Genomic DNA, 288,358 nt, shown 5'->3' with positions numbered 1-288,358 from the left:
ACAAGATCTGAGATAATATACTTGCAGAGTAATAATCTGCAACACATATCGTTGGGGACCAATGGATATCCAAACCCCTAAATATTTAAATTAATCCACCCATTTCAATAGAAGAGTTATAAAGGGATTATTAGGGCAGGTTCCTCTAAGGGGAAGAATACACAATTTATTCCAGTTAATCAGCAATCCTTAATACTGGCTAAATGAGTCAATAATATCCAGGACATTAGGCATAGAAATGTCATATTTTGTAATAAAAAGTAATATATATTGTTGGCATATAGTGCAATTTTATCGATCCTAGAACCCAGCTGGAACCGAAAAATGTCAGGACTAGCTCTAATAAGTCACGCTAGAGTCTTTATGGCTATAGCAAATAGAATGGGCGAGAGGGGGAAACCCTGCCGCATTCCCCTAAATAGCGGGAAGGACGAGGAGATAAAGCCATTCACAGATACCCTCACCACCGGAGTTGAATATAGTAACTTTACCCATCTAACATAGCCTGGACCAATGCCAAGGCAATCCATAGTCTAACACAAAAATGCCATTCCACCGAATCAATTACCTTGGCAGCATCTAGCGATACAATAATAGAGGTCTGGGCGTCCCCTTGGGAGACCTGCAACTTAGTAAACAAATGACAGAGATTAACCGTGGTGGACTTACCCGGCGTGAAGTCCTTTCGATCAGAATGAATCAACTGGGTTATAACCTGATTAATCCTAGAGGCCAGGACTTTTCTAAGTATTTTAATGTCCATGGGGCGTAGAGTTATGGGGCGATAAGGATCAGTCCGTGTAGGATCCTTGCCTGGTTTCGATAAAATAACTATTAATGCCTCTGATATGGAACTTGGGAGGGTGTTACTTTCATGAATTTGGTTAAATAGCTCAAGCACCTGTGGCACATACAAGTTTTTATGGTTTTTTTTATATAGCTCCAGAGGAATCCCATTGACCCCTGGGGCTTTTCCATTTGGAAAGAAATTTGTTGCCAATTCAATTTCATCAAGGGTTATAGGGGAGTCAAGAAACTCTGTTGCCTCTGGGGAAAGTGTTGGAAGAGATATATTCTGCAAAAAAGTATGCAGTTCCTGTTGAGTAAAAACGAATCTAGAACTATATAATTGTTGGTAATATCTTACAAACTCCATTGCTATATCCCGAGTCAGCACATGAGTGACATTGTCAGAGCCAAGCATTTCTATGACCGTATTTGATGAACACTCATGCCAGATATGCTAAATAAGACCCAGGTCTATCACCTGATGCATAGTGCAAGTGTGAGTTAATAACAATTTATATTGTGTCTTATCCATTAAACAGTCCTACCAAACCTTCAGGCCAGCCACTCTCTGAATGAAGGTCACTCTAAGGAATAATTTAAAGGTATCCCAAAGGATTGAAAGAGATAGTGCCGCTATTTAGCTAAAAAGATTATTTCCATGTGATAGATCGGAACCAATCTACAGTAATTAATCACCAGCCATAGCTCATTATTGTGTGTCAGACCCTTGTAATACTGAGATCTCAGGAAACGGAATCACCACAAACATCAGTCTCGATTTCAGGATTCCCTCTGACTATATTTGTGTGTCGTACAATAAAATAAAGCACAGTGTTCTTACTATGCAACATATCAGTATTTTCACATTACATCTCAATACAGCAGTCATTGTTAGTATTCATTACATTTTTAGCTATATATGAAGGAGTAAACTCTTAGGGAGACAAGGACACAAGGGTAGTAAGAATACACAGTCTTATTCATAACACTATCTTTCTGGCAACATCTGCACATTTCAAGGTTTCACAACCCTCAAGGTTAGCAAAAATCATTCTTTATAATATTCTGCATTTAAAGGTTATGAATAACTTAAAGGCACGCAACATCTAATGACAAAGTGGAGTCTTATGTGGATAGCTTAATATCAGATTTATAATTTTCCCATCTTTTTATTCATAACTTTATACTATACTATCTACCTAAGAGGAGCGCGATCTTGCTATACTAAGTATAGGTACATTTACATATGTAGTCCCATCTACAGGAACCTATACATAGGATTATGCATTGATCCATTCCCCATAGAGCAAGTCCACGGTCCTCAGTCTCTAATTGTTTATTATCTTGTCATGAATATTCAGGGAAATGATGATAGTCTTGCATTACCACATGTTTGCTTGTAATCCTCAATTAGGCTGGTTCCACAAATGCTACAGCTTGGAATGTTGTTTTAGGCATAGATGTTAGCATAGACTTGAGTTATTCATCAAGACCTTTAGTGTAGTCTCCTTGGAGAAATAACAGCCAAGTGTAAGTAACTCCTTAATCAGAAAAAGAACAAGTTTTATAGCAATATAAATGATTATAAACAAAGCTAAACCTTTATCAATAATTTAAAGAATTCCTGATATCCATCTACTAAATTCATTAAACAATTTAGCTGGGTTTATTAGGAAAACCATTCATTATCATCAATATCATACTCTGGATTACTATGTGTTTCCTTGGACTGGTCTTTCAGTTCCTTGATTCTCTTCATGTGTCCGTGTATCAGGTCAGAAAAGTAATCAGCTATATACATTACAGCAGGCTAGTCTCACTATAAGACACATACCTTATCAAGCAGCTTTAAGGTACTCAAGGATCAGTCTAAACTGTCCCATAACCTTCACTTTAAATTGCAGTTCATTAGAGATCATCTTAAGTACATCAAATATTTAATTTGTAACATTAGCAAACAATTTGGCTAAAGCTTCTATATGGTGAACATACAATACACCGAGGGCCTGATTCAGACCCGCTCGCGAGCGCTGAGCGCTAGCGAGCGGGTCGATGGTGCCCTAGTGTGCATGCGCACGATGGAGGGAGCTCTGTCATGTGCATGCGCGAGACCCGAATAGCAATGGCCAAGCCGTCGCTATGGGTCTCGCACCAAAGGGGGCGTGCTGTCGATCGTGACAGCATGCCCCCTTTGGTGGGCGTGCCGGGGGCGTTGCTGCCCAGACGGAGGCGTTCCCATGGGATAGAGCCAAAAGCACTCCTGGGCTTGCAGCAGCGAGACCCTACGCAGGGTCACGTCGCAAGCCCGATGGACGCGATGGTCTTGACCATCACGACCATCTTTTTGGCCACTCACATAAGCTGTGGGTGGTAACCCACAGCTATTCGAGCGGCCAGGAGGCCGCTCCAATTTTAGGTAGGAGGGCCCTTAATCAGAGCAAGCGCTCTTGTCAGAGCGTCCAGTCGAAGCTGAATAATTGGCTGAGACAAGTTCAGTTTAAAATTTAATCGCGGCGACGCCATCTTGCGAATGGCCGCAAGACTCTATTTTGGAAATGAGATCGCAAGACACCATTTTTGTGGTCAGCGTCAATTCAAGTTATAACTCAGGAGCTAAGAACAGATGGCAATGTTTTTGTTAACCTACCAAGGACAACTGGAAAAACAAGCTTTCTGAGTAAAAGTAAATAAGAAGAAGAGACAATGGGTATTTTTACATACAAATTGGGAATCCCTGGATGCAGATAAAGTATAGCTGTGGCAATTGTAATATAATATCTACACAATTGGATTTGTCTGAATCCTAGACAGGATGGCCCCAAATTCCACAGCTTGAGGTGGTAATACATTTGCATTTCACACAAGATTCTGGGAGAACAAAAGAGGTTTTGTTTTCCTTTGAACACACAACAGGTGGGGGCCTGCTGACAGAGGACATGTAGAACTACAACCCTCAGCCATCCACACTGCTGGGATGTTCACTTCGTGTATGAGAAATTATGCACTTAAATCTCACCCATTAATAACTAGCGTCCTTATATCAAACCCCGAATACTCACACACTACATATTCGCACACAAGGTTCCATTAGCATCAAAGTGTATGATTCAAGTTGGTTAAGTTAGTTTAAATGCTAAGAAATAGAGGTTTTTGATATCTAAGGTATTATACATGATAAGCAAGGTGTGTTTGGTTTCGTTCTGATGCGTACGCTTTTTACAGAATCCCGGTATCATCGGTGGAGAGATCGCATCATGCAAACTCAAGTTACGGATCGCAGAACTTACAAGCAACAAAATGTTTAGTTGATGGAATGGTACAGGAGGCATTACCAGAAAGACTCCGGCTGTTAGAGGCAGGGAAAGTCTATTTGAAACAACCTGCTAAATGTGTCGTTACATATGCTTCTCCTCTGGGAACCAATGAGATCAGCAGGAAGTTCCCCCTTTGTCCTGTTTCAGTCTGGGGGGGAATAAATACATGTGTCTGAACACTGGTTTGCCAGTTCATGCTGAATTTTGGGTGAACTGAGGATATCTAGTCAGAAGTCTATCTCTGGGTCCAGAGGCGCAGCGTATGTATAACCGTACTTAGGTCTGTATTATTTCCTTTTACGCCTAACTTGTGTATGTATAGATTGCGTGTAACTGACTGTACTTTTACCTGAATAATACTTGTGCGTTGGAAACACAGATTCCACTCCTGTCTTTATTTGCGGTTAAACTGCGTACGCAATTAGCGTTCTGTTTAGAGGTTTTAGGCAGGGTTTTGTCTTAGAGGTTCTAGGCAGGTGAATCTTAGAGGTTTATAGGAAGGAATATATTAAAAGGTTTATTGATGAATTCAACAGTGGGGGCTCATCGGTTTATCACACTATCTGATACACGATAACACTCGGTCAGTCCTCTCTCAGCAAAAGGGTGGAGGCACCTTTTGGGAGACGCATTAGTCTTTCATTACCACAGTGTTGCTGAGAGCGTACTGCCGGTTATTGTGTAGAGGAAGCGCTGATTAGAATCCAGGGACAACAGAGGAAAAAAAAGTTTGTTTTTCCTCTGTTGATAGAACCTTGTGTTTAGAGGGGTGCTGCAGTATTTGCGTACGCGGCTAAAATGCATTTTTGCATACGCAGTTAAAAAAGTAATTATACGCTTGTGTGGTAGTCGCATGTATGCGGCCGATCGCACAATAGCGTATACGCACTCCCGGTTCTGCTGCCACGTGTTTGAACAAAGCCATTGAGGTTTACATTTTTTTTCTATCTACCAATATCTGGGTTAAACGTTTATTTTCTGCGCAGAGAAAAAGTGTGTAACAGTGTGTGTATTGTTGGTAGGGGTAATTTATTCCCTAAAGTTAAGGGTACCGTATGATCCTTAAGGGCTAGGTGCAAGGGTTAGCCTAGTCGCTCGGTAAGCAGCTTTACCGTTCTAAACACAGTAGCAGGTGTACATGTTGTCTTTAATGTATAGAGGTGCGTGAGAGTGGCCGACATACAAACTCTCACAGATTTGAAAGTTACCTTACTAAAGCTTATCCGGGTCTGGAAGTTGCCTGTTTCAAAACTTATCTAGGTGTGGAAGTGGCCTTACGAAATCTTATCCAGGTGTGTGGGCGCCACCGACTTAAATCGTTCACAGGTAAGTGAAAGTATCTTGATTGTCTTTCACCAGTTTAAATTTTTATTGAAAAGCGTAGGAGTTGTCTCAAAATGGGAGCCACGCAAACGGTAGAAATGTTAAGCAATGATGTGCTGCTAATGGAGGCTCCGATTGGATCCTCCCGTCGTATTATGCATACTAAGTACGGTACTTATGCAATAAGGTATTGTGATATATGGTTTAATATGATGAGAAAGAGTGTTAGACCGTTGTCCAGAATTGGTAGTTTTGACAAAAATGTGTTAGATAATGTCCAGGATCACATCAGTATGGTGCGATCCCGAGAGAAAAAGATTAAGTATTTTGAATATTTAAAAATATGGCAGCATAAAGGGGATGCTTGGCTTAAAAATGTGCAAATGACGCAAACTAGCGCTGCGAAAGCATTGCCAGAAAATACATCCGCGACGCTGAGTTGCAATACGGGCGAGCCGCAAATTGGCGCGCACGGGCGGCAAAAGTAGCGTCGTGGAGAGTATTGCCAGCAGTTCACGCTCACCTCCCCCACCTTATGTGGATGGAGGTGCAAGTACGGTTACCAAAAATACCAAGAAAAATGTAACAAGTAATTTGTACCCCCTCTTAAGTAACCATAAAGAAAATGTTTATGATGTAGAAGATGAGCCTATTGTAATGTCTGCTATTTCCCATGCTGTACAAATGATAGATGCTGCATCACCACAATCACGGGTGGTGCCGCCATCTCCATCGGTAACAGCAAGGGAAGTGTTAATACACTCGGCACCCATTGAGGAAGTTGTTAATACCATACGTAGCAGCAGCAGATTAAACCCCCAACCAGGTAACCAGGTCAGAGGTAGCAACGCTGCCGGTCTGCATCCCATTCAGACAATAACTGTTCCAAATGGAAATGCAGATGCAAACGGTGTAGTGCCCACGAGGGAAGTAGTAATGCACTGTCCATGGACAAGAGCAGAACTGAATTCCATCATAAATGATTTCCCCAATCCCAAAAAGGAACTAGCCAAATGTCAAAGATTTTGGAGAAATTTGGGTGGTTCTCATGAGCCCACTAATAAAGATTGGCGTGTGGTGTTAAGGGCCTGCCTGCCACACAATACCGACGTGACAAAATTTATCACGGACTGTGTATTGGATGGCGACATTCCCTTAACAGACCAAGTAAACCAAGGTAACATTTCCCGCATTGTAACTCAATTGGGTGTATATTTTCCAGTAGTAGTTAACTGGAACAAAATTTTTACAATTAAGCAAAAAGAGAGTGAAACTGCAGAAGAATATTGCAACCGGGCTCTGCAGGCTATCACCCAGTACACTGGGATAGAAGATATTAAAGATAGCACTCACCACAGGGGAATGATAGTCACGGTACTCATGGACGGTCTGAAAGATGATTTAAAGACTCGGGTTCAGACCTCACAGCCTGGCTGGAGGGGACTTACAATAGATAACCTCAGAGTCTGCCATAGAACATGACAAAAACATCTCAAAAAAGAGGGAGACCCAGAGCGAAAAATTAATGGCTGTCAGTATACAAGCTCTGGAGAGAATGACGTTAACATCACAGCCAACCGACACACCTGCACCCACACACACACCTGCACCTGAACAATTACACGTCCTCACCAATCCCACACCACAGCAAACACATCCTTACCCAACATATCATACACAACCACAGGTCCCATACTCATATCCCCCACAATATCCTTACCCTCCCTATCCTTACCCATACCCACCACCTTTCCCTCTTGCTCAAATCCCACAACAATCTTTCATCCACCCAGTGCAAAATTATGTTTTAACTGTCACCAAGTGGGACACATAAGTAAGTACTGCAAAGTGAAGAACACCACACAGGAACACGAGTTTCCCATGGGTTCATAGGTAACCCCAGTATCTTCTCCCAGGCCTTATATGACTGTTTACAATCTTTTCAACCTATCAATGGATCTGTTCTAATGAAAAATGTGGACGATTTATTGTTGTATTTTGGGTCATGTTTAAATGATATTAAACTGTTTTGCTTTATCTCCCACTCATAGGACACAAGGTTGCTAAGGATAAAAGGCAGCCATGCCAGGCTGAGGTCGACTACTCGGAATACTATCCAACCCAGTGGCACAGGCATTATTTAGAGCAGTAGCTATTGATAACAAGATTTAATTGCAGGAACCTGTATGCAGATACTATATCCCTAGAATTATTAAAAATGATAGGGGGACTTATTTTATAGGTGACGCTTCCAAGAACATGTGTAAGATGATGGGTAACAACACTGAGATTATCCCAGATTGTCTTTTCCTTTATTTGCCCCCCTTTGAGATACTGTCCAAACAGGCAGCCTCATGTGAAAATATGATAATGAGGTTACTGTGCAGGGTCTCACGAAGATGAATTAGAATAACCGAAATTGAAAGTGTTAATAACTAACATGTCTAATGCAAACTGTCATGATGTCAAATCTGGAAGAATTTGTTATGATCCAAAAAATTTTTAGCTCAGGTTGTTTGACTGATCGGTGGAAAGGTCCGTATCTGACGATACAGCATCCTCAAAGGGTGGCCGGGGAAGATACGTGGGTCCATTCCACTCACTATAGGGAGGTTAACCAACCGGTGGAGATACAAGGCAGAGACAAGGCCGATAACATGGACCTGTCGATTGCGAGCTTGTGCGGGAAGGATTTAAAAGGTGACGGTGAGATATCTGAGCTAAAGAAATGTGTAGATCAGTGCTTCCAGCAATGGAGTGGTCTGCTGTGGTCATCCTAGTTCTTTTTCATTCCAGAGTTTTTGTCATGATGATCTGTTTGGGGATACTCAGTGTCTGTGATGGGGGACCGATAAAGGAGATGTGAGCTGATGGCGGAGCTGATGGAGTGGAGTCAGGAGGAGTGCAATGCCAATCAGGGGAGTTTCTGACCAATTTTAGTATTGTAATTGTTATGTTATTTGGGAAAAATACTTCCAAAAGTTATGACCCTCACACATGTTGAAATGCTGGGTATAAATAAAAACACACCGTCACCATATCTTCCCACACAATGTGAACACAGAGGCAAGATAAATATGATACCTGGTGATATGCATAAAGCCGCTCAGTTAATCAGTGAGACAACTGGCTTCCAAGTTTTAGTCGCCCTGGATCCCACCAGAATTGCTAGGGGTACATTAAATTTTAGATATATCCAGGAACTTGCTAAATTAATAGATAATATCACCGAGATGTACGATGACACATTCAGGTACACAGGGAGAGAATTGCAAGCGTACAAGAAAGAACTAGTGCAACACAGGCTAGTGTTGAATTATTTAACTGCTGTTACTGAAGGGTATTGCGTAACGTTAGCCACCCAATTTGGAGTAAAGTGTTGCACTTATGTCACCAATGATACCAGCGACCCTAAGGAGGTGATAGACCAGAAGATGGATGAGATTATGCAGCTAAAGTGGGAATTTCGTAAGAACCATAACGCATCAGTGGCTGAAGCAGGGGAAAAGATAGAAGGATGGGTGTCATGGCTGAACCCAGTGAAATGGTTCTCAGGTCTAGGTGAGTGGGTCCAGGAAGTGGTCGCCAGCGTAGGCAAATTCTTGATCCTTATACTGATTGTCATCATAGTAATTGGCATATGCGTCCGGGGTGTTCCTATTGCGTTGAAGTGTGGAAAATTTGAAAAAAAGAGTGAAACGAAGGGATGAAACTATGATGGTGGTCAGAAATGATAATATGTATACCGAGGTAGATACAGAACTGCACTACAACCCTGAGCTAGGAAGTACCATCATTTAAATGTATAATATTTAGACATGCATAGAAGATATTATTGAAATGTTATTTATAGAACACCCAGACAATGTAAAGTCTCAAATTCCCCTTCAAAACTACTGTTATAAGACTGGTGCATCCCCACATCTGTCACATGATCTTCCAAGATCCGCGGTGTGCGTATAATAGTAGTTTTATGCTCCCGCCTAGAGACACATTGTTGATGGATTAAGAACCACCTTGTGCCATCCCATGATAACACTAAATAATATGTGAATGTAAGCCCAAAATAAATTTTTATAGCAGATTGTGATAGCATGTTGTTTGCTATCAAAGGGTGGACTGTCGAAGCTGAAGAATTGGCCGAGACAAGTTCAGTTTAAAATTTAATCGCGGCGACGCCATCTTGCGAATGGCCGCAAGACTCCATTTTGGAAATGAAATTGCAAGACACCATTTTTGTGGTCAGCGTCAATTCAAGTTATAACTCAGGAACTAAGAACAGATGGCAAAGTTTTTGTTAACCTACCAAGGGCAACTGGAAAAACAAGCTTTTTGAGTAAAAGTAAATAAGAAGAAGAGACAATGGGTATTTTTACATACAAATTGGGAATCCCTGGATGCAGATAAAGTATAGCTGTGGCAATTGCAATATAATATCTACACAATTGGATTTGTCTGAATCCTAGACAGGATGGCCCCAAATTCCACAGCTTGAGGTGGTAATACATTTGCATTTCACACAAGATTCTGTGAGAACAAAAGAGGTTTTGTTTTCCTTTGAACACACAACAGGTGGGGGCCTGCTGACAGAGGGCATGTAGAACTACAACCCTCAGCCATCCACACTGCTGGGATGTTCACTTCGTGTATGAGAAATTATGCACTTAAATCTCACCCATTAATAACTAGCGTCCTTATATCAAACCCTGAATACTCACACACTACATATTCGCACACAAGGTTCCATTAGCATCAAATTGTATGATTCAAGTTGGTTAAGTTAGTTTAAATGCTAAGAAATAGAGGTTTTTGATATATAAGGTATTATACATGATAAGCAAGGTGTGTTTGGTTTCGTTCTGATGCGTATGCTTTTTACAGAATCCCGGTGTCATCGGTGGAGAGATCGCATCATGCAAACTCAAGTTACGGATCGCAGAACTTACAAGCAACAAAATGTTTAGTTGATGGAATGTTACAGGAGGCGTTACCAGAAAGACTCCGGCTGTTAGAGGCAGGGAAAGTCTATTTGAAACAACCTGTTAAATGTGTCGTTACATATGCTTCTCCTCTGTGAACCAATGATATCAGCAGGAAGTTCCCCCTTTGTCCTGTTTCAGTCTGGGGGGGAATAAATACATGTGTCCGAACACTGGTTTGCCAGTTCATGCTGAATTTTGGGTGAACTGAGGATATCTAGTCAGAAGTCTATCTCTGGGTCCAGAGGCGCAGCGTATGTATAACCGTACTTGGGTCTGTATTATTTCCTTTTACGCCTAACTTGTGTATGTATAGATTGCGTGTAACTGACTGTACTTTTACCTGAATAATACTTGTGCGTTGGAAACACAGATTCCACTCCTGTCTTTATTTGCGGTTAAACTGCGTACGCAATTAGCGTTCTGTTTAGAGGTTTTAGGCAGGGTTTTGTCTTAGAGGTTCTAGGCAGGTGAATCTTAGAGCTTTATAGGAAGGAATATATTAAAAGGTTTATTGACGAATTCAACAGTCCGGCTCTGAATCAGGCCCTGAGTCTAGATATTATTACTGCTTTATCTCTTGATATACCACTATATATGCAGTTACTCAGCTTAATACTTGTGATAAAAACTAAAATTAAACTTATAACAAAGCAAAATATACATTTCCACAGCCTTTGTCAGGTTTGGGGCCTAGAAACATGTATCTATTCATAATATCAAATTACTCCAACTCCCCTTGGATGAAGACTTTGCAATAGGAGGCATATATTCAGGTATCCTTCTCATGAAGTTTCACTGAAATAAATGTACTCATCAGTATTTGGAATAAACTTTCAAATCTGGTCTCAATAGCCTTCCTGGTATATTTCCAAATTATCATCCAATCTCCTGGTTTTAAACAGTGGTTACCTGTATCAAGATAAAGGACTGGAATAGAATAAAACACCTATGTATTTTAGTTAATTGTTTCTGTAAGATTGATACATAGTACACCATATCTGCAGATGACCTTAATCATGATCTCCTTTTTTATCTTAATTACCTTGGCCATTGTCTTTGCATCTGCCCTCCAACACGCCTTCTCTCCGGGCCAGTACTGATGAGGCTCATACAAGAGGACATCACATTCGGAACAGTTGGGCGGTGGTATAAAATCAATTTGTATCCTCTGTGAGGGACACTTAGTCTGGGGAGTACATTTCAAAGGGGTTGGGACAGTCTTAACCGGATTGTTCGATGCACATATTAGACACCTTGTTTCAAAGGCCTGTGCTGTCTGTGCAAAACCCAGAGCTATCCAATTACAGTTGGTGATAGCCACCATTGTATCCTTCCCCAAGTGCACCTCACCATGTATTATCTGGGTCATAACTGGGTAAATTGCTTTTGGTAGACATAAATGTTGACCTTCCACCCACTCACCATTTATCTTTAGCTCCTAGCTTTGCTTTCTTCAGCCTCTGGAGCTTGTACCTGGAGCTTTGTGAGGGTACTTAAGTCAATCTTGTGGGCTGGATCTACCACATAAGTGGGTTGCCCTTGGGAGTAGTGACATATGGCAGCAACACGTGCGGCCTGGTCTACCAGTCTATTGCCCTCAGCATCGGGTGTAGTCTCTCAAGTTTTATCACTACAAGCCTTGGGATAACTGGAATGCAGTAGACAGTGCTCTGACTTAGCCACATATCATATGGAACTCCATCTTCAAAAGAAACATTTGAAATGTTAAATAAGGACAATGATTCCTGCTTCATTAGGTCAACACAATCATGATCAGGAAAAGAAAAAGTTTGTATATTTTCAGTGAACTCCTTGACACTGTCACAATATGCTTGCATATTACTATTGTCCCATCTTTTGAAACCTGTGAAAAGCAGGATTCAACCATTGTACATATGCTTTCTTTAAGATTTGTTTTGGTGAGGATTTTATAACTTCATGTGATTGTTCAAGGACCCCCTGAACATGTGAGTTAGACTCATGACAAAACAGTATAAACGGCTTACTATTATCAGGTAAAACCAATGCTGGTGCATTAATAATATCTTGTTTTACAACATGATAAACTTAAATTTATTCATATGTTAATGCAAGGAGATCCTGTCATCATGGTCGCCATCAGGGGGAGACTGCCGGGACTGCAGTCCCGGGCCCGGAGCCTGGCTGAAGCACAGCCTGCAGCCTGAACTAACCCCTTAAAACAGCAGAAAGGGAGCCTGGCCGCCAGTGCTGCTGCTACTGCCCACCAACCCAGTCCCCATAAATTGATGAGACAGCGGCTCCTCCGCCAAACTACATGACAGACACCCGGCGCCAGCCCCTATGGTCAATAAAGTTTGATTTGAAGTCGGCGAGCATGACATCATGCCGCACCACTGGGGGTAGAGGTCGGAGGAGCCGCAGTTCTAGAGGAGCAGCGTCTGCAGTGCTTTGTGATCACGCACGCCGACTTGAAGAAGCAGAGAAGAAACCGGAGCCTTCTTCAAGGAAATAAGGTAAGTGGAAAAACTGGATCTAATAACCATAGGAAAAAAGTGGGGGAAAAAAAAAAAGAAAATGGGGAAGAAAAATGCTGTGCAGAGCCTGGATTTAACAAATAGTGGGGGTGGGTAGTAAATTGGGGAAAAAAAGGGGGCAGCTGGGCAGAGACTATAAAAAAAAAATCTGGCCACAGACTGGATTTAAACAGGGGGGGTAAAGTGGGAGGTATAAAAGCTGGGCAGAGACTGGGTCTAATAATAGGGAGGGGGGGGTGAAGTGGGGGGAAAAAAAGCTGGGCAGTTGGTCAGAGACTGGATCTAATAACCAATGGGGGGCCCTGCCTATTTTGTCAGTCCAGGGCCCCACAATTTCTGATGGCAGCCCTGCCTGTTGTATCAATCCTTGTTTGCATTATACAAAAGTTACAATTTATTTACCTAAAGAATCCATGTATTATCTATAAATACTTTATAACTTTGTTTTACTTTTGCGGAATATTCAATAACATTATTTTTTCATACAACTAAACTTGCTTGGAGCTAACATATAACCATAGATCGTCTACATATCATATAACAATCTGATTGCACTGGTAAACAGCCAATCCCTTCAACATTAAGACTTATAGCACCCCCTTGTGGCAGTTTAGTCTAAAGCATACTGTTTCTCCTTTATTAGTTACTGAAAAACAGTAAAAACTGTGAGGTGGGTGGTATGTCATTTAACAAGGTGTGCAGATTAGGTACAGTTAGTGTATTAAGCCTGTATCCTTTTATTAGTCTCTCTTAAATTATGAATCATCGTAAAGGTTTGTGATCCATCTGCATTTGAGGATTTCTGTTTAATACGGAACAAAGGTGAGTTTCAACTGAAATGGTGTGCCCTAAATACCCCTGCTTTCATGCAACCTTCTACCTATTTGGTTACTTGATCTGATCTTAAAGGGTATTATTTAACTGGTTGCATATGGTAGCTTTAAGTGTAATTTAAATGGGCAATAGCCTTATATCTGTTTTATCTTGTGCCCATAACATATCAGGAATTTTAGCAAATGTCTCATTTTAAGTACAAGTTTCCAATGTTAACATTAATGAGACTCATTAATACAATCAAAAGCTATTCTTCTAAGAAGTCTTGGTTTGGAAGCTAAAGTCACTTCCCCATCTTTGTATGATATTATAGCATTTAATGCTGACCATAAATCTGCCTCTAAAAGATTAAGTGGGCAGTCATCTGAGACTAGAAACTGTGGACCTGATACAGACCTGCTCCCTAGCAAGTGATTGCTCGTTGCTGGCGATGTTTGCAAATGTGCGCATGCGTATAGTTCGCAGTGTGCGTGTGAAAACTAATATGAGCGATCGGGATGCGCTCGCTCGCCCTGCAAAGACAGCCCAGTGGAATGAGTGACAGGAGAGGCCATTTGTGGGTGGTAATAGGGGCAGGGCAGTAGTAACGGGGGAGTGGAGTTGCGGACACAGGTATGCCTGAGTGTTTAAACGCCATTTCATAGGTGTGCATAATTAACAGGCAGCATCATAGTACACATCACCTGGTTGAATTATACACTGAAAGGATCGCAGTGCTTGCGGGCAGGTATAGTCAGCCTCAAGCACTGCGAACACATCCAATGGTGCTCGATGTACCAATGTTTTCATGCACTTCCTGGAGAAGATGTGCGCAAGTGGGCATCTTATAAATGGCTGGTGAGCATCTACTTACGCAAAGTGATCCCTCGCTAAGATATAGTGGGTGTGCTAATGCCTTGCCGAGCGATTGCCTGCCTTGCTGGGCTTGTGCTGGATTTGCATATGCTGGGAGTGAGCGATCGTATCTAGCGAGCGGCTCTGAATTAGGTCCTCTGTCTCTAATGTTACATCATTATTTACAGTAATCTGCAATGGATTTATCTTTTGTAAATACTGTATTTGACCATCCAGGCCAGTGGCCGGGACTACAGAGGAGGTCAAATATTCTTGTGAGATTAATTTGAACTGAATAACATTATTAGCAGCCCCAGATGGATACAATATATTGCGGGACTCTATGACTGGTTTCTTCCTATGCTTGTTTCTCTATGACTGGTATCTTCCTATGCTTGTTTATCTGTGTGTTCTATTCTAATACACATACACAAGGTAGGAGAAAAATATCAGTATTGCTAAGCAATAACAAATTCAGAATTTTATCATCAATTGATTCAGAATCAATTCCTTTTTCAATCTTCCCATCCAAGTTTACTATAGACGTCTCCATAGAAAATGGCAATTCATTCATATTTCTTGACTCAGAACCAGCATATTGAACATTACATTTCTGCTTAACTTTTCTAAATTCACGCACATTTACTAGGAACTTTGTCAACTGACTGTCCATCTTATCTCTAGCAAATGTATTTCTCCTAAGAAGTTTAAACATTTTTACTTCTCAGTAAGACAAAACACAAAATACACAGATTTTTTCACTTTAGAAACATATTCTTGTTTTGCTAATGTGTGACTAGCTTGATCTTTTGTAATGTCATTAATTTCATAATATTTCATTAACATCATACTTAGATGTCATTGAACATACACATTGGTTTATGCATTTTTCCACGTTAATTACTTCTTAAGACCACTCATTTCTGTACAAACTGCTGTGTGTAAATCACCTGAAGTTTAAACTTCTTCTGAACACTCACTCCCGCTCCCTTCAGAATTTCTTAAATGGAGACTATCAGAATTCTCAGAAACACACAATGGCAAAACTTCAGCATCTGATCCAAAATCAATCTTTTTTTTTGTTTTTTAAAAACCTTGAACCACTACATTGTATGGGAGTCCCCAAACACGTAGGATTAAACAGATATTTTAACACATTTCTGAAATTTCATCAATTTATTCTGTAATCTACCTTTTGCAATTTTTACATGCACTTCTCTTTACATTTAAAATCATAAACTATTTAGCACTCTCCACAATGTTAATTGAGGACGTTCACATTTCTACGTATTTTTCTTACAGGGTTCTATGTATTTCTTATTTTCATTCTAACTTCTGGTATCTTTTCTGGGTTCGGTATATGATTCTTTCAGTCTACAAACTCTACAATTTACAGCACCACAATTCCAAATTATCACATGCTTTATAGTCTATATCAGGGCATACGGATGTGCCCAGCTAGTTTGTTATTCATGGCACGCCATTCTGGTCTCTGTGTCACGCCATGGAACGTTACGTGATGGCTGAACTGATGGCTTACCGTGGTATTCTTCAATGAAGGATATGCTATGGCATGTAATACAGCTCTTAACCGCTGGGTGGCTAGTGCTCCACTGTTGTAATTTGTACTGAATATCATACTGTTAAATTGGATGGACATCACATTCACGCACTGTACCGTATTTGCATGTTCGCACAACCAATATTTTTAATATCATATACATACAGTAAGCTCTTAGAACGGGACACAAATCAGTACACAGTGAAGTTGCCTGAGTTGTTATCACGGTATAACCGATACTGTAGATTAATTAGATGCATGCAGTTTTCAATGAGATGGGATGATTTATTCTCGAATGGTGTACTGTGTACAGTATATACAGTATATACTAGTACTGTAAAATATTTGGAAAGGAAGACAATTTTTTTATTATTAAAAACAGCAGCAGGTGGAGTACACAAGGATGAGCCTGCTACATGCGGCTCTTATTATAGCTGGCCTGTGGGCTAGTGGTTAGGTGATTGCTTTGCAACTATGCTGGTCCCGGGTTCGAGCCCTGGAAAATATTTTTTTTTTACACTGTCAGCTCTGGACACTATAGTGAAACTAGTAGTGGGCAGTTTAAAAGTAAGGCATTACAAATGAAAAATTGCGGCACTGTCTCATACTTTTACACTATGGAGATTTCTCATGACTTCAGTAACTGGTAGTGGGCTCTGTTTGAGATGTCTCTGTATTACAAACTGATTTTGCATTTAAAGCGCAAACTTGCGTCAATGTCAGCACGTTGTTGCTGTGGTGGCTGTCAGCTCTGAGAGGTTACAGTGGGATCTCTAGTGCATGCCCAGTGGAGGGGTTGCAATGGGATCATCTCTGGAGCATGGCCAGTGGAGGGGTTGCAATGGGATTTATGGTGCATACCCAGTAGAGCTGCTCTGTAGCTGTGGTATAAGGAGGGTCATACAGTAGTAATGCGCATGCCCAGTGGGTTGGCAGTCACACAGTGCATCAGGTCCCTTCCCCCAAAGCATACAAGAGACTTTCATTACCATAATAAAGGACACTGTTAGCCATTTACTGTAAGCAGTTAGCTCTGCCCTTGTGTCCTGAAAAGGTGAGGAATGGTGACCATTGCCAAGGACACCATCCCCATCTCCTAGGACAACTGTGCCGCTATGAATCTGTCTGTACTCTATATTAAAAACTGATTGTGCGGTTGAAGTTGCACACTTGCGTCAATGTCAGCGCTGTCCCAGACTTTTACACTATAGTGATTTCATGATTTTAGTAACTGGTAGTGGGCTCTGTTTGAGAGGTCTCTGTATTACAAACTGATTGTGTGTTTAAAGCACAAACTTGCATCAATGTCAGCACAGTTGGTGCTGTGGTGGCTGTCAGCTCTGAGAGGTTACAATGGGATCTCTGGCAAATGCCCAGTGGAGGGGGTTGCAATGGGATCATCTCTGGCGCATGGCCAGTGGAGGGGGTTGCAATGGGATTTCTGGCACATGCCCAGTGGATCCGCTCTGTAGCTGTGGTGTAAGAAGGCTCATACAGTAGTAATGTGCATGCCCAGTGAATCGGGGGGCCACACACAGTGCATCAGGTCCCTTCCCCCAAAGCAAGCAAGAGCCTCTCATTACCATAATAAAATATGCTCTGTTAATCCATTTTCTGTAAGCAGTCAGCTCAAGGTCTGCCTTACCTGTACGTCGCTGTATATTGTACAATACAATGTCTAGTTCATTGCGGTTTCATGTAAAATACAGCTGGGTGGCATAGAGTAGCATACAATGGAAATGGCAGGTGGTGGGAAGTTGAGGAAAGTCTACTGTACTAGAGTAAACTTACTTAATAATATTGAACTTCTATTGCTCAATATTTATTCAATGCTGTGTGTTCGTCGATACCTGTATGTGTTGGTATAAATGACAGAATTCACACACCACCAAGTGATTTCAGTGTTATCCTGTTGTGAAGATTTAAACAAAAATAAAAATAAAAAAAATGAAAAATTGTAGCCTTTCAGGTTTCGAACCCGTGTTGCCCACACTGCTGTGCATTCTCCTAACCACTACACCACAGATGCCTGCCGTAACGAGTGATGCACCTGTGTGTAATGAATGAGCATTGTGAGTCTTGAGTGCGTCGTACGTCTAATCTGGATTCTTAAAATGGTGACGAGAAGAGATAGGAGATTTTCTCCATGCAAGCTTTTTCTCTTGGTGAAGTGGAGAGACCAACCATTCTCCACCAACCAAGAGAAAGAGGTCACGTATAGGAGAGCGAGCAGGGCTATTTTCCATAAATATGGGCACCACCGGACCATTAGGTCCCTCCAAAGGTGGTGGTCCGATTTGTTGCGCAGGGATGCGCCTCGGCTCTGGCGCATCAGGAAGCGCCTCCTATGCAGTCAGTCCAGTATTGCTATACAATTACATGAATTACAGTATACAGTACAATAACAAATACAATGCACTACTGTGACATACAGTACACTGCACTGTAGGGTGTTGGATATCTGACAATGATTGACAGTTGTTCCACAAACTCACATGACTGGCAGAGATTTGATTGACAGGGTCATTAGATCTACATGGACTGTAGCTACTTATTTTTAGCAATATTCTTTACTGAACAAATTTGGACCTACTGCCCTTACAGATGTTTCTTCAATATAATCCTTAAAGTACATACAAATAATTCATTTTTCCCTTTCGTGTGATTGTTTGTTTGACAAGATCTGTTTTAACACTTTTATCCAATTCAATAGAGTACCTTCAAGTTTGTTACTCTTTATGCAGGGGCCATATGACTTACGTATCTGTTGTAATTTTAATCGGATCAAGTGTGCCATTTCCATTCCTTCTGTCACCCCAGGACCTAACACTGTACGTATAAAATCCATGGGGATCTGACAGCTGGACAGATGTTTGTTGTCCACATTTCCCATATATGTGGGTTCTACAAACCTCTACCCAGTAGGTTCACCAAAACTCTACTCAGTACGCGGTAGGTTTACCTAAACTCCACTGTGTACTATGAGGTACTTCTATTTAGAGGAAGAAACCAGACACAGATTATTTTGTATCCTGTTACTAAAGTGGGTCTCCTTAGTAATTCTGGCCACACTATGACCGTATCTTTGGGATATAAATTGATTGGCAAAATTGTTATAAACTGATCCCAAAAGTCTCCTAATCTGGTGTTAAGATAATCACCATCAATTTGGCAATCTACCAACAAACAAAATATACTTCTATGTATATTCATACTGGAAGTATAAAGATCATAAGATCTATCAAGGGACAATACTTATGCTAATCAGGGAAACAAATTATCAGACTGTTAAATAACAACAACACTAACAGAGACTTACCTAACGGTGCCTCACACTGACCGCTCCTGCTCGCCGGTGCCTGATCTCCCTGCTGTCCATACTTCCGCCTTCTCCTCGTCTCCCTGTCGGGCAATGGGGAATCACGTGACCGCTGCAGTGCTCGGAACCTCGTCCAAAAAGCCTTTGTTCTTCCTTTGACGTGGGTAAACTTGTGTATAAACCCAAAGCGTTTCAACCAATTACTGGTCTTCCTCTGGGGAATGCTGTGCTTTGCTTCCCTGTCTAACTTATACCCCTTTTCCACCTAAATTCTGGGTCTGACCCGGAGTTGGAACAAAGTTCCTATCCGGATCAGACACGGAATTTTGCCGGCGCTGACTCGGGATATTCCTGAGTCAGCGCCGCTCACACCGCAGTCGGGTCTGCATAGACCCAGCTTTTGCGGCGTGAAAGTGGACGCTTGGAGATGACATCATCTCCAAGCGCCACTGAAGCCGGACCAATCGGCCGGCTAGCAGCGCACTCCAGGTCATCGTGACCCGGAGTGCGCTGTTCCCATAGCAGGGTTTCACGGGCTACGCCCGTGTTAAACCCTGCTAGTTACCAGGGTTGGATTGCCGGAGCACCTCTGTCAATGAGTTGATTGGTGTTTATACATGTCAATCCTCATTGTTAATTGTTAATTCCTGTTTGTCTTTTCTCGTTCAGTCTGTTCATTATTGCAAGATAATGATAATAAATAATAATGCAATAAATGATTTAATAATAAGGACTAGATGTAAATAAATAATACATAAGGACTGGATGTAGATAATAAATATCTGGTAAAATTAATAATGAAAATAAACCTACATGAAAATTTGTTTGATAATATGATAAACCTAAATATAAATATCAATATTGTCCATTATTCCATCTTAATGGGATTGGATTTGTTAGACTAAACTGTAGTGTATTGACACAATAATAATGACATATGTTTATCGAATTATAAGAAAATGACTCACTGGGTGAATAGAGATGAAGATGGAACTTTTGATCTAAAAACAGTGCTTAATATCCTTATTCCTTGCATATATTCATGTGTCCATGCATATACACACACGCCCATATATACGCATACACCTGAACATGTCCACACAAAGACAGAGCATGTGAGAACACATACATATATATTTCTGTTGATGTTAGGGTGTACTGTTCCAGAGAGTAATAAGTGATTAATGTAATCTCATATTTTTGTTAAATATAATGAGGGTGGATGATTTATATTATTACAGTTCTTCATGTATTCAGGATTCTCTCAGGTGCTGTATCATATTTAAATGGTTGGTTAGGAAGCTCCATGTAATTATTGGCTAGAATGATCTGTCTAACCAGTCTAGATTATTTGCCTATTATTGATTTTATTTCATTATCTCTGTTTAGTCCGGATGGTGCGAATGTCTTAAGTTCATCCATCCATCTCAGCTTCATTTATTTTGTGATTGTAGTTACCTCCCCTCCAGTTCTGTTTAACTTCTTCGATACGTTAATCACATTATTTATTACTCTCTGGATTTCACAGTACACCCTAAAATCAACAGAAATATATACGTATGTGCGCATGTGTTCTCACATGCCCTGTCTTTGTGTGGCCATGTTCAGGTGTATGCGTATATATATGGACATGTACACATATATGGGCGTATGTATATATATGTACACATATGTATATACTGTATATGCATGGGTACATGAATATATGCAATGAATAAGGATATTAAGCGCTGTTTTTAGATCAAAAGTTCCATCTTCATCTCTATTCACCCAGTGATTTTCTTATAATTCGATAAGCATATAAGTCATTATTATTGTGTCAATACACTACAGTTTAGTCTAACAAATCCTATTATGATGGAATAATGGACAATGTTGATATTTATATTTAGGTTTATCATATCAAACAAATTTTCATGTAGGTTTATTTTCATTATTAATTTTACCAGATATTTTTTATTTATTATCTACATACAGTCCTTATGTATTATTTATTTACATCTAGTTATTATTAAATCATCATTATTGCATTATTATTTATCATTATCCTGCAATAATGAAAAGACTGAACTAAAAAAGACAAACAGGAATTAAAAATTAACAATGATGATTGACATGTATAAACACCAATCAACTCATTGACAAGTGATCTGGAACACCTCTGTCAATTAATCACATCCTTAAATAAGCTAGACAGGGAAGCAAAGCATTGCCAGAGGTAGACCAGTAATTGGTTGAAATGCGTTGGGTTTATACACAAGTTTACCCACATCAAAGGAAGAACAAAGGCTTTTTGGACGAGGTTCCGAGCAAGGTAGCGGTCACGTGATTCCCCATTGCCCGACAGTGAGAGAGACGAGAAGGAGGAAGTACGGACAGCAGGGAAATCAGGCATCGGCGAGCTGGAGCGTTCAGCGTGAGGCACTGTTAGGAAAGTCTGCTAGTGTTAGGGAACCCGGCGATCAGCCTCAAGAAGCTCTGAGCCGACGTATCCCCACCACAGACGGCAGCATCAACTCCGCAGTAGCTGGACACTGGGGGGCACCTGCCCATAGGCGGAACCCAGTGTTAGGTAACTGGAGTTCAAGCTTAGTCCAGAGCACTTCATGTACTCACGCTGATAGCCCGCAGCCCAAGTGTATACTCTGATCCCTTGCACCACGGCAAGTGCACCAAAGTCAACCCCTCAGAACCTACTATACCATCTATAAGCGGGATGCCGCTTTCAGACTGTCATGTACTTTATTCATATTCCCATTTTTTCATTCATCTAATTGCAAGTGACTTACACTATACAGTGGAACGTGAGTCACTTATATAGACATACTGACCCTCACTAAGGTTATGCATGCATTTGCTTTATTAATATTTTCTGCTGAATACCAGAATCTGCACCACCAACCAGCTGTGTGTGTGATATATATATATATATATTATATATATATGCTGTGGATTTGAACGGTGCACACTGATGGGCTAAGGACATACACTGTAATTTGATATCAAAATCCCTCAGTGCATCACTTGATCATTATTATATTGATTGTATCATCATATGTTGATTTTTACTTCTATTAATGTGTTCATTTCAATTGTGTATTCATAAGGACATGTTGAATCAAACAGTAAACTATTTTACCTACTTTCATAACTCAGCAGTATTTACCCATTGACGGTGACAACAACAAATTATATACAGTCAGGTGCATAAATATTGGGACATTGACAGAATTTTCATATTTTGGCCTCTATTCACCACCACAATGGCTTTGAAATGAAACAAACAAGATGTGCTTTAACTGCAGACTTTCAGATTTAATTTGAGGGCAATTACATCCAAATCAGGTGAACGGTGTAGGAATTACAACGGTTTCTATATGAGCCTCCCACTTTTTAAGGGGTCAAAAGTAATGGGACAAACTAAACAATCCTAAATCTAACTTTCACTTTTTAATACTTTGTTGCAAATCCTTTGCAGGCAATTACAGCCTGAAGTCTGGAATGCACAGACATCACCAGACGCTGGGTTTCATCCCTGGTGATGCTCTGCCAGGCCTCTACTGCAAATGTCTCCAGTTCCTGCTTGTTCTTGGGGCATTTTCCCTTCAGTTTTGTCTTCATCAAGTGAAATGCATGCTCAAATCGGATTCAGGTCAGGGGATTGACTTGGCCATTGCATAACATTCCACTTTTTAGCCTTAAAAAACTCTTTGGTTGCTTTTGCAGTATGCTTTGGGTCATTGTCCATCTGCACTGTGAAGAGCCATCCAATGAGTTCTGAAGCATTTGACTGAATATGAGCTTATAAGATTGCCCGAAACAGAATTCATTCTGCTGCTTTTGTCAGCAGTCACATCATCAATAAATACAAGGGAACCAGTTCCATTGGCAGCCATACATGCCCACGCCATGACACTACCACCACCATGCTTCACTGATGAGGTGGTATGTTTTGGATCATGAGCAGTTCCTTTCCTTCTCCATACTCTTCTCTTCCCATCACTCTGGTACAAGTTGATCTTTGTCTCATCTGTCCATAGGATGTTGTTCCAGAACTGTAATGGCTTTTTTAGATGTTGTTTGGCAAACTCTAATCTGGTCTTTCCTGTTTTTGTGGCTAACCAATGGTTTACATCTTGTAGTGAACCCTCTATATTCACTTTTGTGAAGTCTTCTCTTGATTGTTGACTTTGATACATATACACCTACCTCCTGGAGAGTATTCTTGATTTGGCAAACTGTTGTGAAGGGCTTTTTCTTCACCAGGGAAATAATTATTTTGCCATCCACCACAGTTGTTTTCCGTGGTCTTCCGGTGTTGCGGAGCTCTCCGGTGCGGTCTTTTTTAAGAATGTTCCAAACAGTTGATTTGGCCACACCTAATGTTTTTGCTATCTCTGTGATGGGTTTGTTTTGATTTTTCAGCCTAATGATGGCTTGCTTCACTGATAGTGACAGCTCTTTGGATCTCATATTGAGAGTCGACAGCAACTGATTCCAAATGCAAATGTCACACATAGAATCAACTCCAGACCTTTTATCTGCTTAATTGATGATGAAATAACAAGGGAATAGCCCACACACCTGTCCATGAAATAGCTTTTGAGTTGATAGTCCCATTACTTTTGGCCCCTTAAAAAGTGGGAGGCACATATAGAAACCGTTGTAATTCCTACACAGTTCATCTGATTTGGATGTAATTACCCTCAAATTAAATCTGAAAGTCTGCAGTTAAAGAACATCTTGTTTATTTCATGTCAAAGCCATTGTGGTGGTGAATAGAGGCCAAAATATGAAAATTCTGTCAATGTCCCAATATGTATGCACCTGACTAACTCTTGTTTAATTCACAACATATTAAAACACAGAAGATAAGCGCAGCACTTTTTCTGAACGTGTTACTGCTAATTAGGTTGGTCCCTATCAAGTGCAGCTGCTATCAGAGACACAACCCTTCCCCATCTGATCCACAGTGCGAAAAAAAATTGTAATCATTCTACATAAAAAGGTTCCCTAGCATTAAGGTTTATATTCATTATTAAGTATGTAATAAAGAGACTGTATTTAAGATCTCAGGTTTAGTACATGACAAACCGTTCATTCTAAACCACTGTGTATTTGCAGATTTCCGGTTCAATCGGCAAGGAAATCGCGACATGCGTCTGGGAATTATGGATCATAGAGAGATAGGCATTGAAATGTACTTTGTTCATGTAATGTAATTAGCCAGTTTAGACTGGTTCTTCGGCAGGAAAACAGACACAAAGAAGCTGTTGGAGGCTGAACTATTACAATACAAACTGACCTTTGAACTACATCGTAACAGGAGAACCAGGAAGAAGAACTTGTTCTACTGTATTTGCCCATCTCTGTAAGGGTTTATATGCAAGCACCCTGAATCTGCTAGTCAGTCATCTTTTTCTTAGCTGTTGACGGAGGTTTCATATAGTTGATGCCCGGAATCTGGAATTAGAGCGTATGTATTCGACTGTACCTAGTGAATGTATAATCTGTTTGCGCTAATTGTATTTAGATCACAGCGTGTAACTATTTGCTTTTTGGTGAATAATATCTTTTTGTGCTGTGGAAACATTCAAAGTCTGGAAAACAATTATTTCTTGTGCAACTTATAACGCTAAATAGCGACATTTAGGGTGTATAGACAGGTAGGAATTCATACACTCTACAATTATTGGGGCAATCCGCCCAATATCCACGGTTCGCCCTGATAATTGTAGCGTGTGTGCGGGCGACAGAGGGTTAAATATTGCTCGGCCGGACATGCTAGATTGTCCAGCATACCCGTCCTATGCGATATTTAAGAGGTAAACTGTCAGCCGTATCGGGCCATGTATGCCCAGCCGCGGCCGACAGACATTTCCTGTGGTCCTTTCCGTGGAAGGAACAGGGAAATGTCTCCTCCCTCGGGGGGCGGAGCGCAGATGTTGGGCTAATACACTGAGAAATCTCACAGTGTATGCCGCAGACATTGTGGCTGGCATGCTGCCAGATAAAATGCCTGTCAGACCAACACATTTATCTGCACATGTATGACCAGCTTAAGACAGAATAAAATAATATATGTATATTGGTGTTTTCTACTGAAATGTGCAGATCTATAAACTTGCCTACACCATAAGATATTAGATGCTCGCGTTAATATTGGTTTGGCTTAACGCCTGTTAATATGACTAGACATATTTTTAAGATGGTATGTCAGCAAAAAGAAAGTAAAAAAAAAAGTTTACAAAAATTGTTTTTGTCTCTGCATAAGTGCTTCGATTGAGTTACAATTCCATTCAGGTTTCCAAACTTGATGTGATGTATTCCAATAGAACTATGCAATATTAAATAAACTTCTAAAGTGCTTAGTACAGTGCAAATATAAAACCCTGCATTTCAACCTCTGCTTAGAACAGTGTAATATTTCACTCAATTATATAATAGCAATAACTCCAAACTCGCAAATACAGTTTATATGAATATGCATATCTGTGTAATGAGACAATATAATGTCATCCTGCAGAACTAAGCTAATTTTATAATCGCCAACAAGTGGATCCACACAAGTTTAAACTAATTAGTGCAGAGCGAATACCATATGTCTAACTTCAGAATAAGAACAGTTTAATAGATCATCTGAGCAGTAAAGTAATAGAAATTTTAGATAATGGTGTTACTACAAAGGAAGAAAAACATCCACATGATGACAGACTTAATACCACTCCAGTGAACCTTGACAGAGCAGTGTGCCAATGCCACATGCACACCCCCATATAAAACAGTTTGTAAAGTCCGGCTCTCCCAGGTAAAAAAAAAAATAATGCAGCTGGGTGCCAGCACAGTGTACTCACAGACGGTGCAGCACTCCTTGCATTGAAATAAATCACAACAGCGGCACATACTAGATATCATCTGTGAAAACTACCCAAGCAACAAGCGGACACTTAGTAACAATATGGGCATAACAATACTAGTGCAGGTATATTAGGGTTTCCTCATGTATTACCTACCCACTGGTAGCGTGTAGCGATTTTGCCATGTAACCTTTACTATTTACTGTGCATTGTTATGTGCAAATTGTTACTAAAGTTGCATACACACGTAAAGATTTTCTGCCCAACCACCCAACTAGTTGATTGGTTGGAATGGAGTTCTGGGACTTAGTTTGAGGGACTTACGGGTTAGGCTCCCGGGACGTTAGGTATAAGCTAGGGGAGGCAGGGGGGGGGGGGTTTAGCCTTAAGCACCCCCCCCCCACCCCGGGGACTTAGGTTTAGGCTGCAGGGAAGAGGTGGGTTTAGGCACTGGGGGGGGGGAGGTTAGTGTTAGGCACCCCTAAGGGAGGATTAGGGGGTAGAATTAGGTTAGTATATATACTTCCCTTTGACAATCGGAATTTCCTCCTCTGCCGGGATGCCAACCGACGGGCATGGGTCCGGCGGTAAATCATACCAATTCCCTCTTTTCATTGAAGACTACATTCACACATGCACATATTGAAAAGAAGTGGAGTCTACTAATTATATACACTTTAAGAACCATTATAAAAAAAAATTAAAAAAAAAGGCTACAAAATATCCCAGCAGGCCAGCTACGCCGGATACATAGAAATTGCTCCAATAAAACGTACACACTAGATCACATTTACAGTATTTAAAGACAAAACATACCCTCCATCGCTTTTAGCAAACTCATAACAAATTAGCTACACTAGATCGAAAAAGACTTCCGATTTAAAAACTACCCACAGCAGTCAAAACGAATGTAGACATTACTTAAAATTCATCACTAGGTATGTTACAGCATCCTCAAAAGTAAAAAAGAAAAAAATTAGCAATCAAAAGATCCTTTATATTGACCCTTAATAAAATTAGATTTATGGACAGTTATCAAACTCATCTTTAAGAAAGCTAAAAATCTGGGCAACTTAATAACCCCAAGTTTCTTTAAGGACGACTCCATATCTGCAACAAATCAAATGGATAATTGGCTTACTGTACCTATAAGAGGATCTTACAAATGTGGATCAAGCAGATGTATCACATGTAATTTCATCAAAGAGAAAATCATTGTTTTACTCGAATATCATCACTAATAAACTGCAACTTCACTTATGTCATTTATATGATACAATGTATATGTGGTCTCCAATATATTGGAAGGACTACCCGTAAGCTAAAAAGCAAGATTCCTTGAACATTGTAGGAATATTCTTAAAAATAACTTAGAACACACACTCTCCATGAACATCAATTATGGGGATTGAACATATTCAAAAAACCAAAAGAGGAGACAGGTATACCAGATTATGCCTGTGAGAAATTCTCTATCCATAAAATTCATAGATTAAAACCTGAAGTTCTTAATGAGTTAATTGAAGTCTACTAAGAATCATGTTGGCCCGATTCTGCATTCATTGGAGTATTTTGTAATTTTTACAAACACGGGAAATTACTATGGCAAAAACTAGTGTATTTTAAGAGGTGAACACGGCAGAATCAGAAGTTAAAATGCACCCGTAATTACTATTACAACTGAAAACACCATAGTCTGAACACGGCAGTACTTTCCATAGACCAGAATACAACACAGGAATTTACCAAAAACAGTGATTATAATCACGGTTGTACTCCAAGCAAACACGGTTTAAAAATAGAAGTTCCGAATAGACCCCCTCCTGAGCAGCGTCTCTGGCAAAAACATAGACCGATCAGTGTGATCCGTGTAGGGTTCTGCCTCTAATTAATAAAATAGAGGGTTAATTTTATTTTTTAAAAAATGAATATATATATATATATATATATATATATATATATAGGCGCGCCCCCTCCCCCAAAGCATAACCAACCCTGGGCTCCTGAGCCAGTTCTTGTTCTAAAAGTACGGGTGACAAAACGTGTAGGGGTCCCCCAATATTTTGTGAACCAGCACTGGGCTCCCTGAGCCAGCCCCGGTTTTGAAAATACGGGGGAAAAAAAAAAAAAAAAAATATGGCATGGGGTTCCACATATTTTTAAAACCAGATCTGGATTCAAACTGGCTGAGGTGTAATGCCACAGCCAGGGGACCCTTTCACCAGGTCACCCCAGCAAAAGCATTAAACATCCCAAGCTGCCCAGGCCAGGGATCTCGGAGGAGGGGTCCCCACCTCTCCTAAGCACTCCTGGCCTGTGCTGAAGCCCGGGGACTTTCCCTCCACCTCTGGCTGATGGAGGGGTAATAGTGTGACTAATAGATGAATACTATTGATTTTACAGTGGTACTACATGTGCCAGCGTGCCTGCCATTTGGCACTTGTGGAACTAAAAGGCGGGCCTACACCCGTACCCCCACTGTAAAAAAAAAAAAAATACTTCAATAGTAAAATAAACAGCACACACACACACACACACACACACACACACACAATAGTAAAATTTTATTACATACTAAACACACACACACACACATACTCACCTTCTCCCCGGTGATTGATCCTTCACAGGGTTTTCCTAGAAAAATAAATAAATACTCACCTACTGGCGCAGGTCGGTCCTCTTCTCCAGTAGAGTCCCGGCTTTGGCAAAATAACTCGAATAACCCAGACCAATCGGACACTGTAGAGATGTATGTGTTACCACATACATCTATACCCCGTTAAATGACTGAGCCTGGGTGGTTTCTGTCATTTGCCAGACCACCAGCCAATAGGAGGCAGCTCTAGATTAAGCAGCCACTGATGGATAGCCATGCGGTTTACAGCCAATCAGCGGTCGCTTACTCTAGAACGGCCTTTGATTGGCTGGCGGCCCAGCAAATGACGGAAACCACCCGATCTCCGTCATTTACCAAGGTAGAGATGTCCGTACCATGGGCAAATAGGTTGCGGTAACCGATGTCCCTTAGAGTTAGATCACCGGCAAACTGCAGACTTCTTTCACAGTCCCCGGCAAGCTCCAAAAGCTGACAGTCTGCATACGCAGTGTCAGCCTCCGAAGCCAGCCGGGGCCTGCGAGAGATCGAAAGAGCTCTCTCCTACACCTGGAGCATCCATAGGCTTACAGTAGTTAACACCATCTGATGGTGTAAACTACCGGGGCTAAACTCCAAAAAGCTTCACTTTCTAGGGTTTAGTACATAGGGGTCAGATCGTAGGCCCCGTTGATAATGAATACTGCGATCCTCGGCCCTAATTAGCACTTTACAGGAGATTTATAACAGCTTGATAGGCCAGTGTCTCTCCTTTGGATTATTTTTATTGGATGACAATGGATCATTGTCTGGTGAATAACTGACTTTTTCATAGTTTACATCATTGTCTCATCTTTCTTATGCTTTTTGGTGCCATTCTCTAGAATCATCTACAGAAACAATAGTTTGCCCCAAAACAGTGATGCTTAACGATGTAAGGTCTTGGATTTGTACAGAACCAACATCTCACAGAGCCATACAAACTGTTTTTCACAGACATTGAACCTCTTGTTGTTGACTGCAGCTACTTTGTATTTTATTTTCTCCACTAATCTAGTTAGTGGAATAAATTATGCAGAATTCCCTAAATGGATACAATGCACATAATTTACCTTTTATAGAAAGATACAGATGTGTCCACGTAAAGCTATCCTTCGTGCACCACACGTAACGACAGAGCTCCATGTGACTTGGTAGCGACGAGCATCTTTTGTGCGACTTATACCCTCAAATGCGTCTTATTCGTACAGCGATGCAAATAGGTAGCACAAGCATCTAGTGATTAAAATGATATGTAGCATGCCTATATTCTGTGAGCGAGTGTGGGTGTATCTGCATGCGAAACGCTACGTTACAGTGTTACAGCCGCTGACACTAATGTAGTGTTTCACATGCAGATAAACCCGCACTCGCTCACAGAACATAGGTATGCTGCATATCATTTTAATCAGCAGAAGCTGCTTGTGCCATCTATTCGCATCACTGTGTGCATAGGACGCATTTGAAGGTAAAAAGTAGCACAAAAGACGTTTGGTGCTACAGAGTCACTCCAGGGCATGGCATGACTAGAAGGGCTGTTTAACGCGCAGGGAGGCTGGATGTATGAGGACCCATCTGTAATTTTACAGTGCTATTTATTCGATATTTTCAAAATATTTTCACACAATGGAATATATGTTTAAATTACTGGAAATTTAATTTAACATGCAAATTATTGGTGACAAAAAAAAAATCTATACAGTGCACAATATTAGTAAGTGGCTACAAGTACAAGTTAATCACACTGGCACCTAAAAAATTTCAGAGTCACTGTAGAAACATTACACTCTTGTACAACGATTTTATTGTTTGCTTAAAAATTCATATCAGATATGAGCAACATGAGCTTTCTATAAAGGCTTTCACTTCATTAGTAAGATCAGTCAGATCTGAATTTGAATGAATTAAAACTAAGGCATCTGAGATGATAACTTATACCTTGTCCCATAGTTACTCACACTCCGTGTTCACATAGGCCAGAGACGCACTGGAAATAGGGCAGGGTTAGCATAAATATATGTTCGGAACCCAGTAGGTTATACAGACTGTAGTGGTAGATGTCAAGTTCTGGATTAGTAAAGAAAAAAAACAATGTGCAGTGCAAATAATCTGTTGGCAAGATCCTATGGTTCTATCAGAGGGAGGTATCTCAGGGTGGAGAAGGCCTTTTCATTCTTCTATTTCTCCTTCGTTTCTTTTTTAGACATTCTAGAAGAGAGAATATTTTAGGGACAACGATACTAACAAAGTATACCAGGATCATTTGCATAGGACTGCTAGAGCATATAAGAGGACCAAATTTAAAATTAAAGCCATGAACACAGGAATAATGAATAATTATTTATATTCATTAATAAATGGCAAGTCCACAATTATTAACAGACCATCTTGTGACACTTTTTTTTTTTACAAAAATGTCCCTGCTATGTACTAACTCACTCACAGGGATAGCGGTAGCTATAACTGCTGTCCTTGTTAGTTATACATCCTTGCCTGCAGCTCAGCGAATCACTCCGTGTGGCGCGAGACGCGCATTCGCGCCTCCATGGGATTGAATGGATTGATCGAGGACACGCCATAGCGTATCGCGGTGCGTGCGATGTTTGTGGTGCGATCAGCCACAATGAACCTGGGGGTATCTGTATCCCGAGCATATCAGAGAAATTTTTCATTTTTTTTTTTTTTTAAAGACTCCTCCTAGGAATCTTTAACCGCACATGAACACAGTGTCAGTTTCCAGAGTCAGACGGAGGGTACTCCAGCAAGAATGTCTCAATAGACATAAAACAATCTGAGGATATTGTAAACCAATGGGGCCAAACTCCAAAAATACGAGTTATTGTAGACTTACCTTTTTCTTCGAAGTCCATAGGGTCCACAGGGATAATGTGGTTGGAGTAATCAAGGAACCAAACAGCTAAGCTGTTAACTCCCAGGATGCCCCAGGTCTTCCTCCACATACACCCCACCCCCCGGCCACAGGCATTAATTTTTATAAACAAGCCCAAGGCAAGAGAAGGACAGAGGAGAAGGAAGAACAACCGTACACCAGAAACACTAATAGAAAAAAAAAGGGAATCCGCGACCGAAAGAAAAATTACCCAATGCAACCAGGTGCGTCAGAGTGGGTGCCCTGTGGACTACGAAGAAAATGAGATAAAGGCAAGTCTACCATAACTCTTATTTTCTTCTTCAGGTCCATAGGGATCCACAGGGATACCATGGGGATGTCCTAAAGTAGTTCCCCTAAGGGTGGGGACGCTCCTGAGCAGAAAGGAGAACCCGCCACCCAAAGGAAGCATCCTGAGAGGCAAAAGTATCAAAGGCGTAGAGCCTAAGAAAAGTGTGGACAGAAGACCACGTGGCTGCCTTGAACAATTGCTCTCCAGAGGCACCACGACGAAACACCCACGATGGTCCCATAGACCGGGGAGAATGTGCCGTCGCCGTGTTTGGAACAGAGAGATCAGCCTACGTGCAGGCCTGAGAGATACTCATACGTAACCATCGAGCCAGTTTGTCAGCTAGCCTTCCTCATTTGTGAATACCATATAACAAAAAGAGAGTCTGATTTTCTAAGAGTGTACCATCAACATAGATACGGAGAGCACGATCCACATCCAGGGAGGCTTCATCTACAGAAAGGTCTGAAGACTGAAAAGCTGGAACCACAATCTCTTCATTCACATGAAAACGGGACACTACCTTTGGAAGGTAACCCGTCCCTGAACAGAGAACAGCACTATTCTGGTGAAAAATCAAAAAGGTGAAGCGACGAGAGCGCTGCCAAGTCAGAGACACTGCGTGCAGAAGAGATAGTGAGGAGAAAAAGGTATATTTGCTGTCAACCATTTCAAATCTACTGAGTCCAGTGGTTCAAATTGGGGAACCTGGAGCCCCTTGAGAACAAAAGGACAAATCCCACAGTGCCCCCCAATGCGACAAAGGGTGGCTGAACTCTGAGAACACCCTGTAAAATAGTTCTAACATCCGGCAAAGAAGCAATCAGTCGCTGGAAGCAAACTGACAACACAGAAATCTGGGCCTGATTCAGACCCGGTCGCAAGCTCTGAGCACACTCAACCGAGTCTATGGTGGCCCACAGCACATGCGCACGACGGAGACAGCTCAGTCGTGCACATGCGCGAGACTCGGCTAGCGACGGGCAATCTGTCGCTCCGGGTCTCGCACCAAAGGGGGCGAGCTGTCGATGTTGAGTGACAGCTCGCCCCGTTTGGTGGGCGGGCCGGGGGGGGGGGGGGGGGTGGATGCCCAAATGGAGGCGTTGACGTTTGGGGGCAGCCCCACTGACATCACGAAAGCTCTCTGGGGCTTGTGATGAACGAGACCCCACCACAAGGGTCTCGTCGCAAGCCCGATGACCATCGCGACCATCACCATGGCTGCTCGCTATAGCTGTGGGTGGTCACCCACAGCTATGCGAGCGACCGGGAGGCCGCTCCTAATAAAAAAAAAAAAAAAAAAACAGTGTCTGCCCTGATTCAGAGCGAGCGCTCGCCCGCCTGGCCACCTGTACTCTCAAGGTGGCCAGGCGGAGACAGAGGTCTAACCCAGCCAGGAGAAAAGCAAATACCTGGGAAACCCTAAAAACCTTAAGGTCATACTTTCTGTGGGAACACCATTGACCAAAAGAATGCCAAACTCTAACAGATGCGAGCAGAGGAAAGTTTTCGTGCCCTAAGCATCATTTGAATTACAGAGCTGGAGAAACCTTTGGCTCTTAAGATGGAAGACTCAAGAGCCACGCAGTCAAAAACAGATGGGGTAAGTCTGAATGTAGGCAGGTACCCTGCGCTAACAGATCCAGCCAAAGAGGAAACGGAACGTCTATGGATAGAATCCGTATGTCTGTGAACCAATTGCGTCTGGGCCAAGCAGGAGCTACTAGTATCAATTTTCTACCTTCCTGCTTGAATTTCCGGAGGACCCTTGGGAGGAGGGAAATTGGAGGAAAGAGATACACCAGCTTGAAATCCCATCTCACTGCCAGTGTGTCTATGAATGGTGCAGAGGGGTCTGTGGTCCTGGATCCATACCTGGGGACCTTGTGGTTGTGACGTGAGGCCATGAGGTCTGCGTCTGGTAGGCCCAATTTGTTCACAAGGAGTTGAAAACCCCCCGGGTGAAGAGCCCACTTTCCGGTGTGTATGGCCTGACTTAGGAAATACACTTCTCAGTTGAGGACTCCCGGGATGAATTTTGCCTAGATAGCCGGAAGACGACCTTCTACCCAAATCAGAATGTTTTTCATGGCTGCATGACTGTGTGCCTCCTTGATGATTGAGATAGGCTACTGTGTTCGAGTTGTCGGACCGGGCCTGGACCGCCCTGCCCTGGAGCAGGTCCTGTGCCATGTTAAGGGCTTTGTATACTGCTCAAAGCTCCAGAATGTTTATGGGAAGATGACTTTCCTGATTTGTCAATCTTCCCTGAAAGGTGTAATGACCTGTCACCGCCCCCCAATTCGCAAAGACTGGCATTTGTGGTGAGAAGCACCCAATTTGGAATCCAGAATTGGCAACCTTTGTCCAGATGAAACCTTTTGTAGCCACCAAGAGAGAGAGACGGACCTCTAGAGTGAGAAGGATCCTCTGGGACCGTATTAGATTATACTGTCCGTTCCAACGGGAGAAAATCAATTGCTGCAGAGGTCTGGAGTGAAACGGAGCATATTCCACCATGTCGAAGGTGGATACCATTGACCCAAAGACATGCATCGCTGATAGAATGGATACCCATCGATTGCGTACTCACAATGATAGCGCCTCAAACTTGTCCCTTGGCAAAAACACCCTTGGTGTCTGAGAATCCAGAAGTGCCACCAGATGTACCATCCACTGTATCGGAGAAAGAGGGGACTTCTTCCAATTGATGATACACCCGTGTGTCTGTAGGCAGGCAATGGTCAGTTGGAGATGGTGTTGTAAAACAGCTGGAGACTGTGCCAATATCAGAAGGTCATCCAGGTATGGAAGTATTCTGATTCCCTAATGACTGAGGTAGGCAGTCATAACCGACATTATTTTGGTGAAGACCTGAGGGGCCGTTGATAGACCATAGGGCAGTGCCTGAAATCGGTAATGTTGTTGCAGAACAGCAAACTTTAGAAATTGTTGGTGGGATGGCGTAATAGGTACAAGCAGATACGAATACTGTATGTCCAGGGAAGCCATAAAATCACCAGGCTCCATTGCCAAAATCACTGATCGAAGAGTCTCCATACGGTACTTGGGTACACGGATAATCTTTATGTCCCACCAAATAACAGCCTGGCGCTAATAAACTACAATAGAATAATAGACCACAGCTGCAAACACCTATGGGTCTGTGTAAAGCCAATAAAAAATCACCTGCTGATGATCCCAAACAAAGATAATACACAAATGGTGTTGCGCTAATTGGATTTGTAATTACAAATAAATACTTAATGTGGCAGAAATGAATTCAAGACACCAAATAAATCTACCATGAATTTATTTAATAAATACACAATAAGCATATCAGTAATGGTATACAAATGACATAACAATCACCTTAATATTGTAAAAGTCTGTACAGACTATCATATATTACCATGGAACCTCTTGATTCCTAATAGAAACCTGCATAACTGACAGGTTTACTAAAGAAAACCTAAAAATATAAAAATATTGTATATTGCATGTAAACTGTGACCAATCTTAATCTGACAGTTCTCACCCGATCAAAATCCACGTATGAGAGTCCTAATAACCCCTTTGATTTAACCCCTTTGATTTTACCTCCGGGTTTTGACAAGGGGTAGCGCTGGAATGTTTTCCAAAGGTGTAAACAGTACAATGTTATTTAGGAAACACGGACTCCATTCTAATTCGTAGCGCACATATAATCCACCTATATATCCTGAAGAGGTGTAGCGGTTATTGGTATCTCCTACCGCCTGGCCAATGGACAAGGTTATCCTCTGACGGGGAAATCCAGAGGCTGTAATATGGTCAACACATGACCGCCTGGTTATCTCTCACCGTCTTGAATCCAGCCAGCGGGCACCGTCACTGCAATGTGTAGCGCTTATGGCTCTCCGTGGAAAATAAACGGGTATCCAAAGTCAGCAAAACGACTGTCACTTGATGAAACTCCTCTAACTAGTTTCGCTTCCATTACATGAAGCTTTATCAAAAAGCATGCTCTTTGATAAAGCTTCATGTAGTGGAAGCGAAACTAATTAGAGGATTTTCATCAAGTGACACAGGGGCCTCAACCTCCTGTTTCCCTTTACCTTTAGACATATCAATTATAAAGGTAATAATGCTATGCAATGTGACAGCCTTCGCAAATAACTAGTAAATGTGAAGTACAGAGAAAAAAAACCCACCTACCTGTATCAGAGGGATGAGGAGAAAAAAAAAAAACCGTGATAGTTGTAACTGACAGTCAGAAATAAAAAGCATTATTAACACAGCAGCTGCCAAAAAGTCACATACAATGCATATGTAAATTAGTTGCAATGGACCCTAAATCAACTACTCAAACTTGGTAGGAAATAGAGCACTATATACCAGACTTAAAGGAGAGGTATACAGGGAGACTGACCCAAAACCTCCTGAGACCCAACCGCTTCAGCAGAGAACAGATAGTGGACTGTGAGCATCTCATATACACGAGGAGGGTAGGAGGAGCGACCCAGATGCGGGAAAACCTTTGATGGATCTGCGTCTGGGGATAGCCTACCTCCCCTAAGCTGCATCAACCGGCCGGGTATGCTGGCCTCATGGCAGAAGCGTCTGCTGCCGATCCCCGGCGTCACACAATAAGGGCCTGGTGGTCTAGTGAGGGAGCGGACGACCCCGGGCCCTCACTACAGCGGCTTCAAGTGCCGGAAGCAAGGACATCCGCAAGCTAATCCCTGTAAGCGAGGAATCGCCTTATCTGACATATCCATGCACCTGGTTGCAGTCCGGGTCCCAGCTTCGTCACTAGCAAGCTCTGCCATGACCCATGACCTTTAAAAAGTGCATCTTGAAGCCTGCCACATCAAATGAAAAAACTGTATGCCTGTGGCCGGGGTATATGTGGAGGAGGACCTGGGGCATTCTCTGACCTATAAGCTTAACCGTTTGGTGTATGGATCACTCGAACCACATTATCCCCATAGTATCCATGTGAATCCCTATGGACCCTGAGGAAAAAAAGTGAAGTTGGTACAGTTTATAATGGGGACTGCAATCTGCAGCACTAATTAGCCATCTGCCGGAAATTTCAGTGGGAATAGATAAAATTATGCAAAAACTTCTGTATCGGCAAAATTTTATGAAAAATTAGATTGATATATAGCCCCTTAGCCTTTATATTCTATTTACATTATGTTTCGTAATATTTTGGTGAAGAAAATGTCTAGTGGCAGAACTACCACCCCAAGCTAGAATATTTGCAGCAGGGAGAAGTCTCTTCTGGGAATTCACAGGTTGGACCCATTAGCAATATACCCTCAGAACTTACTTGTACTTGATCAGCCGCGTGCCTTGAATGAGTTGTGCTCCTTCATTAGTAAAGTGACATGCAAACAGTAGCCAGTTCCTGGGCTGCACTTTGTAAGCAAACCTCATAAAAAGCAGTGAATAGCAGGTGAGGGCTGAAAAATATAGAAAAAAAAATTGGTACCAATTAATAAATTAGACATATGTAGAAATCATCCTTAAGTTCATCATTCAGATCCACACAAAAGACCTTTAAATTAATGTAATACAGCCTATATTAGTAATTGTGTAGATGCACATAGCATGTCACACTTATGGTGCATACACACGGACAATCAACGATAACGTTGTACGATCGATATTGAGCATCCAGCACACCATGAACCCATCAACGATGGCCAACAACCCGCGTTCAACGATCGCGGGTCCCTATAGTAACCTGATCGATATCGACCAGGTTGGCTTGCATGCACGGGCGATGGACGATATCGTTATCGTCCATACAGCCCGGGCATCGCAGGTCGTTGGCCACCGAAAAATGCACAATATGAACAATATCATTCATATCGTCCATTTTAATCTTACCGTGTTTATGCACTATTACTGTAAACATATAATTGTGTCATTTTATATATGTACAGCATCTAACAAATAGTGATACAACCATTTTATTATATCCAGCAATAAATGAGAAAATGAACCTTGATCTTTTCAAAATAAGAAGGGCAGAGAGCAGCAGCTCTCACTCTCTACCAACTAAAATATTTACTGCGGAGTCTATATCGACAACCTTGCACAGTACAAACTGGATTATTCTCAAATTTCACTGTGTTATGCTGCTCTTAAAAAGATACATATGGGTTTTTATATAGTCTCCAGTTAGACTTCTTTGTTCTCTGTCTAAAGTACCACTTTTTGCCTTGCTTTCCCCCGTCAGCAGAAATAGCACTCTATAGGATAGTACTTTTGCCATTACATATACATATGTAGCGTTCCCGCAAGGCTGTTTCAGCGGGGCGCGGCGCCCTGCCCTCTTTCTGGGCGGCAAAAAGCGCCCTGCCTTAACAGCTTGCGGGAACTGTCTTCACCCGCGGGTCGCAGTGTCCAGCGGGTGAAGAAATGTGCGGTGACCCGGTCACCGCCGGAGAATAGACGCTGGGCGCATGCGCCCGGCATCTATTCTCCCTGTCTGCAGGGCTTCTTTAAGCAATGATCCTTCATATGGTAATGTTGCCAATATTTATGGAATGCCCATCTGCTGAACAAGAACACAGCCACATTTTTTTTCCTTTAAAATATTGCCATCCTTTATCCATTGCATTTTTAAATGAAGCTTCATCCTCTAGGACAGTGTTTCCCAAAATCATTCCTCAGGACGCGCTAATAATGCATGTTTTCCAAGTATCCTCACACAGGTGAAAAAAAATTAGCTCCACCTGTGAATCTTTTAAAATGTGTCAGCCAGTAACGTACAAATCTGTGTGCCAACTAGGAAAAATGGAAGCCATGCACTGTTAGTGCCCCCTGAGGTATGAGTTGGAAATCACTGATCTAGAGGAATGGTTGTTCTAGACATCAATTCCTCAACCGAGCACCTACTCTGGGTACTACAAACAAGTAAAGACATTTTTTGTCCTTCACAGGATACATGCATTCAATTCTAGCAAGGCTTTCTTGCCACTTATCCAAATGCTGCCATTCTAGAATCACAATTTATTTAATGATTTTGTGTACAGGAAAGACACTACCTCTTTTTGATCTATCCTCAAACAGGTCCTGTTCTAAAATCTTCTCCAATATCACACTCTGAGGAAGATACTTATAATATATATATTTTTTTTTTCATCCATTTCATAAGCTCCTGAAGCTGGCTAGACTGCCGACTAGGAAAAAGATCACAGGCTGCGTGCACATCTACAGTAGTAGTTAGCTGCATCTTTTTGACAACTTCTCCTTCGATACCACTACTGCAGGCACATCGTAGAAAGATATGCCAGCATCTTAATATTTTGCACTAATCCAATCGTCCACACAAGCACCCATTGTAATGAGTGCTTACCTTGCTTGGGCGCTGACAGGATTTAGGGGAAAAGGCTCTTGTCCATTTTGTTCATCAGGATCACAGAAATCAGCTCTGAAATCCACGGAGCCAAAGGAAACTCCTTTCCGGTGTGCAGTCCCATCTTTAATGACTTCTACCAGTATGGCGGGCATGCGCAGAACCACCTTTAAAAGCATCCTAGTCTACCGACATCGGACCTCTCCTGAGTGCAGCTGTGTACTACCGATAACTCCAATGTTGCAGCCAGGTCTGATGGGGCAACAACTTTTTCCCCACAGGGCACCATTATTGAATGGCCTGATTCATAACCACACAGGATGGCATGCCACACAGGTCACACACAAAGATTTTATCCAGGCAAAACCAGCACTTTCAGGTATCGCCTGATCACTTATTAGTGATACCCCATGGGTGCCACCCCGCCACAGACTGCAGCTCCAGATAGCACATCGTAGGGCAGAAAATCTAAGGTAAGTCTTATAGAGAACACAAATAAACTTCTGTACTCTACTGCTGAGTAAAGCAGGAAAAAGGACAAGGGAGGGCACAGGAGGAGCTAGGTTATATGCACCAAGGGATGGTCCCCGTGGAAAAATTTCCTGTCTACAACTAAGGGAATGTGTTACTAACCCAGAGTAACGGCTGCCATGGAGGAGTGAAGAAGAAAGAGGTTTCATAAAATCTGTGGAAGCTTTAACATTTACTACTTAATAGTAGTGACTGCCTGTTGCAGGAACCTGGAGCTTATCTGCACATTGCAGGTAGTGTAGCAGATTCCAGTTGCAACACTGTCTGTACACTATAAGCACTCCATATTCCTGCAGTAGATATACTCTCAGCACAATAGCACAAGTAAAGCTGGCCACAGACATAGCGATCAGCACACGATGAGCTGATGTGTACGATTTCCCTTTAAACTCTCCCCGGCAGCTCTGCACACGATTTGGTGTCCGATCTTCAAACGATCTCTCCTGCATCCAGACTTTCACAGTGCATCGTGTCCTAGATTGTCAGATCTGCCCTACTGCATGGCAGATCTGACGATGCGATGTGCGACCAGCGGGGACGCACATCGCATCGTGAGTGGGGACTCACGATTTACTCTCAATTTGGCCATATTTTACACGATCTGTCGTTCCAATGTGTCGGAATCAGCCAGATCGGGGAAAATATCGCTATGTGTGTGGCCAGCATAAGCCACTGACTACATTTACATACCAAACTGTGGTTCCAACAAACAAACAAAAAAATTATATTACATGAGGAAGATACAGGATGGAGTTTGTATCTATTCTAGAGATCGTACTAATAAACGCATTGACTTTTCAGACATGTAAATCATTAGTGAACTTTTTGCACAACCTTTATATGTTGCTATTTTCTGCTCAGCCAACACAAATAAAATAAAGACAGTTTGTTTTAAATATAAAAATAGTGGGTTTAGAGACATTGCTAGATAACTGGTCATATATTGCTAAACAACTGTCCACATGTTCCTTTTGTTACCTAATGAAAAATTAGATTGATCCTTTTACAGGTACAGTGCTGGTGCCTCTCTAAATAGGGACATAAAACATTTAGGTGGCGATATCCCTATATTCCTTCAAGTTCAATAAGAGATGTTTTGGACTTATTAATTAATAGAAGCTCTTACCAAATGTCATACGGCCACTAATGATTTCAGGCGATTTTTTCATGTCATTGATAGCAGCAATTGGGAGTCCCCAGTTAGCCACTGGTCCCCAGAAGTGCTGGAAAGGAGTAATACTATTTTAAATATCAGAAATGGAATCAAGAAGTATTATTTTATTGAAAAACATAAAACACAACTACAGGAAAACAAAACAAAAAAAGCCTAGGTAAGCACATACCTTGCTTCTTAGGGGGTCTATTCACTATATAGATCGCACCATAATGATGTAATATATAGCTGGTCTAAGTAGCAATTCATGTATACTTGCCTATCCTGCGATGTGATCTGGTATCCAGGGTTCCAGCGATGCAAATCTTCTCCTGCGGTCCTCTGCATTCGGTAAACCTCTCCCCTTTGGCGCATTGCGCCGGGGCTTCTTGCTACGGAGCTGCGGTGACCGCGAGTTGTTGGGCTGTGCGATGGGGTAGCGAGGAGGAGCGGGCAGGCAGCAGAGGTGATCCACCATATGCATATGCCAGGTCACCTAACTATAGCCGAGGTGGATGTTGTGGGAGGGGGCACTGGGAGCCAGAAAGAGGTGACCCACCTTACTAATATATAGCAGCCGGTCACTGCGGGGACAGATTGGGCAGTAGTCAGACAAAAGAAGAGGAGACAAGACATATGCCCTGGGCTCCTCTGATTGGCTGCTGTACGTGAAGGGGCAGAGAGACCTGGGAGAAGGCAGGGAGACAGCTATCTTCACTGCTTTCTCCCCCATCGAGCATCCGTTCGCCATTCTGAAATGATGAATAGAAGATGCGAAGCAAAATGGAAAGCATACCACTCACCAAACAAAAGTTAGGCGATTCGATTCTTCCAGGGAGCGGGCGTACTGCTGGAGAAGTAATAAACTTCTCCAAGGAAACCCGCTTTGTGAACAGCAGTGAGCAGAGAAAAGCCCTGTTTACCACAAAACAGTGCTTTTCTATGCTCTATGAATGGACCTATTATAAACCTTCAACACAAACTGACTTTTTAAAATGTCATTAAGAGGCAATGAGCCTGCTTGCTATGTACAGTATATGGTGCATCTTAGCATAACCTAGTGTAAAAAGACAGTATATGCCAAAATCAAGTTCCATTACCTCTAGCCTAAGTGTAGCATGTTCAAGACACATGACTGTAATAAGCACCTTTGTGAGAAAATGCATGCTGTACAGACGTGCCCTCATATAGCTATCCCAAGTGCTCTATATGGCCCAATACACCTAGTGCGAATACCATGATGCAATCTTTTATACTGCTACTTTTTCCATTCTTGTGCAATTTTTCAACAAATTTTGCATCTTAGTTTGCAAATCGTTTACCAGATACTTAAGATTAGTTTTTATCACAAAGGGATTGTTATACAGTTCCAGAAGAATCATGATGATGCATGGCTAGGTGTACTCATATCAGACATGTCTTTCCTGTTTAATATGGATTGTTGACTATTTCCTCAACTTAGGGGCCTGATTCACTACCGTACGCAAATGAGAATATGCACGCAATCGGCCGATTGTTGCGTTCTGTGCAGGCATCACGGTACGCAAACCAGCTGTTGGGATCGGGACTGCGATTGCAGAGGGTACGTAGACCCCTCGCAAATTGACAAAAAGCACCGTTTGTTGGTGGTGACTGGGGGGTTATCGGGTGTAACGCAGGCGTGCCAGTGCGTTTGCACGCCGCTGCAGGAGCGTGCATAAATGATCCATTGTGATGCGATACGCAGTCTGAGGTCTCATAGCGTGGGTGGTGGTTAGCAATTTTTGTGTAAGGCCATGGCTTGTACAAGTGTGCGTGAGGCTGCGATGGTACTCGATTGTACCGAATGTTTTGCTATTCTGCCAAGTCTTAAGGATGTATGCAATGTAGAGCGGGCATCTTTATACATTGCTGAGTTTGCATTGCAATCACAATGGACTAGCATACCATAGCAGTTGAACTGCGTGCATATTTAGGTTAATGCTGGGCATACATAATACAATTATCTGGCCTAAATTATCGGTCGATGTGTCCGAAAGAACTGATAATGTGTGACCTGCTCGTCGGCCGCGTTGGGCAGTGTAGGGGACGGCACTCACAGGCTGTTTCAGCGGGGCAAGGCGCGGCGCCCTGCTAAAACAGCCTAGCAAGAACGCTATTACACTCACTGTGACAAACCTCACTGTGCATGGCTACAATATCTGCTGGTTTCAGGCTGTCAGACATTTTATCTGACTATGTATAACCAGCATAAGTGTTTTGGCACTGCCAAGTATCAAATTCCATGGTGCGATGACCTGGGCTACAGTATTTGGCACGATTTGAGGAAAGGTGTATGTGGACACATCTGTATGGATCTGGAGCAATACTTCTCAGAAACACTTTGGTAAAAGGGGAGGGATCCACATCAATATACAAGGCATTTTAGGAAAGTATGTGCACCTGCAAACTAATACTTTAAAAACTAGAATTAAGAATAAGAAAGAAATGTAATAAAATTCTTACTGTGCTGTAGATTTTGTATTCGATATTTTAAAAAATCCAGAAGACAATCACGGTAAGATGTGGGGAGAAAAAGAAAAAACTTATTAGCTAGCTAGAAATCTATGATATACACAGAACTAAACTCAAACATTTCTTTAGTACAATACATTATGAGATATATGCTGCATATGTTTAGTACAATACATTTGAAGTAGCTGTATTAACAACCGAAGCGGCATCAGCACACATTATGTGCGCTGATACCGCTTCTCCCCCATGTATAATTGGGGGGCTGGGCGGTAAATGACAGGGGCGCTATACGTCCCTGTCATTATCGGCGCTGCTATCTACAAGATAGCAGCGCGATATGAACGGTCAGTTCGCCCGACCCTTCTGCCTGCTGCAGCTGTCGCTATCAACAGCTGCACCCTGGCGATGCCCTATCCTCACAGCAGGGACAGTGCTGTCCCTGCTGCACGTGGGATCTCGCGATGCTGGAGAGATCCCGTGCATGCTCAGTGGAGCCGACTGGGACTAAGACAGAGCGCATCAGCAGTAGGCTGCCACGCGGTGTACTCAAGCAGGGATCGCCGTAGGGGGGAGTTATCACTCGGTGCTATGCTGCACATACAGAGATAGATAATTATGTGTCACAGCCAGGGCATTCTATGAGAAGCAGACTTAAGTTACTGTAGAAACAGGTTCCTACAGTAAGGCACCTGAGGCACTGATATACATGAAGACATGTGAGATGAGCATGTGTAGTAGGTGTGCATATGATGAATCTCATTCCCTTTAGGGACAATAGTATATTGCAAAATATGTTAATGAACATGGCTACTAAGTTTATATTGTCCCAGTTCTTCTATTGTCGGAGTTTGCATTGTGTTTAGGTGAAGTCAGCAGCTGTTTTTCCATGTCCCAAACATGTGGCTGATGGGACACACAGTGGTCTCACTTTGCAATAAATTAGCAACATTTAGTAGATTAAGGGGTAAATGTACTAAGCCTTGGAGAGATATTTAAGTGGAAAGCGATAAAGTAAAACAAAAACAACCTGAGTTAACAGCTGTTGATGTGTATTTGCTAGTGATGGCATTGTCAGGAAATACCAATGTCGATGGGTCAATCAACATATGTTCTGTGTACACTAAAGCATAGAAGAATGATCAGCGAGGGTTAAGCAAATAGGATAAATTATGTACTGTAGAACAGCGATTCCCAAACTGGATGCCGCAAAGCACTTACAAGGGTGTCACGGGCTGGTGGTCCAGTAGCAAATAAAATAATACTTGGCTGCCAATCAAAAAAATGTGAACACAGAAGCCCAGCCATCTCTACTACCACATAACTCAACCTAAGTATGACAGGTAAAGCAGAGTTCACTTCAATTTAATTATTTTGCTGAGTTTCTCAATAAGAAAACTTTTGGTCTACCGTAATATTCAAGAGCAATGGGATGGGTACATCCATGTAGATCTATGAAAGTTTTTCAGGAAGTCAGCCACTAGGAGTAAGTTTATAACTAGATGTAACCACAATGCTCTATTCACTCTTCTGCAGCTGGTTGCTCCAGAGTACTTCTCAGAACCTGCCTGCCGAGTTGTGTGGATTAGTTAAGTCATAAACGCAGGGCCAATGATGTTCCAATACCTCAGATGATTCCATTCGTAGATTTTTATTGACATCATTAGGACATGTACTTAAGATGTGCTACTACACGGATATGGCTGTAACAGAGATGCATTGAAATATCAGACTACCGCTGAACAATGTATGTGACATTCATGGTTCAGATCTGAAGTTACCAGGTTTGTGATGCAATGTTCCTTTAAGTCCTATGACTATCTGTTTTTCGGATATGTTAGAATGTGACTTTGGCTTAAAATAATTAACTAGATTAAAGAAACATTATTTTCTAATATCTCAAGAGAATTACTTATGTTATGCCACTATTCCTCCGCTTTCTCCAAGGTTAAAAAAAAAATGTTATATAACAAAATATTACTGCCACTCTGTTTGCTATTACTTAAAGCCTTTTAGAATGAAGAAACTGGCTCTTTTCAGTAGTGGCCAAAACATAAGACATAAGGTTAGGGGATAAAAACCACTAGGAGTTTAATCTGCAGTTAGTACAGTATATATGATCTGATTGCAGAAATACAGTTTGCTACATTTTGCCCTTCAGCGTTTGTACCAAACGGTTACAGTACTTGGTGCATGTGACATTCCAACACGCACACATTCCATCACAACATTTAAAAGTGGCATGAATAGTTTTTTAGTCTGATAAGCTTTCATTCTTGCTGTATTTAAAATTAAAAAAAACAAATTAAACATTCTCCTATACTGTGAAAAACGCGTCTTCTTCACTGTAATGGAGCGTACACACGGTCAGATTTGTCAGACTTGTCAGATTTGTCAGATGAACGACTGAACGATTAAACGATTTGAACGATTTGGACGATTTGACCAAAGTTTTGAACGATTTGAACGATTTTTAACTGCATTAAAATGAATGGAATCGTCCAAGTCTGACTGCAAACCCATCAGATGTCAGATATCGTTATCTGACAAACGGGAACGCGCATCGTTGATCGTCCATCGTTCAGGCATGTCAGATATGAACGATTTTTCATCAGATATGAACGACTGAACGATTTTTAAATCGTTATCGTCCATATCTGAAGAAAAAATCTGATCGTGTGTATGCACCATTACTTAACAGGTTTGTTATATTTTTGTCTAAATGAAGATCTAAAGTGGGGTACACAATTAGCGATATTTTGAATGATTTTCCAGATTCCGACGGATAATATACAAATCGTCAAAATCCTTAAGTGTGTACCCACTATGTCGGAAGGAGTGCGTTCCCGTGGGGTCTTCAGCCGCATAGTCAGGTCGGCCCTACATGCAGCTCAACATGCGACTGACAACACCATGCAGCGAGATGCGGCAGGGCCGACATATTGGGTGGTCAGGCACCGGATCGTCAAATGTGTACCAGCCGCGCGATGTTAGCTGGGGTCGTCAGTCATATCACTGGGTATACACATCGTTTAGTGTTTACCCAGCTTTAGACAGCAGCTAAATTATTGTTGATGTAAACCTGTCCCTTAGACAGAGGCTTCTGTATTTCCTCAAATTGTGACCCAACCAGACACGTATACATGGCTGACATTTTTTTCCATTCTCTTAACCCTTTCAGGCAGTGTCATAGTGCTAAGGACAATGATCAGCTGAGAATGTGAAATCAGTGCTGTGCCCTGAGGAACAAAAGGGGAGTCTCCATTTAAATTGTGCAGTTACTAGAAACCAGTAACAGCATGAGATGTAGAGATAGGCTAGGCAGTCTAAGCATTTGATAGAGTGTTAGACAAAGTTCTGTAGGTCACTATGGATTTGAAATGTCAATTTTGACAAACAGGACTCATTGGGCTCGATTCAATTCAGCGCAATGCTGAATAGCCCCGAGGATGAGTTGTTAAGTCCAACTAAGACCACTTAAGTCGGAGAATGCCGGTTAGCGCGCCAAAAGCTGGGTGTTTAGTCGCACTAACCGGCATTCTCCAACTAAAGTGATGTCAGTCCCCAGTGGCCTCTGCAGCAAGTGTACAGGGCGGTGGTCAGCTGATCTGCAGATATATTGGCCATTGGCTGTGCTGCACAGCCATCACAATATGTCTGTGAATGTCGTTGTTCACAGATATATCGATGGTACACACCCACTATATATAAGAAATTCAACTGAATGACCGATATATCGGCCACTGTGTATCCAGCATAAAAATTTTAAAAAAATCCACTGGGTGTTAAATGGGGAGGAAAAAAAATAGTTACGAACAAAACTGGCAGCATGTAAACACACAAAAACAAGTTCTACTTGTTAAAAGTGTTGTAACTACCAAATTATGACTGGGTGTAAAAAAAAACACTTGAAAGTTAATATCACCTGAGGGGCATAAAGAACACAAAGATGAACGCAAAACTAACAATAGCATAAAATTGTACTATCAAGCGAAGAGAAAAATAAAGTGTACAAATGCACACAGGCAAGACTTCCATTTCCTCTTTCCGTAAAAAAAAAATCAAAATAAATAGCTAATTAAGAAAAGAAAACAAACCACTTTTCCCCACTATGGACCCTCCTCAATAGGAGGTGTGATACTTCTGAAACAGGCTACCAGATACATAGGAAAGCCTGAACAAAGAGACCAGACGAAAGCCAGCGCAGGTTAGTGCCGCGTATCCACTACGCGACATTACTGAGCGATGCACGATTACGACATCGTAATGCATAACCACCAAAAAGAGCTCCTCCTGCAGCCCGAAAAACAACTGGGAAGGGTGCAGGAAGTAAAACCACAAATCAATCACAAGCTGCAACAGGTGGCAGTTTGCAGATTAATTTTCCCACGCGTGCCGGCCCCCTGCACCACCATTTAAGTTGGGAAACAGATAACTTTGATGGTTCTGTAATGACTAAAAGATATGTCTGCAACATGCAGCTTTTTTTTTTTTTTTACAAGGACTGCAGCTTTTACTAGATGGAAGTGCTTTATACTCTGAAAATCCACTTTTTAGAGCATTCCCTACATATATGACTCCTTTGCTGCTGTTCATAGGGTTACATACAAAAGAGTGCGAGTCCAGGGCGAGATGAGGTGCGATTGCCAGTGTTTCCGCGCCACTGCAACAACAACTCACCACCCTTGTGGCTTATTGAATTCCCTCCCAAATGTTGAAGTTTGTAGCAGAGTTTTCATGTCAGACTAGACTGCTCACTCCCAGATGAACTTCACCTGGATACCCCTAGCTCTACTTCTGCACCAACTAGAAGACAACTGAACATGAGGGACATAAAAATGGGCATGAACAAAAGTGACCTTATGTATTTTTCATTAGAAATCATCCTAGCTACATAGAATTATTAGTTTTGCCATTGTGACTAAGATTTTTAATTACTGACTTTTTACCTTTCACTAAATGCAAAGTTGCAGATTTAATTTGGCGCAAACATTAAGTAAATTTTTAAAATGTATATAATATGAGATATGGTAAGAACTTACCCTTGTTATCTCTATTTCTACGAAGTCCATAGGGTTCCACAGGATACCTTGGGGTATAGGTGTGACGTCAGTCGCAGGGCACCAAAGAGTTAAGCTTTCAGCCTCCCAGGATGCACTAGGTCCCCCTCCTATACCCCGCCCCCGGGCCAAGGCACCTCAGTTAGTTACCAAGCCATAGGCCGGAGGAGGAGAAGGAAGAGAGAGAAGAAAGATCTGGACACATACAAGAATCACATTCTCACCAGAGGGAGACGGAAAACCGGTGACCAGAGCAAAGCCCATCTGCAGCACAGGTGTGACAGGGCGGGAGTCCTGTGGAACCCTATGGACTTCGTAGAAATAGAGATAACAAGGGTAAGTTCTTACCATATCTCATATTTTCTACTTCAGGGTCCATAGGGTATCCACAGGATACCTTGGGGATGTCCCAAAGCAGTATCCTTTAAGGGTGGGGACGCTCCTGTGCAGAAAGGAGAATCCGCCACCCGAAGGAAGCATCCTGAGAGGCGAAGGTGTCAAACTTGTAATACCTCACGAAGGTATGGACAGAAGACCACGTAGCAGCCTTGCAGATCTGAACTGCCGAGGCACCACGTCGAGCTGCCCATGAAGGACCCACAGACCTAGTGGAATGAGCCTTCAGAGAAGGAGGGACCGGTAGGCCTTCATGAAGATAAGCTTCAGAAATAGCCATACGGATCCAGGCTGCCAAAGTTTGCTTTGAAGCAGGCCAACCCTTTTTACGGAAGCCATAGAGGACAAACAAAGCGTCCAACTTCCTAAACGAAGAAGTGCGGTCAACATAAGTCCTTAAGGCCCGCACAACATCCAAAGAGGCCTCACCCACGGAAAGACCCGGTGAGTTAAAGGCCGGAACAACTATTTCCTCGTTAACATGAAACTGGGAAACAACTTTGGGAAGAAACTCGGGCCGAGTGCGGAGCACTGCCCTGTTCCCATGAAAAACCAAGAAAGGGGGTCTACAAGAAAGAGCCCCTAACTCAGAAACACGTCTGGCCGAAGCAATGGCCAGAAGGAAAACAGTCTTAGCTGTTAGCCATTTAATATCCACTGAGCCCAGTGGTTCAAACGGCGGTCCTTGGAGAGCCCTCAGGACCACAGCCAAATCCCAAGGCGCCACAGGTGGAACAAAGGGCGGCTGAATACGGAGAACACCTTGCATAAAGGTGCGCACATCCGGGATTGTAGCAATCCTACGGTGAAACCAGACAGATAGGGCCAAAACCTGTACCTTCAAAGAAGCAAGGCGAAGCCCATGATCTAGTCCCGCTTGCAGGAAGGCGAGAATCCGAGACAGACGAAACTCCCGCGGTGCATAACCTCTCGGTCGACACCACTGGAAGAACGTATGCCACACGCGATGGTATATCCTCGCGGAAGACGGTTTCCGAGCTCGTAACATGGTACGCTCCACAGAGCTGGAAAACCCCCGGGACCTCAGCATGGCCGTCTCAACAGCCACGCCGTCAAAGACAGCCGAGTCAGGTCCGGGAGAAGGCAAGGACCCTGAGACAGAAGGTCCGGTCGTAGCGGCAACCGCAGAGGACTGTCCACGGACAGACCCTGAAGGTCTGAGAACCAGTGCCGTCTGGGCCACGCGGGAGCTATCAACAGGAGCGTCCCTCCTTCCTGTTTGAATTTCCGGATTACCCGTGGAAGAAGGGAGACCGGAGGGAACAGGTATGCGAACCGGAACGTCCACCGGACGGACAGAGCATCCACCAGAGACGCCCCTTCGTCTCTTGTGCGAGACCCGTACACCGGCAACTTGTTGTTGTGCCGGGACGCCATGAGGTCGATTTCTGGAAGACCCCACCTGTCCACCAGTAGTTGAAAAACGTCCGGGTGCAGGGACCATTCCCCTGGATGAACGTCCTGGCGACTTAGAAAGTCCGCCTCCCAATTTAGCACTCCCGGGATGAAGACCGCTGATATGGCCGGAAGATTGCGCTCCGCCCAAACCAGGATCCGAGAGACCTCTACGAGAGCCGCCCGACAGCGAGTTCCTCCTTGCCTGTTTATGTAGGCCACGGTGGTAGCGTTGTCCGACTGGACCTGCACCGGGTGACCCTGGAGAAACCGCTGTGCCTGCAGGAGAGCATTGAAGACCGCACGGAGTTCCAAGATATTTATTGGAAGCTCCGCTTCTGTCGGCGTCCACCTGCCCTGGAACAAGTGTGGACCCGAAACTGCTCCCCAGCCCCGAAGACTGGCGTCCGTTGTCAACAGGACCCAATTTGGAACCCAGAACGGACGTCCCTTGTTGAGGTGGGTCGTCTTTAACCACCACGCAAGGGACAGGCGAACCTCCGGTGTGAGCACAATCGTCTGGAACTTCAGAGACTGAGGCAGCCCGTTCCACTTGGACAGGATCAGGTGCTGCAGAGGTCTGGAGTGAAACTGGGCGTATTCCACCATGTCGAACACCGACACCATGGAGCCCAGTAACCTCATCGCCGAGTGTAAGGACACCCGGCGGCTGTGTAGACAACTGCGCACCCTTGACTGTAAAGCAGAGATCTTGTCCTCCGTCACGAAGATCCTTTGCTGTCCCGAGTCCAATAAGGCTCCAAGATGCAGAATCCTCCGAGACGGGATTAGAGTGGACTTCTGCCAGTTGATTAGCCAGCCGTGCCGTTGCAGCAGTGCAATGGTCAGGTCCAAGTGGTGTAACAGGAGCTCTGGAGATCCTGCCACCAATAACAGGTCGTCCAAGTACTTGCAGCCGCAGAGAAGCCGCCATGACCGCCATCACCTTGGTGAAAACACGTGGTGCTGTCGCCAGGCCAAAAGGTAACGCCCGAAACTGGAAGTGGTCGCTGCGGATTGCAAACCGAAGGAACTCTTGATGGCGCAAAAGAATAGGGACATGCAGGTAAGCGTCCTGTATGTCCAATGACACCATGTAGTCCCCAGGTTCCAGCGCCAAAATGATGGACCGTAGAGTCTCCATCCGAAACTTCAGGACCCGCAAAGACTTGTTGAGTGCTTTGAGGTTGAGAATCGGACGATATGACCCATTGGGTTTCTGTACCAAAAATAGATTTGAATAGAAACCCTGGCCCCTCTGGGAGAATGGAACAGGCACTATAACTCCAGCCTGGAGCATAGTGTGCAATACCTTCCGCAGCTCCGTAGCCTTGTTCCGGTCTGATGGTAGACCCGTGGTGAAGAATCGAGCCGGGGGTCTGTGCCGGAAGGAGAGGGCGTACCCGTGGGAGACCACCTCCAGAACCCAAGTGTCTGTCATAGTGAACGACCAACACCGGGAGAACTGCAGCAGGCGTCCTCCCACCCTGGGATCCCCCAAAGGGAGGCCCGGACCGTCAGGCCGCAGGCTTGTCATCTGGCTTGGGGGCCGGACTTCTGGTACTCCATGCCTGTTTCCGGGGCTTGACCGATTTCTTAGGGCCAGCCTGTCGAGGAAACGACTGTGGTTTGGGCCTGCCCTGGGCCCTAGATGACCGAAAGGACGATGGTCCAGAACCAGAAGGAGCAGCGGCCGACGGGAGACAAGCAGATTTGGCTGCCGCCAGCGTGGCCACAATCTTATCCAGATCCGGACCGAAGAGAACTTCTCCGGTAAACGGCAACGCTTCCAGACCTTTCTTGGAATCTGCGTCCGCCTTCCAGGATCGCAGCCACAAGGTGCGATGAGCAGCTACCGCTGCTGAAGAAATTCTAGACACCAGAGTACTAATGTCTAGAGCCGCCTCGTTGATGTAGGTGGCCGAATCACGGAGATTGCCAATCAACTCCGCCTGTTCGGCCGGACAGTCGGATTCAAAAGAAGCCTCTAATGAATCCGCCCAGCGCTCCATCGCTCTGGCAACACAGCAAATGGCCATAGCCGGCCGTGCTGCCCCCCCTGCAAGGGAATAAGCGGACTTCAGGCAGATTTCTACCTTGCGGTCCGTAGCATCCTTAAGGGAGGACATGGATGGCATCGGCAATGTGGCACTACGGACAAGACGGGTCACGTGAGAATCCACCTGTGGAGGGGATTCCCACTTAGCAAAATAATTATCCGTGAACGGATAAGCCACCGCCAGGCGTCTCTGCGGCTGGTATCTTTTGCCAGGTTGTTTCCACGCCTCCTCTAAATGGTCCACCAACTGACCCGAAAGAGGAAAGACTGCGGCATCGCCCTTCACATCTTTGAAAAAGGCATACTTAGATTTAGCCGCTGGGGGAACTTCGTCCTCAATCACCAAGGCTGTGCGGACCGCCCGAATAAGTCCAGGAATATATACTTTGGACTTAGCATCAGCGTCCTTAGTATGGAGAGGTTCCTGATCGTAAGGATCCAGAATCTCCCCATCATCAGACGTCCCTTCATCATCCTCATAAGGAGCGGACAGAGACGCCACCGGTCTTTTATGAGGCCGCATCACAGACTCCCCTTGCAACACATCCGACAAGTGCTGTACAGAACTCGTCAGGGAGTTAACCCACGCTGGCTCCTGAGAACCCGGGAGCGGGGAAATAGGGAGACTGTGGGGTACCACCAATTGTCGTGGGAACCCCTGCATGGGTGACGACACCACAGACTGCTGGGACAAACCCATCGGAGTAAACGCAGGCTGCGGAGCTAACTGGCCCACTAAAGCTGTTAACGCCTGAGCGAAACAAGCCCAGGGCGGCTCCTGTACCGGTGCTGTAACCGTAATAGGCCGCGCCATGGACAAACACTGCCGGCAAAGGCCCTCCGCGCTACCCTCCCCCTCCGCTAACGGTACTTTACACGTGGTACACTGTAGCCGGAGGGGAAAATCACTTTTAGACATGATGGCACCACGTATGTGACCTCTCTCACCAATTAAGTATTAAATAGGCGAGAGACCACCCTGCAGCACCGCACTGCAAGAGCTTTAGCAGAAAGAACAGGGACAGTAATAAAGCTGACAGTTTTGAGAAGATACAGTTACAGGCAGCAGCGCTAGCACAGTCACATACAATGCAGAGAAATAACAATTCCTGCACTAACAGCGCTGATCACTCAACTACACAGACACAGGGCCTGGTAGGACACAGCGCTGCATACACAGACCTGAGCCACAGCGGAGGAGAGGTATGCGGGGGGACCCAGACCACGATGCTTCCTTCCAGGCTTCCAGCAGCGTTCACCATGCGTTGCAGAGAAGATGGCTGCCGAGGAGCAGAGAGAAGCTGGCCTGGGGAAGGAGCGCTGACACAGGACCAGTCATCACAGTGCAGAGAGGGCTGTGTGCAGCGGGGGAGGCGCCGGCTTTGAGACAGGGAAGGCGCGCTCCCCTGGCATGCATTTAACCCCTGGGACGCCGCAGCGCTACCGCTCTGCTGCGGTCCGCTGTCCCAGGGGGTAGTGGAAAGCGCAGGTGCAGTACCTGGCTCCACGCTGCAGCCAGTCCCCAGGGAGCCCCCTGCCTGGGGACTTAGGACCATGTGACCAGCGGGGACCCACCGCGGGACCCCGCTGCTTACCTTTGTCCCCCTTGGATCCGGCCATGGTCCGGAACATCTGGGGTCACCGCTAGCTGTGACCCCAGATGCTCACCAGCATCCCCGGATCGGTACCGGCGTTCTGGTACCGGCGGGGGTGTAGGGAAGACAGCATGGACGTCAGGACTGACTGTCCATGCTGTACATCCAGATGTGCAGCCACAGCTGCACTGAAGAAAGCTTCAGGGGCTCTTCTAGTCCCCACTCCGACAGGTGCTCCCGACGCCGGCCGGGCACCAAACTAAACTGAGGTGCCTTTGCCCGGGGGCGGGGTATAGGAGGGGGACCTAGTGCATCCTGGGAGGCTGAAAGCTTAACTCTTTGGTGCCCTGCGACTGACGTCACACCTATACCCCAAGGTATCCTGTGGATACCCTATGGACCCTGAAGTAGAAATTATCATTATCATCATTATTTAATAGGGTGCCACAAGAGTTCTGCAGCACCTTACAAAGTACATAAACAAATAGGTGAACAGTGACTTACAGTACAATACAAGGACATGGATAATACACATTGCTACATTAGCGACCATAATACACACACAGGCAACAGTGCATAAGCAACCAAGTGTTAGGTGCCCTGGGGGGAGTAAGTAGATTAAAGTAGGGAGCAGCAGGAGAGGGTAGAGGGCCCTGCTCGTAAGAGTTTGCATCCAATCACATTACCACCATCTAGCAATACAGGCAGCATCAGTAAAGTTGAAATGTAGGACCCTAACAACTAAACCAGCCCCCTACCTACTAAAGACCACTATAGCCCCTAGTAATGTGCAATGCTATATTATATAGTCTCCAGGCCAAGCCATACGAGCACATATGACAGCACTACCCACAGGGCTATCTGCAGTAATGTCATACAACGACCTTCTCCCACCCCTGCCATCACCTCATGAGATACTCCCGGAACTCCTTGCTCTTGACATAGTCAACCGCCTTGCGTGCCAGCACCGCTGCCATGATGATCGGTAAGCTCAGTCACTGCCGGACAAGACGCGACTCTGATTCCCCGGACCTTGCAACAGCTACCAGCTATCACCAATCCACAACAAGCCGGGGACCAGCAGCGACCCGGGAGCGTGCAATAACCACGTGACTCTACGTCATTCTCTCAGCTCTGATAGGTGCGTAGTAGAAAGAAAAGGTCATTCTCGCACGCCTCCCGGCCATATTGGATTCTGGCAACTGTTTCTTTTACGACTTATTTCCTTTGTGATTTGTTGCCTCACTATGGAGCTTTATGTAAATGTTCTTTGAAAATGCATACATGACGTTGCGGTACTTCGATTTCATCCTATTGCAATCTGTGCCACTATTTCACACAATCTTTACATTTAAAAAATGGCGTCAAGGTGACCGCAATTGACTCCTACCAGTATGCGAGTCGCAGATGGGCGGAGGGTGGGGGGACGGCTAAAGTGTCGGTGCAGGGGCTTGTCCTCCTTCGTGCTTCACATTGGCTGCCCGTGCACACGCTGCTCTCTCTCTCTTCACAACTTGAGAAGAAAAGATAGATCATGTCTTTTACTGGCTAGCCACATAATCCACTGTTTTTAAGTGTCTGAGGTGTCTAGTTACTAAGCAGTGTTAGGAGACAGAGTAAAAAGTGAGAAGTCTGTGATAGGGTGCCAGCCAATCACCTCCCAACTGTCATTTTTCAAATACAGCCTGTGAGATGACAGTTGGGAGCTGATTGGCTGGCACCTTATCACAGACATCACTTTTCACTCAGTCTCTTATCACTGCTTAATACATAGACCCCTCTGTCTCCTAACACTGCTTAGTAACTAGACCCCTGATTGTTTTCATGATCAATATTTAGTCAATTCAGTGGGATATTTATCAAAGCTTGGAGAGAGATAAAGGTAGCAACCAATCAGCTCATATTATTTTTAAAACACACAGGGCCGGTGAAAGGTTTCTTGGCACCCTAGGCATCTCTTCAGCCTTACGCCCCCCTCCCCCACCCTTGATAGCTGTCTGGCGTCCTCCCGGGCCGGCCCACTCTGCATGATGGGAGAGACGTCATGACTTCTCTCCCATCAGCCACTGTGGGAGCCGGAAGCCTGGCTCCGGCAGTGGGCGCAGCAGCCGATGAGAGTCTGTCTGACTCTCATCGGTTGATGAAACAAGCAAACAGCTGCCGGCGCCGGCGGCTCTGTGTTTGTTCCTAGTAGTGTAGTGTGGACGGCACTTATGTGGCATCCACACTACTGCCCTGCAGTGGCCGGCGCTCTTAGGCAAACGCCTAAGTTCGCCTAGAGGTAGCGCCGGCCCTGCAAACACGGGAAGATGTAAGAAGAGGTGGTAAGTGCCAAGTGCACTATAACCACTTACCCTCCAACATGACCCGTTCCATTAGCAACAAAACACTCTGCTCCTGGACTTCCCACCTAATGTATGATTGTATTCACCTGTGCTAAACTAGGTAATTGATGAGACAGGTGATTCAGCACAGGTGTCTGCAATCATACATTAAGAGGGAAGTCCAGGAGTTGCGCATTTTGTACCTACTGGAACGGATCATGTCGGATGGTCTGTAGCCATCACTAGTTGACACTGGGACATTTTCATTTAGGTGCGAGAATAGCAAAATCCCGCACCTGAACCAGTTTTTGCTATTCAATTGGGTACGGTGGTTTTGATTTTTTGTGCGTCGCCTGGGAGGTTTCTTTTTTTGCGCACTGCCAAAGCACAACCAATTTTTTCTAAAGTCCATATGTTTAGTAAAAATGGTTGAGGAATGCTCTGGGACCACAGCCGCACCCTTCCTAATGACTAATTAAGCTAAATGGAAGTTTCCAATTAGCTTAATTAGTCAGTAAATACCTTCCGAAGCACTATCTTCTTTCTCCAGAGTCGGATCCCGATCTCCTGCAGCAGCGTTGTGTGTAAGTATGTGTGAGTGTGTGTAAGTGATTGTGTGTGTGAGCCCCCCCAGAGGCAGCTGCAAGGAAAACTACATCTCCCAGCAGCCACCTCCTCTCCCAGCAGCCCCCTTGACTCACCAGCCCCCTCGCCAGTGCAAAGATGGAGAGGAGATGACCGGGAGCATTGGAAAACAACGGACCAGTAAGTAGGGTTTTTTTTTCCGCACTGCAGGGTTTTTAGCACCGGCATTTTTTAAAATTGAATACCGCAGGTTTTGATAGTGCGCATACACACAGTATTCCACAATTGGGCGCGAGGTCCACCTGATTTTTTGTGGAGAAAACTTCACTCCCAATTGTATTTGCCCCTTACATTGAGTCTCGGTATGTATGAAAACACAAAAAATTCACTTTTCTTTACTCTATCTGCAAACAACTAACGATTTCGCTGTCACCATACTATTGTATGGCGACATAAAATCTCTAAAATGTTTTTAAAAGATGATAAGCACGCTTTTGTGACTTATCGTTTTTTTCACATTTAGGCAGGATTACCTGCCAGTTTTTGTACTTACCTGCGGTGGCTGTAAGACTTTTGTGGAATCTTGCGATTGCGCAAGATCTCAACCATGCGCATTGGGGCTGGCCAGAAGGTAAGACAGAAAAACAGCACTAGTCTGACTTACTTAGCTAGTTAACTAAGGGCCTGATTCAGCAGCATTCACAAATGCAACTATGTACGCAGATCGAGCGACTGTTAGCCATTGCGTACAAGCCGCACTGCGATTACACACACACAGAGGAATCCATTGCAGAGTGAGTGAAAGGTTATAAGCATTTGGGGGTGTCACAGCACCCAGCCTGCTCTCAGATACACCAACCTGACGCAGGTGGGCGATCATGACGTGGGTTTTACTTGAGCTGCCACCACAAAAAGTATTAAGAATAGCACTCTTGCGATCACCAGACACTTAGCTCATACTTAAAAATCCACAATTATTATACAGATGTAGCCTCTCCAGGCACGTGAATTCATAGAGCACAGAGATAACGCTGATAACATTTTAGGATTTATTGAGAAAATATCTCTAGGGTTGATTTACAAAGAAAAACAGGTAAATAAACAAGACAAACTGCACAGTGCACAGATTGATTTCAAATAAAAGAAAAGGATAAAAAGTCATGACCCTGCATTTGTTTACTCTGATATTTAGGTGACCTGTGTGGTCAGAAGATAGGACGACTCCTAGCACGAAAGTACTCCCTTGTAGAATGTACCGAGTAGTGGGGGTTACTGATCATTATAGTCCCACTCTCCCAGCAGCCCCCACCCTTGCTAGGCTGAAAAGGACTACTTTCTTGTTCTCACAAGATCTGTGTAGATGCAAATTAGGTCGTCTCCAGGAACCTAAACGTCATATAACTCCCTGGCTTAAGAAAGGTATTTTATGGCAGGAAATATTAAGGAACTAGGCTGATTAGATGACACTCTACCAGCCTGCTTGTCTGTGCATAGGGCTTGAACAAGGGTCCCCTACTGTGAAAAGCAAACAATATTTCCAAGGAAGCTTTGCCTTCAAAAGATAGCACCTAGCCGCTTGGTTCAGCAAGTAGCTTATGCAATGCAGACCAGGGGCGGATCTAGACTTTTCTTTTAGGGGGGCGGTTAAACATTGAATCCTGCTTCCCCCTTCTCTCTAGTCCTGACTCCACCCCTTTCCAGTCCCGTCACCTGTAAGCCCAGCGAACCACTTCACTATGTCATAGAAGCAGTGGCGTAACTAGCTTTAGTATCACTCAGTGAGATCCGCACCACCCTAATGACGTCGCTGATTTATGCATAGTAGGAATTGAGTTGTATATTTATCTTTAAGTGGTTAAAAGGAATAATAAATTTTTATAGCTTTGTGGAATAGACAACTTGTAGATTTTTAGTAGTGATTTGTGCCATACAATTCAAATCCACTGATGTTGGACCAGTTATGTGGGTTTGGGGTTGGGTGACTAAACTTTTTTCATACCCAGTACATGTAATGGTAGACAGTGCAGTGCTGGTTTATGTCAAGACATGTGCATGTTTAAATTACATACTGTGTGTGTGTGTGTATATACAGTGTATATATATACATATATATATATATATATATATATATATTGTGATAGAAGCACTGGTAAAGTGGTCGATGGCAGGTACGTTTGTCCTAGGTTTTTGGCCTATGTGTTCTGAAAACCCCCAGGGTTTTGTAAACAGACCAGAGTATGGGCTTTTGGAAAAGCCGGGTTCGGTCCTGGGGGTGTGGATGTGAGGAGAGGGAGGGCTCCATCCACAGGCCACTCCAAGTTTTGGGCCTTTCAGCCTGGTAGCAGGCTCATTAGGGCTTACACCTGGAACTGGCTGATTTAAGCTGTGTTCAGTTGTAGATGAGTGTCTCATACCTGGGATAGCAGGCCGCAGGTTACCTTGCTCTGAGACACTCTTGGCTGTATACCAGAAGGTACTGTGGATGGGGAATTTGTTTAGTGTTCTGATAGTGAGGGATCTTACTGTCTAGTTAGAACCCAGACGGGTTAGGATTTTGTTTATGTTTTGTTTTATTTATGTACCTGGCACAATAAAGACTGTACGAGAACCCCAGAATTGTGTCCTGTTTCTCCAGCTGCAGTGTGTGTAAAGAGGGAGTCCTTCTACCCCAGGAGGGGGACCCCTATCCCAACTGTGTCACAAGATATATATATATATATATATATATATACACTCACACATTTATATTTACTGCTTCATTGCTGAAACTATCCATATTGTACAACACTGTATATGTACTGAGACATGACTTGGAAAAAAACTGCAGTGAGAACTGCATGTGGCAGGGCTGCACATAGGCCTGATTCAGACCCGCCCACAGCTTGTGCGAGCGGGCTGGAGACCATCGCGATTATCGCGACCATCGGGCTTGCGACAAGACCCCGTGGTAGGGTCTCGGCTGCCGCAAGCCTGAGTGGACTCCCTGCTCTAATAGAGCAGGAAGTCCACTACTGACATCACTAATGATGTCAGTAGGACCTCCCACAAATGCCAGGCATTCCTAAGGGAACGCCTGCGTTTGTGCAGCCACCTCCCCTGCCCCCCTACAGAACAGGGCGAGCTGTCACTCACCATCGACAGCTGCCCCGTCTTGTAGCGAGCCCTGCAGCGACTGAAGCTCAGTTGCTCATCGGGGCTCACGCATACACACGCCAGACGTGGTGCATGCGCAGTAGGGAACTATCGAGCCGCTTGCGAACGCTGTGCACTCGAGAGTGGCTCTGAATCAGGCCCATAATCTCTGCTGATAAGTGGCAAATCATTAGGAAACTCACAGTTTAAGTGACAGTATTTGATTATATTGCTATCCTGGACAGTCAGTATGATACAGCCGCTGCCCTGGGCCGGAGATTAGCAGCAGGGAATGGGATGCAGGCTCGTGAGCAGCTCTTTGATCAGCACTCATTACATCCAGCCTGTGGCAGACTTTACAATCAATCTAAGATCCTCCTAGCAAAGCACTGCTCTTGGGAGGAGAGAATGATAGCAACAGAGCAGACAAACTGTTATACAGGGGGCGATCACCCCCCTCTGGATCCGCCACTGATGTAGACAGTTTTGAAACTAGCAATTCATACCATACAGACATTAATGAAATATACGTTTTGGGGAACTATAATAATACACATCATGGTCACGGCAGGGTTATTACTACTAGTACGGTAAGCACACTTTACCCAGGGCACACAGAATTCTCAGAGAACCGGACTCACCCCACTCGAACTTCACAATCCATGCTGGGATCCGAGTTCGGCTCAGATTTTCCCATCTGACTCGGATCCCAAAAATAGGCAAAATGTCATCATCCCGATGTCGGATTCTTGTGGGTTTTGGACTGTATATAAGTCCCTCTCAGCAGTGATCGGTGCCATTTGCTTACTGAGTCCCAGGCTGTCAGGCTGTGCTCTGTCCAAGGAGGGCTATATTGTCCAATACAGGGCTGCGCTGTGCTGGGCTGTGTTGTCCAATCCAGTCAGGGTGTGCTGTGCTGTGCTCTGTCCAGGGGGCAGTGTATTCATAAAAAATATTGTGACACTGTAAGTGGTAGTGCAGTGTGTTATTCATAAAAAATATTGTTCATACTGCAGTGTAATACTTAAAATTGGTACAAATTGATGTGTGTGCTGTACCCCAATTGGAGAACAATCAGTTGAGAGGAGAGCAGGAACCACATACTACTGCTGGAGCTGCTGCCAGTGCCACCAGTCAACACGATACTAGTCCGTCTACATCATCTACTAAAGGCGATAACCAAGGGCATACAGGGCTTCAGGAGCTCATTCAAACCTGCTCGCAAGATGCAGTGCTTGCTGGCAAAAAGGGGCCGGATATTCAAATTCCACACTCGCATTGCGTGGTGCAAGGACACCATCTATGTCTTAGTGAGCTACGGCACTGAGTGCTCGCTAGTGTATAAAGACGCCCCCTTTCCCCTCACAACCCCGCTGCAAGCACTGCGATCAGTGCTGGCTGAAATACATGCAGGTGACGTGTACAATGACGCCACTTTGCTAATTATGCACGCTCTTTAAATGGCGTTTTGTTGGGCTGACACGACTGCGTCTGCAAAATCACACCCCTTTTTACCAGCACCTTCCCCTGTAACCACCCACAAATGGCACTACCTGTCAATCAAAGTAGCGCTCTGGCTTTGTGCTACGAGCACACATGCGAATTATACGCATGCGCACTGAGCAACAATCGCCAGGCAGCGAGCGATCACGCCTTAGTGACTGGGTCTGAATCAGGTCCTAAGTCAGGACATCTAAAGTCAAAGAAGCAATACTTTAAATTGGTAAGAAAAAAACATGAAAGGGAAAGTTAGCTACAGAAAGACAGAAAATTGGCAATATGGCTTTTACCACACGAAATGACAAGGAAAGGCTAAGGCATTAGCCTTTATTTATGACTGGTGGTTCTGCCTCTTATGATGATATAAGCCCTCTCCCTGTAGACATTTAAAAAAAAATTTAAATCATTAAGGCACAGGAACCAACTGTGCGCTCACAAAATGTCACATATCACTGGAGAGAGCATAAGTGTGTCAGCGGGTGCCATGTGTGAGCCTGACCTTTCCAAAACGATACTCAAAGAGGAGCCTCCTTCCATCACTTGTGCATCCTCTGCAAATGTGGTGATGAGCAGCACAAGTCAACATGCTGACATAGAAATCGAGGATGCTTCTGTGGAAGTGCACCAGGATGAGGAGGATATTTGTGTAGCTGATGCTAATAAGGATGTTGATGATGCTGATGATGAAAATGTTGTTGATGAGGATGTTGTTTGTGTAAATCAGGACCCAGTGGAAACAGTTGTTGCCCATGATAAGGAAAAGCCCATTGTCATGCCTAGGCATAAAACAAAAAAATCCACTTCTTATGTGTGGAATTATTTCTACCCATATCCATACAACAATTATCAAGCCATCTGTACCCATTATTATGCCAGAGTAAGTAGAAGTATGGACAAGAACCATCTAGGAACCTCCTCCCTATGACGTCATCTAAAGTGCATCAATGAAAAGTGTTTGCAATATTCAGAAACTCTGGCTAAAAAAGTAACAAAAAGCAGTCCAGCATCAGCTACCTCCCTTCTCTCTGCTGGATCCAAGCACCCGGCATCTTCACCACCAATACCTTCATCAACAATATCCTCAATCATGATCGGAAGTAGTCCTGCATCCAATTTGATAAGGCTAACTCAGTCCTCCCCTATCCTGGATTCCTGAGAAGAATCCTTGAGCTGCTGCTGCTGGGAGTGGATCTTCATCCCATAAGAGAACCAGTAAGACTACTAGTAGTAGTTCAAAAAACAATTGACTGTTAAACAATCCTTTGCAAGGGGGAGCAAGTATGACAGCAGTCACCCAGTTGCACAGTGGATCACTGATGCCATAACATCTATGCTGGTATTAGATTTGCGTCTGATATCCGCCATTAGTGCAGTGGGTTTTAGACTGTTAATTGAGGTCCCCTGTCCCTGCTACCAAATCCCATCTAAGTTCCACTTCACTAGAAAAGCAATTCCCAGCCTGTACAGGGACGTTAAAAAAAATTAATTAGTGTCCACCAAAATGCTGTTGTACCCACTGTCCACTTATCCAAATATATGTGGACAAGTGTAACAGGGCAAATGCAAGATTACATGACTGTAACAGCCCACTGGGTGGGTGTATTGCCTTCAGCTGCACCAACAGCAGCTGCAGAAGCATCTAAGAAACAGCAGCTCATTCAAAGTCAGGCTACTTTGTGTATCACCAGTTTCACTAAGAGGCATACTGCTGACAACCTTTCAGGGAAGTCATTGCAAAATTGCTTACCCCGCTGGACTCTCCTTGGGTTTTGTGATTTTTGACAATGCCACGAATATTGTGAGAGCATTACAGCAGGGTGAATTCCAACATGTCCCATGTTTTGCTCACACAATCAACTAGGTAGTACAACATTTTATTTTAAATGACAGGGCCATGCAGGAGATGCTCTCTGTGGCACGCAAAAGTTCTGGACATCTTCACCATTCAGCAAGTGCATGTAGAAGATTGCAGCACCTGCAGGAAATGTTGCATTTTGCACTGGCACCAGCTGAAGCAAGAGGTAGCTACAAGGTGGAACTCCACACTTTTGTATGCTTAAGTGGATGGAGGAACAGCAAAAAAAACATCCAATGCTATACAACAAACTATGACATAGGAAGAGGAGGGGGAATGTACCTTACTCAAGTTCAGTAGAAAATACTTTCCGTGTTGATGCAAGTGCTGAAACCCTTGGAAGTAGTCACCTGTGAAGTGAGTGTAGACACTGCCAGCTTGAGTCAGGTAATTCCCCTAATTACTGTAGACTGTTGGAAAAGCAGCTTGAGAAACTGAAGGAGGAGCTGAAACGAAGCGATTCTGCTAAGAATGTCAGACTTTTAGATCAAGTCCTTTATATGCTTCACCAGGATCCAAGTGTTGTCAGGATCTTACAATCGCATCAATACATTTTATCGACTGTGCTGTATCCTAGGTTTAAGTCATATGTCATGTATTTCTTTCCAGGGGACACAGATCTGAAGAGATGCAAAGAGCTGTTAGTAAGGAAATTGTCAGCTCAAGTGGCACGTGAAGCAGTGAAGGCTCTTCCTTCAGTTTCTTCCGCAAGTACGGCTGCCAAGAAAAAACTAAACTTTCCCCAAAAAATACCCACTGGTGATGCAGATGAGCCAACACAACCAAGTTTTGACATCTGGTCGGGTCCAAAAGAATTGCCTACAATTAATGAGACCTCTACTGTGACTCCATCTGATATAGTCACAATTCACAGAATGGTTGAGGACTATTTTAATGATAGCGTCCAAATTGGCATGTCAGACAGTCCGTTTCACTACTGGCAGGAAAAAAAGGAAATTTAGGCCCTTGCACAAACTGGCTTTGCTTTATTTGAGCTGCCCACTCTCCAATGTGTACTCAGTACAGCCGGGAACCTTGTCAGCGATCAGCATAGAAGGCTACTTCCTCAAAATGTGGAAAAGATGATGTTCATCAAAATGAACTACAAATACCACGAGAAAGACCTTTACCACCAATTACATCCAAAAATTACAGAAGCACCTGAGGCTATAATAGTGGATTCCAGCGGGGACAAATTAATATTGTGTGATGATGATGTGCACACTGATGAGTGTGAGGAATCGGATGATGATGGCGACAACATCTTGCCTCTGTAAAGCCAGTTTCTGCACAGAGAGTTCATTGCCAGCAATGTCACCTGCCCGTTGGTAGCTTGTTTTGTGGGGACTAAACAAACCAATCACTTCAGCCACAATAGACAGTCCCTGTCACTGAAGTAATTGGTTTGTTAACCTGTGCATGTCCTGTTTAATATATACAACATAAGGGTGGTTGGAGGGATCCAGGGACATTCCCTCTTGCACCTATTTTTTGAATTATGTGCTGTTTGGGGCATTGCTGCCTGACATTTTTGACTTTATAGCTTATTAAACTGCCATCCTGTCTACCACTGCAGTGCCACTCAGCCATGTTGAAAGCTGAGCTTAGTCAGCCAGCTAGCCTGGCCTAAATTGGATGAAATCAATATTTTGAGCTGTAAAGTGGTCAAAATTGACTGGAAATTACTAGAAATAAATGTTATTGAGGTTATTAATACTGTAGGACAAAACTGGCCCAAATTATGTGATTTCAGCTGTTTTTATGATTATTTTAGAAATAATACTGATCCAAAACAAAAACAAAACACGCAAGGGTGGTTTTATTAAACCAAATACAGATCCAAAACCTTGAAGGAGATACAGATCCAAAACCAAAACACAGAGGTCGGCGCCCATCCCTAGTTGTAATTGTGCATGAGGGGCCGATGTTACTCTATGGTACAAATGGATATGCAGGATTGCAAGGTATTACGGATGTGTGAAAGCGGTAATAGGTGTCTCCATGCTGGCTTTGGGCATCTCTATACTAGCTTTGCGATTGCAATCATTAGCATATTTTTGCAACATATCTGCGTGCGTAATCGCAGCTGCAATTGTAATGTGATTCGTAGTGAATCAGGTCCTTAGTTCCAATGTTTTACCAGTATAAGCAATACTACAGGTGCAAAAACTGTCTTTGTTTTTCTCCCACTTGCTCACATCCTAGCCATTGTAGTTATATTGACTTAGGAATAGGATATTACTACCTTTTTTCTTGGATTGAATGGAACCAAATTGTGGTTCTTTATACTTCTTATAAGACATGTGTTTGTCTGCTACACACTATAAAATACAAAATGTTTCTTTTATTTAGATCTGTAAACAATAAAATCACTAATTTACAGTATATTTGTGCAGGAAAATAGTAAAATAAAACGAAACTCCATTTAGGGGAAAACCTCATATGGATTAGGGGTGAGCGGGTTCGGATTTCTGAAATCCGAACCCCCCCGAGCCCCCCCGATCCGAGTCCGATCCGAGTCAGGCTCGACTTTTCCCGCCTGACTCGGATCTGAAATCGAGGCAAAACGTCATCATCCCGCCTTCCGAGTCTCGCGGGTTTTGGATCCTATATAAGGTACCCGCGTCGGCGCCATTTTCTCACTCGGCTGTGGACAGTGAAGAGGGAGGGTGGGAGTTAGGGCTGTGTAGTGTAGTGTAGTGTAGTGCTGCTGTTGTCCACTACTTCAAAGTCCATAGGGGCTGGCTGTGTTGTGCTGTGCTGCTGTTGTTAATAGGGGCTGTGTCCACTACTTCAAAGTCCATAGGGGCTGGCTGGACTGTGTTGTGCAGTCAGTTCTCCATAGGGGCTGTGTCCACTCCAAAGTCCTGTGCAGTGTCCCAGTCCTAAAGGAGTGCTGTAGTGTTGTCCAGGGGGTGCTCTGTCCATCAGGGGTGCTCCCCCCAAGTGCTAAAAAAATAATATATTTTCTGTGTTTGTGAATTGTGTGCGCAGTAGCCGCACGTGCATCAAAAAAGTAGTGCCAAGCGTGCGCCTGTGTCATAAGTAAAGGGCCGGCTGGCTTGACCGTTAAAGGGTGCTGTAACCCCCGAAAGTACACTCCAGTCCAAACCAAAAAAAAATTATTTTCTGTGTTTGTGAATTGTGTGCGCAGTAGCCGCACGTGCATCAACAAAGTAGTGCCAAGCGTGCGCCTGTGTCATAAGTAAAGGGCCGGCTGGCTTGACCGTTAAGGGTGCTGTAACCCCCGAAAGTACACTCCAGTCCAAACCAAAAAAAAAATTATTTTCTGTGTTTGTGAATTGTGTGCGCAGTAGCCGCACGTGCATCAACAAAGTAGTGCCAAGCGTGCGCCTGTGTCATAAGTAAAGGGCCGGCTGGCTTGACCGTTAAGGGTGCTGTAACCCCCGAAAGTACACTCCAGTCCAAACCAAAAAAAAAAATATTTTCTGTGTTTGTGAATTGTGTGCGCAGTAGCCGCACGTGCATCAACAAAGTAGTGCCAAGCGTGCACCTGTGTCATAAGTAAAGGGCCGGCTGGCTTGACCGTTAAGGGTGCTGTAACCCCCGAAAGTACACTCCAGTCCAAACCAAAAAAAAAATTATTTTCTGTGTTTGTGAATTGTGTGCGCAGTAGCCGCACGTGCATCAACAAAGTAGTGCCAAGCGTGCGCCTGTGTCATAAGTAAAGGGCCGGCTGGCTTGACCGTTAAAGGGTGCTGTAACCCCCAAAGTACACTCCAGTCCAAACCCAAAAAAAAATTATTTTCTGTGTTTGTGAATTGTGTGCGCAGTAGCCGCACGTGCATCAACAAAGTAGTGCCAAGCGTGCGCCTGTGTCATAAGTAAAGGGCCGGCTGGCTTGACCGTTAAAGGGTGCTGTAACCCCCGAAAGTACACTCCAGTCCAAACCAAAAAAAAAATATTTTCTGTGTTTGTGAATTGTGTGCGCAGTAGCCGCACGTGCATCAACAAAGTAGTGCCAAGCGTGCGCCTGTGTCATAAGTAAAGGGCCGGCTGGCTTGACTGTTAAAGGGTGCTGTAACCCCCGAAAGTACACTCCAGTCCAAACCAAAAAAAAATTATTTTCTGTGTTTGTGAATTGTGTGCGCAGTAGCCGCACGTGCATCAACAAAGTAGTGCCAAGCGTGCGCCTGTGTCATAAGTAAAGGGCCGGCTGGCTTGACCGTTAAGGGTGCTGTAACCCCCGAAAGTACACTCCAGTCCAAACCCCAAAAAAATTTTTTTCTGTGTTTGTGAATTGTGTGCGCAGTAGCCGCACGTGCATCAACAAAGTAGTGCCAAGAGTGCGCCTGTGTCATAAGTAAAGGGCCGGCTGGCTTGACCGTTAAAGGGTGCTGTAACCCCCGAAAGTACACTCCAGTCCAAACCAAAAAAAAAATATTTTCTGTGTTTGTGAATTGTGTGCGCAGTAGCCGCACGTGCATCAACAAAGTAGTGCCAAGCGTGCGCCTGTGTCATAAGTAAAGGGCCGGCTGGCTTGACTGTTAAAGGGTGCTGTAACCCCCGAAAGTACACTCCAGTCCAAACCAAAAAAAAATTATTTTCTGTGTTTGTGAATTGTGTGCGCAGTAGCCGCACGTGCATCAACAAAGTAGTGCCAAGCGTGCGCCTGTGTCATAAGTAAAGGGCCGGCTGGCTTGACCGTTAAGGGTGCTGTAACCCCCGAAAGTACACTCCAGTCCAAACCCCAAAAAAATTATTTTCTGTGTTTGTGAATTGTGTGCGCAGTAGCCGCACGTGCATCAACAAAGTAGTGCCAAGAGTGCGCCTGTGTCATAAGTAAAGGGCCGGCTGGCTTGACCGTTAAAGGGTGCTGTAACCCCCGAAAGTACACTCCAGTCCAAACCAAAAAAAAATTATTTTCTGTGTTTGTGAATTGTGTGCGCAGTAGCCGCACGTGCATCAACAAAGTAGTGCCAAGCGTGCGCCTGTGTCATAAGTAAAGGGCCGGCTGGCTTGACCGTTAAAGGGTGCTGTAACCCCCGAAAGTACACTCCAGTCCAAACCAAAAAAAAATTATTTTCTGTGTTTGTGAATTGTGTGCGCAGTAGCCGCACGTGCATCAACAAAGTAGTGCCAAGCGTGCGCCTGTGTCATAAGTAAAGGGCCGGCTGGCTTGACCGTTAAAGGGTGCTGTAACCCCCAAAGTACACTCCAGTCCAAACCAAAAAAAAAATTATTTTCTGTGTTTGTGAATTGTGTGCGCAGTAGCCGCACGTGCATCAACAAAGTAGTGCCAAGCGTGCGCCTGTGTCATAAGTAAAGGGCCGGCTGGCTTGACCGTTAAAGGGTGCTGTAACCCCCGAAAGTACACTCCAGTCCAAACAAAAAAAAAATTATTTTCTGTGTTTGTGAATTGTGTGCGCAGTAGCCGCACGTGCATCAACAAAGTAGTGCCAAGAGTGCGCCTGTGTCATAAGTAAAGGGCCGGCTGGCTTGACCGTTAAAGGGTGCTGTAACCCACAAAGTACACTCCAGTCCAAACCAAAAAAAAAATTATTTTCTGTGTTTAGCCGCACGTATATATCAAATCGATATAACATAAATGGAGGACCAAACTTTCTCCGATAAAAATAAAATAGAGAAAGATCAAGAACCACTTCCTCCTAGTGCTGAAGCTGCTGCCACTAGTCATGACATAGACGATAACATGCCATCAACGTCGTCTGCCAAGGCCGATGCCCAATGTCATAGTAGAGGGCACATACAATCCCAAATGGCAAAGTTCAGGAAAATGACCTTGAAAAAGACATTTAAATCAGCTGAAGAGAAACGTAAACTTGCCAATATGCCATTTACGACACGGAGTGGCAAGGAACGGCTAAGGTCGATCCCTAGTATGTTCATGACTAGTGGTTCAGCTTCACATGACGATGGAAGCCCTCCTCCCACTAAAAAAATCAAAAGAGTTAAGCTGGCAAAAGCACAGCGAAGAACTGTGCTTTCTAAGAAGATATCACAAATCCCCAAGGAGAGTCCAAGTGTGGTGGTGGTTGCGATGCCTGACCTTCCCAGCACTGGACGGGAAGAGGTGGCTCTTTCCACCATTTGCACGCCCCCTGCAAGTGCTGAAAGGAGCACCCACAGTCCACTTGCTGATATGCAAATTGAAGATGTCACTGTTGAAGTACAACAGGATGAGGATACTGGTGTAGCTGGCGCTGAGGAGGAAGTTGGCGAGGAGGATTCTGATGGTGATGTGGTTTGTTTAAATCAGGCTCCGGGGGAGACAGTTGTTGTCCGTGGGATGAAAAAGCCCATCACGGTCATGCCTGGGCAGAAGACCAAACATTCCACCTCTTTGGTCTGGCAATATTTCTATCCAAATCCGGACAACAACTGTCTTGCCATATGTACCATATGTAAAGGTGAAATAAGTAGGGGTAGGGACGTCAACCACCTAGGAACATCCTCCCTTATACGGCACCTGCAGCGCGTTCATAAAAAGTTACTGTCAAGTTCAGAAACTTTGGCTAAGACCGTAAGCAGTCCAGGGACACCTAAATCCCGTTGTCCTGTTGTATCCAAGCGCCTGCAAACCACACCGTCAACTCCCTCCTCGTCAATTTCCTCCTTAGTCAGGATCGGAAGTAGTCCTGCAGGCCATGTCACTGGCATGACTGACTCTCCTATCCGGGATTCCTCCGGAGGATCCTGCATTGCTACGCCTACTGCTGCCGCTGCTGCTGTTGCTGCTGCTGGGAGTCGTTCATCATCCCAGAGAGGAAGTAGGAACACCACTACTTTTACTAAACAATTGACCCTCCAACAGTCCTTAGCGAGGAGGATGAAGTACGACAGCAGTCATCCTGAAGCAAAACGTATAACTGAGGCCTTGACTGCTATGTTGGTGTTAGACATGCGTCCGGTATCCGCCATTAGTGCAGTGGGATTTAGACAATTGATGGAGGTAGTGTGTCCCCGGTTCCAAATCCCGTCTAGATTCCACTTCACTAGGCAGGCGATACCGAGACTGTACAGAAACGTCAGAAAAAGTGTCCTCAGTGTCCTGAAAAATGCCGTTGTACACAATGTCCACTTAACCACGGACATGTGGACAAGTGGAACAGGGCAGACTAAGGACTATATGACTGTGACAGCCCACTGGGTAGATGTATCACCTTACGCAGCAACAGCAGCAGCGTCACCAGTAGCAGCATCTCAGAAACGCCAGCTCGTTACAAGGCAGGCTACGCTGTGTATCACCGGTTTCAGTAAGAGGCACACCGCCGACAACCTCTTAGAGAAACTGAGGGAAATCATCGCCCAGTGGCTTACCCCACTTAGACTCTCCTGGGGATTTGTGATATCTGACAACGCCACCAATATTGTGCGGGCATTACATCTGGGCATATTCAAGCACGTCCCATGTTTTGCTCACACAATAAACTTGGTGGTGCAGAATTTTCTGAAAAGCGACAGGGGCGTGCAGGAGACGCTTTGGGTGGCCCGAAAAATTTCTGGCCACTTTCGCCATTCAGCGACTGCGTGCCGAAGACTGGAGCGCCAGCAAACACTCTTGAACCTGCCCCGCCATCACCTGAAGCAAGAGGTTGTGACGCGGTGGAACTCAACCCTCTATATGCTTCAGAGGATGGAGGAGCAGCAAAAGGCCATACAAGCCTATACATCCACCTATGACATAGGCAAAGGAGGGGGTATGCACCTGACTCAAGCGCAGTGGAGAATGATTTCCGTGTTGTGCAAGGTTCTCCAGCCCTTCGAACTTGCCACACGTGAAGTCAGTTCAGACACAGCCAGCTTGAGTCAGGTCATTCCCCTCATCAGGCTTTTGCAGAAGCAGCTGGAGAAAGTGAAGGAGGAGCTAAGACGGAGCGATTCCGCTCGGCATGTGGGACTTGTGGATGAAGCCCTTCATTCGCTTTGCCAGGATTCCAGGGTGGTCAATCTGTTGAAATCAGACCACTACATTTTGGCCACCGTGCTTGATCCTAGGTTTAAAGCCTATGTGGTGTCTCTCTTTCCGGCCGACACAAGCCTGCAGAGGTGCAAAGACCTGCTGGTGAACACACTGTCAGCTGAAGCGGAACGTGACACGTCAACGGCTCCTTCTTCATTTTCTCCCGCAACTGGGGCTGCCAGGAAAAAACTTAGGTATCCTAAGCAACCCGCTGGCGGTGATGCAGGGCAGGCAGGACCAAGTTTGGACATCTGGTCCGGACTGAAGGACCTGGCAACAATTTCTGACATGTCTACTGTCACTGCATATGATACTGTCACCATTGACAGAATGGTGGAGGATTACATCGGTGACAGCATCCAAGTAGGCATGTCAGACAGTCCATACCTGTACTGGCAGGAAAAAGAGGCAATTTGGAGGCCCCTGTACAAGCTGGCTCTATTTTAACTGAGTTGCCCCCCCTCCAGTGTGTACTCCGAAAGAGTGTTTAGTGCAGCCGGGAACCTTGTCAGCGAAAGGTGTAGGAGGTTGCTTCCACAGAATGTGGAGAAGATGATGTTCATCAAAATGAATTATCAGCTCTTCCAGGGAGACCAGCCTCCAGAAGGTACAGAGGGACCTGTGGTGGTGGATTCAAGTGGGGACGAGTTAATACTTTGTGAGGATGAGGATGTACACACTGAAGAGGGTGAGGAATCGGTGGATGAGGAGGATGAGGATGACATCTTGCCTCCGTAGAGCCAGTTTGTGCAGGGACACATTAATTGCCAGCTTGTTTTGTGGGGGCCCAAACGAACCAATCATTTCAGCCACAGTTGTGTGGCAGACCCTGGCGCTGAAATGATTGATTTGTTAAAGTGTGCATGTCCTGTTTATACAACATAAGGGTGGGTGGGAGGGCCCAAGGACAATTCCATCTTGCACTTCTTTTTTTTCTTTGCATTATGTACAGTTTGGGGCCTAGTTTTTCTAACTGCCATCCTGTCTGCCACTGCAGTGTCACTCCTAGATGGGTCACGTGTTTGTGCCGCCCACTCGTGTCGCTTAGCATAGTCATCCAGCTACCTCGGTGCAACCTTTTGGACATGAAAACACTATTGTGAGGTGTGAGGTGTTCAGAATAGACTGGAAATGAGTGGAAATTAAGGTTATTGAGGTTAATAATAGCATAGGAGCAGAGAAACCAACAAATTCTGTGATTTTAGCTGTTTTTATGCTTTTTAAAAAAAAATACAGATCCAAAACACAAAACCCAGAACCCAAAACACGGAAGGGTGGTTTTGGCAAAACCAATCCAGATCCAAAACACGAAGAAAGATCCAGATCCAAAACCAAAACACAAAACACGAAAAGTGGCCGGTGCACACCCCTAATATGGATTAATTAAAAAGTGCAATTTTTGGCTACTTTCTGTTATATTTTGATAATTACTTGGTACCGCGAATAACTGAGGAAACCAATCGGTATGTCGAGCAAAGCACACATGGTACAACAACACGCCAAGTGATGATTGACACCGGATAAAATGTTGATTTCCTTCTCTATTAGTACTTCAAGGGTTGGTACACAAATACCTGCTGTGGTGGTACTGGAAATTCCTAGAATTTGTTCCTGTAACAGAGAAAATAAATAATCCAGCAACAATATGTGCTGTTTACTGCTCAAAGAGCGATGACAGGGACATGGATAATAAAATTTGCTAAGAAACTCATTACTTCTGTAAAGAGTGTGATGTCAGACTATACGATGTACCGTGTTTCAAATTATCATTGCAGCAAAAAGTTTCAAGCTTTGTTTTTAAAAATACGTTTTTAAAGTCCCAACTGATTAATAAAATATACTGCCCATTTTTGCACTGTATGTCCACTTTTCCATTCCGCAGCCTGCTTTATTACCTTATGCTGATGCGATTATCAGCCTGTCTATGCGAGTGTCTTCATGTAGAAATCCAGGCTGCCCACTATCTTTCCCTCTGAAGCCATCATCATTAGTATCGGGAGTCACACCCACCCCATTCTGGGTGCAAAGATCCGTCAAGTGTGTCTCATCCATCTGCAAATTAGCATAAAAGCCTGCCTGCACACCCGCAACACTCCCACAAGACAGATCAGTTCTGTATGATCATGTGGTAGCCACCCAGAAATGCCTATTTCATCAAAAGAGTAATACATCAATGGATGGCTCAAGTCGTCATACTTTCAATCTCCATGTGTTTATGAATGGTATGGTGCATGAACAGCGCATGTGTAGTTTGCAGATATCCGCAGAAGGGGTCCACATATGGACTGTGGATCACAGTTGTCCTCATTCAGAGTTGTAAATAAAGTTGCAGCTTTATTTGGCCAAACTTGTTCTTTTTGTAAGTGTATGTTCTCATCTCATTTTTTCCAGATTTTTATCGTTACTGTTGGCGGGGGCTAGATGGGTCGTGTAGATGTGGCTAATGTACACTAAGGCACACCCATTAATGCAAATTAAGTTAAACTATTGTGACTGTGATTTAAAAGCAATATTACAGTGTACTGTATACTCCGTTTTCAAAAATAAAGTTTGTTTATTGTTTACTACATTGTTCTGAAAGGTAAAGACCACCAATATGTTTATTAGTATTGACATAAAGAAAAAGTTATAGTTGGGGATTGTTCATTTAGCATTTCACATGCTTCAAGTGACTTGAGTACATATTATGTGCACTCTCCAGCCATTTACTGTAATGTCAGTGACATATCTATAATGGCTGCAGGCTGTGCAGTGCACACAGGTCCCATTCAATATACTTTCCTACCAATGTGGATGTCTCCATCTCAGAAGAAAACTCAGGGAAAATGGAACTAGTGCTATTTTCCTGGAGATATGGAAAATGGTCCAAGTGGAGGCCTGCACAGACACTGCACACGGAGCCCCTGCCCTCATAAGATGCCTTTTGTAATGCGTGCTATTTGTTTACTGCGATTTACAGCATCCTTTGTACTCACAGTCAAGTCACACCTCCTGTGGTATTACTGTGCATCTGCTCCTGTTCTTTCATGAGGAGAGAGTCGCATTAGCTATCTAATCAGAGTTGGTCGCATTTGTGTTGCAAAATTTAACTTTTTTCTTAGCATGCGTTTTACATTTGTGCTTGCATCAAACTCTGAATGAGGTCCTGTATGTCATTATAATAGCTAGATATCTATCAGAGGTATCCGGCCTAAAAATTTACAGTAAAAAAGTAGACAATGTCTAGATAGACACCAGGGGCGGATGTAATAGAGATCGAGTCTGCCGGAGGTGCGGGATGCAGACTGATCTCGATCGTTTTTGAAAGTTGCAGTCATTTACATGGCAAAGCCAGTTCAGCCAGTTCAGCTTTGCCTTGTAAATGACTGCAACTTTAAAAAAAGGATCGAGATCAGTCGGCATCCCGCACCTTCGGCAGACTCTATCTCTATTACATCCCGCCCCAGATGTTAGACAGGCAATAGGTTGACAGGGACAAAAGGTCGACACACTAAATGTCGACATGTACCAATGGTTGACATTGTCAAATGGTCGACATGGAAATGGTCGACACATGATTTTTTACGTTTTGTTAGGGTTAGGCACTTACCGGAAAGTTAGGGTTAGTCACTTACCCCAACAGTTAGGATTAGGCACTTACCCCAATGGTTAGGGTTAGGCACCAGGAGGGAGAGTTAGGCACTTACCGGAGGGTTAGGGTTAAGCACTAGAATGGACGGTTAGGGTCAGGCACCTACCCTGACGTTTAGGGTTAGGCACCAGGAGTGAGGGTTAGGGTTAGGCACCAAGGGGAGGGTTAGGGTGAAGATTAGGGTTAGAAAAAAAAAACGTGTTTACCAGTTTCATGTTGACCTTTTGACCCTGTCGACCATTTGTACCCGTCAGCCTTTAGTGTGTCGACCTTTTGTCCCTGTCGACCTATTGCCTGTCTAACATCTGGTGTCTATCTAGACATTGTCTATATTTTTACTGTAGATCTTTCAATCCACAACCCTATCAGACACCAAAATGTTTGATCAATCACTGATAGTAAGTATATATTTATTATGCTATTAAGTAAAATTGTTGAATATTATATTGGTATTATTGTTGCTGTAATTCTCCTAGTTATAACTGCATTTATGGCTGTTCATTTTCCATGTGAAAATTTATTAATGTGCATTATTGTTTTCTTTGTGCATTTTCAGAGTCCAATAACGAAACAAGAGGAATCACCTTTGAAAATATATGTACAGTAGAATCAACTAAATGACATCATTTTTAAATATAATTTGAAGTAAAATAAAAAAATAATATATTTTTGGTTTATTTAAATTATTAAAAACTCCAGAGATTTACTAATGTATTTATTTCTCAGTATTTTGTCACTTCTTTATATTTCTGTACAATTCAGCTTTATCCAATTTACAATATTAAAAATGATTTTTGTATTAATGTACAGTATTGTTAATCACCTTGTCCCCATGACCAATAATTATATTATAATTAGAGATGAATGGGCCTGGTTCTCTGAGAACCGGACCCACCCAAACATAGGGCTTCCGAGTAGGATCCGAGTCCGACTCAGGTTTTCCCTCCTGACTCGCCATTTGCTTGCTGAGTCATGGGCTGTCAGGCCATTTGCTTCATCTACGGGGTGCTGTGCTGTCCAAAACAGGGGTGTGCAGAAGTGTGCTGTTCTGGGCTGTGTTGTCCAATACAGGTCTGTGCTGTGCTGGGCTGGGCTGTGTTGTCCAATACAGGTGTGTGCTGTGCTGGGCTGTGTTGTCCAATACAGGGGTGTGGTGTGCTGTGCTGTGTTGTCCAATACAGGGGTGTGCAGGTGTGTGCTCTGCTGGGCTGTGTTTTCCAATACAGGGGTGTGCAGGTGTGTGCTGTGCTGGGCTGTGTTGTCCAATCCAGACAGGGTGTGCTGTGCTGTGCTCCGCCCAGGGGGCTGTGTTGCCCATCAAGGGGTTTGCTATGCTGGGCTGTGCTGTCCAATCCAGACAGGGTGTGCTGTGCTCTGTCCAGGAGGCTGTGTTACTTATCATTGCTTTGCTAATCCATGGTGTGCTGTGATGTCCATCAAGGGGTGTGCTGTCCATCTAGTGTGCTGTCCACCCAGTGTGCTATCCGTCCATGGGCTGTAAAAAAAGATGACTAAAAGATTTTAAAAAATGTAAAAATAATAAGTTAAAAAAAGTTATTGTGCTGTATCCCACACTGTGATGCAGTATGCCGTTCCCTTTCCCAGTGTATCCAAAACACTGACACTGCTGCCGTAGGTTCATCATACTGCAGTATATAATTCGTAAAGGATTGTGAGTGACGTTGTCGGTCAGTAATACCGCAGTGTAATATTATTCATACAAGTATTGCGACTCTGTTGGTCAGTAATACTACAGTATATATTCAGAAAAATCTTGTGACACTGTAAGTGGTAGCGCAGTGTATTATTCATAAAAAATATTGTGACATTGTAAGTGGTAGCACAGTGTATTCATAAAAAATATTGTGACACTGTAAGGGATAACGCAGTGTATTAATAAAAAAAAAATATTGTGACACTGTAAGGGATAGTGCAGTGTATTATTCATAAAAAATATTGTGACACTGTAAGTGGTAGCACATTGTATTATTCATATACAAAAATGTGACACTGTAGGTCATTGATATCACAGTGTAATATTTAAAATTGGTACAAATTGATGTGTGTGCTAAACCCCAACTCATTTGTGTTTGTTGATATGGAGAATGATCAGTTGAGAGAAGAGCAGGAAAAACATACTAGTGCTGGAGCTGCTGCCAGTGCCACCAGTCATGACTATAGTCCGTCTATGTCATCTACTAAAGCCGATGCCCAAGGGCATACAGGGCTTAAGTCAGGGCATCTTAAATCAAATAAGCTATTTTTTACATTGGTAAATAAAAAAACATCAAAGGGAAAATTAGCTGCAGAAAGACATAAAATTAACAATATGCCTTTCTCCGCATGTGGCAAGGACAGGCTAAGGCCTTGGCCTTTATTTATGACTGGTGATTCTGCCTCTAATGATGATATAAGTCCTTCTCCCTGTAGACAGTTCAAAAAAATTAAAATTGTTAAGGCACAGGAACTAACAGTGCGCTCAAAAATTTCACAAATCCCTGGGAGGAGTCTGTGTGTCGGCGGATGCCATGTGTGAGCCTAACCTTTCCAAAACTATACTCAAAGAGGAGCTTCCTTCCACCACTTGTGCATACTCTGCAAATGTGGGGATGAGCAGCACAAGTCAACATGCTGACATAGAAATCGAGGACGCTTCTGTGTAGGTGCACCAGGATGAGGAGGATATTTGTGTAGCTGACGCTAATAAGGATGTAAATGATGCTGATGATGAGGATGTAGTTGATGAGGATGTTGTTTGTGTAAATCAGGCACCAGTGGATACAGTTGTTGCCCATGATAAGGAAAAGCACACTGTCATACCCAAATCTGTACAACAATTGTCAAGCCAGAGTAAGTAGAGGTAGGGACCTTAATCATCTAGGAACATCCTCCCTGTGATGTCATCTACAGTGCAACCATCAAAAGTGTTTGCAAAATTCAGAAACTTTGGCTAAAAAATAACAACAAGCAGTCCAGTATCAGCTGAATACTGGACTCCTTCTCTCTGCTAGATCCAAGCACCTGGCATCTTCACCACCAACACCTTCATCAACAATATCCTCAATCATGATCAGAAGTAGTCCTGCATCCAATTTGATAAGGCAAACTCAGTCCTCCCCTATCCTGGATTCCTGAGAAGAAACCTTGAGTGCTAAGCCTGCTGCTGCTACTGGGAGTGAATCTTCATCCCAGAAGAGTAGTACTAGTAGTAGTTCAAAAAAACAATGGACTGTTAAACAATCCTTTGCAAGGGGGAGCAAGTATGATAGCAGTCACCCAGTTGCACAGTGGATCACTGACGCCATAACATCTACGCTGGTATTAGATGTGCACTTGAGGGTCCTGTGTCCCCGCTACCAAATCCCATCTAGGTTCCACTTCACTAGAAAAGCAATTCCCAAACTTTACAGGGACATTGAAAACTTAATTAGTGTCCTCCAAACTGCTGTTGTACCCACAGTCTACTTAACCACAGATATGTTGACAAGTGTAACAGGGAAAATACAAGATTATATGACTGTAACAGCCCACTGGGTGGGTGTATTGCCTTCAGCTGCACCAACAGAAAAAATCAGGGAAGTCATTGCAATATGGCCTACCCCTCTTGGACTCTTCTTGGGACTTGCGATTTCTGACAGTGTCACCAATATTGTGAGAGCATTACATGTGGGTGAATTCCAACACATCCCATGTTTTGCTCAGACAATCAACTTGGTGGTACAATTTTTTTATCTTAAATGACACCCGCAAGAAATGTTGAATTTGCGCTGACACCAGCTGAAGCAAGAGGTAGTTATAAGGTGAAACTCCACCCTTTGTATGCTTCAGTGGATGGAGGAATGGCAAAAAGCCATTCAAAGCTACACAACGAACTATGACATAGGAAGAGGAGGGGGAATGAACTTTACTCAAGCTCATACTTTCCATGTTGTGCAAAGTGCTGAAATCCTTCGAAGTAGACACCTGTGAAGTGAATTCAGACACTGCCAGCTTGAGTCAGGTAATTCCTCTAATTAGACTGTTGGAAAAGCAGCTTGAGAAACTGAAGGAGTAGCTGAAACGAACCGATTCCGCTAAGTATGGCGGACTTGTAGATCAAGTACTTTATTTGCTTCACCAGGATCCAAGGGTTGTCAGAATCTTATAATCGGATCAATACATTTTAGTGACCTTGCTGTGTCTTAGGTTTAAGTCATACATGCGTTTTTCTTCCCAGCGGACACAGATCTGAAGAGATGGAAAGAGCTGTTGGTAAGGAAATTGTCAGTGGCACGTAAAGCAGCAAAGGCTCCTCCTTCAGTTTCTCCAGCAAATGCGGCTGCCAGGAAAAAAATTGCTTACAATTATTGAGACCTCTACCGTGACTCCGATACAGTCACCATTCAAAGAATCTGTGAGGACTAGTTTAATGAAAGCATCCAAATTGACAGTCCATTATACTACTGGCAGGAAAAAAAGGCAACTTGGAGGCCCTTGCACAAAGTGGATTTGCTTTACTTGAGCTGCCCCCCCTCCAGTGTTTACTCAGAAAGAGTTTTCAGCACAGCCGGGAACCTTGTCAGCGATCAGTGTAGGAGGCTACTTCCTCAAAATGTGGAAAATGATGATGTTCATCAAAATGAACTACAAATTCCACGAGGAAGACCTTTACTGCCAAAAATTATAGAGACACCTAAGGCTGTAATGGTGGATTCCAGTTGGGTCAAATTAATATTGTGTGAAGATTATGCACACATTGATGAGGGTGAGGAATCTGATGATGGTGGTGACAACATCTTCGCTCTGTAAAACCAGTTTGTTCATGAAGAGATCATTGCCAGCAATGTTAGCTGCCCATTGGTAGCTTGCTTTGTGGGGGCCCAACAAATAAATTGCTTCAGCCACAATTGGCAGTGACTGGTTTGTTAGACTGTGCATGTCCTATATACACAACATAAGGGTGGGTGGAAGGGCTGTTATAAATAACGGTTCAGTTCAATAAACGTCTGCCCCTTCAGTATGTAGGTGACTCTAAGCAGAATAACTGGATAATGTAGATGGTGGGTGTCATTAGAGAGACCATAAATATAATCAGCATCACAGAGCATCTTTCCGCGAGATGTATTTAGAAGACCAGCAGGGATACCGCCAGTCGAAATCCTGATGTTGCAAGCTCGACACAGGACTAATGATAGGCATTGAAATACCAATGCCTATCTTAATCCTGATGCTGAAATTTAGGCAGATGCCCTACTGAACAAGGTAAGCCAGGGCATCTTAGCTGTTAGCAGCAGGGGGGAGTGTGAAGTTTAGGCAGTATAGTAGGGTTAGGTTTTTTTGGGGGGGTTAGGGTTAGGCACCCCAGGGGGGGTTAGGCACTAAGGGGGGAGGGTTATGTTTAGGCACAAACAGGGGAGACTTTGGGTTAGGGTGCAGGGTGGGGAGGGTTATGGTTAGGCTACAAGAAGGGAGGATTAGGGGGAGAAGGGGGAGGGATAGTATACTTACCCGACCCCTGTCTGGATACTGACCATTGGGATGCTGCTGTCTGTAATTTGACATGAGGCATCTTGACTGCTGGTATTTCTTACCCATTCTCTTCCTGCCAGGATGTGTGCAATAAAGTGTAAATATGTTTAAAATAAAAATTAGTTGTGTATATTGATAACTCACATTACATACATATTTACATGTTTCATACAGTGCGTAAAGCAGGCTGAGGTAACCTGAGGCATGCCACCTGTTGTTGACAAATAACTTCCAGTAGGCCCAGCAAACATCACAGATGCTGGGAGTTCTAGTTCAGCTCGAGAGCTACAGGCTGCTTTTTTCTGCTGTAAACAGCAAGCCTATGTCCCCTAACAACCTCCCTGAGCACAAAGTAAACCTCTGTTTACAGTGTGAACTAACAGCACCTCCACAAGCAAGGCTGCCGAATTTCTATTAGATGTATAAAAATCCTCCTCCTTATCAAAGATGTCTGTTAAAAGGCATTGCGGTGGTGTAAGTCACACACATGTGCACAATAGCACATTATTTAAACATCACTAAATTTAAAAAAAAGAAAACTAAAAACTAGAACAGTAGAAAAAAAAAACTATTTCCCATGTGTCCATCCACCACCTTATTCAGTGGCACCAGCCAGCACAATTTCCTGAATGTAAATGGGGACTGTCTCCAAACTTTGTCTTGTGGCTCAGAATCTCATACTTGCAATCATTACTGTAGCACCCCACTACACTGGGTGAGGTATCTTCCTATCTCAAACTGTAGTGTCTCTGAAGAATTGGTAAGCACGATTGTGTTTGAACACTGTAAGGTCGACTTTCTTCATCTGTGTACTATTTCCCATAAATTGTAAGATTTGTACCTGGAATTTCCCAAATTCTTTCCTGTGGACACAGCTCTACAACTGCACCTGATAACAATAAAGGACCTCATCCCCACTCTCCATGTCAATCTGAAGTGCACAAAAGCAACATGTGCAGAAAGCTCATCTCTGGTAATAAGGTGCCAGGCACGTTCATCTGTCAACTCTTTACACTTTTCCTGCTCCATCCATCCCCACTCGTTCTGCATATTTGTCTTTGTTAGTTCAAATACCCAGTCTAGAGACTTCTGGTCCAATACTGTTACACTGCAGCACTCTACAGACAGATTTAACCAATTTCTGTCAAACTTCTAAAAGACTGGAAAGGCTCTTAAAAGGTCACCCAGCTTATTGGTGCTTGCACCTTGGCACATACAGCTGCCATTGCTGCACAGTCCTCCTGGCATTTGTGTGTTTTTTTTCTTTTCCCACTTCCTCCCCATGACGTAACTGATGACATAATACTCAAGCTCAGTTCAGTGCTGTAGGGAGTGAAAAAGCTCATAATGTTTTTTAACAATCAAAACATTAAAATAAATACATTAAAAACTAATCAATCATGTCCTTTCCCTGTCTTCAGTCCATAAACATATTCCAACTCCCTTGGGACTCTGATCTAGTTCTTGATTAATTAAAACATTCTTTTTTTTTAAACTTTCTAGGGGTCATATATTTTATTTTAACAACCATCCTGTCTACCATTGCAGTGGCACTCTGTGCCATGTTGGAAGCTGAACTGCCACTTGTTAGTGCGATCCACTGCTGTTTCTTAACTTAGTCAGCCAGCTAGCTCAATGCAACCTTTTGGCCTAAACTGGATTAAATCAATATTGTGAGCTGTCATGTGGTCAAAATTGACTGTAAATAAATGATATTGAGGTTAATAATACTGTAGGAACAAAAGCAGGACCAAATTATGTGATTTTAGCTGCTTTTATGAATTTTTAGAAAAAAAATACACATCCAAAACCAAAACACACAAAGGCGGTTTTGCCAAAACCAAATCCAGATACAAGAGATACAGATCCTAAACCAAAACACAGGGGTCAGTGCACACCCCTAATTATGATGTTACTGAACTCTCATGTCCAAAATTTTGCCTGTGTTGCTCCCTACCTCTGGAACTCTCTCCCTCTCCCTATTAGGCTTTCCACCTCCCTACAAAACTACAAACTGCGCTCTCAAGACCTACTTTTTTTAATAAAAGTTTTGCAGCTCTCATCCTAACCCACTGCTCTATGCTCCTTGCTTGCTGTTTCTCCCTTCAAAATTTATTTTTCCTTGATGTCTCGGATCCTGCATATTTTGGATTTCACAGGAGAGTGTGTGAGCAGTAGTTAGGTTTAAAAAAACTCCATTAGGATGCCATTAGGTTTATCTTAGAGAGAGTTGTAGTAAGTTGTAAGCAGTAGGTGGGAAGGGTGACAGCAGGCATCTTTGTCACTGTGTGTTTGTTTGTAAAACACACTAGCTAGCAACTGCAGTCTAGCACACTGCAGACAAGCTACTATATGTTTTTCATACATAGTAGCACCTGCAATCCAGTGCTGCAAATGGTATGTAGTTTTTTTGCCGGTGGACGGGATGCCGGCAGTCAAAATACTGCCACCGAAATCCCGCCGCCCAGCAAAATGCAGATGCCGATATCCTGAAGGGGATCAGGATACTGGTGTCGGCATCGCAACTGTTGGAATCCCGAACGAAGGATCCAGGATAATATCAGCGTGTTAGCCAGGGATGGAGGGGTTAGGTTTGGGGACCCCTGGGGGGAAATTAGGGTTAGGCACACCCCCTCCAGGGGGTTAGGTTTAGGGTGTGGAAAGGTGGGGTTAGGCACTCCCTGGGGAGGTTAGGGTTAGGCACCACTAATATAGGGTTAGAGGTGGAAGAGGGGAAGGATAGGGTACTTACCAGCCTCCATCGGGATCGTCAATAATCGGGCTTCCGGGGTCGGGATTTGAACCTGCCTGGGTAATTCATACCCAACCCCTGCAAACAAGCTGTTGTATAGTAAACTTCTAGCTTTTGGGTTTTTTTACAAGGTAAATGATGCACCACAAAGAAAGAAAAAAACTCTTTTCCTGTAATTAAAAAATAATTGCAAAAGAAAGATTTTTTATCTACAGTCTTTTATAATTCAATTTACAGTAAATAGTATTTCAAGAGTATATCTTGGAAAGGCAGTGTAAATGACTGTATTTACTCCGGGTGTTGGTGTGTCCCCATTAGGTGCTCCCCAAAAAAATAAAGTGGAAAAAAGATTTGTTATCTGGTGTCAAAAAAAATCTGCAGTGGTCTTGCCATGTCCCCATTAGATTAGCTGTACCCCAAAAAAATATTAATTAATGTGGAAAACAGAAAATGTATTTATCTGCTGTAAAAACAATCTGCAGTCTTCGAATAAAACAGCATGGTAAAGATAACAGTTCCTCATTTCCCGAATTTATTGTACAAGCACTTGTTGTGGTTGCAGTTAGGTTTAACTACAGTAGCTAGCTTTACTCATGTCTTTGTGTAAATAATATCATAGGGGAATATTCAATTGGGTGCGAGAATAGCAAAAAACCTGCACCTGCAAAGTTTTTCCAGCAGGTGCAGGTTTTTTGCTGTTCAATTAGGTGCGTGTTTTAATTCTTTTGCCCGCCGGAAGATTTTAATTCTCGCACCTCCAGAGCAAGCGTGATTTTTCCTAAAATCATTAAGTTTAGGAAAAATCAGAGGGTCTTGCTCTGGCACCCCGGCAGCACCCCCCATAGTACTAATTAAGCAATTGGAAGTTTCCAATTAGCTTAATTAGTCCTTAATTATTTACCTTCTGCAGCACTGTCTTCTGCATCCAGCTTTGGGAGCTGGCTCTTCTACAGCAGGGTGAGTATGTCAGTGTGTGTGGTGTTTGTAAGTGTGTATGAGTGACTGTGTGTGTGCATGAGTGTGTGACCCCCACTGCCAGTGTTCCCCCCCAGTGTCCGTGTGGCCCCTGGCATGGGCATTGGGAGAACTACATCTCACAGCAGCCCTTGCCCCTCCCAGCAGCCCCTGGAGCCTCCCAGGAGCCCCCGGGATTCCAAGCAGCCCCCTCTCCAGTAAGAAGAGAGGGGAGAAGCCACCAGGAGCCTAGGAGACCACAGGAGACCCCCGGCCAGGTAGGTGAAGAATTTTTTATTTATTTTATTTACGCGGTGGGGTTTTCAGAGCTAAAAACTCCATGACCACTATTTTTTAAAATTTAATACCGCGGTTATCGGGAGCTCACATACCCACAGTATTCCAAAATTGGGCGCAAATTTTTTTCCTTGATAAACCTCGCGCACAATTGTATATGCCCCATAGTATTTCAACCTCTACTTTTAAAGGAGGTCAAGGGGAAATAAGTGTGTTATCTCAAACATTACAGATTCCTGAGGAAAGTCTAAGGGGTATATTTACTAAAGTGCGGGTTTTTAGAAATGGAGTTGATGCCCACAGCAACCAATAAGATTCTGGCTATTCTATTCTAGAAGATACTAGATAAATGATAAGTAGACTCTGATTGGTTGCTATGGGCAACAACTCCATTTCTAAATTCCCATACTTTAGTAAATATACCCCTAAGAGTGTACACAAGTGTTATGTGTGAGTCTGACATTTCAGACACTGTAATCCCAGAGAAGTCTCCTTCCACCATTTCTGAACTCTTTGCACATTTAAGGATGAGTAGTAGTAAAAGTAATGATGGTGATGGTTTAGACAATAGAAATTGAGGATGCTACTTTGGAGGTGCAACAGGATGAGGTGGATGTTTGTGTATCTGACATTAATGAGGATGTTAATAATGAATGTGTTGGACAAGAACAAGTTGATAAAATTCAGGTGGATGATGTTGTTTGTGTCAAAGTAAGTCAGCAAACAGTGGAAGCAGTTCTTGCCAGTGATAAGAAGAAGGATATTATCATGCCTGGGCATAAGACCAAAAAAGCCACCTCTTCCATGTGGAATAATTTTTACCCAAATCCAGACAACATTTATCAAGGCATCTGTAGCATTTGTGAAGCCAATTTAATAGACCTAAGGATGCTATCCATCTAGGCACCTCATCCCTGTTACATCATTTGCAGCAAGTTCATGCAAATTTTTTATCACAATCTGGAAAATCATGTAAAACAAAACAAGCAGTCCTGCATAAGTTACCAACAGTCAGAAAAACACAACACTATGTGACAGCAAACTATCTGTGCAAGAGGTGTGTAACTTGCAAAAATGTTTTGGGATAGTCTAAGGTCAATGTTTCCCCACTCCCGAAGTTACTCAGTAACAGGGCCGTTTCTAGGGGCAGGCGACCCGTGCAATCGCACGGGGCGCGCTGCCTCCGACCTCTGCAGCTGAAACAGAATATTAACTGCCGGGCGCCCGCTGAGATTCAGTTACCAGCGGGCGCCCGGCAGAGCAGAGCAGGTGGAGAGACGGAGGCTCCGGCTTACGGCTCCCGGCTCCCCCAGTGTGCACTATGGGAGGACGTCATGACGTCTTTCCCATAGTGCAGAGGAGCAGCCGAGCGGAGCGGTCGCCGGAGCGGGGCTGAAGGTAAGTGTTACTGTTTTTTTTTTTTATGTGCAGGCAGCCTGGGGACATTACTCTGGGGGCACTTCTGCGGGGGGAGACACCACTACTGGGGGCACCCGGGCACTACTACTGGGGACATTACTCGGGGGGCACTTCTACTGGGGGCATTGCTTAGGAGGTACCACTACTGGGGGCATTACTCAGGGCCCAGGGGCACTACTACTGGGGGCACTACTACTTGGGGCTTTACTACTTTGGGCACTAGTACAAAGGGAGCATTACTATTGGGGGGACTAATACAGGGGCATTAATACTGGGGACACTATTACAGGGGGCATTACTATTTCGGGCAATACAACTGGGGACACTACTACTGGGGCACTACAGCAGGGACCATTACTATTGGGGGCATTACTGATGGGGGCATGACTACAGGGGGCACTACTAATGGTGGCATGGCATAGGGGGCACCACTCCTGGGGGCACTACTACTGGGTGCACTGTATAAAGGGCATCACTACTGTGGGCTCTGCATAAGTTGCACTACCACTGTGGGCACTGCATAAGGGGCATAAATACAGGGGACACTGCATATGGGGAACACTACAGGGGGCACTGCATAATGGGCACTTTCGCCTGAGAGCCAGTGGGGGGAAGCCTAAGACCTGTCGGGATGGAATGGCAAGGGAGGGGGCTGGAATGAAGTGTGTATTATGTGAATCTTGTTTTTTCAATGTCTTTTATGTGGTTCTGGATTTAATAATGTATTTGAAGTGGATGTGGTTTTAAAACGTAGTTTATGTGCCTCTGGCTTTTCCAATATATTTTATGTGGCAGTGGTTTGTTGCAGTGTATTTTATGTGGATCTGGCTTTTATTTTCAATGTGCTGGGTTCGCTCCCAACGCGACTAAAAACGAGTGTGATGCAAGGTCATACTTCTGCAAATGTCACACCAAAGGCATGCACAAAGAAATGCGGCGTGGGCTTGTGACAGCTAGGCATGTTGAAGTGGCTGACCCTGAGAGCATGCTGTCTGTCTTTTGTTTAACTACATATATTTTTCAGCGCTTTGCCCCTGACAGGTTAGCCAACCCAGTACTCAGTAGTCACAGTGGCTGTCATTCTGTGGTCTTTCGAGATCACACTCCCTTATGATGAGGCCACGCCCACTCCACAATATTACTGCTTCGAGGGGGGGGCGCATTTTGACTGCTCGCACTGGGAGCCTCAAACCCTAGAAACAGCCCTGCTCAGTAAGGTTTATTTTTTACAAGTACAGTCTCGTTATTTAATAGTCACAGAAGCATAATCATACATTTGCTTTAAGAAATGGGGGAAGGAGTCAAATAAAGAACTAAAACATGGTAAAAGAAGGGGAATAAACAATATTCAGTTTTCAAAGCAAACAACATGCACACCTGGTGATATTGCACATACTACAACACATTTGAAACCACCCCAAACTCAATAGTCAAACATTCCAAAACAATAACCTAGAAAAACACATATTTAAAAGTATAATTAAATCATTTGCAAAAACAATGTACTGTACATGCACAGGTAAGAAGCACAAAATTGTAAGCAACCATAAAAAAAGTAGAGAAGAAGAAGAGAAATACAGTCATTTCACATTTATATAAAAATAAATCATACAAAAAAACAATAGATAATAAAGACAATGCAAAGATAATAAATATAAATGGTAACCTAATCATTGTGTACATTGTTACTTATATATGTGTCCACATACATCTAGACTCCTTTCGCTTTAAACAGCCCTTCTAGTCACGCCATGCTGTGCCGTGACTCGGTAACATTACAGTGTCACAGCCACTGACTCTGTAATGTGGCATGTCGCATGCAGATACACCCGCAGTCATACACAGAATATAGGCATGCCGCATATCATTTTAATCAGCAGGAGCATCCTATTCACATCGCTGTGTGATTAAGATGCATTTGAAGGGAAAAAACTACATGAAAAGACACTCGCACGACCGAGTTACATGGCGCTCATGAGTTATGTGTAACGTGACTTGTAGTGCATGGAGGATAGATGTATGTGGACACATTTGTACCTTCCTTTGTCATCATTCTTCTAAGGATAATCCATCAGGAGAGGAAAGCATCTCAATCCCGCTGATACATACTTGATCCATATGACGAAAAAATAAACAATTTTTGTTTTTCCTAATTTACATGGTCTGACAAAAAGCATTGGAACCTTCCACATTTTCTAATACATAAGCCCCTAACTCCAAAGACACCAGCAAGACAGCCACTGAACAAGAGATTAAAATCAGCTGCAAAACCACGTACCAAAGATATGCATGAGAGATGAAGTAAGGCGCTGAATGCGACAAAACATATAAAGCTGACACAATCCGTCATGCGCATGCGTGAGACCCGCTACGACCAACAGCGCCGGTCGTAGCGGGTCTCGATCCAAAGGGGGCGAGCTGTCGATATTGATTGACAGCTCGCCCCGTTTGGAAGGCGGGCCGGGGGGGGTGGCAGCCCAAACAGGGGCGTTCCCATGGGAACGCCTACCGTTTGGGGGCGGCCCCACTGACATCACTAGTGATGTCAGTGGAGAGCTTCCAGCTCAGACAGAGCCGAAAGCTCTCCGGGGCTTACGACAAGGGAGACCCTACCCTAGGGTCTCGTCGTAAGCCCCGATGGTCGCGATGGTCTTGACCATCGCGACCATCACCTTAGGTGGTCGTAAGGCTGTGGGTGTTAACCCACAGCCTTACCACCGCAAAGGAGGATGTCTTGAAAATTCAAGAGGTCCTCCCCTCATTCAGACCGACCGCACGCTCTGTGCGACCGGCTCTGAATGAGGTCCACAGTGCTTGAGACATGTCAGACTTGGCTTAGAGGCTGCATTGCTGCCCGATGTGTGTCTTTGTTACTGATGCTTATGCTGTCATATGTCATCGGACGGATATGTGAAGACAGCAATGGGTGCTTGGGTGAGCTTTGGAAGGAATTTGCATATTTTAGCAATTGTGATCCGTGAGAGATAGCAGTTTCAATTGACTTAGCATAAGTCTTGGAATCAGGTCCTGATACTTAATGTAATTTTAATGATTACACTGGAGAGACAGCAGGTGGTGCTGTTATGTAATGTGTTGGTGTCTTGTCATTCTATAAATAGTACTTAACTCTGTAAAAGGAATCTTCCAGAAGATGAGATGATATAATATCTGTTATTCATGTTAATCCTGTCATATGTATATGCTGTTGATAACCAAAAGAGAGCTTTCTGGTGTGTGCATACTGACTGTGTATGATAGAAGATTTTATGTGGTAACCAACACCTCTGCTAACACTTATTCTCAGCCCCAAGAGTCGGTGATGATGAATGTTCTGCACACCCCACTCTTTGCTTTGGGACATGGGACAAGACAAGGATGCCCCCTATGCCCACTTAGTTTTGCTCTCTGTATAGAACCATCAGTGGCTAGAATCAAAGCTATGCCAAATATAAGGGGGTCGAGGTGGGGAGGACTCAGTATAAGCTGTCTCTTTTTGCAGATGACATACTTCTCACTTTAGCCAACCCCTTAATGTCACTCCTTAATCTTCAATCAGAATTAGAGATTTACGGTTCACTCTATGGATAAAAAATTAACAGTACCAAATCTGAAGCTCTGGCTCTTTGCGTTCCAGTGCAAGTACTGTAAGTGCTTATAACTAAATTTAACTTTATTTGGTGCCTATCTGCTATTAAATATCTCAGGATTTCCATCACTAAGTCCTACTCTCTTTTATACCAAACTAACTACTCCCGGATGTTCCAGTCATTAGCAAATGACTTCATGAAATGGCGTTCCTTGTCTTAAAGAATGTAAGCTCTTTTGAGCAGGGCCCTCTACCCCCTTGTGCTTCTCCCTACTGTCATTTAATTTATCTCTTACTCCCCACTAGGGCAACCAACACTCAGCTGCTTATGTGGGCGTGAAGGTCGCTAATATAGCAATGTTTATTATACATGTCCATGTCCTGCTTTGTATTGTATTGTAAGTCACTGGTTACTTATTTGTTCATGTACTTTGTAAGGCGCTGCGGAACATTTGTGGCACCATATAAATAAATGATATTATTAATAATAATAATAATAATAATAATATATATTGTCTAGAATTAATGCAATAAAAAGTAACCTCCTTTTTCAGCCATTGTACTTTTTCAGTCCCTGTCCCAAGTAGGGCTCTGGGCTACTTTCAAACCCTCTGTAAACATTTTATTTTGGAAATGGTAGGTCTATCCTAGCCAAACCAGTATGTTAGGGAGAACTAGGTCTTTTGATACTCCAATCTTAATATCAAGCAGCACAACTTAACCATATAATTTCATGGCTCTCAGATCCGGGTTGCAAGAGATGAGTGAATCTTGAAAATGCTGTGCTCTAGAATGGAAGGATTGATGGGATCCTTTGGCTAACTAAATCAACCAGACCAGCCTTGGCCTCTACGAACCTGACTGTTCACTTTAGATTTGTGGGACAGACTTCGGGCATCTAATGATCTGGCTCCTCACCTGTCCCCCATGTCCCTTATATGGAATCATCCTCTATTCCCTCCATGATGTAGCACCACCATGGCATCCTTTTGGCAGGGAGTACAGATCGAACTGTTTAGGCATGTGAAGTGTGACTTTGCTCATTCTTCACGTGTAGATTTTCAATCCCGTTATTAAATCCCTCCCTCATGTCATTATCAATGCCTAAAGATTGCTAGCTTTGATAACTTCCAGTTTCCTTCCTGTGCCTTGCAAAGTTATCCCCATTTGATCACCTTAGCATATACTCTATAGGCTGTAAAGGTAACATTTCTGTATTATATCATTCCTCTGGCCCTGTCTCCTCCTGACCAGGAACCTTATGAGTTAGCATGGGAGACTGATTTCTCTGCCTCTATTGATCACGAGGGATGGTCCACCATTAGGTCCAGAAATACAAAGGCTTCATTAAGCAAGGCCATCAGAGAAGCATGTTATAAGGTTTATACTAGAAGATATTTAGTGCCGTCTAAACTTCACATGGCATTTCCTGTAATGCTAAGTTCCTACTGGAGAATTTGTGATGGGGAGGACACATTTTACAATATGTGGTTGTCCTTCCCCATTATAAGTTCTAACTGGGATCTGATATCGCAGGTCATGGGTCTGTCTATTCGTGAGATGTCTCCATAGTGCTCCTGTGGGCTGTGTGCCCCAGTCCAGACTTAGTGAATTTCAAGAAAAGCTATTAATCCATACATGTAACGCTAAAAAAAATCTTTGCTAGCCAAAAATTGGAAATCTCTAACAACACCCATATGCGTTCATTTTGTGGCATCTATTGAATATATTTAGAGTTTACAAAATTACACTGTGGCCACCTTTCACAAACTGTGGTCCCCTGTGGTATCAGTCTCAATCCTCACATCTTCCTGGTCTCTGCTAACCTCCTTTTCTTTACTTCTTTTACCCTTTCCAGTTGTATTTTGTACTATTTTTTCTGTTTTTCCTTATTCTCTACTCTCCCCCCTTCTTTTCAGCTGCTTGACAACTTCAATAGTTTTAGTTTATTTTTTGTTCATTTAATTTGATTGGTAAGAATTGGGCCTTCAATTCGCTATTTCGGTAGTTTGTCCTTGCCATTTTTTTTTATTATCCTCTTTTTTCTAAATATCCTGCTTTTGTTGATTATGACTGTGATGACAGGTACTATGATTACCAATTTTAATGTTTACATGCTGATTGAAAATAAAATAAAAAAATGTTTTAAAAAAGAAAAAACTATACACAGAATGATTCCTTTTTACCCTTCATTCAATGAAGCTTTTCCAGCCTTGATTCCTGAACCAGATGAGGACTCACAGCAATTGGCATCCTACAGGCCTAAAAGCCTGTTGAATATTGACGTCCAACTACTAGCAAAACTTATTCCCACTAGGCTGCAAGTGATATTGCCATTCCTCCTCACCGACCATCAGTGGGAATTTGTTAAAGAGTGTCACGCCAGCAGGGGCAGCTGCACAGCTATTGCAAACTCAAATCAGGCGCTGATACTAAACCATAGTATAAATATGCTATCACTGAGAGTTTATACTATGTCTAACAGCTGCACAAACCATTATATGTTTGTGACTACACACAAATCTGTATCCCAAAAACACAGTACAACAATGATTATATATTAGTTTTTGTGCTAATTATTAAAGAGGTATATATATATATATATATATATATAAAATTATATATATATATATAATATATATATATATATAAAATGAAAAAACTGGCGCGCAAATTTTAAGTTCCTTATGTGAATAGAGTCATATTATTGAGAAAAGTGGTGATACTTTGTGGAAAAGCACTCCTGATAATAACAGGTGGCAGCAGTACTCTACTGGTCAGTGTGGCAACGGGAAGATGGGTGCTGAAAAATAAGAGACGTGCGCCTAATAGTGTAGTATTTAAAGTAGGGGTGTGCACCGGCCACTTTTCGTGTTTTGTGTTTTGGATCTGGTTCTTTCTTCGTGTTTTGGATCTGGATTGGTTTTGCCAAAACCACCCTTCTGTGTTTTGGGTTCTGGGTTTTGTGTTTTGGATCTGTATTTTTTTTTTAAAAAGCATAAAAACAGCTAAAATCACAGAATTTGTGGGTTTTTGTGCTCCTATGCTATTATTAACCTCAATAACCTTAATTTCCATTCATTTCCAGTCTATTCTGAACACCTCACACTAGTGTTTTTATGTCCAAAAGGTTGCACCGAGGTAGCTGGATGACTATGCTAAGTGACACGAGTGGGCGGCACAAACACGTGGCCCATCTAGGAGTGGCACTGCAGTGGCAGACAGGATGGCAGTTTGAAAAACTAGGCTCCAAACAGTACATAATGCAAAGAAAAAAAAGAGGTGCAAGATGGAATTGTCCTTGGGCCCTCCCACCCACCCTTATGTTGTATAAACAGGACATGCACACTTTAACAAACCAATCATTTCAGCGCCAGGGTCTGCCACACGACTGTGGCTGAAATGATTGGTTCGTTTGGGCCCCCACAAAACAAGCTGGCAATTAATCTGTACCTGCACAAACTGGCTCTACGGAGGCAAGATGTCGTCCTCATCCTCATTCACCGATTCCTCACCCTCTTCAGTGTTGTGTACATCCTCATCCTCACAGAGTATTAATTCGTCCCCGCTGGAATCCACCACCACAGGTCCCTCTGTACGTTCTGGAGGCTGGTCTCCCTGGAAGAGTTGATCATTCATTTTTATGAACATCATCTTCTCCACATTTTGTGGAAGCAACCTCCTACACCTTTCGCAGACAAGGTTCCCGGCTGCACTAAACACTCTTTCGGAGTACACACTGGAGGGGGGGCAACTCAGGTAAAATAGAGCCAGCTTGTACAGGGGCCTCCAAATTGCCTCTTTTTCCTGCCATACAGGTACGGACTGTCTGACATGCCTACTTGGATGCTGTCACCGATGTAATCCTTTAACAGACAGACGCACGCTTGTCGCTGCTGCTTTGAGGATGCAGGTGCGGCTACAGCCCACACAATTCACAAAGACAGAAAAAAAAAGAAGAATTTTTTATTTTTTGTGGAGCGCACTTTGAGGGTTACACCACCCTTTAACAAACAGACGCACGCTTGTCGCTGCTGCTTTGAGGATGCAGGTGCGGCTACTGCGCATACATTTCACACACAAACACAGAAAAAAAGAAGATTATTTTATTTTGGTTGGAGTGCACTTTGGGGGTTACACCACCCTTTAACAGACAGATGCACGCTTGTCGCTGCTGCTTTGAGGATGCAGGTACGGCTACTGCGCATACATTTCACACACAAACACAGAAAAAAAGAAGATTATTTTATTTTGGTTGGAGTGCACTTTGGGGGTTACACCACCCTTTAACAGACAGATGCACGCTTGTCGCTGCTGCTTTGAGGATGCAGGTACAGCTACAGCCCACACAATTCACAAAGACAGAAAAAAAAGGAGAATTTTTTATTTTTTGTGGAGCGCACTTTGAGGGTTACACTACCTTTTAACATAAAGACACACGCTTGTCACTGCTGCTTTGAGGATGCAGGTGCGGCTACAGCCCACACAATTCACAAAGACAGAAAAAAAAGGAGAATTTTTTATTTTTTTTGGAGTGCACTTTGAGGGTTACACCACCCTTTAACAGACAAGCCAGCCGGCCTTTTACTTATGACACAGGCGCACGCTTGGCGCTGCTCCTTTGTTGATGCACATGCAGCCACAGTGCACACAATTCACAAACACAGAAAATAATTCCTCCACCATTCTGTCAGTGGTGACAGTATCATATGCAGTGACAGTAGACATGTCAGAAATTGTTGGCACGTCCTTCAGTCCAGATCAGATGTCCAAACTGGCCCTTGACTTATGACACAGGCGCTCGCTTGGCGCTGCTGCTGTGTTGATGCACGTGCGGCTACTGTGCATACATTTCGCACACAAATACAGAAAAAAAAGAATTGTTTATTTTTTGCGGAGTGCACTTTGGGGGTTACACCACCCTTTAACAGACTTATGGGACACAGGCGCATGCTTGGCACTGCTCCTTTGTTGATGCACGTGCACACAATTCACAAACACAGAAAATATTTTTTTATTTTGTTTGGAGTGCACTTTGGGGGTTACAGCACCCTTTAATGGTTAAGCCAGCCGGCCCTTTACTTATGACACAGGCGCACGCTTGGCGCTACTTTGTTGATGCACGTGCAGCTGCTGCGCACTCAATTCACAAACACAAAAAATATATTTTTTTATTTTTTTTGGAGTGCACTTTGGGGGTTACAGCACCCTTTAATGGACAAGCCAGCCGGCCCTTTACTTATGGGACACAGGCGTACGCTTGGCGCTGCTCCTTTGTTGATGCACATGCAGCCACAGTGCACACAATTCACAAACACAGAAAATATTTTTTATTTTGTTTGGAGTGCACTTTGGGGGTTACAGCACCCTTTAATGGTCAAGCCAGCCGGCCCTTTACTTATGACACAGGCGCACGCTTGGCGCTACTTTGTTGATGCACGTGCAGCTGCTGCGCACTCAATTCACAAACACAAAAAATATATTTTTTTATTTTTTTTGGAGTGCACTTTGGGGGTTACAGCACCCTTTAACGGTCAAGCCAACCGGCCCTTTACTTATGACACAGGCGCACGCTTGGCGCTACTTTGTTGATGCATGTGTGGCTACTGTGCACACAATTCACAAACACAGAAAAAAAAAATATATTATTTGGAGTGCACTTTGGGGGTTACAGCACCCTTTAACGGACGAGCCAGCCGGCCCTTTACTTATGACACAGGCGCACGCTTGGTGCTACTTTGTTGATGCACGTGCAGCTACTGCGCACACAATTCACAAACAGAAAAAAATATTTATTTTTTTTGCACTTGGGGGGAGCACTCCTGATGGACAGAGCACCCCCTGGACAACACTACAGCACCCCTTTAGGACTGGGACACTGCACACAGCCCCTATGGACAACTGACTGCACAACACAGTCCAGCCAGCCAGCCCCTATGGACTTTGGAGGAGTGGACACAGCCCCTATGGACAACAGCAGCACAACACAGCCAGCCCCTATGGACTTTGGAGGAGTGGACACAGCACCTATGGATAACAGCAGCACAGCGCAGCACAGCACAGCACAACACTACACTGCACTACACTACACTACACAGCCCAGCCCTAACTCCCACCCTCCCTCTTCACTGTCCACAGCCGAGTGAGAAAATGGTGCCGACGCGGGTACCTTATATAGAATCCAAAACCCGCAAGACCCGGAAGGCGGGATGATGACGTTTTGCCTCGATTTCAGATCCGAGTCAGGCGGGAAAAGTCGAGCCTCACTCGGATTGGCCTCGGATCGGGGGGGCTCGGGGGTGGGTTGGATTTCAGAAATCCGAACCCGCTCACCCCTAATTTAAAGTAAAGCAATCTGTGCTCAAAGTAAATATGTGCGTACCAAAAATTAAATGTTTAAAAGCTTATCTGATGTCCAGGTCACACTCCTATTGTCAGGAAGCACGTAATGCCAGTGTGTTCTGGATATTAATCCAAGGGATGATAACCCCTTGAATAAACCTTAAAGAGAGGGCTTAAAACACGCAGATATATATATATATATATCTTTTTTTTTTATTATTATTATTATTATTATTATTGCACAATGTAACAGTAAAAAGATTACTACCGGTTGCTATTATATCGGTGTATATTCTTATGAAAAAATCACAATAAAATGGCATAAAAAAACATTAAGACAAAAAGAAAAAGATAACATTAAGGAGCTCATTCAGACCCACTCGCAAGATGCGATCGCTCGCTGGCAAAAAGGGGCCAGATATTTAAATTAAGCACTCGCACTGCATCGTTAGGATCCCCTCTATGTCTTAGCGAGCTATGGCAATGAGCACTCACTGGTGTATAAAGACGCCCCCATGCCACTTGCAACACACGTCATCTCCGGAAATTGTAGGATTAATCGATAACATCGAGAGCCATCGGAGATGCTCGCAGCCCTTGAGGTTGCCTTTCCCCGCCGCAAGCACTGCAATCAGTGCGGGCTGCAATACATGTAGGTGACATGTACAATGACGCTACTTTGCTAATTATGCACGCCCTTTAAACGCCGCTTTGGCGGCATGACACGCCAGTGTTTGCAGCACCACTCCCCCATTCACAAGCACCTTCCCCTGTTACCAACCATAAATGGCACTATCTGTCACTCAAAGCAGCAACCTGATAGTGGCTTATGAGCAACCAAAATCAGATCGCAAATACTGGCTTGCGCACGCGCACTGCGAATTATACGCATGCGCAGATGGGCAAAAATCGCTCACAGTGAGAGAGCACAACTTAGCGAGCGGGTCTGAATCAGGTCCTAAGTCTCTTATGTCTATAATCCAGGGGTCTTTAAATTGGTCACATTTAATGACTATTATTGCAAAAGCTCACCACAGCAGTTTTCCTCCTTTTTGGGTGTAATCGATATTGTATCATAGTAGATCTGTAAACAACAAGTTAGTTTTCAAAGGACCAAATTTCCAAAGTCCTGTTATTGCTGGCCAGGTTAACAGGATCTTTAAAAGAGAAAGCTCCCAGAAAACAGAGCAAAACCGGATAGAGATAGCCCATTTGTTCCATCACAAGTGTGGATCTATTGCTTGGTGCCCGCAGTGGATGACAACTTGCCTGGAGACATCACCTTTGCTGGCCGCTAGCCACAGAGGTGTGCTAGCCACAGAGGTATGCACAGATGCTGCATGGTGACACCGGGAATAGCGGCTCTCTGTAAGGGGGATATTTCAACCAACGGACTGGTGACAAATAAACACGGTTGTACAATGCAAGCAGCTCATTGTCTGGGGATGCGGCATAACAAACTGTGGGCCTGATTCGGTAAGGATCGCTATTGCGATCGCTGCTCTGTAATCGCACGCAGGTCTGCTGTGAAACTATGCTGATTGCAATCGCAATGCCATCGCACTGCCAGCTTAGAGATGCCCACTGCCTCCCACTACCGCTATCTCACATCTGTAATACTTTGCAAACCTTCACAAACATCAGTAACATCGAATACCATCGGTACGGCAGAATTACAGCAGCCCTGACCTTACTTAGAAATTGCTAACTTTGTTGCACACAGTGAGTACTCAAGCTGCATATGCCATCGCAATGGCTAATTTATGCATGCCCATGCAATGGCATTTAAACACACTGACACGTCTGGATTTCCCCAACCACCATTACCCCCAAACGCTCACTTCCTGTCAATCACTCGTGATGGGTCTGTGTGACCGCAGTGGAGACTTCACACACGCGCACTGTGATGAATACGCATGGGTAGTACGCAACAATCAGCCATTTGCATGCGTAATCGCAATAGCGATTCTTGCTGAATCAGGCCCAGTGAGTACACAGCTAAACGGCTCGGCATTTTATGCACCTGTGCTAATGATCTTACATAGGTTCAAGGCACTTGTCAGGGTTGAGCCTGGGATTGGCTGCTACTCACCACGGTGATGGCTTCCCCTGACTAGCAGTGGGGTCAGACGCCTGGTGCAGCGGCGGGTAATACGCTGAGTATTCTGCCCGGGGCCCAGTTGAAATCCATGCAATGCTCCTTATTGGAGTTCCTGCGGTAGCGGTCATGGGTGCAGCCATGTTTGTTTTTAATCACCTGACAGTCTCTCATCCAATGGTAGCCTTGGCAGATCATCTGACTCTCTTCTCCAATCGACAGTAGGACCTCTAGCATCTGTCTCCTCCTAGGCAGCAGCCATTTTTGGAGGGCCATTTTCTGCAGATTGCATGCGGACGGCTAGTCCGCATGGAATCTGCAACCATCTCACCCCACAAGCCCCCAAGCCCCCAAGCCACCGCGGGGTCTGCGGGTACTGTAGTTACGCCACTGATTCCACTACGACCCCTTCCGCGTAAACTGGCTCTTTCTGGGCTGGATGGCAGTACAATCCTCTGAAGTGCCATTTCCTCAGTTTCACTACCAGGTTCACTCCATATAGGAGTTTTACATCAGGAGAAGATTGAGCTTTTAGTTTTACCCAAGACTTCTCATGCTCTTGTGTTGGGTTTACCTTGGCTTCAAACCCACAATTCTACTCTGGATTGATCCACCATGCACGCATTTGCTCAAGGCTCTGATTGTCATCTCAATTGTCTCTCCCGAATAGTTCCTGTATGGACTCAACAAATTTATCCGGTTTCCAGTGTATCTTCAGTGTCTGTCAATTCTAGTTCTAAACAAGATCATCATGTACCTGAGCCTTACAGATTTTAGTGACATTTTCTGCGAGCAAGCTGCTGATAAATTAACCCCCCTTCAGCCTTGGGATTGCAGCATTGATCTAGTTCCTGGGAAGATGCCACCCCATGGAGCTGATCTCCAAGACTACACTCCAGTACTTCTCCTGCATCTGGGTGATCTGTGTATAGTCCAGCTAGTCCTCAGCGCTTAGTCTGTGAGCTGATCTCCGAGACTACACTTCAGTACTTACCCTGCATCTGGATACTTCAGTTACAACTCAGTGCACAGTCCATGATCCAGTCTCCAGTACTACTCTACAGAGCTTAACCTGCCTCTATATACTTCAGAGCTTACTTCAGTCTTCTTGCTAGTTCTGGGTACCTGACCAAGAGGCCGCGACCTGCTTACTGGGTGCAGCAAAAGCCCATATCCCAATTGAAGGGGTCATTGACAAAGACCTACTCGTAAGTTAGAGGTCTCGCCAACATCCAGATCTAGCTGATGAGGAAGACTTATATACAACCCCCTCGATTATTGTTCTCTCCACATGCTAGTACCCTGAATTCCGAAGACCCCCAGAGTCCGATCCTGAAAGCACTAAGGTGAATTTAGCCCAGGAGATCCTGTTAACCGGGCAAGCAATAACAGGACTTTGTAAATTTGCTCCATTAAAAACTAACTTGTTGTTTACAGGTCTACTAGGATACAATATCGATTACAACCAGGAAAAAAAAGCTGCTGTGGTGAGCTTTTGCACTAATAGACATTAAAGGTGACCAATTTAAAGACCCCTGGAGTATAGACATAAGAGACGTTATAGTTTCCTTTTCTTTTTGTCTTAATGGGTTTTTTTTATGGCATTTTATTGTTATTTTTTTATAGGAATATACACTGATATAATAGCAACTGGTTGCAATCTTTTTACAGTTACTTTGTGCAATATATAACTTTATATATATAAGTATTCTAGAGCATTTGAATGTTTAATTTACATGCCAGACCTCTTTAATAGCGCAAAAACTAATATTGCGGCAGCAATTGCATCCTCACAAACGCTAATACACCAAAACATGTCATTAAGCCTAGGTGCTCAAAGTATTTGTCACATTTAGTGTTTTCAGATCCGAAGCACCGCTGGACTTTGCATGTATGACTAGGTCCTGATTTCATGACAGTATTTGATTTGGTTTTATGGTCCCATTTGTTCAGGGTACTGGAGATGAGGGAGTTTAACCATAATTTCATCCAACTGATTCATATTTCTACCATAACCTCTCTACCTCTCTGCTTGTGAAAGGCTTGGTAGGCTCAAAGATTTTTTGGAAAGAAGGGACTGTCAGGGTTGCTCACTCTTACTTCTATTGTTCAATCTGACATTGGACCCTCTATTAAGATTGCTCTAAGACTGGCACTCATTTCAAGGCATTGAGGTTGGTCATTGTGAGATTAAGATAACTGATTTCAATGATGACATACTATTGTATATAGTGAACTCAGAACAATCCCCCTCCCTGATTCTGAATAAGAGTAATTTATTTGGCTCCATATCAGAATTTTCAATAAATGTATGCCATGATGCTTCCAGGGAGGAGTGCTTGCGCACATTCAGGCAGTCATTTCTCTTTGAAATGGGTCAGGTTAGTCTCCCCATTTGGGCATTATCTTGCCTAGCCACCCATCTGAATTGTATACATTAAATGTTACAGCAACCATCCAAGCTTTTTTTTCTGTAAAACTATTTTTATTGGTATCATAGAGTCCTAGAGATCAGAAAAAAAACATCTGAGCTTTAATTATTGATAGGAATGGATTGGATCACCTCCTCCACATACCTGGGTCGGACAAATCTGCTAAAGATGGTATATTTTAAAGATGGTATATTTTCATCATTTGATGTATGTTTTGCATTTGTTACCCATTCTTATCACAAGAGTAAATATTCAAAAGATCAATTCTCTGTTTTTTTGGAAGGGTTGAAGGTCAGGAATAGGTCTGCCAACCTAAATCAAATGGTGGAATTAATTTTCATGACATAAGGTTGTATAACCAATCAACACTATTGCAATTCTTACGTCGCTGCTGCACAATGAATGTACCTACACCAATATACCACTGGAACAAAGCTCTCTAAGAGATGTGGCCTTGAACTTCACCACCATGACCAAGAGATTCCAGATACTATTAAAGAAAATCCACGTCTAAGGACCACCCGATACCTCTAGCATATATTACACCACAAAGCATATCTCAATGCCTTCTATTCCTTACATATGACCCTGATCCAGAACCAAAACATTCTGGATGGCATGGCTGCTTACACCTTTAATGTTTGGAGAGTGGTAGGTGTTACTAACAGAGGTGGCACCCAGAGCATGTATGTGCTACTGCTCGCCAAGTGTGCCAGGTAATGCATGCCCAGCATGTAGGGGCAAATTAAAGGGAAATTAAAGGGAAATAGCATGGATGGCTATTTAGATTTCAACCCACTAAAGTGATTCCACTAAAAAAATATATACATCAGTAACATTTTATTTATTTATTTATTTATTTATTAACAGTTTCTTATATAGCGCAGCATATTCCATTGCGCTTTACAATTGGAAACATAAATAGAACACACAGATATATAGGTAGGAAGGCCCTGCTCGTAAGCTTCCAATCTATAGGGAAATAGGCATTGATACACAAGGATAGGTGCTATATATTGCAATTTTGGTCCAGCCAGAATGGAGAGTTTCTTGGTGGGCTGCATGATCCAGTAACACAGGAATGTTGGCCAAATATCAGGAGGATGTGAAAGAAAGACAATGTGTGAGATTATGTGTGGACTGTGAAAGGGGACGTAATTAGATATGGAAGCTATGAAGTTTATGTGGGCGATTCTGGAATCTGATAAGCTTGCCTGAAGAGGTGAGTTTTCAGGGAAGGCTTGAAGGATTGGAAACTAGAGGAAAGTCTTATTGTGTGTGGTAAGGCATTCCATAGAGTGGGTGCAGCCCGAAAGTCCTGTAACCATGAGTGGGAGTAAGTAATGCGTGGGGATGAGAGACGCAGATCTTGTGCTGAGCGGAAAGGTCGGGTTGGGAGATATTTTGAAATGAGTGAAGAGATGTATGTTGGTGTGGTTTGGTTAATAGCCTTATGTGTAAGTAAAAGTATTTTATATTGAATACGGTAGAAAACTGGCAGCCAATGGAGGGACTGACACAGTGGTGCAGCAGACGATGAACATTTGGCAAGGAAGAAAAGCCTCGCAGCTGCATTCATAATGGATTGTAATGGTGATAGCCTGTTTTTGGGAAGGCCAGTAAGGAAACTATTGCAATAGTCAATGCGGGAAATAATGAGTGCATGGATTAGAGTTTTAGCAGTGTCTTGTGTGATATATGGTCGAATTTTGGATATGTTTTTTAGATGTATGTAACATGATTTTGAGACAGATTGAATGTGGGAAACAAAGGACAGCTCAGAGTCAAGTATGACACCTAGGCAGCGAGCTTGTGGGGCAGGGTGGATTGTCGAGTTATCAACAGAGATTGAGAGTTAAAGTTAGTAACTAATTGGCTGGTGGAAATATAATTAATTCTGTTTTAGAAATATTAAGATTCAGGTGGCGAGATGACATCCAAGATGAAATGGCAGAAAGACATTCAGTTACACGGACCAATACAGATGGTGATAAATCTGGGTAGGATAGGTAGATTTGAGTATCATCCACATACAGATGGTACTGAAATCCAAAAGAGCGGATTAGTTTGCCAAGAGAGGTGGTATAGATTGAGAATAGCAGAGGACCTAAGACAGAGACTTGCAGTACTCCAACTGATAGAGGTAGCGAAGAAGAGGCAGAATCAGAAAAATGAACAGTAAAAGAGCAATCAGATAGGTAGGTAGCTTTGTCCTTAAGACCTAGGGATTGTAGTGTTTGAGAAGAGAGTGGTAAAAAGTGTCAAAAGCAGCAGAGAGATCTAGAAGAATCAGGAGTGAGTAATGACCTTCAGCCTTGGCAGTGACCAGATCATTTACTACCTTAGTCAGTGCTGTCTCTGTGGAGTGTTGGGAACGAAAGCCAGACTGAAGTGGGTCCAATAAGTTGTGTGAGTTAAGAAAGTGTGTGAGGTGGGTGTAGACAAGTTTCTCAAGTAGCTTGGAGGGGCATGGGAGCTGGGAGATAGGATGGTAATTTGAGAGAGTGTTAGGGTCAGAATTTTGTTTTTTCAGAATGGGAGTAATAATTGCATGTTTGAACAGTGATGGAAAGATGCCAGTAGAGAGAGAGATTACAGATTTTAGTTAGGGTTGGAATGAGCACTGGAGACAGAGCTTTACTGATTTGTGAGTGTATAGGATCTAGAGGAGAGGTACTAGAGTAGGAGGATGAGAAGAGTGTAGATACTTCATCTTCATTTGTGGGGTCAAATTAAGAGAATGTGCTAGAGGGTTCAGGTAGGGAAATGAGCAGGTCATTAGCTGAGGAAGAGCATACCATTTCATTTCGGATCTTATCAATCTTGTCCTTGAAATAGGAAGCAAATTCTTGTGCACAGATAGTAGCAGGTGGCTTGGGTGAGGGAGGGGAAAGAGGCAGTTTAAATGTATTAAAAAGTTGCTTGGGGTTAGAGGCTTGAACAGAGATTAGAAATTGGAAATATGTTTGTTTGGCAGTACGATAAGAGTTGTAGATAGTCTTATATGTGAGGAAGTCACTTGGAGTATGAGACTTTCGCAACTGACGTTCTACTTTACGTGAGAGTTTTTGCAGATGCCTTGTTAAGTTAGAATGCCACGGTTGACATCTAAGTCTACGTGGTGTGTGATGGGTAGCTGGAGAAACTTCATCAAGGGCTTTTTTTAGAATCTGGTTTAGGTGTGATGCAGCAGTCTCAGAAGAAGTGAATGTAGAAATTAGTGAGAGTCGTTGTTGTAGAGAGGTAGCTAGTTGTTGAAAGTTAATAGTATTAATATTTCTGCAGATTTTAGGAGGTTTGGTTGATTTCAGTGACACCGAGGTTGATGCAATGGAGGAGTGCGTGCAGGTGATAAGGTTGTGATCTGAGAGAGGGAAAGGAGCATTTGTGAAATCATAAACTGAGCATAGTCTGGTGAATATAAGATCAACGCAGCGGCCCTCCTGATGAGTGGAGGAGTCAGTCCATTGTGAGAGGCCAAGAGAGGAGGTTAAAGATAGTAGTTTGGAGGCATGAGGAGATTGTGGAATGTCAATGGGGATATTGAAATCACCCATAATGATGGTGGAGATGTCTGAGGATAGAAAGTGAGGAAGCCAGGCAGAAAAATGTTTCAGAAATTGTTGAGGTGGCCCAGGTGGGCGATAGATAGCAGCAATGTGCAGAAAGAAAGGGGTGAAAGTCCTGCTAGAATCTACTTCAAATGATGTAAATGTGAGTGAGGTACCTGTGGGAGAACTGTTTATGTGAAAGATTGGGAGAGTAATATTCCTACTCCACCTCCATTACAATTACCAGGCCTGGAGGTGTGTGAGAAGTGTACTTCACCATGTGAAAGTGCAGCAGGGGAGACAGTGTCTGATTGTGTGAGCCATGTTTCTGTTATCGCCAGAAGGTTGAGGTTAGTTGAAATAAAAAGGTCATGGATGGATGTTAGCTTATTGCAGACATAGCGTGCATTCCATAAGGCGCATTTTAGTGACTTTGAGGGTGAAGGGAGGCACGCAATGTTTATGAGGTTAGCTGGATTTATATTTTGTTGTGGGTGTGGCATGTGGGTTGGGCCTGGATTAGGTGATATGTCATCAGCTAATAGAAGCAGCAGGAGAGAGATTTAAGTATAATTGTGGGATTTGTATGACAGATTTTTATGACGACAGGTTATGGATGTTAATGTGAGTGTGTATAGATAAGTTAAAAGCTCATGTGTGTTTGTAAGAGGAGAGTAGATTAATGAGGCAGCAATATGTATTGAAGGATGAGATGCAGGGAGATTAAAGGATGAAGTAGGTTTAGAGATGAATCCATCGAGTGAAATAATAAAAATAAGTTTTTGATACATTGTGTATTAAATATTTTCGAATGTTTTTAAACAAAATAAAACTACTGCAAAGAAATTGAGCTGTAATTACCTGGTTTTAGATGTTGTTCAATGTTTGTTCAATTGTTTTTTAACTGTTCAGCAAGCTCACTTAGTTATAACTACACTTTGTTCATAACTGCATCAAGCTGCAACCCTCAGCAAGCTGCCCTTAAGACTGACTTAAGAAATAGTATGGTTGATTACTGGCCTCATCTGAGCCAATTGGTCAGCTGATTGAGATGCAGATTGATCAATGGACATACATTGCACTGTGGGTTTAAGTCAACAGGCAGTATGACACTATAAACTATGCTTCAGTGATCCCCATCAAAATACAACAATGACTATTGCTAGCAAGTCATAAAAGATTCACATACATTTAAACAAATGAATAATAGTAGTTTGCAGATGCAGAGTTTGAAAATGCTTGCATGGAAGGATCACATACATTTAAACAGATGAATAATAGTAGTTTGCAGATGCAGAGTTTGAAAATGCTTGCATGGAAGGATCACATACATTTAAACAGATGAATAATAGTAGTTTGCAGATGCAGAGTCTTAAAATGCTTGCATGGAAGGATCACATAACTGGAAGATGAAATGAGATGAAGAAAGATGATTAGTCCAGCTTCATGCAGGGTAGAATTGTTTTTTAACTGTTCAGTAATCACACTTAGTTATAACTACACTTTGTTCATAACTACATCAAGCTGCAACTATCAGCAAGCTGCCCTCAAGACTGACTGTAAGATAACATTACATTAATAACATTACAGTAACATAACATCAATATAAGCAATGTTACATTATATGTATTGTATTTAATGTCCCCAATTCATTTTAAGCCACATATAGTGCTCAAAATTCACATGTCACACAGTAGTGCCCCTTATTCACATTATGTCACACAGTATTGTCTTTTATTCACATTATGCCACAGTAGTGCCCCATATTAATTTTATACCACACAATAGTGACCCTTATTTGCATTATGCTACACAGTAATGCCCAAAATGCTCATTATGCCACATGGTAATACACTTTATTCACATTATACAACAGAGTAGTGCCCACAATTCACATTTTGCCACAGTAGTGTTCATAATTGACATTATGTAACAGTAGTGTTCCTTACTCACATTATGCCACACAGTAGTGCGCCTTATTCACATTATGCAATAGTAGTGCCCATAATTCACATTATCCCACACAGTAGTGCCCCTTTTTTAAATTATGCCACACAGTAGTGGCCCTTATTTACATTATGCCACAGTAGTGTCCCTTATACACATTATGCCACATTAATGCCCCTTATACACTGTATGCACAGTAGTGTCCCTTATACCAGGGACATGCAGTCAGGGTAGGCAGTGGAGGCTAAGCCTTCCCTGTCATACTTCTGAGATTTGATATAAATATGATTAGATTCATACAAAGAAGATATTTATAATTTATAAACATCTTCTTTGTTTACTCTAATCATTTTTATAGTTAACAATCACCAGCTTTGTGGAGCCCCCTGGGATTGAGATGAGGCAGAAACAGCTCAGCCTTGCTTCTGTGTAGTCAGACACAGCTTGCAGAGCTGGGGTGGAACCATACCACAGGCAGTAAGCTGCACAGAAAGAGAGCTAATAGATGCATGCCCCTGATTATGGGGGGATGTGCCTTGAGCACTGATGGACACCTTGGATGTGTCATATGACCAGGAAGTATACTGCAGTGTTTAGATATCAGCGCTCAGCAGCAAGAGAAGATACAGTGATGCAGGTAGGAGAATCAAAGGACCCTGAAGCTTAGTGTAGTGAGGGGAGAGTTACAGTGAGTGGGGGGTGAGACAGGCTCCCAACAATCATACCCATCTCCATGCGGGCCTCCCAAGTCATTGACCTCACAGCACATTAATGCCTTATACACATGCCACAGTAGTGTCCCTTATTGGCATGTGGTGTCAGAGCAGTCAGGCATGACCTCACCAGACTCACCAATAAGGCTCCTCCCAATCACAGGCACCACAACCCAAGCTCAGCAGCAGCACCCGGCTCATGCTCCACTCAGCACACAGCTGCCATGTTCTTACTTCCTGTGTGACTGATGTTAAAATACTGCAACCCGGGTTGGCTTATGTCAGGGCCAAGGTAGAAGGTAGGACCCAGTACAGTGAAGGCAAAGAGGAGTAGCTGGGGGTGTTGATGGGAGGGGACCGCGTTTTCCTCCCTCTTTGTTATTGTCCATGGTTCCATCCCTCCTCCCTTTTGCTCAGTCCCGGAGCCAGATTAAGACTGCACAGGGCCCTAGGCAAAATACTACCTCGGGGACCCATATTAATGTATATATAAATACATACAGTATATATCTTCACACAGCGCTCCCCCCTCACACAGCTCTCTCCACTTAGATCTCCCCCTTCACTCAACTCTCCCCCCACCACATCACTCTCCTCCTCACACAGACGCTCCCACACACACACAGCTCTTCTCCCTCACTCAGCTCTCCTCACCTCAAATGCACACAATGCTCCTCACACCCATATCTTCCCTTCACTCATATTTCCCCCTCACTCAGATTCCCCCACTCACAGCTTTCCCCCTCATTCAGCTTCCCTCCCCTCACAAAGTCCCACCTCACACACAACTCTCCCCACATGGCTCAGATCCCCCCACATGGCTCTCCCCCCTCACTCAGCTCCACCCTTCATACAATACCCCCTCCCCTCAAACACACACAGATCTCCCCCTCACTCAAATCCCCCTCACACAGATCTCCCATCACTGACCCACATTCCCCACTCACTCAGATCACCCCCCACTCACACTCAAACAGATCTCCTCCCCACGCTACTCTAATGCTCCCTCCTCACTATTGCAGGGAGCAGAAGATCAGCCATATGATTAGTTCTTCTCTGCCCACACCAAGCCCCCTATCTGGAGGCACTGATTATTTACTTATTATTTATTTATTACCAGTTATTTATATAGCGCACACATATTCCGCAGCGCTTTACAGATCTCTCTATGTGCTTCAGGCTCAGCAGGAGAGGAGATCTGGCCACCATTGGATGGCTGGTCTCCTGCGCCCTGGCAGGAGCAGGCATCTGTAGTATGAGCTCCAATGTGCCACATAAATGCATAGTGACTTACACTGAAGCCTCTGCTAAATATGAGATTATTAGGCCATACCCTCTTTCATTTTTACAGTCCCAATTCTATGCCAGTCATGTTATACATCATGTCACTGATGCAGACTGGAGCAATCCCTTGGATCGACTGTTAACTGAACCCCCTCCAAAACAAAAGGTTGTTTCCATTCACTAAACATTCCTTAGAAACATTCTCGATCATTCCACAGTTACTAACGGCATGGTTCAATGGCTCACATACTTCCATACCTTGACTATCCCTATGCTAGAGGGTTCATTATTATTTTCCCAAAAATCCCTCCCAGTTAGTATATATACAGAGTTGTTCTTTAATATTTACCATAATACATATTTGTCTCCGCTAAAACAATAATTGTCCGAAATGTGATCAACCAGAAATGTCCAAAATGTGTTTAACAAGAAGCTGATATTTTTCACTCTCTGTGAAATTGTCAACTAATTAATATTTCTGGCATCTTATAAGATGATACGCAGAACAACACCTTATCGACATAACCATAGAAGGTTCAAAACTATAACTTGCACTGAGGGTAGTAAAACAATGTTACACAGTTGGATACTGAGAATATTTGTAATAAATTGTATCTATCTATCGCAGCTTAACAATGACTGACAGGCTTCCTACTTAATCAATAGACATCGTTAATTGTCAACTATACATACTGATCATCCAATGAACCAATTATCAAGAGGCGGGATTTGCCCGACTATTTATAACCTCAGGACACAGACCAATCTCCATGCCACACTGCTTTGAAGAAGACCCCAAGAGGGTCGAAAGACTCGAAACGCATTGCTATACCAATCCACCCAGCGTTACCACCTACCAGGACACCAGCACTCCAGTATATTACCCGCAGCCGAGTTATCATTCAGCCACATACGCGCATGTGACCCAAAAGCCGCTTACCAGAGGAACAGATGACTTCAATCAACTAAGCCGTCAGGGGTAGAGCAGGATCCCGTTGAGCCTCAGGAGGTAAGTCTCACACTGGAGGGGGTCACGGCGTCTGGTTCCCCATCGAGCCACCACCATCAGATCCCCTCACCAGGCAAGCGCAACCCACCCCTTCAGTGCTGGCGGCGCACGCCCGTTCATTTGAACCTGTGCCACCACATAGATCGTAGACGAGCAGCACAGCTAAGAGACTTGCTGCCCCTGCTTCCTCCAGACTCCCGTACTCCTACCCCAGGAAGATAAACACCCCAGGCGATGACTATCAATCATCAGTGGGATGCCGCTATCATATAACTTTTATTCCCCGCAGCACATCACGATTGTGGAATATACTTTCAACCATTCCACACATCTACCCATTATGTCCGCACTGCCACTAGTGCATTTGAATGTACTCGCTATCCAGCATCAGTTACAGAAGGACATGCATAGAAGTGCAACCTGTTTATTTGCATTTTTCATTTGTCCCCGAATTGTGTACCCAGACTGCCGATCGATACATCTCTGCTGCCAAGTGATATTAGACTGGTTGTTGGAATATTTCGATGTGGAGAGCCTGCTCCCATCACTTTTTGTTGCACATTGTTCTTATCCATTGAATTAACAATTGCCATTTATTTTTATATTTTTTTTTTGCATTTGTTTCTGCTTTTTGTCTTTGTTTTTGTTCATTTAGGCATTACAGATTGGTCTTTGAGATTACTATATATTGTGTTTGTGCATACAATATACTCCAGTTCCTTAGTAAACCTACGCTTTATTCAATACATCAGCCTCATCTATCTATTTGTCATACTGTATTATATTATTATCCATTCCTCTGCATCATAATACACCAAGGGGTTTACAGAGCGCGCTATATTTCTGTTTTAAATTGTATTTTCTGTTGTGAATGGACTGGGTAGAAACTCTCTCAAACTATGAGAAGTAGGCGGTCCATTTTTTTTTTATCTGGGGTCTAATCATCATAACTAAAAACTCAATGGAGGTAATTAGGTTTAGAACTTGCATGGAGTTCTACCTAATTAAGGGATGAATTCATCATTCCTCCTCTCCATAAGTACCTATTCCGAAAAGCTGTAATTTTTGCGATGACAGCTTTTCAGAAAATAGATACTTTTTACCTAACTTATCTACCTTACCGCATCTGTAATCAGTGCTGCCGTTACGTTCACAAAAGTGGCGCATGCTGCAGTAATTCTGTGTCTGTCCGCCACCCCCAAAAGCCCCCACCCCTCCCCTCCCCCCCCCCCTACCTGGCTCTCTGTTTTTGTAAACTGTATTGTTTTTATTAAAAATTATTATTATTTTTTTTAAACCTGTGTTCTGCGAACGCAGTCTGTGTCAGAGCAGCAGCCAGAGCCAGAGGAGGGACCAGGGAGCATCGGAGGGAGCTGAAGAGGACCTGATTATGCTGGAAGCAGGTGAGTATAACCCGCTATATGCCACCTGAGAGTGGTGTATAGTAACACCATCAAATTCCGAAAATACATTATTTTCGGAATTTGATGAATAGCCTAATTTCTACATCCCAATACTAATGTATGGAGAGTGTGGAAATTAACGCTGAGGGACATAACCAGGAGATATCAGTGATACAGTATCTCCTGCATTAAGTGTGTTATGAATACTAAAATAATGGTAATTAAGGAAAATGTCATTAAAACCGTTATTTTAGTGTTGATGAACAGGCCCCTCGGAACCTTATATGGACACATTACCATCCGTTACTAAAGCCCAAATTCATAGGAGTCAACACTAAACTTCATGGAACCATTTGTGGGTTTTGGATCAAGATCCCCCCCCCATTAGCTTTTAGTAGTTTTTTTCTTATTTTTTGTAAAGGGCGACCATGGAAGGATTAACAATGCAGCGGATGGAGCTACAGCTCCAGACGGGATGTAGTTAGGATACCGGCGGGCGCTATCCCGCCCGCCGATATCCCGACAGCCACATCCCGTCATGGGACTAAAGATAGGCGGCGAAATCCTGATGCCTTTCATGAGCCCCACTTCTAAATCCCAACACCTGGCTTACTGAACAAAGGTAAGCCGGGTGTCTTAACATGTAGCCACGAGGGGGGAGGGTTATTATTAGGGACCTCCAGGGGGACAGGGTTAGGTACCCCCCCAGGAGGGTTAGGGTTAGGGTAGAGAAAGGGGGGGTTAGGGTTAGGCACCACTAGGGAGGGTTAGGATTAGGCACCCCCACGGGAGGGTAAGGTTTAGGGTGCGGGGAGGGGGGGTTAGGTTTAGGCACTAACGGGGGGAGGTTAGGGTTAGGCACTAAGCGGGGATATTAGGGTTAGGCACCCCTAAAGGAGGGTTAGGGGGGGAGAGGGGAGGGTTAGACTACTTACCTGATGTTGTCGGGATTCCGACCCGTTGGGCTCCCGCTGTCTGTGTTTAGCTGCCGGCATTACATACTGATTCCCTCCAGACAGGCACATAAAAAGGCCCATCATCATAGTAGCATGGTGATGATCAGCTGCCTAGCTGGCTACACAGTCGGCTATAAATCTTGTGAAATTGTATTTCTGGGTATTTTTGCTTTTACTTAGGGAGACAATGGGGCTGATAGTGTTTGGGGGATACACACACACATGGCTCTGGCCACACCCAGCTCCTTTCTTTCTAAGTAAAGACCCTTGAACATTTTCAGCCCCAGGCCAATGTGTCCCTTAATCCAGACCTGAGGCCAATTTACTGTTTTCCTGGGCTAATGCTCAGAGCTCCGCATCTGTATTTGCCCATAACATTGTGCATTTTCTGAGTTTGAGCTTTTGTTTCTACATAACTCTGGGCAATTGATATATAGTACTTTGTATTTTTCCATTATCTCTTTATACCTTCATATATTTATAGGGAAAATACTACCTCGGAGACCCATATTAATGTATATACACTAGTGGAATTAATTCTGGACACTTTTAGGAAATATTGAAAATCTTGCATTTAGTCAATATTTTTACATTATAATCACTTATAATATAGATTCCAATCAAAGTATATATTAGTATAATCATTACTATTTATTTGTAAGTTGTCATTTGTCAAATTTCCAGTGAAAACTTCAGTAAAACCACAGTTTTACAGGTATGCTGTTATTATGGGAAAAAAAATATGCATTTTCGGCAATACACAAAATTGATATTTCATTGGATATTCTCTGTTTTAAGAACAGCTTTGATTAGTCAAGGCATCAAGTGAACCAGACGTCCCAGATCTTCATCTGAAATCACGTGGTACCTGGCCTGGATTATGGCTTTGACCAGCTCTTTCTTGTTACTTGGATTTTTTCGTGATACCATCACTTTAAGCCTTGACCAAAGATTTTCTATAGGATTTAAATCCGGACTCTTTTTCTGGCCAAGGCAAGACAGTGATTTGGTGATCACCGAACCACTTCATGGAACTGTTGGTGGTGTGTCATGGAGCTCATCCTGCTGAAAGATACACTTCCGTGGGTCAATTTCGAACAAATCCTCGATTGCGGGCAACAGTTTCACCTCCAGCACTGCTTCTTGATACTTTTTGGCATTGATATTGCCATCAATGACAGCCAAACGTCCCACACAATGGCTGGCCATGCTGCCCCACACCATCACAGTCACTGGGTGCTTCATAGTTGCTGTGGTGCACTCGAGCAAAACATCTTCCCCAGGCCGACGCTGAACAAATTTCACTCCATCACTCCCGAAGATGCTGATTTTGGTCTCGTCGCTCCAAATAATCTTGTTCCAGTCTTCTTCTGTCCACTCATTGTGTGCCAGAGCCCAATCTATACGTTTCTACCTGTTTCTGCTTTAGATACGGCTTCATTCTTGGGGTTCTAGCTCGCAAACCATTGTCACAAAGTTTATTTCGAATGGTTCAGTCACAAACTTGGACACCAGATGTTTTCATTATGTTGTTGATGGCTTTTGCAGACCTTTGACGGTCCTGCAGGGCCAGGCGACAGATTCTGCGCTCATCTTGTTTTGTAAGCGTGGGCTTTCTCCAAGTTCTTGTGGCCGATTTTGTCAATCCACTGCTCCCAACCCTTATGCAGAGTTTCCTTACACCTGACTTCGTTGCCCCACCGCCCAACTTTTTTGCAATTTCTTTGTAGGTATACCCTTCCTCACAAAGCATCAGGGCTTTCCCTCTCTTCCCAGGCAACCAGTCAACACGTTTCGGGTATTCAGAGCCATTTTAGTCGTTATTCACACTTTGACCAGAGCTGTAACTAGCTTTGAGGTTGATTGTAAAGGCTGCCACAGTCTGGATGATTTGAGTGCTGAACAATGCACATGAGCCTGCATGATTGCTGTGTGGGACCTGCTCCGGGATCCTGTCAGCATGCTGCCTGCTGTGACTGGTGACAGTCTGCATCTTCACCACTGCCAGTGGCTGATAAGTGTATTTCAAAACCTTCTCTCTTTTCTTTCTCCCACTCTATCTCTCCATCCCCTTCTCTCTGTTTCCTCTCTCTCTCACAAATCATGTTAAAATATTAAGTAGAAACATCATAAATTAAAATATAAACATTCAAGTATTTTCTGCATAAATATCAAATAAAATATTTTTTTATTAAAAGAGTCCAGAATTAATTCCACTACTGTATAAAGACATACAGTATATATATTCATCACACAGCTCTCCCCCCTCACAGGATAATTAAACCTGTTAATCTATATCCCTTGTGCAATAATTGTTACTTATCAAGTTTTGCATTGCTTGCCCTCAACTATTATTTAAAAAAAAAGACATTGTTTAGTTATATTTAGTAATGTTCATTTCAACTATTTACATCAATGTTTCCTACTGTATATACATCAAATTGTAAATTCAAAGTTCTATCCACACTCTAAACACTGAATCCCAATAGGGAATGAATGGCCACGGCTACCCCTGAATGGTGTACCCTGGACCAGCTGTCATGGAGTTTTTTGTCACTTGCAACCTACTTTTGTTCCTTCAATATATACTGTATTTGTAATAAATTGATTTGTTCAAATTGATTATTTACATTGTTCCTCATTAATCTCCTTAATCCATCTTTTTGGCAAAATGCAACATTTTTTTCCTTTAAGAATAGATGCAGGAGACAGTGCACCAGGCCACATTTTGTTTTTATATTAGAAAGAAGTCAAATCATTTTAGGATTTGTGGAACAACTTAATCTTCCTGAGAGACTATACTCCAGTGCTGCAGCGCTCTACAGCGCCCTGCAATTCTACGGACTTTTGAGATACGACACTTTCAAGCAGGCTTTTCCACAATATGAAACTTTTTCTAAAAAAGTGACAGCATTTGATGTCTTGATAGGTAATAATGGTCAATTGACAATGTATTTTAACTATTTATGCTTTGTTATTGCATGATATTTACCCTGGTCTTAAAATATAGACTCTGACTCTGAATCGCATACAGCAGGATTTACATCTTTTGCCAGGTGCACATCTGCGACTTTATGCAAATGCTGCTACAAGTTCTTCCCTGGATCTCGTGTTTTATTTAGCAAATGTGCATGCAGCCAGGACAAGTATATGCAACTTTCTTAGTCAGAAATATAACACTATGTAAAACAAATACAAAACAATAAATACAACTAACAAACATCAGTAAAAAAAAACCACTAAAAATTAAAGAAAGGACATTTACACATGATATCTCACAAGTACAAGTCTGCATAATTCCCTATTTTCATGTAAAATATCATATCACACTAACATGACCAGTTTGTAATTGACACATGAAAAATGTTTTATGGATTTTCAACTTTTACTGCTCACAATTCATTTCTTTAATACATAAATTCAATTACAATAAATAATATTATTTAATCATTTATATTTTTGAGGAAATAAAAACATTTACATTTATTCCCTAGTTTGTAAACCAAACAGATCCCTGGACCATAAAATTTGGAACAAGAGCAGTGGTATTTTGTGTGACAAAAATTCACAGGAAACTGGCTCTCTTACATTCTTAGTATTGCTTCCTATGCAAATGCGGGTTGGGCTAGGTATGATGTAGAGTATGTGTTATTTCCTGTTTGTCTTGTTTTTTATGCCACAGGGCATATAATATAAAGTGTACATAGTACATGCTTGGAACTACAGTACAAGAGATTTTATTACATAGATCTTATTTGAATGTCATTTTACTAAATTAGATATTTGTGTACATAGAATCTGAGTTTTTTTTTTTTTTTTATTAAAATTTGCAAAGAGAGTTTAGGTATATTTTCTTTCATGTTTTATAATGTTGTGTGATAAAATACCTAACTTATATTTAGCCATTAGAAGCCTTTAGGTACATATCTGCATTGTTATTTTGATTTTCATCCTTTATCTGTAAAGTACTGACATTGTGTAGGACTGTACTGTAAATTGAGGGGAAAATTACACAAATTATTACCATAACACAGAAGGTACATATGGCGCTTTTGAAATGAGGTGGGGGTAATAATTGATGCATAAAGTAGGAAAATATTAATTTTAGCTGCTGGTGGGGAAAGCGGGGTTACTGCAAGGCAGAAACATTATCAGTCATAATATTAAATAAGCCTTTGGCAATTCCATTTTTTGTGGGACTAGCAGTGATGGTGGTATTGTCAGAATGAATAGAATCGGTTGGCATTGAAGACATGAAAGATGATCCAGTGTAGAAATCCTTAAACAAATGGTTGTCAGTAACCATGACAATCCTTCAAGTTACATTAATTAAACTGGAATCGGTATGAAATACCGCCGGCCGCATGGTTCGATTCCCAGCAGCCCGACACTGGAACAGATCCTGGCAGCGGCAGCCCGACAGCGCTGGAAATCCCGATCGTCCCTAGGTAAGTATTAACTAACCTAACCTACCCCCCTAACTCTAACCCTCCCTTAGGGGTGCCTAACCCTAACCCTCCCTTAGGGGTGCCTAACCCTAACCTCCTCCCCAAGTGCCTAACCCTAATCCCCCCTCTAAGTGCCTAAACCTAACCCCCCCCTTCCCCACTGCCTAACCCTAACCTCCCCCTGGGGGTGCCTAACCCTAACCTCCCCCCGGGGGTGCCTAACCCTAACCCTCCATCCCCCTAGTCTAACCCTAACCTCCCGGAGGGTGCCTAACCCTAAGTCCCCCCCGGGAGCCCTAAACCTAACCCTCCCCCCTTGTGGTTGTGCACTCGCGGTGCCCGGCATCCCTTCGATCGGGATGCCGGGGTCCGGTCTCCCGGAGTCGGGGAAATGAGCAGCGTCTACATCTAGATGTTGGGCATTTCACCCTCACCGGGATATGACAGTCGGGAAGCCAGCTGTCGGTATAATGTCAGCCGGCTTCCCGATTGCATCCCATTAAACCTACTTTCCAGTGGCATCTACAGAGGTGGGGCTGCAGCGCAGTCCAAAATTCAAATAGGGGAGCCACACCAATTACCAGTGATTTCCAGGCCAGCAAAGTTTGGCAGCATATGGAAGGACAGTTGGTGTGGCTCCCCTATTTGAATTTTTGACTGCGCTGCAGCCTCACCTCTGGAGATGCCACTGCTCCTTTCTTTCATTGCTGTTGAACAGACTTTTACTTTATGATGCATGGACACATTTGTAATTATTTGCCAGCTTAGTGTAGCTGTGTGCACTGCTGTATGCAGAGCCTGGACATTTGTTCCCCATGTTCACAGAAGTTTTAGATGATGCTACTAATGAGACAGTTGAATTCTCCAAAGGAGAAGTAGAGTTGGTAATAGCAAACAGCAGTGACAGCAGACCTGAGATGGTATTCTAGTAGAGCTTCTAAATAGCCCTGTCCATGGTGTGATGAGACTCCTTAATGTCAACTTGTAATTTCCCGCTGCCTTTATAAAACTAATGTTTTTACATGAAAAAATTATCCTAGGCTGCACACTTAAAGATTGATGGATGATAGAAATGATGGGCATTTTATTATGCTGGCTAAGATTGCATTAAGGATATTTTATTATGGTTATGCATCACAGATTTTCTGATAAAATAACTTTAAATTAATTTATTATTTATACTAGAGATGTGCGCGGACCCCCGTGTTTTGGTTTTGGATCTGGATCTCCCCTGGGTTTGGATCTGGATTGGTTTTGCCAAAACCTCACCTCCTTGTTTTGTTTTCGTGTTTTGGATTTGGATCTGGATTTTTTTCTTAAAAAATAGAAAAAACAGCTAAAATCACATAAAATGGGCCTTTTTTTGTTCCTACAGTATTAATAACCTCAATAACATTTATTTCCACTCGTTTCCAGTCAATTTTGACCTACTGATAGCTCACAATATTGATTTTTTTATTAGTTAAAGGGCCAAAAGGTTGCATCCAGCTTGCTTGCTCAAAACTGATTGATATAATTATTAACAGAGTTGAGGACTGTGCAAAGATGATGGTTGGGGATACTCTTGAGGATTGAAGAATTGATAGTTGATACTAGTTGGTGCAGCCCCTGGCTGTAAAATTGATAATAAATTAAAGAACAATTCATTGGTGCAGCCGCGGGCTGAATAATTAATAATAAAAAGAAATGAATTGGTGCAGAATCTGGCTGTAAAATTGATAATAAATTAATTAAAAAACAATTCATTGGTGCAGCCCCAGGCTGAGTAATTAATAATAATTTAATTAAAAAAGTAAAAAACAATTCATTGGGTGCAGCCCCTGGCTGCAAAATTGATAATAAATTAATTTAAAAACAAATCATTGGTTCCTAAACCAATCATAACATTAATTTAAAATGTTAGGCAGCAATGCCCCAACCAGCACATAGTGGAAAGGAAAAAGGTGCAAGATGGAATAGTCCTTGGGCCCTCCCACCCACCCTTATGTTGTATACGAAACAGGACATTCACAGTTTAACAAACCAATCATTTCAGGAGGACTGCCTATTGTGGCTGAAATGATTGGTTTGTTTGGACCCCCATAAAACAAGCTGCCAATGTGACATGGACATGGAAATGAAAATTATCCCATACACAAACTGACTTTACATTACTAGTTGTCGTCGTCCTCGTCCTCATCATCCCCATCAGTGTTGTACAACCTCTATTTCACACAATATTAATTTGTCTCCGCTGGAATCCACCATAGGCGCATCTGTAATTTTTTAAGATAATTGATGGTAGAGGTCTTCCTCGTGAAATTTGAAACTCATTTTAATGAACATCATCTTTTCCACATTTTGAGGAAGTAACCTCCTATGCTGATCACTGACAAGGTTGCCAGCTGCACTGAAAACTCTTTCGGAGTACACACTGGAGGGTGGGCACCTTAAGCAATGCAAAGCCAGTTGTGTATGGGCCTCCAAATTGCCTCTTTTTCCTGCCAGTACTGAAAGGGACTGTCTGACATGCCTATTAGGATGTTATTTCTGAAATAGTCCTCCACCATTCTGTGAATGGAGACCGTATCACACATAGTAATGGTAGAAGACATGTCACTAGTAGGCAGTTCTCTCAGGCCCAACCAGATGTCATTTTTTGGTGACTGATCTGCATGACCAGCAGGCATTCTGTAAGGAAAATTGAGTTTTTTCCTGGCAGCTGCAGAAACTGAAGGAGGAGATGATGGTGTTTCACGTGCGGTTGCAGCTGACAATTTTTTTACCAACATCTCTGCGCAGTATTAGATTTCGGTGTGCTGGAAAAAAACTCACAAGGAAGGACTTAAACCTAGGATCCAGAATGGTTGCCAAAATATGTTTTTCAGATTTCAATAGATTGATGACTCTTGGATCCTGGTGAAGTGAATCAAGGGCTTGATCCACCAGTCCGACGTACTTTGCACAATCACTCCGTTTCACCTCCTCCTTCAGTTTCTCCTGCTGTTTTTGCAAAAGTCTGATGAGGGGAATGACCTGACTCAAGCTGGCAGTGTCTGAACTAACTTCACATGTGGCAAGTTCAAAGGGTTTGAGAATCTTGCACAACACAGAAATAATTTTCCCCCTCCACGGCCTATGTCATAGTCCGTTGTATAGCCCTGGATAGCCTTTTACTGTTCCTCCATCCTCTGAAGCATATAGAGGGTAGAATTCCACCGAGTTACTACCTCTTGCTTCAGCTGATGGCAGGGCAAATTTAACAGTACCTGCTGGTCATGCAATCTTCGACAAGCTGTTGCCGAATGTCTAAAATGTCCAGATATTTTGCGAGCCACGGAGAGCATCTCCTGCACGCCCCTGTCATTTTAAAAAAAATGTTGCACCACCAAATTAATTGTGTGAGCAAAACATGGGACATTTTGGAATTCGCCCAGATGTAATGCTCTCACAATATTGGTGGCATTGTCCGAAATCACAAATCCCGAGGAGAGTCCAAGTGGGGTAAGCCATTTAGCAATTATTTCCCTGAATTTTTCTAAGAGGTTCTCAATGGTAATCCTCTTAGTGAAACCAGTTATACAAAGAATAGCCTGCCTCTGTATCAGCTGTCTTTTGGTAGATGTTGGTAGATGTAAGGTTTTTTTTTAATGTCCTTGTACAGACTTGGAATTGCTCTTCTAGTGAAGCGGAATCTAGAAGGGATCTGGTAGCAAGGACACAGGACCTGAATTAACTGTTGAAAACCCACTGCAGTAATAGTGGATACTGGATGCACATCTAATACCAGCATAGCTGTTATGGCATCAGTAATCAGCTATGCAACTGTGTGATTGCTGTCATACTTGTTTGCCCTTGCAAATGATTGTTTGACAGTTAATTGTTTTTTGGAGGCTACACTACAAGTAGTCTTCCTCCTGGTCCCCTTCTGGGATGAAATTCCACTGACAGCAGCAGCAACAGGCGTAGTCATCAAGGATCCTTCTGAGGAATCACGGATAGGAGAGGAGTCAATCATGCTTCGAATAACAACATTGGATGCAGCAGGACTACTCCCAATGATGAATGAGGATGTTGATGATAAAGGTGTTGGTGTTGTAGATCGAAGGTGCTTGGATCCCACAGAGAGGGAGCAGGTAAGTGACACTGGACTTGTTACATTTTGAGTTTTGGAACTTGGCGACATACAAGGAGGAGGTTCCTAGGTGGTTTAGGTCCCACCCTCTACTCACTCTTGCTTGGCAATGGGTACATATGGCTTGACAACTGTTGTCCGGATTGGGGCTGAAATAATTCCACACGTGAGAAGTGGATTTTTTTGTCTTTTGCCCCAGCATGACAACAATGGGCTCTGTCTTTTTCAATCCATGGGCAACAGCTGTTGCCTTACTTACACAAAGGACATACTCGGCATGAACATCCTCATCATCCTTAGCACCTTCAACTACCAAAATATCCTCCTCCATGTGCAATTCCACAGAAGCATCCTCGATGATTACGTCTGCAAGATGTTGACTGCCCTTCCCCACATTTACAGAGGGCACACAAATGTTGGAACTTGGAGGATCATCCAGTACACTAGTATTTAGGTCGGGCTCACACTTGGCAACCGTGGACACACTTGCACTCTCCTCAGGGATTTGTGATTTTGATTTCTCAGGGCACACAGTTGGTCTTTCCGAAGCTGGCTTACTCATTTTAACAACTTTAAATGTTTTAATGGTACCACCACCACTACTACTACAAGCAAAAGGGCTATATGAATCAGCAGTCTTCATAAAGAAAGGCCAAGGCCTTATCCTTACCTTTCCACTTCATGTAGTGAATGGCATATTGACAATTTTTTGTTTATCTAAAGGCAAATTTCCTTTCAATTGTTTTTTCTTAAGTTCGGTAAAAGTATCTTTATGATATCGATGGCGTGACTTAAGCCCTGGGGCACGAGCAAGTTGACAGCCTTGGACTGCTGGCGGCAGCTACAACATGTGGTTCTTGGCCTTGCTCTCCTGTCATGTGACAGCCCTCCTTATTTTCTACGGTCTTGAAGCAGTGTCACAAGCACCAATAGTGTAGCCAAGGTGCGGTTACAAAATTCACACACGTGTAGTCATGCGCACACACTAAAATAATAGGCCATAAAAAAAGACAATTTATTTGATAAAACTTTTCAGCTCCAGAACTTGGGCCCAGAGCAGCGATTGATCACGACTGGAGTGGTGCAGCACTAGGTTGCAACTTAACTTGTGTTGCTGGCTGGATACACACACACAGACAGTAAAAGATCCAAAAAAAAAAACAATTGATTTTAATTTTTTTTATAATCAAGAACTTGGGCCTAGAGCAGCGATTGATCACTACTGGAGTCGGGCAACACTAGGTTGCAACTTGCGTTGCTGGCTGGATCTTGTGCAGTACTGCGGTCAAGCCTAACACGCACACACAGAAAAATAAAAAAGACACTTTGAATGATTTTTTTTTTTTACTAATTTTTTTTTTTTGAGTCCAGAACTTGGACCCAGATGTATCTGCACCAGCCCAGATGGACACAGCAGACAGCACAGAACCAGCCCAGAATGGATCAGCAGCACCATCCCAGGACACAGCAGACAGCACAGACAGCCCAGATGGATCAGCAACAGCCCAGATGGACACAGCAGACAACACAGCACCAGCCCAGAATGGATCAGCACCAGCCCAGGACACAGCAGAGAGCACCAGCACCTCTCCCAGCCCTACACTACCCACCCTCCCTGTTCAGTCTCCACAGCCGGAGTGAAATGGGGTCCGTCATGTGGTACGTTATATACTACATTGATCATAGAGACGAAAGCTCGCAAACCACGAGATATCAGACTCTATAGTTTTGCCTCGGTTTGAGATCCGAGTCAGGCGGGAAAAATCGAACCTGCTTGGTTCCGACCCGGATCTGCTAAATTCGGGTGGGTTCGGATCTTAGAGATCCAAAACCGCTCATCTCTAATGTATACACTTAGGACCTGATTCAAGGTTTTAAGCAAATAAGCTGTATGTGCTCTTGCAGAACAGATTTTGGGATGGACCTGCCCCCCAAAAATATAATTGAGTTTCTAGCAGTCATCACCATCAGTGCACACATTAATCAGTCTATACTTAAAAGATACAGTACATTGGTAACAAGCCTACCCAAGCTTATTTCTAACTCTGGTTACCCTGCAGTTCTGTTGACACTCCAACACTTAACTTTTCATACGTGAGAAGCCCCCCGCCCCCCTTTACAGCCCAGTTACTTAACTTCAGACACCAGTGGAGATGTGATAGAAATGCATCAGGGGCCATAGTCCCAGAGCATTTGCAAGGTGAAAACACATATGATACACAGGGCCGTAGAGAGCCATCCCGGGCCAAGGGGAAGAGGGCGTGGCCAAATTGAGGAAGGCATGGCCACACCCCCTTAGCAAAAAAACACAAAGAAACCTTTTTACAGTGCTGTGAAGTGGCACTGTGCACTGGGTAGAGGGGGACTCTGAGCCCCTCAGCCCGGTGAAAATATGGGGGGGCTCAATCAGTGTGATCGTTCCCTCCCACAGGCAGAGGAGACTGCTGCTGCTCAGCAGCAGCAAGCAGTCTCCCACTGCAGCCCAGCACACAGCATTGTGTGCTGGGCTGCTGACAGGTAAGGGGGAGAAGGGGGTGGCGTCGGACCCCTTCAGCAAGCCCGGATAAATAGTATCTGCCCCACCCCCCTCTCACCACCCCTGATGATACACTCCACAAAGGGGCTTAGTGTATGTTCAAGTCTACATTAAGCCATTGGTGAACAGAAAGGTACACATAAAGAAGTGTTGTAGGCCTGTGGCTTTTGAGGTTCATAAATTAATCTAAAGGTGCAAAAAGCAATTTAAAAAAACTGCAAAAAAAATAATTGTTAGAAATTATGCACTGTATCACTCTGAAATGTTGTCTTGGCAGTGTCAGACTGGGGCATGAAGGGCCCACCGGGGAATGCAGTGGTAGGGGCCCATGCTTAAGGGGTGAGGTTATCCAGAGGGGGTGTGGCCAGTCACCCAAAATGCTTGGTTAATCAATAAGTCTGGTGTAGATTCTATAGAAGGGAACCAATCACCCATATTGTTCAGTGGTACTGCTCCACCAGATAACTGACCATCTAATAGAGTAACAATGTATAATTTGAGGTCTGGAACCTGACACCTTGAAGAGGGAGTGGGCCCTTAGGCAGTGGGGCCCAGCGGGGATTTCCCCTGTACCCCTGTGGGCAAGTCCAACCCTGTGTCTTGGAATATAACTATCTGGATAAGAGACAAGGAACCCATTATCTCTAGTTACATTTCCAATGTTTTATTATCATAATGCTTTATACAACATATTTATGTAAGTATAAGTTCTGCATAGTTTTGGTGACTGTAAACTTTGAAATGATGAAGCTAATGGGAGTAATTTTAGAAAATACACTTAGAAAAAAAGTGGAATTACATTTTCTATATTACAGATGCATGGTCATCTAGGAAACTTACTAACATGCCCCTACTCCCATCATAATGCCCTGGGGGCTGGCCATGAAGTGAAATTTCCATTTCTCTCACAATCCTGACTGAAAACCAGGCAGGGGTTGTGTACAAGAGGATCAATCACAATCCCCTACCTATTAAAATGATGAGCTGTATTGATTTGCTGGTTCTGTATTACTGCATAACAATACATAATGTAATGTTCACAACAGCAAATGTTACATAATATGACAAAAAACATAGTGACGGATAATCAACAAAGATAAACATTCATCATAACACTAAAATAGTTATCTTGTACATGGATATATAAACACAATTATTTTAGTCACTTCATCAATGTATCAACGTTATTGTTCATACAGGCTCTGATTCAGCAAAGAAATGAGTGCTAGTTGAATAGAGATAACATTTGTTAGCTCAACAGTTGTGGCAGATTTGTGACATTGTTTTAAAATCACTGGTATTCTCATGAGGAATTGTCACAAGCCGCATACGAGACCCCAGAATCAGACCCCGTTACTTACCTCTACGGGCTCTATCCCGCTGTGCTCTCCGGCTCCCGCGATGTGCTGCAGTGGCTTTCTCCTCTCCGTCAGGTCCCACTGGTCATACCTCTTCACGCCGGTGCCTGCAATCTCTCTGCAATGGCAGGGCCGGCATTCCACGTTCTCTCCGGGAACCATGGGCGCGGCCATCTTGGATCCAGGCATGTGGCGTTTCTTCCGCCAATAGGATCTTCTCTTCTCAATCCTCTATCAATTGGACTTCTCCAGCCTCTATAAAAGGATATCCTGTTACACTATCAAATTGCCAGTGCAGCAAGTCCCTTATCTTGTCTAAGTGAGCCTCCTCACTGTGTTCCCTCAGATATATACACTATGTTACTGTATAGTCACCTCCCGGTCCTATCCGGTGAACCAGCCATCCTCCAATTATCTGGAGTTCAGTCACTTCCCGGTCCTAACCGGTGAATCAGCCATCCTCCAATTATCTGGAGTCCACTCACCTCCCGGTCCTAACCAGTGAACCAGCCATTCTCTAATTATCTGGAGTCCAGTCACCTCCCGGTCCTAACCAATGAACCAGCCTTCCTCTAATTATCTGGAGTCCAGTCACCTCCCGGTCCTAACCAATGAACCAGCCATCCTCCAATTCACTGGAGTCCAGTCACCTCCCGGTCCTAACTGGTGAACCAGCCATCCTCCAATTACCTGGAGTCCAGTCATCTCCCGATTCTAACCGGTGAACCAATCATTCTTCTACATTCCTCAACTATCAATTTAATCAAGTACTATTTTCATGCGTAGGAATTTCATTAAACCCAGTCTCCTTCAGAGAGCATCCAGATCTAACAAAACGGATACAAGACCCAGCCCAGGAACAAAGCCTCTAAATCGTTCGCCTGTGACAGGAATAAATGAATCCATGTAATAATAACTTCTCAATAATGCAGTGGAGAGAAAGCAATATCAGAGTCAGGATAAAGGACACATGGGTTAGCAGAATACTTGCAGATGGTTTCCTGTGTCTTCAATGAATCTCCAGTGTATGTCTGTCTGGCACCAGATAAATTCAAAATGGACTCCCCACTGGACCTGTCAGGAAGCCGGCGGTTGAAATGCCGACCGCCGAAATCCCAACAATGGCCTGTATTCAATTAGTTTCGTACCCACGATACTTTTTCGCATGCCAGACTTTTTGCCTATAGCGCGTATTTTAGCCGCGGAAACTTATCGTGGGCCCGGGCTTGCTGGAGGGGCATGGCAGGGGCCTGGGTCCGATGCCACTCCTCTCTGTCAGCTGAGCAGCCCAGTACATGCTGCTGCATGCTGGGCTGCAAAGGGAGACTGCTTGCTGCTGTGGAGCTGCGGCAGTCTCCTCTCCCCCAGATATGCGCTGGGCTGAGGGGGCTCAAAGCACCCCCCTCCCCAGCGCAACAGTATTTTTAATTTTTTTTCCTTAAAGGAGTGTGACCACGCCCCCGCGATTAGACCATGCCCCCTTCACCCGGGCCCGAAGTGGTTCTTGGCAGCCCGTCAGTGACACGCCCACTTCTAGCTAGCCACCTCCCTGTTACCTCCCAGGAATGCCCTCTGAAAATCAATCTTTCTGCATCCAATTTCATACTGCATCTCAGACCGGTAACCATGGAGACACAAGCGCAGTGCTACTCAGACACATGTGCAGACTGAGAACATTGTGTGACTTCGCCATTGCATGTACCTCTAAATCAGGACCCTAGAGTTCAGACTTAGCACAAATTTAAACTTAAAGGAACACCTATCACATGCATATGGATTTTATTTTGGGGGGAGCATCTACAATATAACAATATAGTCATAATGAATGGGTCATAAGGGCCCATTCATCCTAACTAAATTTAGGTGAAATTACTAATTGTCATTTACATTTGTAAAATGTAAATATCATGGCTATTCATTGCACAGATAATGCAGGAGATATCACTGCTATTTTTTGCAGCTTTGCAGTCCCCATACACTAATATAGACCTTCATTTATACATCTCCGAAAAAAAAATATTTTGGCAGTGTGACTGCGGGGAGGCGTTGGTTTCCAGAGCCCCATTCTCCATTCTATGGGAAGGAGATACTGGTTGCAAAGAGGTATCTGATAGTATCCCTTTGCCCAGGCCAGCCTCTCCGTGTGCATGTGTGGACTCATAACTGTCAATGAGCTCATGGCAACAGCTGCTTTTTGGAGTAATCATCCCCTCACCAGTGGAATCTTGAATTGCTACAGCAATATGGTATCCGACGCCACAGTTAGTGACGAGTTGGATATCAAGTTATCGGGGAATAGATGGGGCATATTAATGAATATACCCCATAATCTCTAACTGAAGTTAAATATAGAAGATCCCTTTTTACATTATGGGTGGGATATACTAAAGGAAAAATGCGCATTTCCATATGTACTAAGCCCCGGCCACCCTATTATCGGTGCGGAGGGTAATGCCAGAAAAACCTGGCGTTACCTTATAGAAGCCTATGGGCTTCTTACCGCACCCTGCACCCGACACTTCACCACCCCGCCGTCACCACAGCAATGGCCCCCACTCACCTGACTCTCCATGGTCGACGGCCGTGCTCCTCCTGGGTCCTCCGCCTCCTCCTAATCTTCTTCCAGGTGCAGGGAGGAGGAGCCCGGGACTTCCTGCACAGGTCACAAGCAGGAAGTTCCCGGGGCTCGGAGGGGGCGGGGTCCCACGGATACCCCCTAACCCGGCATCGGCTGCTTCACAAAGGGCAGCTCTTACCGCCAGAGCTGTCCTTTGCGATACTAATCACATATGTTAGTACATATTCGATTAGTAAGGTTGCGGTGACTGGTGGAATGGTCACTTCAACCTTAGTACATCTCACCCTATGCAACATAACTTGTTACTGAGGGCGGGGCATCATTGTTTATTGATGAAATAGTGCTTTTTGCACAAACTAAGCTAGTCTATTCATACATCACAGCTCTCTTTGCTGTTCCTCATCTCACACAGCCAATAACATTTTCAGTTATGCTGGCAATATATACAATCTGGCCTGACAGCAAAATCATGGCATGATCTGATCTGTTAGCAACACATATGCAGGACCAAATTGGAAACTGTACATAGGGCCTGATTCAGGCCCGTTTGCTAGGCTGTGTTTGCACGTAGCCTGCCGATGTTTGCAATCTGCACATGCGTATAAGACACAGTGTGTGTGCGCAAAACAGTCCATGCGATTGCGAAGCAATCGCCCCTTGTACATAGACGCCTCGCTAGAATGAGTGACAGGACGAGCCGTTTGTGGGTGGTGACAGGGGTTGGTCGATGTAAACGGGGGTGTGGTGGTGTGAACGCAGGCGTGTCTGTGCGTCTGAATGCCGTTTCAGAGGCATGCATAAGACGGAGCATCAAAATACACATCAAATGGCTGATTTACACACTGAAGCACTCGCAGTGCTTGCAGTAGAGTATGATCAGCCACAAGCGCTGTGTATGGGTCCGATGGTACTCCATGTTACCGATTGTTGAATACACTTCCTGGAGATGACTTGTATTACTAAGGGAAAGTGGCCGTCTTAAGACAGGCTGGTGGGCATCTAAATACACACCGCGATCACACGCCAAGACATAGTAGGCGTGCTAATGCCTTGCCGTGCGATCGCGGGATTTCCATACTTTGTCAGCTGACTGCTGCATGTGATCGCATCTAGCGAGCGGGTCTGAATTGAGTCCATAGATCCCACCAGGGGCATGTTAAGAGAGGAGGGGGCCGTGTGCAGCCTCAGTTTGGGCCCCTTCCTCTCCGTCGGCGGCTCAGCGGCACTGAGCGCTGAAGATTCTGGCTTCATGCCAGAATCTACAGCGCATGCACGGGTCTCCGGGAAAATGGCGCCAGCATCTACTTTCCCGGGGACATCTTTTCTGCACATGCGCAGATCACTGGGAAAATGGCCGCCGCCATTTTCCCAGTGAGTGTTTGCTGCTCTGCACCGATGGTGCAGTATAATTACCTATGGGTGCTGTGTGGGCCCCCCTGGACCCAGGGGCCCGTGTGCACCACACACCTTGCACCCATTATAAGATGCCTATGGATCCCACACAAGAGAAAAGAGACTGAAAAACACAGGTATAGGCGCTAGTGCAGATTAAAAATACCACACGTTCCTTGATGTTGATGTCAGATCTTTTAATCTTATCTTTATCCTTTCATGGCTTCATTTAATGATTGATCTCATCAGACATGTGATATAAAAGATATTTTAAAAAAACAATGTATAGTCAAAGAAGATAAAATCAACAGTCCCAGAGAATGATTCAAAGGAGAAGACTTGAGTAGTCCCAGAGTGATGTGAAATAGCGTACCCCACTCACAATTCAACACCTGGAATGAAGTACATCAAGATTTCTTTATAATCTTCAATTAATATGTGCACTCACTCATCAACGAGGATGTCAGGGGTTGGTTTTTTTGTAGACCCGGGGTGGATACAAGAGGGGACACTCAGAACTGTTTAATGAATGGAATGGTAGACATGAAAAAACAAGTCCAGGGCAAAGGTGGAGATGGGTCAGAGTCAAATAATAAGTCCAGCAGCAAATAATAAAATCCGGAATGAAGGTAACAGGAGTGGAGCGATAATGTTTAGGTATGTCCAGAGGGAAACAAACTGTAGACAGGGGTCGATGCGGTAAGAAGGTAGTCTGGCAGGTGTGTGGGATTACAACAGTAGCGGGAGGAGGAGTTGCTGGCAGGTGCTGGGAATCCTGAGGCTACCTGAAATCGGCAGGGAACCGAAGTCAGCTGCGTAGAGGAGTTCAGATAAGTGTGACCAGACTCGACTGATACACGTTGCACTGGCAAAGAAAGGAAGCTGTGAACTCCCTTAAATCCCCAACAGCAGAGCATGATTGGCCGGACAGAACAACTGACCTTTAGGGGATTGGTTCCCTAGGTCACATGGCCCAATGCAAGATGGCAGCGCCCATAGAACTACAGCTTGGGAACACTGTGCAACACTCCCATGCTAGCATGGACTACCAACAAGGAACCACCAGATGCACCCCGTGCCAGTCTCCATACTCCAGCACCGCCACCGGATGGCCCACGCCAGAGCGCCCTAACGGGCAAAGCCGGCTGACTTAACGGTAAGGAACCCCTGGTCGTGACAGAGGACATCCATGAGAAGGGAAAAAACCAATAGAAACCCCCAATGTGGGCTAATAAATGTCCTATGGTAAACATTTAAAAATAGCTCCCAATAAGAGCTTGCAGGGAGGAGATGACAGGAGTCAGCAAGGGCTCTTAGCAACTCATCAACTGTTATGTTTGGCAAACATTGCAACCATTGGGCAGGCCTGACAGAATTTTGGTATAGTCCAGAGTATCTCGTAGGAAAATATAATGAAGCGAAATAGCTTTATAATTGGGTGTGGGATGGGACAAAAGATTGTCATGGGGATTTTCCCAATCCAAATAAGAAAAATTACGATGAACGTGACTAACGTAATGCTGAACCTGACAATATGCAAAGGGATATGGAACTAGAAACTCATATCTGTCTATGGCCTGTTGGAATGTGAGGAGCCATTTATTAGGCTTATCAACCAGACATCCAATAGCATTAATACCCCTCTCCGAAGGTAGTAGAGGCCAAGCCCCGCTGGAAGTCAGGATTACACAAGAGAGGGAGAAAAAGCGTATTATAAGCCTTCACACCATATTTGTGTTGCAATATATGCCACACTCTGCGCGTATTCCAGAGGAGAGGATTAGGAAAGCTATTTTTTAGAATAATGGCTCTTTTCTATTATTTTATTAGTAAGAATAATATTGTTAATAAAACCTGACTTATAGGAAAATAACGGTCACCCATGTTTTATAAGTTACGCAATACTTACTTAAAAAAATATAATCTTAATCTTAGTTTGTTTTTTTTACTTTGGAGCAATTTGCATACTAAGTACAATAAAACATAAATGCTGAAAGTTTGTCAGTTCTATTGTTGGCTCAAAAGGGTGTTGCCTCTTATAGCAAGTTGCTTTGGCAAAGGTAGGTTTTCTCTCATTCTAACAGGTGGAAGGAAAGGAGGAGCAAACATTTTTTGAATGTTTGTTTTAATCACCCTTCTGTGAACAATTTAGCTTGTCCAACTTGTATGTATTTCCCACTGAGCTGTCCGGCTGCTATACAGTAGCTGTGTGTGTGTGCTTGTGTGACTTATATTTGTGTTTGCTTTCTTACTTTAAAGCTCACTTCTTACCATTTGCACTTTGAAATAAACTAGATAGAAGAATGCCATACATCTATCAAGACCCGAGAAAGAAGGAACCCAATTCCCCGCAGACTGCCCGAAGCATTCATTCATCCGGCAAAAGTTATGAGCAGCTGAAGCAGGAGTGTCTGCGAAATGGTACTCTGTTTGAAGATGCAGATTTCCCTGCCAATGATGCCTCGCTGTTCTACAGTGAGAAGCCAAATATTCCTTTTGTCTGGAAAAGACCCAAGGTGAGAGATACAATGAATGTATTTAGGGCTAGGCTATGTGAGTGATTTTTACTAATACGATATACAGTATATTGTAGGAAAAAGAGAGCACTCACCAGTCTTCTTAACATAAAAAAGTGAAAAAAGTCTTTCTAATAGCTCACATATTGCCACAAGTCCATTCGGTCTTGTAATTCATAGCAGCTCACTGGCTTTCTGTGTACAATAACAGGTGCTTTTTAATTGCTCTGTAAAGTGACAATATCTTCTTAAATCGCTTAATGCTGGATTGCTTCAAGCGATTAAACTGAGCCATAGAGATTAATGGGATAAGTATGTAATTGCTCATCCCTAAATATATTAGGCAAGAAAGGCTCATTTGAAATACACATTAAGATTTTTGTGCTAGTTTAAGCAATTATTGACATGAGATTTTCTCATCCAATCAGTCTTTTTAGTAAAGTGATTAATTGCATTAGATTTAATCTAATGATTGAATATATCCTGTGCAGGTTTAGCCTAATACTGTAAATCCACATTCTGGATTATATCGCTTTTATACCGAAATTCCGGGTCTGACCCGGAGATTGGAACAGGGTATTCCCGAGTCGACGCCGTTCACACCGGCTTTTCCAGCGTTGAAGTGGACGCTTGGAGATGACGTCATCTCCAAGCGCCTCTGAAGCTGGCCAATCGGTAGGCATGCGGCACGATCCACGTCACCCTGACCCGGATCGCGCTGTTTACACTGCAGGGCTTCACGGGTTATTCCTGTGTTAAACCCTGCTAGTAACCTGCGTTGGATTGCCAGGTCACTCGACCAGGCAATCCAACCCTTTCCCCTTTTACACCAAGGAGCTACCTGGGTTAACCCTGCAATAACCCGGGTTTTAGCTCTGGTGTAAAAGGGGTATAACTCTATGCTAAGGCTGAATCAAGTAATATGCTGTTATTAATTGCTTACTCATATATAATATCAGTGATGACAGTAAGGCGGTACGGGCCAGTACGGCGTACCATTAAGAAATTAAATGCCATACCACCCGACCACCTTACCACCATGGCACTGCCATTATATGAATATTGCTGTGCCGAGCATATCACAGTGCTCGTAAGTGTGACAGTTTCTCTATTTTTGCCTGGCTGCAGCCAGGTCTGCTGGCAGCGCAATGCTGACGTCACATCATCACGTCATGCTCTTACTGCATGCCCACAGAGTGCAGGGAAACGTGCACATGGCGTGCGGATATGCCCCCTGTAACGTGTGGCCATGCCCCCATTTTTACAAAGTGTATCGAGAAGAAAAAAATTCTACTTGCACCGCTGCATAATACCAGTCTTTAATTAAATTGAATTTAATTTCCATACAGTATTTATCATTTTAAATAAAATATTAGGCACACTTCAATGCACCATCAACAAACCCATCTTCTTTTTCTTTTAACTTCTGCTTGTGACTTACTGGGACAAACTTATACTTGTCCTAACACATCAGTACATAATAGAATACAAAATGGAAAGTTGTGTTGCTGCAACCCTTGTATTAATACGGGACAAAGATTTCTAGAATGTGCCAGTCACGTAGTTTAGCAGGTAAATATACAGTACCTTGTTCAAATGGGATATGCCTGGGTGTGGTGGACAGAACATTTTGTCTGTGACTTTCTTGTGGATTTGTCAGTCACATTTATTCAGCACTTTCATCTCACCAAAGCTAACGTAATAGTGACCGATTGCTACCTACATGCATCTGACATTGGTACTGCATAATAATAGATTGTAATTACTCTCATTTGCATCTAATCTCAGTCTAGCCACATTTGATATAGGAAAGTACTGTACATGTGTATGTGTAGCTTTTATTTTTATTGTTTTAGCTTTTGGCAATTACTAAGCTGGGTGTTGTAAGTATAGATAATAAATTACACCTGCAGGAGAGAAGGGAATTTTCACCACAAGGACACAGTATATAAACCACAATACATGTGTAAGTGCAGGGAATATATTATGTGTAGCATCCTTGTGCCCTGTACACAGATGCATGGCTCTGTAATGTAAAGTGCTTTGTGCAGACTTTTTCACAGATCATTTCATGTCTGCCATAGGCTAGCAATTCACATGTCATTGCAGTCCTGTCAGTTAAAGCTTTTGGGCCAAAAATAAGCTGTTACATTCTTTTTCTTTTCAAGATGCTGCACATTGGAGTCTCTTCTATGTGTACATGAGATTACTGGCTACTTTGGGACTATATTTCATTTATATAATACAGCTGATTTTTGTGCCGACTTGAATGTGCATTTCTCTACCCTGTTTTGTATTTTTGCTCAAATTGGAGTAAATTTTGTGGCACCATATAAATAAAAGCTATTAATAAAATTAAAAGCTCCTAAATGATTAAAAAATCATTCTATCATAAGAATATGAAGAAGACTCAATCTGTGGCACCACAGAAATATGATAAGTAATTGTTTGTTGAGATGAAAGCTATGTGCTCTATCAAAAAGGAAGGACAGTTCTTTTGCCTGCATGTTTTCCATGACCTTATCTCATTTAAATAAACTTCCCATTATAATGGCTCTTAACCCGCATTCATTAAGGCATAAACTCCATTCATTGGCTTACACAGCAGCTTGTGCAGCAGAAAGATCTTTTCAGATCCCTCCCTGCTATGTACTAGTTGCCTGCAGCTGCCAACTTCCCGCGTCCCTCCTCCCGGCTCCCTGCACTCACTGCTGCATGATAGGAGTCTTCATGCCAGAAGTAGGTGTCATCGCTTTGGCTGGTCCCTCTCACTTTTCTCCTGCTCCTCCGGTCTTCTGAGAATCTTGGCAGCCTGTCATCATGCTGCGCCTCCTCGCCTCCTTACTCTACATTTTGCCTGTCCCTGTTTTCTGGGGAAAGGTGTAGTGTAAGGAGGCAATCCAGCCTGACAATGTTATTTACTGCCCAAACCCGGCTTCACACAAATATTCACATAACGGCATAAACATTGTTGTCAAAAAGCAACTAGTTTATTTTATCTTTGGAAACAATTTATTGTATATTTGCATTTTTATTATTGTTACATTTTAGCTTTTTAACCAAGAGCTAGCACAATGTTGCCAAACAGCAACTAGCAAATTGTCTTTTAAAACACTTTTTTTCCTCTTCTTATTCATTTTCATTTATTATTTATTTTATTTACTTTTACGTTCTCTCTATTGTATTGCTACAATAACACCAGAGTGCCTGCATACATGAGCAAATTTTGCTTTTATTAACCAAGAGCTAGCACAATATTCCTGAACAGTGACTAGTTAATTGGCTTTTAAAACACTTTTTATTCCCCCAACACACTTTGGAGTTTTCTATGTTTTCCCTATTGTATTGCTACAATCTATAAATTACACACAGCGCTCATATACTTTTGACCAACTTGAAACCCTTTACTTGAGCTGCATTATACAGCACAGGTCTTATATATATTTTTATGTGCACAACAGCTCAATTAGGTTAAGAAGCACAATTTATATTTCTTTAATTTACTTTAGCTATGCTTAAACCAAAATCACCCTCAGCCTTCAGGGTATGACAGGGCGAGAAAAAATGCAGTTTAGCTTAACACGTAGGGTTTTAAAATATGTCAGTCATTAAGATACTGTAGGTGTCAGATGTTTGCATTCTTACCTATTCTGGGGTTAATGCTGTTACATAACTATGGGCCTGATTCAGACCCACTCGCGAGCGGCTGTCCGCTCGCAAGTGGGTCGATGGTCTGCACTGAGCATGCGCACGACGGAGGGAGCTCCGTCGTGCGCATGCGCCAGACACGACGAGCGAAGGACTTTCCTTCGCTCGTTGTGTCCGATCAAAGGGGGCGTGCTGTCAATGTTGATTGACAGCACGCCCCCTTTGGTGGGCGTGCCGGGGGCGTGCCTCCCTGACGGGGGCGTTCCCACGGGAACGCCTCCCGTCAGAAGCCGGCCCACTGACATCACTAGTGATGTCAGTGGGAGTGATTTTGGCTCTGATAGAGCCAAAATCACTCCGGAGCTTGCGGTTGAAAACCTCAACCGCAGGCTCCGGCTCGCAATTTCGATGGTCGCGATGGTCACGACCATCGCGGCCATCAAAATGCACGCTCGTATAGCCTGTGGGTGGTGACCCACAGCTATACGAGCGTCCAGGAGGACGCTCCATGAAAATGGAGCCTGGCCCTCATGCAGAGCGTGCGCTCTGCTCAGAGCGTACGGCTCTGAATGAGGGCCTATAACCTAATATAGTGATTTCACCTTTATTAGTAGAGATGTGCGGGTTCGGTTTTTTCGGTTCTTATCGCCGTTACCGTAAATTTGGATTATTTGGGATTTATTTTAGTGGCTATCCAAAACAAATGAGAGCAGGGTAGCCAATATGATGCCGTTTATGATAACCGAACATATCCGAGTAAATCCGAGTATAACCAAACCGCACACCTCTATTTATTAGTACTATATGAAGACTCACAAATGCACTGCAGACTTTTCAGTTGCATGGACTGTGCATTAGCAGACAAGGAGTGCTCCTTGATGTGGTACAATATGACTACCAGGGGTAAATTTACTAAGATGGGAGTTCTATTTAAGAAGTGATGTTGCCCATAGCAACCAATCATATTATACTTCTCATTTACCTAGCACCTTCTTGAAGATAATACCTGGAATCTGATTGGTTGCTATGGGCAACATCACTTTTTAATAGAACTCCCATCTTAGTAAATTTACCCCCAGTGTATAACTAATATTACTGGGAGCTGCTATACTGTTTTTTCTTACATGATAAAACACACTCTTATCAGGGGATGACATGCATTATCTGGCATGAATGGGTTAGAATAAATAAGCTGAATCATGTAAGTTTCCAATACAGTACTGATGTATTCTATCTACATAGTACAGGTAATGCAAAGTTGGAGTTGGATTCATAGACTGTTTGCGTATGATGTTAAGCGTAACACTGATAATAACATGTAAATATGCAATGAGGGCTGTTATACTTAGGTGTGGTTGTTGGATTATTGCATTTAGTTTATTTGACAGATCTTTTGTAATTGGTGAACATGTGATGTAATAGCTAGTTTTTTCCTTATTCAAGTTATGTTTTAATTGCTGTATTTACATTTATTATGCTTCCAGTAAAATAAATACACAATTTCGCACTACGACTGTGCTTCGTGCTTTGACCAAGCAGCCAAACTACCATCATCTACACTGGGTGCAATCACGCACAAGAGTAATACATTTTATTTCAGTCAGATTGTTACCAGGCATTATGCTTGCGTTTGTATCACACACTGTGACATTGGGACAATTGCCTGATATCAATATTGCAGCGTCTATGTCAACCCAAGTGTAAACTGACATATTTCTTGTTAGACTTGCCAGTCATCATTACATATACCGACTGTTAGTAAAAACATGAATCATGTGAATCTGATAATAATAAAAAAAAGTAGTGGAGACAGGGTCATAACTAGGGATGCTCAGGGCTCTGTGGGCAGCACCACCGCTGCCTCATGGTTTCTGCATCTGGCTAGCAGGGTGTCTGGAATGGCACCCTGCAGCCAATGTCACTATTGCAGCCAGACATGAGCATCCAGACATGCAGCCAACAGCCTGTACAGCAACAGCACTGAGATTGCTCCGTCAGTGCTGCTGTCCTTACCAGCGCTGGTGGCCCCACCCCCTCGGCATGACATTATGCAGTCAGGGGGCAAGGCCAGCACAGGGCACCATAAAGCCCCCTATCTTTCAAATAGAGATATAAGATGTGTACCCAAAAAAGGGGTGTGGCCTCATGAGGAAGGGGCATGACTAATCTGATTTGTCCCTTACAATGATAAAGGGTTACTGATCTTATTGCACCACTGTTATCCAGGTGTCACTGCCAAATACAGTGTGAATCCAATGGCTGCAGTGATGACACACAATAATTATGCAGTATAACTCTCCATCTCTACATGTAATAGAGCACTGGTCAAGCTGCAGCTGGATTTGTCCATCAGAACATCCATGCACAAGCCTGGAGCCAGCAGTGGAGATCACCAACTGTAGGTATAGAAAGAGGACTACTTGTAGTGTATATGCAGCAAATATCAGCGGTGGGGAGATTCATGTATGGTACACTCACCAGCAAAGGTAAATGGCTGCCATCAGAAATTGCGGGGCAGATAGCTCCATGTTTAAGGTGTAGAACTGTCATGTGAGACGTGATAGGTTTGAATCCCAGGTATGATAGTATTTTAAAATATTTGTGTTAGGTGCTTGGGGGGGGGGGTTACCAGATAAAGGGGGGTCAGACAGGAAGGAGATGGGGAAACTAGGAGATAATGGGGATAAAAGAAAAGGAAGCTACAAGAGAGTGATTATATAAACAGAAAATTGACTGACCCAAGCATTGCCTCCTGCCCTGCGGTGTCCTGTGCCGCACCACCCTAGTTACAGCCCTGGCTCTGAGTGGAGAGTATGGCACCCAGCTCTGTAGGATGGATGGATGGAACATACACGGAGCTGGCAGTCCCGAGAGCCAATCAGCGGCCGCGCAGACTGTAGAGTGGCCGCTGATTGGCTCCGGCTACTGACAGTTCCCACATGGGCGAGTCACACCACGTGGGAACTGTCAGTTACCGGAGCCAATCAGCAGCCGCTCTACAGTCAGCGCGGCCGCTGATTGGCTCTCAGGACTGCCAGCTCCGTGTATGTTGCGTCAGCTGGCATTTGGGAGCTATGAGTATGTGTGGTAAAACACATACTGATAGCTGTTGCGTGGGTCATGTATACTCGTTTTTTTGTTTTGCCAAGTACCTGGATTACTGCGGAGACCAGTGCCAAGATATAGGTGAGTATGAATTTTTCTTTGCAGAGCCATGTATTGAGGATATTATACTGGACAAGGGGACCGATACATCTGGTATAGGTAAGTATGTGTGAATGTGTAGGTGTGTGTAATAGTTATACTGTGACCGTGTGTGTGTTTTGTCTTTTTTTAACTATTTATTTTACAGTGAAGTTACGGGTGCCACATGTCTGCTGGCACTTGTTGTTCCACAAGTGCAAAATGGCAGGCATGCTGGCACTTGTAGTTCCACTGTAAAACACAATAGTTTTACATTATTTGGCCCCCCCATTACCTCTATACCCACCAAGCCAGGGGTATGGGGAAGAGTCCCGGGCTTCAGCGTAAGCCTGTGGTGCTCAGGAGGGGGGGGACCCTTCTTTGGGGGGTCCCCGACTCCCCCGAGATCACCGGCTTGCGCTGACCGATTTGGGGTGCTAATGCTTTGGACCTGGAGCCCCAGTGATTGGGTCTCCAGGCTGTGGCATTACACCCCGGGCAGTTGGGTCTGGTGCTGGTCTTAAATACAGTGGGATCCCCACGTTTTTTTTACCCTTATATTTAAAACCAGAACTGGTCCCTGCAGCCTTGGGTTGGTTTCTAAAATACGGTGGAACCCTACACTTTTTGTTCCCCATATTTATAGAAACCACCACTGGCTGGCAAGCCTGGGGCTGGTTTGCCTTTTGGGGGGGGACCTTATGTCATTTTTTTTTGTAAATTTTTACCCCATTTTTTTACAGGTTAAACAAAACGGGAATTTTCAGGAAATATTCTAGGGACCCCCCTAAAAAAGAAGTGTCGACATAGGGGAGGACAAAGGGTACCCCCATTTTTAACTCCTGAATGAAGTCAGGAGTTTCTAATAGGCAGGTGCATAAATGCGGCTTTGAATAAGGTGATGCAGAAGAGCATTTAGAAGTTTTTTTCGGGCAAAACAACTATGCCCATCAAATGTGGGGTACTTGAAAATGGGGGTCAGCATATTTTAAACTTGCTAAAGTGACTTAAAAAAATTGTGAAAAATCCACCTGCCGCAAACACCTGAAATCAAAAAACACTTGGGGCATACTTGGGGACCCCCCCCCCCGAGTCAAGTTCGCTAGTTTTTAAGTTGGTACCCCACTTTATTTATTTTTTCACCCCCTTTTTCAAAGTAAGTTTTTTGGGGTGTCCTTAAGTTTTTTTTTTTTTTACACAGATTACCTTTGGGGGACTGTCTGAAGGCTGCATGGGGGTTCCCGAAACGTTGCCCCCAAAAACCCCAATTCTGCACTTTTTACTGCCTGCCATTCATAGGTGATACTTTACCACCTATTACATTGTATTTACTTTCCGCCTAGGCGAAAAGTCATTGAAATTGGATACGGGGTAAAACTAAAACAGGCGATAATGACATCATCGGAGGTAAATTACCGCGAATCTGGACTTAACGCCTCAAATTGAATACGGCCCATAGAATATTTCCTTGACACTTCTAAATCTTGGTTAATTGTAAAATAAGTGGCATATATAATATCAAATGTAATTAAATACAAGCATGGATATCCTTAAAACCTGGCCTGTGCTGGCAGAGTTTGGGAACCCCTGTGCTATAGGTTTAAACAATATCAACTGAGAGAGGTTAATACACAGCTGATCAGGGGCATTGAGAGCCATGCCAGGCCCAGGGGAAGGGGACATGGCATAATCATGGCAAGCTTGGCCACACCCCCTTAGGGGACACTGTGAGCCCCTCAGCCCTGCACAAAGCCAGAGGGGGGCATGATCAGTGTGGTTGCGCCCACGCACAGGCATAGGAGACTGCTGCGGCTGCTGCTTCGCAGCCACGAGCACCCTCCCACTGCAGCCCAGCACACAGCTTTCCCCCTATCTCCCTCTCAAAGCCCCTGCTGCTGCTGACACTCATCATATACTTGCACCAACCCTCCAGCACCACAAATGGCTTTTTCTGTGTCCAAGTCTGAGTCTGAGAATTATGTGAACACACACATACTGTACTGTATTGAACCTACAATTACCCACTTCTACCATTCCCATTCTATATCTCCAGGCATTGTCAGTGGTGCCAAAAGGGGGCCTAGGCTTGTTGCAGGAGTCCACCTTCCTTCCCAGTAACAAGCAGAGAAACATTCGGCAGGGAGATAGAGGACTGACTACTTCTGCTCAGCAGTCTCATGTGCCGCTGTGTGCTGGGCTGCTTAGGGTCCAGGGAGGCTGCTGCCACCGAACAACAGTAGCCAGTCATCTCTCTTCTTGCATGATCCCCCCCCCCTTCACCCCTGGATCTGCCCCTGGCTGAGCAGCCCCCTGGTGCCCCCCTGTGCAGTGTATACTTTAAAAAAAAAAATTTGTATGGGTTGTGATCACGCCTCCCCAATTTGGCCACTTTCCCCCAGTACCCAGGCCCGTCACCACTCTCAGCTGCCCTGGGCATTGTTTCTGGCTTTGGAAGTCTAAAATGAATTCATAGATGGCTATATATTTTCCCCAGTGCTTTAGCATTTCTATTAATAACTGAGGCAATGTACACTATAGTATATCCTCCTGTTTACTCATACTCACCTTCTCTCCCAGAATGTCTGCGAGAGTCCCCAATGAGTGGGCTGCTATCCTACATCTCGCCTTCATAATTCTAGCAGGTTAAAGAAGTGGTGGGTTAAGAATCAGATAATCATGGTTCCTCCCCCATCGGAGCAATGCTATGCATTGTGGATTGAGCAGGAGGCGGTACATGATTGCACATATTGAATTATTACTCTACCCACCCTTGCCCCTTGCACCTACCCTTTAGGATCTCCCAGTAGAGAAGACCATAAAGTAGACAAGTATGCTACAACTATAAACCTTTTGGTAAACAATAGATATTATGGCAATGTACATTGTGTATGTGCCAGTCTTAAGTAAATAAGAGCAGAAACATATGCAATGACTTTGAATATAATGTATATATAGTTTCTGTTGTGATGTCACTGTGGGACAGACAAATAATCAGGTTTAATAGAGAAAAGTACCATTTGTTATGTAACAGTGCTATTCAGTATAAATGTCACATTGCTACTGTACTTCCTACAACACTCGGTAGGCACCAGGCTTGAATGAAGCCTTCTGCTACCAGAGTTTAATACCCAGAGGCTAATCTTAAATATTCTAGAAACAGGAATGGTGAGATTTGTAGTGAACTTTGCTACTATCAAATGACAAAACTTATTTAACTAAGAGGCGGTGAAGCTGTCACCAAATCCTGTTCAACCTGCTTTATCTCTTTTATGTGACTCAGACTTTATGGCTGTGACCCAAGAATGTAGTGTATGTACTGCATTTCTGCTGAAATGACTGTACATGAAAATAATCAGCTATTAATGAACTGATATATGCTGTTTTCTCAGACTTCATTAGCAGAAGCTGTGACATTGCATATTGCAATACTTAATTATCACCATGAGTGTGTATATACTGAGGCAGAAAATTAAGATGCTATTTTAAAACTAACATTCAGTAATTAACTTTGCTGCAAAACTTCTCCAGGTAATAACTGTATTATGTGACTTCTTGGACCAAAATCAGGAAAGCTATATTCAAAATCTGTGCCCACAACACATTACTGAGTTTATGCTGAAATAAAGTTTTGTACTTCAACTAACAAATTCTAGTAATTGATTGTTATATTTGGCTTTGGACTGTTACATTACAGAAAGCATCGTATGATCACTGACATTACAGTCAATTTTTAAACAATCTTTTTTTCATTGTCTTAGTATGTGTTTTATTATAATAAATGATATAGGGGGTTATTCAGCGTATGATGGAATTGCAAAGTTGGACGTAAGCAGCCTTGCACACCCGTCCTTGCTAATAAGCAAATACAGCAGGAGGTGCTTGAACCCCCTTGACACCACCTGCTGCCTTTGCGATCCCAGCACTGCGAGCGAGGTTACAGGCTGGGATCACCATCGCGACCATGGGTCACGATGGTGGATAGCACCGTGTCGCCGGCCAGCTAAGTAAGCCTCAGCTTACGCAGACTTTCCAAGCCTGCGAGGCCAGGAAACGTTGTCCATGGATGCAGTCCCTGGCCCTGATACTCCCAGAAAATGGGGCAGACACGCCCCATTTCCGGGAACGCCAGCCGTCCCCGCCCCTGCACTGCCCCGTAAATGACTCTGTTTGTCAATCAGGCAGAAGCATAGCAGGGGCTGCCTGCGATCATGCAGGACATGTTCTGCACATTCACAGAGCAGATTCCCAATAATTGTGAAACTGTGGTCAATGCTGAATCAGCCCCATAGTCTAATTATCTGCACTTTACTTATATTACTGATATATATAGTGGGTGTCCAGTACCCCACTTTGGAAGCAGCAGTTTATTGTACTGTACTTAAGGATTTTTAACAATTTCAATATCTTGTAAAAACATATAAACCTATATTGGTGGTCTGGGAGGGAGATAAAACTGCTGCCTGTGAGTATTCAGCAAAAATATCAAGTACTAAAAGTGAGGTTGTCTATGCAATTACAGGAAAAGCATAGCAACAAATGGTAACACATTGCACCACTAGACCTATACTTAGGAAACACTTAAAAATATTATGCAATGTGTGCAACTGTTGGTCCCAATGCAGATAAAGGAACAGAGTCGAAATGCAGCAAACATCCTTATACACATAAGGCAAAAGAGGTGTGATATATATTTTTGAAATTAACCCATCCAGATTTCAGCTTTCTGATGGGGTCCAGGTCTCGACTCAACAGTGCACCTGAAATCAAAACAATATTTTACAATGTTAAATAAAAAACATCACCTCTAATAATAAAGGGAAAGTTTACTGCAGAAGAATATAGAATTGCCAAATGCCATACACCACATGCAGTGGCAAGGAAAGACCCAGGCCTTGGTCTTTATTTGTAAGTTGTGGTTCAAGCATCTTCTTCTGTAACCTCACATGACAATGCAACACCTTCTCACTCAGTCTTAAAGAAACTGAGTCTTCCGAAAGAGTCTAAGGGTGTCCACGAGTGTGTGAGTCTGACATTTCTGATATTGTACTTGTAGAGAAGTCTCCTTCCACCATTTCTGCAACCTCTGCAAATGTGGGGTTAGGCAGTAAAGATGGTGACATAAAAATCAACAATGCTACTGTGAAAAAGCAACAGATTGAGGGGGTATTTGTGTAGCTGATGCCGGTGTTAATGAGGATGTTGATGTTGAGGATGTTGTTTGTGTAAGTGACGCACCAGTGGAAGCATTTCTTGCCCTTGATAAGAAGAAGGCTATTGTCATAAGACCAAAAAATCCACCTCTTATGTGTGGAATTATTTTTGCCCAAATCTTGAAAACAATTGTCAAGCCATCTGTAGCGTTTGTAAAGCCAAAGTAAGTAGAGGTAGGGATGTTAACCATCTAGGAACCTCTTCCCTGTTACATCATTTGCAGCGAGTTCATGGAAAGTTTTTGGAAAATTATGGAAATTATGCTAAAATAATAACAAGCAGTCCAGCATCAGTTAGCTCCCTTCTCTCAGCTAGATCCCGGCACCTTCATCTCCACCGCCAACACCTTCATCATCAATCATCACATTAATGAACAGAGGTAGTCCTGCATCACATTTGCTAAAGCTAACTGACTCCTCCCTTCCCAAAATTCCTAAGAAGAATCCATAAGCATTATGACAGTTGCACCATGCTGCATAACTGATCACTAAAGCCATGATGGCTATGCTAGTATTATAACTGATTCAATATCTGCCATTAATTAATCTTCATTTAGACAGTTAATTGAGATCATGTGTCCCTGCTACCAAACTCCATCTCAATTCCATTTTACCAGAAAAGCAATCCCTCACCTGTACCAGAACAGTAACAATAAAGCTAGTTATTGGCCTACAAAATGTCATTGTACCCACTATCCACTTGTGGACAAGTGGTGCAGGTCAAACTAAAGATTACATGACTGTGACAGCACACTGGGAAGGTGTATAACCTTCAGCAGCATCTAACAAACTATGCCAACTCATTCACAGGTAGGCTATTCTCTGTATCACTGGATTTACTAAGACGCATACTGGTGTCAACCTGTTAGAAAAACTAAGGGATGTCATAGTAAAATGTCTTACCCTGCTAGGACTCTCAAGATTTGTCATTTCTGATAATGCAACAAATATTATAAGAGCTTTACAACTGGGTGAACTTGAACACATCCCATGTTTTGCGCACACAATCAAATGATAAGTGCATGCTGGAGATGCTGCCTGTGGACCAAAAAAAATGCCATACCACCAACTGAACCAAGAGGTAGTAACAAGGTGGAATTCCACCCTTTATGTGCTTCAGCAAATGGAGGATCAGCAACAAGTCATCCAAACCTACACAACAAACCTTGACATAGGGAGAGAAGGGAAAATGTACCTTAGTCCAGCACAGTGGAGAATACTTTCCATGTTATGCAAGGTGCTTAAACCATCAAAAGTATGACAGTCACTGCCAGCTTGATTCAGGTGATTCTCTTAAATAGACTACTGGAACAGCACCTCAAGAAACTGAAGGAGGAGATGAAACAAAGCGAATCTGCCAAGTATGTTGGATCTGTAGTTCTTTATGCGCTTTGACAGGATCAAAGGGTTGTCAACATCTTGAAATTGGATCACTACATTTTGGTGACCATGCTTGCTGCTAGGTTTAAGTCATAGGCCATGTCTTTCTTTCCAACTGACACAGATCATAAGAGGTGCAAAAAGCTCCTTGTGAGCAAGTTGTCAGCTCAAGTGGCACATGACACAGCAATGTCTCCTTCTTCAGTTTCTCCTGCAACTGCTGCTGCCAGGAAAAACAACTCAGCTTTCCCAAGAGACCCACTGGTGATGAGGATGAGTCAACATTTTGACATCTGATCAGGTCTAAAATAATTGCACAAAATGAGTGACACTTCTATCCATAAAATGGTGGAGGATTATTTTTATGACAATGTACATATAAGCATGTCAGACAGTCCCTATGACTACTAGGAGGAAAAAAGTGCTATATAGAGGCCCTTGTATAGACTCACTTTGCTTTATTTAAGCTGTTTTTTTGCATTGACGACAAACATTTTAATTGGTTATTTTATTATTGCCATAACACATTACTAATTTGCAACACATTTTTATCTGGAAATAATGTGGTGATAAATGTGGTCCAAGTCATAAACAAACTATTGTGGAGGAGGGGGGTAGTACGGCCAGCTCCTCTTGCAAGCCTTGTCAGGAATCCTTGGCTATTTAAATAGTATAGTTTTATGGCCTTGTCTCAGTTGCTGCAAAACAGCTCTCGATATAGGCCCCATCTCACATTTTTTATTATTATTATTATTATTATTATTATTAATAAATATTGTTATTATTATTATTATTATTAATTAAATAATGAACCAATCAATCATGTATTTTTTCATGGCCTTTTCTCTTCTCAATTGCTGCAAAATAGAACATTGATTTATATATTCTATGTCTCAATTTTTTGTATACTTTTTGGAGTGCATTTGCGATGGTCTTCTGTCTCTTGCAAGGCTATTTGAATCTCTTGTATTGTCCTTACTCCTGAGGCCTGTGATGTGCTGCATGGATCAGTTTGCAGTTGCTTTAATTAAAAATTAAACTCAAATTTGGATTTGGTTTTTTAAAAGTTTGCTCCACATCTCAAATTAAATATTTTTAATCAAGAGATTAATCAATCGATTAGTCAATTAATCAATTAATCAATCAATCCTTTACCTGCCTTCCACTACATATGCCACCTCCATTTCCCTGTACTGCCCTCAGGCCTCTGATCTAGTTCTGGATAAATGAAAACATTCTTGGTTTCTATGGCATTGTATAGTTCTTTAAACTGCCATCCTGTCTGCCACTACTTTGTAGCAATGTTTCATAGGTGTTCTGTATATTTTTTTAAATGCTGTGCATTTGTGCCACTGTTTTGTCGCTTAATTTAGCCTGCCAGCTTGCTGCATCCTCTGGCCAATATTGGTAAAAACCATATTGTGAGCTCTGAGGTGGTTAAAACTGACTGGAAATTATTGGAAATTAATGTTATTGAGGTTAAAAATAATGTAGGAACAAAAAACAGGCCCAACTTATGTGATTTTAGCTGTTTTTATACATTTTTTCAAAAAATACAGATCCAAAACCAAACATGTCACAGTTTTCAGGAACTCTGGCCATCGCCACCTATTCCTCACCTCCAAACCATTGCAACATTTCAATTATGCTGCACCTTAGTAGCACTGCGACCATAGTTGCAGAAGGAGACCTGCACATGTGCAGTGCAGATCATGAGCAGATCTCCAACAATCGGAGTTGTACGCAAACTATTGGGTATGGGTACATCTCTGAGAATCAGGCCTTTAGTCCTTTAGCAAGATTTAGAACAGGCAAGACCCCTCCTTAAGATGCTGACCCTGTTAACCTAAAGAGTGTGAATGTGACAATGACAGATAAACTCAATAATTACTAACCTGTCAGAGAAAGAAGTTTTGTTGGTTTTTAGGCTCTGGGTGTGTTAAATTTACACTCTTGAACCTTGTACTTTGTTTGCGGTTATCATTTATCTTGGGTGGAGATGTGGCCTGAAGGTAAATATGTTGAGAATTTGGTGCATCTTAAAGCCAGGGAATTTATTTTTTGTTCACTGCTTTAATGGAGGTTACTGTATTGAGGCATATTTACATTATATGGATAATTCAATCAGAAAATGACTTGGAATAAATAGGGACATGTTTTCATAATCAGGGTAAACTCACATGCATGTATTTAACCACTTACCTGGCAAAGGCTTGCCTACCCTCCACAACATCGGGTGCCACTCCCACCCCCCCGGAAAGGCAGGCAAGCCTCCCGGTGGCCGTCGACCCCCCCCCGTGCACTAATTATAGAAACCCCCGCAAAAGGGGGGGGAGGGCGGTGACGTGATTTGCGCTGAATTGCGTCATCGTGGCTCCGCCCCCTGCTTCACAATGCCTTTAATTTCGGCATTGTGAAGAGGGGGTGGGGCCACGATCACGCCCCGTCCCCAATACAGTGTCACTGTCCAGCCACACCCCTCCCGGAAGTAAGGAGCTGAATGTCGGCAAGTATGGCCTGGCATGGTCGCATTTTTCCAACCACACCAGGCAGTGTGTTGTCTGATCTGGTCGCGGTAATCCAACCAGTCAGATAAACAGTGTGGGGGGTGCAGGAAGATGATCTTCCAGCAGCTGCTGCACTCAGAGGGACCTTCCAGTCCCTCTGCTTCCCTGCACTCTCCACCAGTATCTGCTATGCTGCCGATCACTGCTGATCGGTCAATACAACAGAACACCCCACACCCAGCAGCTACAGAGATTAGCAGCCGCTGGAAAAAAGGTAATTAACCCGCCCTGATCCCCTAAAGTGTACCTGGTGCCTGAAGCTACTGTAAAAATGAAAGTTTCAATGTTTCTGATGTTCTCAATGTTCGGATGGTGGTGATCCGATATTCCTATGTTTGAAAAAAAACAAATTTTTTACAAATATTAAAAAAAAAAAAAAAACTTTTGTTTTTATTAAATCAATTTGGATAAGTTGAAATAGATGTTCTTCACCTAATTCACTCATAAAAAAATGACAATTTCTCAGCAGTTTTTAAAAAAATAAATTCTCAGTTAAGTGGTTTATACAGAGCTCTCTATGCACTATGGGCCTGATTTAGGTTGGTTCGCAAGGCTGCGTTCGTTCGTACGCAGCCAGCCTATGTTTTCATTCTGCGCATACGTATAAGATGCAGTGTGCGTGCATAAACCGGCCACAGCAATCAGGAAGCATGCAGAGTCTTCACACAGTGAATGACAGTAAGTGACTGTTTGAGGGTGGTGACGGGGAGTGGTCAGAGAACGCCATTATATGGGCATGCATAATTAAGCCCCTGCGACAGCATACGCTGGCAGAAGTCTAGATGGTGACAGGAAGTTTAGCAGTTTCTGCAGTAGGGTCAGGTCAATCACAACTGTGCGGATGGTTCTGATGTTACTCAGTGGTACCAATGTTTTCGCTGACTTGCAGATGCATGTCATGGGAAGTGGGTGGCTTTACACAGTGATGGGCATCTTGGTATAGTGCTGCGGTTGCCGTGTGTTTGTATTCATTAGCATATTTTCTCAGCGAGCGTGGTGCGTGCGAACGCAGCCTTGCCAACCAATCTGAAAAAAGCCCTATGCTCTCAGTCTGGCTTTATTTATACCTCACTGCAAGTTAGTATGTAATGAGCTAATAAAAATGTGGAACTTGGTGACAGGTTCTCTTTAGAGAAGTAGAACACATAATAGACCATGCAATAGCAAGTGATACTAGCCTGGGCGTTGACATCATCACATCTTTGCTTACTGTACTTGTTGACAGGATCTAAAAGATTGCAATGGCAGCATCTGTTGGACATTACCTGCTGTATGTACTCATGTTCCCTGTAAATGAAAGCAAGATCTATCCATTTTCTCCCCCCACATGTGCAAGTGCTGCTGAGCACAGCACATTAAACCTGACAATATTTGACATGCAGAGTCACTGGTGTTTTTGTATTATCGGGAGTCTGCGCATGTGCAGGACCTATTCTGCGAGTGTGCAGAATGGGTCCTGCTCACATGCACTCTAGCCCTTGAATGCCTCTGACTGATTGACAGGCAGAGGCAATTAAGGGGCGGTGTGGGGGCGGGCACCGTTCCCAGAAACTGGTGTACATGCCCCGTTTTCTGGGAGCGGTCAGCACAGGATCTGCGTTGATCAACGCAGTATCCTGGGCTCACAAGCTGGCCAGACCGATGGTCGCGATGGTGATCCCAGCACTGCGACCTCCATTGCAGTGCTGGGATCGCAAATCTAGCAGGGGGTGTCATACACCTCCTGCTGCATTTGCATTATTACAAGGACGCAATTGCAAAGCTGCCTGCGTGTAGCTTTGTAATTGCGTTTCTTGCTGAATCAGGGCCAAAATCAACTCACTGGCCACCTAATGTGCACATTCTGATTTCTCCCACTGTGCATAGGTTTAGAATGGAAATAGAGGACCTCATTCAGACCCGGTCGCAAGCGCTGCGCGCTCGCAACCGTGTCGATGCTTTGGTCCTGCACACGCGCAGCAGCTGCACTGCGTGTGTGCAAGACCCCGGAGCGAGAGAGAAACTCTCTTGCTCCGGAGCTCACTACAAAAGGGCCGACTGTCGATGTTGATCGACAGCTCGGCCCGTTTTGTAGGCTGGGCTGGGAGGTGGCTACACAAATGGAGGCGTTTCTAACGGAACGCTTGCCGTTTGGTGGGTGGCCACACTGACATCAGCAGAGCAGGAAGCTCCCTGGGGCTTGCGGTTGCCGAGACCCAACCTTAGGGTCTCGTCTCAAGCCCCGACCATCACCCTGGTCGGTCGCTAAGCTGTGGGTGGTAATTCAGGGAGAGCGATCGCTTCTTGCGACTGACTCTGAATGAGGGCCAGAGTCTTATATGGGAAACAGTGGGACACCTTTATTGCAGACCTGATGTGCATACTGTATGTAAATGCTCTTTGCCCAATGTAGAAGACTCAAACACACAAAAGTGTTAAATGTATTAAAGACAGACCCAATGTCTTCTGTCTGTTATGTTTAATTTTTACCATAAATGAGTATACTGTACACCAAGCAGTCATTTAGGGGAAAAACTAGAAATTGGATTTAATGAACAAGGTGTTTTTAAAGAGAGAATATTTGTGACATTTACACTATTGCGCTGTGCGCCACTACAGATTGTTTTACTTTTAAGCAATGGAGAGTAGGTGAAAGTGGAAAGTAGGTATGCATATTAATGTGTACTGGGATGACCAGCTAGGTGCAGCAGTGAATATATAGCAGACTGAGGGCCTGATTCAGAGCCGCTCGCTAGATGCGATCGCTCGCACGATGTGTATGCAAATTGCGTAGGCAGTGCTACCGCACAGCAATACATTAGCACGTCCAGTATTCCTTAGCGAGCGATCACATGGTGTATGCAGACACCCACTAACCTGTTTTAAGACACCCATTTGTGCACGTCATGCCCATCGGTACATCGCCCATTTGTGCACGTCATGACCATCGGTAGCGCTTCAGGTTGACCATACTCTGCCGCAAGCACTGCGAGCACTTCAGTGTAAAAACAAGCCAAGTGACGTGTACTATGATGCTGTCTTATAATTATGCACACCTCCAATACGCCGTTGAGATGCTCGCCTGCATTTGCACCTCCACTCCCCCGTTTTTAATGGCCAGCCCCTGTTATCACCACAAACGGCTTCCCCTGTCACTCACTCTGCTTGGCTGTCTATGCGCAGCGAGCGAATGTATTGTGAACTTTTACTAAGGCATGCGCACAATGCATACCATTGGCAGCAGCGAGAGTATGCATCTTAGCGAGCGCGTCTGAGCTCCTGAGTACTCTTCATAAGTTAGGTCCTAATAGTTTTATTTTAAATATATATATATTTTTTTTTAATATTATGGGGGAGTTATGAAATACCGTATGTCCTCAATATTTTACATTAGTAGTGACATGTAATTTACGGTCTCAATACCAACATCCGAATCTCGACAAGGGAATTAAGATAGGCATCAAAATACTGACGCCTATCTTAGTCCCATAGCCAGAATGCTGAAGGATGCCAGCCCAAATGAGCTAAGTCCGGGGCGCCTTTAGCATTATGCTTGGGGGGGAGGGTTAGGTATAGGGAGCATAGCTGGTTTGGGTTAGGTTTTGGGGGGAGGTTAGGGTTAGGCACCCCCGAGGGGGGTTAGAGTTAGGAATCCCCGGGAGGAACAGGTTTAAGGTGCGGTAAGGGGGGTTAGGGTTAGGCACCCCCGGGGAGAGGTCAGGGTTAGGCACTAGGGGGGAAGGTTAGGGTTAATCGGGATCTTATCCCTTCGGGCTGCCGGCGTCGGGATATGAACCACTGGGACATCATACCCATTCCGTAATTTACAGAGAGTTGTCGGCTGCAGAACTTGTGTAACGACACAGGTTTCGCAACGTGGAGGTTTGCAGTCCTTACTGGAGAGGGCGCTGTGGCACTGGCGTGTGGAGATTGGCATTGCTTGTACTCAGAGGTCTGCCGGCGTTGGGCCGTCCTGACAGGGGTAAGTCTCTGCGTCACGGCTGTCTGGGCGCCACCATGTTGTCTTTGGCCATGTGACATAGCAGGCCAATCATCTGTGGGTCACCTGCTCTCTGTAGCCTATCACATTCTGTTTCTGGGTACTTAATGGTGTTTGGAGTGCCCTGTAGTTGCCACTGCAACGTGTTTCACAGCGTCAGCTGTGAGAGAGTTCCTCCACTCCTGAACCTGAGACCTGTGCCCCGGTGCTTGTCCTAGCTCCTTATCTGCCTACAGCTCCCAGCAGCCTGCACCGCTCTGCCTTGCCTAGCACTCTGCTGGAGATCGCCCTGCACCTTCCACTAGACCCACTCTGCCTGAACCTGTCTCCTCAGTTAGCCCATTCCTGTACAGCCAACATCACAGCCTTTCCGGATATCCCTCTCAAGCCATTACTCTGCATACCAGGATTTCCATTTCACCTTTACAGTCTATCTGGATTCACCTTATTCATCTCTGTCACTGTACTGGACATTTATTTATTCCCACTCACTACAGTTTCCTCCTGCTACAGTTATTAGTTTGTTATTACTGGACTTTAGTTACCTTATTGTTCATTTCTACCAACATCCACATTAAATAACTTACTTTTCAGTTTAAACCTGTTCAGGTGTTTACTCCTGTTTCCACCCAGGGTCCACAACAAACACAGACTCTAAGAGGGGTATTCAATATGGGAGCAAAAAGTCCATGCTTGACTTTTCGCGCCACATCTGAGATTTTTCAGGGATAAAGTATCGGGCGCGCGCCCGCTTTATCCCCGTATTCAATATAAAATCTACGAAAACGGGAGCTGGCGAAGTGGGATTTGCGATAAACTATGAAATTTTCCTTGAAAAAATTGTAGGACCCCCCTAAAGTTGTAAAAACATGGGGGATCACTATGGGTGAAAGTCGGGGATTTAAATAGCCGCAGCAGGTGTTTTTTTCCCGACATTGAAGAAGTGTTGCAGAAGAGCACTTGGGTTATTTTTTTCATTTTTTTAAGTGGTCCCATCAAATTTGGGGTACATGAAAATGGGTACTAGCATATTTTTATGTCCCTAAAGTAAGTTTTTAAACATTCTGCAACTATGCACCTGACGCTAATAGCCTATTCTAGAATACACCTGCCGCATACTTGCAGAATAGCCCTGAACCTATTTCCCTTTTTTTTAAACATTTTTTCCCATTTTTTTTTTTCACCCCAATTTTTAAATTAATTTTTTGGGGTGTCCCTATTTTTTTTAATTTTTTGACAGTTATTTTTAAAATGTCATTCCCAGGGGTGCAGGCTATTTTTTTTAAGCCTGCACCCCTAAACCCCAATTCTGCATTTTTTTTCGCCATCTATTCAGTGGTGAAAAGTTATCCCCGTTTTTTTTCAAAGACTTTTCGAACCTGCGAAAAGTCTTTGAAATTGAATACAGTGTAAAACTAAAACCTGCGATAATGACGTCATAGGTGCGATATTAACGCAAAAACTGAGTTTTTGCTCCATATTGAATTCCCCTATAAGGGATAAATTTACTGAGAATCGAGTCTGGGAGAGTTTGCTTTTTTTTTTCAACTCGATTAGCTTCACCTAAACTCAGGTGATTTGAACCTCCTAAGACTCGTAAATTTACAAAGAAGTGAGTTTAGCTGAGACTGAGATGGCCGATGGTGAAGCAGAACGAGATTTCACTCCCGATAAGCAGGTATTGCAGGAGATTTCTCCCCAGAGTAGCAGGTTTTGCAGGAGATGACTCACCCGAGATTGCAGTGTCTTCTCTCTGCAAAACTCTCCAGAGCAAGCAGTCTGCACATAACAGTGAGATATGTGTAAGCTGCTTGTGTTCTAGCTTGTAAAAAAACGTGATAAAAGTTTTTTTTTTAAAATGACATAGCCTCCCCCCCCCCTAAAGCTTAACCAGCCCCGAACCTGCCAGCTAGTCCTGGTTCTTAAAATTACGGGGAACAAAATGAGTAGGGTTCCACCGCAATTTAAGAACCAGCACCAGGCAGACCTGGTTTTAAATATAGGTTGAAAAATGTTTGCATGAGGTCACTCCTATATTTAAAACCAGCTCTGGACCCTTCCTAGCGGGGGGCTGATGAGCCCTTTCACCGGGCCCCACAGCTGTAGCATCAATCTTGACCGCTGGTCAGCCCAGGCTAGGGATCCCTGGGGAGTTGAGGACACACCCAATAAAGGGGTCCCCCTCTCCATGGCACCGATTTCCTAGGCTGATAGCCCGGGTCTATCCCTGCCACCCCTGGGCGGTGGGTGGCAGGTTGATAGTGTAGGTGTAGTGTTAAAAATAGAATGAACAACATTGTCTTTACAGTAGAACTGCAGGTCCCAGCAAGCCTTCCCCACATGCTGGTACTTGGAGAACCACAAATAACAGCATGTGGGACATTAAGGGCCTGCTGGTATGTGTAGTTCACCTGTAAAGAAATGTGTAAAAAAAGACACACACCGTGAAAATAAAGATTTATTACATCCATACACACTCACATACATTCACCTGCTGCCAGATGTTCACGTCCCCTTCTCAACGTAAAGTATCCAATGGAAGTACCTGTAAAAAAAGATCCAGTACTCACCTTTTGTCCCACGATGTTCTCCACAGTAATCCAAATAGGGCCCTGGACACACTGTATCTACATGCTACAGCATGTAGATACAGTAACGCTAATGACAGCTCAGGGAGAATAAGGTATCATTAGTGCCTGGTGCAAGCCAATCAGTGGCGGCTTCACATTAGCAGCCGCTCTTTGGCTGGGACCCACGTGGACTTAGCCAATGAGCGTCTGCTCCACGTGGGTCCCAGCCAATGAGCGGCCGCTGGCTGGCAAGTCTCGAGCTGGTTAAGCTTTAGGAGGGGGGCCCTATGTAATTTTTTTTTTTTTACTTTAAACCTTTTTTTAAAAAATTTACAGGTAGAAACATACATGGATCACAGTGATCTGTGTATGTTTCTGACAAACTCTCAGATCACAGGCAGGTGAATTTATTTCATAAGTTTTTACAGGAGAGTTTTCCCATCTCATGAGAGTTTACAAACTCTCTGCTTGGTAAATTCCAGAATCCTATCTTCACCAGTGAAAGGTTCTCGAGTTTTGCTGATGATGAATTGAAGAGAGTTTGCTAACTCCAGTATTTTCCCGTAGCAAAGGAGATCTCTCTCCCGAGTTTGACATTAGTAAATTTGAGAGTAGGAAAAAATGCCCAAACTCTCCAGAGTTTGCAAACTCTCCCAAACTCTCAGCTTAGTATATTTACCCCTAACAGTTTGCACTGGCCTAATGGATTTGGCCACTGGACTGGAGTCCAGAACAGATTTAATTCATGGCATGGCTTCTCGCCTGGAAGGATTGGGAACTATGCAACAACAATTAGCACCGTATGTGCAGGATATGGCACTCCATCAGTATACCTTACAAGCTACACTAACTACTGCAAGTATGCCTGCAGTTACTCCTACCTTCACTTTTGTGGTATCTGCCTCTGGAGTTCCTCCTCGTTTTTATTTACCTGCACCTGGGAAGTTTGTTGGCAATCCTAAACTGTGTCGTGGATTTCTCAACCAGTGTGATGTACATTTTACTTTAGAACCCTCCAATTTCCCTACTACTATAACTAAAGTGGCCTATATTGTGTCTAATATTCATAAAACAACAATAAGACCCAATCTCCTCAATAAACCTGTTGAGTGCAGGGATTCCTAATACACATCACAGTAATTCCATTGGCAAGTGGCAAATGGTATATGGAAAGATATGTATCCAATTAGTTGTAGATCATACCTTGCAAATAGGCTTAGGAGAAGTGTATAGCTGGACAATGTCTGATCGCACCCACTCCAAGGGAAGTGTGCCCAGCTACACACTTCTCCTAAGCCTATTTGCAAGGTATGATCTACAACTAATGTTTCCTTGCTTGGATTTATATCAAGTGCTGGACTTTTATTTCATCATGGCTCATGCTATTTCATCTCCCCGTGAATGACAGTATTTTTTCTTTTTCATTTATTTTTGTATGGGACATTGTTGCATTAAGTCCCCCATTGGATATATATCTTTCCACATACTGTACCATTTGCCACTTGGCAATGGAATTACTGTGATGTGTATTAGGAATCCCTGCACTCAACAGGTTTATTGATGAGATTGAGTCTTATTGTTGTTTTATGAATATTAGTAATATAGGATCAATTTTAATAAAATATATGAGAATATCTATACTATGTGTTTATATGTGTTTTGACAAGGACACACCAGCACAGTATTTTTCTTGTTATTCTGCTCATTTCTGAGGCTGGCAAACCTCTTTTATACTGCTGCAGGGTGCCTCCAATTTAACAGATTTATACAGGTCCAGTTCATATCCAATTGATGAAGAACCCATGCAGGTTAATCATACCCGTCTTTCTAAAGAAGAACGACAGAAAGGCATTCAAAAGAACCTTTGTCTATCTATCTTGTGGAGACACGGGTCACCTGGTGGCTTCCTGTACCCGCAAGCTGGGAAACGCCCGTTCCTAACTAGTCCCGGGGACACACAGTTAGGAGTCTTACTTCCGTCCCCAAAGCAGAATGATTCTGTTTTGTCAATAGCTCTGGAAATTAAGTCTTGTCCTGTCATTGTATCTGCCCTCCTGGATTCTGGGGCAGCAGAAAATTTCATGTCCCTTTATTTGGCAGATAAATTACAAATTCCTTGCATCACCTTGGATCATGCTATCTCCTTGACCTCTATTGATGGTAGACCTATTTCAAATAGGACTGTGTCTAAAAGAACTCAACCTGTTCTAGTTTGTATTGGGGTCCTTTATGTTGAACATATCAGCTTCTTGATTATACCCTAGGCTTCCCATGAGATTATACTCGGACACCCCTAGCTGCGTAAGCACAACCGACAAATTGATTGGAGTAATATGCAGGTTCAGTCATGGAGTGAGAAATGCCAAGGGTCTTGCCTCCTGAAGATCTGACCTGTGAGAGAGATTCAGGCATTGGCGATTCCATCTATACCTAAAGAATATCAATCTTTCACCTATGTTTTCTACAAGAAACATGCTAACATTTTACCTCCCCATAAGGAATGGGATTGTCCCATCGATTTGTTACCTGGGAAGATGCCTTCCCGTGGTCGGACCTATCCATTGTCCTTACCAGAAACCGATGCCATGTCGGAATACAGATGTGTCCACATACACCTTTGTGAAAATTGAGCCATGGCCTGCCATTCATGCCATCAGAGAACCAGCCCTGCCAAGATATACATGTCGGGACATGTGTAAGGAGGCTCAAATATAGTGTAGTACCACTTTTCAGACAGCAGGTAGCATTTTTAGAAAAGTATACTGTGGCTGCCTAAGTAGAAAGCTGGAGAGGAAGATCCAATACAGTAAGCTGCTTCCCATTGCAGTGCCAGACAGGCTTACAAAATTTCCTGCATACTTTAGCTACATATAAAGTAAAAAGTCCTACAGAATAGAAAATAGCACTTGGAAATATAGCACCATATTTCATATACTAAAAAAAAACTATTGCTATATTTCTAGCTGGATCTAGAACAGAAGCTGTCAGTTTCAGTTCATTTTCGCTTTGTAAGAGGTAAAAGACTTCAGTATTTGCCTGTAGGTGTTGTAGCATAGTGGTAAGGTGACTGCACATCACACCAGGAAATTAGGGTTTGAATCTCAGTGTAAACCTATTTTTTTCTCCAAAAATAAATTTTTATGATTCAATATATATATATAGAATAATTCAAAAACTGACCACCAGTAATATACTATATGTTTATGTCCTTCTCCAGGTAAACCCTTTGCTTTTCTCAACACAGAGGGGAGGGGGAAGGAATTCATTTTGTAAAGGCTGCACATTGTCCACAGACAGACAACAAACCACATTTTCATGAGACACTTTTGTACATTGACACAGAAGCATGGATGGGATCAGTGAGACCCCTCTGTGCGGCTATGTATTTCAATGACATAGATGCATGCATGGACCAGGAGATCCATGCTACATGCATCTGGGTCATTGACACAGAGCATAGACGGGATCAGAGAGACCAGTCTGTGTTGCTGTGGTAAAAAAAAAAAACCCGTGAAAACAAATAAATAAAAAATGGCATGCCCCCCCTCCACAAAAGAGCCCTGAGCTTTTAGTGACCCAGTGCTATTTTAATTAAATACAGGGGACAAATGACATATGAGGTCCCCTGTACTTAAGCAAAACAAGCACTGGGCTAGTCAGAACCAGCTCTGGTTGCAAAAATATGGGGGACAAATGACATAGCGACAGTGCACAACTAGCACTAGGCACTGATCTGATTTTGTAAATACAGGGGGAAAAAATGAGTAGGGTCCCCCTGTAAAATTTCAGAACCAGCACCAGACTTTTTCTAGTGAGGGGGCTAATGCCACAGCCAGGGGAGCCCTTTCACTGGGCCCCCAGTCAAAGCATTAAACCTGACCACTAATCAGCCCAGGCCGGAGATCCCTTGGGAGCTAAGGACCCCCAAATCAGAGCCAACTCTTGGGATGTTCGACCAGTGTGGTCGAACAAGGGCGCCGACCCATAGAGGGTGCTCGGATCTCTCTGCCTGCCCCAGATCCCTAACCCGAGGCAAAATCTCGCGATCCCACTCTTGGGTCGCGAGGTTGAGGGGTCATGAGGTTTTGTATTGAGCGGGCTTAATGCTGATTGGCTGAGAAAGCCTTCCATCACGGCTCTCAGCCAATCAGCGTTAAGCCCATTTAATATGCACACAGGAAGCAAAAGAAGATGGTGCCCACCATCCCCCGCTGCCCTAAACCGCCTGCACCCCTGCTGCCGACGCTGCCGGCACCCCATTGGCAGCATCCCCTGCTGCTGACACCACTGCTGTCGACACTCCTGCACTGCTGCCTCATGTACTGAGGACACAGTCAGTGACCCCCACACTGCCAACACTGCCGGCACTCCAACACTGTGGACACCACTAGCACCCCTGCACTGCCGACACTGTCAGCACTCATGCACTGAGGACACCGCTGGCACCCTCGCTCTGCTGAAATTGCCATCACCCTGCATTGAGAACACCCCTACACTGCCAACACAGTCAGCAAACCTGCACTGAGGACACTGCTGGCACCCTTGCACTGCCGACATCGCCGGTATCCTTCACTGAGGACACTGACAGCACCACAGCATTGCCATTCCATGTACTGAGGACATCACCAGCAACCCCCGCACTGCCGACACAGCCAGCAAATCTACACTGAGGACACTACTGGCACCCTCGCTCTGCCAACATCGCCGGCACCCAGCATTAAGAACACCCCTGTACTGCCAACACAGTCAGCAAACCTGCACTGAGGACACTGCTGGCACCCCCGCACTGCCAACATCGCTGGTACCCTACACTGAGTACACTGTCAGCACCGCAGCATGGCCAAACCACATGCTGAGGACACCGTCAGCAACTCCTACAATGCCGATGCAGCCAGCAAACCTGCACTAAAGACACCACTGGCACTGCCGACATAGTCAGTACCCTTCACTGAGGACACTGCCAACACCAATGCACTGCCATTCCATGTACTGAGGACACCATCAGCAACCCTGCTATGCCAACACTGCTGTCACAGTATGTGCACTATTGGTGTATCCAACCCACACTGTATAACACACTGTATCCATGTTGGAAATTGGAAGATGAACTGCCACATGTTAGTGTCGCCCACTGTGTCACTTAGCTTAGTCAGCCAGCTAGCTGGATGCAATCTTTTGGCCTTAACAAGATGAAAAATATAATATTGTGAGGTGGTCAAAATTGATTGGAAATGACTGTAAATAAATGTTATTAAGGTTAATAATACTGTAGGAACAAAAACAAGCCCATATTGTGATTTTAACTGTTTTTATGATATTTTAAGAAAATATCCAGATCCAAAACCAAAACACAAAACACCAAGGAAAAAAATCCAAAACCAGATTCAGATCCAAAACCAGGGGAGATCCAGATCCAAAACCAAAACACGACAGTGGGCGCACACCTCTCTCTCTCTCTCTATAATATAAATATATATATATATATATATATATAGCAACTGACATACTGTGTATACTTTACTGTAATAACAAAGTGGAGAACAAAACATTGTGCTTCCAGCTACATTACTGGTCTATGAATGTACAATATAACCATGGAAAATGAGTACAGTTTTGGGAGGAAGGGAGGGACTGAAAGTACACAAGTGTCTCTAGACACAAAGGGCAACATTAATGAGTAGTAACAACACACAGGGGGAAGGCTAATGAAAACTTGATTTGTTGTCTGTGTAAAAAGTGCAGCCTTTACAAATGAATTCCTCCTCCCCCTCTGTGTTGAGGCAAACAATGGGCAGGGTTATTCTGAAAAAGGACATGAACACACTGTAAATTACTGATGGGCAGTTTTTGAACTATAATGTACAGTCAGGTGCATAAATATTGGGACATATCTATCTGGATGTGCTATGGGCAGTAATGTAGCCCCTAGCTACGCCAATGTTTATATGTTTAGGGAGGAACGGGAAATGTTTTTGGATAACACGGAAATCAATAAACATATACTCATCTATTTGAGATATATAGATGATTTATTCATGCTATGGACTGGGGGTGTTGAAGCATTGGAGTCTCTAATTCAGTATATCAACAATAGGGACTCACCAATCAAGTTGACTTACCAATACAGTGAGACTACGTTGAACTGTTTAGATGTACAGGTGATGATCCAGGATGGGGGTATTATTACGGGGGGTTATTCAAAACCCACCGACCGTAACACTTTACTTGCAGCAAGTAGTCACCATCCGAAACCACTGGTTAGAGGTTTACCGAAATCGCAAATGCTCAGGATAGCAAGGATCTCTAGTGACCCCAGTCATACAAGAAAACAATTGGATGATATCATTGACAAATTTGTAGTGAGAGGTTATTCACTATCCCTACTCAGACAACAAAGGGACGAGGTACTCGCCTTGAATCGCGAGGACTTATTACATCCTAAAGTCAAAAAGGATCAAGAGGTAATTCCCTGGAAATTGGAGTATCAAACCAGTAGCCCCGTCATCAAGAGAGCAACTAGGGCATTATGGCCCCTAGTAACATCAGATAAGGATCTACAATGTTTTAAGGGAAAACGTCCTATGGCTTGCTATACAAGAGGCAAAACTATAAAAGACTTTGTGGTCCATACGGACATCACCGGCTTTAATATTGATAATAAAGAAAGCCAATTCTTCGGCACTCGGGCATCAGGCTGCTACAGATGTACCAAATGTACAACTTGTAAACATATGCTCACGGGATCTACTTTTAAACATCCACACAGGGAACAAACTTATCACATTAATTATGTACTTACCAGTACTTCGACCTATGTAGTGTACTAAATTATATGTCCCTGTGGGTATTATTATGTGGGCAAAACCATCAGGGTGGTGAGGGAGCGGATGGCTTTACACCGCTCCGCAATTAAAGCAGCACTAACTAAACAATCAGCTGATCAACTGGTCGCAAGACACTTTCTACAAGCCAAACACCCTTTAACATCACTAAAGCATCAGATAATTGATCACGTCCCTGTTTCAATACGAGGGGGTGATAGAGGGGGGCAACTGCTGAGACTTGAAGCGTCATGGATCCATAGACTGGGCACTATACACCCTATGGGACTGAATGAAAAATTACCTCTGCATGTATTTATGTAATTGTAGTTTTGATATATTCACTACTGTTTGATAGCCTGATACCTACCAACACATGGCAACATCTGTATATGCAGATAATTTTTTATTGATTTGAGACTTTAACAAATAGACTATCCTGTAGTGCATAATTAATTTGGAGAGATTACTTTGTTAATCTGTTAACAGAAGGGTATCAATTGAGGTGATTCACATGCTCTGCATTTGTTATATGTATCCTTATGTACAGCGCAGTGGGCCGGGGAGACAGCATTATCGTTGTGTGAGCTGTCACCTAGGCAACTCACTGACCTCGATTTGACGTCATCAAAAGGGGCGAGCCCCGCCGCGTGCACAGCTGCGCCGTGTGCACGGCTCCCCCTCACACTGTCTGCCCCGGTCCACTGCAGCGTGTAATGAGGGTTTCTCTTCTATAAAGGTAAGCACTTTTTCTAATCGCTTTTTGTTATGTAATTCTATTACTGCATTGCCTAGCCTTGAGAAAAGGGACCTTACGCGGCCCTGAAACGTCGGCATCCTTGTGGCATGCAATAAACTTCAACTAAGATATTTACAAAGTCCTGGAGTGCCGCTGTTTATTGGTTGCAGTATATATATATATATATATATATATATATATTTATATATATAATATAGCAACTGGCATACTGTGTATACTTTCCTGTAATAACAAAGTGGAAAATAAAATATTGAGCTACATTACTGGTCAATGAATGTACAATATAACCATGGAAAATGAGTACTATTTTGGGAGGATGGTAGGGATCGAAAGTACAAAAGTGTCTCAATACACAATGGGCAACATTAATGAGTAGTAGCAACACACAGGGGGAGGGCTAATGAAAACTTGATTTGTTGTCTGTGTAAAAAGTGCAGCCTTTACAAATGAATTCCTCCTCCCTCCCCCTCTGTGTTGAGATAAACAATGGGCAGGGTTATTCTGAAAAAGGACATGAACACACTGTAAATTACTGATGGGCAGTTTTTATATTATAATGTATATCTAGAACCAGTACTGTATATAAAATATCGAGCCATATTTTCAGGGGGAAATTTCTACACTAAGAAATCACTACACACATACACTGTCCTCACTGACTCAGATCCCCACATAGTGCACATGGTGTTCATAGCCTCTAGATGAAATATGATATTATTCTAAAAAGTTGTATTATTATTACAACAATATTATTTATAGTATTGAATTATACAAATTTATTTTTGGAGCAAAACAAAAATGTTGACACTGGGATTCAAACCCTAACTGCCAAGTGTGATGTAGTGACTTTACCACTACGCCACAATACTGGTGGATGGGAAGTACAGAATCTGTCTTTTCAGGAACTGATGACAGTTTCCTAGTGACAGTTTTTTTGGTGCTAGTACAGTGTTTCAGCGGCTAGTACAGTGATATAGCCGCAAATGCATATAAGCCCATTTAATATGCACACAGGAAGCAAAAAAAGATGGCGCCCATCATCACCCGCTGCATGACACCGCCTGCACCCTTGCTGCTGACACAGCTGGCGCCCCACTGGCAGCATCCCCCGCTGCTGACACCACCGCTGCTGGCACTGCCAGCACCCCTGCACTGCTGCCCCACATACTGAGGACACCGTTAGTGACCCCCACACTGCCGACACTGCTGGCACTCCCACACTGAGGACACCACCAGCACCCCTGCACTGCCGACACTGTCAGCCTGTCAGCACACATGCACTGAGGACACTGCTGGCTCCCCTGCTCTGCCGACACCATCGGAACCATGCATTGAGAACACCCCTGCACTGCCAACACAGTCAGCAAACCTGCACTGAGGCCACCGCTGGCACCCCTGCTCTGCCAACATTGCCAGCACCCTGCATTGAGAACACCCCTGCACTGCCAACACAGTCAGCAAACCTGCACTGAGGACACCACTGGCACCCCCGCACTGCCGACATCGCCGATACCCTTCACTGAGGACACTGCCAGCACCGCAGCCATGTACTGAGGACACTGTTAGCAACCCCTGCACTGCCGACATAGCCAGCAAACCTGCACCGAAGATACCACTGGCACCCCAGCACTGCCGACATCGCCAGTACCCTTCACTGAGGACAATGCCAACACCGCAGCACTGTCATTTCATGTACTAAGGACACCATCAGCAACCCCTGCACTGCTGACACAGCCAGCAGACCTGCACTAAAGACACCACTGGCACTGCTGACATTGCCAGTACCCTTCACTGAGGACACTGCCAGCACCACAGCACTTCCATTCCATGTACTGAGGACACCGTCAGCAACCCCTGCACTGCCAACACAGCCAGCAAACCTGCACTGAAGATACCACTGGCACCCCCGCTCTGCTTACAATGCCAATACCATGCACTGAGGATACTGCCAGCACCACAGCACTGCCATTCCATATACTGAGGACACCGTCAGCAACCCTGCTCTGCCGACACTGCTGTCATAGTAAGAGCACTATTGGTGTATCCAACCCACACTGTATAACACACTGTATCCATATTGGAAATTGGAAACTGAACTGCCACATGTTAGTGCCGTCCACTGTATCACTTACTGTAGTCAGCCAGCTAGCTGGATGCAACCTTTTGGCCTTAACTAGATGAAAAAAATAATATTGTGAGGTGCTCAAAATTGATTGGAAATTACTGGAAATAAATATTATTGAGGTTAATAATACTGTAGGAACAAATACATGCCCATTTTATGTGATTTTAACTGTTTTTATGATATTTTAAGAAAAAATCCAAAACCAAAACACGAGGGTCGGCACACATGAGAGAGAGAGAGAGAGAGAGAGAGAGAGAGAGAGAGAGAGAGAGAGAGAGCACAACTGACATACTGTGTAAACTTCTTCTTACTACATTACTGGTCAAATAATGTACAATATAACCATGGAAAATGAGTACTATTTTGGGAGGAAGGGATGGGCCAAAAGTACAAAAGTGTCTCAATACAAAAAGGGCAACATTAATGAGTAGTAACAAAACAAAACACAGGGGGAGGGCTAATGAAAACTTGTCTGTGGAAAATGTGCAGCCTTTACAAATGAATTCCTCCTCCCCCCTCTGTTAGACAAGCAATGGGTTAATCTGAAAAAGGACATTAACATACTGTAAATTACTGATGGCCAGTTTTTGAATTATAATTTATATCTAGAACCAGTACTGTATATGAAATATCGAGCCATATTTTCAGGGGGAAATTTCTACACTAAGAAATCACTACACACACATGCCGTCCTCACTGACTCAGATCCCCACAGCCTCTAGATGAAATATGATATTATTCTAAAAAGTTTTATTATTACAATAATATTATTGATATTATTATATTATTGAATTATATAAATTTATTTTTGGAGCAAAAAAAAAAAATGTTTACACTGGGATTCAAACCCTAACTGCCAAGTGTGATGTGCAGTGACTTTACCACTACACCACAATACTGGTAGAGGGAAGTACAGAATCATTCTTTTGAGGAACTGATGACCGGTTCCTAGTGAGTTTTTTTGGTGAGTGTTTCAGCGGCTAGTACAGTGATTTAGATGCAAATGCATATTGCACCTTAACATAAACACTCCTCAAAACGCCTTGTTTGCCCTCTATTAAAATCCAAAGGAGACCACTACTGTATCTTTGCTACATAGGTTGAACACTATTAAGTGCTACATTACATGATACACTGGCCACCCAGTGGTGAAAGTATGAATTGCACCTTTGCTGCACCACAGATAGCACGGCACGACAATATATGAGAATTGATGTCATGCCAAATTGAGAGCCATGGCACAGTTTTCAGAAGGTGTATGTGGACACATCTGTATATCCAAGAGAATTTAAAAAAGGGATTTATCCGACCATGTACTCTACCTGCTGGAGCAGGATTCTTCTTTGTTTCTAAAAAAAAATGGAGGTTTGAGACCTTGTATAGATTATAGAGGCCTGAATGATATCACGGTGAAGAACATATGCCCACTACCATTAGTTACCAAATTATTTGACAGGGTTAAGGGATCCACAATATTCTCCTAGTTAGATCTCCGAGGTGCATACAATCTCATCTGTATCCGAGCAGGTGATGAGTGGAAAACAGCATTCAACACAAGGGACAGTCATTTTGACTATTTGGTCATGCCGTTCGGGCTGTCTAACTCACCTGCTGTTTTTCAAGGTTTTGTTAATGAGATCTATAAGGATCTCTTATATGTCTCAGTTGTCGTCTATTTAGATGACATTTTGATTTTTTCATCCTCTCCTGAAGAACACCGCAATCATGTCAAAGAAGTCTTGTCTCGTCTGAGAAAGAATCAACTGTATTTTAAGCTGGAGAAATGTGTGTTCGGTGTACCAAGTAATCCATTTCTTGGATATATCATTTCCAGATCAGGGTTGGAAATGGACCCCAAGAAAGTCCAAGCAATCTTGGATTGGTCCCATCCCATGTCTTTAAAAGCCATCCAGAGACTTCTCGGTTTCTCCAATTATTACCGATGTTTTATTAAGGGATTCTCCTCCTTTGTGGCTCCCATCATGGCCTAAACTTGTAAGAGTGCCAATCCTGCTCTATGGCCCCCTGAGGTGGAGACAGCCTTTCAACTTCTCAAACAAGCCTTTGCACAGCTCCCGTTTTGAGACAACCGGATGTCAATAGGCCATTTTTATTGGAAGTGGATGCTTCATCTGAAGCAGTGGGAGCTGTCCTGTGTCAGCACTTTGAGGATAACCAGATTCACCCATGTGGTTTCTTTTCAAATAAATTCTCCCCTGCTGAAATAAACAATGCCTTAGGCGACCAGGAGCTATTAGCTGTCAAGTTGGCTTTAGAGGAATAGTGGTACCTCCTAGAGGGCGCTAAGTTCCCTTTCACCGTTTTTACAGAGCACAGAAATCTTCTTTTTCCTGAAAAAAATCCAATGTCTCCACATCTGGCCCGATGGGCAATATTTTTTGCCTGCTTTCATTTTACCCTGACGTATCGTTCTGGGGCTCTCAACCTGAAGGCCGATGCCTTGTCATGGTCACTGTCCACTAAGAGTGGTCCAGAGACACTGTGGAGTACTCCTGTGCTGGAGTCAGAGGTTATTGCCACTATACAACTACAACCACCTGTTGAAAAGACATTTGTGCCCCCAGAGTTGAGAAAACAGTTGCTGACATGGGCTCCTTGTCTCATTTTGCCAGTCACTCAGGCATTCACAAGACCTTGGAGATCCTGAAAAGATCCAATTGGTGGCATCAATGAAGACCGAGGTAACTGAGTTTATCTCGTCCTGTACACTGTGTGCTCAGCATAAATCTCCTCAATAGTCTCCAGCCAGCGAATTGGTGCCCCTTCCTGTGCCATCTCGTCCGTAGACACATTTGTCCATGGATTTTGTGACAGACCTGCCAAGTTCTAATGGATATACCACCATCTTAAAAAAGTTACCTGATTTGGTTCATCTATTTGTACACCATATATTTTGTCTACATGGACTTCATTCAGAAATCGTCTCAGACTTGTAGGACAGAACAATTTGTGGCAAAATTCTGGAGAGGCCTCTGTTCTGTCCTACAAGTGAAACTCAACTTCTCCACGGCCTATCACCCTCAAAGTAATGGGTCCACCCAGAGGGTGAATCAGGATCTTGAGACTTTTATGAGAATCTTTATGTCTTCATCCCAGGACAACTGGTCTGAGGCCCTGATTCAGAGCCGGACGCTCTGACAGAGCTATAGTGAGTGGCCAGGAAGATGGTCGCGATGGGCAAGACCATCGCGAACATCAGGCTTTTGACAAGTCCCTTGTGGTAGGGTCTCGTTGCCACAAGCCCCAGAGAGATTTTGGCTCTAACAGAGCCAAAATCTCTCCAACTGACATCACTCGTGATGTCAGTGGGGGCGCACCCAAATGGAGGCGTTCACATGGGAATGCCTCCGTTTGGGCAGCCACTCCCCCGGCCCACCCAACAAAGGGGGCGTGCTGTCACTCAACATCGACAGCATGCCCTCTTTGGTACGAAACCCGGAGCAACGGATTACCCGTCGCTATTCGGTCTCACGCATGCACATGACGGAGCTGGCTCCGTTGTGTGCATGCGCTCTCGGCCACCATCGACCCGGTTGCGAGTGCTCAGCGCTTGCGACTGGGTCTGAATCAGGCCTTGAGTCCCTACCCTGGGCCGAATTTGCTGTGAAATCCTATTTTAAATCTTACCACTGCTGTTGGCACCACGTGGATGCACCTGGCATATGGTGATACGCAAATGAGGATGAACAGTGTATGCAACGTGTCATGCATAAGCAATACCTTCCTTTACTGAAACACTAACAGTATGCATAACAGTCACTATCTTATTTCATAAATACAATGTGAATTACAGTGTAAAATATATCACAGTATATTAACCTTATGTAAAAGCAAGTGAACACACACACATTTTCTGTGGTCCAACGCACAAAAGTAATTATTGTATTGAAAGAATATATGACATTATTATTACAAGTAATACAGTGGTAGAATACAATACAAGAACAGAGATCAGAGTTGCAAACCAGTATACATACGTTCGCATGCACGTCCCCTGATCCAGAGAGTACAGTCGTCACCAGATGACTGGCAGATTACAGCTACTAGTTCCTGGATCAGGGGAGCACATTCTTATATAGTTAAACTATGGGTGTGCATAATAGTAAGCTGTGTCTTCTTTCCATTGGTCCAGGGGCAGGATGTTTCCAGTTCACTGGGGGTCATTGGCTGGTTCCAAACAGTGGGCGATGCCTAGGCTCAGGTTGCAGTTTCATAAACTTTCCGCTGGGGTCACTCCAAAAACTAGCTCAAATCTACCATTTATTAAACATAATTCTGACATTGCTAATATCTGCTTGTCGCAATGTGCAACAATCTATTCACAACCATCAGACCACTGCCAACATAATTCTGCACAATATGATATCAAACACGATGTTAATATGTGGTTCCATCCCTGGATTATATGTATTGTATGAGCCATGTAAGCTGGGATTTATATAATACATTGGACATGTAATATACATGTCTAATTCTATATATATATATATATATATATATACTGAAATTACTAAAGAGTAAGATAAAGAAACATGTGTGTCCAATCAAACCAATCTCTCATGGCCACAAGGGGGAGCCTTGTTACTGCAGCTGGTGATCCACTGTGAAATCAAATATACTTGAATAACATCAGGATTGAAAGGGGAAATTGTTTAAATTAAATATACCATAATGATTAAAAGTGGTTTTCACCAAGTATATATATATATATCGTAGAGTTCATATGTGTTTATATGTATACATGTATCAAATAGGGAATTTCTTGAATTAATGTACATCAAATACATTAGTTTGTTAGGGAGGCAGTTGTCACAACACAATGGGCTAGGCACTCGTGTGCTCAGGTGTGTGCAGGCGATGCATATAATTAAGATCATATCTAAGTGCAGCAGACCTGGGGAGGTCATTACACCAGTTCATCCATTGTCCAGTGAGGGCCAGATAAGGAATTATATATATATATTGGTGCCATTTTGCACAACGCATCATATCATTCGTCTACTATCCAAACTCCTTTCTACATTGTATATGGACTTCATCCTAGGGTCCCTGAGTTCCGTAGTCTGCCCACCTTTGATGTGCCAGCTGTGGATGCCACTGTACGGAACTTTGCTTCACTTTTGGTCTCAAGTGTGGGCTTCTCTTTGTAAAACCTTCCTGTGGTACAAATATCAAGCAGATAGGAAGCTTGGGGGTTACTGGCTAAACTAATAATTATCTATTGCATTTGAAATCTGTAAGACTAGGCCAGTTATTGCATAAGATTTTGGATATAAGACATTATTTTGTAGTTAATATTTATATCTGACTTTGACAGGCCACCCTTTGATAGCCTCCATAAGCTATCATACAGAAGAACATATTCAATACATACAATATACTAATTGGTAACTTAGGGATATGTATACATATCTATATTGCAAGTCAGACATCGACTATTAAATTTGGGTTGGGGACTACAGGGGTAAGGATAAGACAAACTTTATACACAATCAGTGGGTCCTCAGGGGATCATTGGTAGGATGTGGGATCTTATCTAACCTATAAAGAATGTTTTGGGAAATTAGGATTATCTATTCTATGATGTCTGATGTAACATTTACTATACATATAATTAAACATTGACTAAACTTATTCATATTTTTATCACTTGATTTTAAACCATAAAGATAACAGTAATAACCATTGTGATGGTTGCATATTTCTTAAAGTCTTTAAAAATACCTGAACTACTCTATTTACCCTTTTGTAATTTAATTATGACCAAAGCTGAGGTTTTTATTCAGTATTCATGAGGAAAATATTTGATCAATCTTTTAAAATACCATAGCATAGCTTGATTGTAGATATACTATCTGTGCTGATGTCTTTAAGATACATCTTCTGTCCTGTGTTAACAACAATTTGCTCCAGTTAGGCCTGGCATCTGTGTGTCTTGCTTGCCATTGGAGAAGCTTTACCTTTGCAGTATGGAGGCAGTAGAATTTGTAGAAGCTACCATTTTGCTTGCTGCACAGAGGGCTTTGTACTTTTGAATGCTGTGGTCTTTATTCATTATTTCCTCTTCACGACAATGCTGTAACACTCAGTACCTTCAGTGTCATCCTTGGTAATACAGTCTTTCGCAGATGTGTGTTGTGCATCCTTTACAATTATCCAATGATGCAGTTACTGACAAGTGTCCATATAATAGTCTTTGAGGTTTTGATGTCGAATAGAGAGCAGGTATATATATGAAACAAAGTATTTTCTCCTTTGTTGGTTGTAAACAATCCATCTCAACTTTCTTTGGCCAATGGAATTCCAAATGACTGGGGTAGTGAATGTCTACCATCCTGCACTTATTCTATACAATTTTCCTCACTGAATAAACTTTCATACAGTAAAGTCACATTCTTACAATGTATATTACATCTATTTTCCAACTCAAAACTAAAATAACCCTACACTAGAATAATCCTATTCAATGGCTTTTTATATTTAACCTACAATGAAACTAACAATACTATTTGGAATGCTTTGATGTGTTCATCATAACATCCTATCAATTAAATACATGACTATACATATATGCTTCATACAGGCATCAAATATCTTCCAGGAATGGCTTTCTATAAGTGTAACCCCATTCAGCACTATGCAATATGCCGCAATGTGCATATAATTACAATTACCCTTTTTTTGCTCAAATTAAACTCTATTAGACTCCATGACGTCTGTATTAAGAGGAATATAATTTCTCCCGATTAATAAATTTGTCCCAATGGGGTAGACCATTCTCACTAGATATTTGATCTATGTTTGAAACCTTTAAGATGGTAGCATAGCTATCCTACTGTGTAATACACAAAAATAAAACAAAATAAAAATTATTTACAGGGTATGATGTTGTGACAATAAACGATGCACACTGGACTTCTATACAGGCATGTGGTTTCAAAGATCTAAAGTACAATTACAGTAATGAAAGGTACACTTAATGGATATGGGTTGAAAGACAAGACAAACAATGATTTCTGTGATGAAAGGGTTAACAGGGACTGTCCCTTTCTTGTAAACTGTTTGGATTTATCCATGTGTCAGTATATTCAGACAGGTGACAACTCTGTCAGCTACTGATCTTCTGATGGGATGATAACATCATGGGTTCTGCAGCAAAGCTGAACTTGTAAACTAAAATTTAAACAAAAAATACAATGAATATAATGGCTATTTCCAAAGTGAATTAGCATTGCTTGCTATGCGTTCTGTCCTGTCTTCTGCATGCTGTCAGCTACAGAATTTACATATCTGGGTATTTAAAGATTTACTAACATCCAGTTTCTGGCCTGTGCCAGTCTTTTCTCTCTGTAGTATTGTGTGTTATTGACAACACAATTTACCCTGCAGATCTGCAGGTTGGATTCAATCAGGGAATAAAGGATTTTTTTACCGTGTGGGATTTCTGTAAGGCAATGGCTGCATTTGATCTAAAAGGTAAAACCAAGTAAAGAAGTGATACTACCATCTTGGCTTAAGATCATACTCCCGTGAGAAATTAGTCAGGAATCCAGCAGTAATTCATTCGTGGATTTTCCTCGTCAGTGGTACTCCTTAGCCATGAAAAGTCTTGGAAATCCTGGGAAAAAGAATATTCTTATGTGGAGAAAAAAACTTGTTAGACTGGACTATATATCGTTTGAAGGTTCCAGGGCTTTGTCCAGAACTGCAATAAAATGGTTGTGGCCCAAAAGCACAAAAATACCCTGTGCATTTTCCTAACTGTTACAGCAACTTTTTGTTCAATATTTTCAAGCGTGATATCCTCCCTCACCAGTGATATATATCTTCCACCCTTTGTGCATTACAAGGCACACAAACTATAAGGCATTTTTAGCAGTCATACAAGATCAACAGTAACCTGTTCTACCAGTCCCAATACAAAAGGTAGTTTAAACTGCTAATAGATGGTTATATGTCATGTTTTGCGGTATCCTAATCTACATGTGGCTTAGTTCCAACACCACTTTGGTTCTGACTATGTGTGTTGTATGTGTATCCCTCCCCTATTTTTCTATACATAAGTGTGATCAGTGGCAGAGTCTTTAGAAGTGACCACTGCCATACCCCTTTAATTTAGACTCTGGCCTTTAACAGCTCTCTGAGTCCAACCATTAACACTGCTACTGTTACTTCTCTGTAGTGCACATTTCCCATACCTTTAATAAATAATAATTATGTTCTACTCCAAAGGCATTTCGTTGTGTTGTCACATACAGGTACAATCCCATCCCTATCTGATTTTACCACTAGGGACCAGAATAGTACTCACCGGATGTAACCCTATATTACCCTGGTATTCTAACACCCTAGGGATTATCTCTCTACCTCATGGTTCAGCAATGTCAGCCAGGCTGAGCGGACAACGTGACTCAGCTCCTCCCCTGCCCATGTCATGCCACGTATAACTGCAACACCTAAGACAATGCTGTATTTAAGGAGGGTCTATCTTCTGTTTCCTGCATAACCTCCATACACATATTAACAAACAATACCAAAAACACAATTTTAAAACTTTTTGCGGTACACTTTCCTACATTATTCTATGGAGGTGAAGGAGCACTTGGTGCATGCACCAACTTCCTCTCAGGCTCCTTGCTACTGGTTTGCAATTTTCCTTTATACTCCTCATGCTCACGTTGCCAAATTTCCAAATATTTACAGTGCTTAAGCCGCAAGTTGTGTAAGCTTATTGTACAGATTTTATCATTCACATTTTTCAAAACATCTTTGTGAAATGTACCAACAATGTGAAAAGATATTACAAACTCCTGGGTCATTTTTGACCACTTCTCACAATATTTAGTTGCGTCCACACCATATTTAATCCCTACAATAAACCTAGCTGTACCTGTCAGCACTGTACAGAAAATTGTTGTTGACGGTCTATTGACCATTCCCGACCCCCCTTTCCATACATTATTGGCTCCAAACTATGACTGCTGGACTCCCATGCTGTCTATCCCACGCCTCGACTTTATGTCCAAACGGTCTCCTCGACATACAGGTAGGTATGATAATACCAATACAGACATTTCCCCTGCTGCTCGTCAGCGAAGCCCCACCGTGACCAACTTCTTGTCCTAATGGTTCAACCCGTGTCTGACTTATTGTCCTAACGGGTTGTCTATATACAATAATGCACTCACTAAGTATCATTTAAACTAGAAGTGGTACAGGCTCATTCACTTCCCAATATTCGCTATTGTGCTTATTGAATTACTGTAGCCTTGCACTTAAATGCCACTCCTGAAATGCGATCCTTTCACTTCTCTTGCTGCAACCTTTTAAGCTTTTAAAATGTTGCAAATTGTGGAGCAGTGTTTTGCTCCCTTTTATGCAGTCCCTAACTAATTTACCCTATTTATAAAATCACTTGCTGAGGGCATTCGCATATTCCAAAACTGTATTTTAGTGTGATTACCTTCACCAAGGACAATTTCCTATTTATATGGTGGTTTGAATGACATACACACACATCAAGCATTCAATTTTGTTAACACATTTCCTTTTGTTGATACCTTAAATTCAGATATTTCTATTAAACATGTACTGACTTAAGAGAAAAAAAATAAAACTATGTGTCAGTCTCTGAGGCCACAGATTCTGTTTATCAGTGTGACTGGCTCAGAGCTTTCATGTGCTAATTAACCTTTCATTAAACTAGCACAGGAACAGTAAATGGTGATTTTTTTTATTTTTATTTTTTTTTTCATTTTGTGTGGTGTTTTCAGAAAGACAATCTACATGTTGTCTCTCTGAGAGACTGCAAACAAGTGCTTAGGGTTATAACGCTCCATGGAAGCTTTTAAATACATCTTAAAGATAGGTACTTTTGAAAATACCTTAAACTGAACTCCAGTAGTAACATAAATAGTGTATGGACATCAAACATATACATATAATATCTCTGGGTTCAACAAACTTAAGCAAAGTTTTAGAAACAAATGATGTGTCTAGGGGTATTTTTCTAGTATCTGACTACCTTTCTGTATTATTATAATTTAATAATAGATCATAATTCATAACTAATTATAAACCATTTAATAACCTACTTGCAAGTTTACCCAAGATTACTATGTATACCTTTTAAATCATCTGGATAATTAATTCATAAATGAGTACACACAGGTATGAAATAAAGTAAAGAAAGTATATTTCAATAACAATTTATTCAATAATATACGCATACATGTAAAACAGTATTATCACATTTCCAATATTTCAATATGTTTTAACAATATGTGTGTATACAGTATGTGTATGTTTGAGAAGATTTTAAAAGGGTAGAAATATTTCTTCATGCATTTAGAGCAGATCCGGGACCTATTGATACATTGGGGAATACAATCTATCTGAAAAAATACTTATGGTGAGAAAAGAGAGAGAGAGAGAGCGATGTGATAGAATAGAAAGATATCTTGTGTGAGGGTCCTATGGGGTATATGAGAGATTGAAGATTACCTGGTACATGAATTACATAACTTATTTATATCCATAGGAATAAACACCATAAAAGGGATGAAACATATCTTACCATCTCTGTTCCCTATATGTGCCACTTTGTAGTGGTCATGTGTGTGTGTTTTCTAGAGCCTGGGTACTTACCGTCTTGTTACTATGGATGGTACCATACTTACCAGTGTCGCTGGTCCCAACCAAATCTCCTGTATCTGCTGCAGCCCCTCTTGGATGCTAAGTGCATGAGAAATGGCTGGGATCAGGGTAGGGTCATCATTGCTTCCTGAATAAAACTTTCCAAATTGGTTAGTACAAGGTTACAGTTACAGTTATTTTTTTTATTTATTTATTTTTTTAGTTATACTGGTTTGTAACTCTTTCCCCTACCACATGGTGGCAGTGGTGCACTTGCTTTCACCCTTTCTAAAGTACCATTTTTCTTGTTGCCACAAGTTCAGACAATCATTGTTTTATCCTCAAATTTGTGTGACTTTAACAGGCATATTTGATTTTGTACTATATGTAATATCTCGGGATTGAAACTACCAATTTTTGGAAATTATATTTTACCACTCTCAGTTATGCATACCCATTCATTAACCTAAAGCCATTGTGTACTTACCATTACTTGTTATGCATTATGTACCCTGCGGACCCTTTCGGTCTACCCTCAACTGGAACCACAATCAACTCGGTCATCCCATGAGTAGATCTAGCACCCATATTTGGTGGCTTTACCAAACTGCTAAATTACTTCTTTAGGATGACCGGTGGGGGATTCTTTCTAAGTACTTCCACAGAACTTTTTACCTGTCAATATGCAACTGACCGCTATACAACAGGCAATGCATATAGCGGGAGTCCCTACCTACTTTGGTTTATTTCCACTAGAATTCCGGATGGGAAACGTCACCACCCCATCCAGTGGACTTCAACCAGGACCTTTCAACCAAGAGAATCAGTGAAATTTCCTTTCTTTTACACAAATTCATGCTTGCGTATTATACTCTATGCGTATAATACACATAACATGCGGTCCAATCGCAAGACACAGAGGTACTGGTTATCTATGTGTCTAATGATTACAGAGACAATTTAACTAGGACACGCCCCCCCTACCCGAGATCTTTATAGGACAGCCTAACACCTGGAAATCAATTTCAAATAGGCACGATTCCTGCACCTTTCAACGTGTGGTTGCGATCCTACACGCCGCCAGAACCTCTCCTTGTTCAGCATTTCCCTGCGGTACCTTCCTGGTTCACACACTCATGTAATTCTCTTTCAACTGTTCACATACACAAAAGAAACTGTATTTTCGGTACAGAAAAATCACTTCACAGAAACAGTATTTTCCCAGAGGTTTTACACTTTGTTGTATAATATTACAGTAATACTATTCAAATCGGATAGTTTTTTTGTCAATATACATATATATAAATATATATATTATATATATACTATAATTTAATGTATTAACCCGTTGCTAAATAGTGCAGCACATGTACACACTCTCAACCGTACTTGCATACCGTGCCACGTGTGTGTCTGCTTACGAACGCACGTGTTGCATGCCTGTGTATGAAACTATCACACATTAACAATCAAATCTGGCAATAAAACATAAACTGTATTCTTATTGCTGTTAATGATTGGTACTTTTATATGCTTCCACGTTCCCCACAAGCACCGGAAGTTACCCAGTCAAATAACTTCCACTGCCTGCTACCTAAACGTTTAGGAGGGAACGGAGCTTATGTTATCTCAGGCCTATGCAAGTGTTATGTGCTTATACGCTCACACAGCTTTATAATTTCAAACAAATAAATTTATCCGATTTGATTCAGACCTAAAATGAGTGCTATAACTTATGGCAACAGTACAAGGACATAATTTATACAGTGTGCATAATTTCGCTGTGCGTAATTTTGTGCCAAGAGACCAAAGAAATAGCTTTTCTTTGTTGTCCCTCTGTTCACATCAGCACCTCTGAGACTATACAAGACATACATGGTTTAACAACATTAGATAGTTTTTAAACAAAATTGTTTTAGTGATGCATCATTCCACCCTTTGTTGTTAGACCGTCTGTGCAGTCGTGTTAGTCCGCGAGTGTGAGATGGACCAGACGTAGCCCCCAACTGTGAAATCCTATTTTAAATCTTACCACTGCTGTTGGCGCCAAGTGGACGCACCTGGTGTATGGCGATACGCATATGAGGATGAACAGTGTATGCAACGTGTGATGCATACGCAATACCTTCCTTTACTGTAACACTAACAGTCACTATCTTATTTCATAAATACAATGTGAATTACAGTGTAAAATATATTACAGTATAATAACCTTATGTGAAAGCAAGTGAACACACACACACAGTTTCTGTGGTCCAACGCTCAAAAGTAATTATTGTATTGAAATAATATATGACATTATTATTACAAGTAATACAGTGGTACAATAAAATACAAGAACAGAGATCAGAGTTGCAAACCAGTATACATACGTTCGCATGCATGTCCCCTGATCCAGAGAGTACAGTCGTCACCAGATGACTGGCAGATTACAGCTACTAGTTCCTGGATCAGGGGAGCGCATTCTTATATAGTTAAACTATGGGTGTGCATAATAGTAAGCTGTGTCTTCTTTCCATTGGTCCAGGGGCAGGATGTTTCCAGTTCACTGGGGGTCATTGGCTGGTTCCAAACAGTGGGCGATGCCTAGGCTCAGGTTGCAGTTTCATAAACTTTCCGCTGGGGTCACTCCAAAAACTAGCTCAAATCTACCATTTATTAAACATAATTCTGACATTGCTAATATCTGCTTGTCGCAATGTGCAACAATCTATTCGCAACCATCAGACCACTGCCAACATAATTCTGCACAATATGATATCAAACACGATGTTAATATGTGGTTCCATCCCTGGATTATATGTATTGTATGAGCCATGTAAGCTGGGATTTATATAATACATTGGACATGTAATATACATGTCTAATTCTATATATATATATATATATATATATATATATATATACTGAAATTACTAAAGAGTAAGATAAAGAAACATGTGTGTCCAATCAAACCAATCTCTCATGGCCACAAGGGGGAGCCTTGTTACTGCAGCTGGTGATCCACTGTGAAATCAAATATACTTGAATAACATCAGGATTGAAAGGGGAAATTGTTTAAATTAAATATACCATAATGATTAAAAGTGGTTTTCACCAAGTATATATATATATATCGTAGAGTTCATATGTGTTTATATGTATACATGTATCAAATAGGGAATTTCTTGAATTAATGTACATCAAATACATTAGTTTGTTAGGGAGGCAGTTGTCACAACACAATGGGCTAGGCACTCGTGTGTTCAGGTGTGTGCAGGCGATGCATATAATTAAGATCATATCTCATTGCAGCAGACCTGGGGAGGTCATTAAACCGGTTCATCCATTGTCCAGTGAGGGTCAGATAAGGAGTTATACATATATATATATATATATATATATATATATATATTAGGGGTGAGCGGGTTCGGATTTCTGAAATCCGAACCCCCCCGAGCCCCCCCGATCCGAGTCCGATCCGAGTCAGGCTCGACTTTTCCCGCCTGACTCGGATCTGAAATCGAGGCAAAACGTCATCATCCCGCCTTCCGAGTCTCGCGGGTTTTGGATCCTATATAAGGTACCCGCGTCGGCGCCATTTTCTCACTCGGCTGTGGACAGTGAAGAGGGAGGGTGGGAGTTAGGGCTGTGTAGTGTAGTGTAGTGTAGTGTAGTGCTGCTGTTGTCCACTACTTCAAAGTCCATAGGGGCTGGCTGTGTTGTGCTGTGCTGCTGTTGTTGATAGGGGCTGTGTCCACTAATTCAAAGTCCATAGGGGCTGGCTGGACTGTGTTGTGCAGTCAGTTCTCCATAGGGGCTGTGTCCACTCCAAAGTCCTGTGCAGTGTCCCAGTCCTAAAGGGGTGCTGTAGTGTTGTCCAGGGGGTGCTCTGTCCATCAGGGGTGCTCCCCCCAAGTGCTAAAAAAATAATATATTTTCTGTGTTTGTGAATTGTGTGCGCAGTAGCCGCACGTGCATCAACAAAGTAGTGCCAAGCGTGCGCCTGTGTCATAAGTAAAGGGCCGGCTGGCTTGACCGTTAAAGGGTGCTGTAACCCCCAAAGTACACTCCAGTCCAAACCAAAAAAAAAATTATTTTCTGTGTTTGTGAATTGTGTGCGCAGTAGCCGCACGTGCATCAACAAAGTAGTGCCAAGCGTGCGCCTGTGTCATAAGTAAAGGGCCGGCTGGCTTGACCGTTAAAGGGTGCTGTAACCCCCGAAAGTACACTCCAGTCCAAACCAAAAAAAAAATTATTTTCTGTGTTTGTGAATTGTGTGCGCAGTAGCCGCACGTGCATCAACAAAGTAGTGCCAAGCGTGCGCCTGTGTCATAAGTAAAGGGCCGGCTGGCTTGACCATTAAAGGGTGCTGTAACCCCCAAAGTACACTCCAGTCCAAACCAAAAAAAAATTATTTTCTGTGTTTGTGAATTGTGTGCGCAGTAGCCGCACGTGCATCAACAAAGTAGTGCCAAGCGTGCGCCTGTGTCATAAGTAAAGGGCCGGCTGGCTTGACCGTTAAAGGGTTCTGTAACCCCCAAAGTACACTCCAAAACAAAAAAAAATATATTTCTGTGTTTGTGACTTGTGTACACTGTGGCTGCACGTGCATCAACAAAGGAGCAGCGCCAAGCGTGCGCCTGTGTCCTATAAGTAAAGAGCCGGCTGGCTCATTTCTTAAAGGGTGGTGTAACCCACAAAGTGCACTACTCTCCAGCAAAAATAAAAAAATATTTTCTGTGTTTGTGTGCGCTTTAGCCGCACGTATATATCAATATAACATAAATGGAGGACCAAACTTTCTCAGATAAAATAAAATAGGGAAAGATCAAGAACCACTTCCTCCTAGTGCTGTTGCTGCTGCTGGGAGTTGTTCATCATCCCAGAGAGGAAGTAGGAACATCACTACTTTTACTAAACAATTGACCCTCCAACAGTCCCTAGCGATGAGGATGAAGTACGACAGCAGTCATCCTGAAGCAAAACGTATAACTGAGGCCTTGACTGCTATGTTGGTGTTAGACGTGCGTCCGGTATCCGCCATTAGTGCAGTGGGATTTAGACAATTGATGGAGGTAGTGTGTCCTCGGTTCCAAATCCCGTCTAGATTCCACCTGCATCCTCAAAGCAGCAGCGACAAGCGTGCGTCTGTCTGTTAAAGGGTGGTGACACCCTCAAAGTGTGCTACACAAACAATTAAAATATTGTTCTTTTTTTTTCTGTCTTTGTGAATTGTGTGGGCTGTAGCCGCACTTGCATCCTCAAAGCAGCAGCGACAAGTGTGCGTCTGTCTGTTAAAGGGTGGTGACACCCTCAAGGTGTGCTACACAAACAATAAAAATATTCTTTTTTTTTTCTGTCTTTGTGAATTTTGTGGGCTGTAGCCGCACTTGCATCCTCAAAGCAGCAGCGACAAGCGTGCGTCTGTCTGTTAAAGGATTACATCGGTGACAGCATCCAAGTAGGCATGTCAGACAGTCCGTACCTGTACTGGCAGGAAAAAGAAGCAATTTGGAGGTCCCTGTACAAACTGGCTCTATTTTAAAGAGCGGGCTGTAGCCGCACTTGCATCCTCAAAGCAGCAGCGACAAGCGTGTGTCTGTCTGTTAAAGGGTGGTGTAACCCTCAAAGTGTGCTACACAAACAATAAAAATATTCTTCTTCTTTCTGTCTTTGTGAATTGTGTGGGCTGTAGCCGCACCTGCATCCTTAAAGCAGCAGCGACAAGTGTGCGTCTGTCTGTTACTTTGAGGGTGGTGACACCCTCAAAGTGTGCTACACAAACAATTAAAATATTGTTCTTTTTTTTTCTGTCTTTGTGAATTGTGTGGGCTGTAGCCGCACTTGCATCCTCAAAGCAGCAGCGACAAGCGTGCGTCTGTCTGTTAAAGGGTGTTGTAACTCTCAAAGTGCTCCAAAAAATAAAAAAAATGTTTTAATGTGTTTGTGACTTGTGTGCGATGTAGCCGCACTTGCATCCTCAAAGCAGCAGCGACAAGCGTGCGTCTGTCTGTTAAAGGGTGGTGACACCCTCAAAGTGTGCTACACAAACAATAAAAATATTCTTCTTCTTTTTTCTGTCTTTGTGAATTGTGTGGGCTGTAGCCGCACCTGCATCCTTAAAGCAGCAGCGACAAGCGTGCGTCTGTCTGTTAAAGGGTGGTGACACCCTCAAAGTGTGCTACACAAACAATAAAAATATTGTTCTTTTTTTTTCGGTCTTTGTGAAATGTGTGGGCTGTAGCCGCACCTGCATCCTTAAAGCAGCAGCGACAAGCGTACGTCTGTCTGTTAAAGGGTGGTGTAACTCTCAAAGTGCTCCAAAAAAGAAAAAACTATTTTTTTAATGTGTTTGTGACTTGTGTGCGATGTAGCCGCACTTGCATCCTCAAAGCAGCAGCGACAAGCGTGCGTCTGTCTGTTAAAGGGTGGTGACACCCTCAAAGTGTGCTACACAAACAATAAAAATATTCTTCTTTTTTCTGTCTTTGTGAATTGTGTGGGCTGTAGCCGCACCTGCATCCTTAAAGCAGCAGCGACAAGCGTGCGTCTGTCTGTTAAAGGGTGGTGACACCCTCAAAGTGTGCTACACAAACAATTAAAATATTGTTCTTTTTTTTCGGTCTTTGTGAAATGTGTGGGCTGTAGCCGCACCTGCATCCTTAAAGCAGCAGCGACAAGCGTGCATCTGTCTGTTAAAGGGTGGTGACACCCTCAAAGTGTGCTACACAAACAATAAAAATATTCTTCTTTTTTCTGTCTTTGTGAATTGTGTGGGCTGTAGCCGCACTTGCATCCTCAAAGCAGCAGCGACAAGCGTGTGTCTGTCTGTTAAAGGGTGGTGTAACCCTCAAAGTGCGCTCCACAAACAATAAAAATATTCTTTTTTTTTTTCTGTCTTCGTGAATTTTGTGGGCTGTAGCTGCACTTGCATCCTCAAAGCAGCAGCGACAAGCGTGCGTCTGTCTGTTAAAGGATTACATCGGTGACAGCATCCAAGTAGGCATGTCAGACAGTCCGTACCTGTACTGGCAGGAAAAAGAAGCAATTTGGAGGTCCCTGTACAAACTGGCTCTATTTTACCTGAGTTGCCCCCCCTCCAGTGTGTACTCCGAAAGAGTGTTTAGTGCAGCCGGGAACCTTGTCAGCGAAAGGCGTAGGAGGTTGCTTCCACAAAATGTGGAGGTAGATGATGTTCATAAAATGAATTATCAACTCTTCCAGGGAGACCAGCCTCCAGAACGTACAGAGGGATCTGTGGTTCCAGCATGGACGAATTAATACTCTGTGAGGATGAGGATGTACACACTGAAGAGGGTGAGGAATCGGTGGATGAGGAGGATGAGGCTGACATCTTGCCTCCGTAGAGCCATTTTGTGCAGGGACAGATTAATTGCCAGCTTGTTTTGTGGGGGCCCAAACGAACCAATCATTTCAGCCACAGTTGTGTGGCAGACCCTGGCGCTGAAATGATTTTTTTGTTAAAGTGTGCATGTCCTGTTTATACAACATAAGGGTGGGTGGGAGGGCCCAAGGACAATTCCATCTTGCACCTCTTTTTTTTCTTTGCATTATGTACAGTTTGGGGCCTAGTTTTTCAAACTGCCATCCTGTCTGCCACTGCAGTTTCACGCCTAGATGGGTCACGTGTTTGTGCCGCCCACTCGTGTCGCTTAGCATAGTCATCCAGCTACCTCGGTGCAACCTTTTGGACATAAAAACACTATTGTGAGGTGTGAGGTGTTCAGAATAGACTGGAAATGAGTGGAAATTAAGGTTATTGAGGTTAATAATAGCATAGGAGCAGAAAAACCTACAAATTCTGTGATTTTAGCTGTTTTTATGCTTTTTTTCAAAAAAATACAGATCCAAAACACAAAACCCAGAACCCAAAACACGGAAGGGTGGTTTTGGCAAAACCAATCCAGATCCAAAACACGAAGAAAGATCCAGATCCAAAACCAAAACACAAAACACGAAAAGTGGCCGGTGCACACCCCTATATATATATATATATATATTGGTGCCAAGAGACCTCAGGCATCGCATGCTTGTTTGAGTAGATCAAATACAGGGAAATGTTGGTGAATAGAAATTCCACATTTTATGACACCATGATTGTTTGAGCTGACCTATTCAAACTGGGCCAGCAAACATTGATTTACATCTCCTTGGGGGTTACTGGCTAAACTTATAATTATCTATTGCATTTGAAATCTGTATCAGTTATTGCCTAAGATTTTTGATAGAAGACATTATTGTGTATTTAATATTTATATCTGACTTCAACATTGCGCACAACGCATCATATCATTCGTCTACTAACAAAACTCCTTTCTACATTGTATATGGACTTCATCCTAGGGTCCATGAGTTCCGTTGTCTGCCCACCTTTGATGTGCCAGCTGTGGATGCTACTTTACGGAACTTTGCTTCACTTTTGGTCTCAAGTGCGGGCTGCTCTTGTTAAAACCTCCCTGTGGTACAAAGATCAGGCAGATAGGAAGCGAAGAAAAGTTCCTCAGATGCGGGTCGGGGATCAATTATGGCTTTCTACCCACAATCTTCACCTCAAAGTACCATCTATGAAGTTCCCTCCCCAGTTTATTGGACCATACTCCATTATAGAGATAATCAATCAAGTCTCTTATCGTCTTCAGCTCCCGTCTTATTTAAAGATTCCCAATTTCTTTCATATATCTTTGCTCAAGCCACTACTACTCAAAAAATTCCTCAGTGTTCTCCCTGTTTCCCCCAGGGTCCTAACTGAAAAGGGAGTGGAATTTGAGATGTCTCAATTTCTGGTTTCTTGTATCCGCCATGGTCATTTGCAATACCTGCTTGATTGGAGAGGCTATGGTCCGAAATAGCGTTGTTGGACTAGAGCTGAGGATGTCCATGCTCCCAAACTCATCAAAAAATTCCACTTGGATCATCCTGAAAAGACTAGAAAGTGTCCTGAGGCCACCCGTAAGTTGGGGCGTACTGTCACGACCCAGGTTTCGACCCGGTGAGTGTGCTGTGGCACGGTCCTTCTGGCAGGGGAGCTGGCGTGTGGAGATTGGCATTGCATGTACACAGAGGTCTGCCAGTGTTGGGCCATCCTGACAGGGGTAAGACTAGTGGCGTCTCTGTGTCACAGCTGTCTTGGCACCACCATGTTGTCTTTGGCCATGTGACATAGCAGGCCAATCGTCTGTGGGTCACCTGCTCTCTCTAGCCTGTCATGTTCTGTTGCTGGGTACTTAAGGGTGTTTGGAGCACTCTGTAGTTGCAAGTGCAACGTGTTTCACAGCGTCAGTTGTGAGAGATCCTGACTCTGAGACCTGTGCTCCGGTGCTTGCCCTAGCTCCTTGTCTGCCATCGGCTCCCTGCAGCCTGCACCGCTCTGCCTTGCCTTGTACTCTGCTGGAAATCGCCCTGCACCTTCCACCAGACCCACTCCTGCCTGAACCTCTCCTCAGTTAGCCCATTCCTGTACAGCCAACATCACAGCCTTTCCGGATATCCCTCTCAAGCCATTACTCTTCATACCCGGATTCCATTTCACCTTTACAGTCTATCTGGATTTACCTTATTCATCTCTGTCACCGTGCTGGACATTTATTTATTCCCACTCACTACAGTTTCCTCCTGCTACAGTTACTAGTTTGTTATTACTGGACTTTAGTTATCTTATTGTTCATTTCTACCAGCATCCACATTAAATAACTTACTTTTCAGTTTAAACCTGTTCAGGTGTTTACTCCTGTTTCCACCCAGGGTCCACAACAAACACAGACTCTAACAACTTGGATCTTTTAAAACTTTTATATTCAATCATGTATAATAGGGTGCAGTGTGTCAATTTTTCTTGCATGTTTGAACTACAGTAAAGTAATTAGCTTTACTTAAGATAATACCTAAATTGTGTTTTATGCTTTACTTCAAGAGACAGGAGTGTTTTATATGGAAGGGTGGCTGGATTATAAAACAGTGTCTTTTTCACTACTAAAGGGATGTGGGGGAGGTACTGTTAATAGGATCTATGACCACTCAAGGGTCTATTGCAATATGGGATGGGAGGTAAGTTTACCATTGGGGCCTATGGACATGAGGGGGTGCAAGACACCCTGTAGGCATATTTTTTTTCAATTAAATATTTCAATATATTTTTAAAATTACTTTCTAAACTATTTCTGACCGTTTTTTGGGGAAAAAAAATAATCAGTTAAGTGGTTAACACTTGGGGGCCAGTTTATCAAGGGGTGAAAAGCCCAGTTGCCGTCAGTGAGTTTGCATAAGGGAGCATAGCTTTACATTTTTTAATGATCTTTAAAGATTGTAAATTAGATCTAATTTTTTTTTTAAATGTAAGATTGTCTCTTGTAAACTGCACTACCACATGTTGTATATGCTATGCTGTACCTTACTTACTGACATTTACTTTCACCTTTCCAGGAGCAGCCTGGAAAGGACTTCCAAGTGGGCAGTGATGGGGGCAGGGTTGGAGTATATGCATCATTATTCTCCGCCCCTTCACATTTTTTAATAAGGACGGGGCCAAATTATGCGATTATCATAACATTGCGTCATTAGGCCCTGCCCCCTACATCCGGACCTCAAATTGCCGGCAAGATTGCCAGATCCGTCCCTTTTAATAAGCAACATACGAATTACACTGATTCTGTGGATGGCTGACTTCTAGGGATACACCAACTATAGCCTATAGTTAGTATACCCCTAGAAATACCTGTAATTCATGTCTTGCTTATTAAAGGGATGGATCTGGCAACCTTGATTGCCATTCAGATTCTCCAAATTCCTGCCCACTTCACTAGGAAGTGGGCGGGATGCAGGAGAAGTGCCTACTCTTCCGGGGGTGCGGGGGCTACCCAAAAAATCTTGAGCCTCCCGGAGGTCCGGGACAATAGGCCAGTATGTGCTGTACTCTATAAATAAGTGTTTTGACAATTTTGTTTTACTTTCTTCAACAGGATATTGTTAAAGACCCTGAGTTTATTTTAGGTGGTGCTTCAAGAACAGATGTGTGTCAAGGTGACCTTGGTAAGCATCTATCATACTGGAAATCATTTCAATAAAATTCAAATTAGTTTTTTTTATCATTTAGCATTTTAATATAAAGTGCAATTCTTACAAACCTGCAACAGAGAGGCATTTTGTGAGTGCAATCAGTATTAATTCTAATGCAACCTATCAAATCAATAGGAGCTAGAGACATGACTTAAGCTCCAAGTGAACTCTGTGTATCAGTGATGACATTGGTTGTATCCAGTGGCGGATTTTAACTAGAGGTGGCAGGGCTGCAGTTCCCCCAGTAAAATCCACCACCTCAGTGTAGTCAGTATAGACTGCACTGGCTACACTGTGACTGGAGGTGGCTTCCCATTGAAAGCTCTGTTTGCCAGGTACATACACAACAGGCAGTCTCAGGGGGAGGTGTCTCCTCCCCTTGGGACTGCCAGTCCAGGCTGCTATTAGCAGAGAACAGCTTAAGTTGGATTTTGGGCAGCCCTACCAGGCTACTAGGGCTGCAGGTAATGCAGCCCCTAGTAGCCGGTGATATGCGCAAGCACGGCTCCCTGATGCTAGTGCACATGCACCGGTCCCGCCGCCTGTCCCATCTATTACACATGCGCCAGGACCCAACTGGGGGGGTAGGTATCTCCCCAGTCCCCCTCTTCCTCGTAGCAGCGGCAGCCCCCTCGTCCAAGAGGCTAGGAGCCCCCACTGGTTGTATCCCTATGAATATTGGGTCTGCCAAAACCAAAGTTGTTCAGCAGGGTTGAGCAGGACAGTGGGGAGGGATGTGTGAACTGTGCCATCACCCAGGGCACAAGGTCCTGGGGGCATCCCCGTCGTTGCCACATGGCCTCTGCATCTGGATAGCAGGGTGCCTGGAACAGCATCCTGCTGTGAGCACTGCTTTAGTGATGGCGAGCCCTGCTCTGGTGCTGGGTTTGAGGTCAGGACACTGTGTGGGCCAGTCAAGTTCTTCCACACCAAACATTGCAAACAATTTTTGGTTCAAACTTCACTTTAAGCATGAGGCATTTCAGCACTACATTATGTCAAATATAAAATTTTAAACCTTTAGTCGGTGATTCAATAATTGTATTATCCTGTGTCTCACTTATTACAATTTCAGGTTACCTCTTTGTATATGTAACAGGCAAAGTGGGAAAGCAGGCAATGGGGAGAGTGTACTGTGGGCCTGATTCAGAGCCGGACGCTCTGAAAGAGCGCTCACACTGAATCAGGGCATTTTCTTTTTTATTTTGTGCGGCCTCCTGGCCGCTCGTATAGCTGTGGGTGACCACCCACAGCTATTGCGAGTGGCCAGGTGATGGTCACGATGGTCAAGACCATCGCGACCATCGGGCTTGCGACGAGACCCTTGCGGTAGGGTTTCGTTGCCGCAAGCTCCAGAGAGCTTCCGGTTCTAATAGAGCCGGAAGCTCTCGCACTGACATCACTGGGATATCAGAGGAGCCGCCCACGGGAACGCCTCCGTTTGCCCAGCCACCCCCACTCCCCGCCTTCCAAACAGGGCGAGCTGTCGATCAACATCGGCAGCTGCCCCTTTTGGATGCGAGCTCCGGAACAAGTGCTTTCTTGTGCTCGCTCCTGGGCTCACGCGCACGCTGTGCGTGCACACTGGCACACCATCGACCCTCTTGCGTGCGCTATGCGCTTGCGAGCGGGTCTCAATCAGGCCCTGTGTTCAATGCCCAAAAAATGTTAGGTATAGCAGGGAATTATCTTCATTACCTACTTTGTCTAGGAATAGTTAACAATGCCTAATGCAGAGGTTCCCAAACTTTTTTTGAATCACGGTGCCCAAGAGTATCAGCATTTTTTTCATGGCACCTCTAAGCAAAAAATGTGTTATTGAGAAATTCAGAAAAAATGTAGTAAAGTAGTAAAGTGAAGTAAATTGTGCTTACCTGTCATCCTTAGGTTTAGTTATGTGGTGGTGGACAGGTTTGTGCTTCTGTTTGTCCACATATTTACATTACATTGACCATAAACAATTAGATTTGGTGTTGGACCACCAACCTGAGGTACCCCTGCAAGTGTGCCAAGGCACCCCAGGGTGCCACGGCGCACAGTTTGGGAATCACTAGTCTACTGTATGGTTGGCAATTTGGGAAATTAATTACCTACTTTGCCTAGGAGATATAAAAAAATATGCCAGCACTTGGATTTACCTATATTATACTCAGGGGCGTATCTACCCATTGGCCAGGATAGCACTCGCCAGGGGTGCCGACCAAGGGGGGGGCGCCGCCCGACAGTGCCGCCAGTAGCCAAGGGGTGGACAAGTCCCCCGGTCAGCACAAGTGTAGGGCAGACCGCAGTGAGAGCAGTCTGCCCTACACAGTTTACAAACAGACAGCCGCCAGCGGCGGCTGTGTGTTTGTAATAGCAGCCAGCTAATGAGAGTCCACCTGGCTCTCATTAGCTGCTACGTCGTCCCCGGAGGGAGCCGGCAGGAGCTTACTCATGAGCTCCGTGTTCCGGCTCCCCCCCCAGCATGTGATGGGAGAGACATCATACGTCATGACGTCTCTCCCATGCATGAGAAGAGCAGGCCTGGACTCGGACAGAGGCAGTCGCGTCAGAAGCGGGGACCAGGTAAGTTGAATTTTTTTGGTTCTTTGTGTGTGTGTGTGTGTGTGTGTGTGTGTGTGTGTGTGTGTGTGTAAGCCTGGCATGGGGGGGCACTGAAATAGGGGGTGTCCGCTACTGCGGGCACTTTATGGGGGTGGCCACTATTGGGAGCACTGTATAGAGGTGGCCACTACTGGGGGCAATTTAGGGGGGGTGGCCACTACTGGGGGCATTGTATAGGGGGGTCTACAACTGGGGGCACTGTATAGGGGACTACTACTGGGGGCACTGTATAGGGGGGCTACTACTGGGGGCAATGTATAGGGGGGGACTACTACTGGGGGCACTGTATAGGGGGGACAACTACTGGGTACTATTACTGGGGGCACTGTATAGAGGAGACTACTGCTGGGGACAATGCAGCATAGGGGGGATTACTACTGGGGGCAATGCAGCATAGGGGGATTACTACTGGGGGATTACTACTGGGGGCACTGCATAAGGGGGGTAGGGGGGCGCCAGTACATTACATTGCCAGGGGTGTTTGGATCCCTAGATACACACCTGATTATACTGTACATACAGTAGTATCAGTTGCACAGTAGTAATGCCTTATGTAAATACAAAACACAACAAACATTTTCAGTGCTTATTCCCATTGCAAAACTGTGTGTATCTGAGCATGGTGAAAGTATGAGGAATTTGTTCATATTTTGATCAGATTTAAGCTTGCAGGCCACATCACGGCTTCCTCATTTCTGCAAGTTAGGGATAAGCGCTTACAATAATTGTTGTTCTGTCAACGCATGTGTAAGCCCAAGGAGACCCTGGGAAGGATCCTATTGGATGTTGATCGACAGCTCGCCTCATTTTGTAGGCTAAGCGAGCGGCCTGGAGGCCTGGTAAAATAAAAACGACCTGCCCTGGTTCACAGCGAGCGCTCGCAAATAGCTAGCGCCTCTGAATCAGGGCCTAAATACTGTAGCCATCTATCAGGTGTAGTCCATGCTGGTGATTAGGTTATTAATTACCTGACACCTGGGCAAAGAGCAAGGTCCAAAGAGCTGGTAAAAGCCGGAGTCTACTCAGTACATACACTGACGAGGGGCCCATAGAACTGTATACAGACTCTCTCTTCTCTTATACCGTCCATCCTGTAACATACTGTATATAATTGATTTTTCATTTTGTTTTAAATCAGTGTATTTATTTTACATGTGCGTATATTTGCAGGAGACTGCTGGTTTCTGGCTGCAATCGCCTCTCTCACGCTCAGTGAGAAGATACTGCATAGGGTGGTTCCACCTGACCAGACTTTTGACTCTGGATATGCCGGCATATTTCATTTTCAAGTAAGGCTTTATATTAAGTTTTTTTATGATCATTCTTAGGAAATGTTATATGCTTACAGGTACTGCATTTTAAAAAAAAACATATCATTTTACAACATTGTAAAGAGATCACATAAATGGACGTCATAGCACTGTTTTATAGACAGTATAGGGCTTGATTTACAGTTAAACCCAGAATTCTGACTTTCACACATGCAAAATGAATAGGAAACTTATGTTTTAAGATCTGTGCACCTGTAAATGTAATGTTTGTATACATCTGGCAAAAAATCTTCAGCTGTCATCAGCATCAACACGGAAACTTGCGCCAGACCTAAGGAATGTGGAAAATATGCGCCTCTTAAATGGTGATAAGCTATAACCTCTTGTAAAGACAGCCCGTCCTCACATTTGTCCAGCACTGACTGTTTTAGTGCACTCCGCAGCTAATAGTTATTATTTACTACCACAGGACAGGTTTTATGGTGCTGTTGTCAATATAAGCTCTTTTTTGGAAATTTTCTAATCACTCTCGCTAAGGGAACATTACTTTAACTTAAACCAAACACAAGAAAATACAACAGACACCATTTATTCATCTTCTGTACAGAACAATTAAACATTAAACAATGGTTGGACAAACAATGGAAAATAACATGGATCATCCAGCTTTTATTCTGCGCCACAATTTTAACTACTGCCCATGTGAACTGCGGAGGCATCCAAGAGCACTTTTATGCGAGTTTGGGCTGCCATCAAGTGTGTCCGTTGTCGCGATAACTCGCACCCACGAGTACATCGTGTTTAATTGGATTGAGCCCCAAGTGTCCTCTTAGATAAGGAGGATACTTATCAGCTCCTTGTCTTGTATAAATGAAAGTGTATCAAGCCACTGCCCCATGTGAAGGTTAAAGTATACACACATGTTTACATAACCCTGATAAGTAAATATCAACTAATGGGCTCATTCATTCTCATTACCGACTCAAAAATAAACAGTCCCTATCACTGCATAGCGGTAGGATTTTGATTGTTTTTTTTTTTTGCCTTGGTGAAAACACCTCTCCTAAGTCCTATTGGCAATCTAATGGCACTGGTGAGAAGTTCAAGCACCATGCGTATGCATGACCATCTAGAGGAAACTTGAGTTTCCGTTGGCAATAGGGCTTGTTCAAACAATAAAATAAATGAATTACTGCTGGCAATTTGCATATTTAATTGGCTTTAGAGTATTTAAAAAGAAACATGGCAATATATAGTAATTAGCTGTTCTGTTATTGCCCTATCAGAATGGTGATAACAAGACAAAAAAGACACTTGGACTATGAATAATAGGTCCCTCAGTAATTTATACAGCAAGTTACAAATGTAGTGCTCTGTGCATGGTGGAACTGAGGGCCTGATTCAGACCCGCTTGCGAGTGCTGAGTGGTCGCAAGCGGGTCGATGTCGGCCCAGTGCGCATGCGTGAGACCCGGATAGCGACGGGCAAGCCAGGAGGCCGCTCTAAAAATTAAGAAGGACGGCCCTGATTCAGAGCGAGCGCTCTGTCAGAGCATCCAGTTCTGAATCAGGGCCTGATTTCTTAACTCCTTAGTTAGGATAGTGAAAATAATACACCTTTCAATGTTGTGCCCACAACCCTTTTGATCACTAAGGTCCAGGCTGGGATTGGCATCATATAGAAGTCTTTTTTCCCTATAAGGCTTGATTTGCTGCTCAGTACTTGTGACTAAGCTCACTCAGGGCCTGATTCAGAGGCGCTCGCTCTGAATCAGGGCGGCCGCTTGTTTTTTTAGTTGCGGCCTCCTGCATAGCTGGATTCCTCCCACAGCTTATGTGAGCGGCCAGGTGATGGTCGCGATGGTCAAGACCATCGCGACCATCGGGCTTGCAACGAGACCCTTGCAGTAGGGTCTCATTGCCGCAAGCCCCAGTGGACTTCCTGCTCTAACAGAGCAGGAAGTCCACCTACTGACATCACGAGTGATGTCAGCAGGGCCGCCCACAAACGGCAGGCGATCCTGCAGGAACTCCTCCGTTTGCCCAGCCACCCCTCGCCCCGCCTTCCAAACGGGGCGAGCTGTCGATCAACATCGACAGCCGCCCCTTTTGGATGCGAGCGCCGGAGCGAGTGCTTTTTGCGCTTGCTCTGGGGCTCACGCACGCGCAGTGTGCACGCCAAGCATGCGCACTGCCTAACAATCGACACGCTTTCGAGCGCATACTGCTTGCGAGCGGGTCTGAATCAGGCCCTCTGTTCCCTAGTATATTCTGTTAGAAACCTACAAACACACATTAATCAAAGTAAACTAGACGTGTTCACACACAATAATGTAACAAGTTACTAAATCATAATGCAATACAGAGGTTGTTCTAGGCAGAGACCAGCAACAGATAGGTGGCGAAGTATGGAATCCAAATCGAAAGGTAAAGTGAAAATCTCAAATGAGTGAGGACAAGCAAGGTCAATACTCCAATAACAGTAATCAGATATCCACCCAGAAAACTTACAATTTTGAGCTTATCCCATAAGTCACCTAGTGAAAGCAACACCACATGGATGGGGATGTAGTCAGGATACCGGCGGGCGGGATATCCCACTGATATTTCGACATGTGACTAAAGATAGGTGTCCCGATGCCTATCAATAGCCCCACTACTAAATCCCGATACCCGGCTTATCGAACGAAGGTAAGCTGGGTGTCTTAGTGTAGCCGCGGGGGGGAGGGTTAGCTTAAGGGACCCCCGGGGGGACTTAAGGCTAGGCACCCCCCAGGGGGGTTAGGGCTAGGGTAGGGAAATGATGGGTCAGGGTTAGGCACCCCCCCTAGGAGGGTTAGGTTTAGGGTGCTAGGAGGTGGGATAGGTTTAGGCACTAACTGGGAGGAGGTTAGGGTTAGGCACCTCTGAGAGGGTTAGGGTTATGGGGGAGAGAGGTAGGCTAGAGTACTTCTGCTGTCGGGATTCCGACCCGTCGGGCTGCCACTGTCGCTATTTGATCCGGCGGCATTACATACCGATTCCCATGGATGAGATGGATAGAAACACGATAACCATTTATATGATCTGCAGGACCTGGATCGATTGATTAATTTACATTTTATGTAACTATCAGTTAATGGTATTAGTAAGTTTGCACTCACTAACCTATCCGAGAATATCTGAATTTTTAGCATTTTAGGAATATGTTCTAATTTCATTGATGTAATACATGTTTGCTTAACCTGGCTGATTACAAATGAGCTTTCAATTAGTTTAACATTTATAAAGTTTTTACATATATACAGTATTATTATGTTATTGTTGATGTTTACTTGTTTGGTTGCATTCTGATTACAAATCTTCTAGAAATGTGAGGATGAATACTGTATAGCAGGGGTTCCCAAATGACGGTCCTCAAGGCACACTAACAGTCCAGGTTTTAAGGATAGCCATACTTGAGAACAGATGTCTTAATTAGTACAGTACCTCAGTTACTTTGATTTAACCATCTGTGCTCAAGCATGGATATCACTAAAACCTGTGGGTAAATTTTAGGGATGTGCAGGCTCGGATAGGTTCAAGTTTGCACGCTGAGTTCGGATTTTTCCCTCCAAAAAAACGGAACTCAGAAAGAGGCTAAACGTCATCTTACATGGACGAACATCATCATTCCTGGACTTTTGTCCAGGACTGATGATGTTCGTCCATGTAACACTAGATGTGTATGCAAATCTGGCAAACTAACAGCAAGGCAGGTGATCGCACAGCAAGGCATTAGCACGCCCACTATGTCTTGGCGTGCAATCGCCCTGTGTATGCAGATGCCCACTAGCCTGTCTTAAGACGCCCACTTATGCACGTCATCGCCAGGAAGTGTATGCAACCATCGGTAACATCGAGTACCATCGGAAGCGAACGCAGTGCTTGTGGTTGACCATACCCTACCCCAAGCACTGCGAGCACTTCAGTTTAAAATTCACCCAGGTGACGTGTACTATGACGCCGTGTCTTAATTATGCATGCCTCTGAAACGGCATTAAGACCCTCGGGCATGCCTGCGTTCGCACCTCCTTTTCATCGACCAACCCTTGTCACCATCCACAAACGGCATCTCCTATCACTCACTCAGCTATGTAGTCTATGCGCAGCGTGCAAATGCTTCCCAATCACTCGGACAGGTTCGCGCATGTGCACTGTGATGCGTATGCATGCGCACATTGCAAAACATCAGCAGCTATTAGAGAACGCATCCTAGCGAGCAGGTCTGAATCGGGCCCTTAAATCGAACTGCAAAATCCCTTAACAAATTCCTCATTTACTAATATTCGATTTTACATTCAATTTTCCAAACTAATTGATTTCGGTTGATTTTACGAAGGGATTTTGGGCCTGATTCAGAGCCGCTCGTAAGCGGCCGCTCGTTCGTTCCGAGCGATGTTTGCACAACTGCGCATGCGTACGGATCATAATACGCATGCGCGAAGCAGTCAGTGCGGCCGAAAATCGTTTGTTCGCTAAATAGCGAATGCCTGCTATTTTGAGTGACAGGAGGAGGCGTATGTGGGTGGTAACAGGGGAAGGTGCTTGAAAACGGGGAGTGGAGATCCGAACGCAGGAGTGCTTAAAGGTCAAAACGGGCGTTTTAAGGGTGTGCATAATTAATACAGCAGCGTCATTGACCACGTCACTGGGTTATTTTATAGTCAGAACTGCTCGCAAGATTGTGGTAGGAAAAACCAACCACAAGAATAGCGAGCAGTTCATACGCTGGTCGATGTACTCGATTAATCTAATAAATAGCGGACATGACGTAGGATGCGAGCGGCCAGGGGGCGTAGTTTTCCAAAAAATGACCGCAAGTTTTGTTCGCTCGTTCAGACCTAGAGGCGTAAACAGACTGCAAAGAGCGAATGGTTCATTTGAATAGCCACCCCTTTTTTCAGAACGAGCGAGCGCAAATAGCGTCCGGCTCTGAATCAGGCCCTTTGTGTTCAGTTTATGAAATCCCTTCCAAAATCAAACCTCAAATCCCCATTAAAATTGAATGCAAAATCGAACTCTATTTCCTCATTACTTCCTATTGGGCAAAATGTATCACATGCACACTAAATAACGGGAAAAAATAGGAAACACTTGTGCACACTCTAGAAAAGTGAAAGTGATTTATAATTTCTTCATAAATATAATATGCTCACCATATTTTATATATATATATATATATATATATATATACACACACTAGGCATGTGCCTGCCCCGGATCCCTGACCCGCGGCAAAACCTCGCGACCCCTCTATCAAGTCGCAAGGTTTTGTTTTGCACACCCTTCACTGAGGACACTGCCAGCACCGCAGCACTGCCATTTCATGTACTGAGGACACCGTCAGCAACCCCGTTCTGACGACACTGCTGTCACAGTAAGTGCACTATTGGTGTATCCAACCCACACTGTATAACACACTGTGGGCCTGATTTAGACCCGCTCGCGAGCGCTATGCGCTCGCAAGCGGGTCCATGGTGACCCAGTGCGCAAGCACACGACGGAGCCGGCTCCATCGTGCGCATGCGCGAGACCCGGATAGCGACGGGCAAACCGTCACTGCGGATCTCGTACCAAAGGGGGCGTGCTGTCAATGTTGAGTGACAAGAAGGCCGGCCCTGATTCAGAGCGAGCGCTCTGTCAGGGTGTCCGGCTCTGAATCAGGGCCTGTATCTGTGTTGGAAATTAGAAACTGAACTGCCACATGTTAGTGCCACCCACTGTGTCACTTAGCTTAGTCAGCCAGCTAGCTGGATGCAACCTCTTGGCCTTAACTAGATGTAGCAAATAATATTGTGAGGTGGTCAAAATTGATTGGAAATTACTGGAAATAAATGTTATTGTGGTTAATTATACTGTAGGAACAAAAACAGGCTCATTTTATGTGATTTTAGCTGTTTTTATGATTTTTTAAGAAAAAATCCAGATCCAAAACCAAGACACGAAAACAAAACACGGAGGTGAGATTTTGGCAAAACCAATCCAGATCTAAAACCAGGGCAGATCCAGATCCAAAACCAAACTAAAACACGGGGGTCTCTAGATTTGTGTTTTGGATCTGTATTTTTTTGGGGAAAAAAGCATAAAAAAAGCAAAAATCACAGAATTTGTGGGTTTTCCTGCTCCTATGTTTTTATTAACCTCAATAACATTAATTTCCACTCATTTCCAGTCTATTCTGAACACCTCACAATATTGTTTTTAGGCCAAAAGGTTGCTCCGAGGTAGCTGGATGACTATACTAAGCTACACAAGTGGGCGGCACAAACACGTGGCTCATCTAGGAGTGACACTGCAGTGGCAGAAAGGATGGTAGTTTGAAAAACTAGGCCCCAAACAGTACATAAATGCAAAGAAAAAAAAGAGGTGCAAGATGGAATTGTCCTTGGGCCCTCCCACGCACCCTTATAAACAGGACATGTACACTTTAACAAACCAATCATTTCAGTGCCAGGGTCTGCCACATGACTCTGGCTGAAATGTTTTTTTTAATTTGGGCCCCCACAAAACAAGCTGGCAATTAATCTGTCCCTGCACAAACTGGCTCTACGGAGGCAAGATGTCATCCTCATCATCCTCATCCACCGATTCCTCACCCTCTTCAGTGTTGTGTACATCCTCATCCTCACAGAATATTAATACGTCCCCGCTGGAATCCACCACCACAGGTCCCTCTGTACTTTCTGGAGGCTGGTCTCCCAGGAAGAATTGATCATTCATTTTGATGAACATCATCTTCTCCACATTTTGTGGAAGCAACCTTCTACGCCTTTTGCTGACTGGCTGCACTAAACACTCTTTCGGAGTACACACTGGAGGGGGGGCAACTTAGGTAAAATAGAGCCAGTTTGTACAGGGGCCTCCAAATTGCCTCTTTTTCCTGCCAGTACAGGTATGGACTGTCTGACATGCCTACTTGGATGCTGTCACTGATGTAATCCTCCACCATTCTGTCAATGGTGACAGTATCATATGCAGTGACAGTAGACATGTCAGAAATTGTTGCCAGGTCCTTCAGTCCGGACCAGATGTCCAAACTTGGTCCTGCATGCCCTGCATCACCACCAGCGGCTTGCTTAGGATACCTAAGTTGTTTCCTGGCAGCCCCAGTTGCGGGAGAAAATGAAGAATGAGCTGTTGATGTGTCACATTCTGCTTCAGCTGACAGTGTTTTCACCAGCAGGTCTTTGCACCTCTGCAGGCTTGTGTCAGCTGGAAAGAGAGACACCACGTAGGCGTTAAACCTAGGATCGAGCACGGTGGCCAAAATGTAGTGGTCTGTTTTCAACAGACTGACCACCTTTGAATCCTGGCAAAGCGAATGAAGGGCTTCATCCACAAGTCCCACATACCGAGCGGAATCGCTCTGTCTTAACTCCTCCTTCACTTTCTCCAGCTGCTTCTGCAAAAGCCTGATATGGGGAATGACCTTACTCAAGCTGGCAGTGTCTGAACTGACTTCACGTGTGGCAAGTTCGAAGGGCTGGAGAACCTTGCACAACACAGAAATCATTCTCCACTGCGCTTGAGTCAGATTCATACCCCCTCCTTTGCCTATGTCATAGGTGGATGTATAGGCTTGAATGGCCTTTTGCTGCTCCTCCATCCTCTGAAGCATATAGAGGGTTGAGTTCCACTGTGTCACAACCTCTTGCTTCAGGTGATGGCAGGGCAGGCTCAAGAGTGTTTGCTGGCACTCCAGTCTTCGGCATGTAGTCACTGAATGGCAAAAGTGGCCAGAAATTTTTTGAGCCACCCAAAGCGTCTCCTGCACGCCCCTGTCATTTTTCAGAAAAATTTGCAGCACCAAAATGATTGTGTGAGCAAAACATGGGATGTGCTGGAATTTGCCCAGATGTAATGCCCACACAATATTGGTGGCATTGTCAGATATCACAAATTCTCAGGAGAGTCTAAGTGGGGTAAGCCATTGGGTAATGATTTCCCTCAGTTTCTCTAAGAAGTTGTCGGCGGTGTGCCTCTTACTGAAACCGGTAATACACAGCGTAGCCTGTCTTGGAACGAGCTGGCGTTTCTGAGATGCTGCTACTGGTGACACTGCTGTTGTTGCTGCATAAGGTGATACATCTTCCCAGTGGGCTGTCACAGTCATATAGTCCTTAGTCTGCCCTGTTCCACTTGTCCACATGTCCGTGGTTAAGTAGACATTGGGTACAACCGCATTTTTAGGACACTGAGGACACTTTTTCTGATGTCTCTGTACATTCTCGGTATTGCCTGCCTAGTGAACTGGAATCTAGATGGGATTTCGTTCCATGGACACACTACCTCCATCAATTGTCTATATCCCACTGCACTAATCGCGGATAACACCAACATAGCTGTCAAGGCCTAAGTTATCTGCTTTGCTTCAGAATGACTGCTGTCGTACTTCATCCTCCTCACTAAGGACTGTTGGAGGGTCAATTGCTTAGTAAAAGAAGCAGTGGTGTTCCTACTTCCTCTCTGGAATGATGAACGACTCACAGCAGTAGCAGTTGGTGTAGCAATGCAGGATCCTCCCGAGGATCCCGGATAGGAGAGTCAGTCATGCCAGTGACATGGTCTGCTGTACTACTTCTGATCCTGACTGAGGAGGAAATTGACGAGGAGGGAATTGACGGTGTGGTTTGGAGGCTCTTGGATACAACAGGAAAAAGGGATTTAGGTGTCCCTGGACTGCTTATGGTCGTAGCCACAGTTTCTGAACTTGACAGTAACTTTTTATGAACGCGCTGCAGGTGACGTATAAGGGAGGATGTTCTTAGGTGGTTAACGTCACTACCCCTACTTATTCCACTTTTACATATGGTACATATGGCAAAACAGTTGTTGTCCGGATTTGGATAGCAATATTGCCAGACCAAAGAAGTGGAATGTTTGGTCTTCTGCCCAGGCATGACTGTGATGGCCTTTTTCATCACACGGACAACAACTGTCTCCCCTGGTGCCTGATTTAAATAAACCACCTCACCATCAGAATCCTCCTCGTCAATTTTCTCCTCAGCACCAGTTACACCAATATCCTCATCCTGTTGTACTTCAACAGTGACATCTTAAATTTGAATATCAGCAAGTGGACTCTGGGTGCTCCTTCCAGCTCTTGCAGAGGGCGTGCAAATGGTGGAAGGAGTCACCTCTTCCCATCCAGTGTTGGGAAGGGCAGGCATCACAACCGTCGCCACACTTGGACTCTCCATGGGGATTTGTGATATCTTCTTAGAATTAGAAAGCACAGTTCTTTGCTGTGTTTTTGCCGGCTTGACTCATTTGATTTTTGTAGCGGGAGGAGGACTTCCATCGTCATGTGAAGCTGATCCACTAGTCATGAATATAGGGGAGGACCTTAGCCGTTCCTTGCCACTCCATGTTGTAAATGGCATATTGGCAAGTTTACGTTTCTCCTCAGATGATTTAATTTATTTTTTAAGGTCATTTTCCTGAACTTTGCCATTTGGGATTTTATATGCCCTCTACTATGACATTGGGCATCGGCCTTGTCAGATAATGTTGATGGCATTTCATCATCTGTCTTGACCAGTGGCAGCAGCTTCAGCACTAGGAGGAAGTGGTTCTTGATCTTTCCCTATTTTATTTTTATCAGACAAATTTTTGTCCTCCATTTATGTGATATTGATGCACGTGTGGCTAAGGCGCACACAAACACAGAAAAATATATATATATTTTTTTCAGGCACTTTGGGGGTTACACCACCCTTCAACAGATGAGCCAGCTGGCCCTTTACTTAGGACACAGGCGCACGCTTGACGCTACTTTGTTGATGCATGTGCGGCTACAGCGCACACAAACAGAAAAATATTTTTTTTTTGCACTTGGAGGGAGCACCCCTGATGGACATATCACCCCCTGGACAACACTACAGCACCCCTTTAGGACTACAGCCTTTATGGGACACTGCACAACACAGCCCAGCCAGCCCCTATGGACTTTGGAGTGGACACAGCCCCTATGGACAAAAGACTGCACAACACAGCCCAGCCAGCCCCTATGGACTTTGGAGTGGACACAGCCCCTATGGACAACAGACTGCACAACACAGCTCAGCCAGCACTATGGACTTTGGGGTGGACACAGCCCCTATGGACAACAGACTGCACAACACAGCCCATGCAGCCCCTATGGACTTTGGAGTGGACACAGCCCCTATGGACGACAACAGCAGCACAACTCCCACCCTTCTGTTTAACTGTCCACAGCCGGAGTGAAAAATGGCGCCGACACGGGGACCTTTTATTGTATCCAAAACTCCCGAGAATCCGACAGCGGGATGATGACATTTTGCCTCGATTTCAGATCTGAGTCAGGCAGGAAAACTCAAACCTGACTTGGATCCGGCTAGGATCGGGGGGGGGGTCGGGGGGGTTCGGATTTCATATAAAGAATAAAAATATCTGTTTCAGGGCACCGCATTATAACACATTTGTCCTTTATAACACATTTTAACCATTCACTGTTTGTTTATTATATATGTACTTCACCTTTTATTTTTATTCTTTATATGCAGCTGTGGCTGCTCTTAACTATCTCTTTTACACTGCACTTTTCTTACTATGGCGGTGCCCTGGGGCGGCTTGGCTGGGATAGTTTGGGGGTGTCCTGCGCTCTGGATTTGAATCCTAATTTGCTGGCTGTGTCGGCAGTGCGGGGGTGCCAGCAGCGTCTTTAGTGCAGGTTTGCTGGCTGTGTCGGCAGTGCTGGGGTTGCTGGCTGTGCCCTCAGTACATGGAATGGCAGTGCTGCGGTGCTGGCAGTGTTCTCAGTGAAGGGTACCGGCAGTGTCGGCAGAACAGAGGTGCCAGCGGTGTCCTCAGTGCAGGTTTGCTGACTGTGTTGGCAGTGCAGGGGTGTTTTCAATGCAGGGTGCCGGCAGTGTCGGTAGAGCGGGGGTGCCAGCGGTGTCCTCAGTGAATGTGCGCTGACAGTGTCGGCAGTGCAGGGGTGCTGGTGGTGTCCTCAGTGTGGGCAGTGTGGGGGTTGCTGACGGTGTCCTCAGTACGTGGTGCAGTAGTGCAGGGGTGCCGGCAGTGGTGGTGTCGGCAGTGTGGGATGCTGCCAGTGGGGGTGCCAGCGGTGTCAACAGCGGGGGGTGGCAGGCGCCATCTTCTTCAGTGTTCATTTTCAATGGGCTTAACGCTGATTGGCTGAGAGCCGTGACAGATGGCTAACTCAGCCAATCAGCCGTTAAGCCCTCTCAATACAAAACCTCGTGACCCGACAGCGGGGGCGCAAGGTTTTGCCTCGGGTGAGGGATACAGGGCAGGAAGGGAGATCCGAGCATCGCTCGGATCGCCCTAGATCCCCGAAATTCGGGTGGGTTCGGATCTCTGAGATCCGAACCCACTCATCTCTAGTAATAAATACACTTGTGCTCCAACTAGGAGACCTGAAAAACATGCACAATTAGGGGTGCACTGCTATAGACCATCAATAGGGCTAATTATTAGTACCATATAATAATACACTATCCAGTGCATAACAACACCAATATGTACGTATTCATCCAGGGCAGTGCTAGGTTCTTTTGCTGCTCCCTCAGACTCCCGGACTTGCTCCAATGCTCTGGAATGGTGCCCACATCTTAAATAAAAACATTCAGCTCAGGCAGAATGGCCCTATTGCCACATCTAATTACTTACTGTGATAGCTGGTCCTGTATATGCTGGAATTATGACACACAATACACTTTGTATGAAGCATATTAAAGCTGGATAAATGCTAATTCTGCCCTCCTCGGCGGACTGGCCACACTCGCTCTAAAATCAAGCATTTGGAAAACCCACTCTAGAATACTGCGTTTGCCACTTCTCCCCCACCCATATAGCACTGCATGGGATCGTATATTGCATCCCCAGATCAAGTGAACATGCAGTAAGATCTGGAGGTGCGATGTACGACCCCACGGGAATGTGCACTGACCGATATCATGCCCATACACGGTATGAATGATATAGCAGCGATATCGTACCAATCCATTGGATTGGCTGCTATATTGTACCGTGTGTGCCCAGGATCAATAAATAAAATAAAAAATGGTGCTTTCATTCTAAAGTTTTTAACCTACAGTTAACCTATGAAAAGTGACACTGTGTAATTCCCTTCTTGCAGTTTTGCCATCACAATGAGTGGATTGATATTGTAATTGATGATAGACTGCCTACCTTTCGGAATCGTCTGGTATTTCTTCACTCAGCTGACCTGAATGAGTTTTGGAGCGCATTAATTGAAAAAGCTTACGCCAAGTGAGTATTTCCAAATATTTCTATCACTAGTTTGTTAATGATCCAACATTAGTGTTGCTAATTATTTTTAAAGTCATTGCTTTTGTAGAAAATTAATAAGGGGCACTATAGCAACTTTCACAAATTCATTTATATTACTAGGTCCAATTTAAAGGCTATAAAACACTGACTCCGGGCCTGATTCAGAGCCGGACGCTCTGACAGAGCGCTCGCTCTGAATCAGGGCCGTCCCTCTGTTTTTTTAGAGCGGCCTCCTGGCCGCTCGTATAGCCGTGGGTTACCACCCACAGCTATAGCGAGCGGCCATGATGATGGTTGCGATGGTCAAGACCATCGCGACCATCGGGCTTGCGACGAGACCCTTGTGGTAGGGTCTCATTGCGCAAGCCCAAGAGTGCTTTCGGCTCTAACAGAGCCGAAAGCATTCCCACTGACATCACTTGTGATGTCAGTGGGGCCGGCCCCAGACGGTAAGCGTTCCCATGGGAACGCCTCCATCTGGGCAGCCACGCCCCTGGCCCACCCACCAAAGGGGGCGTGCTGTCACTCAACATCGACAGCACGCCCCCTTTGGTACGAGACCCGGAGCGACGGTTTGCCCGTCGCTATCCGGGTCTCGTGCATGCGCACGATGGAGACTGCTCTGTCGTGCGCATGCACACTAGGCCACCATTGACCCGCTTGCGAGCGCATAGAGCAGGTCTGAATCAGGCCCTCCATTTAAAAGTAATGATATAATTATATTAATCAAGATTGATAAAAATCACACATAACATATAAATTATTTCAGCTGTGACATATTTGTTTTGTTAGCTCAGAAAGAGTCTCTACAATATCCACAAACACAGGATCCAGATATTGCAAGATTGTTTCATTTCCAAGTCACATTTAACCCAAAAACTGAGTAGATGCAGTCTGAGCTTATATAGTTAATATAGCCAGAGTGGTATATAGTATTAGCTGTATATACTGTAGATGAACCATATAAAGGTGTAATATGGAGCAGAAGCAGTGTAGATAACAGTGCAAGTTTTAGGAGAGGGTTAAGCTTTTTCGATAGTCCATCACCATTGTGTGCTGCTGTGAACCACACTCAACTATCTCAGTGGAAACCAAAAGAATCCAAGCTGAAAGCCCTTGTTCCAATTCGCCCGCTGCCAGCAAGTGTGTGAAGCCTTGGCATTTTGCATCTACAAGGGAACACACCAAAAGAGGTAAAGCTGCAACACTCCAAGAGATGGTAGCCACGGATTACCCTGAAGTGTTTAATACAGTCAGCACAAATGCCAAAGGTACAGCTGAGTGGACATAGTGTGGGATATTGGTAGTGCGCCACAAGGTGCATGGATGCGGTGGAACTGTTTGTACAGCGCCTAGCATTCAATAATGTACAAGGAGGTGTTGGTACTGGTTGAGAAGTGCATAGCATGCAATAGGCTTTGGCACATGGATGTGTTGGCATTGTTTGTACAGCCCAGGTTGTGGCCCAGTGAAACAGAGTACTTAGAATGTACTATATGAGGACTCTGCCTGGAATGGAAATGAGAGTATGGATGTGCTGCTGTGGAAGAAAACTATACTGGACACGGCATGCGGTCATAATCCTGACCGCTGGGATTCCGACTGTTCAGAATGCTGATGCCGGAATTCCGACACTTAGCAGAATACTGGCAATGGTATTCTGACCACCAGGATCCCGAAGGTAAGTACTGGGGTTAGGGGGAGGATTAGGGGTTAGGGTTAGGCACTAGGAGGAGGGTTAGGTTTAGGCTTCGGGGAGGGAGGGTTAGGATTAGGGGTTAGGTTAGGCTTCCTTACCTGGAGGCATCGGGATTGTAACCTGGTCGGGATGCCAATGTCGAGGTTTTATGAGCATCGGCATCCCATACCCATCTCCTGGACAGTATGGTTCTGAAGTGGGAGCATTTATGTAGAACACAATTCATACTCATTTACTGAAGAAATACACTGAGCAGGTTAATATAGTAACTGGTTGCTAGGTGATTACCACATGAATCATAGGTGCTGGAGGTAAGTGGTAATACCTGAGATAGTTATGTCTGTGTGATCTCTAGCCTGAGACTGTAGCTTGGTTCTTTTAAGGATTCTAATTGAGAAGCCCTAAAATTAGTAACCTACTGAGTGTTGGAGGTAGGCCAGTGATGTCTAAGTTTACTGGTACTGACAGAGTGTTGCTTTGCACTCTTAGGACAAGATAGTTTCTTTCTCCACTATTACAAAAAGTTCCACTTATATAGTTGCTTACCAGCCTCGCAAATGATGCGTTTCATTTTGCTTGTGAACTTTTTCATAGTGTGCTTGAACAGATCGATTCCTTCAGCAGTAGAGTTAATGTAATGCTCTTACAATCGATACTTCTGGAACTGATGTAACATCGATATAACCAATAATGCCAGCAACATTGTATTTCTGAGGAATTGGATCTCCTCCTAAATACGTGTTTAATATAGATACTGATTCCTTTAGCAGTAGAGTTAATGTAATACTTTTATAATTGATACTGCTGGAACTGATGTAACATCAATATTGTATCTTTGGGATTTGGCTCTCTTCCCAGATACTTTCTAAATACGGACACTGGCTTTTCTCAGTGTCATAGCCAATGTAATGCCCTTATAATTTGCATGGCTACATATGTTGCTAATAGAATAACGAGAAGCTGGGATATTGCAACATTGTATTTCTGAGGAATTGACTCTCCTCCTTAATACATGTTGAATACAAGACATCGATCCCTTCAGCAGTAGAACTAATGTAATGCTCTTATAATCGATACTGCTGGAACCGATGTAACATCGATATAACCAATAATGCCAGCAACATTGTATTTCTGAGGATACGAAGTGGAGCAGTATATACTAATCTAACCTACCGTATGATTGCAATTACACTAGCGGTTCCATATTGATTGTATGGTTTTAGCTCGTAAGATATTAGAAGTTACTGGTTCTTTCAGCAGCGAATAATTTTCTTTCATCATATGTGTGAGATCTTATGCTTATTTCAGTCTCAGTTGGTGACCTAATTACAGGGATACATTGTGGCCATAATTTATATGCATGTCCTAATAATTTCAATATGCAGTGGATATTGTAGAATATTACCCAACTATTGTTAAGGATGTTAAGCTAACAGTATTCCACAGATAATTGGTCCCAATTAAATGCATTTTTGATTTACCATTTTGGATTCATATATATTTATGATCTCCTTGTGATAGATTTTTTACTCACCAGTATCCGTTCTTGGTTTGCCATTACACGAGCAGGCGTGGTAATAAGACAATTTATACAACAATTAACACAAAGACTTTTTATTTTAATATTTCACTAGAGAGAATACAACTTATTATATATATATTTTTAATATTTAATAATAAAAGTAATTTTTTAATTACATTCTATGTAAGTGCGTCAGAAAAAGGACATTACTGTATTCTTTCTCTTTTTCCATGTATTAATTTTGCCATTTCTGTCAGAAATGTGTCTTTCTGTCATTGATGTGCTGCTTTTCTTTAAGCAGTTTCTCTGTGAGAGATGTTATTGTTTACACTTGTGGAATAATACAGCTGTGGCTTTATGATTAGGTTTTGGTCACAGTTGGAAGTAGATAAGGTGTGAGTTTGCGGTCCTTGGGAAATAATGCACAGTTATGTGATCTTATGTGTCCAATCATCTTGGTGGAATTTTCCTTTCAATATACCATACCATTTTATAAGTGTGTGTGTGCGCGTGCGCGTGTGTGTGTAAATTATAATAAAGATAAGACTATTCATGATCATATTTATACACTAGAGTGCTTCTTCATATACACTAGTATTAATTTGTCCATTGACTATATATTTCTGAATCTGCCACATTCATATACAGTACAGTACATATAAAAACTATTATTACCTGAACTAGACATAAAAGATACTGAACACACCATTAAACTCTAATGTCTTACTGAAACCTTCTGGAGACATAGGGGTAAAATTACTAAAGGTCGATTTGATGGTTGATTTGAAGTGTGATTTAGCTCGCCTCAAACCGACTTAAATCGCATTGTGACAACCCCATTTTTTTACCAGATTTACTGATGGTCGATTTTTTTGCGATTTGTAAAACAAATTAAATTTTGTTCGATTTGACATGTCCATGTACAAATCGAACGGCAAATCCCACTTCAAACCGAACTGCAAATCCCTGACTGCATTGAACTGCTTCATGCTTTCACTTTCAGCATGAGCAGTTAATTCTCACAGATACATGCAGACATCAGTGAGATGCCTGCATGTATCTGACTGTAACAAGCAACCAAATAGTTAAAAGTAAAAAAAAATTGACGTGAGGTCCACCCCCTAAAACAGAACCAGCCCCAGACTTTTCAAACCCAGTCCTGGTTGACTAAGTACAGGGAAAAAATTGCGTAGGGTCTCCCTGTACTTAGTTGAACCAGTACTGGGCTATGGGAGCCAGTCCTGGTTCTGGAATTACAGGGAAAAATTTGCATAGGGTCTCCCTGTAATTCACAGAACCAGCCCTGGACCCTTTCTAGCGGGGGACTGATGCCACAGCCAGGGGAGCCCTATCACCGGGCCCCCAAGCTGCAGCATCAGTCCGCTGACCGCTAGTCACCCCAGGCCACCACCATAGTAAGAAAAGTGCAGTGTAAAGAGATAGTTAGGAGCAGCTGCATATAAAGAATGAAAATAAAAAAGTGTAGTACATATATATTAAACACACAGTGAAGGGTTAAAATGTGTCCCCCTAGATTGCATTGGTTGATCTGTCTCAGGGCACCGCATTATAACACATTTTCCTTTATAACACATTTTAACCCTTCACTGTGTGTTTAATATATATGTACTTCACTTTTTTATTTTCATTCTTTATGTGCAGCTGCAGCTGCTCCTAACTATCTCTTTACACTGCACTTTACTTACTATGGTGGTGCCCTGGGGGCAGCTTGGCTGGGCCAGTTTTGGGGGGTCCTGCGCTATGGATTTGAACTCTAGTATGTTAGGGACCTACCCGAAAGAGGTTACCTGGATATGGTGGGTAGGCCCATAACCTTGGCCATGATTATGCTAAAAACCTCTATTGATTGCAAAATTTTATTACATTTATATATATTATTAATAATTTGGAGTTGTGCACCTGAGATTTGTCTGTTTCTGTGCCTGCAATTAGTCTCATCAGGTAGCACCTCCCATCATATATATAGTCAGGTTGTGCAGTCCAGAAATCTTTCCCATATACAAAATCAAAATAGACTGGTGTTTTCCTGTATTTTGTACATAGTTGTTTAATGTTGTAATAATTGCAATATTATATAATGACAGATTAAGGGGTAGATGTACTAAGCTCTGGAAAGTGATACATTGGAAAGTGATAAAATACCAGCCAATCAGCTCCTGTCATGTTACAGGCTGTGTTTGAGAAATGACAGTTAGGAGCTGATTTGTTGGTAGTTTATCACTTTCCAGAGCTTAGTACATCTGCCCCTCAGTGAGTAAAGAAACCAGTTTATGCCTGTTCATGCCTTTTGGACAATCATGTCAAAACAGTTACAATCTTGACCCAAAAATGTATCATAACATTATTTCTGTTTTATTCTAGACTTAATGGAAGTTATGAAGCCTTAAAAGGGGGTAGTACTATAGAAGCAATGGAAGACTTTACTGGGGGAGTTGCTGAAACTTATGAAAACAAAAATGCCCCCAACAATTATTTTGAATTAATGGACAAAGCTCTTAAAAGAGGATCAATGTTAGGATGTTCTATTGATGTAAGTACATTTTAATCAGTATTTTATTTGCTTATATGGAAAAAAACAATGTACTGAATTGAATTAATATCATTGTGAAGTGATTGTGAAGCTACTGTATGTAAAATAAATAAATAGATTTCAGATTTTATTTATGGAGTAATAAGTTGTACCGCTTACACTCGCAAAACACAGTTACAAAGAATGAATGACAAATGGACTCAGGAAATTATATTTCTTAACTTAAAAATAAGGTTAAATAATGAGTAACTGATTTATCCGGTGTATACATGGTGACCATGTTCCAAGTATAAGACAAAAAAAATGGTGTAACCCCCTTGCGCACCACAAATGGGAAAAAAACTTTCTATTATAAAAAGTTCCACACACAGTCCAGAATTTCAAGATGAATTTCTCCAATGTTTCTTTCACAAATGTTTCTTTTTCTCTCCTTCTCCTTTCCCCTTTTCTTATCCTTGATAGGAATACCAGGCTCCAAAACCACATAAAAGGGAAGAGACAAAAAGCCTCTAAAAGTGAAAAGTACCGTTTTAATTCCAATAAAATCACACAACGTAAAACATAAAAGATTCCTCCACCATAAACATAATAAAATAGGGAAGGCGTACCAGATGCCAAGGGTGCAGTTGCCTGACACCTGTAAGCGCGTTGTTATATGCACAATGGCCTCCCGGGAAATGTTCAGACCACTGAACTCATGGTGATCCAGTAACTGGTTCCTTGGCTACCCCTCTAGTAAGATGCTGCCTCCCTTTCACCCACGCGTTGCTACTTACTTGAAGTCTTTATCAAGGTGTATACATGGTGGTGTCCAGGAGGAATTTAAATACCCTCCAGTTCAATCCCATTGGTCCCAACTATAAACTCTCCCATATGTCTCCATAAATCGGTATTTATATGGGTAGTACAAATATCTAAACATCCATTCTATATTACATGATTCCCCGGATATTTTAGACATATAATCTATGTCTAAGTGCTAAAACGGAGAAATACCTATAATTGCATTCCACCAGTGGCCTGCATGGAACATCCGGTTCCTGAAATTACGTCACATCCGCCTGTGCGGCTTGTGATTATCGCTGATGCTCCGTATCTCCAGCATCAGACCTGGACTTGCAGGATTTCCGCGTGCTGAGTCAAACCTCGTAATCAGGATTGAGGAAGGTGCCATAAACAGTGTAGCCTCCTCCGATCAGCTGATCATTTGGAACACACTACCATGTTGGAGAACTCCTAAGTGTGGCATGTGTCTTAACTTCGGTCACATGATCAGAGATATTGGAATGCATCGCCATCTTGATTATAATTAAATTTCAAAATAGGAAACATTTATAACGATATGAGTTTCAAAATATCCGGGTACCTTACACATATTACATGTACAAATAAATCTCAAAAATATATCTAAAAATACTTTTTAAAAGCTGACAGAAAAAACATATATAAAATCCATAAAGTGCATATTACATTCTACCTACATAAAAAAAACCTAAAAAAGCTCATAAAAACCATTTCAATTCGAAGTCACTATTTAAACCATTTGGTATTAGGGTATTTAGTTCATAGATCAGTTTAATTTCTGTCTTGGCTTGATTATTTTCTATATCTCTCTTCCGCCAATGTTGTGTCACCAATTTAATCCCTACTACCTTTTTAATGTATTTGGTAGAGTTATTGTGACATTCTTTGAAATGGTTAGATAGGGAGTGCTTATCAAATCCCTTTTTAATGTTCCTTATGTTCTCCCCAACGTTCAGGTAACGGTCTCGATGTGCGGCCAATATATTGAAGGCCGCAAGTACATTCTATCATGTAGACGCAGTTCTTACTATTACATGTGATGAAGTCTGTAATTTTATAAGCGGTTTTTATTTTATTGGAAGTGACTTCTTCTAATTTACTTGGCTGATTTCTATGATTTTTACACATCATACAAAGGCCACAACTATGGAAACCAATTGTCTTTATCCTTCCTGGTCTCTTGGGTGGTATGGCACTTTTTACTAATTTGTTTGGTGCCTTTTTATACACAAACTTTGGATATTTGTGTGATTTTATTGGAATTAAAACGGCACTTCTCACTATTAGAGGCTTTTTGTCTCTTCCCTTTTATGTGGTTTTGGAGCCTGGTATTCCTATCAAGGATAAGAAAATGGGAAAGGAGAAGGAGAGAAAAAGTAACAAATTACTGAATGAAACATTGGAGAAATTCATCTTGAAATTCTGGACTGTGTGTGGAACTTTTTATAACAGAACTTTTTTTTTCCCATTTGTGGTGCACAAGGGGGGTTACACCATTTCTTTTGTCTTATATCAATGTTCAGACCACTCCTGTATCCCCGTGTGGCATCAATACTTATTGAAGCGCTGACAATATTCACTTTGTTTGTCATATTCCAAGTATGCTGGCCTTTAGGTTTAAAGCATCCTAAATTCTGCATGGAGGACAACTGCTACAATATTTGAACACTCACTAGTAAAGAAATGTCCAGGCACTCTATTTATTGGTGATTTTAGCTGCTAGTTTTAAAGCTGCAATAATTTAAAATACAAAGCCAGTAGCAACTAATCACTCAACTGCGCAAACATCAGCATTGTGCCACCTCTGAATCAGGCCCATAATGTTCTCAATCTGAAATAACTAACTAAAGCAGATTTTCCCAAACTCTGCCATTATAGTTCAGGCTTTAAGGATATCCATGCTTGAGCAGAGATGACTTAATTAGTACTAAATCATGGGCATTTTAAGGGAGGAGGGGGCCCGTGTGGACCGCACACCCTGCATTCATTACAGATACGTCCCTGTTAAGTCACATATATTTTGATTTAGTAAGTTATCCTTAAAATCTGGATAATAGGACCGAATAGACTGAAACAAAAATAACTTTGAACAATAGATGGCAGCAGTGGTCTATCTAAGTGTAAGATGTAAGCTACATGCATTATATATTAAATGATTTATAGTTCCTTCTGTGAATGTGACAAAAGACAATGCTATCCTTTTTCATTCCATTTTTAAGTGTTTCGATTTAATTTCTAAACTTATCTAGTGTTTTGATGTGATATGGGAATGTGAACGTATACTTCACACAACTGTTATCATTAGAAATACACACTTGCACCAGCCCTATCCTTAATGCCTATGATTCAGAATATGAGAGCTCTCTTTAATCACAAATGTATGTGATTTTTTGCAACCATGCCAGGCTGTGCATTTCTGATATGGTCGCAAACCAGTCAGAAACATCCACTGGGAGGCTGGTAGAAGATAATCTTCCAGCACCCACCAATCACGGAAGAACCTTCTGCATCCTAGTACCCTTCTCCAGTGTCTGCTGTGCAGCCGATCTCTGCAGTCACCCGGGAAATGTAAATGAACTAACCCTCAGCCCCCCAGAGGAGCAGCCACTACAGGGGCAAATGCAAAGTCTCGATGTCACAATGGACCAATTATCGATGCATCGCTGACTGATATTAAAATCTATATTAGTGTTAAGTGTTTTAAAAAATATTTTTTTTGTATACATTATAGCTGGGTACACAGTATGCCATTTTTGATCTAACCAATAATTGGGATGATTTTTTTTGCAAAATCACAGTCCCTATATCTGTGCTACACACTATACAATTTCAATTAAATATCTGGTGAATTTCACAGTGAATTTTCATATCTGCACCCACAAGGATGATTAGGCAATCAGGGAACAGCATAGGAAATATGAGTAGATTATTGAGAATGCATACTGCACAATATCGGGAAATTGAGGCCGAGGTTTTCGGTCTTGAATGGAAGATCAGATATTCAAAGGAATTTGTTTGTGGATGTTTTCTAACCGATTTATTGGTGACACGCTAAAACGATCGTTCATACACACTATACAATAAATGAGGCCGATCACCATATTATTGGCAAATCGTTCCAATAATTGTATAGTGTGTACATAGCTTAAGTCTGTATTATTAACTAGTGGATAAGATTATTCTCACCAATTACCGCCTGTTTTACTTTGCATTTTGTTTGAAAAAATTATTGTCTGTAACATATAAACTTTGTATATGAAAATGTTAGCAGTACATTAGTGATTGTATTTTTTTATTTCATTTTATTTATAATCACAAGTCTACAGTTGTGATAGAGGAATAATAGACATATTTGAAATGAATAGGCAGATATATGTAAGTAATAGATCTTATGTATGAGTGTATTTCACTAGATTAAAATCCAATTTGTTCCTGCTAATTTCCTATTACCCCCCCCCCCCATACCTACATCCATTGCACAAACCATTGATATTAGCCTTTTAGAAAGTTAGTATATACCTGATCAAATTTGTCGGGATAAATAAAATATTACATTTAATTTAATATAAATATTTTGCAGCTATTCTACTGAACAACACTGCCTGACATCATTTTAAATTGTTATTATAATAATTGTCACTGTCATTTAATTTAGTAAATTTTTTCCTCCATTACCTTTTCAGACATCAAGTTCTGCTGAATCAGAAGCTAAAACCCCTCAAGGACTTGTAAAGGGCCATGCATATTCTATAACTAGCCTAGATGTGGTATGTGGCCCGTATTTATTAAACTAATATTTATTGAAACACTCCTGTTTGTTGTGAGCCCCATATTAGTTCTATACTTGCCTGGACTCAAGTAGTATATGTCTTGATCTAGGTTTGCAGGATTAGTAATGTAGCGAATACTGTATTCCTTTTAAGCTTGTAGTCCTTTGTTTCCTAGGCTTACCAAATTTGTTCCCCTGCATGCTTGTCAACACCAAAACATGATCAATTTAAGTTACACTGATTTCTTACACACTTTTTATACATATATTTGGTAAAGGTTTTGCAGTAATGGGAACATGGTAAGCTGATGGGGACAAATAATGTAACTTGTTCTACTCTCTTAGGAGCCAATGTATCAAACCTGCTAAATAGTGGAGAAGTAAACAAGTGGAGAAAGTTCTAGCTAGCATTTGTCAAATACATTCTATAAAATGATGGGTAGACGCTGATTAGTTGCTATGGGCAACGGGAAGCAGTCGGAAAGCCGATGAACGGATTCCCGACTGTCTAATCCTGGCAAGCGTTTAAATGATAGGCGTCTATCTCGATGCCTGTCATTTTACCTATGCTGGGAGCCCGACACCCGGCTTACCAAACAAAGGTAAGCCGGGCGCGGACAGCCCCGGGGGGGAGGGTTAGGTATAGGGTTCCCGGGGGGGACTTAGGGTTAAGCACTCCCCCGGGAGGGTATGGTTTAGGCTAGGGGAAGGGGGGTTAGGGTTAGGCACCCCCCCCGGGGGACTTAGGGTTAGGCGGCGGGGAAGGGGGGTTAGGTTTAGCACTTAGAGGGGGGATTAGGGTTAGGCACTTGGGGGCAGGTTAGGGTTAGGGGGTAGAATTAGGTTAGTAAATACTTACCTTTGACGATCGGGATTTCCTCCTCTGCCAGGATGCCACTGTCGGGATTAGAACGGCCGGCGGTAAATCGTATGTATTCCACTTGTCCACACTTTCGAAGGCTTTATACATCTCCCCAATAGTGAGGGTAGATGGGAGCAGGGCCTGGAGTAGCACTGGTGGCAGTTAAACAAGGTCCGGCATGCTACCTCAGTAAGTATTCCCATGCTGGGAGTCCTTGCTTCCTTCCCTCCTCATAGACCACTGCTTGCTTCCTTCCTTCCCTCCTTCCTTCCTTCCCTCCTTCCCTCCTCATAGACCACTGCTTCCCTCCTTCCTTCCTTCCCTCCTCATAGACCACTGCTTCCCTCCTTCCTTCCTTCCCTCCTTCCTTCCCTCCTTATAGACCACTGCTTCCCTCCTTCCTTCCTTCCCTCCTCATAGACCACTGCTTCCCGCCTTCCTTCCCTCCTTCCTTCCCTCCTCATAGACCACTGCTTCCCTCCTTCCTTCCTTCCTTCCCTCCTTCCTTCCCTCCTCATAGACCACTGCTTCCCTCCTTCCTTCCTTCCCTCCTTCCTTCCCTCCTTCCTTCCCTCCTCATAGACCACTGCTTCCCTCCATTCTTCCTTCCTTCCCTCCTTATAGACCACTGCTTCCCTCCTTCCTTCCTTCCCTCCTTCCCTCCTCATAGACCACTGCTTCCCTCCTTCCTTCCCTCCTCATAGACCACTGCTTCCCTCTTTCCTTCCTTCCTTCCTTCCCTCCTCATAGACCACTGCTTCCCTATTTCCTTCCTTCCTTCCTTCCCTCCTCATAGACCACTGCTTCCCTCCTTCCCTCCTCATAGACCACTGCTTCCCTCCTTCCTTCCTTCCCTCCTTCCCTCCTCATAGACCACTGCTTCCCTCCTTCCTTCCCTCCTTCCTTCCCTCCTCATAGACCACTGCTTCCCTCCTTCCTTCCCTCCTTCCTTCCCTCCTTCCTTTCCTCCTCATAGACCACTGCTTCCCACCTCATAGACCACTGCTTCCCTCCTTCCTTCCCTCCTTCCTTCCCTCCTCATAGACCACTGCTTCCCTCCTCATAGACCACTGCTTCCCTCCTTCCTTCTCTCCTTCCTCCCCTCCTCATAGTCCACTGCTTCCCTCCTTCCTTCCCTCCTCATAGTCCACTATTTATTTATGTTGCTTTTACCTTTAAGGATAAAGGATACCATATGGAACGATGTAATAAGGCAACAACTCTACTGCTGCTTGACCTAAAACCATGTGTCTGAAACTCTATATACTATATAAATGCTTTTGATTTCTCTATTCTATAGGTGAAATACAGAGGGCAAAATGTACAGCTTATTAGAGTGAGAAACCCATGGGGACAGGTGGAGTGGAACGGAGCCTGGAGTGACAAGTTAGTATTGTGCTATACAGTATGTGGGTGGTACAAAACTTTGAAGGGGCATCAAATGATTCAAAAAAGACACTTCTCTCTGAATGGCTTCACCATAGTTTTTATAACATTGCTTATTTCGTCTCCCTACATATTCTAAGATATCATGTGGCACAAGCAGCTGGACTGCCTTCCCTCCAGAGCCTGGGGTGGTCAACATTCACAGGACAGATTCCTCACAGCTGCTGACAGCCTGACAATCTAATGCAGGAATAAACAACCATTTGTTATCAGTGTGCTAGTTCTACACATAAAAATACAAGAGGACTCTCCGGCACTGAGAGAGTACAAACATAAAACTTTTTTTTTCCCCATTTTTATAGTACATTACTGGTCTGTCCTGGACAAACATGTTATTATAATAAAAACAGTTTTCACTATAACAGATAGTGTGCAGCTAATATATAATTCTAAAAAAAATTGATAAAAAAATAAGACATAAAACCATATAGACCAAAAAATAAACAAACTAAAATTAAAGCATAAGAATAAGATAAAGTATTTCTCACTGATAGGTAAAACTGGACGTGTTTCACATCTCCTGGCCCCTTCCTCAAGCAGTAAAAGAGTGAATCACATACATTCTATCTAGATTTGTCTCAGACCCCTCTACATAACCCTTATATATTTATTTATTAACAGTTTATTATATAACGCAACATATTCCGTTGTGCTTTACAATTGTAAACATTAATAGAACAAAACTGGGTAATAACAGACAGATATATAGGTAGGAAGGTCCTGCTCATAAGCTTACAATCTATGCCATCAGACCTCTCCACATGCCCCTTGTTTGACATCAGACCACCCCACATGCCCTATACACTGTACACCATCAGATGCCTCCACGATCAGATCACCCTCATGCCACTATCACTAAATGCTATGGCATAATGTCACATTAACAATGTAAAACAAAATCATTACTTATGATGAGTAGACTCTCTTCTCTCCTGAACAATAGATTTCAAAAAAAAAAAAAAAAGCCTATGGTGAAACGGCCGTCGGCGTTTTAGACGGCTGCTATAAAATGTGTATTCTCACTGCATAATATTGCACCAAAATGTTTAAATGTGTAGTGTCCGATTGAAAAACAATTACATATGGTGACAGTCAAGAGCCACAATTTGGGATAAGCGCTGAGCGGAGCTGACAGTTTATCCTAATTGAAGGCAGCATGGTGACAGGCAGAAGCCAGTATTGGGGATTAGCGCTGAGCGGCGCCAACAGTCTATCCTAACTAAAGGCAGCAAGTGGGACATTTACCCTGCTCCCTAGTTATAAACCATAACTTGTGCTGACTGCGATGAACAACATCCATAACGGGAGACCAACCGCTAGGCAGCAATGATTAGTGTTACTTAAACAGAAGCCACAAGCGGAATATATATATATCTGTCTCTTTATTATATGTTGTAATCCAGTGCCTATCTATTTGTACGCTCAGCATATAGAACAGATAACAATAACATACAGCTAAAACGGGAGACCAACCGCTAAGCAGTAATGACTTGTATTATTTAAGCAGAAGCCACATGCGGAATATCAAGTCTGCTTTTTTATCATATGCTGTAACACTATGTTCATTCACATGTATGTCTAGTAGATAGAATAAGTAATAGCAGCATAAAACTTATTACAAATAGCTACAAGTGGGATTCTATTGTATTTCCTCTAATACGTATTCAATATACTAATAGCAGCAGAAGAGCGGCATCACGTATTATCATATAATTAGGTGCAAGTGGGATGCTGTTTTCCTAAATATATATTCTATACTCATTAATATTGTACTTCACCGCCAGCAATGATTAAAGTATTCACTGCAGTAAGACAATGAAGAGGACAAATTAGTCAGTAATTCTATTATCCAGAAATGTAATCACGGTTCATAGGATATTAGCTGCTGACCAGTGGATATATATTTATATATGGATGAATGTCAAAACCAGAAACAAGATGTATTATTGAACATCTGACATATAACTACTAGAGGACACAACACATGAGACCCAGTATATTTATTACAAAGTTCCAGTGTAGACCCATGAATAGAGATACAATAAAGTGTTGCAAACACAATATCAGTTTATTCTGACACTCTATTATAAACACAGGATCTCACTGTTAACACTATAGATCCTCTATTCATGATATTGGTGCAAATAACAGGGCAATTTAGCCTAGAAATTAAAAGATAATTAGATACACATTGTTATATAGCAGTCGTATTATTTTAAACACTGAATTTTTTATTTTTTATTCACACTTAACTCTATTTTAATATTTCACCGATCCTTATATTTTAATACATACCAATAAAAATATATGTTTTAAAACTAGTTGGTTCAGAGTGCACCACACAAGATGCTTACTTTTTTCTTCTTTCTTCTGTTGAAATCTATTGTCTATGACTTATAGCATCATGGTAGCACCCTCATAAAAATAAAATATAAATTAGAGGTAATAAGATATCTATAGATAATATGTTGAATATTGAGGTTTGAACCTATGGTACCATAACATAAAATATACCTGGTCCTCAGGACACTGGTGCGGGATTTATTCTTTATAAGTTCTCTTCTCTCCTGGTCTCCCTCTTTTGTAATTAAGGGTGTGTAGACACATGTCAGTCTCTAAGGTGCAGTAAGTCCCAGCTTTATTGCTAAAACACTTCTTATTAGAGGGATCTCTTTCTCTAACTTATGTTTCTCTCAGGGGGCAGGAAGCAATGCATCCCATCAATGATCACATGCATATCAGTGTTTATTAATGATGTATGCATGAAGGTTTGCAATTAAAACTGCAAAGGACATCTCTTCCAACAAGAGCTGTCCTTTGCAGTTTGAGGACTCTCGGGTTAATGACCTGGGAGTGCTTCTGCACATGCGGGCCTATCGGCCAGCGTATGTGCGAGAGGCGGGTGACACTGGCCTGACACTGCCTGCTACACACCCTTCCTCAGTATGGGGGCCCATTGGTGACTAACTGTGGGGACTGAGGTGAGCTTGATGCAGGGGGAGCTGGGCCATGGAAGTGCTCTGAGCACCATTGCAGCCACACCCCCAGCACCCACAGTAGTAATGCCCTTGCTATGCCCCCAGTTTCTTCTTGCATATATTTATTTCCCCCTACACATTATCGTTGTCTTATAAGGATGGTTGCAGACAGAATTTATTAGCATAAAAAATAAACGTTTTCATATTTCGCATGGACAGCAAATATCCCTGAGTCATCCATATGAATAGTTTTGCTTACCTCTGACTTGCGCCTGGAGTACCAGAACAGGTGTAGTAATTGGCATGTAAGAGACGGCCAAGAATACACTGGCTGCAGGGACCACCAACACTGACATCACAATTGGATGGGCAAATTTAAATGCCTGCCCAGTTGTAATGTCTGGCCAGGCATATCAAGTGGCCATTTGCTAAGTGTGTATAGCTTAACAAATCGCCTGCTCGGTCGACACGACGTATGGTTGTCTGCTGGGTTCGGTAAGTGTGTACCCAGCTTAGCACCAATCATATTGTCACTAAGGGGGAGATTTAATAAAGCTTGGAGAGAGATAAAATTGGAGATAAATAGCACCAACCAATCAGCTCCTAACTGTCACTTTACAGGCTGTGTTTGAAAAATTAGTTAGGAGCTGATTGGTTGGTGCTATTTATCTCCAATTTTATATCTCTCCAAGCTTAATTAAATCTCCCCCTAAGTCCCTAATGAGACAATACTTTAACACAATCCTTGAACTTGCTTTAATAATTTAAACCTTTTTTTTTGTTGTTATTTTCTTATAGTGCTGCAGAATGGAATTCAATTGACCCAGCAGAGAGGCAACGACTTTATCAAACATCACTTGATGATGGAGAATTCTGGTAATTTCATATTTAAGGATTTTTTGCAAATGGGTTTGTAATCTAAAATAGTTTGCTTTCTTATAAAATCCACTTTACAATTGAAAACACATTACTATTCCTCCTATACACTACAAAACATGTTATGGACCAGCACACTTTTCTGTCATCAGTAGTCTCATATAATAATGTATCAAACAAATGTTGCATTGATGCAGCAAGTGGTCATTTAAAACAAGGTAGCCATTGTTCCACTGTCACTACAGTTTATAAAATGAATGCAGATTAGACCAATCAAAATTTACTAGAGATGTTCGTGGACCCCCTTGTTTTGCTTCTGGTTGTAAATCCTTGTTGTGTTTTCATTTCAGTAAAATTATCCTCAAATGTTATAGTTTTGTATTTTTAGCTTTAAAAAATTATCTTAAAAAACAGTTAAAATCATGTAATTTGGGTCTGTTTTTGTTCCTACAGTATTATTACCATCAATAACACTACTTTCCAGTAATTTCCAGCCAAATTGGACCACCTCACAGCTTACAGTAATGTTTTCAACCATATTGGCCAAAGGCTGCAGCGAGCTGGCTGGCTAAACTAAGTGACAGAGCAGCGGTACAATACAAACACATGGCAGTTTAAAATACTATAGCACATGTATGAAACATAGTGGCACTGCAGAGGCAATCAAGATGGCAGTTTAATAAACTATCTCAAAAAATGTTTTTGCGAAGGCAAAAAAAGAAAAAAATTCCTAATTGGGGCACTCTTGTGTGACTAATGTCTCTTATAGTGATTAAACCATAACTTTTAATGTACCTACTTATAAAATAAAATGGAAAAAAGAACAATAAAGGCGAAAATGTTCAAAAATGTGTTTGCACATCAGTCTGAGATCATATATCACATATTATCAAATCGTATATCACATGAAATATGCCAAATATCCAATCACAAACAGTATAATAACTCCTATCCGTAGTGATATGGGTCCTTATCTGGTCTTATACCTGCAATAGAGAATTATTAAGTATCTGTAGAAGCAATGTTGTTACGACACAAATACGGGATCACTCAGTGAGATGCAACCACAGCATAAGATTTTTTTGCAAATTCCCGTGAAGTAGTGTATATGGTATAGAATACAACACTGAAAATACTGGGTCACACAATAAAGTGCAAAATAAGATTATTGCACATTTCCCGCAAGGTAGCATATATAGTGTGAATTACAACACTATCACAGTACTATAAAGTAAAACTTAAATAGCAGCAATATGTAAAGGATTGCACATGTCTGAAAAAATAGCAGTATATATTGCATTTATATATATTGTGAACAAGCCCAACCGCACCGTCAACCGTACCCCTCCCACCGATGACCCGAACAGCTGACCGGCAGGCATGCAGACAAGGTTCCCAGCTCGAGACTGTGTGCATGTTGATGTTTGATACAGCGCTGACTTTCAGCCTGCACGCTGATACACAGCGCTACACGGACCTGACCACATTTTTTCTATTGCTGGTCCGGTCAGCTGACCGGTAGATACGCTGGCTAGTTCCAGTTACACATACATATTGATATAGATACCAGTCTAGCTATCAGCTACATATTGTTATGTGTTGATTTAGCATTCAGCACCTATTTTTTAGGAAAATGCTGAATTACAATGTTACAGTTATGTAAACACAATGTTACATTGATATACAGCGCTACATAGTATTGATTTAGATACCAGTCTAACTACCAACTACATACTGTTATATGCTGATTCAGCATTTAGCGCTGATTCTTTAGATAATGCTGAATTACAACGTTACAGCTGTGTAAAAGAGGCAGTGCTTGGCCTCTGGTCTGTCATCATTTTTTGGGGGGAATCCATTGTTTAATACAATTGATGTGGGAATCAATTGTCAGGCACAAGTCTGGATTCATTAGCAGGATATACTCAGGTTACAATACTTTCTCCCTTTTTTCAGGTGGTGGTATTGACTGGTCTGGGTGAATTTAACCCCTGCAATACCAATAGGCATCAGGGTTTACCTAACTCCCACTACTAAAGGACCTTTAACATACCACCACTGTATCTTATATTTCTATAGACACTAGCTTCTCCACTCTCTCATCACCTGTCCAATACGTAGGAATCGGATAACAGGTGAAAGGAGAAGTGCAGAACACTTAAAGTGTCTTACTTATATTTCTCTAAGACATACATTTATAGATACTGTGACCTATTACACCTGCTATTATATCGTTAAACAGGAGGCAAACTGTATATGGTATATTTGATGGGATTGTTCTATGTTTTATGGAAATAATTGTTATTCAATACCATTTATACATCTTATATTATATGTATGCCAGATATTATTAAGAATTTTGGGTTCTAACCAGATGGTCAATTAATGCGACACTCACTGCAATTGAGATTGTTAAAATTATTTGATGCTATAAAAAAGGAGTTTCAATATTAGCTGATCAATTGATACAACATTATTACAAAAGGATTATAAGGAACAGTGAAATACAATTGAATTATATCACTAGATGGGCAATGTGCAATTGTCCTTGATTAGGCAATGTGCAATTTCCCTTGATTGTATATATTTTTGACACATGGGATATGACTTCATGTAATTATACAATTAATACTACCTCGCAGGTGATGTGCAAAAATCTTACGTTGTTATTTCATTAATCAATGTTTATTTATAGTAAAGGGAATTGTGCAATATATATAAATGCAATATAAACTGCAATTTTTTCAGACATGTGCAATCCTTTACATATTGCTGCTATTTAAGTTTTACTTTATAGCACTGTGATAGTGTTGTAATTCACACTATATATACTACCTTGCGGGAAATGTGCAATAATCTTATTTTGTTGTTGCACTTTATTGTGTGACCCAGTATTTTCAGTGTTGTATTCTATACCATATACACTACTTCGCGGGAATTTGCAAAAAAAATCGAATGCTGTGGTTGCACCTCACTGAGTGATCCCGTATTTGTGTAGTAACAACATTGCTTCTACAGATACTTAATAATTCTCTATTGCAGGTATAAGACCAGATAAGGACCCATATCACTACGGATAGGAGTTATTATACTGTTTGTGATTGGATATTTGGCATATTTCATGTGATATACGATTTGATAATATATGATATATGATCTCAGACTGATGTGCAAACACATTTTTTAACATTTTCGCCTTTATTGTTCATTTTACCATTTTATTTTATAAGTAGGTACATTAAAAGTTATGTTTTAATCACTATAAGAGACATTAGTCACACAAGAGTGCCCCAATAAGGAATTTTTTTCTTTTTTTGCCTTCGCAAAAACATTTTTTGTGATAGAATACAACATTTATTCCAGGGAGCACCACCAACATTTCATTACTAATATGGATATATACCAAGATTAATTTACAGTTGGTCATAATAACTTACATATTACATTTTTTCTGTGCGGGATCTATTTTTCCTTTTTTTTCCCCCCATTTCCCTTATTATATGAGTTTAATAAACTATACAACCCAATAGAATGTTTTCATTAATCAAGAACTACTGTAGATCAGATGCACAAAACCAGCACAGGTAAATGGAGGTTGAGTATTTAGAGGAAGCCAGGTAAAGGATTAGATTGATTGATTGTTTATTTGATTGACTACTAACAGTACCAAACACACACAGCCAAACAAAAAACAATTGTTTTGTTACCAAGGATATTTGAACAAATGTAAGGTATTTTGGATTGCTAAATTAAAAAATGAAATTCGTTTTTTTTTATTTACTTTACAGTAGTTCTTGAGATAATGGATGCCCTCAAGTAATAGAGAACTTAGCAATAATGTATGCATATGAGAATATATATGAACATTCTAGAATGTGAGACATGCGAAGACTCCAGGCGTTCACTCTGCAATCAGTCAAGAATTTTCTGCCTGCGTATATAAGTGATTGGTCATCCAACCAGCAGCCAGTTGACAGTTATTTGTTGTATTTTTCTTGTTGTCCATGTATATAAAAAATTAGGGCCTATCCATCAAAACCAATGTCATATTCAGAATCTGCACAACAAAGTTACCCCAAACTCATTATAATATGATTGGAAATTAAATGAGTATTGATCTGTGTAATTAATAACTATAAAGAAAAATGAATTGGAGACCTGGAACAAATTATTAAATAACAACAAGCTTCCAAAATCCCTTTGAGATTTTATAAAATGGAAACTGAATCCAAACAGCAAATCAAGGCAGAGCAACAGCCTAGTTAAAGTCGATTATTAATTATATGATTATATGATATGATGATACTACTTTGTCTGTGGAGAAGCTGCAGAAAATGGCATGAGAAGCTGGTGATAGATGGCCTTGCAAGATACAGAAGAATATGAACACCCCAATAAAGTATAGAAACATTTGCTGCCTGTCAAGCACACAGTCTTGGCAAAATCTATAATGAAAAGTGCAGCATGAAGGAATTGTCTGGTCTTTCCCAACATTATGTTGTATATTAAAAAGGACATGCGCAGTTTAACAAATGAAGAACTTCAGTGACAGAGACTGCCACTTTTGTTGCTGAAGGGCTTGGCTTGTTTGGGCCCCCACAAATCAAGCTATCAATTGGTTTAAGTTGACTAACAGTGTTGTTAACAGTGTTGTTAATTATCATCACAGTTGGAAGATGTCATTATCAACATAATCATCACCCTAATCTCTGTTGTTCATATTATCATCATCACACAAAATCAGCTCATCCCCACTGGAATCCACAATTACTGAAGACTCTGTAATTTGTGGTAATTGGCCGCAAACGTTTTTGTTATGAACATCAGTTTTTCATATTTTTAGGAAGTAGCCTCCTTCACTGAATGCTCACAAGGTTCCCAGCTGTGCTAAACACTCCTTCTGAGTACAGACTGGAGGTTGGGCAGCTTAAGTAAATCAAAGCTAGTTTGTACAAGGAGATCCAAATTTCCTTTTTTCCTCCCAGTATTCAAAGTGACTGTGTGACATGCTAGTTTGTACATTATCAATAAAATAATCCTCCACCTTTCTATTGATACTTAATATATCAGATTGAGTCATGGTAGAGGTGTCAATAATTGTGGGCAATTCTTTTAAGCCTGACCAGATGTCATAATGTTTCATTCTGGTGTGCTGAGTAGACACTCATCATCATCACCAGTGGGTCTATTGGAAAAGGTCAGTTTTTCCCTGACAGCAGCATTTGCAGGAGAAACTGAAGCAGGAGACTGTCAAAATTGGTGTCTGCGAGTTACCTGTCTCAGGTGGTGATCGGGTTTCAACGGAGGCCGGCATGACTGGAACCACAGATGATGTAGATGAATAGCTCTTTTATTATAAGAAGTGGGTAGCAGTGAGAACTGCCTTTGGTGATGAGTGACTGGAACTGGAAACTTGAGACGTTGGAATGTGACCAGAAGGAACTTGGAGGGACCGGACTGGGACCGGCAGGTAAGCTGACTGAGCTGGTCGGGTTACTAGTAGATGGGCTTGCAGATGGATGGTAGCGTGGAAGCTACTTGTTGTGGCTTGGGAAGCCGTGGGTAGACGTTGGTAGCTGGGTGGCTGCGTGGAGTGGCTGGATAGCTGTGGGTAAACGCTGGTATCTGGGTAGCTACGTGGAGCGGCAGGATAGCCGTGGGTAGACGCTGGTAGCTGGGTAGCTGCGTGGAGTGGCTGGATAGCCATGGGTAGACGCTGGTAGCTGGGTGGCTACGTGGATAGAACTGATGAGCTTGGAACTTGACTCTGGACTGGAATAACGTGACAATGGCTGAAGGGAAATCAGGTAATGCTGAGATGAGGGTTAAACATGGTAATCTGGAAATGCTGTGACAAGGTTGGAACTCAGTTGCAGGCTGGATTGGATAATTGGGAATAACAGGTTTCAGGAAGGAATGGGTAGGTTTGAGAATTTTAGGTTCAGGGAGGGAGTAGGTAGGTAAAAGGAGCAGGAGTTGATCCACAGCAAGAAGCAAGGCAGGGTGACACGATGCAGGTTTGCAGAGTGCCAGGGACCAACCAGGAGTAGGACTAGCAGCAGAGCACCGGCCAAGTATTGCTGTAACAGGACGACTGGATGCCAGGTATTACTGAAACAGGTTTTCAGGATGCACCAGGGGTTGCTGTAACAGGTTTCAGGGATAGACTTGAATGCAGAAACAGCATGAACCATACACCACGGGAAGACGAGATGTTCAGGCCCAGAATGCTATCAGGGGAGGAAACATATACCCTGGGTCTGGCAGCAATTGGTGGATATGGACAGGTGGTCTGGCAGTAGCATTTTGAGTGGTGGAAGGCACAACATGCAGAGGGAGTATTCATCTCTGCAGCTCTGAGAATCAGAACCACACCTGCGACTCCAATCAGGGCTAGCAGTGCTCACAGACAGGAGAGACCAGGTGCAATAATCACTGTGACAGGAATGCATAGAGAAGTCAGAGCAGATCCCCCAGGAGAACTACAAACACAGATCCATGGGGCAGCTGACAGGGGTAAGTCTCAAGGCAAAAAGGTGACAACTAGACAGGGTCGTGACAGTACCCCCCTCTTTATGGGTGGACTCCGGACACAAACAAAAATAAAAACTTTCTTCAAAGCTCTTCCCAATTCTCAATTTGTTGGGGTACTTAGAGTGCAAAGTCTACAAGGGAGATAGTTCAAGACCTTCGCCGATTCTTCTTTTTGCTGCGAGAACGTTTTGTGCCAACCAACGGACAAGGAATCTCTGGTAACTCCTGTGGAAATATGTGGCAGGGAAGGACAGGATCAGAATTTTGGGAGGAACAGTAGCAGAAATGGGACAAGGAGGTGTGTGCACAAGTCATGTTCTGGGTTACAGATTCAAAAGTGCTGCTCTCTTGGGATGCCTGGAATTCAGCACACTGGCCCTTAAAAACTTGACCTTGTTCGGATTTCAGAGGAGTCGAGGATGAATTCTTAGTAGCAGAAACAGACTGCTCAGACAATATTTTGGAACTGAGAACTTCGCTAGAATTTTGGTTTACAGGGTAAGGACCAAATTCTTTGACAACAGCTTCACTGAAAGTCTTTATATTTTGAAGCATTGGATCATTGGAGTTGTAAATAGGGGCAACCCAGTCCCAAGCTTTACCCTGAAAAGATGAGATAATAAACTCTACCATATTAGTAGACTTGACTCCACATGACAAAGAAGAATTCATCATACCGAAGAATTGTTTCAATAAAGCATAGTATTGAGTTAAGTCCCCATCAAAATAAATGCATGTTGGAGTATCCGACGAATCCTGTGTGTTCAAGGACTGTGAAGCACATTCAGGTGCAGGGCTGGAAGAGACTTGAGGATGCTCCGATTTATGAGGAGTCAAAACAACAGAAGCTGACAGATGTTCGGTATTCGGACCAACTGATGGGACTGGAAGGGGTCCAGAGGAGCTAGAGACAGTAGCATCAACAATCAAAGCTGAGAACAGTCTACAGAGATTGTCATCTTCTGGAACAATATATGCAGGAGACGGTGAACAGGAACCATAATCAGATTTTGTAGTACAAGACACTTCTCCCTGATAACAGGAACTTGAAACCCCCTCCTGAGGCATGAGACTTGAGACCCCCTCCTGGGGCACGAGAATTGAGACCCCCTCCTGGGGCGTGAGACTTGAGACCCCCTCCTGGGGCGTGAGACTTGAGACCCCCTCCTGGGGCGCAAGACTTGAAACCCCTTCCTGGGGTGCGAGACTTGAAACCCCTTCCTGGGGTACCAGACTTGAGATCCCCTTCTGGGGAATGGGAGTTGAAACCCCTTGCTGGGGAGGGAGACTTGAAACCCCCTCCTGGGGTATGATACTTGAAACTCCCTCCTGGGGTACGAGACTTGAGACCCCCTCCTGGGGTACGAGACTTGAAACCCCCTCCTGGGGTACGAGACTAGAGACCCCTCCTGGGGCTGCTAACTGGAGTCCCCTACTGGGTCAAGCAGAATCTGGGCTGGGACCAGAATGGGCAGAATCCGGGCTGGGACCGGAATGGGCAGAATCCGGGCTGGGACCGGAACGGGCAGAATCCAGGCTGGGACCGGAATGGGCAGAATCCGGGCTGGAACCGGAATGGGCAGAATCCGGGCTGGGACCGGATCGGGCAGAATCCGGGCTGGGACCGGATCGGGCAGAATCCGGGCTGGGACCGGATCGGGCAGAATCCGGGCCGGGACCGGATCGGGCAGAATCCGGGCTGGGGCCGGAATGGGCAGAATCTGGGCCGGAGCCGGAATGGGCAGAATCCGGGCTGGAGCCAGAATGGGCACTGAGACGTTGATACTTGGAACCACTGCTGGAGTTGCAAAGGAAACAGTCTTTAATGAAGTGGTCAGAACTCCCACAATAGATACAGAGCTGTAAATCTTTGCGCCGCTGGCGTTCGGCCACAGAGAGCTTGGGGCGTGGGTAACTACGATGTCTGACATTACTTGGTTCAGAAGAATCCTTGTTTCTTAGGGATTCCAAGGCAGAGGTTTTAGTCGAGACAGAGGCAGCTCTAAGAAATTCAGGAATGATCTGAAAAATTTTGCTGAATAGAGCCTGAAGCTGTTCCAGCAGTCGATGGAAGGTAATTAGGGGTTCAGGTAAGGTTTGGGTAACATCTAGCCGGTTATTCAGGATTTTCAAAAGCTGTAGCACTTGATGCTGTACGGCCTCCTGTGAATCGAAGCGGGTGACCAGGTTACGGAAAGCATCTAGTCCCTTAATAGGTGCTTGATCCGCCACCATCGTTGGGTCTGAACATTCTGTCACAATTGGTGTCTGCGAGTTACCTGTCTCAGGTGGTGATCGGGTTTCAACGGAGACCGGCATGACTGGAACTACAGATGATGTAGATGAATAGCTCTTTTATTATAAGAAGTGGGTAGCAGTGAGAACTGCCTTTGGTGATGAGTGACTGGAACTGGAAACTTGAGACGTTGGAATGTGACCAGAAGGAACTTGGAGGGACCGGACTGGGACTGGCAGGTAGGCTGACTGAGCTGGTTGGGTTACTAGTAGATGGGCTTGCAGACGGATGGTAGCGTGGAAGCTACTTGTTGTGGCTTGGGAAGCCGTGGGTAGACGTTGGTAGCTGGGTGGCTGCGTGGAGTGGCTGGATAGCTGTGGGTAAATGCTGGTATCTGGGTAGCTACGTGGAGTGGCAGGATAGCCGTGGGTAGACGCTGGTAGCCGGGTAGCTACGTGGAGTGGCTGGATAGCCGTGGGTAGACGCTGGTAGCTGGGTGGCTACGTGGATAGAACTGATGAGCTTGGAACTTGACTCTGGACTGGAATAATGTGACAATGGCTGAAGGTAAATCAGGTAATGCTGAGACGAGGGTTAAACAGGGTGATCCGGAAATGCTGTGACAAGGTTGGAACTCAGGTGCAGGCTGGATTGGATAATTGGGAATAACAGGTTTCAGGAAGGAATGGGTAGGTTTGAGAATTTTAGGTTCAGGGAGGGAGTAGGTAGGTAAAAGGAGCAGGAGTTGATCCACAGCAGGAAGCAAGGCAGGGTGACATGATGCAGGTTTGCAGAGTGCCAGGGACCAACCAGGAGTAGGACTAGCAACAGAGCACAGGCCAAGTATTGCTGTAACAGGACGACTGGATGCCAGGTATTACTGAAGCAGGTTTTCAGGATGCACCATGGGTTGCTGTAACAGGTTTCAGGGATAGACTTGAATGCAGAAACAGCATGAACCATACACCACGGGAAGACAAGATGTTCAGGCCCAGAATGCTATCAGGGGAGGAAACATATACCCTGGGTCTGGCAGCAATTGGTGGATATGGACAGGTGGTCTGGCAGTAGCATTTTGAGTGGTGGAAGGCACAACATGCAGAGGGAGTATTCATCTCTGCAGCTCTGAGAATCAGAACCACACCTGCGACTCCAATCAGGGCTAGCAGTGCTCACAGACAGGAGAGACCAGGTGCAATAATCACTTTGACAGGAATGCATAGAGAAGTCAGAGCAGATCCCCCAGGAAAACTACAAACACAGATCCATGGGGCAGCTGACAGGGGTAAGTCTCAAGGCAAAAAGGTGACAACTAGACAGGGTCGTGACAGAGACATTGTCATGTCATCTGCCACTTGAGCTGACAATTTGCTTGCAAGGAGCTCTTTGCGTCTCTTAAGATCTGTATTAGTTGGAAAGAATGTCATTGTGTATGACTTAAACCTAGGATCAAGCCTAGTTGCCAAAATGTAGTGATCCAATTGCAAGATGTCGCAAGAAAAAATATCTTGATCTCCATCAACATACTTAGTGGAATCACTTTGTTTCATCTCTTCTCTCAGCTTTTTTAGCTGCTTTTCCAGTAGTTGAATTAAGGGTATGACCTGACTCAGGCTGGCAGTGTATGAACTCACTTTATTGGTTACAATTTCAAATGGTTACAGTAGCTTGCATAAAATGGAGAGTATTCTCTACTGTGCTGGACTAAAGTAATATGCCCCACTCCAATCTCCCTATCTCATGGTTGTATGTATAAATAGTGGAATTCCACTTGGTTAATACCTCCTGCTTCAGTTGGTGTCATGGTAAATTATACTGTTGTTGGAACTGCTGCAATCTTCTACATGCGGTTTCTGAATGCCAAAGATGCCCATAAATATTTCGAGCTACAGTCAGCATGTCCTTTCATGCACCTTGATGAGAGGTTCAGGAACTGAGTTCCTGCTTGTTCCTGCTGAAAAATAAAACTGTATTACATGCTATATATATGCATATACAATATATAAGTATATTTAGTATAGTAAAGAAGGCACTCAAAGGGGCCTTTAAAACAAAACTTATCTTATGGAAAATACATTTTGGCATAGGACATTACGTCATAGTTGCTTGTTCCTGCTGAAAAATAGCAGATATATATATATATATATATATATATATATATCCCTCAATGCACTAATAGTACTTAACAGTAGAAATATACAATTCAAAATACAGTTTAAAATCAGCGATGCTTGCCAGCAAATAGATCTGAAATTGAGATACAAACAACAAGACAAGAAAGCACTAATTGTGTAGTATTTAAGGCCCAATTGGGATAAAAGTAAGTAATGTGCATACAGTTAATAGAAAATGGTCATGCTTATCTCAATGTGATTTTGCTTGAAAATAAAGTGAATCTGTTCCAATTGTTGTTTGATTATACTATACTGCCTAAAAGCACAGCCATTCCCATTTATTTTTTCTTAATAGACAAAATAAGACATTTAGATCTGTTATAGTTTATTATCTATTGTATTTATCTAATTTTTTATTCTCAAAAATACATTAATTGTAAATAGGATTCATTCACATATTTAATAATTAATTATTTTTTTATTGTATTATTGTATTCAATTGTATATTCTTTTTATTTATTGAAGAAAATCATTGCTCATGTGGTTTTACATACATAGTGATTTACTAAGCATCAAAATAAAATTTCCAATTGTTATTGAAAAGCGCAGTCAGATATTCTCTTTTTTAACATAACTATTGAAGGAGCACATCACTGATTGATATATATATATATATATATATATATATATATATATATATATTAAATTTTATTTCTTTGGGGTGCAACTTAGAGTGAAATCACACTCTGTCTGACCTCATACATAAGTGAATTACACAATATATATATATACATATATATTATATAATGCAGTGTAGAGATCTGAGATCCTGATATACTCTTGGGAAAGAAAAGTGCAAGCTCAATTTAACAACCATACACAATACAAAAGCACAACAGTCTGTTTGATTTGCAGCAGTAGATTGCAGGTGCTACTATGTCTGACAAACACACAGTGGCCTGTTTGCACTGCAGTGCACTGGATTACAGTTGTTGCTGTTGCTAGCTAGTGTGTCAGTCACCCTTCCCATCTACTTCATATCTACCAACTACTACAACTCTCTCTGCACTCCTAATGGTGTCATAATGGCACTTTCTTCAGACCAACTAAAACCCACGCCCTCTCCCTCCACTCTCCTATGTGAAATGGTGCCTGATAACTATTATATACAAAACATGTGAGATCTGGCATTTCCGTGAAAATTAAGTTTTGCCTCATTTTGAGATCCAAACTTGGCAGGTAGACCCGAGCTAGCACTCAGATTCACTCGGATCCCCTAAGTTCTGGTGTGTTCTGTTTTCTGAAAACCCAAACTGCTCATCTCTAATATTTACACCCAGAAATATGGGCTACTGTATATTTTCTACTATCTCTGCATTAGATCTTGGGTACAGGATGATCTTACAGCCTACTGCAGAGGTGATGGAGGAGGTAAACTTGCCTGGCTGAGATGATAGAGCAGCTCATGCTTCCTACATGTAGAACCATGTTCACCACAGCCATCCAATAAGAAAACTGCAGTGACAACACAGATCCAACTTATCTTATTGTCACCAATGTAGTATCAGCAAGATGCTGGGGAAAAGTATTTTTAAAGTGGCAGGGGTAAAATACATCATACTTCCGGCTGGGGGAATACGAACTGTAATATTTTACTATAAATAGTGTTTCTTTTTCCAATGCAGCATACTATATAAAATGCACCATAATGCATAATGTTGCCGTTCTAACATTTTTACATCTGCATTTAGGATGAAATTTGAGGATTTCAAGAGATACTTTGACAAAGTTGAAATTTGTAACCTTACACCAGATGCCTTAGATGATGATACAGAGCACCAATGGGAGGTGACAACCCATGAAGGGAGCTGGGTCAGAGGCTCTACTGCTGGCGGATGCAGGAATTTTTTAGGTACCTACAGGACTTATCTTTCTTTTATACTGTAACTTGTACATGAACTGTACATTGGCACTTCCTGGATTGAGGATTCAGTGTCATTACCTGTTGTTTTGGACAATACTGTCTGCTTTAGAATAAGCATGTGATCACCTATTTTAAGAAAGCTCTTTTTGCTATTTACATTTTTGGAGCACAAAGTGTATTTCCCACAGCCACTAATTTTAATAGGTTTTTCATTCCATGATTTTGCTAGAATTATTTAGTATAATAAAAGATTTCTGGTTTGGTATGTGTTTCTCCAGTTACATTCTGTTTTTCTGAAAAACAAGAGAATTACTCTATACTCCAGCATCTCCCGTAGCCCATAATTTCTTTAAAAACATATATATTCAAGTTATTCTGTATATTTTTGTAAACCTAAAGCACACTAATTATGAAAAATTGTCTAATTTGAAATAAGCAAAGTCCAAATGTTATAGTGAATGTCTGTTTCCAAGCAGTAGGCATGCATCTACACTCCCAAACAAGTACAATAGTCCCTCCATGGCCAGTGTGACCCCGAAGCTTGCACTCTCCTTGTTACTTGTCCTGATCAAAAAAGAGCAACTGCAGACACACAAAAGCTCATGGTCCTCAGTAGACAGATGACAGAGCTTCCAGAAGAATAAAATACACCTTTGCTAAACTACTTAGGCAAAAAGAAAAAAAACACCCAGTGCTAATCAGATAACAGGCAATATTGTAACAGTATATACAAATAGGTATTTGCCAACCTCACTCACAAAAAGCCAAAAATTTATACTGCACTAGTATACCTTTTGTTGGGATATTAAAACATATGTAAATAAATTAATATTGTATTTATTCAATAAATTAAACAATCAATAAAACTAAACATACAGCGCATAAGACAGAAGTGTACAATAAGATATTCAAAAAGACATCTTGGGCCAAATATAATAGGGTGAGAGTTTAGAAAATGTGAGAGTTTGGCATTAAACTCTCACATTGGTCGAGTTTTATTTTCAAAATTGGCAAACATCTGGATGAGAGTTTAAATCGTAAGAGTTTTTTGTCTAAAAACAAGTTCTCAGACTCTATTACATTAAGCTAATTTAAAAAGCATAAGAGTTTACTGAAAAACTCACATTTTGTAAACTCTCACCCTATTTCATTTGGCCTCTTAAATATTCCACATTATTAATAGACGATATTCTTATATTCAAATTTGCATGTGAAGATTTATACACATAATATACTTCCACTTATATATTAGTTATAATATTATGTCATAAAATAGACCTGTAAAAAAGGGTAACATTGGTTACGGTGTATCAGCAGAATTTTAACCGATCTTCTTTAATGATCCAAGAATCATACAGTATATGTTGTGGGGCCAATGACCTAACATCCAGACTGTGGTTTTATTGTATACAAATATAGCAGACACTGTTAGAAATTGTGTCTAAAAAGATTTTCTCTGACATATGCAGTGATAGTATGTAGCATTAAACCAGCTGCCAATCAGTAAGAATGTGAATGCGTTATTTAGACAAATTAATATAATATAGATATATGACAGCATTTTTTACGTCCCGTTAAACACGGGGCAGCAGGTTACGTCACCTTATCTTTATGCACTGTGATGTTATATGTGCATGCCAATAGACAGGGTCCCTGTGATACCTGTAGCTGACAGCTCAGACTCAGTGTTGTGGTAGTTAGCGGTTCAGACACAGCATGATGTAGCAGCTGTAACTGGCGGCTCGGGCTCAGCGTGGCAATTGACAGTGGCTCAGACACAGCGTAATGTAGCGATTTAACCACTGTGTGATGCAGCGGCCGACTCCGGTCCCTGTAGCCGTGGCTGGCCGACAGTGTAGCAAGTAGCTGGATGTACAAAAGGATCCCCAGAGTCCTGTAAAAGAGAGCAGCAATGTGTTTCGGCTACCACTGTAGCCTTTTTCAAGCTGGAATGCTCTCCTTCACCCATTGTGCAGTTTAAGTAGTATAGAAGCTTAAGTCATTGGTCAAATAGTTGATTAGTTTTAACTGCTAAGTGTCCATATACAAGGAGTATAGCAGAGGTGATCTTAATCACTCTAATGTGTTCTATAGGCAAATATTTCATCCAGACACATAAAGAATAAAGTAATACATATATATTAAGGGTAAGTAGAGGATTGTGAGCGCCACCTGAGTCTAGCTATACCTCTGTTTTACAATAATAACATAGTAGCTAAAAGAGATTTAAAAGTGCATTACCCCAGGGGTTATGGGTGTCAGCTGAATCAAGAGATTTAAAGCAGTGGTGATCTGCAATTTGCATATGAATAGTGAACAGTGAACAGTGAACTTGATAACCAGCACCAAACAGCTTAAAATCAATATAATATAAGAATAACCTAATGTTCAATAAGGTATTATGTGCAAGATATTTAAAGTGTCAGTGCTAGAAAGCTGTCTACAATCCCTTTGAAAAAGTTAAATTAATTAAAAGCACAGATCTAGATAAAGGTCATATTCATTAAATCGCTTTTATCCGCTAGTATACGTTTACAATATCACAACAAAAATATGACGTAGTATGGTCAAGAAAAATGTTATCTTTAATTTTTATTTGTATTAGATTTATATAATTGGATATAGAATCACAATTTTAATTCACATAATTTTTCATCCCTAGTGGTAACAAAGCACCTAATATTCTAAAGCTAACATAGCAATATTACAGATAAAAGTGACTGAGCAGATTCTTCTTAAATCATATCATAACCCCATACCCTAAATTCAGAGGACTATCCAAGACTACTGATATATATAATAATACAGAATATATTAAATCAGTCAATCAATTCATACCCAAACTGAAAAGGTAAAAAATATAATAAAAATGCTAAATATTATTATTGTGTTAATAATAGCAGTAGTAAAAAGAATAATACCACTGATGTTAGCAGTGATAGTAACATTAAGTTGTTAATATTATACTCATGTTAGTTTGTGATATAGTATACCACCCTATAATACCAGAAAATATATTAAAATAAATTGATGATGATGATGATGATAACAAAGAAAAGAAACAAAGAGGCAATAAGACAAATGAGACACTATTTGTAACAGAGTCTGCTATTTGTATACAATAAAACCACAGTCTGTATGTTAGGTCATTGACGCAGCAACATACAGTACATGATTCTTGGATTATTAAAGAAGATCGGTTAAATTTCTGCTGATAACCCATGACCAATGTTACCTTTTTTACCTTTTTATAGGATGAGCCTGATCAGTTCTATTTTATGAGATAATTGTGCATGTTACCATGCTCATCCCTTTTTATATTGTGCGTTTGTGTAAGTGGGGAGGTCTAAGTTCTGGTATTGATCCCATTGTAAGTTGAACTACAGTGTTGACTTAAAATATAAATATCATGCAGGATATATATCACCGTGTTACTATAAAAAATCTAAATCTAGTTGGTGGAAATGTTAATTTAATGGTCAATCACAGTGTTAATATAATCATAGAGCAAAACATGGTGCATACAGTACATAATAAACAAAATATGCAATATGTATAGGTAGGTATGAGTATCATATGTAATATGTAGTATATTGCTAGAGTTATACAATAACAAACAGCATAGAGTAGGTTTTATATACTGATAAATTGTGCTAATTAAGAAATCAATGTCAATCAATTTATACTGATAAATTGTGCTAATTAAGAAATCAATGTCAATCCGGTACAGGTTGTACTCTGAAAGTCTGTAGCAGAGAACGGCGTCCCGCTCTGCTGCTAAGGGTTCCCAGTTGTAGGCTGGTACTTTGAGATGGAAATGGATAGGGCGGCCAACAGTGAACCTCAGAAACAGTACCTCAGTCTACTGATGTAGTGGCGCTCAGTCATGGTTCTGTGCTGTAGTTGGAGTTGTCACCGTCTTCCATTGCAAGGGATGCTGCAGACGGCGTACCTTTCTGGGGCGAACCATTGGGCATATACCTCTGGTGGGGAGGGCCTGCTGGTCATATTGGTATTGCCGTGGGTTGCTCTGTTGGGAGCTAGCCGTGGGGTTCCTTCTCCTTCCTCTCCGGATGCTCAGCTTCAGTTCTTACTCTCACCGTTATTGAGACTGCCACAGTCTCCCGCTCACTTCCTGGTGGTGTTCTGGTCATGTGACACGGCTGTAGGAGGCTTATGGATGGAGGTATGCTGTTGTCACAGATAGTATAGAGTTGTTAATGTCGTTCTTTCCAACACGTTTCAGCCTTTAGGCCTTCCTCTGGAGGTGTGCATAGATAGTGTGTCTGGATTAGTGGGTTTAAATGATTCTGCTGAGTGCGTCCTCCATTTCTGACTGGACATGCTCATTGTAGGGTGCAACTGGATTGGTGGGAAGATTTGTCATTCATTTGTTATGAGGCTGGGTTTGTGCTGAAGGCTAGGTTGATATGTCTCCAATTGGTACAGGAAAGGTTTAAAGAAAACAATAACTCTGTTTGGTGATCACTCTTGAAATATAAATAGAAAAATAGTTTAAAATATAACTTTCATTATAATATTAGTAAAAATAATAATAATAATCCCTCAACATGTGGCAAGCAATATAAAATATTATTAAATATTCAAACAAAATCTATTACAAGCATCAATTCCAAATGTTAAAATATATAACATTATCTAATTGGGGATAAACTCCTTACACCTTTGACTGTGTGGTCATGGGATAAGTTGGTAAGTAACCAACATCAGAGAACTAGCCGATCATAGATACTTCCCCAAATAATAGCATAGATGTCAAATAGTGTTAGTAACATACAATAGTACAGATGTGAATGCCTCCTTTTTGCATAAATCTTTGGCGAATATAATTTCAAGATAATTTTTCACTATAATATCAGCTACAAATAGTTTAGTTGATATGCATCAGTTAGTTCCTACCGTACGAGCACCTATATGAAATGAAAAAAGGAAGGTCAGGGTAAAGACACTGCTAATCTAAATTCTACTGCTTCTCACTTAGCCTAGCGCATCTGTGATAAGTGAGAGATTATAAGAAAGCAGGTTGTCCTTAGAAACAACAGTGTGAAGGAGATGTTGCTCAAATTTTCATTTCTGCTGTTAAGGGTCTTGCTCTAGGCATTGGACCCTTAATGAGAGAATGACTCTGTTTGAGATCATCCTCAATCAATAGAGCAATAGAAAGATTACAAGAAATGTTGATAATATTTGCTAATGATCTGATAACACTTTGTAATTGGACGTAATGCTTAGATAAAACATTGTTTGAAAAATATTGGCAAAGTTCAACTTGTGTTACCATCAGAAGAGCATTTCTTTAACACAAAATATGCAGTGCAAAAATTAGGTTGTTAGTAATTATTAAATAATCCCAACATAAAAAGAATTCATAAATTATGAATAATTAGCAAAAGATCAAACACTCTTTATCCTATTTGCACGGTTATAACCTTTTAGTAGATTGTCATATGTTTCGTTTGAGCCCACAAAGGCAGGCTTAGGTTATAGCCTATAAAAATAAATATATATCTCTAAAGAGCAAGTATTGCGGGAGTCTGGAAAAATGACTGCCTAATTACACAATCCCGTTCTAGCTGTGAAACATCAAAAATATTAGGGGTGTGCACCGGCCACTTTTCGTGTTTTGTGTTTTGGTTTTGGATCTGGATCTTTCTTCGTGTTTTGGATCTGGATTGGTTTTGCCAAAACCACCCTTCCGTGTTTTGGGTTCTGGGTTTTGTGTTTTGGATCTGTATTTTTTTTAAAAAAAGCATAAAAACAGCTAAAATCACAGAATTTGTTGGTTTCTCTGCTCCTATGCTATTATTAACCTCAATAACCTTAATTTCCACTCACTTCCAGTCTATTCTGAACACCTCACACCTCACAATAGTGTTTTCATGTCCAAAAGGTTGCACCGAGGTAGCTGGATGACTATGCTAAGCGACACGAGTGGGCGGCACAAACACGTGACCCATCTAGGAGTGACACTGCAGTGGCAGACAGGATGGCAGTTAGAAAAACTAGGCCCCAAACTGTACATAATGCAAAGAAAAAAAAGAAGTGCAAGATGGAATTGTCCTTGGGCCCTCCCACCCACCCTTATGTTGTATAAACAGGACATGCACACTTTAACAAATCAATCATTTCAGCGCCAGGGTCTGCCACACAACTGTGGCTGAAATGATTGGTTCGTTTGGGCCCCCACAAAACAAGCTGGCAATTAATGTGTCCCTGCACAAACTGGCTCTACGGAGGCAAGATGTCATCCTCATCCTCCTCATCCACCGAATCCTCACCCTCTTCAGTGTGTACATCCTCATCCTCACAGAGTATTAATTCGTCCCTGCTGGAACCACAGGTCCCTCTGTACGTTCTGGAGGCTGGTCTCCCTGGAAGAGTTGATAATTCATTTTATGAACATCATCTTCTCCACATTTTGTGGAAGCAACCTCCTACGCCTTTCGCTGACAAGGTTCCCGGCTGCACTAAACACTCTTTCGGAGTACACACTGGAGGGGGGGCAACCCAGGTAAAATAGAGCCAGTTTGTACAGGGACCTCCAAATTGCTTCTTTTTCCTGCCAGTACAGGTACGGCCTGTCTGACATGCCTACTTGGATGCTGTCACCGATGTAATCCTTTAACAGACAGACGCACGCTTGTCGCTGCTGCTTTGAGGATTCAAGTGCGGCTACAGCCCACACAATTCACAAAGACAGAAAAAAAAAAAGAATATTTTTATTGTTTGTGGAGCACACTTTGAGGGTTACACCACCCTTTAACAGACAGACGCACGCTTGTCGCTGCTGCTTTGAGGATGCAAGTGCGGCTACAGCCCACACAATTCACAAAGACAGAAAAAAGAAAAAGAATATTTTAATTGTTTGTGTAGAACACTTTGAGGTGTCACCACCCTTTAACAGACAGACGCACGCTTGTCGCTGCTGCTTTAAGGATGCAGGTGCGGCTACAGCCCACACATTTCACAAAGACCGAAAAAAAAAAGAACAATATTTTAATTGTTTGTGTAGAACACTTTGAGGTGTCATCACCCTTTAACAGACAGACGCACGCTTGTCGCTGCTGCTTTAAGGATGCAGGTGCGGCTACAGCCCACACAATTCACATAGACAGAAAAAAAAAGAACAATATTTTAATTGTTTCTGTAGCACACTTTGAGGGTGTCACCACCCTTTAACAGACAGACGCACGCTTGTCGCTGCTGCTTTGAGGATGCAAGTGTGGCTACATCGCACACAAGTCACAAACACATTAAAAAAATAGTTTTTTATTTTTTGGAACACTTTGAGAGTTACACCACCCTTTAACAGACAGACGCACGCTTGTCGCTGCTGCTTTAAGGATGCAGGTGCGGCTACAGCCCACACATTTCACAAAGACCGAAAAAAAAAGAACAATATTTTAATTGTTTGTGTAGAACACTTTGAGGGTGTCACCACCCTTTAACAGACAGACGCACGCTTGTCGCTGCTGCTTTAAGGATGCAGGTGCGGCTACAGCCCACACATTTCACAAAGACCAAAAAAAAAAGAACAATATTTTAATTGTTTGTGTAGCACACTTTGAGGGTGTCACCACCCTTTAACAGACAGACGCACGCTTGTCGCTGCTGCTTTGAGGATGCAGGTGGAATCTAGACGGGATTTGGAACCGAGGACACACTACCTCCATCAATTGTCTAAATCCCACTGCACTAATGTCGGATACCGGACGCACGTCTAACACCAACATAGCAGTCAAGGCCTCAGTTATACGTTTTGCTTCAGGATGACTGCTGTCGTACTTCATCCTCATCGCTAGGGACTGTTGGAGGGTCAATTGTTTAGTAAAAGTAGTGATGTTCCTACTTCCTCTCTGGGATGATGAACAACTCCCAGCAGCAGCAACAGCACTAGGAGGAAGAGGTTCTTGATCTTTCCCTATTTTATTTTTATCGGAGAAAGTTTGGTCCTCCATTTATGTTATATTGATATATATACGTGCGGCTAAAGCGCACACAAACACAGAAAATATTATTTTATTTTTGCTGGAGAGTAGTGCACTTTGTGGGTTACACCACCCTTTAAGAAATGAGCCAGCCGGCTCTTTACTTATGGGACACAGGCGCACGCTTGGCGCTGCTCCTTTGTTGATGCACGTGCAGCCACAGTGCACACAATTCACAAACACAGAAAATAATTTTTTTTTTGGTTTGGACTGGAGTGTACTTTCGGGGGTTACAGCACCCTTAACGGTCAAGCCAGCCGGCCCTTTACTTATGACACAGGCGCACGCTTGGCACTACTTTGTTGATGCACGTGCGGCTACTGCGCACACAATTCACAAACACAGAAAATAATTTTTTTTTAGGTTTGGACTGGAGTGTACTTTCGGGGGTTACAGCACCCTTAACGGTCAAGCCAGCCGGCCCTTTACTTATGACACAGGCGCACGCTTGGCACTACTTTGTTGATGCACGTGCGGCTACTGCGCACACAATTCACAAACACAGAAAATAATTTTTTTTTTGGTTTGGACTGGAGTGTACTTTCGGGGGTTACAGCACCCTTAACGGTCAAGCCAGCCGGCCCTTTACTTATGACACAGGCGCACGCTTGGCACTACTTTGTTGATGCACGTGCGGCTACTGCGCACACAATTCACAAACACAGAAAATAATTTTTTTTTTGGTTTGGACTGGAGTGTACTTTCGGGGGTTACAGCACCCTTAACGGTCAAGCCAGCCGGCCCTTTACTTATGACACAGGCGCACGCTTGGCACTACTTTGTTGATGCACGTGCGGCTACTGCGCACACAATTCACAAACACAGAAAATAATTTTTTTTTTGGTTTGGACTGGAGTGTACTTTCGGGGGTTACAGCACCCTTAACGGTCAAGCCAGCCGGCCCTTTACTTATGACACAGGCGCACGCTTGGCACTACTTTGTTGATGCACGTGCGGCTACTGCGCACACAATTCACAAACACAGAAAATAATTTTTTTTTTGGTTTGGACTGGAGTGTACTTTCGGGGGTTACAGCACCCTTAACGGTCAAGCCAGCCGGCCCTTTACTTATGACACAGGCGCACGCTTGGCACTACTTTGTTGATGCACGTGCGGCTACTGCGCACACAATTCACAAACACAGAAAATATATTATTTTTTTAGCACTTGGGGGGAGCACCCCTGATGGACAGAGCACCCCCTGGACAACACTACAGCACCCCTTTAGGACTGGGACACTGCACAGGACTTTGGAGTGGACACAGCCCCTATGGAGAACTGACTGCACAACACAGTCCAGCCAGCCCCTATGGACTTTGAAGTAGTGGACACAGCCCCTATTAACAACAGCAGCACAGCACAACACAGCCAGCCCCTATGGACTTTGAAGTAGTGGACAACAGCAGCACTACACTACACTACACTACACAGCACTAACTCCCACCCTCCCTCTTCACTGTCCACAGCCGAGTGAGAAAATGGCGCCGACGCGGGTACCTTATATAGGATCCAAAACCCGCGAGACTCGGAAGGCGGGATGATGACGTTTTGCCTCGATGTCAGATCCGAGTCAGGCGGGAAAAGTCGAGCCTGACTCGGATCGGACTCGGATCGGGGGGGCTCGGGGGGGTTCGGATTTCAGAAATCCGAACCCGCTCACCCCTAAAAAATATATATGTAACGTGTAGGAGCAGCTGTTTGATGGTAACATTGGACACAATATTAGCACTAAAATCAAATATGCCAGTGTCATAACTCTATAAAGTGATAATTCGTAATCATGAATAAACATATATTGATAGGTTTAGCAACAAGATTTCATATATGTACCTGTAAAGTGCCAATGCAAAGATCCTCGGTAGCAGTTTTGACACTGAGTCAGAATAAATGAAATGTCAGTATGACAATTTCATACAATGAATGGTAGCAGTTCTAACATGATGTCAGCATGAATAGTACAAGTGTGACATTTTCATGAGGTAGCCATTTGTCACCATAAATTGATATATTTATATAGACTTGCAACAGATTAGCAGGATAAGGGTGTATGATCTTGGCAGTGTGAGAATGTGGGACCCCACTAGTATGCGGAAGAAATGTCCTTGATGAGACTGGTCCCAGTATCCTGTTATCTCACTGTTCTTTTATCCTTGCACATCTTATCTCCATGTATTGTGTATTTGCACACTGTAACCAATGTAGTGTGCCCAACATGGCTGCCTGGCCTTGTGCTCTGTGTGGAATGATAAATGCATGGGTCTGATGAACTCTTAAATTGGATCTCGAATGAAGAAAAACCCCTTCGTGTAGGCGCTAATCAATGCTTAAATCAATAAGTGAAGTACCGGTCATGCAGCTGTGGGGTGTTGTGTCAAGACTCCCAATGAAGTGCACAAGGAACTGAACGAAATATGAATATTGTTCACAGCGCAGAGACTCCGTACCCTCAAAATCAAGTAATAAAAGATTATTTTAATGTTTAGCATAAAATATGACATGAATGCACATTATAAATTCAATGCAAAAATAAAAGCAGGAGCATAATAAAATTAAACCAATAACAGTGCTGAAGTAGCTAGTTGGACTAGCATGCATGAATAAATATATTAGTAGTGGGTATATTCCGGGTAAGCTGAAGTGCACAACGTTCTGCCCTCCTCAGGAGGTCTCCTATGTTTCTTAGCCTAGGGCAGCAATTAATCCCAATGAGATGCAAATAAGCCAGGTGCACTGATGTTTTTAAGCTGGAAGTCAGTCAAGGTGAGTGATAAATAATGTGAAGAAGCTCTCACCTAAATGCAAAGTGATTCAGTGTCCAGCAGCGTAGCCTGTGTGTCCGGGTGCGACAGTGTGTCCGGTCGCATGTGTCTCCAGCTACTGCTCATTGTCCTTACAATTCTAATTCTGTTATTAATATACAAGTATTTATTACAACAATATGATTGCATTTTACAGCTGATGCCACTTTGTCATGTTATCTTATGTTTATCATGTTATCTTTCTTTCCAGAAACCTTTTGGACAAATCCACAAATTCAGCTGAGCCTTAAAGAGAAGGATGATGGCCACAACGATTGTACTTTTATTGCAGCTTTGATGCAAAAGAATAGACGCAAGTTAAAAAAAGCAGGAGCCGATATGTTAACAATAGGATATACCATCTATCAGGTTAGATTTACTGAATTTTCTAAAATAATATATTAACATAACATAGTTAGAATTGACTATCTGTTCCTAGTACTTCTATTGCAAGTAGTTTTGGGATACTTTCATTTGTCATTTCATTTGTTTGTAGACAGAGATGAGTAAAGTCACAGCATCACAGTGTAATGGTACGCCAGCTGGGTTTAGGAGAGGTGCAAAGTACCAGCAATACAATCCTTAAGATCTGCTTTACCATTCTGTAAAATGGCCATTCCAAGCGATATTTGGAAATCACGAATTTCACAAAACGTACCTTCTCGAATTAGTGCAGACAGTGCACACGATTCACAAACACAGAAGAAAATGTTTTATTTTTGTTGGAGTGCACTTTGGGGGTTACACCTCCATTTAACAGACAGACGCTTGTCACTGCTGCTTTGAGGATGCAGGTGCGGCTACAGCCCACACAATTCACAAAGACGGAAAAAAAAAAAAGAATTGTTTATTTTTTGTAGAGTGCACTTTGGGGGTACACCACCCTTTAACAGACTTATGGGACAAAGGCGTATGCTTGGCGCTGCTCCTTTGTTGATGCACGTGCAGCCACAGTGCACACAATTCACAAACACAGAAAATATTTTTTTATTTTGTTTGGAGTGCACTTTGGGGGTTACACCACCCTTTAACAGATGAGCCAGATGGCCCTTTACTTATGACACAGGCGCACGCTTGGCGCTACTTAGTTGATGCACGTGCAACCACAGTGCACACAATTCACAAACACAGAAAATAATTTTTAATTTTGTTTGGAGTGCACTTTGGGGGTTACACCACCCTTTAACGGACAAGCCAGATGGCCCTTTACTTATGGGATACAGGCGCACGCTTGGCGCTGCTCCTTTGTTGATGCACGTGCAGCCACAGTGCACACAATTCACAAACACAGAAAATATTTTTTTATTTTGTTTGGAGTGCACTTTGGGGGTTACACCACCCTTTAACAGACGAGCCAGCCAGCCCTTTACTTATGACACAGGCGCATGCTTGATGCTACTTTATTGATGCATGTGCGGCCACAGTGCACACAATTCACAAACACAGAAAATTATTTTTTATTTTGCTTGGAGTGCACTTTGGGGGTTACAGCACCCTTTAATGGTTAAGGCAGATGGCCATTTACTTATGACACAGGCGCATGCTTGCCGTTACTTTGTTGATGCACGTGCGGCTACTGCGCACACAATTCACAAACACAGAAAAAAAATTTTTTTTTTTTTTTGGAGTGCACTTTGGGGGAGCACCCCTGATGCACAGATCACCCCCTGGACAACACTACAGCAGCCCTCTAAGACTACAGCCTTTATGGGACACTGCACAACACAGTCCAGCCAGCCCCTATAGACTTTGGAGTGGACACAGCCCCTATGGACAACTGACTGCACAACACAGCCCAGCCAGCCCCTATGACAGCAGCACAACACAGCCCAGCCAGCCCCTATGGACAAAAGCAGCACAACACAGCCCAGCCAGCCCTAGCTCCCACCCTCCCTCTTCTCTGTCCACAGCCGGAGTGAGAAATGGCACCGATGCGGGGACCTTTTATAGAATCCAAAACCCGCAAGATCTGGAAGGCGGGATGATGACGTTTTGCCTCGATTTCAGTTCCGAGTCAGGCGGGAAAAGTCGAGCCTGACTCGGATACAACTCAGATCGGGGGGGTTCGGATTTCAGAAATCCAAACCCGCTCATCCCTACTCCATATACATCAAAGATCACTACTACTACCAATATAAAACTCTTTTAACTCATGCTACTATTTCTGTGATAGCAAAAATCTGCACAGTCTGTCACATAGAAGTGTCTATCATCATTAACTCGGAAGCTTGTAGCTGGCTTTTTGGAAGCACAAATATATGCCTGTTAAATGGCATACCTTAAATATGTATATGTCAGTGCTGGATATATGTCTATGGGACATAGTTGACTTACATTTCTATGCCCTTCTGCATTGAACTTGTGTATGACCTCTCCTGACCAGCATCTCCAAGGTCAGATGGACACAAGCATGTGATAAGCTTAACTCAATATGCAGGCTCAATTTGTGCTCATGCTCTGGGGCAGATGTACTAAGCTCTGGAAAGCGATGAACTGGAGAGTGATAAAGCACCCTGTCATTTTTCAAACACTGTAACATGACAGGAGCTGAATGGCTGGTAGTTTATCACTCACCAATTTATCACTTTCCAGATCTTAGTACATCTCCTCCTCTGGGAGACAAAGGGGGAGATTTATCAAAGCTTGGAAAGAGATAAAGTACCAACCAATAAGCTCCTAACTGTTATTTTACAGGCTGTGCTTGAAAAGGGACAGTTAGGAGCTGGTTGGTTGGTACTTTATCTATCTCCACTTTATTTCTCTCCAAGCTTTGATAAATCCCCCACAAAGTTTACACTAGTTGCATTTTTATATTGTGCGTAACTCTTAGTAAATGTATAAACTCTTAGCCGTCGTGGGTGGGTTTTCTTCTGGTCAGCTAAATGATGCCTTGATTATCATGTTTTGGTATCTTACTACTTTATTTATCATGGTATTGTGTTTATGGCTTGCAGTGTCCTAATGCGCAGTCTCAGATAACAAAGGATTTCTTCAAATTTAATGCATCTAAAGCAAGAAGCAAGACTTACATTAACTTGAGAGAAATCTCCCAAAGATTCAAGCTCCCCCCTGGGGATTACATGCTCGTCCCTACAACATTTGAACCTCACCAAGAGGCTGACTTTTGCCTCAGAATATTTTCAGAAAAGAAAGCGACCATTAAGTAAGGCATTTTTACATATACATTAAAGCTAAAGCTTAAACATTACTGTACAACTTAGCAGAAGATGAGCAGATGCTCTGGGTAAAATTTCTCCAATAATTCAAAACTTAAGGTGCTTTAAATTCCATTAGCACTATAATATACAGCATTGACCCTTTATAAATACAGGATAACTGCTTTGCATCATTGTAAAAGGCAATGGGGTCTATACAGATGCTGAAATGGCTACTGGTAATTACCACTAATTGATGCGATATATAGTAGAGTTACATTACGTAGCCTTTCATTAAAACTTACCTTTCCGGCAACGTCCTCTGGCCTTTTCGCAATCACGGTAAGCAGCATGAAGAGAGACATACAGTATATGGGTTTATTCACTAAGCCTTGGAGAGAGAGAAAATGGAGAAAGACATGTCCCAGCCAATCAGCTTCTAACTGTCAGGTTACAGGATGACAGTTAGGAGCTAATTGGCTGGGACTTATCTTTCTCCATTTTATCTCTCTCCAAAGCTTAGTGAGTAGACCCAATAGAGAGCATGACATGTCTTCTCACTCCGCATATACCGGCTGTGCGACGGTAAGAGGAGCAGCGCAGTTGACAGGACAGTCATGGGGCAGTCTGGATCAGCAGTGGGGGCAGAGCGGGTCAGTGCAGGGAGAGGGTGGTGCAGCAGTCACAGTGTGAATCAGTAGTGGGAGCATAATGGGTCAGTGGGGGTGCTGGAGGGAAGTACAGTACATCATGTCAGAAGTACCAGGCGTACATAGACAACAGGAGTACACGATGCCAGAAGTGCCATGAGTACACAGAGAACAGGAGTACACCATGCCAGAAGTACCAGGAGTGCACCATGCCAGAAGTACCAGGCGTACACAGACAACAGGCGTACACCATGCCGGAAGTACCAGGCGTACACAGACAACAGGCGTACACCATGCCGGAAGTACCAGATGTACATAGACAACAGGAGTACACCATGCCGGAAGTACCATGAGTACACAGAGAACAGGAGTGCACCATGCCAGAAGTACCAGGCATACACAGACAACAGGCGTACACCATGCCGGAAGTACCATGAGTACACAGAGAACAGGAGTGCACCATGCCAGAAGTACCAGGCGTACACAGACAACAGGCGTACACCATGCCGGAAGTTACCAGATGTACATAGACAACAGGAGTACACCATGCCGGAAGTACCATGAGTACACAGAGAACAGGAGTGCACCATGCCGGAAGTACCATGAGTACACAGAGAACAGGAGTACACCATGCCAGAAGTACCAAGAGTGCACCATGCCAGAAGTACCAGGCGTACACAGACAACAGGCGTACAACATGCCGGAAGTACCAGATGTACATAGACAACAGGAGTACACGATGCTGGAAGTACCAGCAGTACACCATGCCGGAAGTACCAGGCATACACAGACAACAGGCGTACACCATGCCGGAAGTACCATGAGTACACAGAGAACAGGAGTGCACCATGCCAGAAGTACCAGGCATACACAGACAACAGGCGTACACCATGCCGGAAGTACCATGAGTACACAGAGAACAGGAGTGCACCATGCCAGAAGTACCAGGCGTACACAGACAACAGGCGTACACCATGCCGGAAGTACCAGATGTACATAGACAACAGGAGTACACCATGCCGGAAGTACCAGGAGTACACAGAGAACAGGAGTGCACCATGCCGGAAGTACCATGAGTACACAGAGAACAGGAGTACACCATGCCAGAAGTACCAGGAGTGCACAATGCCAGAAGTACCAGGCGTACACAGACAACAGGCGTACACCATGCCGGAAGTACCAGATGTACATAGACAACAGGAGTACACGATGCTGGAAGTACCAGCAGTACACCATGCCGGAAGTACCAGGCGTACACAGACAACAGGCGTACACCATGCCGGAAGTATCAGATGTACATAGACCACAGGAGTACACGATGCCGGAAGTACCAGAAGTACACAGACAACAGGCGTACACAGACAACAGGCGTACACCATGCCGGAAGTACCAGATGTACATAGACAACAGGAGTACACGATGCTGGAAGTACCAGCAGTACACCATGCCGGAAGTACCAGGCGTACACAGACAACAGGCGTACACCATGCCGGAAGTATCAGATGTACATAGACCACAGGAGTACACGATGCCGGAAGTACCAGAAGTACACAGACAACAGGCGTACACAGACAACAGGCGTACACCATGCCGGAAGTACCAGATGTACATAAACAACAGGAGTACACGATGCCAGAAGTACCATGAGTACACAGAGAACAGGAGTACACGATGCCGGAAGTACCAAGAGTACACAGAGAACAGGAGTACACCATCTATTCCAATCTCTCTCCTGAATCTCTGTGTTACTTCTCCTCTCCCAGCACAGGAAGCATATGTTCATATGTTTATATGTTAGTAGCACCAGAAGGTTGAATAGATTTTCTCAACTAGTCAAAACATCTGATACGTACTGTAAGAATCCCTACCTATAGTATACACCCATCTTCTCTCATTTTGGCTACACTTAACACTGTCCTCACTATTGATTTCACTATACATTTTTAACATAATCACTTGATATATTTAATTAATTATTTGCTATATCCAGGTGCATCAATAAAATTAACTGTATAAAATGTAAGTTTGACCTATAAGTCAGTCCATTTTCATCCAGGTTTGTTTATTATCGTCCCCATTTGGTGCTGTAAAATTATTCTGTGCTATGTCCATAATTTGTTTTTCAACATAATAATTTTGAAATAGCTTAAAAAATAAGTGGAGTGTTATACAGAAAAAATGCTCTTCAGCTACAGATGTGTCCTCACTCGTCATTGTTCTAGTTTTAAACACCTTTGCTATAGATTGTTTACATGGTTTTAGGCTGATGCCATTTTCTGACTTTTCCACTTATCACAGGAACATACACTTTGATACAGTTGGGTGAAAAGCCTGTTATTTCTGTCACAATAAAAAGTGATAAGTTTTGCATGAAAAATGTGCCCCTTAATAATACAACATTTGATGCCTCATTGTTCTTTAATTAGTACTCAAATTAATGATTCCCACACAGCCGAAAACCGTATAAATGCATACATCGGTCTTGTTAGTAGCAAAGGATAGAAGCCCAAGTGGCTGACAAGGGTCTGCTTAAACAAACACAGGGGGGTTTCCATCTACCTGGAAATCCCCCTCCCCAGAACGCACCATGACCACAATAGAAATAGTAATATAATACAATGTTACTAGTGCTGCATGTTTGTCGAAATCAAATAATTGGTTATGATCATCGTGCAAATTATTATCTGAACGATTTAGTCGTCTATGGTCTGATGACGAATTGCTTGGACGCTGCTCTGTGTCAGCGCATTTCCGATGTGCACAAATACAAGGTTTAGTGTGGAAAACAGGTTTGGTGTGTATGTTTGTGGGTGTTTGCATATGTTTTGAGAGACTCCACATGCTAATACAGTATGCCTGTAACATTAATTAAAATGTACACAGAGACTAGTATGCTCAAAAGAAGTGGTCTAAATGTAAAGTTACAAATTACTGTCATGGACCTGCAAGTCATTGGCAGTAGTGTGCCTATTGTCCGGTGCTGTTTTGGTTCATAGGAACTGACATCTACATCCTAAGTAAGTGAAGAATAACCTGTCCCAGGCTACGAGACTATGTGGCACCTACAAGCAGCTGTGGGTCTCTCTCCCCCCCTGTTTACATGTTAGAATTGGTCCAGGCAATGCTTGGATGTCAAAATATGTTAGAAATGGATAATATATATTAATCCATCACAAATACCCTAAATTACATAACACACACATAGACTTACATGCATACACACATTAAATAAAACATATAAATATACAAGACGCACAGTGCACAGTTGCACTCTACACATAAACACACCACGCATATTAGCAACTTTACGCAATATTCTCTTACACTTACACATACACAAATTTCCTAAAAGGTTCCTTAGTATAAAGGCTAATATTAGAAGGTTTATTCGTTATTGAATAATGTTATAAAATGCATGTATTTGATATCTAAGGGTTAGTATGTAGTAGCCACATCGTGTTTGGTGCTATTCTAAACCACATTTTATTTGCAGATCTCTGGTTCCATCGGCAAGGAGATCGCAACATGTGTCTGCAAGTTATGGATTATAGAGAATTATGTGTTAGAGTGTACTTTGTATGTAGTGTCTATTGATTAGCTAAAACACACACAAAGAGCCATTGGAGGGCTGAACTACCATTGTACCAACTGCCCTATGACAGAAGAACCAAGAAGAAGAACCAATAGGATTATGCCAACTCGTTTCTATAGTATTGCCTACTCTCTGTAAGGGTATATATTCAGGCACTCTATATTCAGTAGGGAGTCACATATTCTTTGTTGATGGAGGCTTCACCTTTGATGCCGGAAAATCTGGATCCAGAGCGCCTGCGTAATGTATTGACTGTACCTTGTTTATGTATAATCTTTTGCGCTAATTGTATTTTAGATCACAGCATGTAACTATCTGCTTTTTGGTGAATAATATCTTTTTGTGCTTTGGAACCACAATCAAAGTCTGGAAAGCAATTATTTCTTGTGCGACTTATAACGCTAAATAGCGACATTTAGGGTGTATAGATAAGTAGGAATCAATAGATGGGGGCTCGTAGAGTGAAATCACGCTACCATTCACACGGTAACACACGGTTATCGATCTCTCAGCAAAGGGTGGAGGCGCCATATGCAGGAAAGAACGCATTGTGCCTTCGAATACCTGCTACCACTTTGTTGCTAAGAGACCGCTATCTGTTATTGTGTGAGTTCAAGGAGCGCTGAATAGAATCCAGGGACAAGGAAGGAAGAAGTTTGTTTTCCTTCATTGATAAAATTTCATGTTAAAAGGGGAAGTCGCACAAAAGCGTATACGTATTTCCTGTATTGCTGCCAAGTGTTTAAACAAAGCCGTTGAGATTGCATTGTGATATTGATAGCGTGATAGCATTGTTTTAAATATCTTAGTCGGTGCTGCCATATCTGGGAAAATGTTTATTTTTCTATGCAGAAAAAGGTGTGTAACAGTGAACGTGTGTTGGTAGGGGTAACATGTTCCCTAGCTAGGGGTATCGTAGGACCCTTAGGGGCTAGGCGCCTGGTGTCGGCCTAGTGGTTCGGTAGTAGATACTGGAGTCTATACACACAGCAGGTGTAGTTGGTTTTGTTTGTGTTAGGTATCAGCTCTCAGTGTGATCACAGCATCCAGTGATCAGTTAGGGTTATTGGGCATTGTGATTGAACCGCACGGTTGTGGCATTTCGTGATTGTGAACTGAGTTGTGGTAGACGAAATCACTGAAAAGGGTAGGTGTTATTGGAATGCTTAAATTCTATCAGTGCAAAGTACTCAAAAAGGGCTTAGGTGCATGGAAGCAACCTGGTTATTCTTCCATAGGTATGTGGGCGCAGCCTGTTAAATCGTCCACAGGTAAGTGAAAGTAGCCTTGACATTCTTTCACCGATTTAAATCTCTATTGAAAAGTTTAGTGTTTTTTTTTTCCCAAGATGGGAGCAAAACAAACAGTAGAGATGTTAGATTATGTGCTGCTCGTGGAAGCGCCGATCGGTTCGGCATGGCATATAATGCATACTAAGTACAGTGCGTATGCAACTATGTACTATGATGTATGGGTTAAGATGATGATAATGAGTGTGAAACCTTTTCCCAAAGTTGGCAGCTTTGATAAAGAGATATTGAACAATGTCAGAGATCACATCTGTATGGTGAAATCTTTGAAGAAAAGAGTAGAATATAATGACTGTTTAAAGTTGTAGCAGCACAAGGGGAACATGTGGCTTAGCGGTGGGCATGTGACGCAAACTAGCGTCATGCTCAAGCCACACGGCAAGGTAGCGTTGCCGAAGGGAATGTTAGAAGCGCATGTTCACCACCTCCGCCCTATGCGGATGGGGGTAAAGGTACAGTCAATCTCGAAAAAATCATAAAAAAATCGTAATAAGTAACTTATACCCTGATTTAAGTCGTCTACAGGAAAATGTAATTATAGATGATGATGAATCCACCGTGAATTCAGCCATTGCCCAAGCTGTTAATCTGCAACCAGCAGGGGCAGCAGTTGAAACCGTTGAGAGCAGTGGAGAGCATGTCAGGAGGGGGAAAATTATTAACACTTAAAGAGTAAGTCCAGCAATAAATAAAAAAATAATAATGTGTTTTAAGTCACCTCTAGGACATTGCACCTCTAAGGAAATGTAATAAGTGTGTGTAAGCCTCAAGTCATTGTACATGTTGGTTAAATCAAGTATCCTTGTTTACAGTAAACATTGAGATTAAGAACTGAAGCACACTAACCCCTGCAGTATATCTGCAGTGAACTATACAGGGCATGTTTTTAAAGCAATGGATCTGATATGTAGATGATTTATTGTTGTGCTCTGATTTTGTTTATATCATGTTTAATGATACTAAACTGTCGTGCTTCATTTCTCATAAACAGGGCACAAGGTTGCAAAGGACAAACTACGGCCATGCCAGACCTGGGTCAAATACTTGGGACTTTGTCTAAACCCAGGGGCTACAACATTACTGTTAACAGCTGTTCCAATAACAGGGCAGACGAAGCTACAAAAAGGGGCAGCAGGTTTAAGAAAAAATATGATTGATCAAAGGGTGGTTTTTCAAACTTGTGATGTGCAGAAATTAATTGAGATGCAAAATTGTGTCCCATTCAGGAAAAGGCAGTCTGGAGATCAAAGGGATGTGAGCCAGAGTCCTCTGGACTCTGGAGAGATGGACAAGGTAAGCCAGTGGCTCCCAAGGCATATTACCCAAGCTTGACTGAGGCAGCGCACTGTCTGACTCTGACCAGCTTGAGGAAAAACATTGGGAAAACAATACCATCCGAGTCATCACATATCCCTCCGACGAACCTTTTCAGGTAATACAAATTGATTTCATCCAATTACCACCCTGCAGGAATCTTAAGTATGTATTAGTTTGTGCAGATGTGTTTTCTAATTGGATAAGAGGCATATCCAGCTGCCACTAATACTGCTGTATTCACTGACAAAAAGGCTGTACAGGAGCTTGCATGCAGATACGGTATTCCTAGAATTATTGAAAGTGATAGGGGTACTCATTTCACAGGTGATGTCTTCCAGAACATGTGTAAGTTGATAGGTAATAATAGCGTCAGGACCACCCCCAGGCCGCCTCTTAATCTGTCCCCCTTTGAGATACTGTTCGGTAAGCAACCTCATTTGATTGTAAGTCCACAGGATGATTTAAAGGGTAATAACGAGGTTACTCTGAGGTATCTTATAAAAATGAGTAAGCAATTGAAACAACAACAGCAGAAAGAACCAAGAAGAAGAACCAATAGGATTATGCCAACTTGCTTCTATTGTATTGCCTACTCTCTGTAAGGGTATATATTCAGGCACTCTATATTCAGTAGGGAGTCATCATAATCTTTCTGTTGACAGAGGCTTCACCTTTGATGCCGGAAATCTGGATCCAGAGCGCCTGCGTAATGTATTGAATGTACCTTGTTTATGTATAATCTTTAGCGCTAATTGTATTTTAGATCACAGCGTGTAACTATTTGCTTTTTGGTGAATAATATATTTTTGTGCTTTGGAACCACAATCAAAGTCTGGAAAGCAATTATTTCTTGTGCGACTTATAACGCTAAATAGCGACATCTAGGGTGTATAGATAAGTAGGAATCAATAGATGGGGGCTCGTAGAGTGAAATCACGCTACCATTCACACGGTAACACACGGTTATCGATCTCTCAGCGAAGGGTGGAGGCGCCATATGCAGGAAAGAACGCATTGTGCCTTCGTATACCTGCTACCACTTTGTTGCTGAGAGACCGCTATCTGTTATTGTGTGAGTTCAAGGAGCGCTGAATAGAATCCAGGGACAAGGAAGGAAGAAGTTTGTTTTCCTTCATTGATAAAATTTCATGTTAAAAGGGGAAGTCGCACAAAAGCGTATACGTATCAAAGTCTGGAAAGCAATTATTTCTTGTACGACTTATAATGCTAAATAGCAACATTTAGGGTGTATTGATAAGTAGGAATTAATAATGTTTTTCTCAGTATCACAAATGAAATGATTACCACCACCTGTGGATCTTTTAAAATGTGTTAGCCAGTAATAAATATACCTGTGCACCAACTAGGAGATGTGGAAAACATGCTCTGTTAGGGGTGCACTGCTATAGACCATTAATATGGTTAATTATTAATACTGTATAATAATACACTATCCAGTACATAAGGAGACCAATATGTACATATATGTCCAGGGCAGTACAAAGTTCTTCTGCTGCTCCCTGAGACTCCCAGACTTGCTCCAATGCTCAGGAATGGTGCCCACATCTGAAAAAACCATTCTGCTCAGACAGGATGGACCTACTGCCGTATCTAATGGCTGTGATCACTGGTCCTGTATATGCTGGAATTATTACACATCATACTTTGTATGATGCATATTAAAGCTGGATAAGTGCTAATTATGCCCTCTTCATTGACTGCCCACACTCGCTTTAAACTCAAGTATTTGGAAACCCCCCTCTAGAAATCCTGCATTTGCCACTGGGCCTGTATGGTTCATCAACTCCAGAGAACCTGCTTTGCTCTTCTGCTCTTCATGTGAGGTGAAGCAAAGCCCTGTTTAAACTTCCAAATAGAGCTTCAAAAGTGGACATGTGAGAAAATAAGCCTCTCTTCCAAATAGATTGTTATAAGCCGCATTCACACTAGACGATGTGTGTATGCGGCGACATCGTCAGCAGCAGGCCCGGCGGGGGTGCCGGCATCGGCAAGTGCATACACACTTGCCGATGCCGTCCAGCGATGAACAACGGCGGGGGCAGCATGGCATCACTCACAATATCCCCAGATTGGGCTGCATGTACATCCGACTGGGGATAACGTTAACGAACCACGGGACCACGCATCATTGGTCATTCGGACCATACACACTAGATGATATGAACAATATATCGTTGCAGGGGCAAACGCAGGAATTTTAAAGGGGGGTTTCCAAACTGTTGATTTTTTTTTTCTTTTTAAAAAGCAAATATATATATGCTGTATATATTGTATCCCCAGCAGCACATAATCTGAGATAATGGCTAACTCGGACTTCAAGCAAGAGGCTTTTATAGCACATAAACAACAAATCAATAATATTCCCCATTAATTCTTTCCTCTGTCACATACAGCAGCACACACACTGTGTCACACACGGCAGCAGCACACACCCTGTCACACACGGCAGCAGCACACACCCTGTCACACATGGCAGCATCACACACACTATGTCACACATGGCAGCAGCACACACCCTGTCACTCACAGAAGCACACACCCTGTCACACACAGCAGTGGCACACACACCCTGTCACACATAGCAGCAGCACACACTCCCTGTCACACATAGCAGCAGCACACACTCCCTGTCACACACACAGAAGCACACACACCGTCACACATAGCAGCAGCACACACTCCCTGTCACACACACAGAAGCACACACTCCCTGTCACACACACAGAAGCACACACACCGTCACACATAGCAGCAGCACACACTCCCTGTCACACACACAGAAGCACACACAGCCACACACACAGAAGCACACACACCCTGTCACACACAGCCACACACACAGAAGCACACACACCCTGTCACACAAACCTTGTCACTCACAGCAGCACACACACCTCTCTGTACAAGTGACTTACTTCCTGCATCCAAGGAGTTAATCATCAGGAGTCTAAGGCTGCTCCGCCGCCCGTACCTCTCGTCTCTCTGCTACACACCACGCCCCTCCCCCCCCCCAGCAATCGAATAATATGGCACCACCATTCAAAAAAAAAAATACTCGGACTCCCAGCCCCCGCCGCCCGCCCGCAAGATCCTCGGCGCTCCCCCGACACATACTGCAGCTTGAACAATTCGGCGGCCACTTACATCTTGCGGCCCGGCCGAACTCAACAGCTCCGGAGGCGCAGTCCACAGAGCGCCGCTGACAGCTGCATGAGAGGCGCTGATGTCACGGTGCCTGCCTGGGAACTGGCTGGGAGGGGCTTGCGCGCTGCAGCTCCCCCTACAGCCAGCCCAGGAAGTGTCAGTATTTCTTAAAAATGAAAAAAAAAAAAATTGTTAAGCAGCACTGCTCGCCGAGTCGAACAGGGGGGGTTTCCAGGGACTCGGAAACCCCCCCTGCGTGCGCGGGTGCGTTGAACAATATCGTCATTCATATCATTTAGTTTAATAGTCTAGTGTGTATGCCCCATTACTGTGTCATTAAACTTAAAATGTGACTTACTGCACAAATCAAATGAAATTGTGTAATCTATTAAATGTGTTTTTTTTTATAGAGAGATCGATGGAGATATAAAAGTGGAAATTCCTGATGTAAGTCTATACATTATGTATTTTATTTGTTTTATTCTTATTTAATCCAAGTAATGTTCGCAATCTATGCAGCATTTGAAAAACTGTAGAAACCGCAGCTATTTTGTGCTTGTAGACATATTTGTAGTGGAGTGTTATACAGAAAAAACACTCTTCAGCTACAGATGTGTCCTCACTCGTCATTGTTCTAGTCGCGACATATAGGCATGTTAGTCACCTTATGAAAATACTGCGGGTGCCGTGGTAAGACGCCAAAAGAATCAATGGCATACAATACACATCTTAACCACTGGGTGGCCAGTACAGTGTAAACAGTTACAGATGTGAATCTCCCGACCACTAATAAGCCTCACATGCAATGTTTAATAAAATGAGATGTTAAGGAGAAATGTCCTCTAGTTGACTGCTGAATGTACAACGTTGCACAGTATTTTATATTTTCACAATATTATATTTTGCTTGTTCCTGCGCAAGACTGACTACTAATCAGTCGCACATGCAGTGTTTAATAAAGTGAGACATTTTTGTGATTGGACTTGACTGCTGAACGTACTGTTATATCTGTACTCGGCTGGTTGAGTCTGGACTGAATCATTGGAATGGTTGCTGACTTGCTCACCCGTTATGATGATGTCAGCCTGGGCATTGACCTGGTCGACTGTGATTGGTTTGCCAGCAGTTTTTATCAAGTGTTGGGTCTTGGGCCTGTGTGGGTTGTTTTGGTCTGGCTGAGTCTCCCACAGGATTCCATGTTTTGCCTGGTCCCTGGTTCTAGCTGTTTGCAAGCTACCTAGAAAGGATTGCTGGTTTCTTCACCTACTAAGTATCCTGGATACATTCTATTACATATTATTGCTAGCAGATATACACATGGCTTATATACAACTCTGGATAGTCCATGTGTTTTGAAATGTCTTATCCTACAGTTTGCTGTATTTCTAAAGAAATTACTGAGTTTTGCAATTACTCTCATGCTTATTGATTTATCATTCTGGAATTATTATTATTATTATTATTATTATTATTATTATTATTGCTTAAGAATGTATATATTATTAATGTAGTGAAAATATAACTGCATACCCTTTTGTTAGTTGCTTAATTATAAGTAGCTAAATTGAATCCTTGTTTGTTACAAGCTTGCAGTTACATTAACTGTAGGAGAGTATTCTGGTAATCACTCTTTACGAGTGCTATTTGAATTACTAAGTCAACTAGCTTTAGACAGACTTCTGACTGTTGAGTTTGGGAAGCTAAGCAGTAATGGCTTGGGTTTATTTCTGGATGGGAAACCACCAGAGAGTCTATGTGTAGTTCCCTATATAAGCTCTTAGATGTATATTTACAAAATTTGTGGGTTATTAGCAGTCAGAGTTGTTGCCCATAGCAACCAATCAAATTCCAGCTATTATCTTCTAGAAGGTTCTAGATAAATGTTAATTAGAATCTGATTGGTTGCTATGGGCAACATCTCTCACTTATAAAACCATGCACTTTATTAAATATACCCCTTAGAGTGTCACATTCCTTTGTCTTCTTTTTGATACCTGTGCTTATTGCAGTGTTATTACTTTAAGTGCGAAGTCCAGACGGCAGCCAAGTTCCTAAAAACAAGTGTGTGTTCCGGGAAAGGGGGTTGTTATTGGCGAAGGGCACTTTGTCTTATTCAAAGCACAAGCTTCCCATTCTGGTTAAGCATAGGAGGGTGTGCAGCACCTGAATAGGTGGCTGCAGTGGGTTAGTGGTAAGGTCAATGCTTATCATAGTGTTCAACTGGGGTTTGTTTCATGTAAAGGACAGGGGTATTGAAATATAATTTTGAATTTGATTTTGTTATCAATATTTTATTATATTTTATAATATTTTTTTGTCCTTGTTTCTGTGAAAAAGTCGCAAGACCGACTGCAAATCAATTGCACACAGTGTTTACTAAAGTGAGATTTTTTTTTTATGGGACTTGTACTCTACTTAACTGAACAAACAATACATACGAAGTAGCACAGTGGCTACCATACAAAGCGCAAGCTTCTCATACCGGCCTCTATGCAATAACCGAAAATAATCAATACAGTAGGGTGGGAGAGGAGAAATACTTTATTACAGTAAGTGGCATCACAAGGGAAGGGTGCAGCACCTGAATACAGTAGGTGGCTGCAGTGGGCTACTGATATTGTCAATGCTTAACATAGCTTTAAGGACGTGGGTATTGAAGAATCATTTTGACATTCAAGACACTAAGAGGGGTATTCAATATGGGAGCGAAAAGTCCATGCTGGACCTTTCGCTCCACATCGGAGATTTTCCTGGGATAAAGTATCGGGCGCGTGCCCGCTTTATGCCCGTATTCAATTTGAAAGCTACGAAAACGGGACCCGGCGAAGTAGGATCGGCAAAAAAAAACGAAATTTACCTGGAATAAATTGTAGGACTAAAACTGTAAAAACATGGGGGATCACTATGGGTACCCCCGTTTTAGCCTGCAAATGAAAGTCGGGGTTTTAAATAGCGGTTGCAGGTGTTTTTTTCTGGACATTGAAGAAGTGATGCAGAAGAGCACTTAGGTTTTTTTTTTCATTTTTTTAAGTGGTCCCATCAAATTTGGGGTACATGAAAATGGGTCCTAGCATATTTTTAAGTCCCTAAAGTCTTTATTTACAAATTCTGCAAATATGCACCTGCCGCTAATAGCCTATTCTAGAAAACACCTGCCGCATACTTGCAGAATAGCCCTGAACCTATTTCCCTATTTTTAAACAATTTTTTCCCTTTTTTTTTTTGACCCCAAATTTTCAATAATTTTTTTGGGGTGTCCCTATTTTTTTAAAAAAATGTTTTTGACACAGTTTATTTTAAAATGACATTCCCAGGGATGCAGGCTATTTTTTTTAAGTTTGCACCCCTAAACCCCAATTCTGCACTTTTTTTCGCCACCTATTCAGTGGTGAAAATTTATCCCCGTTTTTTTTCAAAGACTTTTCGAACCTGCGAAAAGTCTTTGAAATTGAATACGGTGTAAAACCAAAACCAGCGAAAATGACGTCATCGGTGCGAAATTATCGCAAAAACTGACTTTTCGCTCCAAATTGAATTGCCCTGTAAGTTTTTATATCAATATTGTATGTACAGCTCTTACTGCAGAGGTTTCCAAACTCCACTATTACAGTCCAGGTTTTAAGGATATCCACGCTTATCAGTGGATATCAATAGAAGTTTAATGAACAGTAATTTGTTCTCATCACAAGGGGAGGATGCAGCCAGGAGCGTTTCTAGAGAGGAGGGCGCCTGTGTGCAGTCTCCGACACGGCCCCCTCCTCTCCGCCGGGCAGCCAGCATCGCACTGAGCTGTGCGCGGCCAGCACTGGAGTTATAGATTCTGGGCACTAGAGTGTGCCCAGAGTCTATAGTGTCTGCACAGGTCACTGGGAAAATGGCCGCCGTGGCCATTTTCCCTGTACTGCGCATGCGCAAACAACGGGAAAATGGCCACCACCACCATTTTCCATTCATTTTACAGCGCCGGACCCCCGCGCTGACGTGGGACTCCGGAGAAGTAAGTAAGATTATTGGTGCATGGTGTGCAGTGCGGGGCACCCCTGGACCCAGGGACCCGTGTTCCCCGTACACCCTACACCCATTATAGATACACCCCTGGGTGCAGCACCTGAATACAGTAGGTGCTCCAGTGGATTAGTGGTATTGTTAATGCTTAACATAGCTTTAAGGACGTGGGTATTGAAGAATTATTTTGACATTCAAGACACTAAGTTTTTATATCAATATTGTATGTACAGCTCTTACTGCAGTGGTTTCCAAACTCCACTATTACAGTCCAGGTTTTAAGGATGTCTACGCTTATCAATGGATATCCATAGAAGTTTAATGTACAGTTCTCTTAGTAACTGTATACTGTGGAGGATGGGTGAATTTCTATCTGGCAGAATGTGTAACAGGTTCCCTGCTCCTCTGCCATAGTGAAGTGACTCTAATGTCCTGGGGGATGGAATGAATGAAAGTATACAATATTTGGACAAAAGTGGAAAAAAATTAGGGATGAGTGGGTTCGGTTCTCAGAGAACCGAACCCACCAGAATTTCGGAGATCCGGGGCGATCCAAACTAAGCTCAGATCTTCCTACCTGCCCCGGATCCCTCACCCGAGGTAAAACCTTGCGATGCCGCTGTCGAGTCGCGAGATTTTGTATTGAGCAGCAGTGGCGTAACTAGGGCAGGGCGAGCGGGGTGCTTGCCCTGGGCGCCGTGGGACCGGCGGCCACGGCCACGGTCCGGCCCGCTCTAGTTAGCCACCAGTATAGCGCCGACCGCAATGAGTGCGGTCAGTGCTACACATTTACACAGGACCGGTGCTAGGCTTCCAGCGCCGGTCCTGTGCTGCACACCTGAGCCCGTTCCCTTCCCCTGAGCACTTGCCCAATAGTGCCAGGAGGCGGGCTCAGGCTGTGCATAACACATGCATCGCCGCCAGCGCTGGCGGCAATGCCTGTGTGAAACAGCAGCCAATGAGAGTCAGATAGACTCTCATTGACTGCTGCAGCACCCACTGCAAGATCCGGACTTCCGTCCGGCTGCTGCAGTGGGTAATGGGACAGACGTCATGACGCCTGTACCATTATGCTGAGCGCGCCAGCCCGGGAGGACTGGCGGGCGGTGGCGGGAGCGGCGTCGCAGACTGGAGGAGCAGCAGCAACGTGGATTCAGGTAAGTATGTTTTTATATATATATTTTTAAAAACCTGTCAGCACTACTGGGGGCACAATGGGGGTGGCTACCACTGGGGGGACCTCTACTGGGGTGGGGGCACAACGGGGGGGTGGCTACTACTGGGGGCACCATTATTAGGAGGACCTCTACTGGGGGGGGCTATTACTGGGGGCACCATTATTAGGAGGACCTCTACTGGGGGGGTATTACTGGGGGCACCATTATTAGGAGGACCTCTTGGGGGAGGCCTATTACTGGGGGCACCATTATTGGGAGGACCTCTACTGGGGGGTGGGGCTATTACAGGGGGCACTTAATCGGGAGGGGGAACCTCAACTGTGGACCACTACTTGGGGGGGGAACTACTACTGGGGGCATTATAAAAGGGGCCTACTACTAGGGGCACTGCATTGGGGGACCACAACTGGGGGCAATAACAGTAAGCCCCTTATATAGTGCCCCCAGCAGTAGTCCCCCCCCTGCCATGCAGTGCTCCCAGTAGTGACCCCCCAGTAGTGATAGGGGGGTCACTACTGGGAGCCTGCATCAGGGGGACCACTACTGGGGGCACTGCATGGCAGGGGGGGGACTACTGCTGGGGGCACTATATAAGGGGCTTACTGCTAGGGGCACTGCGGGGACCACTACAGGGGGCACTAGATAGGGGGGATCACTACTGGGTGCCTGCATAAGGGGGACCACTACTGGGAAACCTGCACGGGGGGACTACTGCTGGGGGCACTATATAAAGGGCACTGCATGGGGGGGACTACTACTGGGGGCACTATATAAAGGGCACTGCATAAGGGGATACCACTACTGGGTACACTGCATTGTGGGGACTGCTACTGGGGGCACTACATAAGGGGGAACACTACATAGGGCACTGCATTTGGGGGGACCACACTGAGTAAGGGGAACTAATTGGGGGCTGTATAAGGGGGATCACTACTGGGGATACTGTATAAGGGGCACTACTATGGGCCTGCATAAGAGGGACCACAACTGCATACTGGGGGTACTGTATAAGGGGTACTACTGGGGTTAAGGTGCATATGGATAGGAATGTTCAGCGTGAAAATAAAGGGGTGTGTCATGTTGACATGCCCCATTTTTAAGTGACCACTCCCATTTTTTTTCCACGCGCGCCTTAGCCGCGCGCACATATCATGATGTTGGGGGGGCTCCCTTTTCAAATTTGCCCTGGGCTCCTAGTTACGCCACTGTTGAGCAGGCTTAACGCTGATTAACTGAGAGAGCCGTCTGTCAAAGCTCTCAGCCAATCAGCGTTAAGCCCACTTAATATGCACACTGGAAGCAAAAGAAGATGGCACCCACCATCTCTCGCTGCCTGACACAGCCAGCACCCCCACTGGCAGCATCCCCGCTGCCGACACCACAGCTGCTGACACCGTCGGCCCCCTGCAATGCTGCCCCACATACTGAGGACACCGTTAGCGACCCCCACACTGCCAACACTGCTGGCACTCCCACACTGAGGACACCGCTGGCACCCCCGCTCTGCCGACACCGCCAGCACCCTGCATTGAGAACACCCCTGCACTGCCGACACAGTCAGCAAACCTGCACTGAGGACACCGCTGTCACTCCCGCTCTGCCGACATCGCCGGTACCCTACACTGTGGACACTGCCAGCACCGCAGCACTGCCATTCCACGTACTGAGGACACTGCCAGCACCGCAGCACTGCCACTCTATGTACTGAGGACACCATCAGCAACCCCTGTACTGCCAACACAGCCAGCAAACCTGTACTAAAGACACCGCTGGCACCCCCACACTGCCGACATCGCTGGTACCCTTCACTGAGGACACCCCAGCACCGCAGCACTGCCATTCCATGTATTGAGGACACCGCCAGCAACCCCGCTCTGCCGACACTCCTGTCACAGTAAGTGCACTATTGGTGTATCCAACCCACACTGTATAACACACTGTATCCGTGTTGGAAATTGGAAGCTGAACTGCCACATGTTAGTGCCGCCCACTGTGTCACTTAGCTTAGTCAGCCAGCTAGCTGGATGCAACCTTTTGGCCTTAACTAGATGAAAAAAATAATATTGTGAGGTGGTCAAAATTGTTTGGAAATTACTGGAAATAAATGTTATTGAGGTTAATTATACTGTAGTTACAAAAACAGGCCCATTTTCTGTGATTTTAGTTGTTTTTATGATTTTATGATATATTTAAGAAAAAATCCAGATCCAAAACCAAAACCGAAAAACAAAACACCAAGGAAAAAAAATCCAAAACCAGATTCAGATCCAAAACCAGGGGAGATCCAGATCCAAAACCAAAACCGAAAAACAAAACACCAAGGAAAAAAAATCCAAAACCAGATTCAGATCCAATACCAGGGGAGATCCAGATCCAAAACAAAAACCAAAACACGAGGGTCGGTGCACATCTCTAAAAAAAATCCTCACTACAGAACTGTGTAAAAATAAAAGGAGAACAGAAAACATTCAATATATAATTAGAGAAAAAAAATTTGCACTTTGGCGCACATCATTTCATGGGCATGCATAAATTAGCCATTGCGATCTCCTTCACAGCATGAGAGCTCTCTTCAGGTCAGGAGAGCTGCAGTGTTTGCAGCTGGTAAGACTTGACCTACACGCTGCATGGCTGCCTGATGTTCGTCGATGTTACCGATGTTTATGCTGATGCACACCATAGGACAGATATGAGAAGGCAGCAATGGGTGTCACTATGCTTGGCTATGCTTTGGAAGGCATTAGCATATTTTAGCAACTGTGTTCCGAGAGAATGTAGCTGCCTGAATAGGTGGCTGCAGTGGGCCAGTAGTATGCTCAATCCTTAACATAGGGTTCAACTGGGGTACGATTCACGTCAAGGACAAGGATATTAAAAAATAATTTTGAATTTGATTTTGTTATTATTATTACACAATATTTTATAATATTTTATTCTCTATTATGCACTGGGTCCTGTCCCTCTGCTTCAGCAGTATGGGAAGCTTGCGCTTTGAATAAGATCCCCGTCTCTGCTTCATGTGCGCTTTTAAAAGCAACATGTTCTGCACTGTAAGCTGCTAGCAGCAATGTCAGCAGTCAGCTAGAGTACTAGTGTGTGACTTTGTATATTGTATCTCATTTTATTAAACACTGCTTGTGTGACTGATTAGCAGTCAATTTTGCGATTTTTTCAAACGATCAAGTGAAATAAAATATAAAATATTGATAGCAAAATCAAAATTATTCTTCAATACCCCTGTCCTTAATGGGAATCTAATCCCATTTGAACACTATGTTAGGCATTGACCATACCACTAACCCACTGCAGCCACCTACAGTATTCTGGTAGTGCTTGGCCCCCTTGTGATGCAATTTAGTGTAATGAAGTATTTGCCCTCTCCTGCTCCACTCTGTTGATTAGTCGCTGTTATTGCATAAGAGCCTGTCCCTATGCTTCACCAGTATGAGAAGCTTGGGCATTTAATAAGACCCCTGTCTCTGCAACATGTGCACATCTTATCTTATTAAACACTACCATGTACGAGTCCGTTGTGCAAATTTTTCGCAGGAACAAACAATAAAATTCCTGTTCACTGCTACTCCGGTCAGTTGATGAATGCTACATCGCAGCTAAAAACATAATTTCATACATTGTATAAAGTATGTCACACATGCGCACCGATATTTATCAAAAGCGACGTCTGGTGGATGTAAACCAGTATTGCACTTCTGCATCTCAGTAAACTATGCTGCAACTGAATACTGTACGTTACTGTGCGACTGGATGCAGGGCGTATAAGACGCAACTAGCAGGGCGCACTTCACGTCTTATGGACACTACATTAGAGAGGACACATATGTATGTTTTTGCAGTTAAAACATGAAGAATTCAGTTTCTACAGTATTCACCGAAAATTACCCTTCGATAATTTTATTAATTAAATCATGTTTTTACAGCCTCCAAAACCGAATCCTCCACAGAAAGAAACTGATGAAGAAAAACAATTCCGGACCTTTTTTGACCAAATTGCTGGAGAGGTAAGTATAATAAGCATTTGGTGGTGAGATATCAATATCCCCGTTTCAGATGGCTGGATGCATCAACACTAAGAATGCAGTCAAACCTCAGAAAATGCTGGGGTTTTTTAGGTTTGACCGCATTCCCATATGCACTAAGCACCAGAAAGTGAAACATTCTGGAACTTAGACCTATAGATGACATTGCTTAATAGAAGCCTAAGGGTTTCTTTTCAAAGCTTTCCCAGAGAGAGGTCAATAGGATCCCTCCCAGAGTCCCCTGCGGCTTGCACATGCACTGGTAGATGGCCACTCATGTGCAGAAGAACCCCCAGGTCTTAAAACCCAAAGTCCTTATATCGTAAAGACAGCTCTTATCGGGAGAGCTCTCCTTTGTGATTTTGCCCGCAATTGTACAAGCATACGGTAAAATGCCGATATACTTGTGATCAGTGGTGAGATACATCACATGCAAAATGCAATACTTAATGCATCCTGCCCAGTGAAATTAAAGTAACATATTGCATCTCTCTAGTTATCATAACAGTGATAAATAGAGTAACAGAGAACAGGCTGAAGCTATGACAGCTCTGAGGCTGTCCTCACTGCCTATATAAACCACCGTATCTTTATGAAAGGCTGTCTGCACAGGAGTGTGTAATGAGAGTCACTGTACTGCCATAACAGCTGCAGTGCATAATTATATGCATCCCAGTCATTAGGCAACCGGCCGGGACTCTATAGTGATAAGCGTCAGCTCACTATTCATGGGCAAGTTCATTTGGACAGCACCAATAAGGATGATTAGTTTGAATTTGAGGAATAGAAATGCTGGGAATTTGTATAATCACTTTTAGCACCACTCCATTGCTCGCCTCAATGCCAGTGCTCACGTCGTATCTGTATAATACATGAATCCAATGCGTCGCATGGTATCTGTGAGATAAACGGGGCAATAGCAGCCAGCTGACTCACCCCACGAAGTCAAAGAACTACTGAATGTTGCCACGCACGAGGTAGGAAGATGAATAGGGAGGGGGCCGGCCCTGTAGGCTCAAGCAAGCTCTAAAAGTCACAAAAAAAATGAGTCATGTATCTCTCAGATCACATGCGATTAGCGGAATGTTAATCAAATTATACAAAAACTTTATTTGATGAAGAAATAGTTTCAGTACATCTGAATATTTTGCACAAAGCAGTTACATTAAGTATTGTCATTTGATATGGTTGAAAATGCAGAATAATTGGAGAAAAAGTCCCTTGAAATGTTGAGCACTATGTGCATGTAAGAGGTATTCATTTAAATAGAGAGATGTGTTAATAATGTTTATAAATGTTGCTAATTGGTCATCTGGCTGACTTAATTGCTACAATAAAAAATGCCTCATAAAGAATGCACCAATCTGAAAAATAAAATGCCACTTTCAGCTTACCTGGTTCAACCAGTATTCATGTCTCTACTTCTATGGGGACAGTGAAGTATGAATATTACAGGATGTAGGGTCCTTGCTATGATTAGGTTGGACAAAAGGGGTGACTCATGGACAAAAGAGGTGACTGATGGACAAAAGGGGTGACAGATGGACAAAAGGGGCAACAGATGGACAAAAGAGGTGACTGATGGACAAAAGGGGTGACTGATGGTCAAAAGGGGTGACTGATGGACAAAAGGGGCAACAGATGGACAAAAGAGGTGACTGATGGTCAAAAGGGGTGACTGACGGACAAAAGGGGTGACATGGTCAAAAGGGGTGACTGATGGACAAAATGGGTGACTGATGGACAAAAGAGGTGACTGATGGTCAAAAGGGGTGACTGATGGACAAAAGGGGTGATTGATGGACAAAAGAGGTGACGGATGGACAAAAGGGGCAACAGATGGACAAAAGAGGTGACTGATGTACAAAAGGGGTGACTGATGGTCAAAAGAGGTGACTGATGGACAAAAGGGGTGACAGATGGACAAAATGGGTGACTTATGGACAAAAGGGGTGACTGATGGACAAATGGGGTGACTGATGGACAAAACAGGTGACAGACAAAAGAGGTGACAGATGGGCAAAATGGGTAACTGATGGACAAAAGAGTTGGATGATTTCATGAACCTTATTTTTTTTTGTGAAATTAATCTTTCTATCTGCCCTAAATTCTGTCTCACAGGTATTTAGGCAACTGCTATAAAGTCACAATCTATTTCAGTATTCTCATTTAATTTCACTTGCCAACTACTATTCAATTTCTATTTCTTCCCTAAGCGGTAAATTTACTAAGAATCCTGTTTGGTCGATTTGGTGTTTTTTTGAGATTTAGTACAATTTTGCAAATAGGGGATTTACTAAAGCCAAAATCGCACCGAAATCGCACCAAAATCGCACCTCAAGCACAACTAAACACAGCAAATTGGCACAGTGCACTATCGGACCAAACCTTGAACCCTTAACATTGAACATACAAATCATGGCTTTACTAAGGATCATGTTTCTCAAATCGATTCTAAATAGCATCTCAAATTGCAAAATCAACAGATGATAAAATAAGTAGCATGTGCAGATGTGAAAAGTTTTTCTATTCATTTAGTCTTACTTAATGATGCTTATAAAAAGAGACAAACAGAGATGCATCATAGTCTGTGATTTAAACATGGCAGAAACAGGCTATTTTGCAGTATTTGGGCAAAGCTTTCTCAATTTTGCATTTCACTATCTGACTGAAAGGACTCAGGAGCAGTAGGAATATTTGTGAAAACGTTTGGATTATAGTCGCATTGGTATTTTTTAGCTAGAATTCGCAAATCCAACAATTCGCCTAAAACCGAGTCAGTTGTGAATTGATTCGGTTTGAGGATAATAGCTGGATTTGCAACTTCAAATAGACCAATACGATTGTAATCCCAACACGTTACAATTTGCAGAGGATCACCATCAAATCAAAACAGATAAACACGATTCATAGTAAACTTGAGGTTTGGAGCCCAAAATGTTCTGGTGCTGTCCAGCGAATTAGGTTTGACGGCAAACAAGATTCGGATTTAATACCCAGCGAGTCTGAGGTTAACTGACAAACTCAGCAATCATTTCCATTATTTATTTTTTTTAATCGAAGGCTATTTACATTCCACCCAAAAGTATTCTATTCCACAGATGAGGCTTTCATAATTAATCATGTAATTAGATGTCACTTCCCATCTGTATCTGCCCACCAGGAAAAAAAATAAATAATAATTAGATGTCACTTCCCATCTGTATCTGCCCACCAGGAAAAAAAATAAATGCTTTCCTACTTGATCTGGGAATTTACCTGTGCTGATGAATCACTAAAGGTCTGTGAACTAAGCAGATTGCGGCTTTTGTTTCCATAATGAGCACATGGTTCTCTCAGCTAGTCTTCTGCATCCAGAATATACATTAATCCATATGGAAGGCTTAACTGTAAAAGTAATGACAAAGCAAAGATATATAAATAAATATAATCTATGTCTAGAATTGTAAGGATACACATACAAGACACTGTTACTGAATACGGTGGGATAAGACATATTGATGGGGGTGACGGACAGTTCATTGTTTTTGCATCCTCCGGGAATTAGCTTCTTGTGACTCTGATGGGGTAGAAGGGTATTATCTATCATTTAGTCTCTCAGAGAATAGCAATCTCTTAGGCATTCATACAGACACACACTATATAATTATATAGTTTGTTAAATATGTATTTTTCTATTACAGGACATGGAAGTGAATGAGAAAGAACTGCAGTATATTTTGAATGCCGTTCTGCAAAGAAGTAAGTTCAGCCATGTAACACATCATGAAAGTCACCTGTATAGGGCATTATACTGTGCATTACTTATATAAAAATATTTTTTTCCCTGGTTCAATTCCCAGCTTTATACCTTACATACTCTACAAACTTTACAATTCCTCCAGGTTTTATCAAGTACTAGCGGGTCACACAAACGTCAGTGACTCCAGCATTATTCTCCCCATCATTACATATAATGTACTCAGGGTCCTGCTCCCTTATATGATATCCACAGTCATAATTTTTCTGAGGGGGAAAGGAACTCCGACGTCCTATTGTAAGCACAACAGAATATGCTGGCGCTATATAAGTAACTGATAATAAAATAATAAATGTTACTATTTATTTTATTATTTATCATTGTCCTAAAAGTTCTTGCTATACCTTCCATTGCTCATTTCATTGTTTTTCTCTGTGTTTGTTATATATACGGGAGATCTCTCATTTCCTGAGAACTAGTTATTATTTGTATGATTTGTATGAGTGCCAATCAAAACTTGCTATGAAATGACTGGGGTGATCACAGCTGATCATACTAACTACATACTGATAGAAGTGCATACAGATTGCTAAATCAAGCTGATAGCATTTCTAGAGAAATATACACATAAAAAGATTTATAGCAAAGGAAAAATATTGCTACATATCTGTGTACCCACTCAATGTGCTGCATGATACAGCACATGGGTCTGTACCCTTGCCAGCCTTCAAGTCTGCAGGTAATTCTGAAACCGCTGACCAAAAGTGTGTATTTTGCAAATTCTCAGAGAAAATGCTTATTTTCACTTAGACACTCCTGATCAGCTCTCACTTCCTCTTTTGAAATATTTCTGGTCAACCTTAAAACCAATCACATGGACGTGAAGGCAGTGCTCAAAGTGTGTCGGCATGTAACGGTATGACATACTGGCACTTCAAACACTAAGCATTTTTTTTTTCTAGTAGCTGCAGAAGTACGGGGCCCGCTGGGACCTTACCGCCAATTGGATCATCATTGATGATCCGCAGCGCTGGCAGCCATCAGACTGACAGCTGTCAGCGCTGCCACCTCTCCGGGATTGCCTCGAACAGTGCAAACTGTCAACAGCAATCCCACTGTCAGCAGCACTGTCAGCCACTGCCTGGCGCCGCTGAGGAGTTGATGTGGTAAGTGCCACCGGCTTGGAGAGGGGACCTCTTGGAGTTTTCTCAGTGGCCAGTCTCTCTGCCACCGGCCGGACTGCAGGTGTACCTGCACTGTAACCGGACGCTGCCTCCTCCATCAGTGTCCCGGAGAGCTGGAAACACTTCCTGTGTGTTCTCTCCTGACCATCCCCTGCCCGGACACACCTGCAGCCCCAGGAGACAAACATTCATCATCTGCATTCTGCACACAGACAGAGCACAGATACAGCTGCCCAGACTCTGTCCCACAACACTGCTGCCCTCCTTACACTGTACCTAGGTAAGTGCAAATGGTGTCAGTGTTACTGAATTGTTCTATTACTTACCACCTTCCTTATACTGGACCTACATATGTCAATCTGTGCCCTGCAATTACTACCCACAGACCATCACCCTCTGCCTCCATCTGTCACCCTCTACCCATCACTCTTTGCCTCTCCCTATCAACCTCTGCCTCATCATCACCCTCTGTCTCTCCCATCACCCTCTGCCCATCACTCTTTGCCTCTCCCTGTCACCCTATGCCACACTGTCACCCTCTGTCTCTTCCTGTCACATTCTGCTCATCACTTTTTGCCTCTCCCTGTCACCCTCTGCCTCTCCCTGTCACCCTCTGCCCATCACTCTTTGCCTCTCCCTGTCACCCTCTGCCCATAATTTTTTACCTCTCCCTATCTCCCTCTGCCCATCACTCTTTGCCTCTCCCTGTCACCCTCTGCCCATCACTCTTTGCCTCTCCCTGTCACCCTCTGCCCATCACTCTTTGCCTCTCCCTGTCACCCTCTGCCACTCCCCGTCACCCTCTGCCCATCACTCTTTGCCTCTCCCTGTCACCATCTGCCTCTCCCCATCACCCTCTGCCTCTCCCTATCACCCTCTGCCTCTCCCTGTCACCCTCTGCCCATCACTCTTTGCCTCTCCCTGTCACCCTCTGCCTCTCCCCGTCACCCTCTGCCCATCACTCTTTGCCTTTCCCCATCACCCTCTGCCTCTCCCCATCACCCTCTGCCTCTCCCTATCACCCTCTGCCTCTCCCTGTCACCCTCTGCCCATCACTCTTTGCCTCTACCTGTCACCCTCTGCCTCTCCCTGTCACCCTCTGCCCATCACTCTTTGCCTCTCCCTGTCACCCTCTGCCCATCATTCTTTGGCTCTCCCTGTCACCCGTTCCTCTCCCGTTCACTCTCTCTCCGTCACCCACTGCCTGACATGCACCTATTTTGAGTAGCCACACCCCTTGTGATGCGTGAACACGCCCATTGTTTCCCCTTGCACCTTCAGCGCGCACTCATGTTGGACCTGACGCTTTGTTTCTGCTTGCACCACTGCCACAACTTCTACATTTTACATACCCCCACTGCGTAAAAGATCATTAAGTTGGCAGAAGTTTGTCACCACAGTGCTTTTACAGTCTGCTCATTGTTACAGGAATGCACCAGTAGTATGGGAAGAGTTTGGATCTGTGTGTGACAGTGCTGCAAATGTTAGCTTGTTCTCATGGCGCTAATAAGGATGCCAAAGTAAGGGACGAGGAAAATAAAGGATGAGGAAATAATTTCCAGTCTTCCTATTTGAAGATGCTCCTAGTGTTATTGATGTTGGTGGCTGCGGTACCAGGGACAATATGTATATAGTGAGCCTGTCGGCTGTGGCCAAGAGTTATGCCTCAACAGCACAAAGTTAGCAGGAAAGTGGCAGAGTTGCCTACCCTCCCGCATTTCGTAGGAGCCTCTTGAATTAAGGTGGGATCTCCTGCTACCCCGCAAAGTAGCCTGAAAGTAGCATTCCCTCTGCCCCATATAAAAATTCAGACTGTGCATGCACAAGTACAGAGGTGAAGGGGGCTTGGCCTGAGCTTGACTGCGTGAAGACGCAGGGGAGTACTCACCATGAATCACGGGAGGCAGGAGAGCAGTTGTTATTGGCCCGGGGGTCTCCTGGACCCGCCTTCCCCTGCACACAGACTGCTGGGAGAGACTGATGCTCCCAGCATTCCCTGGCCAGTCACTAAACTGAGGGAGGAGAAGCTGACGCTGGAGGAGGGAAGAGCTGCAGCCTGCATGAGACTGAGAGTGTTAGAGCTCCTCAGTGTAGCACCTGCCAAATCTATTCATGTCACAGTGCCGCAGGAGAGGAGAGGAGAGGGTGGGGGAGATCTATTTGTGTGTGTGACTCTGTGTGTGAATCTATGTTATGGTTACCCACATTCTGGCTGCCCCTTTTGGGAGAGAGCAGCCAGATCGACATGGCAGGGGCTTGTGGCCGGCACAAGGGGGCAGGTCATTTCTGTCATTTATGGGCAGAGCGGGGGCGGAGCCACACGATCATATCATTTTGGCCCTGCTACACAATGCCGATATTACAGGCATTGTGAAGTATGGGACGGGGCCAAAATGATGCGATTAAACAGCTGCGGGGGTTTCTCAGGTCACCGCGGGAGGGAGGGGGGGAAGAGGGGTCAGCGGCCGCAAGGCTTGCCTGCCTCTCCTGTGGGGGCTGGGAGCGGCACCCGATTTTCGGGTGGCTCCCGGACAAATCAGGAGGGTAGGCAAGTATGATCTATGTGAATGTGTGCGTGTGTCTATTAATGTGACTGTGTGTGTAACATTAAAGCTGTCCAGTATTTGTGGGCTTCATGCCTGTCTACATTATGAACATAGCATTCTTAAGGTTAGGGTTATTGTTAGGCTGGGATTCAAGGTTAGGGGTTAGGCTCAGAGTAGGGTCGTCATTCTCACCATTGACATGCATATTGTTGACAAGTCAGTGTTGACATAGAGTGTTGACAGGTCAAAAGATGAATTTTAGACCCTGGTAATATTCATAATGTTCAACATGTCAACATACGGAATGTCAACATTATGATTGTTGCACTGGTATCTTTGCATATAAATTATATGCATTATAATTACAGTGAATCTTTGCATATAAATTATATAGACCCAGTAATATATATATATATATATATATATATATATATATATATATGTATATATATATATATATTATTTTTTTCTGTTTGGTTCCATTTCCATCCCTTGTAAAGGAGTAGTGAACCAAGGTTGAAATGAGAATAAAGCATTAGACATGCCTACAATCCGGCCATTGTAGACGCAGGTTGATTGTAAAGGACAGTTACCAAGGGCTCTATTTACTACAATCCGCAATGGTAATGCAGATTGTAGTGTGATATTACCGACTGAATTCGCATTGCGAATTCAGGCAATATCACAGGGATTTACTACAAATCCTTTGCAGGGACAGAGCTTGTGAGAAAGCTCTGTCCCTGCCAATCCCCTCCGCATACTAGTCATGGTATTTTCACACAAAAAATACGTGACAAGTGCCACGGGCATGCGCCGACCGGCCGCCGCTGCTACCCCCCCTGGCGCTAAGCTCCGCCCCCATCACCAAGCCCTGCCCCCGCAATCGTGAACCCCCCGCTACACCCCTGCGACCCCCCCTCTTCCTTAATTACACTTACCTCCATGATCCGGGCTCCGGTGATGTCCTCCGGTCAGCTGACATCCCATACTGCACTGGGACCCTGTCAGGTGATGACCGGGCTGCAGTGCAGCATGGTAGACCAGCTGACCGGAGAGAGGACATCACCGGAGCCCTGAACTCCGGTCCCTGGATTCAGGTAAGTTTTGGGGTTTTTTACTTTTTTTTTTTTTTTTACTTTTTTTTACAGTGAATCAGCGTGTGGTCTGTTTAGGCCACACAGCTGATCACTGGGGCCGGCTCCAGGCTCTGCTCTCCCCGTCAGAGCGGAGCAGGAGTCCAGTAACCAGGGGAGACCCTGGATAATGCCACCTCCAGGTGGCGTTATTAACACAGGGCTTTCCCCGGTATTTTTTTACAATTTATTTTTAGTAACTTTGGTCAGATCGCATTTCCCATTACAATTATGGGAAATGCGATCTGCTTACTAAAAATAAGTGATACTTAGGGGTTGGAGTAGAATTTTACGAATTCTACTCCAATTGCCCTTTAGTAACTTTAGGTGAAACTAAAATAATGTGAAAAGGGTGTGAAAACACCCTTTTTCACTTTATTTTAGCAAAAATAATGTTAATAAATAGAGCCCTCAGTAACACAATGCACCTTTAAATGTGCAAATAGAAATCTATTCTGGGAATACATTTTTATATTACTGTTAGTGTTACACTTTTTATTCAGTAACTCTGAAATTGCACAGTTTATGGATTGAACCGTGGTCCGTACTGCCTTCTTACGCAACAGTAATAGGGATGGGATGTGTACATAATGTGAAAAACTTGTTACAGTATACAGGAGCAGCTGTGTATATTTTGCAGGACACATTTTTTTTTCCTCTACAACACTGCCAAATAATAAGTATACACTTGGAGCCGAATTCAATTTTAGCCGAGCCAGGATACTTTTTCGCAGCCCGGACTTTTTGCCTACTGCGCCTGTTTTGCAGGCGGAAAAGTATCGTGCGCGTGCCTGCTTTAGCCCATATTCAATTTGAAAGTGCGCAAAAACGGGACCCGGTGAAGCTTGAACAGGTGAAAAGTACTGTCAGAAATGGGGAAATCAGCCTGACACCCCCAAAAGATGCTCTGACATGGGGGTTCACTATGGTACCCCCCCAATTTGGCTTGCTGAAGGTATTTGGTGTTTTTAAATGGGCTCAATAGCTGCTAAATAGCGTTTTTCTATACGTGGTGAAGAATAGTATTCAGGAGTATTTCTTCTTGAAAATAACTTATCGCAGCAAATTTGGGGTACTTGAAAATGGGGGTCAGCATATTTAAAAGTTGCTAAAGTGAAGTTGAAAAAATCATGAAAAATCCACCTGCCGAAAACACCTACAATCAAAAAGACACTTGGGGCATACTTGGGGACCCCCCCCCCCAGAATCAAGTTCGCTAGTTTTTAACTTTGTACCCCAACTTTTTTTTTTTGCCCCCTTTTTCAAAGTCATTTTTGGGGTGTCCTTAAGTATTTTTTTAAAAAATGTTGACAGCTTACCTTTGGGGGACTGTCTGAAGGCTGCAGGGGGGTTCCCACAACGTTGCACCCCAAAACCCCAATTCTGCACTTTTTTCCGCCTGCTATTCATAGGCAAAACTTTTTCGCCTAGTACATTGCATTGACTTTCCGCCTAGGTGGAAAGTCTTTCAAATTGAATACGGGGTAAAAGCAAAACAGGCGAAAATTACGTCATCGGTGAAAAAGTATCGCTGATCCGGACTTTTTGCCTCAAATTGAATACGGGCCTTGGTTTCATAGCCATCATTATTATCAACATGTACTTGCACTTGCACCAACAAGAATGAATGTGATCCTTCTGAAATCAGACCGATCTTTGCATACATGCACCTCAGCATAGCCGGCAATTCCATCTACACTCCTCACTAAACTTGGCCAAGGTGCAACTGCCCCTTTACCACATAGTCAGGGTCATTCTGCAGTAAGTGGAGATGGGAATGAGTTACGTACATTCTTAAATCGCCTGTAGATGAGTAGACGCGGCTATGTAGCATGTGTGGTGCTGAAAAAAAGATCCATCTGCAACAGGAACTTAGGTGCACCTCTGTATCAGCTCCTTAATTACTTTATCTTAAAGTTAAATTAACTTAAAACTATTTTAATTTATTTTTCAATAAGACAAGGCTACTGGTAACTCTGAAAGATGCTTTCTCAAGGTTGTTGCTTGGTAAAGCCAAGCAGGAATTTTTATTATCAATATGGCTACACGGACTTCCACTGGTGTATATAGTACTAATGTATTGCTAATTATTAGCTTTTTGTTATTGCACATTTATTTTACATTTTATCTTTTGTGTTTTGTTTTCAGCAAAGAACATTAAATTTAAGGAGCTGGGCCTTCTGTCATGCATAAACATAATCTCTCTAATGGATGTATCCTTTAAAAAAGTTTATATAAGTATGGAGAGAGGGAAACAGGAGGAAAGAAAACAATGGTCAGCGATGGTGATTCATAGAGGTTATAGAATTAGGACATGACAATGTGCAATCAGTAGTTATGTTATAGACCTAACTCACTTAAAAAAGGGAATTTGCTGCTTCCACTATAGATAGAAAAATAACTGAGACAATGGACCTGATTCATTAAGGATCGCTATTACGATCGCAGCTGCAATTATGCACGCAGTTCCGCTGCAAAAATATGCTAATGTGTGTAGAGACGCCCACTACCGCTTTCTCATATCCGTAAGACCTCGCAGTCCTGCTTATACTACATCAGTAACATCAAGTAACATCAGACGCACAATTACAGAAGGTCTGACCTGTCTCATAAATTGCAACTCCCGTTGCACACAAGGCAGGATGTACTAACCTTGTGAAGTACATCCCGCCATGCTTCGCATTCCTACTGATCGCATATGTACTAATATATGCGATCAGTAGCGCAAAGGACAGCTCTTCCAATAAGAGCTGTCCTTTGAGATGTGCGCTGTGCCGTGGACTTCCGGGTTTATGCCCCGGGAGTCCATCTGCGCATGCACAGAGTGACGCGGCGGCCGCGGGGCATGCTGGGAGGGATCCGATCGGATCCCTCATAGCAGCAAAAGCTGGCGTTACCTTCCGCATCGGAGACCCGGCGGCCAGCTGATGATACGAAAAATGCGGGAAAACCCTGGAAACTGAGTTGTTACCGCTTTTTCTGTTTAGTACATCCCGCCCACAGAGAGTGCACAAGCTGCGAATGCTGTGGCAGTAGCTAATTTATGCACGCCAAGGAAACAGCGTTCAAACATTTCTCCAACCACTCCCCCGCCACAACCCCCAAATGCTGACGTCACGTCACTCACTCTGCGATGGCTTTGTATCTGCATACATGATCACAATACTGGCCTGCACATGCACACTGCGGTGCATACGCATGCGCTGTATGCACCATCGGCCGTTCTGCGTACGTGGTTGCAATTGCGATCCATAATAAATAAGGCCCTATAAGCACTGTTAGGAAATTGTACCAATGTATTTATTTCAACACTTAGGGCCTAATTCTGAGTTGGACGCTGCGGCGGCTGTGTGTGCGTCTTTTGTCATAGTCGTGTCTGCGACTTTATGCTAATGACGGTACAAAGCCCTTCCCTGGTGTACAGCCATGCGTCTGAATGTGCAAGGACTGAGTCGCCCACTTTCCACTTGGTACAGTATGTCTTTAGACACCACCATTGGTTGCACCATGGAAAGCTGCACCATGCTAGGAAAGCCCTATGCTAAGGGCAGATTTTATGTCTGAGTATGGCCTCCATATTCAGCGATATGTCCGTGACATTTCCATAACACTCCTATAAGACACAGCATCTCTAACCTCCCAGTCACCACACAAGAACGCCCAATACAATTCTAATACATTTCAGAGACCGAATCATTACTGCAACTCAGAATCAACCTTTAGGGGCTGATTCTAATTTGGGAGCAAAGCGAAAACAAAAAGCAAATAAGTTTACACATGGGTAAATGATGTTTCACGGAAAATACTGGCTGCTTTTGCATGTAGCCCACAAATACTGCACAACTTTATTTGTACACTGCAATTTAGATGTCAGTTTGGACAGACCCCTCCTAAATGTAAATCTCTCTGCACATTTTACATCTGCCCCACCGGCACTGCAGCATGGATTTACAGATTGCAAAGTTGCTTGTTTTTGTTTTGCTCCCAACTCAGAATCAGCACCTAATGTATTTATAAAAAGACAGACAAATAAAAAATAATAATAAAAGCACTAAAACAATTAAAATGCGACAATTAATCCAGAACTAATGCCGGCATTGGTTTATTCACAGTTGCCGATACAGGCAGCGATGGAGCAATGGCGGGGGCCATGCTGCATTCGGTAGCATGGCCCTCGCTAATTATATCCCCTGTTGTCGCACCTGTATGCAGGGACGGCAGAGGATTTATCTTTTAAGAAATCCTGCAATAGTCAAATTGGAAATGACAAATAATAAATTTGAATAAACATGGAAAACTTGACTTACTGTAGCTTCAACACTAACGAGCGAATAATGAAACTGTCGGCTGGAGCTATTATACACAGCTTGCCCGGCCCTTTTCCATTTTTCTTAGATAGGCACAAATCCCTATATGGATGCATGATTTTGCGCAGTATGGAAATGCGTATGTAAAAGCCACAAAAAACTCAGAGGATGCCCTCAGAGAAGAGCTTGCTGGAAAGGGAGCAAATACATATTTTTCCAAAATGTGCAGAACTATAGACTTTCACCTTATCTTCCCATGTTCCATTTGACCTAAAATGTAACCATGTTTTCAAGTCAATTCCATGCCTAAGTTTAAAAATAAGAAGGACCATGCATATTTCAACCATAATTTGTTATCTTTCTTTAGAAATGGTATTGGTCTGATGCATGCCTATAATTTGTCATCTGTTGTTATTCCAACCACACCACACCACCAATCAGACCATGCCTACCAGTGGCAGATTTTTCCTAGGGGCTGAAGGACTGCAGCTTCACTCTTAAAATCTGTCACCCCAGTGACATCCTGGCATCGGCTTCCCATTGAAAGCACTCCCTGATTATCAGATGGATAGGCTGGACGTGTTTCCAGTCCAGACTGCAAATACCACAGAGAGTGCTCCAAATGGAAAGCTACTCCCCTGCTACAATGGCAGACCTAACTGTCTTCTAGAGGCTGCAGCTGATGCAGCCCCTAGAGGCTTGCTTGTTGATCTGTGTTCAAGTACAGATTGTGATCACGCTAATGCACACATTTCAGACCAGCAGACTAGAGGTAGGAGCCGTTGCTGATGCTTACTCCTCCTGAAATACAACCCAAATCTATCTTAGTTTGAATAGATTAACACATTATTTAAATTTCCACAAGGGCTTTCCGAAGACAAAAGAAACAACATGTCAAGGTAAAGCAAACTCAGCCAGAAGAGTAAGCAACATTTTTTGTAAAATATATATATATATATATATATATATATATAATATATATATATATATATATATATATATATATATATATAGTTATTGCTCAATTTAAATTTCCACAACAGTTTATCTCCTAGCTAATTAAGTACCATCCTGAATTTAAATGTAAAATTAAACATAGGATAGGAATAGCTGGCTCAGTTATCACTTAGAGGCATGGTTATTGGAAAACTAAAAATAAGAAGTTCATTGTCAAAACAATGTTGCTAGTGTTCATGTATTTATTTTTCTGTATTGTTTGAGGGAAATAAAATAAATTCTTTGAAAAAGAATATTGTTAATTGCATTTTAAACCTTAACATGTAATACACTAGGCTAGCGGCAATGGGAAGATTGGATTTGAAGAATTCAAAATTTTCTGGGAGAAGCTGAAAAGTTGGATTGTAAGAGACGCTTGAATCTTTTTTATATAACTTTTGTGAAATCAAAAGTATATAAATTGCTGAGCAAAGATATATAAATAGACACATTTTGATTATTGTATGGCATACAAAATAAAAAGTAAAGTATAAGAGGGATGCCAGATGTAGAAGAGGGCAAGGTGCAAATAACAGAAACAACAGTAACAGAAGCAGGCAAGCATAATCTTGGTGTGATTGGTATACAATGTACAGTAACAATGATATTTAAGCAGAATACAAAACACAATGTTTTTTTCATTGGTTGAGGTCTGCTCGCTCATAGGCTTAAAGAGGCAAAACCTGCCCCAAGCATATCAATTAATGGGCCGTCGATCAAACAGACAATATCAATATCAATATCATTAATATCAATTAATGGGCCGTCGACCAAACAGACAATAATTGGCTTACATATAGGAAAATGAGGTGCAAGATAAAATGTGACCACAACATTTTATTATAAACACTTTTTAATGGAGCTTACGGAAGATACTGGCGTGATGAGGTCATTATAACGAGACGAGCCTAAGAAGCTGCAGAGTATTGTTGAAACTAGTCTGACCGATCATACTCTTGGAAAATGTAGGTGTACTCATGTCTGTATCTTGTACTTTTTAAACACCCTTCTTTTTGTATCTATCTATCTATCTATCTATCTATATATATATATATATATATATATATATATGTACAGACACACACATATATTACACATATATATATATATATATATATATATATATATATATATACAGGTTGAGTCTCTCATATCCAAATATTCCGAAATACGGAATATTCCGAAATACGGAATTATTTTGGCATGACTGAGATAATGAAACCTATTGATTTTTGATGGTTCAATGTACACAAACTTTGTCTAAGGCACAAATTATTAAAAATATTGTCTAAAATTACCTTCAGGCTGTGTGTATAAGGTGTATATTAAACATAAATGCACTTTGTGTGTATATTTCGGTCCTATTCCCAAGATATTTCATTATGGTATGAAATTATTCCAAAATAAGGAATATTCCGATATCCAAAATACCCCTGATCCCAAGCATTTTGGATATGGGAGACTCAACCTGTGTATATATGTGTATACATATATATATATATATATATATATATATACTGTGTGTGTGTATGTATATATACTATATAAATATATTATATATGTCCAGTACGGTTTCCATAATAGGTCTCCATAAATTGTGGCACTCACCACAAGCAGTACGCTTTTATCATTTATTATCAACATAGTTCAGATGTGGTTGTAGTCATCATCAACGTTTCATTCCCGAAGGACCTTTGTGAAGACTCCAGTACAACAACCTTTTTTCATATGTATATACACCAAATGGCGTAGACAATTGTTCTTGCTATCTACAATCACAAATATTAATGTGGGTAATGCATAATGACCAGGAGAATTTCAGGTAAAATATGGTATTTGTGTTTCAGGGTATCTTTTTGAAGTATGACACAGATAAGTCAGGAACTATGTCTTCATATGAGCTTCGAATGGCTTTGAAGGCTGCAGGTAAACTCATTTTGTTTTTAAGTCAACAATTGATGCAAAAGAGACCCCTTAAGGAATACATTCATCTTGTTCTCATAAATGGCACCACTGAAACATTCATTGATGCTCCCATCATCATTTCCTATCTCATCTGTCATTACTATTTACTAAATGATTTTACAAAACAATACAAACCTGGAACAATTCATCTTCAATGTGACTACCAGGCTAATTTTCTTTGTTCACGTTATTATTGCTTCCACTCACTGCCTGTCACTGCACTGGTTTCCTGTTTCTTCAAAAATGGCTTCCTCTTATTATCATTTATTAATCAGCCGTCACAAACTGTACGCAGCACCAATAGATATTAAAATAAGTAAAACAGCATACGTACAATAAACCATCACACATGTACACCAGGAAAACATTTGTAGATGCTGTAATTTCACCTGGTACGTCTTTAGATGCCACCATTGGTTACACCATTAAAACTTGCACCAGCCCTATGGCAGGTACAGATTTCCCATCAGTGTATGGTCTCCAGTGTGAAGGATGAAGCTTCTGTGTATGCAAACACTTTAGCAACAGACGCACGTGCATCTCAATCACAACTGTGCCTTAGTGTGTACGCACTGTGTAATGCATGCGCTGTATGGGTCTTTATGGATATACACACAGTAGAACAAAATCGCTCAACTCTGTGAACACCGGCATTGCATGCACCTCTGAATCAGGCCCAAGGACAGGGAAGGACGAGCACCAAGCAAAGGTGGGGCAACTCGCTGTAAATGACCTTCACCTATCAATCTCTTAACACCACCTGGCAATTCCATCTCCAAAGCTTTTCTGGTGTTGCTCTTATACAGGGCTGTCAAGAGCATTGATGAGCCCTGGTAAAGGGTAGGGGTGTGCCAAATTTCAGAGGTGTAGCTGCGCTCCCTCCCCAAAAATTATTTTTAAATAAAGTAGGTTGGGAAGGGGGGGAGGCAGACTTGTCCCCCTCGTCCAGGGGGCTGATCTATAGAGGCAGGCGAATAGTGCCACCTCCTGTAGCACTTGCAGGAAAAGAGAGAGGTCTGCTCAATGGCAGCAACGTTCCTGGACCTTCTGCAGCCCAGTATGCAGCAGCGTGTGCTGGGCTGGGGAGAGAAACTGCTGCCACTGAGCACCTTCACTATCCTCTCTCTCCCTGCCCGATGTGCTACTGACTTGGGCCTCCCCTGGCCCCTCCAGCCGGTCTGGGCCCAGGGAGGGAGTATACAAGCATCCCCCTACCCCTTCTCTTAAACTCTGGAATTCACTCTTTTGGCCAATGAGACTAACCACCAGCAGTCAAATCTTTGTGCAGAGCCTAGAATTGCAGTTTACTCGTTATTACGCATTCCCTCTCACCATCTAATTTGTCTGCACAGTTTAAATTTGCCCCCTGAAATGCAATACAGTTTCAACAAATAGAATTGTTTGGTCTGGCTGGATTTACTCTTTAACTTTAAATCATACTTGCCTACTCTCCCAGAAATCGGGTGACACTTCGGCCACCCGGAAAAGAGGGCAAGTGTCCCAGCCGGTTACCTACCTCCAGACCACAACCCCCTCCCTTCCCCTGTACCCCACACACACCCACAGCAGGGAGGCCGATGACATGATTCTTGCTGAATCACATCGTTATGGCACCGCCCCCTGCTTCACAATGGCGGTAATCTTGAAATTGTGTTGCAGGGTGCGGGGCCACGATGACGCGATTCTGCGGTCACGACCCCCGCTCCTCCCCCACTGCCACGTTAAGTCCCCACCATGCCCCCTTTATGCTGCAACGTGCCCTCCCGCTGTGCCAACTGGAGGGGGCAGCCAGAATGTCAGCAAGTATGCTTTAAATTAGGTCCAGTATGTTCTCCCTTATTGTGCAGCACTGTAGAATATGTTGGTTCTGTATATAAATAAATAGATACTAGTAACGGATAATAGTAATAATAATTTATGTGTAATCATATGGTCACATAAATGTTTGCATGTAAGGTAGGCTATTTGGATTTTGAATTTTAAAAGAAAAGTGTGTTTTAGGAAACAAATACTACACAACAAAAGCATATAATGGTTAAATGAGTGAATATTTTTAAATTAAATGCTTTAACCCAGATTTTCCCAAACTCCACAATTACAGTCCAGGTTTTAAGAATATCCATGATTGAATACAGATGGTTAAATCAAATTGACTGAGGTAATAATTAAGTCAACATGGATATTCTTAAAACCTGGACTGTAACAGCGGAGTTTGGGAAACTCTACTTAGATAGAATTTAAAAAAATATATATATATAATTTCTTATAAATTTATTGTATAATAATAAATGCCTACTTTCATTGTAACTGTCGCTTAAATACAACTTAACACCCAAAAGTTTGTTTATCATTCTCTAGGATATCAGCTTAATAACATTGTGTTGCAACTGATCGTTTTGAGATACGCTGATGACGATTATCAAATAGAGTTTGACGATTTCGTGAACTGTTTGATTCGTCTGGAAAATTCTTGTAGTGAGTATAAGTATGCAGGTTATCTCTATGGTGAAAACGGGTAGGCCTGGGGAAGTGTAGTACTGTAAGAATTTTACCATATTATATAAGGGAGAGATTCCCCAATTTAGGCCTCAAAGTACCCTAACGGTCCAGGTTTTAAGGCTATCCATGGTTCAGCGCAAATGGGTAAATCAAAAGACTGAGGTACTAATAGCTCCAGCGCTATGTCTTATCCTGCATTGAAGCTGGCCAGCCACCTTTATCAACATGGCCACCAGGACATGTTACTGCTCGAGTGCTACACCGCACCCTTGTGTCCTCTTAGAGTGTGTAATGAGTACTGCACAGACGTGCAGCACATGTTCCTCTGGGGTGTGAGTACTGCTAAGCTACCATCGTACTCTCTTCCTACATACAGCAGGTAAAATAAGTATTGAACACATCAACATTTTTCTCAATAAATATATTCGGAATGGGGCTATTGTAATGAAATTTTCACCAAATGTCAGCAAAAACCCATGCAATCCACGCACGCAAAGAAATCAAACCATAGATGCCCATAAATTAACTTATGTGTAATAATGTGAAATGACACAGGGAAAAAGTATTGAACACATGAAGAAAGGGAGGTGCAAAAAGGCATGGAAAGCCAAGACACCAGCTGAAATCTATCAGTAATTAGAAAGAAATCCTGCCCCTTGTCAGTTCAAATTAATATAAGCTGGTTCAGTCCCAACTAATGGCCTATAAAAAGGTGTCTCAGTATCAAGGTGTCACACAAGAAATATCTCATGATGGGTAAAACCAAAGAGCTCTCTCAAGACCTTCGCAACCTTATTGTTGTAAAACCTACTGATGGCATTGGTTACAGAAGGATTTCTAAACTTCTGAATGTTTAAGTGAGCACTGTTGGGATCATAATCCGGAAGTATAAATAACATAATTTCATCATAAACCGGCCACGACCAGGTGCTCCTCGCAAGATTTCTGACAGAGGAGTGAAAAGAATTATCAGAAGAGTTGTCCAAGAGCCAAGGACCACTTGTGGAGAGCTTCAGAAAGACCTGGAATTAGCAGGTACAATTGTTTCAAAGAAAGCATGAACTCAACCGGCATGGCCTGTATGCACGCTCACCACGCAAGACTCCATTGCTGAAGAAAAAGCATGTTGAAGCTTGTTTAAAGTTTGCTACACAACATTTGGACAAGCCTGTGAAATACTGGGAGAATATAGTCTGGTCAGATGAGACCAAAATGTAACTCTTTGGATGCCATAATACACACCATGTTTGGAGGGGAAATGGCACTGCACATCATCCCAAAAACACCATACCAACAGTGAAGTTTGGAGGTAGGAACCTCATGGTGTGGGGCTGTTATTCAGCATATGGTACTGGCATACTTCATATAATTGATGGAAGGATGAATGGAAAAATGTACCGAGACATTCTTGATAAAAATCTGCTGCCATCTACCAGAATGCTGAAGAGAAAATGAGGGTGGACATTTCAGAAAGACAATGATCCCAAACACACAGCCAAGGACACTCTCAATTGGTTTCAGGGAAAGAAAATAAAGATGCTAGAATGGCCAGCCAATCACCTGACTTGAATCCAATTGAAAATCTATGGAAAGAACTAAAGATCAGAGTTCATAGAAGAGGCCCACGGAACCTTCAAGATTTGAAGACTGTGTGGAAGAATGGGCCAAAATCACACCTGAGCAATGCATGCGACTAGTTTCTCCATACAGGAGGCATCTTGAAGCTGTCATTACCAATAAAGGCTTTTGTACAAAGTATTAAATAAATTTGAGTAAGCGTGTTCAATACTTTTTCCTTATGTCATTTCACATTATTACACGTAACTTAATATATGGACATCTATGAGTCGCAGTGCACCGGAACGCCGGCACACACTTACCAGTTCCGGCGGCACTGGTCTGTGAGGGAACGGTGGGCGGGGTGTTCACCGGCATCTGCCGCTGGTCCCCATCGCTCCTCTCTCTCCCTGATGCAGGCGGGCGCAGCACCCTACGTGCGCGCGCGCCGTCCTGTTAAAGATTTAAAGGGCCATACACGCCCCTTTAGTGAGGTCACAGGAAGTGACTAGGATAGCCCTGCATATATAAGGGAGACTCTGGGAACACTCCAGTGCCAGAGTATAGGCTCCATTACCATACTCCAGTGTTCTAGTGCAATTCCTGTTATCATGATTCTGACCTTGGCTTGTTTGTGACTCTGATCTCATCTAACCCCCTGGTACTGCATCTGATATCTGGTTCTGACCACGGCTATCCCTGTGACCCGTTTACGTCTGCTCCCTGGTACTATCACACCTGTTGATATTGACCCGGCCTGTTGACTACGTTTATTTTTCTGCACTGCGTTCAGTGTACACCAGCACCTATATTGGGAAACCTAGCCTGAGGGCAGCGACCTGTGTGTCAGATGGAGCAAAGTCCATACCTTCTTGCGAGGGTCTGTGGTGAATACCGCCGGCACATTAGAATCCGCACTTCAGGCATAGGTCCAGCCAAATCCCTAAATACGGGTCGCATCCATAATCCGTCCGAGAGTTTGTGACAGAATACTCTGGCCTTAAAAGAAACATGGATGCCGCTGGTAATCTTTCACCTTGAGATTTATTAGAAAACCTCCTCACTAGAGTCGATAAGCAGGATCAAGATCAGGCCCAAATTATGCAGTGCCTTCAGACGCTTATGCAACAGGAGGGATCTGTTCAGTCACCTCCGGTACAACCAGCTCCACCTCCTGTGGTGTCCGTACAAGCTGCAGGTAATTCAGCGCCATTACAAATTCCGAATCCCACCAAGTATAATGAATATTCCCAAAGGCTGTCGAGGATTTTTGAATCAATGTTCAATTCAGTTCGAAGTCCAGGCTGCAAACTTTTCCTCCGAGAGAACGAAGGTGGCTTATATTGTTTTGCTGCTGTACGGATAGGCGTTGGCAAGGGCATCTACATTATGGGAAAGAGTTGATCCTATGATAAATAACAGTACTGAGTTTTCTCCTAGATTTATTGGGCCATTCCAGATTCTGCAAGTGGTAAATCCAGTGGCATATCACCTAAAGCTTCCTGACATGCTTAAAATACCAAATGTTTTTCATGTCTCCCTCTTGAAACCATTAGTTCTGAATCGATAATCAAAGCACGATGATCCTCCTGCAGCTTTTCCAGTAGATCATCAGGAGTATGAGATAAAACAGATTTTGGATTCTAGAATATCTTGAGGTACAGTCCAATTCTTGGTAGACTGGAAATTATATGGTCCAGAAGAGCGCTGTTGGATTAAGGCCTCAGACATTCATGCACCCCAACTTCTTCAGAAATTCCATCAGAAGTTCCCTGGCAAACCATTTGTGGGGTGTTCGGTGCCCACCCTTAGGGGAGGGGGTAATGTCATAGTACACCGGACACCAGCATACACTTACCAGGTCCGGCGGCACTGGTCTGTGAGGGGACAGCGGGCGAGGTGTTCCCGGCATCTGCCGCTGGTCCCCGTCGCTCCTTTCTCTCCCTGATCCAGGCTGGCGCACGTGTGTGTGCGCCGACCTGTTAAATATTTAAAGGACCATGCATGCCCCTTTAGTGAGGTCACAGGAAGTGACTAGGATAGCCCTGCGTACATAAGGGAGACTCTGGGAACACTCCAGTGCCAGAGTATAGGCTCCATTACCATACTCCAGCGTTCTAGTGCAATTCCTGTTATCATGATTTTGACCTTGGCTTGTTTGTGACTCTGATCTCATCTAACCCCCTGGTACTGCATCTGATATCTGGTTCTGACCTCGGCTATCACGGTGACCCGTTTACATCTGCTCCCTGGTACCATCACGCCTGTTGATATTGACCCGGCCTGTTGACCATGTTTTATTCTTCTGCACTTCGTTCAGTGTACACCAGCACCTGTATTGGGAAACCTAACTTGAGGGCCGTGACCTGTGTGTCGGACGCAGCTAAGTCCACACCTTCTTGCGAGGGTCCCTGGTGAATACCGCCGGCACATTAGACTCCGCACTTCAGGCATAGGTCCAGCCAATTCCCTATATACGGGTCACATCCATAATCCATCCAAGAGTTTGTGACACTATGGTTTGATTTCTTTGCATGTGTGGATTGCATGGGTTGTTGCTGACATTTGGTGAACATTTCATTACAATAGCCCAATTACAAATATATTTACTGAGAAAAATGTTGATGTGTTCAGTACTTATTTTATCTGCTGTATACCGCTTTTACATATCTTACCGCTGTTATCCTTAATAAAACTGCAAGCCTGGATGAGGACAAACTGCCTGGCCTAAACTCCATTTCACAATTCCACTGGTGCCTATTGTTAACCTCACAGGTTTTACGCCAATAGGACATATAAACAGTTTTGTATGCGACTAATTTGAAAATCTGGGTAAAAAAGGCAAATGAAGAAGTGGCCGTGCCATGCCTCCTGCCATGTATCGTTATTCCTTTGCAACATATGGACTGATCTAGTGTCCTTGACACACTGTGAGTGACTTTGTATGCAGCTACAATGTGGAGACAGACTTTAGGAAGAAGTAAGAATTGTTGCCAGTGGTGGAGCGTCTAAGTTGTATCAAGAGTCTTGCGCCACATGGTGCAAAAACCTTAGGTGAATAAGGGCAGATCTGTATAGAGCTCATTTGGTATAACCATTTCTTGGATCTTGAAAAGTTTATTGGGTTTTTTAACAATGAATATAGAATGCTAGATATATTTCTTTACATCAGTAGTCCAAGAGGAGGAATTTGAGGTTGAGACCATTCTTTGGAATATATCTCCTACCATTTGTTTGCATCACCTTCATCTGTAGCTCATGCAAGTTATTAATGTATTGCAATCCAAAGTACTATTTTGTTACTCCTGTATACAGTATATATTTACTTATGTATGTAGATAAATGTGTGTGCACATACTGTATGTATATGTTATTTTATTTCTATATAATATATAAACTAAATGTATTTTTCATTCCCAGGAGTTTTTAAAGCACTGAACAAAAACGCAACAGATACAATCAGTGTAAACCAAACTGAGGTAATAACAAAAGTATATTTATGTAGTCTCAGTAACTTATTTTACACAGAGAACTCTAGTGAGGGCTGTCGAAATATTGGGCGGGCCAGGATACTGGTGTGGGGTTGGGTATGAAATTCAAGCTGTCGGGATCCCACTGGTCAGAATACCGACAGCGGCATCCCGACAGCCAGAAACCTGACACCCACAGGAACGGAAGGTAAGTGGTTTCCTAACCCCTAACCTAACCCTCCCTTCCTGATGATTAACCCTAACCCCCCTCCGCCCCCCAGTGCCTAAGCCTAACCTTCCCCTCCCCACGCCCTAAACCTAACACCCCGTACCTGGTGCCTAAACCTAACTTCCCCCCTAGTGCTTAAACCTAACCTCCCCCTCCCTGCACCCTAATCCTAACACTCCCTCTCCAGTGCCTAACCCTAATCCTCCCCCTAGTGCCTAACCCTAACCCCGCACCTTAACCTCCCCCTAACACCTCAATACTTACCTTCGGGATGCCGACGGTCGGGATACTGGTGCTGGGATCCCGACCTGTCAAGATTTCGGAGCCGGTATTTAGACCGTCAGCATCCCGCAAACCGGGATGCCGACTACATCCCCTGGTGTGGCATGGCTACTGTCAGGGCCACAGCTGGTGTACATTGTTACATTGGAAGGCTTTGTTGCAGCATTGTGGAAGCATGATTGTGCCAACCTGCACTTCTACAACCCCCTACATTGTACTGGGCAGAGAGCATTTGTAAAGTGCACTAAGGGTTCTCACAACATTATACTTTACAGCTACAAAATAATGCTGGTGACAAGTCCACTTTTTAAACCATTTCATAATGTCCTTCTTCAAATGTATTAATAATACATTCTGAGTAGCTTGTGTTAGCCATACTGCATTCAGCAACTGGTGTGCCACTATGAGCTTTGGTATCCCACTATGAGCTTTGGCATGCAACTACACTTTCCTAAACTCTTCCAGCTTGTAAATTACTTTACTAAATTTTTAAGTTAATATAATGGAGTTTTCATTGTTATATATTGTATTCTTAGTATCTTACTCATTTCAAAACTGAAAATGGAGGCAATGATTTATATAAAGTTCTTTCTTCTTTTAATTTTAGTTCATCAGTCTCGCAATGAACATCTAAGGGGAAGTTGTGGAACACCAACCTACTGGCCTATTCATTCTTGTGCGTCATGAAATGTAGTTTTTGTATTGGATTAGGAAGATTCATAGTGACTGTGTGATGGTTAGCTTCAGTAAGGCATGTGCAGTGTCCTTTGCAAGAAAGTGAATGTAATCTTTAATACATAGTATTCTCAGGAAAATGCTATTACTAAATATAAAGACAGAAAATAAATGCTTCCCAGTTGCTCTAGGCAGACATGCAATAATTAATATAACGGTTCTGAACTTCAAAGTAGTTAGACATTATACTCGGCCGGCTTCTTTTTCACTTCATTCAAATAAAATATTTCACATTTTAATAAACATATTATTTTAAGAAAAAAGACTGTACTAAAGCATTTATAGCTGTTAAATGTACTTGGATGCATTATCTTTTACAAGCATATCTATCTAATTATATGGACCAGAATCTTGATGTATCTATTCTGATTTTCTTATATAAATCTTTTGAAATACATATATTATCCCAGATGGGTGTGTTTGTTGCCTAACATTTTCTGTCTTTGCATTATTACTACTTTGTGATGTGTAATTTTGTTATAACTAGCTGGGATACCCGGTGTTGCCCGGGCTGAAGACTGGACCCAGAAGTACACCTGCAGACTTTATTTGTTTACATTGTCCTTGCTTATAATCCCATTCCATTACTCCTGAAAAGGACCCCACTGCTTGCTATCATGCATGCAAACAGTGGTGTAACTATCATGGGTGCAAGGGGTGTGGCTGCTATGGTGCCTAAGATGCCTAT

The 288,358-nt window shown here is 43.1% G+C and overlaps 2 protein-coding genes across 2 annotated transcripts; one reads left to right on the top strand and one right to left on the bottom strand.

The window, feature by feature from the left end:
- Positions 1 to 30,751: 30,751 nt before the first annotated feature.
- Positions 30,752 to 43,743, bottom strand: MPC1 (mitochondrial pyruvate carrier 1). The gene is made up of 4 exons (XM_088472521.1): positions 43,669 to 43,743; positions 41,158 to 41,254; positions 37,464 to 37,596; positions 30,752 to 31,172 (listed from the first exon to the last, which is right to left on the bottom strand). Exons 2-4 carry the CDS (start codon positions 41,198 to 41,200, stop codon positions 31,142 to 31,144), a joined length of 207 nt encoding a protein of 68 aa, XP_088328647.1. The 5' UTR covers positions 41,201 to 41,254; positions 43,669 to 43,743; the 3' UTR covers positions 30,752 to 31,141.
- An 86,213-nt stretch (positions 43,744 to 129,956) lies between these two features.
- On the top strand, positions 129,957 to 288,076 carry CAPN9 (calpain 9). The gene is made up of 21 exons (XM_088472520.1): positions 129,957 to 130,013; positions 130,145 to 130,365; positions 184,223 to 184,292; positions 188,094 to 188,212; positions 200,342 to 200,475; positions 206,100 to 206,268; positions 210,756 to 210,839; positions 213,004 to 213,089; positions 216,926 to 217,003; positions 229,639 to 229,799; positions 240,831 to 240,988; positions 243,574 to 243,782; positions 254,219 to 254,255; positions 262,930 to 263,010; positions 266,712 to 266,769; positions 273,779 to 273,843; positions 277,230 to 277,298; positions 278,781 to 278,859; positions 281,257 to 281,373; positions 286,375 to 286,433; positions 287,543 to 288,076. Exons 2-21 carry the CDS (start codon positions 130,153 to 130,155, stop codon positions 287,567 to 287,569), a joined length of 2,073 nt encoding a protein of 690 aa, XP_088328646.1. The 5' UTR covers positions 129,957 to 130,013; positions 130,145 to 130,152; the 3' UTR covers positions 287,570 to 288,076.
- Positions 288,077 to 288,358: the final 282 nt, after the last annotated feature.

The sequence above is a fragment of the Taudactylus pleione genome, unplaced genomic scaffold (genome assembly GCF_031769625.1).
Source record: "Taudactylus pleione unplaced genomic scaffold, aTauple2 ptg000125l, whole genome shotgun sequence".
Taxonomy (NCBI): domain Eukaryota; kingdom Metazoa; phylum Chordata; class Amphibia; order Anura; family Myobatrachidae; genus Taudactylus; species Taudactylus pleione.
This window is presented reverse-complemented; position numbering and strand designations above follow the sequence as displayed.

Excerpts from the sequence above, each read along its gene's own strand:
- MPC1 (XM_088472521.1), bottom strand. The coding sequence starts at position 41,200 with ATGAAAAAATCGCCTGAAATCATTAGTGGCCGTATGACATTTG. Across the intron at positions 37,597-41,157 it reads TAGTGGCCGTATGACATTTG|CCCTCACCTGCTATTCACTG; the intron begins GTAAGAGCTTCT and ends TATATTTTTCAG. Across the intron at positions 31,173-37,463 it reads ACGCGGCTGATCAAGTACAA|AATGTCTAAAAAAGAAACGA; the intron begins GTAAGTTCTGAG and ends TCTCTCTTCTAG.
- CAPN9 (XM_088472520.1), top strand. The coding sequence starts at position 130,153 with ATGCCATACATCTATCAAGACCCGAGAAAGAAGGAACCCAATTCCCCG. Across the intron at positions 217,004-229,638 it reads CTTGATGATGGAGAATTCTG|GATGAAATTTGAGGATTTCA; the intron begins GTAATTTCATAT and ends ATCTGCATTTAG. Across the intron at positions 263,011-266,711 it reads TTGACCAAATTGCTGGAGAG|GACATGGAAGTGAATGAGAA; the intron begins GTAAGTATAATA and ends TTTCTATTACAG.